General features: G+C 45.3%; 4 protein-coding genes across 10 annotated transcripts in view; 1 reads left to right on the top strand and 3 right to left on the bottom strand.

Moving 5' to 3' along the window:
* The window catches only part of LOC139264010 (inorganic pyrophosphatase-like), a 240,412-nt gene extending 202,825 nt beyond the window's left edge, over positions 1-37,587 (bottom strand). Inside the window, exons 1-2 of one of the 3 annotated variants that reach the window (XM_070880121.1) lie at positions 37,328-37,587; positions 28,080-28,144 (exon numbers count right to left, since the gene is read on the bottom strand). In XM_070880121.1, coding sequence (XP_070736222.1) covers positions 28,080-28,144; positions 37,328-37,472 — 210 coding nt within the window. In that variant the 5' untranslated portion in view covers positions 37,473-37,587. The remainder of the gene's footprint in view (positions 1-28,079; positions 28,145-37,327) is intronic. The other 2 variants (XM_070880115.1, XM_070880129.1) reach the window with 2 other exon arrangements.
* A 27,741-nt stretch (positions 37,588-65,328) lies between these two features.
* LOC139263987 (beta-1,4-galactosyltransferase 1-like) lies at positions 65,329-140,403 on the bottom strand. 4 transcript variants are annotated; one of them, XM_070880087.1, is made up of 6 exons: positions 140,011-140,403; positions 112,280-112,515; positions 93,043-93,260; positions 91,838-91,960; positions 85,138-85,242; positions 65,329-69,160 (listed from the first exon to the last, which is right to left on the bottom strand). In XM_070880087.1, the coding sequence occupies exons 1-6, from the start codon at positions 140,249-140,251 to the stop codon at positions 69,010-69,012; spliced, it is 1,074 nt and encodes a 357-aa protein (XP_070736188.1). In that variant the 5' UTR covers positions 140,252-140,403; the 3' UTR covers positions 65,329-69,009. The 4 variants fall into 4 exon arrangements, with proteins under 4 accessions (XP_070736188.1, XP_070736190.1, XP_070736195.1 ...); XM_070880089.1 differs by having other exon boundaries at positions 93,043-93,230; XM_070880094.1 differs by lacking the exon at positions 91,838-91,960.
* A 4,327-nt stretch (positions 140,404-144,730) lies between these two features.
* On the bottom strand, positions 144,731-183,047 carry LOC139280018 (leptin receptor overlapping transcript-like 1). Its single transcript, XM_070899484.1, has 4 exons — positions 182,944-183,047; positions 182,450-182,525; positions 172,222-172,408; positions 144,731-146,957 (listed from the first exon to the last, which is right to left on the bottom strand). Exons 1-4 carry the CDS (start codon positions 182,957-182,959, stop codon positions 146,841-146,843), a joined length of 396 nt encoding a protein of 131 aa, XP_070755585.1. The 5' UTR covers positions 182,960-183,047; the 3' UTR covers positions 144,731-146,840.
* Positions 183,048-205,083: 22,036 nt separating this feature from the next.
* Positions 205,084-258,791, top strand: saraf (store-operated calcium entry-associated regulatory factor). Of its 2 annotated transcripts, XM_070899281.1 has the most exons (7): positions 205,084-205,241; positions 221,041-221,219; positions 227,756-228,155; positions 230,202-230,340; positions 248,512-248,627; positions 254,675-254,763; positions 257,989-258,791. In XM_070899281.1, the coding sequence occupies exons 1-6, from the start codon at positions 205,181-205,183 to the stop codon at positions 254,722-254,724; spliced, it is 945 nt and encodes a 314-aa protein (XP_070755382.1). In that variant the 5' UTR covers positions 205,084-205,180; the 3' UTR covers positions 254,725-254,763; positions 257,989-258,791. The 2 variants fall into 2 exon arrangements, with proteins under 2 accessions (XP_070755382.1, XP_070755464.1); XM_070899363.1 differs by lacking the exon at positions 254,675-254,763 and having other exon boundaries at positions 205,085-205,241.
* The last annotated feature ends 29,567 nt before the right edge of the window (positions 258,792-288,358 follow it).

The following is a 288,358-nucleotide window of genomic DNA, read 5'->3' as shown; positions in this document are numbered from 1 at the left end:
CCCAACCTGCTCAACCTTTATTCGTAAGTCAACCCCTTCATCTCAGGAATCAACCTAGTGAACTTTCTCTGAACTGCCTCCAATGCAAGTATATCTTCCTTAAAAAAGACCAAAACTGTACAGTTGTAGCAGGACTTCTCTGCTTTTATACTCCATCCCTCTTGCAACAAAGGCCAACATTCCATTTACCTTCCTGATTATTTGCTGTACCTGCATATTAACTTTTTGCGTTTCAGGTACAAGCACCCCCAGGTCCCTCTGTACTGCAGCATTTTGTAATTTCTCTCCATTTAAATAATAATTTGCTTTTCTATTTTTCCTGCCAAAGTGGGTAACCTCATATTTTCCCACATTGTACTCCATCTGCCAAATGTTTTCTTAGCCTGTCTATATCCCTTTGCAGATTTTCCGACCCATCTTTGTATCATCAGCAAACTTGGCTACATTACACTCAGTCCCTTCATCCAAGTCACTAATATAGATTGTAAATAGTTGAGGCCCCAGCACCGATCCCTGTGGCACCCCACTATTTACCATTTGCCAACCGGAAAATGACCCATTTATCCCGACTCTCTGATTTCTGTGAGTTAGCCAATCCTCTATCCATGCTAATATATTACCTCCAACCCCGCGAGCTTTTATCTTGTGCAGTAGCTTTTTATGTGGCACCTTATCGATTCTGGAAATCCAAATACACCACATCCACTGGTTCCCCCTTATCCACCCTGCTCATTATATCCTCAAAAGAACTCCAGTAAATTTGTCAAACATGAATTCCCTTTCATAAAACCATGCTGACTCTGCTTGACTGTATTATGTTTTTCCAAATGTCCGGCTATTGCTTTCTTAATAATGGCCTCCAGCATTTTCCCAACAACAGATGTTAGGCTAACTGGTCTATAGTTTCTTGCTTTCGGCCTGCCTCCTTTTTAAAATAGGGGCGTTACATTTGCGGTTTTTCAATCAGCTGGGACCTCTCCAGAATCCAAGGAATTTTGGTAAATTACAACCAATGCATCCACTATCTCTGTAGCCACATCTTTTAAGACCCGTGGATGAAAGCCATCATGTCCAGGGAACTTGTCCACCTTTATTCCCATTATTTTACCGAGTACTTTTTCTTTAGTGATAGTTTTAAGTTCCTCCCTCCCAATAGGGTGCAATACAGTGGAGGAGGATTTCCTGGAGTGTATTAGGGATGGTTTTCTAAACCAATATGTCGAGGAACCAACGAGAGGGCTGACCATCCTAGACTGGGTGATGTGTAATGAGAAAGGACTAATTAGCAATTTTGTTGTGCGAGGCTCCTTGGGGAAGAGTGACCTTAATATGGTAGAATTCTTTATTAAGATGGAGAGCGACACAGTTAATTCAGAGACTAGGGTCCTGAACTTAAGGAAAGGTAACTTCGATGGTATGAGACGCGAATGTAACACCAATTTTTTAAAAAGGAGGGAGAGAAAACGGGGAATTATAGACCGGTTAGCCTGACATCAGTAGTGGGGAAAATTTTTGAATCAATTATTAAAGATCAAATAGCAGCGCATTTGGAAAGCAGTGACAGGATTGGTCCAAATCAGCATGGATTTATGAAAGGGAAATCATGCTTGACTAATCTTCTGGAATCTTTTGAGGATGTAGCTAGTAGAGTCGATAAGGGACAACCAGTGGATGTGGTGTATTTGGAATTTCAGAAGGCTTTTGACAAGGTCCCACACAAGAGATTGGTGTGCAAAATTAAAGCACATGGTATTGGGCGTAATGTACTGATGTGGATAGAGAACTGGTTGGCAGACAGGAAGCAGAGAGTTGGGATAAACAGGTCTTTTTCAGAATGGCAGGCAGAGACTAGTGGGGTGCCGCAGGGCTCAGTGCTGGGACTCCAGCTATTTACAATATACATTAATGATTTAGATGAAGGAATTGAGTGTAATATCTCCAAGTTTGCAGATGACACTGAGCTGGGTGGTGGTGCGAGCTGTGAGGAGGACACCAAGAGGCTACAGGGTGATTTGGACAGGTTAGGTGAGTGGGTAAGTGCATGGCAGATGCAATATAATGTGGATAAATGTGAGGTTATCCACTTTGGGGGCAAAAACACGAAGGCAGAATCTTATCTGAATGGCGGCAGATTAGGAAAAGGGGAGGTGCAAGGGGTGTCATGGTACATCAGTCATTGAAAGTTGGCATGCAGATACAGCAGGCGGTGAAGAAGGCAAATGGTATGTTGGCCTTCATAGCTAGGGGATTTGAGTATAGGAGCAGGGAGGTCTTACTGCAGTTGTACAGGGCCTTGGTGAGGCCTCACCTGGAATATTGTGTTCAGTTTTGGTCTCCTAATCTGAGAAAGGATGTTCTTGCTACTGACGGAATGCAGTGAAGGTTCACCAGACTGATTCCCGAGATGGCAGGACTGACATATGAGGAGAGACTGGATCGACTGGGCCTGTATTCACTGGAATTTAGAAGGACGAGAGGGGATCTCATAGAAACATATAAAATTCTGACGGGACTGGACAGGTTAGATGCAGGAAGAATGTTCCCGATGTTGGGGAAGTCCAGAACCCGAGGACACAGTCTAAGGATCAGGGGTAAGCCATTTAGGACTGAGATGAGGAGAAACTTCTTCACTCAGAGAGTTGTTAACCTGTGGAATTCCCTGCCGCAGAGAGTTATTGATGCCAGTTCATTGGATATATTCAAGAGGGAGTTCGATATGGCCCTTACGGCTAAAGGGATCAAGGGGTATGGAGAGAAAGCAGGAAAGGGGTACTGAGGTGAATGATCAGCCATGATCTTATTGAATGGTGGTGCAGGCACAAAGGGCCGAATGGCCTACTACTGCACCTATTTTCTATGTTTCTATGAATTGGCGAGAATAGACTGGCAAATGATACTTAAAGGGTTGACGGTGGATAGGCAATGGCAGACATTTAAAGACCATGTACAGAAAGCCAGAGGGAACGAAAAATAGGATTAAGAGACAAAAAGAAAAACAAAAACATTAAAAAAAAATCTCCAACAGTAATTAGAATCTGAAGGAATCAAACTTCACACATATAAAAGTTAAATTTCAATGCTGTAGAGATTATTTGGCAGTAATTAAGACTTATCACGTTGTTAAAAGGGTACTTGCACTGGAATGGAATCTGTATGGGTAGAGCTGCGGAATACCAAAGGGCAGAAAATGCTAGTGGGAGTTGTGTACAGACCACCAAACAGTAGTCGTGAGGTTGGAGACAGCATCAAACAAGAAATTAGGGATACGTGCAATAAAGGTACAGCAGTTATCATGGGTGACATTAATTTACAAATAGATTGGGCTAACCAAACTGGTAGCAGTACGGTGGAAGAGGATTTCCTGCAGTGTATTTGGGATGGTTTTCTAGACCAATATGTCGAGGAACCAACTAGAGGGCTGGCCATTCTAGACTGCGTGATGTGTAACGAGAAAGGACTAATTAGCAATCTTGTTGTGCGAGGCCCATTGGGGAAGAGTGACCATAATATGGTAGAATTCTTTATTAAGATGGACAGCGATACAGTTAATTCAGAGACTAGGGTCCTGAACTTAAGGAAAGGTAACTTCAATGGCATGAGACGTGAATTGGATAGAATAGACTGGCGCATGATAGTTAAAGGGTAGACGGTGGATAGGCAATGGCAAACATTTAAAGATCACATGGATGAACTTCAACAATTATACATCCCTGTCTGGAGTAAAAATAAAACAGGGAAGGTGGCTCACCGTGGCTAACAAGGAAATTAGGGATAGTGTTAAATCCAAGGAAGAGCCCCTCAACCCCCTCATCTCCGGAATCAACCTTATGAACCTTCTCTGAACTGCCTCCAAAACAAGTACATCCTTTCGTAAATATGGAAACCAAAACTGCACGCAGTATTGCAGGTGCGGCCTCACCAATACTCTGTACAACTGTAGCAAGACTTCCCTGCTTTTAGTGTTAAATCCAAGGAAGAGGCATATAAATTGGCCAGAAAAAGCAGCAAACCTGAGGACGGGGAGAAAATGAGAATTCAGCAGAGGAGGACAAAGGGTTTAATTAGAAGGGGGAAAATAGAGGATGAGAGGAAGCTTGCTGGGAACATAAAAACTGACTGCAAAAGCTTCTATAGATATGTGAGGAGGAAACGATTAGTGAAGGCAAACGTAGGTCCCTTGCAGTCAGAATCAAGTGAATTTATAATGGGGAACAAAGAAATGGCAGACCAATTGAACAAATACTTTGGAAATGTCTTCACGAAGGAAGACACAAATAATGTTCCGGAAATACTTGGGGACCGAGAGTCTAACGAGAAGGAGGAACTGAAGGAAATCCTTATTAATCAGGAAATTGCGTTAGTGAAATTGATGGGATTGAAGGCCGATAAATCCCCAGGGCCTGATAGTCTGCATCCCAGAGTACTTAAGGAAGTGGGCCGAGAAATAGTGGATGCATTGGTGATCATTTTCCAACAGTCTATCGACTCTGGGTCAATACCTATGGACTGGAAGCAATACGGTGGAGGAGGATTTCCTGGAGTGCATAAGGGATGGTTTTCTAGACCAATATGTCGAGGAACCAACTAGGGGGGAGGCCATCTTAGACTGGGTGTTGTGTAATGAGAGAGGATTAATTAGCAATCTCATTGTGCGAGGCCCCTTGGGGAAGAGTGACCATAATATGGTGGAATTCTGCATTAGGATGGAGAATGAAACAGTTAATTCAGAGACCATGGTCCAGAACTTAAAGAAGGGTAACTTTGAAGATATGAGGCATGAATTGGCTAGGATAGATTGGCGAATGATACTTAAGGGGTTGACTGTGGATGGGCAATGGCAGACATTTAGAGACCGCATGGATGAAATACAACAATTGTACATTCCTGTCTGGCGTAAAAATAAAAAAGGGAAGGTGGCTCAACCGTGGCTATCAAGGGAAATCAGGGATAGTATTAAAGCCAAGGAAGTGGCATACAAATTGGCCAGAAATAGCAGCGAACCCGGGAACTGGGAGAAATTTAGAACTCAGCAGAGGAGGACAAAGGGTTTGATTAGGGCAGGGAAAATGGAGTACGAGAAGAAGCTTGCAGGGAACATTAAGACGGATTGCAAAAGTTTCGATAGATATGTAAAGAGAAAAAGCTTAGTAAAGACAAACGTAGGTCCCCTGCAGTCAGATTCAGGGGCAGTCATAATGGGGAACAAAGAAATGGCAGACCAATTGAACAAGTACTTTGGTTCGGTATTCACTAAGGAGGACACAAAAACCTTCCGGATATAAAAGGGGTCAGAGGATCTAGTAAGGAGGAGGAACTGAGGGAAATCCTTATTAGTCAGGAAATTGTGTTGGGGAAATTGATGGGATTGAAGGCCGATAAATCCCCAGGGCCTGATGGACTGCATCCCAGAGTACTTAAGGAGGTGCCTTGGAAATAGCGGATGCATTGACAGTCATTTTCCAACATTCCATTGACTCTGGATCAGTTCCTATCGAGTGGAGGGTAGCCAATGTAACCCCACTTTTTAAAAAAGGAGGGAGAGAGAAAACAGGGAATTATAGACCGATCAGCCTGACCTCAGTAGTGGGTAAAATGATGGAATCAATTATTAAGGATGTCATAGCAGCGCTTTTGGAAAGAGGTGACATGATAGGTCCAAGTCAGCATGGATTTGTGAAAGGGAAATCATGCTTGACAAATCTTCTGGAATTTTTTGAGGATGTTTCCAGTAGAATGGACAAGGGAGAACCAGTTGATGTGGTATATTTGGACTTTCAGAAGGCGTTCGACAAGGTCCCACACAAGAGATTAATGTGCAAAGTTAAAGCACATGGGATTGGGGGTAGTGTGCTGACATGGATTGAGAACTGGTTGGCAGACAGGAAGCAAAGAGTAGGAGTAAATGGATACTTTTCAGAATGGCAGGCAGTGACTAGTGGGGTACCGCAAGGTTCTGTGCTGGGGCCTCAGCTGTTTACACTGTACATTAATAATTGAGACGAGGGGATTAAATGTAGTATCTCCAAATTTGCGGATGATACTAAGTTGGGTGGCAGTATGAGCTACGAGGAGGATGCTATGAGGCTGCAGAGTGACTTGGATAGGTTAGGTGAGTGGGCAAATGCATGGCAGATGAAGTATAATGTGGATAAATGTGAGGTTATCCACTTTGGTGGTAAAAACAGAGAGACAGACTATTATCTGAATGGTGACAGATTAGGAAAAGGGGAGGTGCAACGAGACCTGGGTGTCATGGTACATCAGTCATTGAAGGTTGGCATGCAGGTGCAGCAGGCGGTTAAGAAAGCAAATGGCATGTTGGCCTTCATAGCGAGGGGATTTGAGTACAGGGGTAGGGAGGTGTTGCTACAGTTGTACAGGGCCTTGGTGAGGCCACACCTGGAGTATTGTGTACAGTTTTGGTCTCCTAACTTGAGGAAGTACATTCTTGCTATTGAGGGAGTGCAGCGAAGGTTCACCAGACTGATTCCCGGGATGGTGGGACTGACCTATCAAGAAAGACTGGATCAACTGGGCTTGTATTCACTGGAGTTCAGAAGAATCAGGTTCGATGCAGGAAGAATGTTCCCAATGTTGGGGAAGTCCAGAACCAGGGGTCACAGTCTAAGGAGAAGGGGTAAGCCATTTAGGACCGAGATGAGGAGAAACTTCTTCACCCAGAGAGTGGTGAACCTGTGGAATTCTCTACCACAGAAAGTTGTTGAGGCCAATTCACTAAATATATTCAAAAGGGAGTTAGATGAAGTCCTTACTACTAGGGGGATCAAGGGGTATGGCGAGAAAGCAGGAAGGGGGTACTGAAGTTGCATGTTCAGCCATGAACTCATTGAATGGCAGTGCAGGCTCGAAGGGCCGAATGGCCTACTCCTGCACCTATTTTTCTATGTTTCTATGGAGGGTAGCTAATGGAACACCACTTTTTAAAAAGGGAGAACCAGTGGATGTGGTGTATTTGGACTTGCAAAAGGCTTTTGAAAAGGTCCCACACAAGTGATTAGCGTGCAAAATTAAAGCACATGGTATTGGGGGTAATGTATTGACGTGGATAGAAAACTGGTTGGCAGACAGGAAGCAAAGAGTCGGGATAAACGGGTCTTTTTCAGAATGGCAGGCAGTGACTAGTGGGGAGCCGCTGGTTTCAGTGCTGGGACCCCAGCTATTTACAATATACATCAATGATTTAGATGAAGAAATTGAGTGTAATATCTCCAAGTTTGTAGATGACACTAAGCTGGGTGGCGGAGTGAGCTGCGAGGGGGATGCTAAGAGGCTGCAGGGTGACTTGGACAGGTTAGGTGAGTGGGCAAATGCATGGCAGATGCAGGATAATGTGGATAAATGTGAGGTTATCCACTTTGATGGCAGGTGCTGAAGAAGGCAAATGACATGTTGGCCTTCATAGCTAGGGGATTTGAGTATAGGAGCAGGGAGGTCTTACTGCAGTTGTACAGGACCTTGGTGAGGCCTCACCTGGAATATTGTGTTCAGTTTTGGTCTCCTAATCTGAGGAAGGACATTCTTGCTATTGAGGGAGTGCAGCGAAGGTTCACCATACTGATTACCGGGATGGCAGGACTGACATGTGAAGAGAGACTGGATCGACTGGGCCTGTATTCACTGGAGTTTCGAAGAATGAGAGAGGATCTCATCGAAACAGATAAAATACTGACGGGATTGGACAGGTTAGAGGCAGGAAGAATGTTCCCGATACTGGGAAAGTCCAGAACCAGGGTTCACAGTCTAAGGATAAAGGGTAAGCCATTTAGGACTGAGATGAGGAGAAACTTCTTCACTCAGAGAGTTGTTAACCTGTGGAATTCTCTACCGCAGGAAGTTGTTGAGGCCAGTTCGTCAGATATATTCCAAGAGGGAGTTAGATATGGCCCTTACAGTTAAAGGGATCAAGGGGTATGAAGAGGTGAATGGTCATCCATGATCTTATTGGTGATGCAGGCTCGAAGAGCCGAATAGCCTCTCCTGCACCTATTTTCTATGTTTCTATTTTTCTATATTCCCTTGATTATCCGTTATTGAGATGTTTTTAGTGTCTTCTACTGTGAAGACCGATACAAAATATTTGTTCAAAGTCTCTGCCATTTTCCTGTTCCCCATTATTAATTCCCCAGTCTCATCCTCTTTAAAGTAAACCAACGTTGACTTTAGCTACTCTCTTCTTTTTTATACACCTGTAGAAGCTCTTACTATCTGTTTTTTTATTTCTTGCTAGTTTACTCTCATAATCTATCTTTTCTCTATTATTTTTTTAGTGGTCCTTTGCTGGTTTAAAAAAAATTATTATTCCTCTGACCTCCCACTAATCTTGGCTACTTTGTATGCCATTGTTTTAATAAGAACATAAGAAATAGGAGCAGGAGTAGGCCATATTGCCCCTCGAGCCTGTTCCACCATTTAATACGATCATGGCTGATCCAATCATGGACTCAGGTCCACTTCCCTGCCCGCTCCCCATAACCCCTCTCTGTCTTAAATTTATTCAATGTCCCAGCTTCCACAGCTCTGAGACAGCGAATTCCACAGATTTACAACCCTCTCAGAAAAGAAATTCCTCCTCATCTCAATTTTAAATGGGCGGCCCCTTATTCTCAGATTATGCCCTCTAGTTCTCGTCTCACCTATCATTGGAAACATTCTCTCTGCATCCACCTTGTCAAGCTCCCTCATAATCTTATACGTTTCGATAAGATCACCTCTCATTCTTCTGAATTCCAATGATTATCGGCCCAACCTGCTCAACCTTTCCTCATAAGTCAACCCCCTCATCTCCGGAATCAACCTAGTGAATGTTCTCTGAACTGCCTCCAAAGCAAGTATATCCTTTCGTAAATACGGTAACCAAAACTGCACGCAGTATTCCAGGTGTGGCCTCACCAGTACCCAGTGGAAACATCCTCTCTGCATCCACCTTGTCAAGCCCCCTCAATCTTATACGTTACGTTTTCAATTTGACACCATCCTTTACTTCCTTAGTTAGCCATAGAAGGTTCTTCCTTCTCACTGGAATATATTTTTGTTGAGAGTTATGATATATCTGCTTAAATGTCTGCCACTGCTTATCAACCATCTTACATTTTAGTCTATTGTCCCAGTCCACTTTAGCCAACTCTGCTTTCATACCATTGTAATCGTTTTTATTTAAAATCAGGACACTGGTTTGAGATCCGACTATCTCACCCTCCAACTAAATTTGAAATTCAACCATGCTATGATCACTCTTTCCTAGAGGATCCTTTGCTATGAGATCATTTATTAATCCTGTCTCATTACACAGTACCAGATCTAAGATCTGGATTATTCCGCAACATACTGTTCAAGGAAATATCCCGGATACACTCTATGAACTCTTCCGCAAGGCTACCTTGGCCAATTTGATTTGTCCAATCAATATGAAGATTAAAATCGCCCATGATTATTGTCGTACCTTTCTTACAAGCCTCCATTATTTCTTGACTTATACTCCATCCAACAGTGTAGCTATTGTTAGGGGGCCTATAGACTACACCCACCAGTGACTGCTTCCCCTTGTTATTTTTTATCTCCACCCAAACTGGTTCTACATCTATCCAATCAGAGTCTGCCTTTGACCATTTGAAAGTACTTTTCTTGCGCCCTGTATCCTAATTGCATTGTATTCCGTAACATCAGTTCTTATTCGCTGCTTCATGGTTCCAGAAGAACGCTCCCTCCCTGCATGCCAAATTCCACTTCCCTCGTGCTTGTCTGCTAATGCCTCACAGCCATTGCCTTCCCTCTGACTTTCTATTGCCAGCAAACCCTCCTCCTAAGCAGGGTCGATCTGATGGTATCCCCTTTTGTAGCATACATCACCGTAATATCCTGCAGTGCAGCTCATTACCTCTTCATTATAGTACCTAATGCAGGTGTGAACCGTTCCTCAACACCAATTCCCCATGTTTGCATTATAACTGTTACTATTTTACCCTCTGCATTCCCCCATCTCAAATACACTGCTAATCGCTTACTGTCTTGGTTCACTCTTAAACTCTACCCCCAACCCCCCATTTGGTTAACCTGGAATATCCCTCTATTCACTCTCTCTTTTGATGACCACCTATATATCATTTTCCAGTTAGAGCCTTGATAAAACTAAGAATATGCAAGAAGTATATTTGTTTAGCGCAAACAAGCTATATAAATGCAAGTCATTCTCTTCCTTTATTTGACTTAGAATTAAGAATATCAGTACGGTTATGCACAGGCAAAGACACTAAACTACAACCTTTAAAGTAATAACATTTGCAAACTGTGGGCAAATGTCCAGGAAAAGGTTCAATCACTGTTGGCGACCCTAAATTGAACCCATCGGCCATCAGACACATTTACTATGCCGCAAAATATGTTAAGGGGTCTGCCAGACATTCGGGAAGTTAACTGCAACTTTAATACTTAATGTCACAACACAAGCACTTGGTCGAAGTTCACTAATATCGTGGGATCCTGCTAATAATCCGGACTGGAGCTCTGAGAATGCTTTCTTTAACACTGACTACTTGCACTGTGTTTTTTCTGCGCCTGCATCCTCTGGACTCCGCTCCCGACGTCTCTCATGTATGCGTGGACTCCTCAGACCCAAAACCAGAAGTGGGGCCCTGCCGAGTCTGCATGGAGTCCACTGCCGATGGATTTGTTTCCAGCCTTTGCATTACTGTGGCCTTCTGTGGGATAGAAAACATCGGAGGTAGTGGGAGAGAGAGATAGAAGCGGCGGGCGGGGGGTGTGAATGAGAGGTGGCGGTGGACCAGCAGCCCGGGGGGGGCGGGAGAAGAGAGTGACATGGGGGGGGGCGGGGAAAGAGAGAGCAAGAGAGAGACATGGGGGGGGGGGGGAGAGAGACATGAGAGAGAAACAGCGTGGGGAGAGCGCGAAGGGGGGGGGAAAGAGAGTGAGATGGGGGGGGGGGGGCAGAAGAGAGAGAGAGGGGAAGCGGGATCGGAGGGGAGAAAGGGAACTCAAGGAAGATGGATCACGTTCTTCCAACCCCCTTTACACCCACTTTCTCGGAAAGCTCAGTGCGTGAGTTACAAGGGATATTGTTAGAGTGGATGAAATCCAGAAGTCACGACACTGTCACTTTTGACTTCATACCTAATAAACCTGTTAACAATCCGTGATCCACACACAATGTGCCATCTATGGCGGTGGGGTTTGGGGGGGCGGGGGGGAGTGGGGTAAGATCAGGAACTTGGACTGGGAGGGCATGACATTGGGCTGAGGGGTTAAGGAACTTGGGCTGCGGGAGGCATCAATTTGGGCTGGGGAGGGGAAGGATGAACTTGGACTGGGGGTGTCAGGAACTTCGGCTGGGGGAGGCACGAACTTGGGCTGGGGTCAGGAACTTCGCCTGGGGGAGGCATGCGCTTGTGCTGGGGTCAGGAGCTTTGGCTGGGGGAGGCATGCACTTGGGCTGGGATGGGGTCAGGAACTTGGGATGCTTTTGTTGGGTTTGTGGAGATCTATCCTCTCTGGGTTCTGAAGTCAGAATGGCACGAATTACACCTTGCAAAAGCACTCAGAACTTGGGCTAGGCGGTTCCAATTACACACTTCTGGGTATGGCATATCCTCCAAGGGGACCAATCAGCAATATGGTCATGTGATAATGGAGAGCCAATCACACCATTTTCACAGTGCAAATACCTGCATCCTTTCTTTAATGCTCCTATGAATACATTCTCTTTACTCTAATCTATTCAAGTGCAATCCCTCTACTGCAGCCTCCTGATGTACTGGCCTTCATCATAAGAACCTTCCTTGGAGTGTCACCAGTTTACTGTAACGTTCAGAAGTACATGTCACTTTATTGTAAATCCTCCCCCTAGAAGTGCCACTTTAGTAGTTTCCTTTCATTTAACCTGTTAAAAACACAACAGGACTACCAATAATTCCATTGACTATCCTGCATTTGTCTGACTGTAATCTTCAATCAAACCCTCCCAACCATCACAAGAAGAACTTGTATTTATATAGCTCCTTTAAAATAGTGACACTTCCCAAGACGCTTCACAGCAGTGTTATAAGACAAAAAATTTGATACCGAGCAACATAAGGAGAAATTAGGGCAGGTGACCAAAAACTTGGTCAAAGAGGTAGGTTTTAAGGAGTGTCTTAAAGGAGGAAAGAGAGGTAGAGAGGTGGATTAGTTTAGGCAGAGAATTCCAGAGCTTAGGACTGTCATGTATGTACTTTTGGGTTCATTAGCCACTAGACAGCATCACTGTTGGAGGCCATTGGGCTGCACGCACGTGTGTGCAGCCCAAGTATAAAAAGCCAGCCATTTTGTATATTAGTCACTTTAGGCATTAATAAAGCAGAGCTAAGGTCATACCTCTTGGAGTTAAACAATACTCAGTCTAACAGTTATTGCATACACAACATTTGGCGACGAGGCAACAAGAACTTTTGCATGCAAAAATGGGCACAATTGGATTATTAGAGCAATTTGTGGAAGAAGATTGGGCAGACTTTGTGAGCTGTTTGAGCCAGTTCTTCATGGCCGACAAAATGGAGGAGGTTGGCGACACAGATCGGCGCCGGGCGGTGTTCCTCACGGTTTGCAGTCTAAAAATTTATGGTCTGATAAAGAATCTACTGCCTGTGAGTCCAACAGAGAAGACGTATGAAGAATTGTGTACACTGGTACAGGACCACCTTAAGCCAGACGAAGGAATCCTTGTCTCGAGATACAGATTTTATATGCATGTTCGCTTAGAGGGCCAGAATGTGGTGGAATTCGTTGCTGACCTGAGATGTCTAGCGGGACCGTGTAAGTTCAGGGCTTGTTGGCAGACATGCTGCGGGAGGTGATCCTACGTAAACCACTGGCGGTGGAGATGTTGGACTTGAACAGGGCCATCACGATCGCTCAGTCATGCGTGATGACGGATAGAAGTCTAAAGCAGATATCAGTGAAAAATCGAAACTTGGCAAGTACTGTAAATGTGATTGATTCGGCGTTCAGCAGAGCAGCACATGGCCGACTGCGTACGCAAAACTTGTGGCTGCCCAAAGTCCGCCAGTGGGAATGCATTCGATTTCTCAGTGTTGGCATTGTGGGGGAAATCACCTGCACCAGCAGTGCCGATTTAAGCAATATAGTTGCAAAGGCTGTCTGAGAGTGGGGCATTTCCAGCGCAAGTGTCCGCAGATGAGCAAGCGTGCTGCGACACGCCATGTGGAAGACGATGGTCAGACTAGCGCAAATCCGGATATGCAATCCGAGATATCAGAGAAGGAAGTGTATGGACTGTACTCGTTCCTAACTAAGAGCAAACCAATAATGATCAACGTGAAATTTAATGGGGTGCCGGTATCGATGGAACTGGACATGGGGGCGAGTCAATCGATAATGAGCCAGAGGGCATTCGACAAGCTGTGGGTACTAAGGCTGTGAGGCCCAGGCTGAGTCCAGTCAATGCCAAGTTGCGCACGTACACCAAAGAACTCATAACGGTGATTGGCAGTGCCACAATTAAAGTGTCGTATGAAGGTGCGGTTCACAAGTTACCGCTATGGATTGTCCCAGGCAATGGCCCAACACTGTTCGGCAGGAACTGGCTTGAAAAATCAGATGCGATTGGAACGACATCAAGGCATTGTCATCGGAGGAAGATACATGTGCTCAAGTACTGAGCAAGTTCCCCTCGCTGTTCGAACCAGGCATCGGCAACTTCACGGGAGCCAAGGTGCAGATCCACGTGGACTCGGATGCAATACCCGTCCATCATAAAGCTCGGGCAGTTCCGTATATGATGAGGGAGAAGGTCGAAATCGAACTGGACAGACTCCAGCGTGAAGGGATCATATCACCAGTTGAATTTAATGAATGGGCCAGTCCCATTGTTCCTGTGCTGAAAAGTGATGGCAGAGTCAGAATCTGTGGAGACTACAAGGCTACGATCAACAGGGTTTCGAAACAGGATCAGTACCCGTTACCGAAGGTTAATGACTTGTTTGCAACGCTAGCCGGGGGGAAGTCGTTCCCCAAACTGGACTTAACGTCGGCCTACTTGACACAGGAGCTGGTCGAGACGTCGAAGAGACTTACATGCATTAACACGCATAAAGGACTGTTTATTTATCACAGGTACTCTTTTTAAATTTGCTCGGTTGCAGCAATATTTCACAGGAACATGGAGAGTCTACTGAAGTCTGTTCCCAGAACCGTCATGTTCCAAGATGACATCCTGATCACAGGTCGTGACTCCAAGGAACATCTGAACAACCTGGAAGAGGTTCTACGTCGTCTGGACAAAGTGGGACTCAGACTGAAACGTTTGAAGTGCGTCTTCATGGCACCAGAGGTCGAATTCCTGGGAAGGAAAATTGTTGATCAGGCCCATGGATGCGAAAACCAAGGCCATCAAGAAGGCACCCAAGCTGCAGATTGTGACGGAGCTGCATTCGTTCCAGATCCAATCAAATACTTCGGTAACTTCCTACCTAAATTGAGCATCTTATTAGAACCACTGCACATGCTGCAAAGAAAAGGCGACAACTGGGTGTGGGGTGCGTCTCAAGACAGAGCTTTTGAGAAAGCCACTCAGCTGCTTTGCTCTAACAAGCTGCTGGTACATTATGACCCATGTAAAAGTTTAGTATTGGCCTGTGATGCTTCGTCATATGGAATTGGTTGCATACTCCAACAAGCTAATGAGTCGGGTAAACTTCAACCAGTCGCGTTTGCTTCAAAAAGTTGTCTAAAGCGGAAAGAGCCTACAGCATGGTAGAGAAAGAAGCACTAGCCTGTGTGAATGGGGTTAAAAAGATGCATCAGTACCTGTTTGGTCTTTGGTTTGAACTGGAGACAGATCACAAGCTGCTCATTTCACTGTTCTCTGAAAACAGAGGTATCAATACCAATGCTTCATCCCGCATCCAGAGGTGGGTACTGACATTATCCGCTTATGATTATGTCATTTGCCATAGACCTGGCACCGAGAATTGTGCCGATGCTTTGAGCTGTCTGCCGTTGCCCACATCGGAGGTGGAAATGCCACAACCGGCGGACCTATTGATCATTATGGATGCTTTTGAGAGTGAAGGAACGGCTCAATAAGTTAAGACCTGGACCAGCCAGGACCTGATTTTATCGGTGGTGAAGAGTTGCATCCTCAAAGGTGATTGGTCTGCCATACCCAAGCAAATGTGCAAGGAGACCAAACCTTACATTAATCGCAAAGACGAACTGTCTATTCAGTCAGATTGTATACTTCGGGGCAACCGTATTGTTATGCCCAAGAAAGGGAGAAATTTGTACGTGAGCTACATAGCACACATCCCGGCTTTGTAATGATGAAAGCCATCGCCAGGTCTCATGTATGGTGGCCAGGAATTGACTCTGAGCTGGAATCACGTGTGCATCAGTGCAACACTTGCATGCAACTCAGCAAAGCACCAGCAGAATCGCCGCTGAGTCTGTGGTCGTGGACATCCAAACCATGGTCCAGGATCCACATAGACTTTGCAGGTCCCTTCCTGGGAAATATATTTTTAGTTGTGGTGGATGCATATTCGAAGTGGATAGAGTGTATAATCATGTCATCCAGCACATCCACAGCTACCATTGAGAATCTCAGTGTCATGTTCGCGACACATGGTCTGCCTGACATCGTTGTTAGCGACAACGGATCGTGCTTCACCAGTCAGGAGTTTTAAGGGTTCATGAAACTCAATGGTATCAAACATGTAAGGTTCAAACCTGCATCCAATGGGCAAGCAGAACTTGCTGTCCAAATCATAAAGCAGAGTATGAAGCGAGAAACCCAAGGGTCACTGCAGACCCGCCTGTCATGCATACTGCTTAGTTACAGGATTAGACCACACACGCTTACCGGGGTCTCACCTGCTGAACTAATGATGAAGAGAGGTCTTACGACCAAGATATCTCTTGTACATCCTGACTTCAATAATCATAGAAACATAGAAAATAGATGCAGGAGCAGGCCATTCGGCCCTTCGAGCCTGCACCACCATTCAATATGATCATGGCTGATCATGCAACTTCAGTATCCCACTCCTGCCTTCTCTCCATACCCTCTGATCCCTTCAGCCGTAAGGGCCACATCTAACTCCCTTTTGAATATATCCAACGAACTGAACTCAACAACTTTTTATGATAGAGAATTCCATAGGTTCACTAATTCTCTGGGTGAAAAAGTTTCTCCTCATCACGGTCCTATATGGCTTACCCCTTATCCTTAGACTGTGACCCCTGGTTCTGGACTTCCCCAACATCGGGAACATTCTTCCTGCATCTAACTTGTCCAATCCCGTCAGAATTATATATGCTTCTATGAGATCCCCTCTCTTTCTTCTAAATTCCAGCGAATATAAGCCTAGTCGATCCAGTCTTTCTTCATATGTCAGTCCTGCCATCCCGGGAATCAGTCTGGTGAACCTTCGCTGCACTCCCTCAATAGCACACAACTGCACACAAGGTGTGGTCTCACCAAGGCCCTGTACAACTGTTGCAAGACCTCCCTGCTCCTATACTCAAATCCTCTCGCTATGAAAACCAACATGCCATTTGCTTTCTTTACTGCCTGCTGTACCTGCATGCCGACTTTCAATGACTGATGTACCATGACACCCAGGTCTCGTTGCACCTCCCCTTTTACTAAGCTGTCACCGTTCAGATAATAATCTGCCTTCCTTATTTTTGCCACCAAAGTGGATAACCTCACACTTATCCACATTATACTGCATCTGCCATGCATTTGCCCACTCATCCAACCTGTCCAAGTCACCCTGCAGCATCTTAGCATCCTCCTCACAGCTCAAACTGCCACCCAGCTTGGTGTCATCTGCAAACTTGGAGATATTACATTCAATTCCTTCGTCTAGATCATTAATATATATTGTAAATAGCTGGGGTCCCAGCACTGAACTTTGCGGTACCCCACGAGTCACTGCCAGCCATTCTGAAAAGGACCCGTTTATTCCCACTCTGCTTCCTGTCTGCCAACCAGTTCTCTATCAATGTGCCTTCATTTTGCATATCAATCTCTTGTGTGGGACCTTGTCAAAAGCCTTTTGAAAGTCTAAATACACCACATCCACTGGTTCTCCCTTATCCACTCTATTAGTTACGTCCTCAAAAAATTTTAGAAGATTTGTCAAGCTTGATTTCCCCTTCATAAATCCATGCTGACTTGGACCGATCCTGTAACTGCTTTCCAAATGCACTGCTATTACATCTTCAATAATTGATTCCAGCATTTTCCCCACTACCGATGTCAGGCATACCAGTCTATAATTCCCTGTTTTCTCTCTCCCTCCTTTTTTAAAAAGTGCGGTTACATTAGCTACCCTCCAATCCATAGGAACTATTCCAGAGTCCATGGAATGTTGGAAAATGACCACCAATGCATCTACTATTTCATGTTGAATATAGAAGACAAGGTCAGCAAGGGTATCACAATCGCGCAGCTGAGTCACTCGATATTTCTGTAATGATCATGTATATGTTCTGAATTATGGTCAGGGTCCCAAGTGGATCGCTGGTACTGTCATGGCCAAGGAGGGCAACAGAGTATTTATTGTCAAGATAAAAAATGGTCAAACATGCAGGAAACATATGGATCAGACAAAGCTGCGGCACACAGACGAACCGTAACAGTTGGAGAAAGAGTCAATCGATGACCAACCAACCTACCCCAAGTCATCAGAGGACTCAGTTGTTATCAGTGAATTGGGACTTTCAATCACTGACATGTTCAATGAAAATGGACTTTCAATCTCTGACATGGCTACTGCCACTTCCACCAGGTCAGCCACCCAGACACCAGTCACAACAGACTCTGAGCACTCACCCAAGGCTGGAGTTGAACTGAGATGGTCAGCCCGAGAGCGTAAAACACCGGACCGTCTCAATTTGTAAAAGATTGTGTTAATATCTCAGAGGGGGGGTGTTGTCATGTATGTACTTTTGGGATCACTAGCCACTAGATGGCGTCACTGTTGGAGGCCATTGAGCTGCACATGGGTTATAACAGGCCAGCCATTTTGTATATTAGTCACTTTGGGCCTTAATAAAGCAGAGCCAATGTCATACCTCTTGGAGTTAAACAGTATTCAGTCTAACAGTTATTGCATACACAAGGACCTAGGCAACAGAAGGCACGGCCACCAATGGTTAAGCGATTATAATCAGGAATGCTAAACAGGGCAGAATTAGGGGAGCGCAGATATCTTGAGGGGTTGTGGGGCTGAAGGAGATTCATCATCATCATCATCAACCTCGGAATCGAGGAGGACCTGCTTCCACTCCCAAAGTGAGTTCTTTGATGGCTGAACAGACCGATACGAGAGCCACAGACCCTGTTACTGGTGGGACAGACATTCGTCAGCGGAAGGGGTCGGTAGGGCTGGTTTGCCGCGCGCTCCTTCCGCTGCCTGCGCCTGGCCTCTTCATGCTCCTTGCGTCGAGACTGAAAGAGCTCAACGCCCTCCCGGATGGACTTTCTCCACCTCGGGCGGTCTGCGGCCAGGGTCTCCCAGGTGTCAGTGGTGATTTCGCACTTTACCAGGGAGGCTTTAAGGGTGTCCTTATAACGTTTCCGCTGTCCTCCTTTAGCTCGTTTACCATGAAAGAGCTCCGCATAAAGCATTTGCTTAGGGAGTCTCGTATCTGGCATGCGTACTATGTGGCCTGCCCAGCGAAGCTGATCGAGTGTGGTCAGTGCTTTAATACTGGGGATGTTAGCCTGGTCGAGAACACTGATGTTGGTGCGCCTGTCCTCCCAGGAGATTTGCAGGATCCTGCGGAGACATCGTTGGTGATATATCTCCAGTGACTTGAGGTGCCTTCTGTACATCGTCCATGCCTCAGACCCATACAGGAGGGCGGGTATTACTACAGCCCTGTAGACCATGAGTTTGATGGTAGATTTGAGGGCCTGGTCTTCAAACACTCTTTTTCACAGGCGGCCGAAGGCTGCGCTGGCGCACTGGAGGCGATGCTGAATCTCCGCATCAATGTCTGCCTTTGTTGATAAGAGGCTCCCGAGATATGGGAAATGGTCTACGTTGTCCAGGGCCGCGCCATGGATCTTGATGATTGGAGGGCAGTGCTGTGCGGCGATGAGTGGCTGGTGAAGGACCTTTGTCTTACGGATGTTAAGAGTAAAGTGTAATTGATAAGGAGATTACAGAGATAGGGAGGGACGAGACAATGGAGAGATTTGAAAACAAGGATGAGAATTTTGAAATCGAGGTGTTGCTTCACCAGGAGCCAATGTAGGTCAGTAAGCACAGGGGTGATGGGTGAACGGGACTTTCATAGAATTACACAGGGTATACGACACAGAAACAAGCTATTCAGCCCAACGAGTCTTTTGCTGGCGTTTATGCTCCACTCGAGGCTCTTCCCATCTTTCCTCATCTCAATCTACCTGAATAACCCTCTATTCCCTTCTCTCTCATACGTTTGTCCAGCCTCCGTTTAAATGCATCTATACTATTCGCTTCAACCACTCCCTGCGATAGCGAGTTCCACATTCTCACCACTCTTTTGATAAGGAAGTTTCTTCTGAATTCCCTCTTGGATTTCTTGGTGACTACAGGTGCAGCGTTGAGAATTGGGAACCCTCGGGACAGAAGCAGTTCTGGATTCTGGGCTTTACCGGACTTTCGATCATCTTTCTGACATCACAAATCTGGAAACATTTGAGATTTTGGAACCTCAGAAAGGACGGTGGGGGGGGGGGGTTCCTTGCCGAGGAGCTGCTTAGGCCTCCAGCCCTGCCACCAAGGAGATGTTCAGGCGGGGTCCTGCCAAGGAAGAGCTGTTCGGGCAGGGCCCCGCCGAGGAGGAGCTATTCGGGCAGAGCCCCGCCGAGGTGGAGCTGTTTGGGTGGGGCACGCCGCCAAGGAGGTGCTCGGGCGGGACCCCGTCACGGAGGTGGTGTTCAGGCGGCTCGGCCCAAAGGTAAGGGCGGTGGCGGCGAGATAAGGGCAGCAACGGCGAGGTAAGGGCAGCGAGGGCGAGCGAGGCAAGCGGCGGCGAGGTAAGGGCAGCGGCGGTGAGGCGAGGCCCGAGGTCGGGCAACGGCGGGACCCCGAGGTCGGCAGGGTCATCGGGTCCAGATTCTGGAACATTTTACGGATTCCGGACGACCCTGCCACTAATCAGTCAGGAGTTCTGATTCTGAAACATTCTGGATTCCGGATTTTCGATGCTGCACCTGTAGCTTACATTGATGGCCTCTAGTTATGCTCTTCCCCACAAGGGGAAACATTCTCTCTGTATTCACACTATCAAAACCTTTCATAATTTTAAAGACCTCTACTAGGTCATCACTCAGCCATCTTTTATCAAGAGAAAAGAGACCCAACCTGTTCATCCTTTCCTGATATGTATACCGTCGCATTTTTGGTACATTCTTGTAAATCTTCTCCGCACCCTCTCCAGTGCCTCTATATCCTTTTTATAATATGGCGACAGAACTGTCATCATCATTAGCAATCCCTCGAAATCAAGGAAGACTTGCTTCCACTCTAAAAGTGAGTTCTTAGGTGACTGAATAGTCCAATACGGGAATTACAGTCCCTGTCACAGGTGGGACAGACAGTCATTGAAGGAAAGGGTGGGTGGGGAGTCTGGTTTGCCGCACGCTCCTTCCGCTGCCTGCGTTTGCTTTCTGCATGCTCTCGCGACGAGATTCGAGGTGCTCAGCGACTTCCCGAATGCTCTTCCTTCACTTAGGGCGATCTTTGGCCAGGGACTCCCAGGTGTCAGTGGGGATGTTGCATTTTATCAGGGAAGCTTTGAGGGTGTCCTTGAAACGTTTCCTCTGCCCACCTGGGGCTCGCTTGCCGTGTAGCAGTTCTGAGTAGAGCGCTTGCTTTGAAAGTCTTGTGTCAGGCATGCGAACAATGTGGCCCGCCCAACGGAGCTGGTCAAGTTTGGTCAGTGCTTCGATGGTGGGGATGTTGGCCTGATCGAGGACGCTAACGTTGGTGCATCTGTCTCCCAGGAGATTTGCAGGATCTTGCGGAGATATCATTGGTGGTATTTCTCCAGTGATTTGAGGTATCTACTGTATATGGTCCACGTCACTGAGCCATACAGGAGGGCGGATATCACTACAGTCCTGTAGACCACAAGCTTGGTGTCAGATCTGAGGTCCTGGTCTTCGAACACTCTCTTCCTCAGGCGGGTGAAGGCTGCACTGGCGCACCGTAGATGGTGTTGAACCTCGTCGTCGATGTCTTCCCTTGCTGATAATAGGCTCCCGAGGTATGGAAAGTGGTCCATGTTGTCCAGGGCCGTGCGTTGGATCTTGATAACTTGGGGGCAGTGCTGTGTGGCGGGGTCAGGTTGGTGGAGGACCTTTGTCTTACGGATGTTTAGTGTAAAGCCTATGCTTTCCAACGCCTCGGTGAAGACGTTAACTATGATTTGGAGTTCAGCCTCTGAATGTGCGCAGACACAAGCATCGTCCGCGTACTGTAGCTCAACGACAAAGGATGGGAAGGTCTTGGATCTGGCCTGGAGACGACGAAGGTTGAACAGGTTCCCACTGGTTCTGTAGTTTAGTTCCCCACTAAAGTATGCAGTACTCTAGTGTGGTCTAACCAAGGTTCGATAAATATCTAGTATAACTGCCCTACTTTTCAATTCTTGTGCGAGTAAGGACACGGGCAGCCGAGTTTTGGATGACCTCTAGTTTACGTAGGGTAGAATGTGGGAGGCCAGCCAAGAGTTCATTGGAATAGTCACATCTAGCGGTAACAAAGGCATGGATGAGGTATTCAGCAGCGGATGAGCTGAGGCAAGGGCGGAGACGGGCAAAGTTACGGAGGTGGAAATAGGCGGCCTTAGTTATGCCGCAGATATGTGATCGAAAGCTCATTTCGGGGTCAAATATGACACTAAGTCTGGTGAACAGTCTGGTGCAGCCTCAAACAGAAGTTGGGGAGAGGGATGGAGTCAATGGCTATGGAACGGAGTTCGTGGCGGGGACCGAAAACAATGGTCTTCCCAATATTTAAATGCAAAAATTTCTGCTCATCCAGAACTGGATGTCGAACAAGCAGTACAATAAATTTAGAGACCGTGGAGGGGTCGAGAGAAATGGTAGTGAGGTAGAGCTGGGTGTAATCAGCATACATGTGGAAACTGATGCTGTGTTTTCAGAAGATGTTGCCAAAGGGCAACATGTAGATAAGAATAGGAGGGGGCCAAAGATAGATCCTTGGGGGACACCAGAGGTAACAATGCGGGAGTGGGAAGAGAAGCCATTGCACATGATTCTCTGATTACGATTAGATAGATAAGAATGGAACCAGGCGAGTGCAGTCCCACCCAGCTGGACGACGGTGGTGAGGATCGAGTGGTCAACCATGTCAAAGGCTGCAGACAAGTAAAGAAGGGCGATGAGGGATAGTTTGCCTCTGTCATAGTCACAAAGGATATGGCAGGGGTGGAAACCTGATTGAAGGGATTCAAACATGGAGTTACGAGAAAGGTGGGCACAGGTTTGGGAGGTGACATCACAGGGAAAATCAAAGATGGGCTGCAGCATCAGCAACACCTTTCATCACATTGCAGACGATTCAATCACAATTCTGACACGAATCAGTAAACACAAGTAACCAAGCATGCAGAGTCTTTGAATATTACTATGCAACAAATAGTAATTAAATCCAGCACATTTGGAAAATGTAAATCCACTGAACAAAAATTTAAAACTATACTTTACTTCCCAGCATCTTGCGCGTTTTGATGAATTATGATTTTCCTGTGAACAATAAAAAGTATTGGCCCGGATATTGAGGTAAAAATAACAGTGAGACTAACAGCGTTCACCGTTATCGTAAATCGGACAGCAGCTTCCGGTGGCCGTACATGCACAGTTGAACATGGAAGATGCTGTCTGAATTACTCTGCTCCTCCAGAAGTTTTGCTGTACCGGTATCTCGTCCAGAGACTCATCATTGAAACACATGGAGCAGTGTGAAATTGCTGTACTTACGTGTTAGACATACAGTAAGAGAGTCAGAAAAATTTAGGACAAAGAAACATAGAAAATAGGTGCAGGAGTAGGCCATTCGGCCCTTCGAGCCTGCACCACCATTCAATAAGATCATGGCTGATCATTCACCTCAGTACCCCTTTCCTGCTTTCTCTCCATACCCTTTGATCCCTTTAGCCGTAAGGGCCATATCCAACTCCCTCTTGAATATATATAACAAACTGGCATCAACAACTCTCTGTGGAAGAGAATTCCACAGGTTAACAACTCTGAGTGAAGAAGTTTCTCCTCATCTCGGTCCTAAATGGCTTACCCCTGATCCTTAGACTGTGACCCCTGGTTCTGGACTCCCCCAACATTGGGAACATTCTTCCTGCATCTAATCTGTCCCGTCCCGTCAGAATTTTATATGTTTCTATGAGATCCCCTCTCATTCTTCTAAACTCCAGTCGATCCAGTCTCTCCTCATATGTCAGTTCTGCCATCCCGGGCATCAGTCTGGTGAACCTTTGCTGCACTCCCTCAATAGCAAGAGCGTCCTTCCTCAGATTAGGAGACCAAAACTGAACACAATATTCCAGGTGAGGCCTCACCAAGGCCCTGTACAACTGCAGCAAGACCACCCTGCTCCGATACTCAAATCCCCTAGATATGAAGGCCAACATGCCATTTGCCTTCTTCACCGCCTGCTGCACCTGCATGCCAACCTTCAATGACTGATGTACCATGACACCCAGGTCTCGTTGCACCTTCCCTTTTCTTAATCTGTTGCCATTCAGATAATATTCCGCCTTCATGTTTTTGCCCCCAAAGTAGATAACCTCACATTTATCCACATTATACTGCAGATGCCATGCATTTGCCCACTCACCTAACTTGTCCAAGTCACCCTGCAGCCTCTTAGCATCTTCCTCACAGCTCACACTGCCACCCAGCTTAGTGTCATCTGAAAACTTGGAGATATTACTCTCAATTCCTTCATCTAAATCATTGATATATATTTTGTAAATAGCTGGAGTCCCAGCACTGTGCCCTGCGGCACCCCACCAGTCACTGCCTGCCATTCTGAAAAGGACCCGTTTATCCCGACTCTCTGCCAACCAGTTCTCTATCAATGTCAATACATTACCCCCAATACCATGTGCTTTAATTTTGCACACCAATCTCTTGTGTGGGACCTTGTCAAAAGCCTTTTGAAAGTCCAAATACACCACATCCACTGGTTCTCCCTTGTCCACTCTACTAGTTACATCCTCAAAAAAGTCTAGAAGATTTGTCAAGCATGATTTCCCTTTCATAAGTCCATGCTGATTTGGACCGATCCTGTCACTGCTTTCCAAATGCGCTGCAATTTCATCTTTAATAATTGATTCCAAAATTTGCCCCACTACTGATGTCAGGCTAACCGGTCTATAATTCCCCGTTTTCTCTCTCCCTCCTTTTTTAAAAAGTGGTGTTACATTAGCTAACCTCCAGTCCATAGGAACTGATCCAGAGTCGATAGACTGTTGGAAAATGATCACCAATGCATCCACTATTTCTAGGCCCACTTCCTTAAGTACTCTGGGATGCAGACTATCAGGCCCCGGAGATTTATCGGCCTTCAATCCCATCAATTTCCTTAACACAATTTCCTGGCTAATAAGGATTTACTTCAGTTCCTCCTTCTTGCTAGACCCTCAGTCCCCTAGTATTTCCGGAACATTATTTGTGTCGTCCTTAGTGAAGAGAGAACCAAAGTATTTGTTCAATTGGTCTGCCATTTCTTTGTTCCCCATTATAAATTCACCTGATTCTGACTGCAAGGAACCTACGTTTGTCTTCACTAATCTTTTCCTCCTCACATATCTATAGAAGCTTTTGCAGTCAGTTTTTATGTTCCCAGCAAGCTTCCTCTCATACTCTATTTTCCCCCTCCTAATTAAACCTTTTGTCCTCCTCTGCTGAATTCTAAATTTACATAGAAAACATAGAAACATAGAAAATAGGTCCAGTCCTCAGGTTTGCTGCTTTTCCTGGCCAATTTATATGCCTCTTCGTTGGATTTAAGACTATCCCTAATTTCCCTTGTTAGCCACGGTTGTGCCACCTTCCCTGTTTTATTTTTACTCCAGACAGGGATGTACAATTGTTGAAGTTCATCCATGTGATCTTTAAATGTTTGCCATTGCCTATCCACCGTCTACCATTTAACTATCATTCGCCAGTCTATTCTATCCAATTCACGTCTCATACCATTGAAGATAGCTTTCCTTAAGTTCAGGACCCTCGTCTCTGAATTAACTGTATCACCGTCCATCTTAATAAAGAATTCTACCATATTATGGTCACTCTTCACCAAGGGGCCTCGCACAACAAGATTGCTAATTAGTCCTTTCTCGTTACAATCACCCAGTCTAGGATGGCCAGCCCTCTAATTGGTTCCTCGACATATTGGTCTAGAAAACCATCCCTAATATACTCCAGGAAATCCTCCTCCACCGTACTGCTACCAGTTTGGTTAGCCCAATCTATATGTAAATTAATGTCGCCCATGATAACTGCTGTACCTTTATTGCACGCATCCCTAATTTCTTGTTTGATGCTGTCCCCAACCTCACTACTACTGTTTGGTGGTCTGTACACAACTCCCACTAGCGTTTTCTGCCCTTTGGTATTCCGCAGCTCTAACCATACAGATTCCATTCCAGTGCAAGTAACCTTTTAACAATGTGATAAGTCTTAATTACTGCCAAATAACCTCTACAGCATTGAAATTTAACTTTTACAAGTGTGAAGTTTAATTCCTTCAGATTCTAATTACTGTTGGAGATTTTTTTTAGAGATTTTTTTAAATTGTTTTTGTTTTTCTTTTTGTCTCTTAATCCCATTTTTCATTCCCTCTGGCTTTCTGTACATGATCTGGCATTGAATTAACTATTTTAACTTACACGCCCTGAATCAGATGCTGCGTTGCTCATTAACGATTTTTCAATCTGGTTGGTTAAGGAGATGAACAGTTGCTTGTCCTGTTCACCCAGGTCCCAGATCCCCTGTAGAGGGTGCTGCACCAAAATGGCTTTCTAATCACAGCAAGTTCCAGCGCAAAATCACACAGAAAGTTTGTGGGAAAGTGTAAGTGTGATGAACGGCTGGCGCTGTTTGTTCACCGCTGACCGCAATATCCGGCCCATTGTTTAGCAGAGAGAAATGGAGGATTAAACAGAAAATAATAGTGATTTAAGACAACGGAGGTTGTAGCTAACATAGCAATTCCCATTTAGAAGCTGTTTGTACCAGTGCATCTCAGTGTTCTCTATGATAGGTCTGCAGTTCATTAAACCCTCAATACCAAGCTGATGTTATTACTTTGAGTGAAAGAAACTTAAGTTCGCAGGAATTCATAGGTTTAAAGAGTTCTGACATCAGTTTGCTCAGAATCAAATGACAACCATAGGTAGGAATAAACTTTATGAATGGTCATACTTTCCAAATCCCTTTGTAAAACTGATGCCGTAATTAAGCATGAATGATGCAGAGGAAGAATATGCCCTATTTAGAACAAAGATGGGGAATTTGTCAACCATGGCTCAGTGATAGCTCTCTCACCTCTGAGTCAGAAGGTCGTGCACTCAAGCCCTGCTCCAGCGACATCAGCACATAATCCAGGTTGACACTTCAGTGTAGTACTGACAGACTGGTGCATGGTTGCAAGTGCCATCTTTAAGATGATACGTTAAACTAAGGTCCTGTCTGTCCTCTCAGGTGTACATAAAAGAACCTATGGCACTAATCGAAAAGGAGCAGAGGAGTGGCATAGCAACATAGGAACAAGAATTACACAAGAACATAGGCTATTCAAGGCCCTCAAGCCTGTTCCGTTATTCAATTAGATCATGACTGATCTGTACTTCAACTCCATTTACCCACCTATGATCCATATCCCTCAATACCCATAGCCAACAATAATCTGTCGTTTTCAGTCTTGAAAATTTCAATTGACCCAGCCTCCACAGCATTTTGAGGGAGAGATTTCCAGAGTTCTCTGTCCTGGCCTATATTTATCCCTCAACCAATATTAAAAAACACAGATTGTCTGATCATTCATTTCATTGTGGTTTTGGGAGTTTACTGTGCGCAAATTAGCTGTTACATTTCCTTACAACGGTGACTACACTTCAAAAATAATAATCTGATGTGCTTGAGAATGCCCTAAAGTCATGAAACGCACTGTATAAATGTAAATTCTTTATTTTCACTTGGATAGGGAAAAATATTTGCATAGTAGTTGAAGAGGAAGGAGGTAAGGACCATTGCACAGCATATGAAAGTTAAACAGGCTAGAATTAAAGATAGACAAACAGTAAGATCAAAGCTGAGCCTTGGTCTCCCAGTGTAACTTACATAACTTGGAATGTGCTCTGAAGAGGAAAAATATGAGATATAGAATGATAGATGCTATAACGCAGAAACAAGCCATTTGGCCCATCAAATCTATGCTGGTGCATCTCTCCATTCTTCTCACAGACAAACAAACAAGTGAGCAAGAGAGAGCCAGCACAGAAGGGGAGATTAAGAGAATCGTAGGGTAATTTGTGACAGAAATAGTCCCAGTGGAGGTGAAATGAAGAATAGTTCCCAGGCCAAATTTTATAGAAACCTTTGGGAACAACATGCATCAAAACCCAACATGGTATATGGGAGACATAGGTTAATGGTCACCTGCTGCACACAGTGAGCCAGGCTGCCATCTGGGTAACATTGAAGAAAAGTAAAGAGTCATTACAGTATGTCAGCAAACAACTACAGGTGAAGATTTTGGCGTGCTGTAACAGCACAGGTGATTAATACAGATCATGCAGATTCATTAAATCTCATTGTTCACCAGCAATATCCAACGCACAAAGTGCACCAGTTAAGAAGCACAGGAAGGAGGCCACTTCTTTGATAAGGTGGCGTGATAATATGTGCATCATACTTTAAAAGGTTCCAGTCTTGGACCAAATATGTTGGAGTTTGGTTATTAATCTAAAATATAGCAAAAACACCAACTAACGCCATTTACCTTGTCAATCACTGCATAAAGTGGAATATCATGAAAAGGAGAAATGTATACACCATCAGAATTTTCTGAAAACAAAAGGAAATAATGAAGGTTAGACATTTATTATTCAGAGACAGAATTAGCAACATTCCTACCACTATTGTGGCAAACAGGCTTTTTAAAAATTCAATTATTTTTCCAGGGACTTGAACACAAAATCTAGGCTGCCCTCCCAGTGCAGTACTCTTCTCTTTCTTTCATATGGTAGTAGCAAAGCAAGTCAGATGTTAATATCTAAGTTGGATATGCAGGCCAAAGCTTCTGGTGTAAACAGCATGATATCTTGTAGGCTGCCTGCAAATTTCCTCTGAGGGCAGTGCTCAATGATGTGCTCCAGTCTGATTAGGAGCTCCACAGTCGCATGATGGGGATGCTGTAATCTTCCACCTATGGAGAAGGCGGCAACATTTACCATGACCAATTCTGAGGTGGTTGATGGTTGTCCACTGTTTACAATCCTTCAGGTTGTACTGTGGGGTCCTCCAAAAGGAATCCATTCCGTATGGATAATGCAGATAGTGCAGTACTGATGGAGTGTCAAGGCCCCATCTGCCCTCTCAGGTGGATGTAAATAGATCATGGTTGATTTGTACCACAATTCCATTTAGCCATCTTTAACCCAAATATCTTGATACCCTTATCTATCAAAAATCTATCGATCTCAATCTTAAAAGTTTTAATTGTCCCAGCATCACAGCCTTTTTTTTGGGTGGGGGGGGGGGGGGGGGAAACTATCCTTTGTGTGAAGAAACTCCTGACTGGCCTAGCTCTAATTTTAACATTATGCCCTCTTGTTCTGGATTCCCCCAGCAGAGGAAATAGATTATCTTTATCTAGCCTATTGAATCTTTTTATTGTCTTACATACCTCGATTAGATCAGCCCTCAATTGTCAGAGCTGCATGGTCCCCAAACTGACCTGCATGAATCACTGTCAAGGATTTTCAAGATGGCTATCAAAACTTTTGAGATTGGGGGGGTGGGGGAGGGAAAGAGGACGAAAGAACAAAATCCAATTCAATTAAAGCCGTGCAAATACTTAAGAGAAGCGTCAATTGGAATAAGCACATTGTGTAAACTTCCCTCCAAAATGACTTTTAAAAAATTGTTGAAGAAATATTCCTCACAGACTGAGGGGTGAGTTGTTCCAGTCCAAAAGCAACCACAATAGTCAACTGCATAGGAACAGTTTATTTATGATGGATTTTTCTGCATCTTTTGACTGGTGGGGGCTGATTTTTCTCTGCCCTGCTTCTAAACAGTACCCAAAGAATGGGCACAAAGCAGAGGAAAAATGGGCGCTAATCCTTTGCTCCTGAATAGCACTGCCCGAAACTTCCTCGGCAGCTTTTCTGCTCACTGCACCTGAAAAGGGCACAGCAATGTAAATTACACACAAATAAGTTCAGAGAGCTTTACACACAGATTTCTTCGATAGCACTGTATTAGATCAGGTGCAGATTGCCCCCATAAAAATCTGGCAATGCTGTATCTAGAGTTCACATTTAGTTGCTAGCTGTGTTAAAGGGACAGGCGGCTAGATTCTAATAAATATTAAATATTTGGCAAAATACTTTCTAATTCATTTTTCTGTGTCTAAAAGGGTTTGTAAAGGCTGTAGTCATGCCCTTAGTACTGAGGAAAGCTGTTTAGTTTATTCTGCAACCCCAGTAGAAAATATGGTTGATCAATTTGAATAGCTTTATTGCTACTTTGGATAATACTAAAACAATAGACTCCTGATGAACATACCTGGATACGGCATCACTAATATTTTAGTATTTATTTTATGTTTATTTTAAATTAATTATATTTACATTTAACTGTTTTTTTGGGGTGCTGGGGGACGGGGGATGAAGTGATTTTTATTTGTTGAGTTGGTGAATATCAGTCCTGGGGATCGGAATGTTTTTCCACTCTGGGCACCCAGTATCAGCTTTAAGCATAAAACCGTGTCAAGTGAATCTCCCTTTATTTTTCTCCAACGTTGTAATTCCAATTTTGAAAAAAAAATCTTCCAGTGTGGTGTCGCCCATGATATCTACTTCCTTAGCTCGGTGTTGATTTTTGTCTGATTACGCTTCGATGAAGCTCCTTTGTACGGATAAATACCAGCTGTGGTTGTTGTTGAACCAGTTCTTGGGTGAAATTACTGCTTTGGCACAGTCTCACTAGGAATAGGTCTGAACGGCCCAAACTCATGCTGTGTATGAACCATACAATCAGTGGACAAGTGGGGGACTTTGATCCCATCAGTCTGGGGTGAACTTCAAACCAAGCCTCAAGGGAGAACGATAAAGTACGAACACATTGTACCATAAATATCCTCTCATTTTCATGATGTATTGTAAGCAAATGAATAGCCAGATGTAAACATGGAGATTCTGATAAAAACATCCCAATAAACAGCCTTTTCCATTTGATTACACGGAGTCATACCAGGTGATCCAGAATATGAACGTGTAAAGTCAACACTTTAGTTGCTCCCCTGGCCATTATTTTAATTGTTTGAACACCTTGGGCCCAGAATTTCTGCGGCGGGGCTGGGAGCACAATTCAAGCAGATGGCCCATGGGGCAGGGGAATTTAGGGAAAATCCATCTGGTTTGCATCCTATTTCAGCTCCATCAAAAAAGTCTCAATCTGGAGGAACAGACCCGCCTTTCACCCACAACCTCTTTACATCAACGGTTAGCTTTCAGGGCGCTGTCAAGCCACTCCAGGAATTCCACTTGTACACCACCAGATGGTCCCAGCAGGACCAATGCTTGCTGTGATCGATAACCTTTTAAATCCTGCCACTTTGCTCCCAAAGGAGTATTCCTGCAATTCTGAATGCTTTTCTATTCGGTCCTTCCCAGACCTCGAGATCTCTCCATCGGAGCGGCAGGATGGCTTCCATCACCTCATTGAGATGGCTGCCTCTGATGCACCTCTACAGGTGCAACTTCCTGTCCCTTACTATGTAAATAATCCCGTCCCCAGGATTTGGCATGAGTTCAATGCCAGGACATACTGGCAGCCAGAAGTCCCAACCTGGCACACTTCCAGTGGCAGAGCCGATCTCCAGGGATTTCAGCTCCCTCAAGTCTTTCGCTGCCTTTGACCTCTGCCAGCTGGTAATTGGGCAGAAAAAGGCTCGTCGGGGACACTAAACCTACTTTTGGGAGTAGCAGGTAATGCTGAACCCAAGAAAACATCGAATATAAATACCCAAGAATGTGACAGTAATATTTTTGTCCTTCTACATGTTGAATTTTCGTTACTATTTCTTAAGAAATTGATTTTTCTATGGTGTTGGCATGTCATTGAAAGGACTTGCATTTATATAGCATCTTATCACATCTTTCAGAAATGTCGCAAATGAATTGCTTTGAAGTGCAGTCATTGCGAAAGTAGGTGAATGTGGCAGCAATTTTACACACTGAAATGTCCCATAAACAGCAATGAGATAACTGACCAATTAATCCATTTTTGATGGTGTTCGTTGATGGAAGAACATTGGCCAGGGCATTGGGAAAGCTTCCTGTTGTTCTCTCAATAGTGCCATGGAATCTTTATTATCCGCCCGAACCACCTGAATATTAGATTGGGACTCACTTTAACGTCTCATCTGAAGGATGGCACCACCGACGATACAGCATTAGCTCTGTGTGGCACTGGTATGTCCAAGGAATATCCCATCTCCCTAGGTACTCAAACATCAGGGATGACCTCTAACCACCTTTGTTGCTAGTGTATTTCTTTGTCAGGAAAACGTAATTTTTTTAAACAAGCATCCACTACGCAAGTGCCAAGAGAAAAAAAAAGTGCATTTCTTTCGTGCCTTAAAAGATTACAAAGTGTTATGCATACAGTAAATTATCTTGGAATGCAGTGATTGCTATGCAGGCAAATGTAACAGTCATTCTGCACCAGTAAACCAGGTGCCAGCCGTGGCTCAGTGGTAGCACTCAGAAGGTTGTGGGTTCAAGTCCTACTCCAGAGACTTGAGCATAAAATTTAGGCTGACATTCCAATACAGTACTGTCAGAGTGCTGCACTGTTGGAGGTGCTGTCTTGGACCCATCTGACATAAAAGATCCAATGACACTATTCGAAGAGGACCAGGGCAGTTCTCCCTGGTGTCCTGGCTCATATTTATCCATCAATCAATAACACTAAAACATATTACCTGGTCATTTATCTCACACCTGTTTGTGGGACCTTGCTGTGCGCAAATTGGCAGCCACATTTCCTACATTACAAGAGTGATTAAAGTAAAGCTTAGGGACATCCTGAGGTTATAAAAGATGAATATAAATGCAAGCTCTTTCTTTAAATGCCAATGAGATGAATCATCATCAATCTGTGTTACTTTGACTTGCAGGGTGCCTGAAACACACAGAAACCCATCATCTTTCAAGTCTTCAATTCAATAGAGAAATAAGAACATAAGAAATAGAAGCAGGAGTAGGCCATTAGGCCCATCGAGCCTGCTCCTATATTCAGTAAGATCATGACTAATCTGATCTTGGCCGCAACTCCCCTTCCCACTCCCCATAACCCTTGACATCACTATCATTCAAAAATCTGTCTATCTCCACCTTAAATATATTCAATGACCCAGCCTCCACTGCTCTCTGGGGTAAAGAATTCCACAGATTCATGATCCTCTGCGGATCGTGAATCTCTCCCCATTTAAATAATAATTTTCTTTTTTCTTTTTCCTACCAAAGTGGATAACCTCATTGTACTACATCTGCCAAATTTTTGCCCATTCACTTAGTCTTTCTATATCCCTTTGCAGATTCTTTGCGTTCTCCTCACAACTTGCTTTCCCACCTATCTTTGTATCATCAGCAAATTTGGCTGCATTACACTCGGTCCCTTCATCCAAGTCATTAATATAGATTGTAAATAGTCGAGGCCAGCACTGATCTCTGTGGCACCCGATTAATGACAGTTTTCCAAGCTGAAAATGACCCATTATCCCAACTCTCTGTTTTCTGTTAGTTAGCCAATGCTCTATCCATGCTAATATATTACCCCCAACCCCGTGAGCGCTTATCTTGTGCAGTAATCTTTTATGTGGCACCATATCGAATGCCTTCTGGAAATCGAAATACACATCTACTGGTTCCGCTTTATCCACCCTGTTGGTTACATCCTCAAAAAACTCCAGCAAATTTGTCAAGCATGATTTCCTTTTCATAAAACCATGCTGACTCTGCAAACAGAGAGACAGACTATTATCTGAATGGTGACAGATTAGGAAAAGGGGAGGTGCAACGAGACCTGGGTGTCATGGTACATCAGTCATTGAAGGTTGGCATGCAGATACAGCAGGCGGTTAAGAAAGCAAATGGCATGTTGGTCTTCATAGTGAAGGGATTTGAGTACAGGGGTAGGGAGGTGTTACTACAGTTGTACAGGGCCTTGGTGAGGCCACACCTGGAGTATTGTGTACAGTTTTGGTCTCCTAACTTGAGGAAGGACATTCTTGCTATTGAGGGAGTGCAGCGAAGGTTCACCAGACTGATTCTCGGGATGGCGGGACTGACATATCAAGAAAGACTGGATCAACTGGGCTTGTATTCACTGGACTTCAGAAGAATGAGAGGGGATCTCATAGAAACGTTTAAAATTCTGACGGGTTTAGACAGGTTAGATGCGGGAAGAATGTTCCCAATGTTGGGCAAGTCCAGAACCAGGGGTCACAGTCTAAGGATAAGGGGTAAGCCATTTAGAACCGAGATGAGGAGAAACTTCTTCACCCAGAGAGTGGTGAACCTGTGGAATTCTCTACCATAGAAAGCTGTTGAGGCCAATTCACTAAATATATTCAAAAAGGATTTAGATGTAGACCTTACTACTCGGGGGATCAAGGGGTATGGCGAGAAAGCAGGAATGGAGTACTGAAGTTGCATGTTCAGCCATGAACTCATTGAATGGCGGTGCAGGCTCGAAGGGCTGAATGGCCTCTCCTGCATCTATTTTCTATATTTCTATGACTGAATTATGATTTTCTCAATGTCCTGCTGCTACTTCCTTAATAATGGACACCAACATTTCCCAATGACAGATATTGGCCTAACTGGTCTATAGTTTCCTGCTTTCTGACTCCCTCATTTCTTAAATAGGGGTGTTACATTTGCAGTTTTCCAATCCGCTGGGACATCTCCAGAATCCAGGGAATTTTGGTAGATTACAACCAATGCATCCATTATGTCTGCAGCCACTTCTTTTAAGACCCGAGGATGCTGGCCATCAGGTCCAGGGGACGTGTCCGCCTTTAGTCCCATTAGTTTGCCTAGTACTTTTTCTCTATTGATAGAGATTTTTTTAAGTTCCCCCCTCCTAATAGCTTTTAGTGTCTTCTACCGTGATATTTGTTTAGAGTCTCTGCCATTTCCCTATTTCCCATTATTAATTCTCCAGTCTCATCCTCTAAGGGACCAATGTTTACTTTAGCTATTCTATTCCTTTTTATATACCTGTAGAAGCTCTCACTGTCTGTTTTTATATTTTATGCAAGTTTACTCTCATAATCTATCTTCCCGCTCATTATATTTTAATCGTCCTTTACTGGTTTCTAAAAATTTCCCAATCCTCTGGCCGACCACTATTCTTCGCAACATTGTATGCCTTTGTTTTCAATTTGATACCATCTTTTACTTCCTTAGTTAGGCACGGATGGTTTGTCCTTCTCTTAAAAGTCTTACTTTCTCACTGGAATATATCTTTGCTGAAAGTTGTGAATTATCTCCTTAAATATTTGCCAATGCTCATCTACCATATTGCCCTTTAATCTATTTTCCCAGTCCACTTTAGCCAACTCTGCCTTCATACCTTTATTTAAGTTCAGGACACTAATTTGAGATCTAGCTTTCTCACCCACGAACTGAATTTGAAATTCTACCATACTCTGATCACTCGTCCCAAAAAGATCCTTTACTATGAAATCATTAATTAATCCAGAATCGCTCCAGGATCCAGAGAATGTTGATATCTACTGTAGTGTTTCCATTTACCCAATATGGAGTGCACACACTCTAGGTAGTTTCGTAGCATCAATATGTAGCGACTCCCAAGTCGGCCAGCAATACTGCTGCAGTTTGTCAACTCACAGCTGTTAAGCTTCCACCTGGGACCACCCTAGAGACAAGTCTCCAGATTCCATTAATGGTCCAAATTGGTAGTCGATCAATTATCAACAGTGCTGTCAAGTACTATAGCTCTCCCTGATTCAAATATTGGACTATGAAGTCCAACAGAAGGGCTAAACTTACATAAGCTGCATTGTCAACTTGGAGTAATAGCTGTTAGTCTGGCCACTGGTCCTGGGGGCCGAAAGAGACACTGGTGCTCAGGGATCTGGTCCTCGGAGCACCTCTATGGAAGGTACTGATACTGAAGGCTCTGGTACTGTGGCATTGCTAAGTGGGAATTTGGTAGTCACGGTTCAGGGAGGCAATTGTACTCGGGACAGAAAAGGAGCTGGTACTCGGGGATCAGGGCGTGCTGGCACTACGGGGTGGGGCAAGAGCTGCCCAGCAATGGAGGGAGGGACTGGTTAGTATGGGGTGGTGGCAGCACGCAGGGGGTGGAAGAGGAGAAGAGTGGCTGGGTGATGCAGGGGAGGGCTGATTGGCGCGGGTGGCGGGGGGGGAAAGAGAGCCTGACTGGCTGTGGGAAGAGGGCGGGGCTTACTGGGTGTGGGGCGGGGCTGACTGGCCGTGGGGAGGGGCGGGCCTGACTGGCTATGGGGAGGGCTGCCTGGTGCGGGGCTGACTGCCGCGGGGAGGGGGTGGGGTTGACTGGTGCAAGGAAGGAGGGCGGGGCTGCCTGGTTTTCAGATCGATGTGACTATTTGTACTGTCCTTTATCGGTCGTTCAGCGCCTGTGTCCCCTCAAGACTCCACCCCCGATGCCTCCCGCCCGAAACCAGAAGTGGGCCCCAAACACAAAGTGGGACCCTGCAATCAGTCCGACCACATTATCGATTCCTCGGGTTGTAGGTGCTGATTCCTCCACGAGCCTCCAAGCAACCACCAATCGGGCCTTCTGATTGCGAGCTTCTGAGTAACCGGGGGAGAGGGAACCTGGGGAGGTGGGGGGAAGAGATAGTTGAGCAGGAAGCACCCAAGCCTCCGAGCGGCAGGGGCGGAGAGAGGGGAGGAGAGAGCCTGGGGGGGGAGGGGGGGTGGTGGAAGAGAGAGAGAGAGAGAGAGAGAGAGCGCGCGCGCTTGGGTGGGGGGGGGGGAAAGAGAGAGCGAGCTTTTGGGGGAGGGGGGAAAGAGAGTGAGCTTGGGGAGGGGAGAGAAAGAGCTACTGGGGGGGCGAAAAGAGAGCGAGAGCTGGGGGGGGGGGTTGCAGAGAGAGCTTTGGAGGGGGAGAAAGAGAGCCTTGGGATAGAGAGAGACACAGGGGGTGGGGGGGGGGGAAAGAGAGAGAGACACAGGGTGGGATCGGAGGGGAGAGAGGTTTTTCCAACCCAGAAGTCACGACACGTTCACTATTCACTTTGAATAAACCGGCTAACAATCCATACACAATATCCCATCCGGAGGGGGGGGGGGGTGCGTAAGTGACTTCGGCTGGTGGAGACAGCACTTGCGCTGGGGCAAGGGACTTCGGCTGGTGGAGACAGCACTTGCGCTGGGGCAAGGGACTTCGGCTGGTGGAGACAGCACTTGCGCTGGGGCAAGGGACTTCGGCTGGTGGAGACAGCACTTGCGCTGGGGCAAGGGACTTCGGCTGGTGGAGACAGCACTTGCGCTGGGGCAAGGGACTTCGGTTGGTGGAGGGATGCACTTGCGCTGGAGTAAGGGACTTTGGCTGGCACTTGGTGGCTGTTGGGAAGATCTATCCTCTGTGGCTTCTGAAGTCAAAATGGATGGAGTTACAATTTGCTAAGTCAGTCAGAACTTGAGCTGGGCGGTTCCAAGTACACATTCCACAGAAAATTCAGGGTGTGGCTTATCCTCCAAGGGGGACCAATCAGCAATTGGAGCAGTGACATTGGAGAGCCAATGAGAGCAGTACAAATAGATGCATCCTTGTCAGATTCCATCCCGCGAGCTCGTGCCGTTACGTTTTGAAACAATTTAAACCCGACGCATGCTCACGCGCACCGTGACGTCACTTAGCAACAGCTGCTGCTCGGGCCCGAGAGCCGCCGGGTGACCTTTAACCTCACAAGTTGCGCCTGCTGCCGAAGCCGCTTACTCAGGTAAACAAGATGGCTCGGTGTCCGCGGCTGCCCACGCTCCTCCTTCCCGTAGCGATGGTACATCCTCTTGCCATAGTGGCGGGCCAGGCCCTCGGCTTCCGTTCTGTTTGCCAAACCGAACAGCCATCGAACAGCGCGCATGCCGGCGGCGGAAAAAATACCCGGGCACACGAGAAGGTTGTGCCGACACTCCCTCGCCGAGCTGCTCCGACCAGAAGTGCCTATGACGCCCTCTCTGGGTTGAAGTACGTAATCACGACGGCTCCCCGCGCTTAATGGGTACCTTGCGCCTCCGGAGCGTCCCCTGCTGCCGGATCCTAGCAACTACATCCCCTCAACCTCCATCATTATCATCATAGGCAGTCTATCGGAATCGAGGAAGACTTGCTTCCACTCCTGAAGTGAGTTCTTTGGTGGCTGTACAGTCCAATACGACAGCCACAGACTCTGTCACAGGTGAGGGAAGGGGTGGGTGGGACTGGTTTGCTGCACGCTCTTGCTGCTGCCTGCGCTTGTTTTCTGCATGCTCTCGGCGATGAGACTCGAGGTGCTCAGTGTCTTCCCGGATGCACTTCCTCCACTTGGGGTGGTCTTGGGCCAGGGACTCCCAGGTGTCAGTGGGGATGTTGCACTTTATCAAGGAGACTTTGAGGGGTATCCTTGTAGCGTTTCCTCTGCCCACCTTTGGCTTGTTTGCCATGAAGGAGCTCCGAGTGGAGCGCTTGCTGTGGGAGATTCGTGTCTGGCATGCGGACTATGAGCTGCCCAGCGGAGCTCCTCAACCAAGCTCCTTGTGTTATCCAGTCCTCAAGCCCTGGCCATATCGCCTAGTTACACCTTCGGGTTGCACTGAGAACAAGTGCCTGGTGGCTAGTCTGGCGAGGACACTTTCAGCGATGAGATCAAGGGAACAGTTATACTGATACAAAAGCAAAATACTTTGTTGGGAATCTGAACTAAAACAGAAAATGCTGGAAATACTCAGCAGGCCAGGCAACAGCTATGGAGAGAGAGAAACTGATAATGTTCCAGGTCAATAACCTTTTCTACTGCTGACGAAAAGTCAAGAGATATAATAGAGTTTGTGCAGGGGATGAAAGAACAAAAGGGAAGGTAAGATCGGATAAAAGGCAGAAGAGATTATATGACAAAAGGTAACATAGAAACATAGAAAATAGGTGCAGGAGTAGGCCATTCAGCCCTTCGAGCCTGCACTACCATTCAATAAGATCATGGCTGATCATTCACCTCATTACCCCTTTCCCGCTTTCTCTCCATACCCCTTGATCCCTTTAGCTGTAAGTGCCATATCCAACTCCCTCTTGAATATATCCAATGAACTGGCATCAACAACTCTCTGCGGTAGGGAATTCCACAGGTTAACAACTCTCTGAGTGAAGAAGTTTCTCCTCATCTCAGTCCTAAATGGTGAGAAATAGCAGTGAACCCGGGGACTGGGAGAAATTTAGAACTCAGCAGAAGAGGACAAAGGGTTTGATTAGGGCAGGGAAAATAGAGTACGAGAGGAAGCTTGCAGGGAACATTAAGACGGACTGCAAAAGCTTCTATAGATATGTAAAAAGAAAAAGGTTAGTAAAGACAAATGTAGGTCCCCTGCAGTCAGAATCAGGGGAAGTCATAACGGGGAACAAAGAAATGGCAGACCAATTGAACAAGTACTTTGGTTCGGTATTCACTAAGGAGGACACAAACAACCTTCCGGATATAAAAGGAGTCAGAGGGTCTAGTAAGAAGGAGGAACTAAGGGAAATCCTTATTAGTCGGGAAATTGTGTTGGGGAAGTTGATTGGATTGAAGACCGATAAATCCGCAGGGCCTGATGGACTGCATCCCAGAGTACTTAAGGAGGTGGCCTTGGAAATAGCGGATGCATTGACAGTCATTTTCCAACATTCCATAGACTCTGGATCAGTTCCTATGGCTACCCTCCACTCCAATGTAACCCCACTTTTTAAAAAAAGAGGGAGGGAGGGAGGGAGGAAGAGAGAAAACAGGGAATTATAGACTGGTCAGCCTGACATCGGTAGTGGGTAAAATGCTGGAATCAATTATTAAGGATGTTATAGCAGCGCATTTGGAAAGAGGTGACATGATAGGTCCAAGTCAGCATGGATTTGTGAAAGAAAAATCATGCTTGACAAATCTTCTGGAATTTTTTGAGAATGTTTCCAGTAGAGTGGACAAGGGAGAACCAGTTGATGTGGTGTATTTGGACTTTCAGAAGGCTTTCAACAAGGTCCCACAAGAGATTAATGTGCAAAGTTAAAGCAAAGTGGGATTGGGGGTAGTGTGCTGACGTGGATTGAGAACTGATTGGTAGAGAGTAGGAGTAAATGGATACTTTTCAGAATGGCAGGCAGTGACTAGTGGGGTACCGCAAGGTTCTGTGCTGGGGCCCCAGCTGTTTACATTGTACATTAATGATTTAGACAAGGGGATTAAATGTAGTATCTCCAAATTTGCGGATGACACTAAGTTGGGTGGCAGTGTGAGCTGCGAGGAGGACGCTGTGAGGCTGCAGAGTGACTTGGATAGGTTAGGTGAGTGGGCAAATGCATGGCAGATGAAGTATAATGTGGATAAATGTGAGGTTATCCACTTCGGTGGTAAAAACAGAGAGACAGACTATTATCTGAATGTGACAGATTAGGAAAAGGGGAGGTGCAACGAGACCTGGGTGTCATGGTACATCAGTCATTGAAGGTTGGCATGCAGGTACAGTAGGCGGTTAAGAAAGCAAATGGCATGTTGGCCTTCATAGCGAGGGGATTTGAGTACAGGGGCAGGGAGGTGTTACTAGAGTTGTACAGGGCCTTGGTGAGGCCACACCTGGAGTATTGTGTACAGTTTTGGTCTCTAACTTGAGGAAGGACATTCTTGCTATTGAGGGAGTGCAGCGAAGGTTCACCAGACTGATTCCCAGGATGGTGGGATTGACATATCAAGAAAGACTGGATCAACTGGGCTTGTATTCACTGGAGTTCAGAAGAATGAGAGGGGATCTCATAGAAACGTTTAAAATTCTGACGGGTTTAGACAGGTTAGATGCAGGAAGAATGTTCCCAATGTTGGGGAAGTCCAGAACCAAGGGTCACAGTCTAAGGATAAGGGGTAAGCCATTTAGGGCCGAGATGAGGAGAAACTTCTTCACTCAGAGAGAGGTGAACCTGTGGAATTCTCTACCACAGAAAGTTGTTGAAGCCAATTCACTAAATATATTCAAGAAGGAGTTCGATGAAGTCCTTACTTCTAGGGGAATCAAGGGGCATGGTGAGAGAGCAGGAATGGGGTACGGAAGTTGCATGTTCAGCCATGAACTCATTGAATGGCGGTGCAGGCTCGAAGGGCCGAATGGCCTACTCCTGCACCTATTTTCTATGTTACCCCTTATCCTTAGATTATGTCTCCTGATTCTGGACTTTCCCAACATCGGGAACATTCTTCCTACATCTAACCTGTCCAGTCCCGTCAGAATTTTATGTTTCGATGAGATCCCCTCTCATCCTTCTAAACTACAGTGAAAACAGGCCCAGTCGATCCAGTCTCTCCTCATATGTCAGTCCCGCCATCCCGGAAATCAATCTAGTGAACCTTCGCTGCACTCCCTCAATAGCAAGAACGCCTTCCTCAGATTAGGAGACCAAAACTGAACACAATATTTCAGGTGAAGCCTCACCAAGGCCCTGTACAACTGCAGTAAGACCTCCCTGCTCCTATACTCAAATCCCCTAGCTATGAAGGCCAACGTACCATTTGCCTTTTTCACCGCATGTTGTACCTGCATGCCAACTTTCAATGACTGATGTACCATGACACCCAGGTCTCCCCTTTTCCTAAAATGCCACCATTCAGATTATATTCTGCCTTTGTGTTTTTGCCACCAAAGTGGATAACCGCACATTTATCCACTTATACTGCATCTGCCACGAGTTTGCCCACTCACCTAACCTGTCCAAGTCACCCTGCAGCCTTTTAGCGTCCTCCTCACAGCTCACACCGCCACCCAGCTTGGTATCATCTGCAAACTTGGAGATATTACACACAATTACCTAATTCAAATCATTAATGTATATTGTAAATAGCTTTGGTCCCAGCACTGAGCCCTGCGGCACCCCACTAGTCACTGCCTGCCATTCTGAAAAGGACCCGTTTATCCCGACTCTCTGCTTCCTGTCTGCCAACCAATTCTCTATCCATGTCAGTACACTACCCCCAATACCATGTGCTTTAATTTTGCACACCGATCTCTTGTGTGGAACCTTGTCAAAAGTCTTTTGAAAGTCCAAATACACCACATCCACTGGTTCTCCCTTGTCCACTCTACTATTTACATCCTCAAAAAATTATGAAGATTTGTCAAGCAGGATTTCCCTTTCATAAATCCATGCTGACTTGGACCGATCCTGTCACTGCCTTCCAAATGTGCTGCTATTTCATCTTTAATAATTGATTCCAACATTTTCTCCATTACCGATGTCAGGCTAACCGGTCTATAATTATCTGTTTTCTCTCTCTCTCCTTTCTTAAAAAGTGGTGTTACATTAGCTACCCTCCAGTCCATAGGAACTGATCCAGAGTCGATAGACTGTTGGAAAATAATCACCAATGCATCCACTATTTCTAGGGCTACTTCCTTAAATACTCTGGGATGCAGACCATCAGGCCCTGGGGATTTATCAGCCATCAATCCCATCAATTTCCCCCAACACAATTTCCTGGCTAATAAGGATTTCCTTCAGTTCCTCCTTCTCACTAGACCCTCAGTCCCCTAGTATTTCCAGAAGGTTATTCATGTCTTCCTTCGTGAAGACAGAACCAAAGTATTTATTTAACTGGTCCGTCAGTGAAACAAATACTTTGGTATGATAGTACAAAGCAAAACGGGTGGCGAAGGGACAAGTAAAGAAACAAAAGATGGGTCTAGAGGAGGTCTACGAGTGAGGCAGGTATGGGGATCCAGAAGGTAGTATTGGAGGAGCCTCAGCCCTTGCACTTGTCTAACAGGTACAAGGTTCTTGCTCCCTGTGTGGACAAAAGCAGGGACTGTAGGGAGGATGAGCAAACTGACCACAGCACTGTGGTACAGGGGCCATTCAAGTTGGGGGGGTTAAAAAGAAATATAGTAGTGGTAGGGACAGTATGGTAAGGGGGATAGATACTGTTCTCTGCAGCGAGAGCGTGAGTCCCGAACACTGCTGCCTGCCTGGTGCCCGGGTTAAAGACATCTCCTCAGAGTGAGAGGGGAAAGATCTAGTTATCGCAGGTACCAATGACATAGGTAGGAGTAGAAAGAGGTTGTGCTGAGGGAGTATGAGCACCCTCAAAGCCTCCCTGATAAAGTGCAACATCCCCAGACACCCAGGAGTCTCTGGCCAAAGACCACCCTAAATGGAGGAAGTGCATCCGGCAGGGCGCTGAGCACCGAGTCCCATCGCCGAGAGCATGCAGAAATCAAGTGCAGGCAGCAAACCAGTCCCACTCACCCTTTCCCTCAACGACTATCTGTCCCACCTGTAAAGGATCCTCTAGGGACAAATGATCATAGCATATTAGAATTTCAAATTCAGTTTGAGGGTGGACAACTTGGACCTCAAACTAGTGTCCTGAACTTAAATAAAGGCAATTACAAAAGAAATGAGAAAGAGTTGGCTAAAGTGGACTGAGAAAATAGATGAAAGGTTAAGACAGTAGATAAGCAGTGGCAGACATTTAAGGAGATATTTCATAATTCTCAGCAAATATATTCCAGTGAGAGACTGAGAAGAATGAACCATCTGTGGCTAACTAAGGAAGTTATGAATGGTATCAAATTGAAAACAAAGTCATACAATGTTGTGAAGATTAGTGGTAGGCCAGAGGATTGGAAAATTTATAGAAACCAGCAAAGGATTAAAAAAGAAAGAGAAAATAGATTCAGTAAACTAGCAAGAAATATAAAAAGACAGTAAGAGATTCTACAGGTATATAAAAAGGAAGAGAGTAGCTAAAGTAAATGTTGGTCCCTTAAAGGTTAAGACTGGGGAATTAATAATGGCCAACGGGTGACTGGCAGAGACTTGGCTGAAGAGACCGAGTGTAATGTAGCCAAATTTGCTGATGATACAAAGATAGGTAGGAAAGCAAGTTGTGAAGAGGACAAAGAATCGGCAAAGGGATATAGACCGGCTAAGTGAGTGGGCAAAGATTTGGCAGAGTATAACGTGGGAAATTGTGAGGTTATCTGTAAAGCAGCACTCCCATGTTCTGCCATCAGGGAGCTCATCCCCTGAAGTCCCAAGGGATCCCAGCATCCCTTGGGAGCACTGTATATAAGCCGGTCCCTAAGGCTTGTTCCTTACTCTGGAGTGTCTTATTAAAGACTGAGGTCACTGTTACTTTAACCGCAGCCTCATCTGTGTTAGGAACACAATAACTGGCGACGAGAATACGAATCCAATGCAAAGATGCAGCGAACTGTGGGCATCCTGGAGAAGTTCTCGGAGGGTGAGGACTGGGAAGCCTATGTCGTACGGCTAGACCAGTACTTTGTAGCCAACGAGCTGGACGGAGAAGGAAGTGCTGCAAAAAGGAGAGCGGTCCTCCTCACAGTCCGTGGGGCACCAACCTACATAAAAAATAGGTGCAGGAGTAGGCCATTCGGCCCTTCGAACCTGTACCGCCATTCAATGAGTTCATGGCTGAACATGCAACTTCAGTACCCCATTCCTGCTTTCTCGCCATACCCCTTGATCCCCCAAGTAGTAAGGACTACATCTAACTCCTTTTTGAATATATTTAGTGAATTGGCCTCAACAACTTTCTGTGGTAGAGAATTCCACAGGTTCACCACTCTCTGGGTGAAGACATTTCTCCTCATCTTGGTCCTAAATGGCTTCCCCCTTATCCTCAGACTTTGACCCCTGGTTCTGGACTTCCCCAACATTGGGAACATTCTTCCTGCATCTAACCTGTCTAACCCTGTCAGAATTTTAAACGTTTCTATGAGGTCCCCTCTCATTCTTCTGAACTCCAGTGAATACAAGCCAAGTTGATCCAGTCTTTCTTGATATGTCAGTCCCGCCATCCCGGGAATCAGTCTGGTGAACCTTCGCTGCACTGCCTCAATAGCAAGAACTTCCTTCCTCAAGTTAGGAGACCAAAACTGTACACAATACTCCAGATGTGGCCTCACCAAGGCCCTGTACAACTGTAGTAACACCTCCCTGCCCCTGTACTCAAATCCCCTCGCTATGAAGGCCAACATGCCATTTGCTTTCTTAACCGTCTGCTGCACCTGCATGCCAATCTTCAATGACTGATGTACCATGACACCCAGGTCTCATTGCACCTCCCCTTTTCCTAATCTGTCACCCTTCAGATAATAGTCTGTCTCTCTGTTTTTACCACCAAAGTGGATAACCTCACATTTATCCACATTGTACTTCATCTGCCATGCATTTGCCCACTCACCTAACCTATCCAAGTCAATCTGCAGCCTCACTGCATCCTCCTCGCAGCTCACACTGCCACCCAACTTAGTGTCATCCGCAAATTTGGAGATACTACATTTAATCCCCTCGTCTAAATCATTAATGTATAATGTAAACAGCTGGGGCCCCAGCACAGAACCTTGCAGTACCCCACTAGTCACTGCCTGCCATTCTGAAAAGTACCCATTTACTCCTACTCTTTGCTTCCTGTCTGCCAACCAGTTCTCAATCCACGTCAGCACACTACCCCCAATCCCATGTGCTTTAACTTTGCACACTAATCTCTTGTGTGGGACCTTGTTGAAAGCCTTCTGGAAGTCCAAATACACCACATCAACTGGTTCTCCCTTGTCCACCCTACTGGAAACATCCTCAAAAAATTCCAGAAGATTTGTCAAGCATGATTTCCCTTTCATAAATCCATGCTGACTTGGACCTATCATGTCACCTCTTTCCAAATGCGCTGCTATGACATCCTTAATAATTAATTCCATCATTTTACCCACTACCGATGTCAGGCTGACCGGTCTATAATTCCCTGTTTTCTCTCTCCCTTTTTTTAAAAAGTGGGGTTACATTGGCTACCCTCCACTCCATAGGAACTGATCCAGAGTCAATGGAATGTTGGAAAATGATTGTCAATGCATCTGCTATTTCCAAGGCCACCTCCTTAAGTATTCTGGGATGCAGACCATCAGGCCCTGGGGATTTATCGGCCTTCAATCCCATCAATTTCCCCAACACAATTTCCTGACTAATAAGGATTTCCCTCAGATCCTCCTTTTCACTAGACCCTCTGACCCCTTTTATATCCGGAAGGTTGTTTGTGTCCTCCTTAGTGAATACCGAACCAAAGTACTTGTTCAATTGGTCTGCCATTTCTTTGTTCCCAGTTGTAACTTCTCCTGATTCTGACTGCAGGGGACCTACGTTTGTCTTTACTAATCTTTTTCTCTTTACATATCTGTAGAAGCTTTTGCAGTCCATTTTGATGTTCCCTGCAAGCTTCCTCTCGTACTCTATTTTCCCTGCCCTAATCAAACCCTTTGTCCTCCTTTGCTGAGTTCTAAATTTCTCCCAGTCCCTGGGTTCGCTGCTATTTCTGGTCAATTTGTATGCCACTTCCTTGGCTTTAATACTATCCCTGATTTCCCTTGATAGCCACGGTTGAGCCACCTTCCCTTTTTTATTTTTACGCCAGACAGGGATGTACAATTGTTGTAGTTGATCCATGCGGTCTCTAAATGTCTGCCATTGCCCATCCACTGTCAACCCCTTAAGTATCATTCGCCAATCTATCCGAGCCAATTCATGCCTCATACCTTCAAAGTTATCCTTCTTTAAGTTCTGGACCATGGTCTCTGAATTAATCGTTTCATTCTCCATCCTAATGTAGAATTCCACCATATTATGGTCACTCTTCCCCAAGGGGCCTCGCACAACGAGGTTGTTAATTAATCCTCTCTCATTACACAACACCCAGTCTAAGATGGCCTCCCCCCCCTAGTTGGTTCTTCGACATATTGGTCTAGAAAACCATCCCTTATGCACTCCAGGAAATCCTCCTCCACTGTATTGCTTCCAGTTTGGTTAGCCCAATCTATATGCATATTAAAGTCACCCATGATAACTGCTGCACCTTTATTGCATGCACCCCTAATTTCCTGTTTGATGCCCTCCCCAACATCACGACTACTATTTGGAGGTCTGTACACAACTCCCACTAGTGTTTTCTGCCCCTTGGTATTCCGTAGCTCCACCCATACCGATTCCATATCATCCAAGCTAATGTCTTTCCTTAAAACTGCATTAATTTCCTCTTTCACCAGCAACGCCACCCTGCCTCCTTTTCCTTTGTCTATCCCTCCTAAATGTTGAATACCCTTGGATGTTGAGTTCCCAGCCTTGGTCACCATGGAGCTATGTCTCCGTGATGCCAACCACATCGTATCCGTTAACTGCTATTTGCAAAGTTAATTCATCCACCTTATTCCTTGCATTGAGGCACCAAGCCTTCAGTCTTGCCTTTTTAACACACTGAGACCCTTTAGAATGTTGCTGCAAAGTGGCCCTTTTTGTTTTTTGCCTTGGGTTTCTCTGTCCTCCACTTTTAATCCTTTCCTTTCTGTCTTTTGCTTCTGTCTCCATTTTGTTTCCCTCTGTCTCCCTGCATTGGTTCCCATCCCCTTGCCATATTAGTTTAACTCCTCCCCAACAGCACTAGCAAACACTCCTCCTAGGACATCGGTTCCAGTCCTGCCTAGGTGCAGACCGTCCGGTTTGTACTGGTCCCAAATCCCCCAGAACCGGTTCCAATGCCCCAGGAATTTGAATCCCTCCCTGCTGCACCACTGCTCAAGCCACGTATTCATCCGAGCTATCCTGCGATTCCTACTCTGACTAGCACGTGGCACTGGTAGCAATCCCAAGATTACTACTTTTGAGGTCCTACTTTTTAATTTAGCTCCTAGCTCCTTAAATTCGTCTCATAGGACCTCATCCTGTTTTTTACGTATATCGTTGGTTCCAATGTGCACCACAACAACTGGTTGTTCACCCTCCCTTTTCAGAATGTCCTGCACCCGCTCTGAGACATCCTTTACCCTTGCACCAGGGAGGCAACATACCATCCTGGAGTCTTGGTTGCGGCCGCAGAAACGCCTGTCTATTCCCCTTACGATTGAATCCCCTATCACTAATCGCTCTCCCACTCTTTTTTCCTGCCCTCCTGTGCAGCAGAGCCAGCCATGGTGCCATAAACTTGGCTGCTGCTGTTCCCCCTTGATGAGTCATCCCCCTCAACAGTACTCAAAGCGGTGTATCTGTTTTGCAGGGGGATGACCGCAGGGGATCCCTGCACTACCTTCCTTGCACTGTTCTTCCTGTTGGTCTTTGATTCCCTATCTGGCTGTGGACCCTTTACCTGCGGTAAGACCAACTCTCTAAACGTGCTATTCACGTCATTCTCAGCATCATGGATGTTCCAGCGTAAATCCACCTTCAGCTCCAATTCTGCAACGCAGTCCGTCAGGAGCTGGAGGCGGATACACTTCCCGCACACATAGTCATCAGGGGCACCAGAGGCGTCCCTGATTTCCCACACAGTACAGGCTCATGAAGAATCTTCTGGCTCCAGTGAAACCCACAGATAAGTTGTATGAGGAACTGTCTACACTGTTTCAGGAGCATCTTAACCCGAGGGAGAGCGTGCTGATGGCGAGGTATCAGTTCTACACGTGCCAGCGATCTGAAGGTCAGGAAGTGGTTAGCTACGTCGCCGCGCTAAGGCGACTTGCAGGACAATGTGAGTTTGATGGCTACCTGGAGCAAATGCTCAGACTTTTTTGTACTGGGCATTAGCCACGAGACCATCCTACGAAAACTTTTGACTGTAGATTGTAAGGGGAATAGATAGGCGTTCCTGCGGCCGCAACCGAGACTCCAGAATGGTATGTTGCCTCCCTGGTGCAAGGGTCAAGGATGTCTCGGAGCGGGTGCAGGATATTCTAAAAAGGGAGGGAGAACAGCCAGTTGTCGTGGTGCACATTGGTACCAACGACATAGGTTAAAAAAAGGGATGAGGTCCTACGAGACAAATTTAAGGAGCTAGGAGCTAAATTTAAAAAGTAGGACGTCAAAAGTAGTAATCTCGGGATTGCTACCAGTGCCACGTGCTAGTCAGAGTAGGAATCGCAGGATAGCGCAGATGAATACGTGGCTTGAGCAGTGGTGCAGCAGGGAGGGATTCAAATTCCTGGAGCATTGGAACCGGTTCTGGGGGAGGTGGGACCAGTACAAACCGGCAGTCTGCACCTGGGCAGGATCGGAACCAATGTCCGAGGGGGAGTGTTTGCTAGTGCTGTTGGAGAGGAGTTAAACTAATATGGCAGGGGGATGGGAACCAATGCAGGGAGACAGAGGGAAACAAAATGGAGACAAAAGCAAAAGACAAAAAGGAGATGAGTAAAAGTGGAGGGCAGAGAAACTCAAGGCAAAAAACAAAAAGGGCCACTGAATATAAAGGGGCTGCAGGAGGGGTCAAAACTAGAAATCATGGTTTAAAAACTAGGATTAAAACACTCTACCAAAACGCACGCAGCATTCGAAATAAAGTAAATGAGTTGACGGCACAAATCATTACAAATGGGTATGATTTGGTGGCCATTACAGAAACATGGTTGCAGGGTGCCCAAGACTGGGAATTAAACATACAGGGGTATCTGACGATTCAGAAAGATAGACAAGAAGGGAAAGGAGGTGGGGTAAGCTCTGTTAATAAAGGATGATATCAGGGCAGTTGTGAGAGACGATATTGGCTCTAATGAACAAAATGTTGAATCTTTGTAGGTGGAGATTAGAGATAGTAAGGGGAAAAAGTCACTGGTGGGCGTAGTTTATAGGCCCCCAAATAATAACTTCACGATGGGGCGGGCAATAATCAAGAGACTAATGGAGGCATGTGAAAAAGGGCAGAGTTGGCTAAAGTAGACTGGAAACACAGACTAAACGGTGGCACAATTGAGGAGCTCTTTCATAGTGCTCAACAAAAATATATTCCAGTGAAAAAGAAGGGTGGTAAGAGAAGGGATAACCAGCCGTGGATAACCAAGGAAATAAATGAGTATCAAATCAAAGACCAATGCGTATAAGGTGGCCAAGGTTATTGGGAAACTAGAAGATTGGGAAAATTTTAAACAACAGCAAAGAATGACTAAAAAAGCATTAAAGAAAGGAAAGATAGAATACGAAGGTAAACTTGCGCAAAACATAAAAACAGATAGTAAATCTTTTACAGATATATAAAACGGAAAAGAGTGACTAAAGTAAATGTTCGTCCCTTAGAAGATGAGAAGGGGGATTCAATAATGGGAAATGTGGAAATGGCTGAGACTTTGAACAATTATTTTGCTTCGGTATTCACAGTGGAAGACACAAAAACCATGCCAAAAATTGCTGGTCACAGGAATGTGGGAAGGGAGGACCTTGGGACAATCACTATCACTAGGGCGGTAGTGCTGGACAGGCTAATGGGACTCAAGGTAGACAAGTCCCCTGGTCCTGATGAAATGCATCCCAGGGTATTAAAAGAGATGGCGGAAGTTATAGCAGATGCATTCGTTATAATCTACCAAAATTCTCTGGACTCTGGGGAGGTACCAGCAGATTGGAAAGCAGCTAATGTAACGCCTGTTTAAAAAAGGGGGCAGACAAAAGGCAGGTAACTATAGGCCAGTTAGTTTAACATCTGTCGTGGGGAAAATGCTTCTTCCTATCATTAAGGAAGAAATAGCGGGACATCTGGATAGGAATAGTGCAATCAAGCAGACGCAGCATGGATTCATGAAGGGGAAATCATGTTTAACTAATTTACTGGAATTCTTTGAGGATATAATGAGCATGGTGGATAGAGGTGTACCGATGGATGTGGTGTATTTAGATTTCCAAAAGACATTCGATAAGGTGCCACACAAAAGGTTACTGCAGAAGATAAAGGTACGTGGAGTCAGAGGAAATGTATTAGCATGGCTAGAGAATTGGCTGGCGAACAGAAAGCAGAGAATCAGGATAATTGGGTCCTTTTCGGGTTGGAAATCGATGGTTAGTGGTGTGCCACAGGGATCGGTGCTGGGACCACAACTGTTTACAATATACATAGATGACCTGGAAGAGGGGACAGAGTGTAGTGTAACAAAATTTGCAGATGACACAAAGATTAGTGGGAAAGCGAGTTGTGTAGAGGACACAGAGGCTGCAAAGAGATTTGAATAGGTTAAGCGAATGGGCTAAGGTTTGGCAGATGGAATACAATGTCGGAAAGTGTGAGGTCATCCACCTTGGGGGAAAAAAAACAGTAAAAGGGAATATTATTTGAATGGGGAGAAATTACAACATGCTGAGGTGCAAAGGGACCTGGGGGTCCTTGTGCATGAATCCCAAAAAGTTAGTTTGCAAGTGCAGCAGATAATCAGGAAGGCGAATGGAATGTTGGCCTTCATTGTGAGAGGGATGGAGTACAAAAGCAGGGAGGTCCTGCTGCAACTGTATAGGGTATTGGTGAGGCCGCACCTGGAGTACTGCATGCAGTTTTGGTCACCTTACTTAAGGAAGGATATACTGGCTTTGGAGGGGGTACAGAGACGATTCACTAGGCTGATTCCGGAGATGAGGGGGTTACCTTATAATGATAGATTGAGTAGACTGGGTCTTTACTCGTTGGAGTTCAGAAGGACGAGGGGTGATCTTATAGAAACATTTAAAATAATGAAAGGGATAGACAAGATAGAGGCGGAGAGGTTGTTTCCACTGGTCAGGGAGACTAGAACTAGGGGGCACAGCCTCAAAATATGGGGGAGCCAATTTAAAACCGAGTTGAGAAGGAATTTCTTCTCCCAATGAATCTGTGGAATTCTCTGCCCAAGGAAGCCGTTGAGGCTAGCTCATTGAATGTATTCAAATCACAGATAGATAGATTTTTAACCAATAAGGGAATTAAGGGTTACGGGGAGCGGGCGGGTAAATGGAGCTGAGTCCACAGCCAGATCAGCCATGATCTTATTGAATGGCGGAGCAGGCTCGAGGGGCTAGATGGCCTACTCCTGTTCCTAATTATTATGTTCTTATGTAGAGACACCGGCCCTCAGTAAGGCCATTACAATAGCACAGGCGTTTATGTCCACCAGTGATAACACCAAACAAATCTCTCAGCACACAAGTGCTAGCAATGTTCATAAATTAACTGGAACTGTGTTTGCGAGCAAAAATGTACAGGGCAGAACCCACGAGTCTGCAACTGCCAGCAGGTCTCGGGTGACCCAGATGACTCAAGAATCCCCAACAAAGAATGAATGCAAGGCAATTCACACCTTATTGGCGTTGTGGAGGCTTGAATTCAGCCTATTCATGCCGCTTCAAAGGGTATATTTGCAAGAGCTGTGGAACAATGGGGCACCTCCAACGAGCTTGCAAAAGAGCTGCAAGCTCTGCAAAACCTGCTAACCACCACGTGGCAGAAGAAGATCGGTCCATGGTGGATCAAAGCAATTTCGAGCCTCCGAGAGAGGCGGCAGATGCTGAAGTACACTGGGTGCACAGATTTTCGACAAAATGTCCACATATAATGCTAATCGTAAAATTGAATGGCTTACCCGTAGCCATGGAACTGGACACTGGCGCTAGCCAATCCAGCATGAGTAAAAAGATGTTTGAGAGACTGTGGTGCAAGAAGGCATTCAGACCAGCCCTGAGCCCCATTCACACGAAACTGAGAACGTACACCAAAGAGCTTATCACTGTCCTGGGCAGCGCCATGGTCAAGGTCACCTACGAGGGCACGGTTCACGAACTGCCACTCTGGATTATCCCGGGCGATGGCCCCACACTGCTTGGAAGGAGCTGGCTGGGTAAAATCCTCTGGAACTGGAATGACATCCGAGCGCTATCACATGTCAATGAGGCCTCATCTACCCAGGTTCTTAACAAATTTCCTTCCCTTTTTGAGCCAGGCATTGGAAACTTTTCCGGCGTGAAGGTGCGGATCCATTTGGTCCCAGAGGCACGACCCATTCACCACAAGGCGTGAGCGGTACCTCACGTGATGAGGGAGACGGTAGAAATCGAGTTGGATAGGCTGCAACGCGAGGGCATCATCTCCCCAATGGAATTCAGCGAGTGGGCCAGCCCGATTGTTCCAGTACTCAAAAGTGATGGCACGCTCAGGATTTTCAGCGATTATAACTATTAATCGTTTCTCGCTGCAGACGACCTATTTGCAACGCTGGCAGGAGGCAAGACGTTCACCAAGCTCGGCCTGCATGACGCAGGAGCTGGAGGAGTCTTCGAAGGGCCTCACCTGCATCAACATTCAACATGCACAAGGGACTGTTCATCTACAACAGATGCCCATTTGGAATTCGGTCGGCTGCAGCGATCTTCGAGAAACATGGAGCGCCTACTCAAGTCGGTACCACACATAGTGGTCTTTCAGGACGACATATTGCTCACTGGTCGGGACACCGCCGAGCACCTACAAAACCTGGAGAAGGTCCTCCAGTGATTGGATCGTGTAGGGCTGCGGCTGAAGAGGTCAAAATGCGCCTTCATGGCAACAGTAGTGGAGTTTTTGGGGAGAAAGATCGCAGCAGACAGCATTAGGCCCACAGATGCCAAGACAGAGGCTATCAGGAACGTGCCCAGGCCACAGAATGTAACTGAGTTGTGGTCGTTCCTGGGACTCAACTATTTTGGTAACTTCCTACCGAGGTTAAGCACCCTTTTGGAGCTCCTACATGTGTTATCGCGCAAAGGTGAGGACTGGATATGAGGGGAAAAAAACCAAGTAATTGCTTTTGAGAAAGCCAGAAACATTTTATGCTCCAGCAAGCGGCTTGTAGGAGTAGGAGTAGGAGTAAATGGGGACTTTTCAGAATGGCAGGCAGTGACTAGTGGGGTACCGCAAGGTTCTGTGCTGGGGCCCCAGCTGTTTACACTGTACATTAATGATTTAGATGAGGGGATTAAATGTAGTATCTCCAAATTTGCGGATGACACTAAGTTGGGTGGCAGTGTGAGCTGCGAGGAGGATGCTGTGAGGCTGCAGAGCGACTTGAATAGGTTAGGTGAGTGGGCAAATGCATGGCAGATGAAGTATAATGTGGATAAATGTGAGGTTATCCACTTTGGTGGTAAAAATAGAGACAGACTATTATCTGAATGGTGACAGATTAGGAAAAGGGGAGGTGCAAAGAGACCTGGGTGTCATGGTACATCAGTCATTGAAGGTTGGCATGCAGGTGCAGCAGGCGGTTAAGAAAGCAAATGGCATGTTGGCCTTCATAGCAAGGGGATTTGAGTACAGGACCAGGGAGGTGTTGCTACAGTTGTACAGGGCCTTGGTGAGGCCACACCTGGAGTATTGTGTACAGTTTTGGTCTCCTAACCTGAGGAAGGACATTCTTGCTATTGAGGGAGTGCAGCGAAGGTTCACCAGACTGATTCCCGGGATGGCGGGACTGACCTATTAAGAAAGACTGGATCAACTGGGCTTGTATTCAGTGGAGTTCAGAAGAATGAGAGGGGACCTCATAGAAACATTTAAAATTCTAACGGGGTTAGACAGGTTAGATGCAGGAAGAATGTTCCCAATGTTGGGGAAGTCCAGAACCAGAGGTCACAGTCTAAGGATAAGGGGTAAGCCATTTAGGACCGAGTTGCGGAGAAACTTCTTCACCCAGAGAGTGGTGAACCTGTGGAATTCTCTACCACAGAAAGTTGTTGAGGCCAATTCACTAAATATATTCAAAAGGGAGTTAGATGAAGTCCTTACTACTAGGGGGATCAAGCGGTATGGCGAGAAAGCAGGAAGGGGGTACTGAAGTTGCATGTTCAGCCATGAACTCATTGAATGGCGGTGCAGGCTAGAAGGGCCGAATGGCCTACTCCTGCACCTATTTTCTATGTTTCTAGTCCTATTATTTCTTCAAATATAGCAAAAACAGAATTTAACCCTTCCCTTTACCATAAGCCATAGATTCATAGATTCTTTCTTCCACAATTCCCTCCTTGTTCTTTTTTTAAAACTTTTAGATCAACACAATTTCCTATATTCTCTTCTTGCTGAAAAGGGGGTTCATACCCTTCAGGATAGGGTCGCATTTTGAGATATTCGTCTTCATCAACCTTTTCCTCTAAGCGACTTAACCTGCTTTTCATGCACACACTTTTCCTTTTTATTTCAGAGATCAGGCCTATTACTTGACTCTGACATTTTTTTTTATTTTATCCACATTCCGCAAAGGATTATTAATACAAGCATAACCACACCTACGATTACTATGGGATGTATAGCAAGTTTCAGTACTGCTGTAGCTTTTGGGGACCATCCGGTAAACACATCCCACCAGTGGTGTACTGTCAAAGAGGTGACTTCGTCTGCGATTCTCACTAGTTGCCCCTTCTTGTAACTCATTTCGACTCTAAATTGGTGGATGTCTCTGCCTTGCTTTGACAGAGCTTCCTTAATTTTCTTGTCATTGCGTATCAAATTGTGCAGTCTGGTCAGATTAATTACGGGGGGTAAGGATTCAATCTTGTGCATAGACAAATATTTTTCTACATTTTGCCATTGCCCAAAGGTATAAGTTCTTTTTACTTCAGGGTCATACAGGGTGTAGACTCTTCTCACGCATTTATTAATGGGGGGTTTATACAAAATTCCATCCAGATAGACAGGTTTATTTCCTGTCACACAGATCTCATTCTGTCCTATTTCCGTAATATCAGTGTCATTTGTTGGCTTTAATTCCCATTTACATACTCCAATGGAGTGCTGCAGTGAGCATGGTTCGTGTATGGCGGTCTGATAGGGACATACTATTCCGAATGGCCACCTAGCACATCCCCTCTGGTGATGTGTCATATTCTTCTCATCGACCCAATCTCCTTTAAATTCTGGGTACCAGAAGTTCTGTCCAAACAGCTGGGGCATTACTTGGAACTGACACCAAATTTCTTTTCGTGTCTTACTATCTCCATAGTAACATTACATCCTTTTGAATTACAACTGGTATATCTTTTTTGAGGGTTAATGGTTAAATTAAGAAGCTTATCCCTTTTGTTAATTTCCAGCAACCTTTCCCATGTGTTAGCATGGAAGGATAATATTTTCCTTTCTAACTCGGCTCTTAATAGCTGTCTGATCATTTCTTTAAACAGGCAATGGGTGTACTTGTTTACTCTCTGTTGTTCTTTCATTAGGTTCTCTATCCCTTCATTCTGTACCCAGGTCATTTCATTTATGATGTAACCTGATATCTGTAATTGCTGTAATTCTTCATCCCAGGCATTTCTGATCTTTATATCTTCCCCGACCAGTCCCCCGACAGCCTGGATTTTATTTTGTAGGGTCTCGATATCCATGGAGTTCAATGCTCCTATTCCTGCTCCCACTCCACCTAACAGTCTCTAATACATCCCGTTTCTTTCTTTTTCAAAAGATACCTTAACACTGGTTGTGTGGCAACCATCTTCTTTCTTTGGGAGATATTTAATTCGTATTGTTAGATTTAATACACCTGGGGATCTTACCACTGGGATGCAAGTGGTCAGTATCCTTTTTAGGTGTCCCGGGTCCCGGTCTTCTGGGTGGCCGGATTCTTTTACTGACCATTTTACCACGAATGGGTCTCCTCCATTCACCGGGGTGTTATTCGTGCACAACATCCGCTGCCCATCTACCATACTTGTAAATGAATAACGGAGGAAGTCTTTTCTCTCGTCCGGCCCTCCTATGTACCCCCATCTCTTGTTTTGTTTTTCCGTGTGCTCTGGGTACACTTCATCCACACATCGGCTTGGTATTCTATGAACAACTGATACCCTTTCCCCAATATAAACTGGAATTCCCGTCTTTCTTCCTTCATTCCACATGCCTCACATCGTGCCGTAAAATTCCCTACTTTACAACTTTGGCCATATAAAATTGCCTTGCTGCCTTACACTATTACTTCTTTCCCATACCATATTTCCCTTCCATACTCTTCCTTCTTTTAGAACCTCTTCCTCCTGCCAGGAGTTCCCTGTCACTAAAATGATCAGTATACCTAACGTCCATTTATAATTTTTCCATGAGTCCCTTCCCATCTTCCCTTTCTTGTTTGTTTCTATACCACTCTTGAATTAAGTCGTTACTATCGTATGGATGTGTTGTTATTGTAACAGTGACCCAAATAATAAAGGCCCAAACTGGCACACAAATGAGCTCTGACATCCGTTCCTAAACTTTTGGGCAGTACTTTCAAGTCCAAATATTTAATTTAGTACAAGAGCAGGTACAGTTCTTCAGCAAGAAGATGGCCTTTTCCCTAGTCAGGCAATCGTAGTACGTCCTGGTTCAATGCCTTTTCTTTTGGCTGTATTTCGTCGGGAAAATAATATTTACAATGGGTTGCATGCACCCAATTTGGATGCTTTTCCAACTTCAGCGGGGTTCGTGTTGAGAATTATCTGATATGGTCCTTTCCACCTAGGAGAAAAGGATTCTTTGTTTAATGTTTTTACCAACACTTGATCTCCAGGCCTGAAAGGGTGCATATTTCCTTCTGATGGGGGCACCTGTGTCTGCTTTATTTGTTCATGCAGACTCCAACACATGGCCTGAGCATACTTTAGTGATTTTTCATCATTCCAAATTAATGCTATTTTTTCAGCTGCCAGTGGTGGTTTTACACCTGTAGGCATTGGTCTTCCCAATAAGGCTTCATGTGGTGTCAAACCAGTGTTTCGGTTTTTCTGGTTTCTCATTGTGTACAATACCAATGGTAAGGCATCTGGCCACTTTAGTCCAGTCTCCTGACATACCTTGGTGAGGGTAGATTTTATTATCCCATTTACTCTTTCTACCATTCCCGAGGACTGTGGCTGATATGGTATATGTAACTTCCACTGGAAACCTAACGCTTCTGCAAGATTTTGCACTATTTTTCCAGTGAAGTGTGTTCCCCTGTCACTGTTGATTCCCATAGGTATCCTATATCTTGGTACTATTTCTTTAAATAGAATTTTTACTACTATTCGGGCATCGTCGCTTCTACCCACCTTATGAACATATCTACTATGACTAATAGGTACTTAAGACCTGATACTGGAGGCATGTGGACAAAATCAATTTGCAAATTCTCAAAGGGCATACTTGGCTGGGGCAGATGATCATATTCAGCAGGTGTTTTACCTCTGTTATTTTGTTGACAAATTTGGCATGTTCTAGCAACTTTCTCAATTACTACTGTTATTCCTGGTGCATACCACTGTGCATTAATAGCATGCATCATCCCTCCTTTGCCCATGTGAGCCTGACTGTGTGCTAGGCGAGACAGGGCCAAAAATCGAGATCTAGGGCAAACAGTTCGCCCATCAGGGTGGCACCAGATGTAGTTTCTGAGAAAACAACCCTGGTTTTCCCAAGTTCTTCTTTCTTGCATAGTAACTTGTTGTTGGGCTGTTTTAAGTTGTTGGATGTCAAGTACCTGTGGAGGGGAAACTGAGACTGCTTGAAGGCAGTCTGCCTGTGCCGAAGCGGCCTGTTTGGCTGCTTCGTCAGCCCTCCTATTTCCTACTGATACTTCATCCTCACCGGTTGTGTGAGCTGCACATTTGATAACGGCTACCTTACTTGGCAACTGAATGGCATCTAATAGATTAAGCACCAGTTGAGAGTGCTTAATATGCTTTCCACCAGAGGTGATAAAGCCTCTGTTTTTCCACAATTGTCCAAAATCATGGACTACACCGAATGCATATCTGGAATCAGTATAGATATTAGCAGTTTGATCTTTAGCTATTATACTAGCTCTAGTGAGGGCAAACAATTCAGCAGCCTGAGCCGAGGTTCCGGGAGGCAGGACGAATGCTTCAACAGTTTCGTGGGGATTTACAATAGCATAGCCTGCCAACAGCAAGTCATCCGACGGCCTGTACGATGATCCATCCGTATAGAAAATAAGATCAGGATTGTCCATGGGCTCTGTGAGCAAATCTGGTCTTGGTAAGGTGGCTATTTCCACCGTTAACAGACAATCATGCTGGTCTGGATCCTCTACTTCTTTAGTAGGAAGAAAGGTGGCTGGGTTCACTACTGGTGCACGTCGAAAGGTATAGTTAGGGTGTGACAGCAGTAATACTTCATAACCTGTTCTTCTTGATGCTGTAAAGTGTTGTGTGGCAGCTGAATTCAAAAATAATAACACAGCATGGGCTGTAATGACAGCACATGGATGATCCAAAACAATAGATACCGACTTCTCCACCATGACTGCAGTAGCAGCTACAGCACGTAGACATGCTGGCATTCCCCTTACTACTGGAGGCAGCAAAACCGAATAATAAGCAACTGGTCTATTTCCCCCACCATGTTCTTGGGTTAGTACTGCGGTTGCGAATCCTTCTTTCTCATTCACATACATCTGAAAAGGTTTACCATAATTTGGAAGTCCCAATGCCGGAACATTAGTAATGGCTTTCTTTAACTGTTTAAATGCCTCCTCTCTCTCTCTCTCTCTCTCTCTCTCTCTCTCTGGGGTCCACTCCACCTTGGGTGGGGCATCATTTAGGGCAGCTGATCTTGGGACCGCATCCCATTCTCGATAATCGGGGATCCATTGTCTACAGTACCCAACCATCCCCAAAAATGACAAGATATCCTTCTTTGTCTTTGGTATGGTGGCACTTTGAATTGTCTGAATTCTTTCTGGTCCTAGCTGCCTCTAAACTTGATATGTGAAAACCCAGGTACTGGACTTGAGTGACAAAATTGTAACTTTTGTAACGACACTCGGTGCCCTCTTTCACATAGGTGCTGTAACAGTTTCAGGGAATCTTGCATGCACCTGTATCCGTGGCTAGAAGCCACAAGCAAATCGTCCGCATACTGCAACAGCACAGACTGGTCTGATAATGAACAGTCTTCAAGGTCTCTTTTTACTGCTGCTGCATATACTGCGGGGCTTTCGGTGTATCCTTGGGGCAACCTGGTCCATGTGTACTGCTGCTTCTTGTGGGTGAAAGCAAACAGATACTGACTTTCTTGATTTAACGGGATGGAGAAAAAAGCTGAACACAGGTCTATCACAGTAAAGACAGTTGCTGTTGGTGGTATAGCAGATAGTATAATGTTGGTGTCCGGTACCACAGGGGTGATGGGGACTACCATCTTATTAATAGCTCTCAGATCTTGCACAAATCTCCACTCATTCGGCCTATTAACCTTTGGTATGGGCAGTATCGGAGTGTTACACGGGCTCTGTGTCTTTTCTAGAATTCCTTGTTCCAACAATGCAGAAATGACTGGCTCTATCCCATTTTCTGCCTCTGGAGGCAGTCTATACTGCCTAATGCTTGGTAACACGGCGTTCTTTATCAATTGTACCCGATGGGGTACTGCAGAATGAACTTGCCCAACATGATTCTTATGCTTTGCCCAAAGTTCAGAAGATACTTGATTCAATGCCATTGGCAGCTTAGGGCTTGGTTGTTCCGGGGGTTGCTGTTTTTCAAAAGTGGAGGCATGATTTTTACCTTTCCACTGGAGAATCCCCCTGTTGTGGGTGATAAAGTCTATCTGAACATTTTGCAGTTTTATTACTGCCCAAGGTTGATAGCCTTGTTGCTGTTTTTCTTTTTCTATTCCTACAATCATCGGACCCATATCTTTAGGTTTCGCTGGCGGTTTTACAGCCAGTGTCAGATGGGGTGTCGAGTTCTCTTCTCTATACCGCTGCTGCTGTAAGGGTGTCAAGTCAATGGCTACCCCCAATCCTTCGGGTCCAAAATAAATGCGGGGTGTAGCCTCTATTATTTCTTCTTTGTTCAAAAAGGATTGTACCAGACACTGGTAAGTTTCAGCTCTTTGGCGAGTGTACCAGGCTGTACAGTGAACTGCCTCAAAGCTTGTCAAAATTATATACATCAATTCCTCAGTATTGGGATCGATTTTCGCTTTTAAATTTTGTATAACTTCATGTATCAAAGGGGAGTAGAAATTGCCAACAATAGAGGGCAGTCTTTTCTTTGTTATCCTCCCTTGTCTCTTCTCTAATCCCATTAAAGAACTGATGAATTTTATTTGGAGGGAGCTCCATGAACATTCCTTCCTTTGTGCAATAAATTGTGGCTCCTAGTTTGCACAAAGTCTGTCTTCCCAATAAAAGGAGGGGTGTTGTTTTAGAGACTATCAAAGTCATCATTAACTGGTTGTCCTTCAATTATCAATTTGGTAGGTTTAGATAAAAATTCTTTCATGGGGATACCGGCCACACCCATACTTAAGACAGTGGTGTTGCTTACAGGTAATCCCACAGAGGATGGTACAGAAGACATAGTAGCAGCACTGGTATCCACCAGGAATTTCACATAAGTGTCTCCTACTTTTACTACTGCCAAAGGGTTTTCTTCTATGTCTGCTGATAAGCGGAGGGCTGCCGCCTGTACCACTAAGCCTCCAGGGCATCCCTATGCTGATTGGTGCGGGTTGGGGTTAGAGAACGAGAATTGAGGGGCCAACGAAGGTGGAGGTTTGGGGAAATCCCCTTGCAATCCCCCACCCTGTTTCGGGGGGCCCCTGCAATCGCGAGCCCAATGCCCTTTTCTTCCGCAATTTCTACACTCTTTGGGGCCACTGTCCTCTCCCTCGTCCCCCATATCCTCCTCCATTATTCTGCGCTTGTCCTCTTCCTTTTTGCTGATAGTACTGACCTGCTGTTTTCACCCATAAGGAAAACAAGGCTAATAGTCCCTCCCTATCCATGTTGGCTAGTACTGTGATCGTTTCTTTCCAACTTTTTCCTTGCCAGTCCAAGACCTTAATTTTGTATGTTCTTGCTTGTTGCGGCAACATGCAATTTAGCAAGGTTTGTACTGCCAATGGTTCATTTTGATCCATTGGGATTCCTGCATGTTCGTCCCAACTATTTTTCCATCTACCTGCAAAATCTATCATTGATTCTTCTGCTTTTTGCAGACAGCGTGTGACTTCCCCTATATCTCCGTGCTTTTTAGCTCCCCTTAATATGGCATCCTTGCCCCTGTGTTGCAACCAATGTTCCCGGGACTCATTTCCTTCTTCCTCATTGTTTTCCCGCCAATCCCCATTTTCACCGGCGGGTATAGGGAACATGTCTTTCACCCCCTGCCAAGAGGACCCATATGCTGCCTGCAGTAATAATTTCACATCTCCGGGGAGGGGGTTATAAATGGTACAGGTTTGCTCAAGCCAGTTGTGAAAGGCTACTGGCTTCTTAACAGGATTAAGGGCGGCTAATATCATATCCCGAGCCTCCCCCGGTGTCCAGGGCTTTAGAACAGCAGTTGTTCCGATCATTACACAGGGGGCCTGTAATGGGGGGATAGTGGTGGAATCAGCCTGTCCCAGTGGTCCTGGTACTCATTCCTGGGTTAGGGGGTGTGTCGTTATTCTCGATTCCTCCATCGGCCCCCCCCCCCCCCCTTCTCCATTTTCATCTTCTGGTGGGTCTTGTGGGTGGGCTCGTCGCCTGGAGGCCTGATCTGGCTGGGCGGCCACTATTTCTATAATTTCCTGCCAATCATCCGGCTTGGTGGTTGGAAGACGGGGATATAAGCCGACAGGGGAAGCGGTCATAACTGGGGCACTCCGGGGGGGGGGGGGCTTCTCCTTACCCTCCTCCTCTTTATTTTTAGGGGGCTGGTGCCTTTTTGCCACCTCTGTCCATTTTTTAAAACAATTCTCCATATAATCTTTATCCCAAGTGGGGTCCCCCGCCCCATCTTTGGTGGTCTGTCTCCATTCCTCAATTAAGGACAATTTAAAACTTCCTCCATATGGCCAATCCCCATCAGACCAGCAGAACAAATCGCTACTAAACGTTACCGCGTATCTGTCGTCTCCTGTTTGTTTAATTACAGTGTCCGCCGGCGAGCCGGGCGGCACAATAGGATCTCCTACCTTCTCTCGTTGCTTTACTACCTTACGGATTCTTTTCTCAGTCTTGGGATGTACTTTCATTCTTTCAGTCGAGAGGTCGTCTTTCTTTCCTTTTCTAGGAGCTGGGCGCGAGCGCCCTGCTCGAGTAGAGCCGTTTCCCATTCTTCCGGGTGCAACGTCTCGCGATCTTTTCTGAAATGAGAGTTAGGACAATCCTACAAAATATACAATAATTTACAAAGCGCTCACCGCTGTTCTCTTCCGCTCAGCTCGGGGTCTCCTTTTGCCTTTTTGTTATTTTAGCTTTTTTTGCGGTAGCTACCTTAAATTATGCCTCACCCTCCAGGGGATCTCGGCGGCCCGTCCCCCTTTTGCTAGGACAGCCTAGGCACCTTCCTTCTTTCAGCTAGGAAGGTCCTTAAAATTCCTCTTTTCTCAAAGATCATTTTTATTAAATTTAGTTCTTTTGGATCTCGTTTTTTTTTAAATATAAAGAGATCCTGCCTAACTACACCAGAATCTGTCGAGGAAATTTAGCTTAAATTAACTCAGGCGGAGACTTTCAGAATTGCACTTCGAGAGAATTTTATAAAAAAATAGCGAGATATCTCGAAGAGCCTGCTTGGACCGTACCAAGGCAGAAGACTCTGCTCTACAAGCAAATTGTCCCCATCTTTATACAGAAATAGAAAAGGAATCTTATTCATTAGTTCCGTGAGTACAAAGGTCATCTCGGGAGGCACACACTATCTGTCCTGGCATAATTTCTCCCTGTTCACAGTCTGATAAGCAGAATATCAGGAGACTCCCTTTTAATACCAGATAGTCATTTAATTACATTTCTAAGTTTCAAGGCTAAAAAGTGTGGGTGTTGTTCTAGTCCTATTATTTCTTCAAATATAGCAAAAACAGAATTTAACCCTTCCCTTTACCATAAGCCATAGATTCTTTCTTCCACACTCACTCCAAACCCACCTGTCCAGAGTACTGCTCAGCTACCGCACGAGACCCCACTTGCTCTTAGTGGTGTCCCCGGCTGTGCTACTCATGAAAAGGACACTTAAAACCAGACTCTCACTGGTTCACCCCAACCTGCATAATCAGGAAGAGAACAGGCAGCAGCAACAAACTGTAAACGATGGTCGCTCCACTGTGTCACGGGAAATTGAGCTGAATGACCCTGTGTATATGCTAAACTATGGACATGGTCCCAAGTGGATGGCGGGCACGGTGATAGCTAAAGAAAGGAATAGGGTGTTTGTAGTCAAACTAGCCAATGGACAAATTTGCAGAAAGCACCTGGACCAAACGCGGCTACGGTTCAGACTGCCCTGAACAACCCACAGCAGACACCACCTTTTTCGAGCCCACAACACACACTCAAAGGATCAACGACACCACACCGGATCAGGAAATCGAACCCATCATGCCCAACAGCCCAGCAAGGCCAGGCTCACCCAGCAGCCCTGCAGGGCCAACAACACGCCAGCCCAGCGAGGGCACAGCCAACATACCTGAACAGACATTTGTACCGAGGCGGTCCACCAGGGAAAGGCTCCTGACCGCCTCACCTTGTAAATAGTTTTCACTTTGACTTGGGGGAGGGATGAGGAGGGGAGGGAATAGGGAGGAGGGGAAGGAATAGGGAGGAGGGGAAGGGAGAGAAGGGAGGGGAAGAGTGTGTGATGTGTATCTGTAAAGCATGTACTCCCATGTTCTGCCACTAGGGATCCCAGCATCCCTTGGGAGCCCTGTATATAAGCCGGCCCCTAAGGCCTGTTCCTCACTCTGGAGTGTCTTAATAAAGACTGAGGTCACTCTTACTTTAACCTCCCTGTATGCAGCCTCATCTGTGTTAGGAACACAATATTATCCATTTTGGTAGGAAAAATAGGAAAATTACTTTTTTTTCCAATGAGACTCCAAAATACTGCAGTTCAGCGAGACCTGGGGGTCCTTGTACATGAAACGGTTAGCATGCAGGTACAGCAAGTAATCAGGAAGGCAAGTGGAATGTTTTAGAGGGATATACTTGCATTGGAGGCAGTTCAGAGAAGGTTCACTAGGTTGATTCCTGAGATGAAGGGGTTGTCTTAAGAAAAGTTGAGCATGATGGGCCTATACTCATTGGAGTTTAGATGAATGAGAGGTGATCTTATTGAAACATAAGATTCTGAGGGGGCTCGACAGGGTAGATGCAGAAAGGATGTTGCCCCTCGTGGTGGAATCTAAAACTAGGGGTCATAGTTTCAGAATAAGGGGTTTCCCATTTAAAACAGATGGAGGAATTTCTTCTGAGAGTTGTGAATCTTTGAAATTCTCAACCCCAGAGAACTGTGAAGGCTAGGTCATTAAATATATTTAAGGTAGAGATAGACAGATTTTTGAACAATACGGGAGTGAAGTGTTATGAGGAACGGGCAGGAAAGTGGAGTTGAGGCCAAGATTAGATCAGCTTTTATCTTATTGAATGGTGGAGCAGGCTCGAGGGGCCAAATGGCCTATTCCCACTCCTATTATGTTCTAGACTTGTGGTTAGGCCTGTGATGATATGACAGCATGTTTTAGGGGTTGTGCTTAGTGTTAGGGTTAGGGTTAGAAACTACTGTTGACACCACCGTTATAACTAGACACTAATTTATTCCTATAACTTTTATGAAGGCACAGGGTTCTCATCAGATCGGCACATTGGAGGAGACGATATTAATTATAGCACGTGTAATTTGCACAGATTCAATACTTGTTTCACAGAACTGTCCCTCTTGGACATGATCCCAGCCAGCTGCAACATCCCATCAATCCTGCTCCTACTGGCTCCACATTAAGTCCCATTTTTTCAACTGCTCCTTTAAAGGTTTCAGTTTCTACCAACTTTGGCAGTATTAGGTTCCGATTAGCATTTTAGGCGGGTGCCCAGGCACTCCAATGTTTTGGGTATTTGCAATGAGACTGCATGCGGGTTTGAACAATAAATGTGACAATTGTTTTTGAAACAAAACACACAGGTAAACTTAATTCAGTTTCAATAAACATTTTTATTTACAAATTAACATGCCTTTATAAACACCAGTAGATTTTTTAAAATCAAAGCTTTGCGAGTTGTGTACTTTGACCTTTTGGAAAGGAAAGCTGAAACCCACACGCATTTTTCAAAATAAAAACTGCCAGCATAAACATTTTGCATATTTAAAATTCCAAGTGCAAAGGTTTGCAAAACTGACTGTAAACATTAATCGACTTCAATCTTGTATCTCAATGTATCCATAGCTCCAATCAAGAAAAACAATGGAAGACCGAGATGGCAGATTTGGATTAGGTTCTCAAGGAAAGGGTTTAAACTTTTGCAGAAATCACTGAAGCAGCTCGGAGAAGGTTCAAGCAGGCCTCTAGTTTGGAAAAACAACTGATAAGGAAGAAAGGTGGAAAATTCTGTAAGACTCAGGAACCAAAGTGGTTAAAGACTGCTGAGGCAGTTAGAAAAAAACAGGACCATTCAGAGCCATACAAAGCCTCGAGAGGTCTGCAGACAGATAATAGGGGTGTGGGAGACTTACACATTCCAATCCAAAAAAGTCAGATAATGGCATCTGGTTTAACATCTAGGGAAGCTGAGTGACACACAACAAACAGCCAACAATCCTTCATTAATGCATAGCAATGGTGGACGGTTAGACAAAATGTGATTTCCATTAACTTTTACTCACACCCCAACTAGCAAGAACCATATAAAAAAGGGTCAGCGTAGCCTATCAAAGCTCTGTATAGAGGAGGATGTCCCACCAGAAAAATCAAGCGCCACGCAAGAGTTGATCACACTGCTGCTATGACATTGATTCCTTGGTTTAAAGGTGCTATGTATTGCTTGATGCTGTCTTTATGCTTGTGTAAACTGCTTTAATGCTCTGTGAAATGTTAACTCATTAAAGGTAACTGTTATTAATTAACATACAGAGGAGTGTGACTTTCTTTGGCTGGCCACAGTCCAGGTCCACGAACCATTGGAACATTTGTATTCCTACAGTTCACATGCTTCCCCAGACAACAAGGCACTGCTTTTGGTACTTGAGTATAAAGCTTCACACGAGCACAAATGTCCTTCACCACTGTGCAGGAAGCTCAATGGCAGGGGGGTGTGTGGTGAGGACAGACTGGAGAAAAGGGAAAGAACGCAGCAGAATCATGAAGATTAACACTTTTTTTCCCTTCTGTGAATCTATCTATCTGCACAAAGGCACATGTTTGTATACCTAGATATATATAAAATCACACACTGAGACATGTCCATCATACTTTAGGTGTCAGAGATGCAAATTTCTGAACACTTGCCACATGGACTGGTTGAAGATAGCATTTAAGGAGAGGCTTGATGCATACATCGTGGGCCGCCCCGATCTGTGCAAGACCACTGCAGGTCGGGGCTATAAGTAGAGAAGGAGCGCTGGGCCCTGGAACATCGTGGGCTGCCCAGACCTGTGTGAGACCACCACCACAGGTCAGGGCTATAAATAGAGCTGGAGCGCCGGACCCTGGAACATCATGGTGGAGGTGCGGCAAATGAGAGTACAGGGCCCAGAAGAGTAGAGGGCACGGACCTGCCCACGCTGCGATGTGTGCGCGCACTAGGTCCATGCAGCAGAAAAGGTCCCCAGTCATCCTGGTTAATCCTTGCCACTGGATAAAGGCCTAGCTCTATCAAGCCTGTGTGGTGGCTGATGTGCAACGGTCACCACACGTTAAAAAAAAAATCCACGCACAGGCATCTCCCACCCCCTCAATGGAGTGCTGGACTGGAACATCGGGTCCTTCATTGAAACATCTGTGAACTCTCGTGGAAGCAAGTCATCCTCGTTCGAGGGACCGCCTATGATGGTGATGCATACAAGAGGGAGAAGGCGACAGAGGGATACAGGGGGGGGGGGAAAAGAGTGGGAGCAGGCTTGTGTGGAGTACATACATTGACATAGGCCGATCCGGGCCTGACCTGTTGCTACCAGAAGTATCCAGACACTTGTGGCAAATTTGTTCTGACCTCTAACTGACAGTCTTGATCTACTCACTAACAATTTGTCTCTAATTGACTTTGCAGAGGCACATCAAGTGTGACCTTAATGACACATGAAGTTACACACAGCTGTACCCGACAGAAGAATAATAAATTGCATTATATGTTGCAAGTGATTTATTGGGAGCAACACCATGGGAGATGTGTTTAAATAAAAAAGTCTTCTGTTTGTAAAATTGCACAAGGTGCTTCACTTCTCCAAAATTAGAGCTTTTTAATTCATGCAATATGTAAAATTGAGGCAATTCTTCATTACAAAATTCTACTTATCCATCGTGTCAGTTTGATAAAAAAAACAAGTTAATTGATAAACAAATCTAATAAATGTTCAAATGTTTTCTAGCAACTAGTATTTAAAACCAATTAAACTGAGAAATATGTTTATATAAATGGCAATCATTGGGTTCAAAAGTCAGATCATGCAGAAAAACACATTGTCCTGCAAACAAGTTGCAGATCAAAATGACCACAGTATAAACTATTATTGCACTGACATTGGCTGCTGTAAAACATAATTAAGCTGAATAGTTGCAAGAACTGAAGTATATTCCATTACTATTGCAGCAGGGTAATGTCCAGAATTCTACTGTGTGTCTGACAGGTCAATGTTTGATGTCAGAGTGACAAGAATTCCACTCCAAAAGCAGTCATCTTTCATGAGTAGAGTACAACTACACACACATTTTGAAAATCATAATGCAAATTTTATGATTATTTAAAAACCTGATTGTATCTTGTCTGTTGAGTTAAATTAATTTCCCTAGGTGAGTCAGACACAAAATCTGGAACTTTAAAAAAAAAAAATCATGTTAATTAGATGATTACTGGTAAAATGAGGAATATAATCTGATGCACATTACAAAGTGGCTGCTAGTAGTACAATCTTGTCAAAGCATCAGATAAAGGAACAAAAACTTACATCTCGACAACACGTAAAAAGAAAAATTAGCAATCTAACCTGGTAGTTGGCTCAGCGCCCTGTACCAATCCCCAAACTAATCCCACTGTCCCACACTCTTCCCCCTAGTGCGCTGAAGCCATCTTCATAGCATTTGGACTTTATAATGGATAGCTGAACTCAGGTGGGATGTAACTCTTCAAACTTAAAGTTGAATAAATTTTACTGTTAGGACAGAATCAACTCTCCTACCCAAAGTCTTCTAACAGTAAAATGCAATTCACTGGCAACGAGGCAGCACAGTCTGCCTCTGTTAGATGTGTATCACATTTCAGGTATCACATTCTCCAGGCATCAGTGTGGGCACAAAAATCAGTATTGCAAATAAATTAGCAATGTTTCTAAAACTATCCACAATAGAGCAAAGTAAGACAGGTAATAGAAACATGCCTCAGCTGATGAATTACTTAAAAAAAGCAACATATTTACACAGTGATAGAGAGTTCCTGAGAGTCTAAATATCACACCTGGATTAGAAAATATAATAGATTATATTTGCATGTAGGCAATTTAAAAAAAAAAGATAAAATGTTTACCCAATGTATGATGTTCAAATTCCTGTAATTTAGACATCAACAACTCTGATAAATGCAAGGAGGAAATGCAGCATTTGAAAGCAATTGAATAAGGCACATATGGTATACAACATGAAGAGGAAGGTTCTCGAATTTAAGAACTCGATCAAGTTGAATTTATTAGGAAGTTCTTCAGCACCTTTCTTATCTCGAGGATGGAGGTCTTCCAGGTCCACCGACATCCACATCAATAAAGGTGTATAAAGGATATTTCTTGACCTGGAGAACCCTATACTTGAGTGAGTTTAAACCATCATTTTGCATTGTCTGTCTCGTACGTGCAATTCTGTCAAACCTGTAAGCAAATGTTTCAGAATAACTAACTCATACATTATTAATAAGATCTCATATTCCTAGCTACTAGAACTTACACATCCTAGAATTTACACTTCTTAACTGGAATAGGTGCAATTTGTATTGCTGTTCGGGCCTTTTTGTGCACCATAAGACTTTTATTTTACTGGAGTATTTTGAAACATATGGGATAATCAAGGACCGGTACGGGAATGGTAGCAGAGTGGTTACGTTACTGGTCTAGTACTCCAGAGGCTTGGACTAATGATCCAAGTTCAAATCCACCACAGTAGCTGAGGAATTTAAATTCAATTGGTTAAATAAATTTGGGATCAAAAGCTAATATCAGTAATGGAAACTACTGGATTGTTGTAAAAACCCATCTGATTCATTAATGTCCTTTAGGGAAGGAAATCTGCCATCCTTACCTGGTCTGGCCCACAGCAATGTGCTGGACTCTTAACTACCCTCTGAAATGTCCCAGCAAGCCACTCAGTTGCACCAAACCGCTACGAGATACAAGAAGAATAAAACTGGACCAAGAGTGGCTCGGGAGCACCACTACTGACTAAGCTCTGAAGGTCATAGCTGCCAGACTGCCCCTGCACATGAGGGATAAACCTATTTAACCTTGTCCTCATCAATCTACCTGTCAGATGTATCTGTCCACGACAGTATTGATAGCAGTGACCACACAGTCCTTGTCTTCACACAGAGGACACCTTCCAACATGCTGTGTGGCACTACCACTGTGCTAGATTCAGAACAGAAATAGCATCTCAAAACTGGACATCCAAGAGACACTGTGGGCCATCAGCAGCATTAGAATTGTATTCCACCACAATCTGTTACTGCATGGCCTGGCATATCCCTCACTATCATTACCATCAAGCCAGAGGACCAACACTGGTTCAACAAGGTGTAGAGGAGCATGCCAGGAGCAGTGCCAGGCATACCTAAAATGAGGTGTAAACCTGGGAAAGCTGTAACTCAGAACTACATGCAGGCTAAATAGTGAAAGCATGCTATAGACAGAGCTAAGCGATCCCACAACCAACAGATGAGATCAAACTCTAGTCTTACTACAACCGGTTGTGAATGGTGGTGAATAATTAAACAACTAATGGGAGGAGGAGGCTCCATGAACATCCCCATACCCAATGATAGTGGAGCCCATCACACAAGGGCAAAAGACAAGGCTGAAGCGTTTGCTACCATTAGTCAGAAGTGCCAAGTGGACCATCCAACGCGGCCTCTTCCCGAGGTCCCTACCATGACAAAAACCAGTCTTCAGCCAATTCGATTCACTCCATCTGATATCACTGAATACAGCAAAGGCTAGGGGGGTCCCAACAATATCCCGGCTGTTGTGCTAAAGATTTGTGCTCCAGAGATTGGCATGCCTCTAGCTAAGCAGTTCTAGTACAGCTGCAACACTGGCGTCTGCCCGACAATGTGGAAAATGCCCATGTATATGTCCTGTCCACAAAAAGCTGAACAAATACAATCTGGCCAATTACCACCCCATCAGTATACTGTCAATCGTCAACAAATTGATAAGGTGTCATCAACAGTGCAATCAAGCGGCACTTACTCGCCAATAACCTGCTCACCGATGCTCAGTTTGCGTTCCGCTAGGACCTCTCGGCTCCAGACCTCATTACAGCCTTGGTCCAAACATGGACAAAAGTGCTAAATTCCATAGGTGAGATGTGAGCGACTGCCCTTGACATCAAGGCAACATTTGACCGAATGCAGCATCAAGGAGCCCAAGTAAAATTGAAGGTCAATGGGAATCAGGGAAAAACTCTCCACTGGCTGGAGTCATACCTAGCACAAAGGAAGATGGTTGTGGTTGTTCGAGGTCAATCATCTCAGCCCCAGGACATCGCTACAGGAGTTCCTTAGAGCACTGTTGTAGGCCCAACCATCATCTGCTGCTCCATCAATGACCTTCCCTCCATCATAAGGTCAGAAATGGGGATGGTCGCTGCTGATTGCAGTGTTCAGTTCCATTCACAACTCCTCAGAAAATAAAGTGGCCCATGCCTGCATGCTACAATATCTGGACGACATTCAAGCGTGGGCTAAGTGGCAAGTAACATTTGCACCACACAAATGCCAGGCAATAACCATCTCCAACAAGAGAGCATATAACCAGCACCCCTTGACATTAAACAGCATTACCATTGCCAAATCACCCATCAACAACATCCTGGGAGTCATTATTGACCAGAAACTTAACTGGACCAGCCACATAAATACTATGGCTACAAGATTAGGTCAGAGGCTGGGTATTCTGCGGTGAGTATCTCACTGCCTTACGCCCCAAAACCTTTCCATCATGTAAAAGGCACAAGTCAGGAGCGTGATGGAATACTCTGCATTTGATTGGATGAGTGTAGCTCTAACAACACTCAAGAAGCTCAACACCATCCAAGACAAAGCAGTCCACTTGATTGGCAACCCATCCACCACCTTAATTATTAACTCCCTCCATCACAGACATAGTGGCTGCAGTGTGTACCATCTACAAGATGCATTGCAGCAACTCGCCACGCGTTCTTCAACAACACCTCCCAAACCTGCAACCTCTACCACCTAGGAGGCAGCGCATGGGAGCACCATCACCTGCAAAGTTCCCCTCCAAAATCACACACCGTCCTGACTTGGAAATATATCGCGGTTCCTTCATAGTCGTTGGGCCAAAATCCTGGAACTCCCTCCCTAACAGCACTGTGGAAGTTCCTTCACCCCAAGCACTGCAGCGGTTCAAGATGGCGGCTCACTGCCAGCTTCTCAAGGGCAATTAGGGATAGGTAATAAATGCTGGCCTTGCCAACGGCATCCTCATCCCAAGAAATAATTTTTTTAAATGCCAGCACAGATTTATTAAAGGAAAGTCCTGTTTGATAAAAATAAGTTTTTTTTTAAAAAAAGGGGACTAATTGGGTAGATATGGGCAATGCACAAGATGTAGTGTGTATGGGTTTTCAGAAGGTATTACATAAGCTGTCTCACAGGGACTTGTTAGAAAAAATTCAGGCATACACTAGGATAGGAAATGTAGCAACATAGATAGAAATTTGGTTGAATGACATGCAGTAAAGTAACTTGTACTGGAGAAGGGCTGGAAATGCTATACCCCAAGGGTCAATGCTGGAACTTTTGTTCTCAGTATCTATGGATGATTTGGAATTGAGCATAAATTTGGAATTTGCTGATGACACAAAAGTGAAGGGTCTGGCTAAGAATAAAGAATTTTGCAAGCGGTTCAGGAAGACATAGTCAGGTTAATGAAATGTGAAGACAGGTAGATGAAATTTAATGCAGAGATAAATGGGCAGAAAAAAGGTGAAGGGAGAGTATACGTTCAAGAAGCTCATGGGAGTGGAAATCAGTATCCTAAGTGGTCAAATACTTAATTACCTGAAATTGCAAGTGCCGACAGATAATGCCACAAAAATAGCAAATGGTCCTGATGAAATGCATCCTAGGGTATTAAAAGAGATGGCGGAAGTTATAGCAGATGCATTCGTTATAATCTACCAAAATTCTCTGGACTCTGGGGAGGTACCAGCGGATTGGATGCAACGCCTCTGTTTAAAAAAGGGGGCAGACAAAAGGCAGGTAACTATAGGCCGGTTAGTTTAACATCTGTAGTGGGGAAAATGCTTGAAGCTATCATTAAGGAAGAAATAGTGGGACATCTAGATAGGAATAGTGCAATCAAGCAGACGCAACATGGATTCATGAAGGGGAAATCAAGTTTAACTAATTTACTGGAATTCTTTGAGGATATAACGAGCATGGTGGATAGAGGTGTACCGATGCATGTGGTGTATTTAGATTTCCAAAAGGCATTCGATAAGGTGCCACACAAAAGGTTACTGCAGAAGATAAAGGTACGTGGAGTCAGAGGAAATGTATTAGCATGGATAGAGAATTGGCTAGCTAACAGAATGCAGAGAGTCGGGATAAATGGGTCCTTTTCCGGTTGGAAATCGGTGGTTAGTGGTGTGCCACAGGGATCGGTGCTGGGATCACAACTGTTTACAGTTTACATAGATGACCTGGATGAGGGGACAGAGTGTAGTGCAACAAAATTTGCAGATGACACAAAGATTAGTGGGAAAGCGGGTTGTGTAGAGGACACAGAGAGGCTGCAAAGAGATTTACATAGGTTAAGCGAATGGGCCAAGGTTTGGCAGATGGAATACAATGTCGGAAAATGTGAGGTCATCCACCTTGGAAAAAAAAACAGTAAAAGGGAATATTATTTGAATGGGGAGAAATTACAACATTCTGCGGTGCAGAGGGACCTGGGGGTCCTTGTGCATGAAACTCTTTTGGAAAAATGAAACCAAAAAGTTAGTTTGCAGGTGCAGCAGGTAATCAGGAAGGCGAATGGAATGTTGGCCTTCATTGCGAGAGGGATGGAGTACAAAAGCAGGGAGGTCCTGCTGCAACTGTATAGGGTATTGGTGAGGCCGCACCTGGAGTACTGCATGCAGTTTTGGTCACCTTACTTAAGGAAGGATATACTGGCTTTGGAGGGCGTACAGAGACGATTCACTAGGCTGATTCCGGAGATGAGGGGGTTACCTTATAATGATAGATTGAGTAGACTGGGTCTTTACTCGTTGGAGTTCAGAAGGACGAGGGGTGATCTTATAGAAACATTTAAAATAATGAAAGGGATAGACAAGATAGAGGCAGAGAGGTTGTTTCCACTGGTCAGGGAGACTAGAACTAGGGGGCACAGCCTCAAAATATGGGGGAGCCAATTTAAAACCAAGTTGAGAAGGAATTTCTTCTCCCAGAGGGTTGTGAATCTGTGGAATTCTCTGCCCAAGGAAGCCGTTGAGGCTAGCTCATTGAATGTATTCAAATCACAGATAGATAGATTTTTAACCAATAAGGGAATTAAGGGTTACGGGGAGCGGGCGGGTAAGTGGAGCTGAGTCCACGGCCAGATCAGCCATGATCTTTTTGAATGGCGGAGCAGGCTCGAGGGGCTAGATGGCCTACTCCTGTTCCTAATTCTTATGTTATGTTCTTAAATGAATGATAAAGTTGGCACCATGCTGTTCTGCAATGTAGCAACGGATGCCCAGGAAGAGCTCACAGAAAAGGACAGCAAACCTTCAGCTCTCAAAGGTTTTATAGGAACATAGGAACAGGAGTAGGCCATCTAGTCCCTCGAGCCTATTTCTGCCATTTGGTGAGATCATGGCTGAACTGTGACTTAACTCCATATCCCTCAATACCTTTGGTTAACAAAAATCTATCAATCTTAGATTTAAATTTAACCTAGCATCAATTGTCATTTGCGGAAGAAATGTTAAAACCTCTACCACCCTTTTCGTGTAAAAGCGTTTCCTAACTTCACTCCTGAAAGGTCTGGCTCTAATGTTTAGACTATGCCCCCTGGACTCCCCAATCAGTGGAAATAGTTTATCGCTATCTACCCCATCAGTTCTCCCCAATATCTTGAAAACGTCGATCAGATCACCCTTAACTTTATGAATTGCAGGGACTACAACCCAAGTTTTTGTAATCTTGCCTCATTATTTAACCCTTGAAGTCCAGGTATCATTGAGCTTGAGCACAGAGCTGGGTGAATTGCAATCAGAGTGGAAGAATTTGGTGGAAAAGAGGAAGGCGGTTTCTCATGCGCAACTCAACAGAAGTGGAGCCACAAAACCTGAGGACTCGTAAGTTAAGTGTCTGGCTATCTAATATTTAGCTTTTGTGTTTAGTATCTCAGTGGCTCTTGTTAAACTTGAGTAAATCATTTTGTCTTTTTTTCCCTCCAAGTTAAGGCAGTGGGTTAAACTAAGAAGTTTAGTTATTAGTCTAATAAATAGAGGCATGGCAGGGCACCTCAGTACAGTCAAATGCACATCCATGCCATGTAGGAAGTCCAGGATAACCATGTGCAGGAAGTGTTGTCAATTGGTGGAGCTCAAGCTCCGGGTTTCAAAGCTTAACAAAGCTGGTTAAGAAGGCATACGGGATACTTTACTTTATTAGTCAAGGCATAGAATACAAGAGCAGGGAGGTTATGCTAGAACTGTACAAAACACAGTTATGCCACAGCTAGAGTACTGTATACAGTTCTGGTCATCAAATTACAGGAAAGATGTGATTGCACTGGAGAGGGTACAAAGGAGATTTACGAGGATGTTGCCAGAACAGGAGAATTTTAGCTATGAGGAAAGATTGGGATGGCTTTCTTTGGAGGAGAGGAGGCTGAGGGGAGATTTAACTGAGGTATAAAAAATTTATGAGGGCTCTAGATAGCAGAGAGATCAATAATCAGGGGCCATAGTATAAAGTAATTGGTGGATGGATTAGAGCAGAGTAGAGGTGAATATTTTTCACCCAGGTGGTAGGGGCATGAAACTCGCTTGAAAGGGTGATAGAGGCAGAAACCCTCATCACATTGGATATGCACTTGAAGTGCTGTAACCTACAAGGCTACGGATCAAGAGCTGGAAAGTAGGATTAGACTGGGCAGCTCTTTTTCAACCGGCACAGACACGATGAGCCGAATGGCCTCCTCTGTGCCGTAAATTTCTATGATTCTATCATTCTGGTAAATCTATGCTGCACTCCCTCCAAGGCCAATATATCCTTCCTAAGATGTGGTTCCCAGAACTGTTCAGTTCTCCAGATATGGTTTAACCAGGGCTTTGTATAATTACAGCATAACTTCTACCCCGTTGTATTCTAGTCCTCTAGATATAAAGGCCAACATTCTATTAGCCTTTTTGATTATTTTTTGTACTGATCCAGAATACTTTAATGATCTATGTACATGGTGGTCTCTTCAGACCACCGCTGTTTCTAGCTTTTCACCATTAGAAAGTACTCTGTTCTATCTTTTTCATCATCATCATAGGCAGTCCCTCGGAATCGAGGAAGACTTGCTTTCACTCCTGAAGTGAGTTCTTTGATGGCTGAACAGTCCAAAACAAGAGCCACGGACTCTGTCACAGGTGGAACAGATAGTCGTTGAGGGAAGGGGTAGGTGGGACTGGTTTGCCGCACGCTCTTTCGCTGCCTGTGCTTGATTTCGGCATGCTCTCGGCGTTGAGACTCGAGGTGCTCAGCGCCCTCCCGGATGCACTTCCTCCACTTAGGGCGGTCTTGGGCCAGGGACTCTCAGATGTCAGTGGGAATGTCACACTTTATCAAGGAGGCTTTGAGGGTGTCCTTGTAGCGTTTCCGCTGCCCACCTTTGGCTCATTTGCCATGAAGGAGCTCAGAGTAGAGCACTTGCTTTGGGAATCTCGTGTCTGGCATGCGACCTATATGGCCTGCCCAGCAGATCCTTTTTTAGGTCCAAAGTAAATGACCTCACATTTGCCTACATTGAAATCCAATTAATATCTTTGTAATTTGATGCTTCCACCTACACTGCTTACAATGCCATCTATTTTTGTGTCATCGGCAAACTTAGATCTGTGCCTTTCTATCCCATCATCTAAGGCGTTAGTAAATACGGTGAATCATCGAGGCCCCAAATTAGATCCTTGCAGTACACCACTAGTCACATCCTGCCAATTAGAGTACCTGCCCATTATTCCTGCTCTCTGTCTCCTGCCGCTCAGCCAATTTCCTAACCAGGTCAATAATGTGCCTTCAGTTCCATGAGCTTCAACTTTAGCCAAGTCTCTTGTAAGGGACTTTATCAACAGCCTTCTAGAAGTTCATGTAAGTAACATCCATAGACATTCTCCTGTCCACTACTTTAGTCACCTCTTCAAAAAATTTAATCAGGTTCATCAGACACGACCTACATTTTACAAATTCATGCTGGCTCTCTCTGATCAGCTGAAAATGTTCAGTCACTCTATCCTCAATTATAGATTCTAGTAATTTCCTGACCAAGAGATGTTTGGCTAATTGGTCTATAATTCCCAGTTTTCCCACTCATCTTTCTTAATTAGCTAAGTGATGCACGCAATTTTCCAATCTAAAGGAATGGTTCCTTAATCGAGAGAACTTTGGAAGATTATACTTAGGGCATCTCATCTGCAATGATCTCATCTACTTCCTTTAAAACCCTGGGATGGAAACCATCTAGTACTAAGGATTTGTCACTCTTTAGTGCCATTATTTTCTGTTACTATTATTTTGCTAACATTAATTTTGATGAGTCTCCATCCCGGATTCAATATTATTTTCATTGACAATATCACTTCTCAGTTTTCAAGGGACTCACATTGCTTTTGACCATCCTCTTTTTCCTAATGGAATTGTAAAAATTGTGCATTGATTTTGATATCTCTTGCAAGTTTCTTTTCATATTCCCTTTTTATAGCTCTCACCATCTGTTATCCTTTGTATCTGTGCTAGTTGGCAGAACCTGTTAGTTTTTGCATTTTTGTATGCTTTTTCTTTTAGTTTTATGTTGTCCCTTAACTCTTGTCATCCATGGCTGTTTTTATGAGACTCTTGACCCTGCTTACAAAGGAAATTATCTGTTCCCCTAATTGTTGAATCCGCTGCCTCCTTGAATGAACAGCAACCTCCTTGTCCTCCTCCGGTCAGCCTGCTACTCCAAGGTACCATGGTCAGCATTCTGGCTGTCCTGCCGATAGTCTTTATCCTTATTCTCACAGGTAGCAAGTATATTGTGCCTGTTGCACAGGATCAGTCTCTGCGGATCCTCGTTCTCTATCTCACCTGGGTTCCCCTTATTCTGTACACCATCCGTCACACCAAACCCATTCTGATCCTACACCTCTCTACGAGGAGTGACCAAGATTTATCCTGTCAATCCCGCTAAGCATTTATTATGTTTCAATGAGATCACGTCTCATTCTTCTAAACGCTAGAGAATTCAAGTCCATTCTACTCTATCTCTTCTCATAGGACAACCCTCTCAACCCAGGAATCAATCTAATGAACCATTGTTGCACCCACCTCTAAACCAATTTATCCTTCCAGGAGACCAAGACACAGTACTGCAGTTGTGATATCACCAAAGCCTTATATTAATGCAGCAAGACTTCCTTACTTATACTCCAACCCCCTTGCAATAAAGGCTAACATACCATTTGTTTTCTTAATTGCTTGCTGGAGCTGCGTGTTAACTTTCTGCGATTTGTGTACAAAGACCTCCAAATCCCTCTGCGTACCAACATTTTGAATTTTTTTAAGAAGGTAACCAAGAGGGTCGATGAGGGTAGTTTGTACAATATAGTGTATATGGACTTTAGCAAAGCTTTTGATAAGGTCCCAAATGGTAGACTGGTCACAAAGGTTAAAGCCCATGGGATCCAGGGCAAAGTGGCAAGTTGGATCCAAAATTGGCTTAGAGGTAGGAAGCAAAGGGTAATGGATGTTTCCAGTTGGGTTCTGCAGGGCTCAGTACTGGGTCCCTTGCTTTTTGTAGTATATAATCAATGATTTAGATTTGAATATAGGGAGTATGAGTAAGACGTTTGCAGATGGCGGTGTGGTTGATAATGAAGAAGAAAGTTATGGACTGCAGGAGGATATCAATCTACTGGTCAGGTGGGCAGAGCAGTGGCAAATGGAATTTAATTCGGAGAAGTGTGCGGTAATGCACTTTGGGAGGGCTAATAAGGAAAGGGTTTACACATTAAGCGGTAGGCCACTTAATAGTGTAGATGAACAAAGGGACCTTGGAGTGCTTGTCCACCGATCCCTGAAAGTAGGCCAGGTGAGGTCATGCACTTTGGCAGAAAAAAAATCAAAGAGCAAGTTATTATTTAAATGGAGAAAAATTGCAAAGTGCTGCAGTACAGCGGGATCTGGGGGTACTTGTGCATGAAACACAAAAGCATAGTATGCAGCTGCAGCAAGTGATCAGGAAGGCCAATGGAATTCTTGGTCTTTATTGCAACAGGGATGGAGTATAAAAGCAGGGAAGTCTTGCTACAGTTATACAGGGTATTGGGGAGGCCACACCTGGAATACTGCGTGCAGTTTTGGTTTCCATATTTAAGAAAGGATATACTTGCTTTGGAGGCAGTTCAGAGAAGGTTCACTTGGTTGATTCCGGAGATGAGGGGGTTGACCTATGAGGAAAGGTCGAGTAGGTTGGGCCTCTACTCATTGTAATTCAGAAGAATGAGAGGTGATCTTATCGAAACGTATAAGATTATGAGGGGATTTGTCAAGGTGGATGCAGAGAGGATGTTTCCAATGATAGGGGAGACTAGAACTAGAGGGCATAATCTTCGAACAAGGGGCCGCCCATTTAAAACTGAGATGAGGAGAAATTTCTTCTGAGGGTTGTAAATCCGTGGAATTTGCTGCCTCAAGAGAGCTGTGGAAGCTGGGGCATTGAATAAATTTAAGACAGAAATAGAGATTTTCTTAAACGATAAGGGGATAAGGAGTTATGGGGAGCGGCCGGGAAGTGGACCTCGGTCCATGATCGGATCAGCCATGATCGTATTAAATGGCGGAGCAGGCTCGAGGGGTCGTATGGCCTACTCCTGCTCCTATTTCTTATGTTCTTATAAAGGTGGTTAAGAAGGCATATGGAATGCTTAGATTATATGCCTCGGCCAATAAAGGTAAGAGCAGGGAGGTTATGCTTAAATTGTATAATACTCTGGTTAGGCCACAGCTGGAGTACTGCATGCAGTACTGGTCGCCATATTATAGGAAGGACGTGATTGCACTAGAGAGGGTGCAGAGGAGATTTACTAGGATACTGCCTGGAATGGAGAATTTAGTTATGAGGACAGGTTGGATAGGCTGGGTTTGTTCTCATTGGAACAGGGAAGGTTGAGAGGAGACCTCATTGAGGTGTATAAAATATTGAGGGGCCTGGATATAGTGGACAGCAAGGGCCTATTTCCATTGCTGGAGGGGTCTATTACGAGGGAACATAGTTTTAAAGTGGTTGGTGGAAGGCTCAGAGGGGATTTGAGGGAGGGCTTCTTCACGCAGAGGGTTGTGGGGGTCTGGAACTTGCTGCCTGGAAGAGTAGTGGATGCAGAAACCCTCACCTCATTTAAACGATGGTTGGATGGGCACTTAGAGTGCCGTAACCTGCAGGGTTACAGACCTAGAGCTGGCAATTGGGATTAGACAGGATAACCTCTTGTTGGCCGGCGCAGATGTGATGGCAAGTACTGCAGGGAATGGAATACAGCCAGGGTGATCTCCTGGACTAGTTTAGATTGCCTGAATGGGTCGGAGAAGAATTTTCCCAGATTTTTCCCCCCCAAATTGGCCTGCCTCGCCCAGGAGATCACATGTCTCCGGTTGGAGTGTAGAATGTTTCCGTATAAGGGGTGTCACAGTTGTGTAGGGCGGACTAGTTGGGCTGGGTGCTCTTTACCTTTCCGCCATTGTTCATAGGTTTATATGTAACCTTCAGGGCTGCTGACCGAGGGCCGTGCGGCTCTTTGTTGGCCGGTAAGGACATGGGCCGAAATGGACTCCTTCTGCGCTGTAAATTTCTGTGTTTCTTTTTACTAGTCTCACCTTTTTAAAAAAAGGAGAGCTTCTTCCTCCCAATCACTCTCCCCAAATCTGTACATTTCTTGTGCACCCAACATTAGTCTGCAGCAACACAGTCATGCTAATTAGGCACAGGTAAAACTGCAGTCAGCTCATTTTGATGTGGGCTAGCTTTAACTCAGCAGCCAGCCAATCACACCACTAAAATCAGGGCTATTTGGCTATATAGTTGTTCTTCAATTGCCAAGTTTGATCCTGTTCTCTAGAACCATGCTGAGTTTTGGAACAGGGAGAGGGGAGGGCTAGAGGGGAGCAATTAATTCCTTCAGAAGAAACTGAGTATTGCTACATTAATCTGGAAAAGATCAAATAGCCACCTGAAAGACCAGATCCTCAATATATAATTTGGCAATGAGGCAAGATGTAGAATCAAAGGCACAGATTAGCAAAGATAATATGCCTGTCTGAGATACAGAAAGATTTCTTACAGTTTTGGATTACAATGAACTATGCAATTTACTCCTACATGGATACAATGTCCACCTCTGGGATCCAAGGTTGAAATCCAGCCTGGATGGGATCAAATCACCACATTCTTCAATGACTGCATCTCAATTGCAATTAATTTGGCTGGTATAGAGTTAGTCCATTATTTTATTTTCCATTATTCCAGATTCCAGCACCCGCAGTATTTTGCTTTTGTGCTGTTGTAGTCCGTTATTTGACTAAATTAGCAGCGTCACTCAGAGAAGTCTCAAGGAAGGAAGCAATGTTTAAACTAGTTATCGGGGCATGTAGAACTAAATTAAGCGTTGGGGAACATCTAGGAAAACAGCATTATTAGGTTCAATATTAAATGGGGCAGTGATGGTGTTAAGGGCAAAGAGAAGGAATTTCTGAAGAATGTTCAGGAGATCTTTCTTGATCGGTATGTTTCCTGCCCAATGAGGAAGGAGGCATTGCTGGATCTAGTCCTGGTGAATGAAATGTGTCAGATGGAGAATGTCACACAGGGAGAGCATCTCAGGAATAGTATAAGAAGGTTTAGATTAGTTACGGAAAAGAGCAAGGAGCAATCTAGAATAAAGATACTTAACTGGAGGGCATATTTCAGCGAATTGAGGGGGGATCTAGCCCAGATAAATTGGAATAAAAGACTGGCAGGCAGAAATATAATGGAGCAATGGGTGGCCTTTAAAAGGGAGATGGTTTGGGTACAGGCTAGGTACATTCCCACAAGGGGGAAAGTAGACAACCAAAGCTACAGCTCCTTGGATAACTAAAGATATAGAGATTCAAATGAGACAGAAAAAGGAGACATAGGATAAATATAAGGTTCATAATACAGTAGAAAATCGCTGAATATATAAAGTACAAAGAAGTGAAAAAGGAAATAAGAAGAGCAAAGAGACAGTATGAGAATAGATTGACGGCTAACATAAAAGGGAATCCAAAAGTCTTCTGTAGGCATATTAACAGTAAAAGGATTGTCAGAAGTGATGGGACCGATTAGGGAGATCTATTGGTGAAAGTAGAATGCATGGCTGAGGTACTAATCATGATTGAGAGACAATACAAGCTAAATGGTACAATTTTAAAGGGGGTGCAAGAAGAAACCTGGGGGTGTTTGTGCACAAATTTTTGACGGTGGCAGAATAGGTTAACAAAGCAGTTAGTAAAGCATATGGGATCCTGAGTTTATAAAGAGGCATAAAGTACAAAAGCCAGGAAGTTACGCTAAACTATATAAAACAGTAGTTCTGCCCCAGCTGGAGTAGTGTGTCCAATACTGACCACCACACTTGAGGAAGGACATGGACGCTTTGGAGAAGGTACCAAGGTGATTTACAAGAATGATTCCAGGGATGAGGGATTACAGTTATGGGGATAGACTGGAGAAGCTGGGGTTGTTCTCCTTAAAACAGAGGTGGTAATGTGGAGATTTGATAGAGGTGTTTAATGTCATGAAGAATTTAGATAGAGTAAATAAAGAGAAACTGTTTCCAATGGCTGAAAGCTCGATAACCAGGGGGCTCAGATTTAAAGTGATTGGCAAAAGAACCAGAGGTGACATGAGGGAAAACTTTTGCACGCAACGAGTGGTTAAGGTTTGGAATGCACTGTTTGATAGGGTGGTGGAAACAGATTCAATAATGGCCTTCAAAAAGGAATTGGATAAATACTTGGAAGGAGAAACAATTGCTAGGATATGCTAAACTACAGAACCAGTGGGAAGCTGTTCAACCTTCACCATCTCCAGGCCAGGTCTAAGACCACCCCAACCTCTGTCGTTGAGCTACAGTATGCGGACGACGCCTGCTTCTGCGCACATTCCAAGGCTGAACTCCAGGATATAGTCGATGTATTTACTGAGGGATATGAAAGCATGGGCCTTACTCTAAACATCCGTAGACATCCACCAGCCTGTCCTCGCTGCACAGCACTGCCCCCCAGTCATCAAGATCCATGGCGTGGCCCTCGACAACGTGGACCATTTCCCCATACCTCGGGAACCTCTTAAAGGCAGACATTGATGCGGAGATTCAACACCGTCTCCAGTGTGCCACTGCAGCCTTCGGCCGCCTGAGAAAGAGTGTTTGAAGACCAGGCCCTCAAATCTACCACCAAGCTCATGGTCTACAGGGCTGTAGTAATACCCGCCCTCCTGTATGGCTCAGAAGCATGGACGATGTACACAAGACAAGTTGCTGGAGATATATCACCAACGATGTTTCCACAAGATCCTACAAATCCCCTGGGAGGACAGGCGCACCATCAGTGTCCTCGTCCAGGCTGACATTCCCAGCGTTGAAGCACTGACCACACTCGATCAGCTTCGCTGGGCAGGCCACATAGTTCGCATGCTCGACATGAGACTCCCAAAGCAAGTGCTCTATGCAGAGCTCCTTCATGGCAAACGAGCGAAAGGTGGGCAGCGGAAACGTTACAAGGACACCCTCAAAGCCTCCCTGAAAAAGTGCGACAATACCACTGACACCTGGAAGTCCCTGGTTAAAGACCACCCTAAGTGGAGAAAGTACATCCGGGAGGACGTTGAACACTTCAAATCTCAATGCCAAGAGCATGCCGAAATCAAGTGCAGGCAGCGGAAAGAGCGTGCGGCAAACCAGTCCCACCCACCCCTTCTCTTAACGACTATCTGTCCCACCTATGACAGAGTCCATGGCTCTCGTATTGAACTGTTCAGCCACCAAAGAACTCACTTCAGGAGTGGAAGCAAGTCTTCCTCGACTCCGAGGGACTGCTGATGATGATGATGATGGATGATGATGATGATATGGGAAAAGATCCAGGCAGATCGATGGGTCGAAAAGCCTCCTTCTGTGCTGTACCAGTCTATGATTCTATAAACATGCTTGACTGGAAATAAATACAAATTTAAACTTGATAAAAAGGAAAATAAGCCCAGTTTACAATCCAATTTAGAAAAATGCTGAAGCTTTGTGAGCAATGATTGTCCTTTTCTAAGGAAGAGACATGTGGCATACATAAAATGTTGGCAACAAAACTTGCAATTTTAACCAAAATAAGGCCCGATGAGGTCTTATGGCTGTCCTTATGACACAAGACACTCTGTAATCAGGAGAGGCAAGGAACCTACAACTGGATGCAATTATTGCATCTACTGTATTATTGAAGTGTGTGTGTCTGTGACTACATCTATAATATTGTAATTCTGCAGTGAGCCTGTTGCTGAGTAGTCCTGGATCAAACAGACTCTGATAAAAACATACGAGAGTTGTTGAAGAAAATTGCAACTGAATTCCTGACTTCATTTGAAGCATGCGGTTGAGAAAACCAAAAGAATTTGATAGCAACTATGACAATATAATTAAAAGTGTACAGCAAATCAATTCATAAACTCTATGGACAAGGAATTATGACCCAAAATAGAAGAGAAGGTGGAAGAGAATGAGCTCACAGAAAGAGATTAGGAGGTAAGCTACAAAGGAGCAAGGACTCCAACTCCGATTACACCACGTTGAGCACCACTCTCAAAGGGCAGTGGGATTAGTAAGAACCTATACCATCCAAATCTATTCACACTACCGCAGGTGATCAAGTGGATTTCTCTAAAATCCATGTAGTCGTGATGTGCTAGCCATACAAAGACATGCTACTGAGTTGAACCAAGATTGGAATAGTAGGGAAAGCACATAACTAACTTCCTGTTGAATTATTCCTCTGCGTGGCCCCTTTCTACTTAATATGGTATTCATATTTTTGTCTTTGACTCAGACAGCCGTATTTACAAAAAATACTGCGGATGCTGGAAATCTGCAATAAAACCAGAACATGCTGGAAACAGCAGGTCAGGCAGCATCTCTGGAGAGAGAGAAACAGTGTTAACATTCTGATGAACTCAACTGAATTCTGATGAAAGGTCATCGGTCTGAAACGTCCACTCTATTTGTCTCCACAGATACTGCCTGATCTGTTGAGTGCTTCCAGCATTTTCAGTATTTACAGTGTGTTTTGTTTAGAAAGAAGAGAACTTACCTCTGAGGGTTCGGGGAATTTTTTTCATCCCTGTTATGTTTGATCATACGGCATTTCCCTATGACACCATCTGGGCGTGAAATCCCCATGCCTTTGTAAGCAATCCTATGCGGAAAAGAAAAAAAAGTGTTTTAAAAATTGAACACCCAATACCTTGTACTAGTAAATATAGGAGCTTTGTGTGTAATACACAATGTAATGGGTTAGAATTTGCTATAGTAAAGCATCCAACGGCCTGCACCCTTCAGCTCAAAAATGTTTTCATAGAATTGTATAGCGCAGGTGGTGGTGATTCGGCCCATCAAGTCTGAGCCAGCTCCTTTGAAGAGCAATCCAGTTCGTCCCACTCCCCTGCTCTTTCTCCTTCAAGTATTTATAGCTAATTCTCTTTTGAAGACTACTATTGAATCTGTAGCCACCACATCAGGCAGTGCATTCCAAATCCTAGCCACTCGTTGTATATAAAAATGTTCCCTCAAGTCACCACTTATTTTTTGGCAATCACCTTAAATCTGTGCCCTCGTTATCAATCCTTCCGCATTTCAAAATTTGCTGAAAGTACGAACTGATAACAGCGCAGCGAGAGAAACTGTGTATCTCCTCAACCATTAAGATTTAAGGATTGGGAAATAAACAGCAGGAGGAGTGATGAGGAGGGTGAATTGGAGTGGGTGAATCCAATGTCAAATCAGGTACAGAACGAGAAATAAAGAGGGAAAGAAAGATTGGATTGAGAGAGACGACAAAAGGCAAAAGCAACAAAACTATTACCGAGAAACATTCAAAACCTGAAGGAATGTGTGGTACTTATAATAGTTAATTTTCCATACAGAATGGTCGTTCGGCAGTCATTAACACTCATCACTTAAAAACAGAAGAAATCGGAGAAGGAAGGGAAGGTGGGAAGGAAGGGAAGGTGGGAAGGAAGGGAAGGTGGGAAGGAAGGGAAGGTGGGAAGGAAGGGAAGGTGGGAAGGAAGGGAAGGTGGGAAGGAAGGGAAGGAAGGAGAGGAAAAGGAGAGGGAAAAGAAAAGAAAAGAAAAGAAAAGAAAAGAAAAGAAAAGAAAAAAGAAAAAGAAAAAAGAAAAAGAAAAAAAAGAAAAAGAAAAAGAAAAAAAAGGGCCAGGCCCCGAGACTTCAGGCTTAGATTTACCGGATTGACGGGTAGGTGATGTCGGGTCCAGGGTCCGGGGGGAGGGAGGCGGTGGTCGGGGGAAGCGGAGGTCGGGTCGGGGAGGGCGGTCCGGGGGGGGGGTGGGGGGTCAAGTCGGGTCGGGTCCAGTCACAGTTGTGTGAGGCGGACTGGTTGGGCTGGGTGCTCTTTGCCTTTCCGTCATTGTTCATAGGTTTAAATGCAACCTTTAAGGCTGCTGACCAAGGGCCGTGCGGCTGTTTGTCAGCTAGTGCGGACATGATGGGCCAAAGTGGCCTCCTTCTGCACTATAAATTTCTATGTTTCTATAATGTGGGGAAATGTGAGGTAAGAAGAATAGAAAAACAGAATACATTTTTATATGGTGAGAAACTATTAAATGTTGGTGTTCAGAGATTTAGGTGTCCTCGTATAGGAAACAACAAAATAGCAAGCAGCTACAGCAAACAAGTAGGAATGGAGTTGGGATACAATTGTATAGGGCTTTGGTGAGACCGCAAAGTTTTGGTCTCCATATCTGAGGAAGGACATACTTGCCTTTGAGGCAGTGGGACAGGACATAGCCAGGGATGATGATGGAGAAATCTGGGACATTACCTGAAAGATATGCTTCTGAGTGTATGACTACATCAGGCTGTTGCTTGGCTAGTCTATGGGACAGATCTCCCAATGTTGGCACAAACCCCCAGATGTTAGTGAGGAAGACCTTGCAGGATCGACTGGGCTGGGTGTGGCATTGTTGAGTCCGAGGCCTGTGCCAAGGTCGATGCCGCGTGGTCCGTCCTGCTTCCTTCATATTATTGTTTTTGTAGCGATTGTGTACAACTGAGTGGGTTGCTAGGTCTGGATGGAAGTTAAGAGCCAACCACATTGCTGTGGGTCTAGAGAGTCACATATTGGTCAGACCAGGTGAGGACAGCAGATTTCCTTCCCTAAAGGATATTAGTGAACCAGACAGGTTTTTACAACAATCCGATAGTTTCATGGTCACCAATCTGGCCAATTAGCACCCCAACAGTCTACTCAAATCATCAGCAAAATGATGGAGGGTGTAGTTGACAGTGCTATCAAACAGCACTTACTCACCAATAACCTGCTCACTGATGCCCAGTTTGGGTTCCGCCAGGACCACTGGGCTCCAGACATCATTACAGCCTTGGTCCAGACATGGACAAAGGAGTTCAATTCCAGAGGTGAGGTGAGAATGACTGCCCTCGACATCAAGGCAGCATTTGAAAAAGTGTAGCATCAAGGGGCCCTAGTAAAATTGAAGTCAGTGGGAATCGGGAAAACTCTCCACTGGCTGGAGTCATACCTAGTACAAAGGAAGATGGTTGTGGTAGTTGGAGGTCAATCATCACAGCCCCAGGATATCACTGCAGGAGTTCCTCAGAGCAGTGTCCTAGGCCCAACCATCTGCAGCTGCTTCATCAATGACCTTCCCTCCATCAGAAGGTCAGAAGTGCTGATGGTCGCTGATGATTGCAGTATTCAGTTCCATTCGCAACTCCTCAGATAATGAAGCAGTCCGTGCCCGCATGCAACAAGACCTGGATGACATTCAGGCTTGGGTTGGTAAGTGGCAAGTAAATTCGCCAGCCAATGACTATCTCCAACAAGCAAGAGTCATCCAGCGCCCCTTGACATTCAATGGCATTACCATTGCCGAATACCCCACTATCAACTTCCTGGGGGTCACCATTGACCAGAAACTTAACTGGACCAGCCACGTAAATACTGTGACTACAAGTGACTAGAGAGGCTGGGTACTCTGCAGTGAGTGTCACACTGGGGCCGAGATGATTTCCAACAATTACAACCATCTTCCTTTGTACTAGGTCTGACTCCCCAAAGTCTTTCCGTCATCTACAAGATACAAGTCAGGAGGGTGATAGAACACTCTCCACGCCTGGATGAGTACAGCTGCAACAACACAATAAGCTCGACACCATCCAAGACATAGCAGTCCGCTTGATTAGCATCCATCCACCACCTTAAACATTCACTTGCTGCACCACTGGCACACCGTGGCTGCAGTGTGTACCATCTACAAGATGCACTGCAGCAGCTCACCAAGGCTTCTTCGATAGCACCTCCCAAACCCGCAACCTCTATCATCTAGAAGGACAAGGGCAGCAGGCGCATGGGAACATCTCCAAGTTGCACACCATCCTGACTTGGAAATATATCACCGTTCTGTCGTCGCTGGATTAAAATCCTGGAACTTCCTCCCTTACAGCACTGCGAGAGTACCTTCACCACAAGGACAGCAGCGGTTCAAGAAGTCGGGTCACCACCACCTTCTCCAGGAGAAGTTGGGATGGGCAATAAATGCTGACCTTGCCAGCGATGCCCACATCCCAGGAACAAATAAAACGAAAAGGTAAGTATTTACTTCAGGCAATCAGAAATTTTTGATCGAAAGATGTTGGCATGTTGTAAAGTGCCACACCCTTCGGTGTAACACCCGAGGCAACTTTCAGATGATATTTTTAACATAGATACGTCTCTTTCAAAGATATTATACCTGTACACACTTCCTGTCAATTAAAAAAAAATTATAAATCCCCATGTCCACATTTGTAATGAAAATTGCCTCCATAAACTTCTATTAAACCCTCCCCAGTCACTGCGATGCCACAATGGTAGGAGGGTGATTTTTGTGATAAATATCAATGATTTAGACTTCAATGTAGAGGGCATGATTAACAAGTTTGCAGATGATACAAAAATTGGCTGCGTGGTTGATAGTGAGGAAGAAAGCTGGACGGCAGGAAGAAATCATTGGACTGGTCAGGTGGGCAGAAAAATAGCAAGTGAATTCAATCTGGAGAAGTGTGAGGTAATGCATTTGGGGAGGACTAACAAGGCAAGGATATACACATTAAATGGTCGTCATCGTCTTCTTAGGCAGTCCCCCGGAGTCGAGGATGACTTGCTTCCACACTAAAATGAGTTCGAAGGTAACTGATGAGACCAATACGGGATCTACAGTCTCTGTCACTGGTGGGGCAGATGGTGGTTGGAGGGACGGGTGGGTGGGGTGCTTGATTTGTTGAACACGCCTTCCACTGTTTGTACTTGTCTTTCGCGTGCTCCCGGCTAAGAGGCTAAGTATTTGGCGCCTTCTCGGATGCTTCCTCTCCACCTTGGGAATCCCTGGTCCAAGACTGCTCAAGAGTCGGTGGGAGTGTTACATTTTTTCCAAGGAGGCTTTGAGGATGTCCTTGAAGTGTTTTCTCTGCCCTCCTGGGGCTCGCCTGCCGTGACGTAGCTCGGAGTAGAGTGCTTGTTTCGGGAGTTTAGTATCGGTCCATAAGACAATGTGGCCCGCCCAACAGAGCTGAGCGAACGTGGTCAATGACTCGATGCTGGCCTGAGACGCTGATGTTGGTGTGCCTATCCTGCCAATGAATTTGCATTAAATGGTAGGACACTGAAGTGTAGAGGAACAAAGGGACCTTGGAGTGCATGTCCACAGATCCCTGAAGGTAGCAGGCCAGGTAGATAAGGTGGTTAAGGCGGCGTACGGAATACTTGCCTTTATTAGCTGAGGCACAGAATAAGAGCAGGGGGGGGGTTATGCTTGAACTGCATAAAACACTAGTTAGGCCACAGTTAAAGTACTGCGTGCAGTTCTGGTCACATTACAGGAAAGATGTGATTGTACTAGAGAGAGTAGAGAGGAGATTTACGAGGATGTTGCCTGGACTGGAGAATTTTAGCTACGATAGGCTAGGTTTGTTTATTAGCCGAGGCATAGAATATAACAGCAAGGAAGTTATGCCTGAACTGTATAAAACTGTTAAGCTAGAGTATATTAGCTATGTGGAAGGATTGGATAGAGTGCAGTTGTTTTCTTTGGAACAGAGGTGGCCAAGGGGAGATTTAATTGCGATGTATAGCATTATGAGGGGCCTAGATAGAGTGGATAGGAAGGACCTATTTCCCTTAGCAGAGATGTCAATAATCAGGGGGGCATAGATTTAAAGTAATTGGTAGAAGGATTAGAGAAGAACTAAGGAGAACATTTTTTCACCCAGAGGGTGGTAGGGGTCTGGAACACACTACCTGAAAGGGTGGTAAAGGCAGAAATGCTAATTACATTTAAAAAGTACTTAGATATACACACATGAAATGCTGCAATCTGCAAGGCTACAGAACAATAGCTGGAAAGTGGGATTAGGCTGGATAGCTCTTTTTCGGCTGGCACAGACATGATGGGCTGCGTCATAAATTTATACGATTCTAAATAGATATGCAACTATCTCAGCCGGAGAGGAATGGCGTTGCCGAACAGGTACTTTTCAAACACCACGTGACAGTGGCCAGTTTGTGATAGCTGTAAGACGGATTTGCATGAAAAAATAGCTGTTGCCTTGTTACTTCTAACTTCTGGCATACAACACGCCGACCACCATTTCTGGGCGCTCTAGTTGCTGTTCCTCTTGTGCTGCTGCATGACATAGAGATGGAGCAGAGGCAGCAAAGGGGACAAGCTGCTTGCAGTGGGGGGAGGAAGAAGAAGGAGGAAACAACCCAGACAGCCCGTTTCTGGCTGGGATATCCGGGATCGAATCATCTGCCTGTGGTACCAGTGAACACAGCCCCAATTCCCCTTTCAATATTTTCAACAAATTCAGACAATTATTTGACAAAATTCTAAATCTAGGGAACATAATTTATTAGGAGTACATTAGGAATTCAGACAGAACTATTCAGCACAGTGGGCAATGCACATCCAGTGAAGACCTGTAAGTATAAATCAGATCAAGATAGGACTTTCTTCTGGAGAAAGGAACAACTAAGGCATATGGTGAAAATCAGAAAAATGAGGATATCAAACAAATTGACCAGAAAAGATGCTACATTTTTGTAGAAGCCCAAGTGGTCCAGTAATGTACTTCAGGGAAGGGAATCTACCAGCCCTACCTGGTCTGGCCTACACAGGACTCTAGTCGCACACTACATTTTTTACTTTTATGCACTCTAAAATGGCCTAGGAAGCCCCACAGTTGTAAATACAATCACTGCAGTAGGCCCACCACCACCTTCTCAGAGCAACTAGGGATACAACCTCACCAATGTTGCCCGACATGAAACATTTATTCTGTTTCTCTCTCCACAGATGCCGGCTGACCTGCTGAGTATTTCCAGCATTTTCTGTTTTAATTTCAGATTCCAGCATCCACAATATTTTGCTTTTGTACTAGCTTTTTATCCCTGAATTTAAATTCCCCAGCTGCCGTGTTGAGATTTGAATTAATGTCTCTGGATAAATAGTCCAGCCTCTGGATTACTAGTCCAGTAATATAACCACTATGTACCCTACCCCGATGCAGATGTGAGAATGGTCCAGCTATGTTTATTTTAGCTGATATTTGCAACAAGAGGCCTCAGGAGAGAAACCTTTTAGAAGTAACCTTTAAATGGGCATACAACATGACAGGCTGCAAGTTATAAGGAAGATGAGAATAAAGACTGGCTAATTCAGAAGAAATGTAACATATTTTCGCTTGTTTATAGCAGTATTAAAACAAATACCCACCTGTTGTAGATGTCATCATCTTCCCCTCCCCAGCCCCAATAATCATTGGGAAACCCATTGATTTTTTCATGCTGCTCTTTACTTAAGGCCGATATTCCTCCAAAGAACTGATTGTACGGTAAACTGAAACAAAATAATTTTACAATTGCAATTTATCTTGCAGCACTTTAAAAAAGGTAATCAGATCCTTATGCTACAAAACCTCAAACTACTTTAACAGTTATCCAAAACCCACTGTCCCGAGAATAGTCTTTTACTTATCTCCAAGTGTTGCATTAAATTATAGAAACTGATGTGACATCTTACTACGCTTCAAACCCTCTCCATCCAGAGTACTCTACACACTCTTACTTTGTCACAAAGGGTCCCCCAAAAGCAATGCGCAAGACAAATGATTTGCGTGTAGCACTCTATTTAACTTGGTTTTATGTATCAAAAGGAGTTAGGATTAAACTGGAATTCAGTTGGAAGCGTAGAAACAGGATTTGATGGCTCCATCATCATCAAGTTGCAAAAGCTCCTTTGCTGCTCCTATTGTGCCAATCCCCTTCCTCAGATGCCTTTTCTTTCTTATCTATGGTCACCCAAAAGGCAAGTTTCAAGGTTTTAAAAAAAAACTTACCTCAATGTGGATTAAGGAGGAGCAGAACAAGAGGGAACAATCTTAAAATTAGAGCTAGGCTATTCAGGAGTGAAATCAGGAAGTATCTCTTCAAACAAAAGGGTAGCGGAGATCTGGAACTTTCTCCCCAAAAGGCTGTTGCGTCAATTGAAATTTTCAAGACTAAGATCGATAGATTTTTGTAGGGTGACAATATCAAGGGATATGATCAAAAGGTGGGTAAATGGAGTTGAGGTACAGATCAGCCATAATCGGATTGAATGGCGGAAAGGCCGAGTGGCTGATTGGCCAACTCCAGTTTCTATGTTTCCAACTTCCAAAAACGAAGACAGAGATAATCTGAGTAATTACAGTTAGCTTACTGTTTGTGCTAAGGAAAATTTTACACCTTTAATTAAATATGAAGTTACCACATTTCTAAAGAAAAAGAAAAAAGCCAGCACAGATTTTAAAAGGTACGATTGTGCTTGACGAACCTCAAAATCCTTGGTTCATTGATGAGACAAGAAAGAAACATATACAAATATCACCTTTGTTTGCAGTCTATTCATTTAAAAATAAAATTGCACTCTCTTAGTCTTACCGGAAACCAAATTTATCCATTGACACAGCCAGATGCCTTGGCTGGCTGTAACACTTGTAGATATTTCGATCATCCATAGGAATCAAATCAACATCACTGAACACAAAGCAGTTGTAGTCATATTCTTTCAAAGCTTCCACAAAACCTACGTTGAGAAGTTTGGCACGATTAAAAGTTTCTTCTCCATGCTGAAAAAAATTAAATTGGAAAATGGAACACTAAACACATCAAATGAGGGAGCCATTAAATCAGAAAATTACAGAACTGACCACATTTTTGTATTGAATAATGAGAGAATTTAAATAAATGCTGGTGACATTATTTCTTCCATAACTTTCAATCCAAATAATAAATGGGCACTACTCACTGAAATTACATAAACCTGGCAATTTAGCAGAAGTCATGACTGAGGATGGCCTGTCCCTTTAAGATTTTCATCTTTCAGAAGCCTGTTTTCAGTTCTTTGGCATGATGAACCCAAGAGGCTCTTAAATAAACACACTAAATGTAGAATGATTAGTAGTGCCATGATCGGAATTATCCTTATTTTATTCAAGAATCTGGGTGATTATTTAGTTTGACTCAATCAGGAAAAGCTTTAGAGCAAACATAACAGCAGCAATGTAGCGAGTATGAGTTTCCTTGCTTATTTTTCCTCATTAGCTTGCTCACTACCCCTTGGAGGTAATTGGCTCCAAAGGACAGCTCCTGTTCAAACACAGATGGCAGGAGAGATTTTGGTAGGAGCACTAAAGCAGCACGGGAGCACAGGGTGTGCTTGTGCTTTGAAAACACAGGCCTGGGGACTGCTACAGGCAGTTTGCATATTGGTCAAAACCCACCAATCAGGGAGCAGTCTTTTCCAATCCCACAGGCCGAGAAACTTCAAATAGCTCGAAGACACGGAGGCCTGCTTTGGGTACAGGCACAAAGAAATAAAGAATTGCCAGGAGCTTCACAGATGGCATCAGCTTACGATTTATCTCTTGGACATCATGGCTTAGGACCCTGACCACGTAAATATACTGGCAAGGAATTTGGATCTGTAATGCCCTGGGAGAAAGACACTTTTCTGCAGATTCCAATGTTTGGAGTCCAGGGTTCTTTTGCTGGACAGGTAACTTCCAATACATCTTCTACAATTAAAAATACAATCTGGCAGAGGTACAGCAGATCAATTTTACATTGACCCGTATGAGGGCAGTTTTATTGCCATTTTCAGATCAAAGCAGGACAGCTTTAAGAAAGACAGACTTGCATTTATACAGATATAGCGCCTTTCACGACCACCGAATGTCTCAAAGCACTTTACAGCCAATGAAGTACTTCTGGAGTGTAGTCACTGTTGTGATGCGAGAATCGCGGTCAGCCAGCTCCACAAACAGCAACGTGATAAAGACCAGATAATCTGTTATGTTGATTGAGGGATAAATATTGGCCAGGGCACAAGGACAAAGTTTAGCGTGGTTTGAAAGATGACACCTCCAACAGTGCAGCACTCCCTCAGTACAGCACTGCAGTGTGTTTGCCTGGATTATGTGCTCAAGTCTCTGGAATGGGACATGAACCCACAACCTCTTAAAGGGGCTATGTAACGCGAGTCCAATCCCGAACTAAACACTAGTTGGTAAAGGGAACAATCCCACACCCTGCCCAGTGTAATTCCAGCACGGACTCGACACTGCCCAGTGTAACTGCAGCGCAGGTTCAACACCCTGCCCTTTTTTTAAACTGCAGCAGGGTGCAAACCGGGTTTAAAAATTTATCAAATCTCCTGGACACTATCAACTGCAGTCTTTTTAAAATACAGAGTGAATGTTCTCATCTATGGAAATGTTAAAATTCTACTGGCTTGGGAAAAGTTTTACATACGCATCTAAGCACACATGTGCAGAGTTCTCTCCTGCGAGAGGATTGTGTTGCAAAGTCAGGCAATCTAACCAGGCTCCTGCCAACTGCGATACATATTCTGCAGCTACCAGTCTCAAACCCATAACACAATATAATCCCAGCCAAAGATATAAAGATCAGAGTCCACAGGTCCAGAAGGCAATGAAAGAATGAAATCATGTGAAAAGGTATTTGTTTAAACATTTCAAGATTCCCAAATTGAATAGATTGCTGTGGGAGGGAGAGAGAGAGAGAGAGAGAGAGAGAGAGAGAGAGAGAGAGAGAGAGAGAGAGACAGGACGAGAGGAACAGAGACTGGGATAAATGTCTTGCGTTGCAACAAATATATTCCAGCAGAATTTCCTTAGCAACAAATCCAGTGAAAATCAAGACCAAGCAAAGCCCCAATTTTTCTAAATACTAGGTCCCAGTGAACCTGCAGCTCAAGAATGTAAGAAATAGGAGCAGGAGTTGGTCATACGGCCCCTCGAGTCTGCTCCGCCATTAAATAGATCATGGCTGATTTTCTACCTCAACTCCACTTTCCTGCCCTATTTCCCATATCCCTTGATTCCATTAATGTCCAAAAATCTATCAATCTCTGTCTTGAATATATTCAACACCCCAGCAACCACAGCCCTCTGGGGCAGAGAATTTCAAAGATTCACAAACTTCAGTGAAGAAATTTTTCCTCATCTCAGTCCTAAATGGCCAACCCCCTTCCTTTGTCCCAAGTCTATACCCCCTCGTTTTTGACTCTGCAGCCAGGGAAACACCCTCTCAGGGATAAATATTGACCAGGGCACGTGCCCCCCAAAGCATTTTAATGAGATCACCTCTCATTCTTCAAAACTCCAGAGAATATAGCGCAATTCTACTCAAATTTCTCCTTTCATCGTAAAAATCAATCTAGTGATCCTTTGTCGAAGCCCATCGAAGGCAAGTATATCTTTCCTTGGGTAAGGAGACGAAGACCATACACAGTACTCCATGTGTAATCTCATCACAGCCCTATATAATTAAAGACTTCCTTACTCTTATATCCAACACCCTTGCAATAAAGGCTAACATACCATTTGCTTTCCTAATTGCTGCTGGATCTGCATGTTAAGCTTTTGCGATTCAGGTACAAGGACCCCCAAATCACTCTGAACACCATCCATTTACTAGTCTCTCACCTTTTAAGAAAGCAGCAATTCTTTCTCTTAATCACTCTCCCTTAAGTTGTACATTTCTTGTCACCAGCAACAGCCATGCTAATTAGACACAGTTGTCTTTAACTACTCTGGATTGTTCGGAGCGAGGTACCTGCTGGTATCAAAGCAGAAAAGGTGCAAGTCACCAAGGATGGCATATACTCTGAGGTGATGCAAAGTCTGCCTTAACCAGGGCCCTAATCTACAATGCTGCTAAGGTAGGGAGTTCCTTTTTCGGTGCTGGGTCAAAATCCTGGAACGGCAATAAATTTCCAAGTCAGCATGACTTGGGAGGGGAACATGGAAGGGGTGGTGTTCCCATGTACCTGCTGCCTATGTCCTTCAAGACCAGTGGTTCTCAAACCTTGTTGGTTGAAGAACCCTTTTCAAATGGATTAGTAATTACAGACCCATCCCATCTAAATCAACTCATTGCTTGGTTACATTTCTGAATGTAAAGTTCATCCGTATCCTGTTAAAGGGACATGCATGAAATTTTGCCAGGGCTGTCCGATATAGTGAACATTGATGTGACTTGTGTTGTGGAAACTTTTATCTTCCCTTCAGTTGAAAGGTAACCATACAGATTCAGCAATGATGGGGTAGTAATTGGCCGGATTGGATTTGTCCTACATTCTTGTGGACAGGACATACCTGGGCAATTTTCCACTTTGTCAGGTAGATGTCAGCTTTGTAGCTGTACTGGAACAGTTTGGCTAGAGGCGTAGCTTGTTCTGGAGCACAAGTGTTCAGCAGGACAACCGGGATGTTATTGGGGCCCATAGCCTTTGCTGTATTTAGTGTGCTCAGCTGACATCACATGGAGTGAATCAAATTGGCTGAAGATTGGTGTCTGATGGTTGAGGACGTCATAAGAACCTAAGAAATAGGAACAGGAATAGGCCATACAGCCCCTCGAGCCTGCTCCGCCATTCAATAAGATCATGGCTGATCTGATCATGGACTCAGCTCCACTTCCCCACCCGCTCCTCATAACCCCTGATCCCCTTATTTAAAAAACTGTCTATTTCTGTCTTAAATTTATTCAATTTCCCAGTTTCCACAGCTCTGAGGCAGTGAATTCCACAGATTTACAACCCTCAGAAGAAATTTCTCCTCATCTGTTTTAAATGGGCGGCTCCTTATTCTAAAATCATGCCCTCTAGTTCTACTCTTCCCCCATCAGTGGAAATATCCTCTCTGCATCCACCTTGTCAAGCCCCCTCACAATCTTATACATTTCGATAAGATCACCTCTCATTCTTCTGAATTCCAAATGAGTAGAGGCCCAACTCACTCAACCATTCCTCATAAGTCAACCCCCTCATCCCCGGAATCAACCTAGTGAACCTTCTCTGAACTGCCTCCACAGCAAGTATATCCTTTCTTAAATATGGAAACCAAAACTGCACACAGTATTCCAGGTGTTGCCTCACCAATACCTTATATAGCTGTAGCAGGACTTCCCTGCTTTTATACACCATTCCCTTCAGGAGGAGGCCAAGATGGATGATCCACCCAAGACTTCTTGCTGAAGATGGTTCATCTTTGTCTTCTGAACTTTGATCTGATCAGTTGGCTGTGAAATTGCTTAGCTCTGTCTATAGCATGCTGCTTCTGTTGTTAGCATGCATGTAGTCCTGTGTTGTAGCTTTACCAGGTTGGCACATCATTTTTAGGTATGCCTGGCAATGTTCCCTCTAATTCTTTTTGGGCTGCGCAGCTCCTTTAACAGGCTGTGTGGTCCATTCAAAATTCCATGCCAGTGAGCCGGCTAGGCTGTACCTCCAGAGCAAAGGGAACATTGGTTGGTGCTGCTGCTGGCATAATCTTTTACTCTCTTCATTGAACCAGGGTTCATTCCCTGGCTTGATGGTAATGGTACACTAAGAGATCTGCCGGGCCATGAGGCTTCAGATTGTGGTGGAATACAATTCCGGTGCTGCTGATAGCTTACAGAACCTCATGGATGCCCAGTTCTTAATCTACCCCATTTAGCACGGTGGTAATGGACACAACACAATGGAGTATGTCCTCACGGTGAAGACAGGACTTTGTCTCCACAAGGACTGTGCGGTGGTCACTCCTACCAATACTGCCATGGACAGATGCATCTGTGATTGGTAGATTGGCAAGGACGAGGTCAAGTAGGTTTTTCCCCTCGTGTTGGTTCTCTCATCACCTGCCGCAGGCTCAGTCTGTCAGCTATGTCCTTTAAGACTCAGCCAGCTCGGTCAGTAGAGCTGTTGCCAAGCCACTCTTGGTGATGGACATTGAAGTCCCGCATAAAGAGTACATTCTGTGCCCTTATTCCACTTAGTGTTTCTTCTACTTAGTTTTCAACATGGAGGAGCACTGATTCATCAGTTAAGGGAGAGCGGTAGGTGGTAATCAGCTGGAGGTTTGTTTCCTTGCCCATGTTTGACATAACATGAGATTTCACAGGATCCAGAGTCAATATTGAGGACTCCCAGGGCCTCTGGATTACAAGGCCAGAAACAATAACCACTTGGCTACCCTACCCACTTACTGTACATTCATTTGTAATTGCCAAAATCTTAGCTGCGGTATTGGAATATGTGAAATTGGATGGGATTTTGTTGCCAGAATCTAATTGTTCTGACCCCTCGGTCAACTTGTACATCTCGGCACATGACACCAGCTTTAATTGACATTAAGGTAATCAAAGGAGAATGTGGCTAAACGTAGAACCGTTCTATCATTATATACATTGAGTGATGCGTTTTTTTTGGACTCATTCAAACATAGTTATAATATAAAATGAAAAATACGATTGGTGGTGGGATTTCATAGGACCCATCCTTTGCTATGTACCACATAGGCTTGGTATAGCTGTGTCTCATGTCAAAAAGGTCACCAGCTGCTACTGATCATAGTGACTGCAGGTGCATGAGCTTCAAGTTGAATCTTTTTACTAATATACCATTTTCATAAGATGGCAGGCAAGAAGTAATTCACACATTTTTAGTGGATTGGTGGAAACGACTAATTAACTTCCCCTTTGTCACACGAGTAAAATTTCAATCACATGATTATCTGGTATTGTTAACTTGCTTGTTTCAATTTTGAATTAATCTAGTACTTCCCAGAAAGTAAAAGATATACATACCAAAAGATATACATACCAAGTACAACAATACTTCATACACGTCACTAAATATTAATTTGTCTTTCATGATAGCAAATCTAATTCACCAGCCAGCATTAGAGTTTGACGTAACATTCTCATCTGTCTCCTTCTCTATCAGTCTCTAAATACCGATCTTGATTTCTGATCACAAGCAAGCTATTGCTGCCAGGTAGTATGCTGAGATTTCAAACCAATGCCATTTTCTAGAGAAGCTTCATTGTAAATCTGGTTCAGAAAATTTGTCACAAGCAAAGAAAGATCAAAAGCAGGAACATCCCATGGATCTTGTTTTCTGCTCCCACTGGGCGGATGTTTATCCTGCCTTTATTGAGCACCATGATATATTCAGTTACAATTTCCAACAGTTAACGAGTCACATCAATTATGGCTGCTATGTTACTACTTAAACATACTGTCGAAATTGTAAAAGCATCAGATAATATCTTAACCAAAATAAATCTGACTTGTGCTAAAAAATCAGGCAAGGGAGCAAAAAGAAATTGATTAAATTACTGTACAGCATTGGATCCCTTGGCCTAACACAAAATAAAGGATCAACATGAGATACAATTAAAGGCCATTTTCCTTCCAGTTATAGATAAGCATACAATGTCCAGAATTACCAGTTCCTTAAAGTGCAAAGTATATTTCACTTTACCGGCCCAGCTGAGCAGAGGACTAGTTCTTCCTTCTCCATCTTAGCTAGCTAGTGCAGGTGGAGATAGGTGTAATCAGATTCCATTGCAACCTTCACAATCTCAAAATGTTCTGCAGAAGACAGAAGAAACAAGCACAGATCTAGAAAAAAAGCAAGTGGGTCGCAGGTGGGGGAGGGGAAGGAAAAGAAGAGAAAGATGAGTGCAGTGAATATTAAAATAAGCAAAAGAAACATTTCCAGAAGTTTGGCTCTTCCCCCTCCCAACAAGAGCATTTGTGATCACAGAGTAGTTTAGAAATTTCCACCTTATTTGCTGCAGGACACTTCAATTTTACATCAAAGTAGGAAACATTTCAAGAATACAATACGTCTCTGAATATTTAAAACAGGCAAGTTTTTTTAAAAAATTCAAGCACAACTAATTTGGGAGAGAATCTGAAGGACACAGCAAGCATTGTTGAGGTTACCTGCTGCAGATATGGTCTTCCCCATTCTTTGAATGAAGTTCAACTTCCACATACAAATAGGAACTTCCATCAAGGAAAATCAGCTATATTTAAACAATTTCACATTGTATCGAGTCAAATGACTTACCCCACAGCATATAGGATCTCATTATTTGAATGCAGAAATGAACCCACAAGCAATGGAAAAGGAACCTATTAAACTAACAATGTCTGTGGTCTGAAACAGAAAACCTAAAGGTTTGTGGGGGAGGTCAGGGGTGAAGACTAAACTCCTGTTAAAACGTGAAGGAGCTCATTCCTGTGGTAATTGATTAATCATACTTCCTCAACTTTCCAATTTCAACATACAAAAGAGGAGCAGAAATTTAGGTTGGAACTCTTGAAGACATGCTTGTTCAGGCTATCTTGGAGAACAGCAGATCCAGAGCATTTACTACCCGAGCTACCAACGCAACGGCATAATGATCAGTAAAACTGAAAAATAACTCCACGCAGCTGCTTTACTTATACAAAATGAGCATGGTAGTTCTTGAGGGTGTCAAAATAATGGCTACTGAATAAACAAAGGCAGGAAATTCCTGCCCTGACGGGGAGCAGAATAAGATGAGGACTCCATAACCTAATTGGGTTCATTATAAATAAGCACTAGATTGAAGATCAGCTTTCCTCCTTTCCATACAACAGACTATTGCCTTGCACATACCTACTTCATGCTGCATTCTGTGCAAGAAAGCTGAGTGGGAATGCAACAGCAGCACAATTCCCAAGTTAAGTGAAAGAGTTAGAAGTTTTTCCACTAAAAAGAAAGGAATGATGCCAGAAGACTGCTCTACCTGTTTGCCACACAATCACCACCATCCCATGCCAAATCGAAGTCAATAATTTTGAAGAAACTAAAGAAACCAAAGTTCCAGAAATCCAGAGATTCAAGGAGTGCCACACAATCGCTGCTGGTGATCAAATTCAAATCGGACAAGGATAAGCTGATGAACAGGTACCACGCATGGTGCAGTGCTGTAAAGAACGGCTACCTAGCATAAGGCACAGCTATAAGGAAAGGTCAAAGAGCCTGGGATTGTACACTCTGGATAAAACAAGGTTCAAATGGAGATAATATTCAAATATTTAAGATCCTTAAGGAAAATCTAAATATTCAGATTGCACACCCACGTGTGAACACAATGTCCATTCTTCCCAACGCAACGGCAGGTTCACGACATCTTGCTGATAGCCAGGACTATCCATAGGGCAATAAAATAATTTTACATTATTTTTAAAATACACTTTCTTTCTGTTCTTGGAGAAGGATCCTTATTCATTTGCTGACATAATTGGTCACACAACCGCCTTCAATCTCAAATTAATCACCTTGGTAATAATTTCCTCCAAGTAGCTCAGTTTTCTCTTTTGTGCTAAACTCTTCATTTTCCCCCTCAACAACTCAACTGTTCACAAACCTTAAATCCATCCCAGATTAATATTGCTCCTATATCTGGGATGAGCAAATGCCCCACTGCACCGTGTGAGGACACAATAAAAAATCGCTTCAAGCCTCTTTTGCTATTACAAATTAATTTTCCGATTCCAACAATCCCACAACAACAGGTGTAGCTGTACTGAATTTTCTACTCATTTACTCTAAACAGTTTCCAAACTTCAGTGGGTGTCCCTTCTGGGGATCCAAACCAAGTCACGATCACTCATCAGCCCTGTGCTTTGTGACCTACATTGGCTCCCGGTTAAACAATGCCTTGATTTCAAAATTCTCATCCTGGTTTACAAATCACTCCAAGGCCTTGCCCTCCCTATCTCTAATCGTTTTTAACCTCACAACCCCACACGATGTCTGCGCTCCTTAAATTCTGGCCTCTTGAACATCCCTCACTCATTATAACTGCTCAACAATCGGTGGCCGTGCCTTCAGCTGTTTGAGCCCCAAGCTCTGGAACTCTCTCCCTAAACCTCTCCACCTCTCTTTCCACCATTAAGACTCTCCTTAAAACCTTCCTCTTTAAACAAACTTTTGGTCATCTGCCTTAATTTCTTCTTTTGTGGTCCATTGTCAGATTTATCGGTTTTGTCTTATAACACTGTTATAAAGCGTCTTGGGACGTTTTACTATATTAAAGGCGCTATATAAATACAAGTTATTATCCCCAGACTTATATTGGCTACCCAAGCAAAAACAGTGCCATCAGGACAGTAAACATCTTACTTGTCAGCATACACCAACAGAAAAAAATTACTAAGTTAAACCTTGAAACAGTGGGACAAGTGGAAATTTGGTGATCTTGCAAAGCTCCTGAGAATACATGCTACCCTGAAGCCAAGATTTGATAACATAGGCCCTAAACTAAAAACATACCAGTCTAACCTCAGTGGTGGGAAAATTATTGGAAAAAATCCTGAGGGACAGGATAAATTTTCATTTGGAAGGACATGGATTAATCAAGGACAATCAACGTGGATTTGTTAAGGGAAGGTCATGCCGAACTAACTTGACTGAATTTTGAGGCGGGTCGATGAGGGCAGTGCGTACGATGCAGTGTATATGGATTTTAGCAAAGCTTTTGATAAGGTCCCACATGGCAGACTGGTCACGAAAGTAAAAGCCCATGGGATCCAGGGCAAAGTGGCAAGTTAGATCCAAAATAGGCTACGAGGCAGGAAGCAAAGGGTAATGGTTGATGGGTGTTTTTGTGACTGGAAGGCTGTATCCAGTGGGTTTCCACAGGGCTCAGTGCTGGGTCCCTTGCTTTTTGTGGTATATGTCAATGACTTGGACTTGAATGTTGGGGGTATGATTAAGAAGTTTGCAGATGACACTAAAATAGGCTGTGTGGTTGATAATAAAGAAGAAAGCTGTGGACTGCAGGAAGATATCAATGTACTGGTCAGGTGGGTAGAACAGTGGCAAATGGAATTCAATCCGGATAAGTGTGAGGTAATGCATTTGGGGAGGTCTAGCAAGGCAAGGGAATACACATTAAATGGTACGACACTGAAAAGTGTAGAGGAACAAAGGGATCTTGGAGTGCAGGTCCACAGATACCAAAGGTAGCAGGCCAGATAGATAAGGTGGTTAAGAAGACATATGGATTACTTGCCTTTATTAGTCGAGGCATGGAATACAAGAGCAAGGAGGTTATGCTTGAACTGTATAAAACACTGGTTAGGCTGCAACTAGAGTACTGTGTGCAGTTCTGGTCATCACATTACAGGAAATATGTGATTGCACTGGAAAGGGTGCAGAGGAGATTTACAAAAATGTTAACTGGACTGGAGAATTTTGGCTACGAGGAAAGATTGGAGATGCTGGGTCTGTTTTCGTTGGAACAGAGGAGGCTGAGGAGAGACCTTACTGAAGTGTATAAAATTATAAGGGGCCTGGATAGAGTGGATAGGAAGGACCCGTTTCCCTTGGCAAAGGGGTCAATAACCAGAGGGCACAGATTTAAAATAATTGGGGGGAGGTTTAGAGGAGATATGAGGTCGAGCAGGCGGGAGCTCGGAGCAGCGCGAATCCGGGGTCGTCGAGAGGCCTATAAAAGCCGGCGGGAGTCGGGCAGTTCGAGCAGTCGGTCAAGGAGGCAGGAGCTCGGAGCAGTGAGAGTCCGGGGTCGGCGAGAGGCGTACCGGTGCAGCTACAGCGCGGACAGAAGGCAAAAAAGTAAAAAGAAAATCGAACGGTGACGTCACAGCCAAGGGGGTAAGTGATTGGTAAGTAGTTTTTCTTTTTCTGTTTTATATCAGTAAGTAACATTTGGCATTGTTGTTGCCAAATTAAGTTAATCTAGGGGTTAAGTCATGGCAGGAGAGCTCGGACATGTGTTATGCTCCTCCTGTGCTATGTGGGAAATCAGGGACGCCTCCGGTGTCCCTGATGACTGTGTGCGGGAAGTGTATCCACCTCCAGCTCCTGACGGACCGCATTGCAGCACTGGAGCTGCGGGTGGATTCACTCCAGAGCATCCACGATGCTGAGAATGATGTGAATAGCACGTTTAGTGAGTTGGTCTTACCGCAGGTAAAGGGTACACAGCCAGATAGGGAATGGAAGACCAACAGGAAGAGCAGTGCAAGGAAGTTAGTGCAGGGGTCCCCTGCGGTCATCCCCCTGCAAAACAGATACACCGCTTTGGGTACTGTGGAGGGGGATGACTCATCAGGGGAGAGCAGCAGCAGACAGGTTCATGACACCGTGGGTGGCTCTGCTACATAGGAGGGCAGGAAAAAGAGTGGGAAAGCAATAGTGATAGGGGTTTCGATTGTAAGGGGAATCGATAGGCCTTTCTGTGGCCGCAACCGAGACTCCATGATGGTATGTTGCCTCCCTGGTGCAAGGGTCAAGGATGTCTCGGAGCGGGTGCAGGACATTCTGAAAAGGGAGGGTGAACAGCCAGTTGTCGTGGTGCATATAGGTAAAAAACGGGATGAGGTATTAAGAGACGAATTTAAGGAGCTAGGAGCTAAATTAAAAAGTAGAACCTCAAAAGTAGTAATCTCGGGATTGCTACCAGTGCCACGTGGTCAGAGTAGGAATCGCAGGATAGCTCAGATGAATACATGGCTTGAGCAGTGGTGCAGCAGGGAGGGATTCAAATTCCTGGGGCATTGGAACCGGTTCTGGGGGAGGTGGGACCAGTACAAACCGGACGGTCTGCACCTGGGCAGGACCGGAACCAATGTCCTCGGGGGAAGTGTTTGCTAGTGCTGTTAGGGAGGAGTTAAAATAATATGGCAGGGGGATGGGAACCAATGCAGGGAGACAGAGGGAAACAAAATGGAGACAGAAGCAAAAGACAGAAAGGAGATGAGTAAAAGTGGAGGGCAGAGAAACCCAAGGCAAAAAACAAAAAGGGTCACTGTACAGCAAAATTCTAAAGGGTCAAAGTGTAATAAAAAGGCAAGCCTGAAAGCTCGGTGCCTCAATGCGAGGAGTATTCAGAACCCAGGAGAGGGCTCTGAGCTAGTTAGAGTAGGTGAGAGCTCAGATGAATAGGACCCCAAGGAGGAATGCAAAAGGCAGGAAGCAACAGAGCAGAGTAGCAGTGGGGTAAGTGTAAACCACAAGGTGATAGGAAGGGACAATATGTATGAATATAAAGGGACTGCAGGAGGGGTCAAAACTAGAAATCATGGTTTAAAAACTAGTATTAAAACACTCTACTTAAACGCACTCGAAATAAAGTAAATGAGTTGACGGCACAAATCATTATAAATGGGTATGATTTGGTGGCCATTACAGAAACGTGGTTGCAGGGTGGCCAAGACTGGGAATTAAATATACAGGGGTATCTGACAATTCGGAAGGATAGACAAGGAGGAAAAGGAGGTGGGGTAGCTCTGTTAATAAAGGATGATATCAGGGCAATTGAGAGAGATGATATTGGCTCTAATGAACAAAATGTTAAATCATTGCGGGTGGAGATTAGAGATAGCAAGGGGAAAAAGTGGGCGTAGTTTATAGGTCCCCAAATAATAACTTCACGGTGGTGCGGGCAATAATCAAGGGAATAATGGAGGCATGTGAAAAAGGAACGGCAGTAATCATGGGGGATTTTAACCTACATATCGATTGGTCAAATCAAATCGCACTGGGTAGCCTGAAGGAGGAATTCATAGAATGCATATGGGATTGTTTCTTAGAACAGTATGTTACAGAACCTACAAGGGAGCAAGCTATCTTAGATCTGGTCCTGTGTAATGAGTCAGGAATAATAAACTATCTCCTAGTAAAAGATCCTCTCGGAATGAGTGATCACAGTCTGGTTGAATTTGTAATACAGATTGAGGGTGAGGAAGTAGTGTCTCAAACGAGCGTACTATGCTTAAACAAAGGGGACTACAGTGGGATGAGGGCAGAGTTGGCTAAAGTAGACTGGGAACACAGACTAAATGGTAGCACAATTGAGGAACAGTGGAGGACTTTTAAGGAGCTCTTTCATAGTGCTCAACAAAAATATATTCCAGTGAAAAAGAAGGGCGGTAAGAGAAGGGATATCCAGCCGTGGATAACCAAGGAAATAAAGGAGGGTATCAAATTAAAAACCAATGCGTATAACGTGGCCATGGTTAGTGGGAAACTAGAAGATTGAGTAAATTTTAAACTACAGCAAAGAATGACTAAGAAAGCAATAAAGAAAGGAAAGATAGATTACGAAAGTAAACTTGCGCAAAACATAAAAACAGATAGTAAAAGCTTTTACAGATATATAAAACGGAAAAGAGTGACTAAAGTAAATGTTGGTCCCTTAGAAGATGAGAAGGGGGATTTAATAATGGGAAATGTGGAAATGGCCGAGACCTTAAACAATTATTTTGCTTCGGTCTTCACAGTGGAAGACACAAAAACCATGCCAAAAATTGCTGGTCACGGGAATGTGGGAAGGGAGGACCTTGAGACAATCACTATCACTAGGGAGGTAGTGCTGGACAGGCTAATGGGACTCAAGGTAGACAAGTCCCCTGGTCCTGATGAAATGCATCCCAGGGTATTAAAAGAGATGGTGGAAGTTATAGCAGATGCATTCGTTATAATCTACCAACATTCTCTGGACTCTGGGGAGGTACCAGCGGATTGGAAAGCAGCTAATGTAACTCCTCTGTTTAAAAAAGGGGGCAGACAAAAGGCAGGTAACTATAGGCTGGTTAGTTTAACATCTGTAGTGGGGAAAATGCTTGAAGCTATCATTAAGGAAGAAATAGCAGGACATCTAGATAGGAATAGTGCAATCAAGCAGACGCAACATGGATGCATGAAGGGGAAACTAATTTACTGGAATTCTTTGAGGATATAACGAGAATGGTGGATAGAGGTGTACCGATGGATGTGGTGTATTTAGATTTCCAAAAGGCATTTGTTAAGGTGCCACACAAAAGGTTACTGCAGAAGATAAAGGTACGCGGAGTCAGAGGAAATGTATTAGCATGGATAGAGAATTGGCTGGCGAACAGAAAGCAGAGAGTCGGGATAAATGGGTCCTTTTCGGGTTGGAAATCGGTGGTTAGTGGTGTGCCACAGGGATCGGTGCTGGGACCACAACTGTTTACAATATACATAGATGACCTGGAAGAGGGGACAGAGTGTAATGTAACAAAATGAAAGAGATAGACAAGATAGAGACAGAGAGGTTGTTTCCACTGGTCAGGGAGACTAGAACTAGGGGGCACAGCCTCAAAATATGGGGAAGCCAATTTAAAACAGAGTTGACAAGGAATTTCTTCTCCCAGAGGGTTGTGAATCTGTGGAATTCTCTGCCCAAGGAAGCAGTTGAGGCTAGCTCATTGAATGTATTCAAATCACAGATAGATAGATTTTTAACCAATAAGGGAATTAAGCGTTATGGGGAGCGGGCGGGTAAGTGGAGCTGAGTCCATGGCCAGATCAGCCATGATCTTTTTGAATGGCAGAGCAGGCTCGAGGGGCTAGATGGCCTATTCCTGTTCCTAATTCTTATGTTCTTTTGTTCTTATGAAATATCTTCACCCAGAATGTAGTGGGGGTCTGGAACTCACTGGCTGAAAAGGTGGTAGAGGCAGAAACCCTCACCACTTAAAAAATACTTGGATGTGCATTTAAAATGCTGCAACCTACAGGGTTACGGACCAAGAACTGGAAAATGAGATTAGGCTGGATAGCTTCTGGTTGGCCGGCACGGACACAATAGGCCAAAATGGTCTCCCTCCGTGCTATAAATTTCTATGATTCTATGAACATCGCTGCATCCTCACTGTACTAATTCAGGAAACTGCCTCCTGCACCCAGAATCCCTAATTTTCTCCATTTTCCCTGCCAGGTACAATATACAAGCATTTAAAACTCAAGCTTGGGGTCACCTAATCACCAATTTTTGTATCTTCTCTCTCGTTCTTTCCAGCATTGATAGTACCCTGCATTGTGGGCCTTGGCCCTTCACCTAGTTCATCTCAAATACTTTCCACTAATAATTTAGTAACAACCTTTGCTGAAATCCATTTTCCTTTAATCATGCTGTCAGCTGAAAGTCTGGGGAGATGTTACCAAGCAAACTGTGACTATTCATGCAAATTACTGATCCACTGTGTAAGTATCTGAACAAGTTGGTTGATGCTGGGGCTAGAGGTTTCAATGTCCAAGGAGTCACTTTCACCACCTAAGATTTATGAAGTATGTACAATGAGGGGAAATTTAAAGGCATACAGAAACATTCTCTGCCAAGATAAGACATTTGAGGACTGCTGAGGACATCAGAAACTCCTTTTGCATTCCCTCGGCATTTCTGTGCTGTAACATCCGAGTAATTGATTTTATACCAATGCCCAACAGGGACAGGGACAAAGTCAATGCAAAATTTTGGGGATCAAATCCCATCCACTTTGCTGTTGCAACGGACCATAGTTGCTTTAGTGCGTACTCACTTAATCCTGCTGCTGCATACTCAATACTTCAGAATTCATTATCAGACGTGCTGCCAAGTTCAATTCAACTTCTCTACTTAGAGTGATGAGGGGAGAATCCCATGCTACCGTGGACCAACTTCCTCTTTAGGTGGGCGCTCCAACCTGCAAAAGATGCTGGCGGCAGGGGTTCCAATCAAGGCCTGTCAAGACTTTTCCAACACCCTCCCAAGTTCCAGTCTACAGGAAGTCCAACTCATCTAAACCACTGCGGGATCCCAGCTTAATCAAAGAGCATTCATTTGGTGACCAGAACGCTGTTCAGTTGAAGTAAAGCAACACCTAACCAAATCTGAAAATAAGGCATCAACATCAGGCCAAGTGACAGCACTTTGGCACTGCCAGTACATCTCACTAAGCTTCCTGCATTAAGTCAGAATGAAGGAATTCAAAACCTTGAAGTCTAGGATCAGCTGACCTTTGGGAACAAGTTACTGGAGCAAAATGGAGTTTACCTGGAAAAAAAATCTTCTTTATGGATCCAGCAAATAGTAACCTTGGTACTCTGTTGCTGAAGAGATTCCCCTTGTCTCACCGTGTCTCAGAAACCTTCCCCCACAAACTTCAGGGCCAGAGTGAAATCAAAGTGAAAGTCACAGTGCCAACAGTATTAGATTCCATTCTCTTTAAAAAGGGGGTAATTTTCCAACTTTACATTTCTCCTGCCAGCAGCACATGTAGAAATTTTGGTTGTAATTAACACACAATCGTTCAAGCATTGAAGTAAACGTCTGGAAAATAGCGTACAGCTCCTATGTCTGATTTTCTAACGTGCACGGGCCAGGGGTTGAGGCTCCCCATCAATAGCACAAAGTCAGAAAATTATCCCTTGTATGTAATCTCAATGTTGCATTCCATGTTGTGAAGGCAACAAGTCAATCAATCACATGCTAGTGACAGAGGCAGTGGTGCAAAATCCTCTTCCTTTCCAGAATACTACTGATCACCCCATCTGGAATGCTTAGCCCCCAGACAGATGCTGCTTTGCTCCATTAAAAAAATTGAACTGAAATGAGGTGAGATAACTCCTTCTGGACTGCTTCCAAATCTCGTACAATTATTGTGTTGCATAGCATCTGCCATGTTTCGGCTGCTTCTAATTACTTTCTTCATAAAATAAATCTGGAGAATTGCTTAGTCTGTATAAAGAAAGATAATACTGTCTGCCTTTTAAGATTTTCAGGAAAGACAGCGGGCTTCCTATGTGCAGTATAATAAACTGTTTACTGTGGATTGGGTTAACTTTTAGATCTGGGCTACATTAACACTGCAATAAAAAAGTTAAAGACGCAGATTTCAGTTCATATGAGATGTGATCGGCTGATGAATGCTCAACTGATTTTCACAAGAATAAAAGGTGCTGGAAAAAGCAAGAACCATAACATGGGGTCATATGGTTCTGTCACTGGGAAAGAATTCAGAACACAGATTGTGAAACCAAGAACCAATACTGGCTAGAGACCAAAGTGAAGTGAACTGGGGTCAAATTACATTCAGCCACAATGGTGCTGGTGATTTCACACAAGAAAATATCAAAACTTGCAAAACAAACTTTTTTTTTTAAAAAGTACACCGTTATGGAATAAAAATAAGTTGAGGTTTGACCTTTGCCAGCATTAAGAGTTAACAGACGATGTAGCACCAATAACAGGACAAAATTAATTAACAAGGCCTTGTATATAGCAAAGTGCTAAACCATCTAATCTACACATGGTGCAAAGTTGTTGTAAGGATCCTGTCCCCTGGGTGGCTTTGCAACAGGATGAATGTTCCAATTTGTACATAGAGGCTGAAAAAGTTAGAAGGAGCTTTAATTATAAAATTAAATATGTCCTGTGCTAATCCACATCAGATTTTAAAACTGCTTAGCATTATTAACAAGTTGCAATAAATACATCTGTGTTTTATTTTGCATTTTTTACCCTGCTTTTATGACTAATGGGAGCTGATACATCCCCATAACATTGCTAGAAGGATCCTAACACTTTCCAAGTTATCTTGCATTAAAATTATGGGGACACAGTTCAGTAGATACACATTCATTGGCTCTATTACAGCTGAAAAGAAGAGTATTTTTCCCATTAAGGCATGTAGTTTTCCCAGACTACAGTAATAACATACAGCTATCACTATAATTCTACCATCACAAAGCAAGTCAGATTGAACAGTTTCTAGATCGCAAGTAAAAACTGAAGAAATTTGTGTAGCATATATCTATAAATGCCAAAATGCAGACAACTTATTCTGCTACTAATGAACTTACAGATCCACATGATTACAATGAACTCAATGGCTCAGAGAAACACCAATTAAACACCCTTTCATTATACATTTCTATAGATTAAGAGAGTTAGTGACAACTATGTGAGACAGGTTGGATGGTCCAGCAAGTCTTTAACTGTTTTTGTATGTTTGTATTATCTCAGCTTCTACATACAATGAAAAGTACATAATATCACCATTAAAGAGAAACCAGCTGAGAAAATTCTTAGAATCACATTTTCTAATAAGGAGCGTGCTTCCATAAATAACTTTAAAATATGTTAGCTGTTACAACAAGCTAAAAATCAGCCCCAAGGACATGCCCAATGGAAGAGTGTTGCAGCCAAATGATACGTCCAATTTTATTCTTATTCTTTGTGGCGGTAACTGAACTGAATGGATTGTTAAGCCATTTCAGAGGTCAGTCATCCAATGTTCCCACTACTTGTTTTTTGGGTGCGCGGCCCATTTAAGGGCCTGTGCAGCCTATTTAAATTACCGCGCACGTGTAGTTTTTCCATTATAACGCCTGCAGATCTTGCAGTCAACAACGTTTAACTTCTTTAAAAGGACATTAGCAAACCAATTGGGTTTTTATGACAATCTAACAGGTTAGTTGACACATTTACAGATTCCAACTTTATTCCAGATTTTTTTTTTTTAATTAATTCTAATTCAAATTCACAAACTGGTAGGATTTGAACTCTCATCGTCTGGATTATTAGTCCAGGCCTCTGGATTACTAGTCCAGTAACATAACCACTAAATTACCGTACCTGGGACGTGAAGGAACTGCCTCCGTTTTGACCTTAGCTTTTTTTTCCCCATGAGATAAAGACCGAAATTTATTTCCATCACAAAGATTTTGCTATCCACATAGCAATTATGATCACATCTATGCTTAACTACAGCATGAAGCAATAAACTGATTATTAGTAGTATTGTGCTCAGCAATTAGTCACCCCACCACCCAAGCCCCAAAGTGCAGGGGGCAACAACACAGAGCGTGCTGAAAATATGTTAATGAGAGTGGCCCCAGTAAAGTCACTGGGCACAGCACCAACCATCTCAGGCAGGTGAAAAATCCAGAGCATGAACCTTCTGCTATCAGGCCAGCAAGGACAATGTCAAGTTTGTAGGGATGTTTAATTACATTACAGAAGCAATTCCTTACCTGGTTAATGACATACACTCCATAGTCGAGTTGCTGGCGCTGCAGAATTGGATGCAAGTAATAAAGCCAGTATTTAAGGTGCTCATCACGATTGCGGAATGGAATGATGACAGCAACTTTCTGAAGAGCTGTACACTCCGTTGGAGTAAAATGGCCTCCCTCACGCACTAACGAATTAATCTGTTTCACTTCTTCCAGGTTAATAGACTGGGAAAATTCTATTCTGAGTGGTCCCACTACAGGAGATAAAAGAATCCACAATTAGTTAAAAAAGGTTATGCACAGAGTCAGAGTTCAGATGTTTGTTCAGCTAAAAATAATGGGACTAACTATTTGTACTGCGCTTTTTTTGACAGACAGGTGTACATCAAGCTCCGCCTCCCTCCTGGCCCAAATCGTTCCATGCGCGTGCTGCGAGCAGCAGGACCAGAGGCCCCAACGGCGAGAGACAGGGTGGGGGCAGAGAGAAGTGGGACGCCGAACCAGAAGAGGGACCCTGCGACCGACCGTGCCTCCCATCAGCTGCAAGTCCCGAGCAGTGGTGTGGGGGGACAGGAGGAAGAAGAGGAAGGAGGAAGAAGGAAAAGGAGGAGGAGGAGGAGGAGGAAGAAGGGGGAGGAGGGAGGAGGAGGAGAAGAAGGGGGAGGAGGGAGGAGGAGGAGAAGAAGGGGGAGGAGGGAGGAGGAGGAGAAGAAGGGGGAGGAGGAGGGAGAAGGAGGGAGGAGGAGGGAGGAGGAGGGAGGAGGAGGGAGGAGGAGGGAGGAGGAGGGAGGAGGAGGGAGGAGGAGGGAGGAGGAGGGAGGAGGGAGGAGGAGGGAGGAGGAGGGAGGAGGAGGAGGGAGGGAGGGAGGAGGGAGAAGGAGGGAGAAGGAGGGAGAAGGAGGGAGAAGGAGGGAGAAGGAGGGAGAAGGAGGGAGAAGGAGGGAGAAGGAGGGAGAAGGAGGGAGAAGGAGGGAGAAGGAGGGAGAAGGAGGGAGAAGGAGGGAGAAGGAGGGAGAAGGAGGGAGAAGGAGGGAGAAGGAGGGAGAAGGAAGGAGAAGGAGGAGGAGGAGGAGAAGGGGGGGAGGAGAAGGGGGGGGGGGAAGGAAAAAGAGCTGGGGGGGGGGAAGGAAAAAGAGCTGGGGGGGGGGGGAAGGAAAAAAAGAGAGGAGAGCGCGAGCTTGGGGGGGTGGGGGGGGAGGGAGGAGGAGAGCACAAGCTTGGGGGGAGCGTGGGGGAGGAGAGCGCGAGCTTGGGAGGAGGGGGGGTTGGGGGAGGAAGTAGAAGAGCACGCTGGGGAGGGGGGGCACGGTGAAGCGAAAGGATGGGTGCGGCGAGCACTAGGGGGGGCGAGCGTGAGCACCCAGGGGGGCGAGGATATGTCAGTTTTGTTGCTCGAGTCGTTGAGTACATTCAAGGCTGAGAGAGATCGATTTTTGGACTCTAGGGGAATCAAGGGACATGGAGATCGGGTGAGAAAGTAGAGTTGAGGTGAAAGATCAGCCATGATCTTATTGAATGGGGGAGCAGGCTCAAGGGGCCGTACAGCCTACTTGTGATCCTAATTCTTATGTTCTGATGCCTCAGCCTGTCCATTACTGTTTTTATTTGTAATTTGTAACATTCTTTACATTTTCTCACCCATCTCGGCAAACCTCTATTTTGTATTGAGAAGGGACCCCATTTTCTCTAGGAAGAGAGAAACTAGGAAGTCAGGAAAACTGTCAGCTTTGATCTCCCAGTATCATGACATCCTTGTGATCTTTCAGGGATCCGACCGTTTCCCTGAACCTTTCACAGTCCCCAGTCTTAAATCGCATCTTAGATTTTAGCTCCTAACCAATTTCTTTCCCTTATTATTCTGTCCATCTCTGTCCTCCAATCTACCTGTAGATTTCTGGTAAAGGAAAGTTATCTTTCTCCTGATCATTCACTTGTTGCCATTCCCGTTTCTTCCTTCCTGTGTTGCACTTTCCCAGTGCAGTATGTTTATTTTATTTTCTCAATAATGTATATTCTTCGCAGTAATTAAATCCTCTGTACTCTTTCTTCCCCCGCCCCCCTTAACTTTGGGAGTGAATTCTCTCTGCACTTCTCCCGCTCTCTCGCTGTAACTTCAATGGTGCAAGGAAATTACAACGAAAGAATGGGAGTAGCCCCGAGAAAATTCACCTGCTTTTTTTGGGAGGGGGGCAGGGAAGGGGTGGCTGGGAATCTCAATCCAGTAATGGAATGTTGGGACTTCACCAAAGAAGAAATGGTTCACTAACCTCACCTTCCCTCAGTGACCTCTCAATCTAATACAGATTCACTGTTCAAGTTGAGGACAGTTCCAGTGCCATTTCACTCCTGATATTTTGCACAGCTCTGCAAAGCAATCAGCCTGAGTCACTTGCTATTTGTTTCAGCCCGTCATTGTTTTTGTTGTAAATTGCCTTTAATTGTCAAGTCCATATCTATAGTTGCCTTTAATTCTGTCTTCTGGCTCTTGATTGGCCTTTCTCTATGGTGTAAAATATTTTCCTGTGTCCTGTCAAAAACTGAACACAGCTTTTTAAAAATGGAAAAATTGCAGTCTTGCAACTTTTACTGAATGAAAATTGCTGTCTGTTTCACAGCGAGTTTATTATTCAATTGTTTTTAATTGAAATGGTATCCGGTCAAACTTGCACAGCTGTTGCTATTTCGGAGAGCTTGCATGTGTTGATACTTCCATTACCAGCTACAGTTTTTGTTCCTTTATCTGATGCTTTGTAATACTAGCAGCCACTTTGTAACGTGCATCAAATTATGTTACTCATTTTACCAGTAATCATTCAATTAACATGAATTTATTTTTAAGTTCCAGATATTGCGTCTGATTCACCTCGGGAAATTAATTTAATTCAAAATGGGCAAGATATTGCAGATGCTGGAAATCTGAAATAGAAACAGAAAAGGCTGGAAATACTGAGCAGGTCAGGCAGCATCTGTGAAGAGCGAATCAGAGTTAACGTTTCAGGGCGATGGTCCTTCGACAGAATTGGAAAAAGTTGGAGATGTAACAGATTTTTACAGGAAGCGGGGTGGGAGGAAGTGTAGTCTAGATAGCTGTGGGAATCAGTGGGCTTATAGTGAATGTTTGTCATTAGCCTCTCCCTAGAAATGGAGACAGAGAAGTTGAGGAAGGAAAGGGAAGTGTCGGAGATGGACCATGTGAAGGTGAGGCAAGGGTGGAAATTGGAAGCAAAGTGAATGAAATGTTTTAGTTCAGGGCGAGAGCAGGAAATGGCACCAGTACAGTCATCAATGTACCAAAAGGTGACAGAGGGGACCCGAATAGGACTGGATCAAAGAATTTTCCACATATTCCAAGAAAAAGCAGGCATAGCTAGGACCTATGCGGGTTCCCATAGCAACACCTTTAATTTGGAGAAAGTGAGTGAAGTCAAAGGAGAAGTTGTTCAATGTGAGAACACCTTTAGGCACTTTACACCATTCTGAACTCAACATCAAGTTCCACAATTTCAGACCATAACCTCTGCCCCTATTTTTTAAATTTTTTTTTTTTTTTTAAACCCATGGCAGCTGTTGATGATTCTGCCATTTCCATTTACACCTCATCTTGACTCCTCTTTTGTTTCTTAACTTGGCCCATTACCATCTCCTTTTGCCATGAACCATCATCCTATTTGTGTCCAATTTGGAGCTGGATTTTCAGCTGTGATGTTTTTGGGGCGGTAATGGCGGCGGGGCAATAAAGTTAGCGCCTCAGTAAATAACATTGGGCAGCTGGGGCCTGAGTCAGGGGGCGCAGCGTGCACTAGCCCGTGCTAAAGAGTCGGGCCGGGGGCGCTCCGAGAGTCGCCTTGGGGAGGAACCTAAAAAATAAAAGCCACAAAAACATTCCCAAGACATTGCCCACGCCACCACAACATAAATCGCAAAAAAAAAATTAAAAGGACAAACAATCACACTTACATTAGGAGTCCACTACTTACCTCTCTGCAGTGGGTATCGTTGGACCCCATGATTTCCCAGCCATTCACTGCGGGGAGCACAGAGGTCCAGCAAGAATCAAAACTCAGGCTGGTGTCACAACCAGGGCCGTTGCACACCGGCGCAGCTCTTCTGGGTGGTGTTGCTCTGCGCCGCTGTAAAACCGTACCAGAGTATCGCTGCGGGGCGCTGGAGGCTGACCGCCCGGCCAGAACACCTCACCGCCACCATTGCTGCCACTCCGGGGCGAGAAACGGAGTGGAGAGCTGCCAAAAATCTGCCCCCAAATCTCTTCTGCCTTCCATCCTATTACAGACCTTCCCCTTTGTTCGTTCTTTCCCTGCCCCTACACTTGCTTAAAAATCTGTTACATCTCTAACTTCTTCCAGTTCTCTCCACAGATGCTGCCTGACCCGCTGAGTATTTCCCAGATATAATCAGGTTTTTAATGGTCATCAAATTTGCATTGTGTTTTTTAAAAATGTGCATGTAGTTGCACTCTACTCATGAAAGAGGACTGTGCTTTGGGAGTGGCATTCTTGTCATCCTGACATCAAACATTAACTTTTCAGACACACAACAGAATTCTGGACTTTACACTGCTGCAATCCTAATGGAATATACTTCAATTCTTGCTCATCATCCAAGGGAACCAATCAGAAACAAAAGGAGGCATGTTGGCCATTTTGGCAATACAAATAAATGTGTCCAAAAATAATAGCCATAGTTTTCGTCTGTTTCACTGATTTCCCCGATTGCCGGCTATGGGTGGGGAGGGGGTGGGTACCGGTGGGCCACAGTGCAGCCAGTGTCGGAGTAGTGAATAACTGACCACAACTTCTAGATATTCACGTCAGGATGCACATGTGCTAAATCATGAAGTTGCAGTCAGTTTCAAAGGTCAATAACAGTGAACGTTGTTCAATCACTGTTAGTACCCACCGCAAATTTCAGGCCAATATTTTTTTCTGCCTCCCCTTTCCAAGAGGTGTATATCCCGCGCCAAGATACAGCCCCTCCAGTAAGACACCAACGCCTTGCTAGAAACATGGGGTACAACTCCATAGGTATTGACTGATTTACTTATTATAACTTGTTGGGGTTCAGGGGGTGATAGATTTACTTACTACAGGTACAAGTTGTTGGGGTACAGCTGTGGCTCAGTGGGTAACACTCTCTCCTCTGAGTCAGAAGGCTGTGGGTTCAAGTCTCACTCCAGGAACTTGAGCACATAAATCTAGGCTGACACTCCACTGCAGTGCTGAGGGAATGCTGCACTGTCAGAGGTGCTGTCTTTCGGATGAGACGCCCCGTTTTCCCCCTCAGGTGGACGTAAAAGATCCCATGGCACTATTTCGAATAAGAGCAGGGGAGTTATCACCAGTGTCCTGGTCAATATATATCCCTCAAATCAACATCACAAAAACAGATTATCTGCTCATTATCACATTGCTGTGCGCAAGTTAGCTTTTGCGTTTCCCACATTACAACAGTGACTACACTCAAAGTTCTTCATTGGCTGTAAAGCGCTTTGAGATGTCCGGTGGTCGAGGAAGGCGCTATATAAATGCAAGTCTGTTTTTCTTTCTTAGGGAATGATTGATTTACTTATTATAAGTTGTTGGGGTTCAGCTGTGGCTCAGTGGGTATTACACTCGCCTCTGAATCAGAAGGTTGTGGGTTCAAGTCCCACTCCAGGAGCTTGAGCACATTTCTCTTACGCAGTCCCTCAGAGTAGAGGATGACTTACTTCTACACTAACACGAGTTCTCAGGTGACTGACGAGTCCAATACGAGACCTAGAGTCTCCGTCACAGGTGGGGCAGACGGTGGTTGATGTGCTTGGGTTGCCATGCGCTCCTTCCGCTGTTTGCGCTTGGCTTTCGGGAGCTCCCGGCGAAGAGACTAGAGGTGTTTGGCACCTTCCCAGATGCTTCTCGTCCACTTTGAGTGGTCTTGGGCCAGGGATTCCCAGATGTCGGTGGGGATGTTGTACTTTTTCCAAGGAGACTTTGAGGGTGTCCTCGAAGCATTTCCTCTGCCCACCTGGGTCTCGCTTGCCATGTCGGAGCTCTGCGTAGAGCGCTTGTTTTGGTAGTCTAATAGCGAGCATGCAGACGATGTGGCCCGTCCATCGGAGCTGATTGAAGGTGGTCAATGGCCCGAGCGAAAACACTGACGTTAGTGCATCTATCCTGCCAATGGTTTTGCAGGATTTTGCGGAGGGAGCGTTGTTGGTACTTCTCCACTACTTTGTGGTGCCTAGTGTACATAGTCCATGTCTCTGAAGCATAAACGAGGGCGGGTATCACTACTGCACTGTAGACCATGAGTTTGGTGCCGGGTTTGAGGTCCTGGTCTTCAAACACACTCTTCCTCAGGCGACTGAAGGCAGCACTGGCACACTGAAGGTGGAGTTGGACTTCATCATCGACGTCTGCCCTTGTTGACAGTAGGATCCCGAGGTATGGAAAATGGTCAGTCCAGCAGTCGTCAGTCCCTGTCATGGCACGGGTGATGCGGACGTGAATGGCGGAACGGGCTCAAGGGGCTCAATGGCCTACTCCTATTCCTACGAAGGAGAGATAGTTAGATACTGATTACTAGTATAGTAGGTTCCAGGTAATGGGGGCACCTATTGGTCAATATTGAACTATGACAGCATTGTGCCTGTATGAGCTGAACATGTGAGAAATACAGTTTTGTGAAAAAGTTCCTTAGATTACTGAAAACATTTAAACTTCTAAAGAGCTTTCTCGAACTAGATTATTTTTATGACACTACTGTTTGTAGACTGTTTTCTTATTTTGTTTAAATTATTTCTTCCCTCCCTCCAACCCTTGCCCAGTAAGTTGTGTAGACGGGAGCAGGAAATTACAATGGGGCATAGACAGACTAAGTGGGCAAAACTGTGGCAGGCAGAGTTCAATGTGGGGAAGTGTGACATTCACCCAATCTGAATCTGTGAAAGACAAATTGGAATATCGCCTTAATGGTGAGAGACTGTGGAGGAGCAAAAGGATTTAGGTGCTTTTGTACACAAGATCACTAAAAGCTAGCCACAGGTACAAACATAAGAACATAAGAATTAGGAACAGGAGTAGGCCATCTAGCCCTCGAGCCTGCTCCGCCATTCAACAAGATCATGGCTGATCTGACCGTGGACTCGCCCACTTACCCGACCGCTCCCCGTAACCCTTAATTCCCTTATTGGTTAAAAATCTCTGTGATTTGAATATGTTTGAGTACTCGGTGTTCAAAAAGGCTAATGGTACGTCAGCCTTTATCGCAAGTGGATTTGAATATAAAAGTGAATAAGTGATGCTTCAGTTCTTTAGAGCCTTGGTCAGATCCCAGCTGGAGCACAGTTCACCAACGAGAAGTCGCACCTCAAGGAAGATATATTGGCCTTGGATGGGATACAGATCAGATTCACCAGAATTATACTGGGGTTAAAGGGTTAAATTGTGAAGACAGGTTGTATAAATTTAGCCTGTATTCCCTCAACTTTAGACGGTTGAGGGCTTATCTAATAGTGGTATTTAAAATGATAAAGGGATTAGATAGGGCATATACAGAAAAACTATTTCCTCTGGTGGGGGAATTTAGAAGAAGAGGAAAAATCTTAAAATTAGAGCTAGGCCAGTGAAATCAGTAAGCACCTTTTCATACAAAGGGTAGTGGAAATCCACCCCTAAAAACAAAGCTATGCGTGCTGGATCAATGTAAATTTTAAAAGCAGCAGAGGTCAACATATTTTTGAAGCAAGGATGTCAAGGAATCGGGAGAAATGGTGGGTAAGTGGAGTTGAGGTACAGATCAGCCATGATCTCATTGAATGCCAGAAGAGGCTCGAGGTGCTGAATGGCCTACTCCTGTTCCTATATTCCATATTTTCTCCCTGCTTAAAGGTGGTGATTTACTCTGGGTTAGTTACGTGGGTGCTGGAAATCTTCCAGTACATTATCAAAGTGCCAATTATTTATGCAGGAACTTGAACAATGAGTGCTGGCAGATGATTTGACCAGTGGAGAAATCCATTAAGCCTGATCACTCCTCTCCCTACATTTACGTACACAATTTTCAGCAAGAAAACTTGGCTGTTCCTGCAAACTCAACACTGCAGAGACCCATTAGACCATCAGTTGAGCTCATTTTCTTAAGTGTCAGCTTTTGTTCAGTGGTAGTAATCTCGCCTATGAATCACAATGTCTAGGGTTTAGCCCAATAACCAGACTTCAGCAAATAATCTAGGCTGGCACTTCAGTGCATTACTGAGGGAATGCTGCAGTCAGAGGTGCCATCTTTCAGCTTATATGTTGTTCAACCCTCTCAGGTAGAGATGCCTTGGCGCTTTTCCAAGACTTGGAGCAATGATGAAGGAATGCCAATATATGTCCAAGTCAGGATGGTGTATGACTTAGAGGGGAACTTGGAGGTAGTTGTGATCCCATGCACCTACTGCCCTTGTCTATCAAGGTAGTAGTGGTCGCAGGTGTGGGAGGTGCTGTCGAAGAAGCCTTGGCAAGTTGCTACAGTGCATCTTATAGATGGTACACACTGCAGCCACTTTGCAGTGGTGATGGAGGGAGTGAATGTTTAAAGTGGCGGATGGGATGCCAATCAAGCGGGCTGATTTGTCCTGGATGGTGTCGAGCTTCTTGAGTGTTGTTGGAGCTGCACTCATCCAGGCAAATAGACAGTATTCCATCACACTCCTGACTTGTGACTTGTCGGGGGTGGAAAGGCTTTGGGGAGTCAGGTGGTGAGTCACTCGCCACAGAATACCCAGCCTCTGACCTCCTCTCGTAACCACAATATTTATGTGGCTGGTCCAGTTAAGTTTCTGGTCAATGGTGACCCCCACACTAGGATGTTGATGGTGGGGGATTTGACGATTAAATACCATTAACTGTCATGGGGAGATGATTACACTCTCGTGTGAGATAGTCATTGCTTGGTACTTGTGTCACGCAAATGTTTCTTACTATTTATCAGCCCAAGCTTGGATATTGTCCAGATCTTGCTGCATGTGGGCATGGAATAGTTTGTCTGAGGAATTGCAAATAGAACTGAAAAGTGTGCAATCATCAGCAAATCTCTCCACTTCTAACCTTATGATGGAGGGAAGGTCATTGATGAAGCAGCTGAAGATGGTTGGGCCAAGGACAATGCCGAGGAACTCCGACAGTGATGTCCTGGGGCGAGATGATTGGCCTCCAACAACCACAATCATCTTGCTTTGTGTTAGATATGACTCCAGCCAGTGGAAAGTTTTCCTCTTAATCACTATTGACTGTAATTTTACTAGAGCTCCTTTATGTCACACTCGGTCAAATACTGCGTTCATGTCAAGGGCAGTCACTCTCATCTTACCTCTGGAATTCAGTTCTTTTGTCCATGTTTGGGCTGTAATAAAGGTCTGGAGTCAAATGATCCAGGTAGAACCCAAACTAGGCAATGGTTAGAAGGTTATTGGTGACTAAGTGCCGCTTGATAGCATGGTCAACAACACCTTCCATCACTTTGCTAATGATTGAGAGTAGGCTGATGGATGGTAATTGGCCAGATTGGATTTGTCCTGCTTTTTGTGGACAGGACATACCTGGGCAATTTTCCACTTTGTCAAGTAGGTGCCAATACTGTAACTGTACTGGAATAGCTTGGCCTTAGGTGCAGCTAGTTCTGGAGCACAAGTCTTCAGCACTACTGCTGGGATGTTGTTGGGGAGCATCGCCTTTACCGCATCCAGTGGGCTCAGCCATTTCTTGATATCACATGGAGTGAATCAAATTGGCTGAAGACTGGGATCTATGATGATGGGGACCTCAGGAGATGGCCAATATGGATCATCCACTTGGCACTTCTGACTGAAGATGGTTGCGAATGCTTCAGCCTCGTCTTTTGCAATCGCATGCTGGGCTCCACCATCATTGCGGATGGGAATGTTCATGGACCTTCTCCTCCAGTTATTGTTTATTTGTCCGCCACCATTCACAACTGGATGTGGCAGGACTGCAGAGATTTGATCTGATGCATTGATTGCAGCATCACTTAGCTCTGTCTATAACATACTGCTTCTGCTGTTGAAACCCTCATCCATGCATTTGTTACCTCTAGACGTGACTATGCCAATGCACTCCTGGCTGGCCTCCCACATTCTACCCTACGTAAACTAGAGGTGATCCAAAACTCGGCTGCCCATGTCCTAACTCACACCAAGTCCCACTCACCCATCACTCCCTGTGCTCGCTGACCTACATTTGCTTCCAGTTAAGCAACGCCTCAATTTCAAAATTCTCATCCTTATTTTCAAATCTCCAACCCCACAATCCCCAGAGATGTCTGCGCTCCTCAAATTTTGCCCTCTTAAGCATCCCTGATAATAATCGCTCAACCATTGGTGGCCGTGCCTTCTGTTGCCTAGGTCCCAAGCTCTGGAACTCCGTGCTTAAACCTCTCCACCTCTATCCTCCTTCAAGACGCTCCTTAAAACCTAACTCTTCAACCAAGCTTTTGGTCACCTGCGTTAATTTCTACTTATGCGGCTTGGTGCGAAATTGTTTTATCTCATAATACTCCTGTTAAGCGCCTTGGGACGTTTCACTCTGTTAAATACCAGTTGTTGTTGTTGTTGAACAGGCATCATGCATGTAGTTCTGTGTTGTACCTTCATCAGGTTGGTAAATCATTTTCACTTGCCTGGCTTGATGGTAATGGTAGTGAGGGATAAGCCATGAGGTTACAGATCGTGGTGGAATACAATTCTGTTGCTGCTGATGGAGGGTGTCCTCAGTTTGAAGATGGGATTTTGTCTCCACAAGGACTGTGCGGTGGTCACTCCTTCCAATACGGTCATGGACAGATGCATCTGCGACAGGGAGGTTAGCGAGGACGAGTTCAGGTAGAGTTTTCCCTCGCGTTGGTCCTCTTGCCACCTGCCTCAAGCCCAGTCTGGCAGCTATGTCCTTCAGGACTCGGCCAGTGCTAGTACTACCATTCAACACCCCCACCCAGAATAAATTCTGTGCCCTTGCTAATACCCTCAGTGCTTCTGCCAAATGGTGTCCAACATGGAGGAGTACTGATTCATCAGCTGAGGGAGGGCTGTAGGTGGTAATCAGCAGGTTTCCTTGCCCATGATAGACCTGATGCCATGAAACTTCAGGGGGTCCACAGTCAATGTTAAGGACTCCCAGAGACACTCCCTCCCGACTGTATATCACTGTGCCGCCACCTCTGGGACAGCCTTATCCAGGAATGGTGATGTGGTATCTGGGATGTTGGCTGATAAGTACGATTCTGTGAGTGCGTTGCTTAAGTAGTTGGTGACAGTTCTCCCAACTCCCAAGATGTTAGTGAGGAGAACTTTGCAGGGTCAACTGGGCTGGTTGTGCCTTTGTTGTGTCTGAATCCAATGCCCAGATCGAAACAGAGTTGTCCGTCCGGTTTAATACAACTTTATGGATTGTTAGGCCATTTCAGACAGCAGAGAAGAGTCAACCACATTGCTGTGGGTCTGGAGTCATACATAAGCCAGAATGTGTCAGGACAGTAGGTTTCCTTCCCTGAAGGACATGCACGGGGGGAAAAAAAAGTACACTTGAGTAAGAAGGTTAAAGGGAATTAGGAGGTTCTGAGGAATCGGGAGTTCTTCTGTCTTACGGTATGGATTGTAGTATTGACCGGTTATGTATAACCCACTTAGATATATAAAGCACGCTTATACACTCGCTTACATTGGGCTAGTAAGAAGGGAATAGCAAAGCTGATAGATAATGAACCATCCGTGGTGTGAACTTTAGTATAGATTTACATAAGCAAATCCACCAAGAGCAACAGCCTGGAACATAGACTGTAAACAATGTGTGACTCTCATGAAAAACTGTATTAGACTAGTTCAGAAGAGATAAGGAAGCCAGTAATTTGGAACAAGAGTTACTTCACACGTCATAGGGACTATGGCAAAGTTCACGTCACTGAACAGCATGATTGACATGTGATGAGAGATGGACAGGTGGGAATGGACCACTTGGAGCTCGTCTGATAAGAGCCAACAAATCAATGGAACTTTGCTGATAACAGTAGACCAATCGATGATTTTGTAGGAGAGTAGTACCCCTCGAAAAACTATAATTGTAATTGAAACCTCTTGTACTTTGAAGGTTCCACGTTGCAACTTTTCCTTGCATTTGCTCGAAATAAACTAGTTGTACCTAAGGTTTCGTTTGACTGATTCCGTGGTCGTTATACGAGCGGGGGTGTCGATTCCTTATACATTTGGCGTCACGAACAGGATACAGACTCTCGGACCCGACGATATATTAGCTGTTGGGGTGAGTCTGCCTTTTGTACCACCTACAAGTTAGAGCTGTAGCATTGAAGGGGAAAGAGAAGTATCCTGTATAAAGAACAAGTTATAGCGAACCACGGAAGGATGAAATGTCGAGGTAGGAGATAAGTGCATATCCCGAAGCGTGATAGGTAACACGGTAATTGGACGTGCACAGCGACGCAAACAAAGAAGGAATACAACTTAAAGGGGTCTAGAAAAATGACCAAGAGATAGATGTAATGCCTGAACAAGAGGGAATATAACCTAAAGGGGGATGGGGCCCCAGGATGTTTCTGAAAAACTGGCCAGTGGGATAAAATGAAGACCAGGAGGGTCTCTGAGATATGGACCAAAAGGGTTCCGGGTATAAGTGCTAGCAGGAAAGATGAAAAAACAAAAACTAAACACTTAAGTTGCGGAGGAACCAGATTAGGGAGGCAAGCAGTATTGTTAGTCCGGCCAGACGTTAGAGGGGTCCAAGGGCTTGGAAACAGTACGCGGAATCTGGTAGAGGGGTAAACATACCCAGACAAGAAATGGAATAGGGGAATTCCTCAAAGATGGGATGGAAGGGTGCTGGGGACCGATTAGAACAAATTGGAGTAGGATACTGAATGTGACTCAAAAGGCAAACGAAAAAGTTGGGGAATATGGGAAATGAAAGTGGATTGAATATAAAGGCCACTCCGGGGCAAAATACTGCGACAAAAATGATGCAGCATTCTTGAAAATGTTTAAAGACAGGCTAGGAGAAGTCCATCAAAAGATACTTAAGTTAGGATTTAAAATAGGGGATGACTACGATGAAACTTTGGAATGGGCAGAACATGTAGAAGAGTTAAAGTTAGAACAAAGGGAGAAGAGAGCAAAAATAGCAACAGCAGTAGCAGCAGAGACGAAAGGGGAGGAGACATACCCCCGCGCAGCTCCCCCGATATGTTTTAACTGCAATCAGGAAGGCCATTTCAGTAGGGATTGCCCGCAGAAGAGGAAAGGTTATGGAAATTCTAGAGGGAAATGTTACAATTTTGGTAAACCTCGACACTTGTCCAAAGATTGCTGCAATAAGGGAGGAGGCGTAGGAAGGAGAGGCCCCCAACAGGCAATGAAGGGAGCACCCTTTTACAGGATGTGGATGATATTCTTATTGCCTCCAGTACAGAACACCACCACATATTATAGCTTTAACTACAATGCTAGGAGCTCTACACAGAGTGGGGGATTAAAAATAAATCCTCGGCAGGTGCAGGTGGGAAGGAGCGAAGTAACATATCTAGGATACATAATATCACAAGGGAAAAGACAGATGCCTGAAGACAGAAAGGAAGCAATCCTATCAATGCCCAGGCCAGGAACCATGAAAAGGGTCAGGTAGATACTAGGGCTATTTAACTACTGCAGAAATGCAGAGATGGCCCAACCTATACAGAGAACCTGGTCAAAGGGGCCCTCCCAAGAGCCTGTAAACTGGGGCCCTGATCAGGAAATTGCAGTTGTACGGTTAAAACAAGCTCTCACAAGTGCTCCAATCCTGAGATTACCCGACCAGAATCTACACCCACCACAGTAAAGACCATTACATGGGGACAGGCATCGACCAGTGGCATAGTAATGTCGGGACACGTACCTTAGTAGAAGTGCTTAACACAAGAAGGCTAAAAACAATATCCGACGCACAAAGGGCTAGGTGGGAAGCAATGCTCTTACCCCCCCAGCGGGACGGTAACAATAATAAAAAAGACAACTGTAACAACCCTGCAGGGTGGATCATTACGGAGGGAGAGGAGCATCAGTGTAGCCCAACAGGAGAAGACGAGGGAAGTAGTCAGGCTTGAGGACGCAGACATGGATCTATATGTAGATGGGTCTCTGTGCTATATCAACGGGACACCACGGATGGGATGGGCAGTGGTAGATAGCAGCGGACAGGTTAGAAGGGAAGGACAGCTAGAAGGGGGCTTATCAGCTCAAGTGGCTGAATTGGTGGCTCTCACCAAGACTCAGACTGGCTAAGGGGAAAAAAAGTAAACACCTATACAGACAGTCAATATGCTTTTGGAATAGTACATGATTATATGATAGCCTGGAGCAGATGGGGATACATGACCTCAGGCGGAGGACAAATTAAACAGGAGATTGTTAAAAACTTAGTGGAAGCCTCTCTCCTACCCAAAGAGTGTGCGATAATAAAGGTCAAAGCGCACATAAAAATTAACAGGGAAAGGCATGGGCAGCCAAGCGGGTGGCAGAGACAGGTACACTGGCCGGAGAAGCCCAGGTCGGAGCATGCACAAATCGGGCCCAAGTAGTAAACATGCTTAAGGTACAGGGAGAAGCCACTCCACAGGAGGGGTGGAAATAGAGGGGGGGCCCCCAACAAGGGACCGATGGGATATGGAGGAAAAACAGGAATGTGGTGGCCCCAGAATGTATCCGGGGAGCCAACTGAATTTATACCACAGGTATGTCCATACCAGTAGAACCAACATGATAAGCTCAATGTCCAGATGCTGGTGGTGAAAGGTAATAGGTAGAGATATAGAGGACCACTGCAGAAGGTGCATGATATGCGCAAAATACAACCCAGGGGGGAAAGTAAAGGTCAGAATGGGACAGCAACCCTGACCGAAGGGACCCTGGGAAAACTTGCAGATAGAGTTCATTGGACCACTACCCAGCAACAAGGGGAAGACATACTGCCTAGTTATAATAGACCAGTTTACAAAGTGGGCAGAAGCTTTCGCCACTAGAAATTGTTCAGCAGAAACCGTGGCCAGGATCCTAGCAGAGGAAATAATACCCTGATAGGGAATGCCACTACAGCTAGACTCAGATCAAGGTACCCACTTCACAGGGAAGGTGATGAAACAGGCCTGCGCTTTACTAAGCATCGGGCAAAGGTTCCATATCCCATACCATCTGGAATCCTCTGGATTAGTGGAACGAATGAATAGGACCTTAAAAACAGCCCTAGCAAAAGCAATCGAGGAGACTGGAAAAGGGGTGGGTAAACACGTCACCCAGAGTACTGAAGCAGCTCAGGGCAACCCCTAGTCAGACGACAGGACTAAACCCTTTGAACTAATGACCGGAAAGGCAATGAAACTGCCAGAAGCGAGGACGTAGGACCATTTAAAGACAGGATACAGAGGTTTGTGAAGGAACTCTGTAAGCAGTTACATGATTTAAAGGCACAGGCTAGAAATCAGCAAATAATCAAGGACTTGGAGAACAATAAAGTGCAGAAGGTCCAGATATTCCAAATAGGCAGTCAGATGATGGTGAGGATTACCCCAGAGGTCCAGGCTCGCACTAAAATGGACCAGACCCCATCAGGTAATAATGGTAAGTGACACGTGCTCATGCGTAGTTATAAGGGGTATCGGCAGGTGGACACACTGGATCCAGTTGAAAAAACATGGTCGCTAACTAACCAGTGACGACCGGGAAATACTGTTTTTTTTCCCAGGACTCCGGTGCTCGTGAGAACAACATGGGGTAACGCAGCCTCATATCAAAGACAACAGGCTGAGGGACTCGGGAAACATTAGTTTTGATAAAGAATCAAAAACACTGATGGTGACGGACGGAGCAACAGTAGACTTAAATAACGGGCATAAAACAATGTAATGAGGAAACGAAATAATTGGGGATGGGCCAGTAATATGGGACCAATAATTAGTGGGAATAAGACCGCAGTGTGTTTTCTAAATCAGGAGGGACAGAGATACTGCATCCGGGGGAAGCGGGTGCAGATTTCATTCAACATCTATGAATGGTGGTGGAGGGATATTGTTGTGTATGGAGAAAGAGTCAAACTGAACACTGAGTTCAAACTAAAGTGTGACCGTAGTCTTTTATTGCAGGTCTTCAGAGTGTCTCTCAAACACCTGTGCTCCCAAGGGATTATGGGATCCCTTGGGACTCTCGGGAATGAGCCCTCTGGTGGCTGTACAGAGTAAATACAAGTCCACATATATAACATTCCCCCCCCAAAGTCAACAGTGTAACTATTTACAATGTGAGTCGATCTGGGGCCCTTCTTGCCCTGGTTGATTGTCTCGGTGTGAAAGCTGGTGTTGTTGAATCATTTGTTGGGCCCTCGCTGGCTGCTGTGCAGCTGGCCTTGCTGGGCTGCCTGGTGTGTTGGGCCCTGCAGGGCTGCTGTGGATAATGGGTTCTGCTTCGTGGTCAACCGTGGTGTCGGTTGCCACTGGTGTGTGTGTGTTGGGGGATCAAAAAAGGTAGGGTCCAAGGTGGGTTGCTCAGGGTAGTCTGTGAATCTGAGTTTGATTTGGTCCAAGTGTTTCCGGTGAATGAGTCCATTTGAAAGTTTGACCCGAAACACCCTGCTCCCCTCTTTGGCCATAACAGTGCCGGGAAGCACACTTGGGACCTTGTCCATAATTTAATACAAATACAGGATCATTGACCTCAATCTCGCGTGACACATTTGCGCTATCATGGTATGCACTTTGTTGAGGCCGCCTGCTCTCTACCCGTTCATGTAAATCAGGGTGAACTAACGAGAGCCTTGTCTTAAGTGCTCTTTTCATGAGTTCAGTAGGTGGGATCCCAGTGAGTGAGTGTGCTCTCGTGCAGTAGCTAAGCAGGACTCGGGATAGGCGAGTCTGCAGTGAGCCTTCAGTTACCCTCTTCAAGCCTTGCTTGATGGTTTGCACTGCTCTCTCTGTCTGACCATTGGACGCTGGTTTAACCGGGGCATCAATTCTTTGAACTCAGCACTGGTAAAACATGGCCCATTGTCGTTCACCAGGACATTGGGTAAGCCATGTGTGGCAAACATGGCCCGCAGGCTTTCAGTGGTGGCAGTGGACGTGCTAGCTGACATTACATTATCTCACATTCAATCCACTTGGAGTACGCGTCTACAACCACAAGGAACATTTCACCCAAGAACGGGCCTGCATAGTCGACGTGTACCCTAGACCGCGGTTTGGAGGGCCAAGATCATAAACTTAGCGGCGCCTCCCTGGGTACATTGCTTAACTGCAAGCATGTATTAGATCTATGAACGCAGGACTCGAAGTCCGCATCGATACCGGGCCATCACACATGGGATCTGGCTATCACTTCCATCATTACGATGCCTGGGTGGGTACTGTGGAGGTCATTGATGAAGGTGTCTCTGCCCTTCTTAGGGACTACTCCTCGATTGCCCCACAGAAAGCAGTCTGCCTGTATGGACATTTCATCTTTGTGCCGCTGGAACGGCTTTATCTCTTCCTGCATTTCCATTGGAACACTGGACCAGCTCCCGTGAAGCACATAGCTTTTGACGAGAGATAATAAGGGGTCCTGGCTTGTCCAGGTTTTGATCTGCCAGATGGCGACGGGTGATTGCTCACTCTCAAATGCTTCCATAACCATGGCTAGATCTGCAGGCTGCGCCATTTCCACCTGCGTGGTGGGCAATGGCAGCGTACTGAGAGCATCGGCGCAGTTTTCTGTGCCTGGCCTGTGATGGATGGTGCAGTTGTACGCGGACAAGGCGAGCGCCCATCTCTGGATGCGGGCCGATGCGTTGGTATTTATCCCTTTACTCTCGGAAAACAGGGATATAAGTGGCTTATGGTCAGTTTCCAATTCGAATTTTAGCCCAAACAGGCATTGTGCATTTTATTTACCCCATAGACACACGTTAACTCTTCTTTTTCAATCATGTTGTAGGCTCTCTCGGTCTTAGACAGACTCCTGGATGCATAAGCAACCGGTTGCAGTTTCCCGAAATCATTAGCTTATTGCAATACACACCCGACGCATCACATGTTAATACCAAACGCTTACATGGATCATACAACACAAGCAATTTGTTTGAGCATAACTATTTTCTCACTTTTACAAAGGCATTTTCTTGGCTTTTGCCGTAAACCCATTCGCCCCCTTTTCGTAGTAAAACATGTAGTGGTTCTAGCAGGGTGCTGAGACCCGGTAAGAAGTTACCAAAGTAGTTCAAGAGTCCCAGAAACGACCGCAGCTCCATCACGTTCTGTGGCCTCGGTCTTCGCGTTGGTGGGCCTGATGCCGTCCGCCGCAATCCTGCTTCCCAGGAACTCCACTTCAGGCGCCAGGAAAACGCACTGAGCGTTTTAACCTGAGCCCCACGCGGCTGAGTCGACCAAGAACCTCCTCCAGGTTCTGCAGATGCTCGACTGTGTTCCGACCTGTGACCAAGATGTCGTCCTGGAAGACCACTGTGTGCGGGACCGACTTCAGTAAACTTTCCATGTTTCTCTGGAATATCGCCGCCGCTGATCGGATTCCAAACAGGCATCTGTTATAAACAAAAAGACCTTTGTGCATGTTGATGCAGGGGAGGGCCTTCGATGATTCCTCCAGTTCCTGCGTCATGTAGGCTGAAGTCAGATCCAGCTTTGAGTGTCTTTCCTCCTGCCAGCATTGCAAAGAGGTCGTCGGCTTTTGGTAGTGGGTTTTGGTCCTGCAGGGAGAAACGATTGATAGTTCATTTGTAACCGCCACAGACTCTGACGGTGCCGTCTCCCTTGGGGTCTGCGACAATAGGACTGGCCCACTTGCTGAACTCGATCGGTGAAATGATGCCATCTTGTTGCAATCGGTCTAGCTCGATCTCTACCCTTTCTCATCATGTACGGTACTGCTCTCGCCTTGTGATGGATGGGTTGCGCCCCCGGAATTAGGTGGATCTGCACTTTTATTCCTTGGAATTTCCCAATGCCTGGTTCGAACAGCGAAGGAAATTTGTTTAAGATCTGGGCACACGAAGTGTCGTCAGCAGACGATAGCGCTCGGATGTCATCCCAGTTCCAGCGTATCTTTCCCAGCCAGCTCCTGCCGAGCAGCATGGGACCATCGCCCGGTACCACCCAAAGTGGTAGCTTGTGCACCGCTCCATCGTAGGAGACCTTTACGGTAGCACTGCCGATTACAGGAATCAGTTATTTCGTGTAAGTTCTTGGTTTCGTGCGAACTGGAGTTCAGAATGGCTTTGAGGCCTTGTTGCACCACAACCTTTCGAAAGTCTTTTTGCCCATAATGGACTGGCTCGCGCCTGTGTCCAGCTCCATTGACACCGGGAGTCCATTTAGTTCAACCTTCAGCATTATTAGGGGACAATTCATGGTGAATGTGTGCACCCCATGTACCTCTGCCTCCTCTATCTGAGGCACTGGTTTGTAGTGATCCTCCGTGGATCTGTCTTCCTCTGCAACATGGTGATTTGCAGGTTTAACAGGCTTAGCAGCTCGCCTGCACACTCGTTGGGTGTCCCATTGTTCCACAACCCTTCCAAACGTATCCTTTGAATCAGCATGAATGGAAACGATGATCACCCCCGCAGCGCCAACAAGGTGTTAATGGCTTTGCATTCATCACCCTTGATGGTGGACTCCGACATCTGCGGGCGTGTAGCTGCAGGTATGTGTGACCTGCCCTGTACATTACAATTCGAAAACAACATCACTTTGTTCACTGTACTTGTAGCTGCACTTGTGTGCGGAGAGATTTGCTTAGTGTCGTCACTGGTGGCAATGAACGCCTGGGCTATCGCTATGGCCTTACTCAAGGTTGGGGTCTCTACAGTCAAAATCTTGCAAAGTATGGTTTCGTGGCCAATGCCAAGTACGAAAGTCTCTGAGCATGTGCTCCAAATGTCCTTCAAATTTGCAATGTCCTGCAAGGCGTCTCAGCTTGGCGACATAACTCGCCACTTCCTGGCCTTCAGACCTTTTGTAGGTGTAGAACCGATACCTCGCCATCAGAATGCTTTCCTTTGGGTTCAAATGCTCTCGGACCAGTGTGCACAAATCGTCGTACAATTTCTCCGTGGGTTTCGCTGGAGTGAGCAGATTCTTCATGAGGCCATAGGTTGGTGCCCCACAGACAGGGAGGAGGATTGGTAGCGCTCTCTTCCCCATCTAGCTCGTTGGCCACTAAGTATTGATCGAGTCGCTCCACAAAACTTTCCCAATCATCTCCCTCCAAAAATTTCTCCAGGATGTCCACTGTTCTCTGCATCTTTGGGTTCACTATCTGTATCTCGTCGCCAGTTGTTGTGTATGGAGAAAGAGTCAGACTGAACACTGTGGGCTCAAAGTAAAGTAGTCTTTTATTGCAGGTCTCCAGAGAGCCTCTCCAATCTGTGAAGCCTTCTTAAATACCTGTGTTCCCAAGGGATTATGGGATCCCTTGGGACTCCGGGGAATGAGCTCCCTGGTGGCTGTACAGAGTAAATACAAGTCTATATGTCTATATATATATATATATATATATATGTCTATATATATATATATATATATATGTCTATATATATATATATATATATATATATATATATATATATATATATATATATATATATATATATATATATATATATATAGACCCACCAACACAGCCCCACCCACTACTTTAGCAATAGTGAGCACTACCAGGGCCCTGACTACCACACCTCCAGCGTCACCAACGTGTCCAACTATGAACGCTGGGGCAAAAGGGGGATTGATAAGGCAGACCAAGGATAAGATACACTTCAGGGTATGTCAATCAATAATTACTGTATTCCTAAATTTAACAGACTTAACCATCCCCAGCTTCTGCACGTCGAACTATAAGCCTGTATTAAAAACCTGACCCTGCGAGCACTTGAAGGCCACGAATCAAAAGCCATGAAGTTTAATGTGGGAACAGTGTCAGGTAAAAGGCGGATTTGGGGAAAAAGAGGGATACTAGAAATGGTAGGCGCGAGATATGCGGCGGGAATTGTGACGGTAAACACTATCGGCCTGCACACGAGGGATGAGGATACTGAAAAGGTACAGGCACAACTGGGGAATGGCGCGGAAAGGGAATTTTTAGAAGTGGCCCACACATTGCAAGACCATGCCAGAACTATAAATTTGATAAATCGAGCGGAAAGAAACTGGAGTAGAATTATACAGACAGAAATAGTACGCGCAGGATACGGAGCATGTTTGCTCAGTGGCATACAACATAACCTAGAGCAACTTCAAAATGGAAAGGTGCCGGACTGAATAACACGATGTATTTACCAACTGGACCTTGGAAAAAACATGAGACATGCCTGCGAGGAGAAACAGTCATGCTTGGGTCCTAAGGGTCAGATGTGTAACCAGACATTTAAATCCAAACCACAGTATGATGTGACAAAGGGAGATCCCCTATACCAAACAAATAATATGGAGGATATAAGAAATCAAACTCACGTACGATACCATGACAATCCAGATATGTAATTGAAGAACAAGAGTACTAAGAGTCTCAGCATAAATGATTATTATAAAAATAACCAAGTTGTTTTATGTCGAGATCCATTATGAATGATCAAAAATGACTGGAGATGACCCAAGTGGACAGGTGCACCTCGAGTATCACCCCCTCGTACGGGACTACAAAACTACCACTGCTCCATGAGAAAATGGGGAAATGTGTAAGCACCACGGCAACTGAGATGACGGTGACAAATATCTCATGCGCCATCATGAATACTGACTTCTGCTTTACCCCGCTTGACGAGGCACACATAAATGGATACGTTATAAACTCTGAACTGAAAGAAGAAACCAACAATGGGACAAGAATAGATAGGATTTGAGAAGGATATGAGAAGGCCATCAGGTCGCAAGGAAAGTCGATACTTGAACTGAAAGAGGAATAAACTCGACTGAATAAAAGAAACAGAGGATACCCCAGGCGGGGCAGAATTCAACAACACAGAGAAGACCCCAAGTGGAGGAAAGATAGAGGAAACAGAGGATACCCCCAGGCAGGACAGAATTCGAACTCCCGAACAATGGAATGCTGGACTCAATGTGCAAGTGCATCCGTGGATACGGATCGTGTCATACGTACTGGTTGTAGTGTAAGGGAACATACTGGTGATCTTGCTAGTATTAGCCTGTAAAAAGTATAACCGATGCAAGAGGCAGTAGCCCGTACAATAGTTAAAACATTGAATAAAAGGGAATATAGACAGTCTGGCAGAAAGAACTTATCTAGTATAACCTTGATGGGAAAGCCAACAGGTGGGTCCTGCAGTTCAGGAAGTAGCACTACCCAAGTGAAAGGACAACCCTGGAAACTCACCCATGAGGAATTAATTGGAAAATGGCCTCTCTCAGGCATATAGCCAAGGGCCACTAGGGGGAATTGTAAGGGGGGAAAAAAAAAGTACACTTCAGTAAGAAGGTTAAAGGGAATTAGGAGGTTCTGATGAATCAGGAGTTCTTCTGTCTCACAGTATGGATTGTAATATTGACTGGTTATGTATAACACGATGTATGTAAAGCATGCTTACACACTCACTTACATTGGGCTAGTAAGAAGGGAATAGCAAAGCCTGAACCATCCGTGGTGTGAACTTTAGAATAGATTTACATAAGTAAATCCATCAAGTTCAACAGTCTAGAACATAGGTTGTAAACAATATGTGACTCTCATGAAAAACTGTATTAGACTAGTTCGGGACTCTCGGGAAGAGTTACTTCACACATAGGGACGATGGCAAAGTTCACATCACTGAACAGCATGATTAACATGTGATGAGAGATGGAAAGATGGGAGTGAACCACTCAGAGCTAAAGTGATAAGAGCCAACAAATCAATGTAACTTTGCTGATAGTAGTAGACCAATCGATGATTTTGTAGGAGGGTAGTACCCCTCAAAAAAACTGTATAATTGTAATTGAAATCTCGTACTTTGAAGGTTCCGCGTTGCAACTTCCCCTTAGCATTTGCTCGAAATAAACTAGCTGTACCGAAGGTTTCGTTTGACTGATTCCGTGGTCATTATACAGGTGGTAGTGTCGATTCCTTATATCAGGGAGTCCACCTTTAAGGAGAGGTGTCTTCTTTTAACCCCTACAGATATTTGTGAACCAGTTGGGTTTTTACGACAATTCGATAGATTCATGGTCACCTGAAAACAGTTTTATTACAGATTTATTTAATTTGTAAAAAAAGCTCAATTCAAATTCATTCAAAGGAGCCATGATGTAGGAGGTTAATGAGTACATTCCGTGCTGAGAGAGAGCTCGGCCATTTCCGTTCATTCTTTTTTGACCCAAACCAAATCATCTCCCTCATTAAATTTTAATGACTTGCATTTTTCTCTTCATTTAGTTATTGGGAATGTTTCAAAACTCCTATATTTTCTTTCTCCCTAGCATGATGCTGCTTTATAATTTTTTTTTTAAATGCCTCCTCCCATGCATTCAAGTTACATTTTTTCATCTGATAATTCTATGTAATCACTGAAGTGCACCAACAGCACAGAAACAGGCGATTTGGCACAATAGGTCTATGCCTGTTTTTATGCTCCACATCAGCCTCTTCTCACCTTACTTCAACTAATTTGATCAACGTACCGGTCTATTCCTTTCTCACTCATGTACTTATCTAGCTTCCCCTTAAATGCATCTTTGCTATTTTCCTCAACTGCTCCATGTGGCAAATTTCACATTCTAACTACTCGAGTAAAAAAAGATTGTCCTGAATTCCCGATGGTATTTATTGGCAACTATCTTATATTTATGGCCCCTAATTTTAGGTTACCCCACAAATAGAAATATCTTCTCCACATCTACCCTATTGTATACCCTTTCATAATTTAAAGACCTCTATCAGGTCTGATTGCAGACTAACTTTTTTTGAGAATTGAGTTATATTATTAAAGCAACCTTAAGTCAATACATGAACACATATTTAAAAATATCAATGACATCATAGAAATGTACAGACTAGAATGGGTCATTTGAGTCCATCTGGTCTCCCTCAGAGTTCATAAACAGAACACATTCCCTCATTCCTCGATTGATTTTTTCATCATTTTTAAGGCCAGCATTTATTGCCCCTTCCTAAAATCCCTTTCAAATTACTAATGTTATTCCAAACATTCACCATTCTCTGCATGAAATAGTTATATCTGTTCTGTCCATTCACCTTCCCGGTTCTGCATAAGCTAAAGCGCCTTCACTGTCATTTACCAGGCCATTGATGTCTTGAGATCTACTGATCCCATAAAAATGATTTAGTCTGGGTGGAATCTTCAAATTCAGCATCAAGGAGCAGCCAGGGAAACAAACACAGTATACCATCCATTTCCAGATACTTAGTCACATGGTGACACCCAAGGCCGAGATCAATGCTGCACATACCCAGCCAGTTCTAAAAGGAAGTGAGCTACTTGATTAAGGCAGCCCATTAAAAAAATGAAGGCCACCCCTGCAGTTCTTTCCAAGCTGTACTTTTTAAATACAGCATATTGCACAGTCTACTGCACACAGTCAGAGGAATGGAGGGGTTGTAGGAAATTGCAGTTACACACAGACTGTTGGGAAGAGTCAGGGTATAAAATTAGTATAATTACAGAAAACTGGATTTAAGAAATGTCTATAACAACAACTTGTATTTATATAGTACCTTAAACATAGTAAAACATCCCAAGGCGCTTCACAGGAGTATTATGACAAAAAATTTGACACTGAGCCACATAAGGAGAAATGAGGGCAGATGATCAAAAGCTTGGTCAAAGAGGTAGGTTTTAAGGAGTGTCTTAAAGGAGAAATGAGAGGTAAAGAGGCGGAGAGGTTTAGGGAGGGAATTCCAGAGCTTAGGTCAGAGATAACAGAAGGCACAGTCACCAATGGTTGAGCGATTATAATCAGGGATTCTCAATTACAGGAGCACAGATATCTCGGGGTGGGGGGGGAAAAAGAGAGCTGGAGGAGATTACTGAGATAGGGAAGGGCAAGGCCATGGAGGGATTTGAAAACAAGGATGAGAATTTTAAAATCAAGACATTGCTTAACCGGGGCCAATGTAGGTCAGCAAGCACAGGAGTGATGGGTGAGCGGGACTTGCTGCGAGTTAGGACATGGGCAGCCGAGTTTTGGATGTCCTTAAGTTTACGTAAGGTAGAACGTGGGAGGCCAGCCAGGAGTGCATTGGAATAGTTCAGTCTAGAGGTAACAAAGGCACAGATGAAGGTTTCAGCAGCGGATGAGCTGAGGCAAGGGTAGAGACGGACGAGCGATGTTACGGAGGTGGAAATAGGCGGTCTTAGTTATGCCGTGTTTGTGTGGTCAGAAGCTCATTTCAGGGTCAAATAGGACACCAAGGTTGCGATAAGTCTAGTTCAGCCTCAGACAGCGGTTATAGAGAAGGATGGAGTCAGTGGCTAGGGAACGGAGTTTGTGGCAGACTGAAAACAATGGCTTTGGTCTTCCCAATATTTAATTGGAGAAAATATCTGCTCATTCAGAACTCTATGTCGGACAAACAGTCTGACAATTTAGAGACCGTGGAGGGGTCAAGAGAAGAGGTGGTGAGGTAGAGCTGGGTATCGCCAGCATACACATGCAAATGGACGCTGTGTTTTCGGGTGATGTCGCCAAGGGGCAGCATGCAGAAATAGGAGAGTGCCCAGAATAGATCCTTGGAGGACACCAGAGGGAACGATGCAGGAGCAGGAAGGGAAGCCATTGCAGATGGCTACTCTCAATCATGAGCAAAGTGATGGAAGGTGTCGTCAACAGTGCTATCAAGCGGCACTTACTCACCGATCCCAGTTTGGGTTCCTCCAGGACCACTCAGCTCCAGAGCTCATTACAGCCTTGGTCCAAACATGGATAAAAGAGCTGAATTCCAGAAGTGAGATGAGTGTGACTGCCCTTGGCATCAAGGCAGCATTTGACCGAGTGTAGCATCAAGGAGCCCTAGTAAAACTGAAGTCAATGGGAATCAGGAGGAAAACTCTCCACTGGGTGGAGTTATACCTAGCACAAAGGAAAATGGTTGCGGTTGTTGGAGGCCAATCAACTCAGCCCTGGGAGTTCCTCAGGGCAACGTCCTAGCCCAAACTATCTTCAGTGAACTTCCATCCATTTATTTTAGTTGTGCACTTTAAACAAATTCCCCCTGCAAGGCAGGGGGGGGGGGGGGTCACACTCAAAAATAATTTTTTTTCCAGTGCTCATTTTTTTTTTGGGGGGGGGTTTAAGGGCACTAAAAACAAAATTATACAAGTGCCCCCTGGTTAAAAGGGGGGGGGGTGGGGGGAAGAAGACACTAAAACTGGCAAATTAAACAAATTAAACTTTAAACTTAAATGATCAAATTAAAATTTGGTTGCCGGAGATGATGATGCACTCCAGTCCTTCCGGCGCCCACCTCTCGCAGAAGGCTGCGAGCATACCGGTGGACACCTGAACTTCCCTCCATCACAATGTCAGAGGTGCGTCTGTTCACTGATGATTGCAGTGTTCAGCTTCATTTGCAACTCATGAGATAAGCAAGCAGTCCATGTCCACATGCAGCAAGACCTGGACACCATACAGGCTCGGGCTGATAAGTGTAAATAAAATTCACATAAACACAAGTACCAGGCAATGACCATCTCCAACAAGAGAGTGTCTACCCAGCTCCCAATGACATTCAACAGCATTACCATCGTCAAATCCCCCACTATCAACATCCTGGGGGGGCGGTGGGAAGATGATCACTATTGACCAGAAACTTAACTGGACCACGTCAGAGGCTGGGTATTCTGTGATGAGTGTCAACTGTGGCGCAGTGGGTAGCACACTGGCCTGAGTCTCTGGGTTCAAGTCCCATTTCAGGAACTTGAGCACATAAATCTAGGCGGACAATCAACATAACACAATTCATTTATCATGGCTAGCGTGTTTCCCACATTACAACATTGACTGCACTCCAAAAGTACTTAATTAGCTGTAAAGTGCTTTGAGACGTCCGGTGGTCATGAAAGGCGCTATATAAATGCAAGTCTTTCTTTTTTTCCTTTATGAGTGGCTCACCACCTGACTCCCCAAAAGCCTCTCCACTGCCTACAAGGCACAAGTCAGGGGTGTTATGGAATAGTGTCCACTTGCCTGGATCACTGCAACTCCAAGTTCTGTTGCGTAATGCATGTTGGAAACAAATGTAACTGTACCCTCACTGTGCACCGTATGTAATGTAACTTGATGAACGTACCACAATGTATTCTGGATTGTATGAATCATACCTTGAAATGTAAAGTAAAGAAATGTATTGAACGGAACTACAGTCAGCATCCAAATGTAATGTATGGAATTGCTGACCGCATCCAAATGTACTGAACTGCTTTCGAATATAGTGTGCACATTTTTATATGAAAAAAGTATATTTTGAAATTTAAAAAAAAACTGCAGCTCCAACAACACTGAAGAAGTTAAGAGTGAAGAATAAGCAGCAATATGAACTGGTTGGGCGAACAGTCTTGTTTCTGGGATATAATTTTAATTCGATAATTTACTGACTTAATACTCCTCAGTCACAAGGGCTGGTGGTCCTGTTGTGGAGAGGTCTTCAGAGGCAGAATATATTTATACCCAGTCCCGTTCCCTACAGTTCCTCTCCCTCCCAACCCAGGCTCACTTACCGAGGTGCGGCGATGTCTCCGGGCACGGCTGAAGCGGCTGGGATGTGGTGGTGCTGGGGGCCGCCGATGTGGCGGGGCTCTCGGGCTCGAGGAATCGCTGCATCAGCTGCGCGGTGTAGACATGCATGTCCAGGTAGTAGAGCAGGACGAGGCTGAGGTGCAGGCCGCTCAGCACCATCAGCATCAGGCACGTCGCATGAAGCCCGCGCATCGGCGAGCCCGTCGCCACGTTCTTGCCCATGGCCGCCGCAGGCCGGCCGGCCGCCCCGCCCGGACCCCACCACGGAGGATTTGACTGCCTGACCAGCTTTGAACGCCCGCACTCTCTGCTTCGCCACCCGCCCGGAAATCCTCACCCGGGGCCGGAGCAGGGCCGAGAAGCGATCGACCAACCCCCCCCATGGGAGGGGCTTATCAGAACCCCCGGGGGGAGGGTCTATTCAGAAACACCAATCCCCGGGGGGCTAATCAGGAACACCAATCCCCGGGGGGAGAGGCTAATCAGAAACACCACCACCCACCCCCAGCGGAGAGGCTAATCAGAACCCCCCCCCCCAGGGGAGGGGCTAATCAGAACCACCCCCCCAGGGGAGGGGCTAATCAGAACCACCCCCCCCCTCCGGGGAGGGGCTAATCAGAACCACCCCCCCCCCAGGGGAGGGGCTAATCAGAACCACCCAGGGGGAGGGTCTATTCAGAAACACCAATCCCTGGGTGGGGGGAGAGGCTAATCAGAAACACCACCACCCACCCCCAGTGGAGGGGCTAATCAGAACCACCCCCCCAGGGGAGGGGCTAATCAGAACCACCCCCCCCCAGGGGAGGGGCTAATCAGAACCACCCCCTTCCCCCAGGGGCTAATCAGAACCCCCCTGGGGGAGGGGCTAATCAGAACCACCCCCCAGGGGGAGGGTCTAATCAGAACCACCAATCCCAGGGGGAGAGGCTAATCAGAAACACCACCACCCACCCAGGGCAGGGCTAATCAGAACCACCCCCCAGGGGAGGGGCTAATCAGAACCCCCCCCCCCCCCAGGGGAGGGTCTATTCAGAAACACCAATCCCCGGGTGGGGGGAGAGGCTAATCAGAAACACCACCACCTGCCCCGCCCCCAGGGCACGGGCTAATCAGAACCACCCCGCTTCAGCCTTGTCTTTTGCACTTCGTGCTGGCCTCCTCCATCATTAAGGATGGGGATATTCATGGAGCCTCCTCCCCCCGTTAGTTGTTTAATTGTCCACCACTATTCACAGTTGGATGTGGCAGGACTGCAGAGCTTTGATCTGATCCATTGATTGTGGGATCGCTTAGCTTTGTTTATTGCATGCTGCTTCTGCTGTTTAGCATGCATGTAGTCCTGTGTCGCGAGAGGTGGGCGCCGGAGGGACTGGAGTGCATCGTTACCCCTGGCAACCAAATTTTAATTTGATTTTATATGTTTTAAAGTTTAATTTGTTTTAATTGCCGGTTTTAGTGTCCTCCCCTTTTTATAGGGGGCACTTGTAAAATATATGGTTTTAATGCCCCCCCCAAAAAAAAAACATTAAAAAAAATAAAGGGGCAGTTAAGTGTCTGCAGTGGCCCCCAGATCGGGGGGCACTTGATCTAACATTTATTTTGTTCCCACCCCAAAAGAGTTATAGTCCTGTGTTGCAGCTTCTCCAGGATGGTACCTTATTTTTAGCTACAGCTGGTGCTGCTCCTGGCATGCTCTTCTGCACTCCTCATTGAACCAGGGTTGGTCCCCTGACTTGATGGTAATGGTCAAGTGAGTGCTATGCCGGGCACATGATGTACAGATTGTGGTGCAATACAATTCTGTTGTTGCTGATGGCCCACAGCGCCTCATAGACGCCCAGTTTTGCGCTGCGCGAACTGTTCTGAATCAACCCATTTAGCACGGTGGTAGTGCCACACAACAGGCTGGAGGGTATCCTCGGTGTGAAGGGAATTTGTCTGCACAAGGACTGGTCGGTAATCACTGCTGCCAATGCTAGTCATGGACAGATTCATCTCCGACAGGTAGATTAGTAAGGATGAGGTCAAGTAGGTTTTTCCCCTCGTGTTAGTTCTCTCACCACCTGCCGCAGGCCCAGTCTGGCAGCTATGTCCATCAGGACCTGCCAGCACGATCAGTAGTAGTGCTACCGAGCCTTCTTGGTAATGGACATTTAAGTCCCCCAGCCAGAATACATTCTGTGCCCTTGCAGCTCTCAGTGCTTCTTCCAAGTGATGTTCAATATGGAGGAGTATTGATTCATCAGTTTAAGGACGGCAGTTGGTGGCAATCAGCAGGAGGTTTCCTTGCCTATGCTTGACCTGAAGCCATGAAACTTAATGGGGTCTGGAGTCAATGTTGAGGACTCCCAGCGCCACTCCCTCCTGACTGTGTACCACTGTGTCGCCATCCTTAGTGAGTCTGTGCTGGTGGTGGGACAGGACATACCCACCACTGTGCCGCCATCAATAGTGTGTCTGTCCTTCCCTTGGGACAGGAGATACTCAGGGATAGTGATGGAGGAGTCTGGGATATTGGTGGAAATGAGTGCGAGCATGACTATGTCAGGGAAACAGCTCTCCCAATTTTGGCACAAGTCCCCATATGTTAGTAAAGAGGACTTTGCAGGGTCGACTGGGCTGAGTGTGCCATTGTCGTGTCCGAAGTGTCTGAGTGTAAAGTAACCAAGTTTGCTGATGATACAAAGATGCGTGGAAAAGCAAATTGTGAGGAGGATACAAAAAATCTGCAAAGGGATATAGACAGGCTAAGTGAGTGGGCAAAAATTTAGCAGATGGAGTATAATGTAGGAAAATGTGAGGTCATCCACTTTGGCAGAAAAAATACAAAAGCAGATTATAATTTAAATGGAGAAAAATTGCAAAGTGCTTCAGTACAGAGGGACCTGGGGGTCCTTGTGCATGAAACACAAAAAGTTAGCATGCAGGTACAGTAAGTAATCAGGAAGGCAAATGGAATGTTTGCCTTTATTGCAAGGGGATAGAGTATAAAAGCAGAGATATCCTGCTACAACTGTGCTGGGTATTGGTGAGGCCACAACTGGAGTACTGCAGCAGTTTTGGTCTCCGTATTTAAGGAAGGATATACTTGCATTGGAGGCTGTTCATAGAAGGTTCACTAGGTTGATTTCGGAGATGAGGGGGTTAACTTATTAAGATACGTTGGGTTTATACTCATTGGAATTCAGAAGAATGAGAGATGATCTTATCGAAACAATAAAGATAATGAGAGGGCTAGACAAGTTGGATGCAGAGTAAATTTCCATTCATGGGGGAAACTAAAACTGGGGGGCATATTCTCAGAATAAGGGGCTGCCCATTTAAAACTGAGATGAGGAGGAATTTCTTCTCAGAGGGTTGTAAATCTGTGGAATTCTCTGCCCCAGAGAGCTGTGAACCTGGGTCATTAAATATATTTAAGGCAGAGATAGACCGATTTTTGAGCAATAAGGGAATAAAGGGTTATGGGGAGCAGGCAGGGAAGTGGAGCTGACTCCATGATCAGATCAGCCATGATCTTATTAAATGGCGGAGCAGGTTCGAGAGGTCAAATGGCCTACTCCTGCTCCTATTTTGTGTTCTTGTGAAGCGGGTGGCGAGGTCAATGCCGGGTGGTCTGTCCGGTTTTATTCTTTTTGTTTCTTGTAGCAATTTGTTACAACTGAGTGGCAATTAGAGGGCAAAACCACATTGTTGTGGGTCTGGTGTCCCATATAGGCCAGACCAGGTGAAGGACATTAGCGAACCAGATGGGTTTTAACGACAATCCAGTAGTTTCTTGGTCACCATTACTGACACGAGCTTTTTGTTGTGCATGCATGCCTGTTTACTGTGTGATGTCTGTAACACTGTTATGCCACATTGAATGTATCCTTATACTGCACACACCAGAGGGTGCTGTTGCTGGAGACCTAGGGGTTGCCTGCACACGGCAAGTAACCCAGTATAAAAGGGAACTCACAGCTTGTTGTCGTCACTCAGGAGCTGCAAATAAAGGACTACAGGTCTGCACAGTTTAAGTATCATATCCTGCCTCGTGGAGTCATTATTAAAGGTGCCTACTTACACTACACTTTTTATTCCAAATTTATTTAATTAACTGAATTTAAAATCCCTAGCTGATTTGAACTCAAGTCTCCTGATTGTTAGTCCAGGCTTCTAAATTCCTAGTGCCATAGCTTAACTACTATGCTACGGTTCCTGTAGATAGGGAGGGGCGAGGCCATGGAGGGATTTGAAAACAAGGAAGAGAATTTTAAAATGAAATGAAACACCCAGTCACAGCTACAGGCGATGAAACACCCAGTCACAGCTACAGGCGATGAAACACCCAGTCACAGCTGCAGGCGATGAAACACCCAGTCACAGCTGCAGGCGATGAAACACCCAGTCACAGCTACAGGCGATGAAACGCCCAGTCACAGCTACAGGGGTTAAAACACCCAGCCCCAATTACAGGGGATAAAGTACCAGTTACAGCTACAGGGAATTCCAACAGCAAACCTACAGAAAATTTGTGTCGTGTTAAATTATTGAATTTACAAGGATGCTTGTAATAATTAAATAGAAAAATTGTTAAACACTGCCATGAGTTCTGATAATATACAGGTTTATCCCATGTAATAGAAGCAATTTTTTGTAATAAATACGTTAATACAGAGTTTCAAAAGACTTTAAATGGAAATTTGAGGTTAACATCACTGCGTAAAAGTAATGTATTTCCAGGTCTGACACAAATCGATTACATTTGTAATGACACAGTGGCAGATATTTCAGTTCTAATTCAATATAATCTCATGCAGGTAGATTTAAAAATATCTGCTTTCCAGTTTACCTGGATTCTGCAAACTTGTAAATAAATGCTTATTTCTCAGGGTAGGTGCATTAAGTTAATTAGGTTCAAAAATATTTTCTGAATAAAAATTACATTTCACAAAATTGAGTTGAATAAAGCTTCAGTGTATTTCCGAAGTTCTCAAGTATCAGCAGTTAAATATTTTTTTCAATCCTAATAAAATCTATAAGGGTTGCTTTGATTATATTTTGAGGGATGACCATACCTTGCTTCACTGCAGATTAATATTATAGCTTTTGTTGAAACCATCTCAGACATTCTATGATTTTCTTTTACAAAGTGATTGTTGAGATGCTTCATATATTCTCAGCGGAGAGATATGACAGCACTGTGGATTAACCCATTCCATCACCTTTCCAACCCCAGGACACACTGGTATCAACATAGGACACAGAATTTGAATCACAGTGTATAAGCGCATGGAACAAAAAAAATTGGTTCAGTAAAATCAGACCTTTGTTAAAAATGAATCATAATAGCTTTTTTGAAATTTTCTGCTTCAACTTTAGTTGAGAGCTTAAACTGATTCTCCACCCTCCTTCGTTGCACTGTTCAGACCATATTTGGAATCTGTGGTTCGTTTTGGTCGACACATCACAACAGAGATGGACATTCTTTGGAAAAGGTAGACTGATCCTAAATGTAAAGAGATTGAGTTATGGGGAAAGGTCAAACGCTAAACCCTACAGACTAAAAGGAAGGCAGTTAATGGGAGATGTCAAAGTATCTAAAATATTAAATGGTATGAACAGAAACCTAAAAAGTAAGACAGGGAGTAGGACTAGGGAATATAAATTTAAATTAATGAAAAGTAAATTTAGAATAGATTTAAGGAAGAGTGTGTTTACCCAGAGGGAGAAATGCTTGGAATAACCTGCCCATCAGGTTTAGAAGAGTCAGACAAGTAGGGACATTCAAAATACACATGGATGTTGAAATAAAGTTTGGGTATTAGAGGAACATACTTTGATGAGCTAGGTAACCAAGAGGGATGGGCTTTGATGGGAGATTAGAGGAACTGGCCAAGAGGGGTGTACTGGAGGGATGAGCAAGTTCAGGTACTAGTGGATTGGCTTTGGAGATTCAGTTAGGGTACTAGAAGCGTGGACTTCGACAGATGGCCTTTTCCTGTCCAGACATTTATGTTCTCAGAATTTTACTAAAAAACTAATGATTTCAGGGCACATTAAAACACAGCAACACAAGAGATTTAAGATGTGAACACAAGTCTCACAAATATCAATGAACTGAGTACAATTAAAAAATATATATATCTGCAGCTTTACTGGACACTTAGATCAACTCTTACTTTTATAAATATGTTGAAAGCGGCAGCAAGACAAAAATAAATTATCCACTAATTGTAAAGACATCACAATGCACAAATTTCACTTTTCTGACCTTATACTGATCTATTACATAAAAATGAACACAGTAAAGCTCAATTATAATACTGGACCCAACTTTATAATACATCACTAAAATCTTACTGTACACAAAGAGCCATTTTTTGTGTAAAGTGGAACACAAAAGGCGATAAATACTTTGATTTAAACAGAATAGATCTCATTTGTTAGTTTATAAAAGCTTCAAGTCAAAACTAACAGAAAAAAATAGCAAATCAAAGCAAACAGTTGATTCTTCAATAGTGTTTCCCACAATAATGTTTCCTACAAAGTTGCAGTTAGTTTTGCCCATTTCTTTGAAAATAATTATCAATGTTGCAGCAATAGGGATTGTGAAATCAAACTCTGCGTCTTGATGTGTAGATAATGTTTAGGCTAACAAAAATGGATGCAGTCTCTTACAAATGTACATTTGTGTAGACTGACAAATGTCTGGAAAAAATAATGACTCAGTCACCTCTGGTGTTGAACAGTAGTTGACATTATTGCACAGTTTGTTTGCGGATGGATTCTACAGTGCGGCACATTCTCCTTTCAGCATGTGCACCTCTCACCACTGCTGCCAGCTGAAGTCATCGTTCGTGCCAAAAACAACAAAAAATCCCAGAATGGTTGCAAAGATGATGATATTGCCCGTTAGTACCAGAGAACATGCTCCCCACTGAATCTGAAATAAAAAAGACACTAGTTTAAAAAGAAATACTATGGCACATCAGTAACTTAAAAGTATCCAAACTGGATACAAAACTTCAACTGTGGTCTAAGGTCCTATAATGTTCAACATTACCATGTTGCTTTTGTATTGGTCTCCTACTTGTGATTTAACATTCACATTTTTTTATGATCTGGTTTTTGCGATAGTGTGTGATATTCTGTGAATTGAGTTGCTGTAAAGGATTTAACATTCACATTTCCTATATAATGCAAATACTAGGATTCTGTGTAGGATGTAGTATTTGTATTTCCTACATATTGTGGGATCAAACCCAGAACATGAACTAAATAGTGGGTGTCTTACAGAAGGGTGTCAAGGGATATGGGGAGCGGGCAGGGAAGTGGAGTTGAGGCCAGGATCAGATCAGCCATGATCTTATTGAATGACCGAGCAGGCTCGAGGGGCCAAATGGCCTACTCCTGCTCCTATTTCTTATGTTTATAAGAAATAGTGAACATGGTTTAAGAAGGGCGAAGATCATAGTGAATAAATCTCCGGAACAATTTTGAGGATCTTACAGATTGAAGGAGACAATTATGTAGTTTAGGTTGCTTCATTTTCAGAAGCTTTTGATAAAGTTCTGTTTCTAAAAATTCTATGAATAAGAAAAAAGAAACAAAACGATGGAAATTTGAAACAAAAGTAAAAATTGACAGTTAGCATTTGTAAAAAGAGACATGTTAACATTTCAGGTATAACTTTTTGTCAGAACTATGTACAAATTTGGTAAAAGATAATAAACAATGCTGGAAAAGGCGTTTCACCAGCCTGGGAGCACATGCCGAGTGTTCTAAAATGTCATGTCATCTGTTTGCTTATTTGCATAACGTATTAACATCCACCTGCAAAGTTGTGCCTTCACTGCCTATTTTAGTTTTATCGACTAATCTGACAATCTTGCAGCTGGTTTGAGAATCCAAGTTATTTGAATATTTACAAAAATGGGTATACAGATGACAAATTTTATATTGACAAATGCAAACTGCTGCAAATCGGGCAAAATAACTTGAGACATATGTGTAATATGAACAGAATATTATTAATATAAGGTGACTCAGAAAGCACTATGATTAATTTTGGACTCACCTAGTGTAATATCTAGACAGCGTAGTTAAGTAATTAGGATAGTTAAAAAAAAATGCAAGGGTATATAGCAAACTGCAGTACATATCCGATGGAGCAATCTTGAGGCCGCACTGGACAGACCACAGAATACTGTGTACAGATTTGGTCGCCATGCTATAAAAGGGATTCGCCAATGTTAGAAGAAAAACCAAGATGTTTCAAAATGTAAACTCAATCTGTATAAGTCCTGCAAGATGATGATTAAGGTTGGGAGAATGTGTTAAATCTATCTGTAAACAACATATTAAAAGTCTTGGGTCTGCATGCACTTCCTGCCAATTTATTTGCATTATAAATTCCTGTGACCGTATTTATAATGGAAGCTGCCCATATAACCGTATCACACCGCAATACAATCTCCACCAGTGGAGGTACTGCACCTTGTGTTACCAGTTGAGGATCTTGTCTGAGATATTCTCTTGGATACAGCAGTCACTCCTGTAAACATCTGAGCATCTTACATTTATTGGCATACTAGTACTGCCAAATAGCTAATAATGTAACACAGGTGGTGCAATAACAGTACCCCTTGTGAGCTGAACTGGATATTTGTGTCTTTTGCATCTGCCTCTCCAATTTTCTCAAAGGCAGACCGAGAAAACACCTGGTAAGACAAGGCCATACATTGACTTGCTATATTTCACAGCAAGTAATTATACAGAGCAAATTATGATTGGAAGTAATTGGTTGTACAGCTTAATTGGTACAGCTTGTCTTTGCGTAATAACACACTATGCTTTCCCAGCGTTGTTTTCCATGACCTAAATAAAATAACCCCTAACTATCCTCCTGCATTCTCCAGCGTCTGACCAAATCTTACCTTGCAGCTTTCTGTTTCAAACATGACTACATGGCCTTTGCTGCACCTGACTCACTGCCTGTATTTCTGTCTCTATTTATACCTCTCTTGTTTTCACAGCTGGGAGGGGTACCTGCCAGACATGGGTGGGGTGGCTTGACCCATCCACCTCCACGGAGGTGTGTGGGGGGCCTTACCCATCCACCTCCATGGCACGAACCTGGTATTGCAGTACTTCCAGGAACGGTGCAGTGGCTCTAGGCCTTTTGGCTAAGAGCATTGGCGCAGAGTGATCCTTGATGTGTGCAAGGTGACCTCTGGCGTTTGTGATTTGACAAAGAATTGGAACGATTGGCTACGAATTAAAAAAAAACCCTGCTCAGCACCCAGAACCAGAGAATTCACAACACACCGGGGCAGCCAGTTGATCACAAAGTGGCAGTTGCAGGATTCTGCCGCATGGCCGCCGTAAACGGGCAGTAATGGGTCTTACTGAGACCCTGAACTTTAGCCCCTATGCCTCTATTAATACAGCCAAGGATCCCATTCGCTTTTTTAACATCCTTCTCACTTGTCTTGCCACTTCAAAAGATTTCTCCAGGTCTCTCTGTTCCTGCACCATTTAGTTCATATTGTCTCTCCTCAATTTTCTTACCGAAAGATATTACTTCACTCTTTCCTGTGTTAAATTCATCAGCCTGTCTATGCCCTCCTGAAGTCAGTTGCTATCCTCCACATTGTTTACTGCATTTCCAAGTTTGTGTCATCTGCAAACTTTGAACTTATGCCCTGCATACCCAAGTCCAGGTCATTAATATATATTAAAAAGAGTCGTGGTCCTAATATTGACCCCTGGAAACACCACTGTGTACTTCCCTCCAGTCTGGAAAAGCAACCGTTCAATTGCTTTTTGCTCCTTAGCCAATTTTATTTCCATGCTAATTGTATGGGCTTTAATTTTGGTAACAAGTCTATTATGTGGTACTTTGTCAAATGTCTCTTGAAAGTCCATATGCACATCAACCACGCTACACTCATCAACCAACTACGTTACTTCATCAAAGAACTCAATCAAGTTAATCAAACATGATTTGCCTTTAACAAATCTGTGCTTACTTTCATTTATTAACCCATACTTTTCCAGATGCCAATGAATTTTGTCGCGGATTATTGTCTCTAAAAGTTTCCCCACCACCAACATAGGCTGACTGGCCTGTAGTTGCCGGGTTTATCCCTATTTGCAATCCTCCAGTCCTCTGGCACCACCCCCGTATCTATGGAGGATTGGAAGATTGTGGTCAGTCTCCATAATTTCCACGCTTACCACCCTTCTCCACAGCACTATTTGACCTTCCTGTCCCCAGTTCTGTTGAGGTGCAACCCGTCCACCTTAAACAGGTCCCAATACCCCAGGAATCGGAGGTCCTCCCTCATGCATCATTTCTCCAGCCACGCATTAACCTGGATTCTTATACTATTCTTCTACTCGCTAGCGTGTGGCACTGGGAATAATTGAGAGATTACTACCTTTGAGATGCTGCCCTTTAAATTCCTCCCAAGCTCCTGAAACTCTACTGCCGGACATCAACCCTTTTCCTTCCTATGTCCTTGGTTCCCACATGGATCATGACTTTTGGCTGACCCTCTTCCCCCCCCCCACCTCAAAATATTCTGCACCCTCTCTGTGATGTCCTTTACCCTGGCACCAAGGAGGCAATACACCGTGTGGGACTCACATCGATTGCAGAAATGCCTATCTATTCCCCTGACTATTGAATTTCCCATGACCATTGCATTTCTACACTTTGCTGTGCCTTCCTGTGCAGTCATTTTCCCCATGGTGCCATGGATGTGCTCTTGACTGCGCTTCCCTGTGGTGTCGTCACCCTCACTGAAAACCGGTTTGAGAGTACCATACATCCAGGGAATTCCTGCACTGCCTGCCTCTTCATACCCTGCCAGATGGCCATCCACTTACTTGCCTCCTGAACTCTCTGTAGCTGTGGGGTGACCACCTCCTGAAACGAGCGCTCTAGGAAATTCTCAGTCTCCTGTGTGCACTGCAGTGACTCCAGCTATTTGCAAGTTCAGAAACCCTGAGCTTGAGTTCAAGTTACTGGAGACACTTCCTGCATACGTGGTTATTTTGGACACATGAAGCGTCTTGGGAGTACTCACATGCCACAAGAATTGCAGGTAACGGGTCTCAGCTGTCTCATTATTTTGCTTAAAGGTCTATCGACTTATGTTATATGTATGTTTTTCGGTTATTATCCTCTTACTTATACTTATTATTCAATTATTTACATATACCAGATTTTTATTTAATGTAATTTGCATCTCTTTAATGTTGGTATCCTCTACTTAGTTCATTTTAATTTTAAGAACATAAGAAATAGGAGCAGTAGTAGGCCCTACAGCCCCTCAGTCCTGCTGTGGCATTTAATAAGACCATAGAAATTTACAGCACGGAAGGAGGCCATTTCGGCCCATTGTGTCCGCGCTGCCCGACCAAGAGCTATCCAGCCTAATCCCACTTTCCAGCTCTTGGTCCATAGCCATGTAGGTTACGGCACTTTAAGTGCACATCTAAGTATTTTTTAAATGTCGTGAGGCTTTCTGGCTCTACCACCCTTTCAAGCAGTGAGTTCCAGACCCCTACCGTCCTCTAGGTGAAGAAATTTCCCCTCATATCTCCTCTAAACCTCCCTGCAAATTACTTTAAATCCAAGCCCCCTGGTTGTTGAACCCTCTGCCAAGGGAAACAGGTCCTTCCTATCCACTCTATCCAGGCCTCTCATAATTTTATACACCTCAATCAGGTCTCCCCTTAGCCTCCTCAGTTCTAAAGAAAACAGCCCCAGCATCTCCAATGTTCCCTCACAGCCAAAATTCTCCAGACCAGGCAACATTCGTGTAAACCTTCTCTGCACCCTTTCCAGTGCAATCATATCTTTCCTGTAATGTCGTGACCAGAACTGCACGCAGTACTCCAGCTGCGGCCTAACCAGTGTTTTATGCAGTTCAAGCATAACCTCCTTGCTCTTATATTCCACGCCTCTACTAATAAAGGCAAGTGTTCCATATCTCCAAGTGTAATATCTCCAAGTTTACAGATGACACTAAGCTGGGTGGCGGTGTGAGCTGTGAGGAGGACGCTAAGAGGCTGCAGGATGACTTGGACAGGTTAGGTGAGTGGGCAAATGCATGGCAGATGCAGTATAATGGGGATAAATGTGAGGTTATCCACTTTGGGAGCAAAAACATTAAGGCAGAATATTATCTGAATGGCGGCAGATTAAGAAAAGGGGAGGTGCAACGAGTCCTGGGTGACATGGTACATCAGTCATTGAAAGCTGGCATGCAGGTACAGCAGGCGGTGAAGAAGGCAAATGGTATGTTGATCTTCATAGCTAGGGGATTTGAGTATAGGAGCAGGGCGGTCTTACTGCAGTTGTACAGGGCCTTAGTGAGGCCTCACCTGGAATATTGTGTTCAGTTTTGGTCTCCTAATCTGAGGAAGAATGTTCTTGCTATTGAGGGAGTGCAACGAAGGTTCACCAGACTGATTCCCGGGATGGCAGGACTGACATATGAGGAGAGACTGGATCGACTGGGCCTGTATTCACTGGAGTTTAGAAGAATGAGAGGAGATCTCATAAAAACATAAAATTCTGACGGGCCTGGACAGGTTAGATACAGGAAGAATGTTCCGGATGTTGGGGAAGTCCAGAATAAGGGGCAAGCCACTTAGGACCGAGAAGAGGAGAAACTTCTTCACTCAGAGTTGTTAACCTGTGGAATTCTCTACTGCACAGAGTTGTTGATGCCAGTTCGTTAGATGTATTCAAGAGGGAGTTAGATGTGGCCCTTACGGTTAAAGGGATCAGGGGGTATGGAGAGAAAGCAAGAAAGGGGTACTGAGGTGAAAGATCAGCCATGATCTTATTGAATGGTGGTGCAGGCTCGAAGGGCCGAATGGCCTACTCCTGCACCTATTTTCTAAGACAGATACAAAATATTTTTTTAACATTTCTGCTATTTCCTTATTCTTCATAATAATTTCTCATGCCTCAGTCTCTATGGGACCAATGTTTACTTTTGCTACTCTCTTCCTTTTTACATACATGTAGATGCTCTTACAATCTGTTTTTATATTTCTTGCTAGTTTTCTCAGTTTATTTTCTCCTCTTTTTATCAATTTGTTCATCATCCTTTGCTGGTTTCTGAAACACTCCCAATCCTTCGGCTTAGTACTATTCTTCGCAACATTATAAGCTTCTTTCAATCTAATGCTATCCTTAGCTTCTTTAGTTAGCTAGGAAGGGTCACTTTTCCTGTAGCTTTTGTTTCTCAATGGAATGTATTTTTGTTGAGAATAACAAAATATTTATTTAAATGCTAGTCACTGCTTATCTATTGCCATACCTTTTAATCTATGTTTGCAATCTATCAGCCAACTTCATACCTATGTAATTGACTTTATTTAAGTTTAAGACTATAGTTTCGGAGTTAGGCAAGTCACTCTGAAACGTAATGTGAAATTCTATATTATGATCACTCTGCCCCAGAGGATTCTTTACTATGAGATTGCTAATCAACCCTGTCTCATTAACCCTCCCATAAACATAGTGAGACAGGAGGTATTAAGGGGCTTAGCAGCTTTGAAAGTGAATAAATCCCCAGGCCCAGATTAAATGTATCGCAGGCTGTTGAGAGAACCAAAAGAGGGAATAGCAGAGGCAGAAGACACAATAAAAATTAGTTAAAGGCTATTGTAATGCTCCAAGAGCCTTCCTCGAATAGTGTTATGCACATCAAGCAGCCACAACAGCGTCAAGCTATTTACTTATTTCATAGCATTTTAAAAACGTAAAACCTTCACTACATTTAATGCACCAAACCAAAAAATCCAAGAAGAAATGCTTTCCTCAAGATTCCTTACGTGTGTGTGATAATTATACGTGCAGAAGTACTAATTTTAATATATCTCCTGTGGTGTTGCAGATGGTAAGATGGTTATAAGGGAATGGATATATTGTGGTGTTGAACAGAGCTATTTGGAGAAAGGTGCTGGGTTTCTAAGGAGAGGGTGAGAAGAGAGTAATTGTGAGTAGTGATTAGCTGTGAGCAATTGGCAGAAGAAAGTAGTGAGGATTTGGGGATAGTGAGTACCTGGGATAGAGAAGTAAGTAACAAAGAGACAGTGAACAGTCAAGATGGGGTACACAATGATTATTTGGAAGAATTGGTGTAGTACAGGACAAGTGAATACTGGAGGATAGTAATTGGTGGGGGCAAAAATTTGGGAGCAGTTGAGGGGTGAAGTCAGCAGTTTGGAGTGTGGGCATTGGGAACAGTTGACACTCAGGAAATAAATAGTTCGGAGCTGGGCCATGCGTAGCTTGTGGGGAGCAGAGCATTTTCACTCACAGCTAGATACATAACAGCTGTGATTAATCAGAATGTCTACATTTGCTAAATATTAACAAAACACAGATAATAGTAATAAAACCCATTACGTTTACATCAAAAACTTTCAAAATTCAATTAATTTGGGTTTTTTGTTTGGAAGAGATATAAAAAAGAGAAAAAACATGATTTTTCTCTTTGAGCCAAGTTTCATCCCTGAAGTAAAAATAAATCATTTGACAATAAAAATCTGAATCCTCATTTGAAGAAAGCTTTTAAAATTCATTCTGTAGCTTTTTGTGGCTGACTCACAATGGTCAGTCTTGCTTTCAATCATGAAAAATCCAGAATTTTCCTAAAGCATTGCTTACCTCTGTTAAAGACCAAAAGTTAATCATTTGTTACCATCAGATTTGTGTCCAAATCATGCTTTCCCAATATACTGCAAGAATTCTGGTAGACAGACTTTCTCAATATACTGCAAAAATTCTGGCACACACCAGCAATACTGTAAGAATTCTGGCACACAGGCTTTCCCAATATATTCCCCTTCTTAGGCCCAAGGGATGAGTTCACAAATGTTTCAATAAAGGACCTGACATTGCCAATATACTGGAAGAATTCTGGCACACAGGCATTCTCATTAAAATAAAAATTAAGGACTTCATAGTTTGAATATGAAACTTTACCTGAATAAAGCTGCTAAAATGTATGGCCCAGCTTCAAATAATTTGAAAAATAAAACTTAGAAATATTTTTACAGCATAAGGAAAGAGAGGCTTCAAGCTATAGAGAATTGTTTTGACATAGGCTGGGAAATGCTCTGTTCTGACTGCAGTCCCCAGGGAATTGCATTCAAAGAACGGCTGACGTGGGACAAACAGTAAAACCTTGATGATGGTGCTCAAAGATACAAGAGACAACTTAATAAAGTTTAGTTGTGTACAATACACCTTTATAGCATTGCAAACATTTTTAGGGATTAAAGATTTCAGTTACCGAGAATTAAATTGGTAGCTGAAAGGATTTTCCTTTTTTTTTTTAAAAAGTGATTGCATTGTTTGAGTTTTACACTTGATAGATTTCCAGAAGTCTGAAGTTACAGGCGAGTCTGGGTAGTTCAGGTTTATGATTTTCTTTTTCCATTTCAGTAAATCAGAAAGTGACATCAAAGCATTACAGACAGGAACCATGTGCTATTGTATCATTTATAATTCCTGTGAGCTTGTTCAGAGTGAGACAGAGATGATCAATTTCAGAGCAGCGGGAGGCATTCAAGGAGATCCTGAGGGCACAGAGCAAGTATGTTCCCTTAAAGAAAAAGGGTGGGGCTAACAAATCTAGAGCCCCCTGGATGTCAAGGGACATACAGGGTAAGATAAAGAAAAAAAGGTAAACTTATGACAGATACCGAGAACTCAATATGCAGAAACTCTAGAGCATAAGAAGTGCAGGGGTGCAATTAAAAATATATCAGGAAAGCAAAGAGAGACCATGAAAGAATATTGGCAAGTAAAATCAGGGGAAACCCAAATATGTTTTACAAATATATTAAGAGCAAGAGGATAACTAGAAAGAATGGGGCATATTAGAGGTCATCAAGGAAATCTGTGTGTACAGGCAGAAGACGTGGGTATGATTCTTAAGGAATACTTTGCATCTGTTTTCACAAAGGAGAGGGGCGATGCAGACTTTGCAATGAGGGAGGAGTGTGAAATATTAGATGAGATAAACATAGTAAGAGAGGAAGTATTAAGGGAGCTTTTAAAGTGGATAAATCCCCAGGCCCAGATGAAATGTATCCCAGACCGTTAGGAGAAGCAAAAGAGGAAATAACAGATGCTTTGACCATCATTTTCCAGTCCTCTCTGGCTACAGGTGTAGTGCCAGAGGACTGGAGGACTGCTGATGAACCTTTGTTTAAAAAGAGATAGACCGAGTAATTACAAGCCAGTCAGCCTAACCTCAGTGGTGGGAAAATTATTGGAAAAAATCCTGACGGACATGATTCATTTGGAAAGACATGGATTAATCAAGGACAGTCAGCATGGATTTGTTAAGGGAAGGTCGTGTCTGACTAACTTGATTGAATTTTGAGAGGAGGTAACCAGGAGGGTCGATGAGAGCAGTGGATATGATGTAGTGCATATGGATTTTAGCAAAGCTTTGGTACAGTCCCACATGGCAGACTGGCTTCGAAAGTAAAAGCCCATGGGATCCAGGACAAAGTGACAAGTTGGAACCAAAATTGGCTCAGAGGCAGGGTAATGGATGTTTTTGTGACTGCAAGGCTGTATCCAGTGGTCAACAACCAGGGGTCATAGATTTAAAGTAATTGGGGGGAGGTATAGAGGAGAGGCGATATGAGGGGAAATTTCTTCACCTAGAGAGTGGTGGGCATCTGGAACTCACTGCCTGAAAGGGTGGTAGAGGCAGAAAGCCTCACCACATTTAAAAAATACTTGGATGTGCACTTAAAGTGCCGTAATCTACAGGGCTATGGACTAAGAGCTAGAAAGTGGGATTAGGCTGGATAGCTCTTGGACGGCTGGCGCAGACACGATGGGTCGAAATGGCCTCCTTCCGTGTTGTAAATTTCTATGATTCTATGACAGTGGTCGAAAGAGGAGTGCACATCTGCAGTGAAAGAATTTGCAAAGTGATTTGCGACATCTTCCCAGAAGCAATGAATTATTTGGCTTCTGCAGATGAATAAATATACACCAGTTACAAATATCAGTTTACTTAAAAAATAATTTTGAGTTCCCATTATAAACTGGCAGGTGCTGAAAGCATAGCTCATCCAAAACTCCACTGCCCATATCTGAACTCGCACCAAGCCCTGTGCACCCATCACCCATGTGCTTGCTGACCTACATTAGCTCCCAGACCAGCAACCCTCGTTCATAAAATTCTCATCCTTGTGTTCAAATCTCTCCAAGGCCTCACCCCTCTCTATCTCTGCAAGCCCTACAACCCTCAGATCTCTGCGCTTCTCCAATTCTGGCCTCTTGCGCATCCCCGATCTTCATCGCTCCATCATTGGCAGCAGTGCCTTCAGTTGCCTAGGCCCTAAGCCCTGGAATTTCCTCCCTAAACCTCTGCCTCTCTCGTCTTCTTCAAGTCACTCATTAAAAGCTACCACTTTGACTAAGTTTTTGATCACGTGACCTAATATCTCTCTGTGGCTTGATGTCAAATTTTGTTTGATATTGCTTCTGTGAAGCACCTTGCGACATTTTACTATACTAAAGGTGCTATATAAATGCAAGTTGTTGCTGCTAAAGTCTATCTTGGAAGTCAATAAACACTCGGACCCCTTATATTGGGAAGTCACTGCTCAGTGGATAGCACACTCGCCTCTGAATCAGAAGGTTGTGGGTTCAAGTCCCACTCCAGACACTTGAGCACCTAAATCTAGGCTGGTACTTCGGTGCAGTACTGAGGGAGTGGTGCACAGTCAGAGGTGCCATTTTTTGGACGAGACGTTAAACTGAGGCCCCAACTACTCTCTCAGGTGGACGTAAAAGATCCCATGGTTCTGTTTCGAAGAGGAGCAGGGGCATTATCCCCAGTGTCCTGGCCAACATTCATCCCTCAATGAACATTGCTAAAATAATTATCTGGTCATTATTAAACTGTTGTTTGTGGAGACGAGCGATATTACGGAGGTGGAAGTCGGCAGTCTTGGTGATGGAAAGGATGTGGCCAGAAGGTCAGCTCAGGATCAAATAGGACGCTGATTGCACACAGTTCAGCTTCAGTGACCAGGGAAAGGGATGGAGTCAGTGGCTAGAGAGCAGAGTTTATGGCGGGTACTGAAGACAATGACTTCAGCCTTCCCGATATTTAATTGGAGGAAATTTCTGCTCACCCAATACTGGATGTCGGACAAACAGCATGACAAATCGGAGGCAGTGGAGCGGTCGAGAGAGGTGGTGGTGAAGCAGAGCTGGGCGTTGTCAGCATACATGTGGAATCTGATGTGTTTTCAGATGATATTGTTGAGAGGCAGCAAATAGATGAGAAATAAGAGGGGACCAAGGATAGATCTTTGGAGCTCTACCCTGTTGTTGCTTTTAAATCCTCTGCAGAAAAGTTACCAGGGCATTCAGGTACCTTTTTTGACTGCTGGAGAAGTAAATCACGCAAGAATGATCCAGAGTTAAGTGTAAGAAATAGTTCTAAAAACCAGGATGAACATTTTAGTATGACAAGAGCATTATAAAAAAATCCAATGCAAAAAGGAGTGACTGGAAAATCGTTACAGGAAGTGTACACTGTACAATAGCCTAGAAATCAAGTCAGAACTCGGAGAGACTACAGTGCTGCAAGGGGGTTGCTGAGGTTTGGAAGCAGAGGAGAGGTACACATATCAACATATCGACTTTGGTTAAAGGTTTAAGAGATCATTGCAGAATCACCGAAGTAAACTTTTTTGGGGGATTCGTTCCTAGAAGATAAAATAATTTTCTTACCACTGCAGATAAAAAGGTACCATAACTGCATAAATAAATCTGTTTAGATAAACAATTGCTTTCTAATTCTTAGTCTAACCAAAAAATATAAAAATTCCACACACACGCGCTCTTTTTCTTAAACAAGCCTTGTTGGTAAATATTCTACGAACATACAAAAAATGACGGACAGGTAAAGACCATCTGATCCATCAAGTCTGTCCCACACAATTGCGATACCTTGTGCATCGCAATTTATACACTCCACCCCACCCGAAGCCATGTGATCTCCTGGGAGAGGCAAAAAAACAGAACACAAACCCCTGGCCAATTTGGGGGGAAAAAAATCTGGGAAATTCCTCTCCGACCCATCTAGGCGATCAAAACTAGTCCAGGCGATCACCCTGGCCATTAAATTCCTTGCACTACCTACCTTCTGTAAGAGGTGATCTCTGCTGTAGCCAGAAACAAATCCAGCTTTTGCTTGAAGGAATTCAGTGAGTCTGCATCCACCACATGAAAGGGCAGCTTGTTCCAGAGGTCTACTATTCTCTGTGAAAAGAACCACCTCCTGATATTTAACCTAGATCTAGCCTTATACAACTTAAATTTGTGCCCCCTGCCTAACCTATTTAATTGAAATAAACGGTCAGCTGGAACACTATCTATTCCCTTCATTATCTTATAAATCTCAATCATATCCCCCTAAGTCTACGCTGCTCTAAGGTAAAGAGTCCCAACTCTTTTAACCTATCTTGATAACTAAGATGCTTTAGACTTGGAATTAATCTAGTGGCCCTCTTCTGCACCCTTTCCAGAGTCTCAATTTCACCCACCATGTGAGGAGACCAAAACTAGACACAGTATTCCAAGTGCGGCCTGACTAAGGTCTTGTACAAGGACAAAACAGTACACCTCGTCTTATAATCAATTGTCCTATGGATACACCCCAACACCCTATTTGCTCTAGTTATTGCTGCACGGCATTGCTCATGTACCTTTAATGATGTATGCACTAGAATGCCCAAATCTCTTTCTATCTCACCACCTTTAATGCCTTTTCCTGGAGGGTGTATGAATGTTGAGCATTTGCCCTGCCCACATGCATAACACTGTACTTATCTAAGTTATACATCATTTTCCTTTCATGAGCTCAGTCTCCCAACACATTAAGATTTTACTGAATCAGACGAGCCTCTTCTACAGTTCTAGCACTCGTTTTCAGCACATTAGTGATGCATAATTGTTGGTACAGGAATTTTTTTTTTTTTTTAAAAAGCAGAAAATTTGGATGCAAGCCATTTCTGGCCAATTTCTACCATTACACTTCTAGGTTTCCTTGCACTTTTTGGATCTGCCCGCCGAGTCTTGACTGACCTCATTTGCAGATGTGAAAAGGAGGGGCAGAGCCCCAGGTTTTACACATCTAATGCATTCTGTGTAACTTGTAGTCAATATATGAGGAGCAGCAGCTACCAGGATCAGCTGATGCAGGAGGAAGTGAGGAGTATCTGACTAAGAACATATGAATTAGGAACAGGAGTAGGCCATTCGGCCCCTCGAGCCTGCTCTGCCATTCAATAAGATCATGGCTAATCTTCTACCTCAACTCCACTTTCCTGCACTATCCCCATATCCCTTGATTCCCTTAATATCCAAACATCTATCGATCTCTGTCTTGAATATACTCAAAGAAGTGTTTGGATAGCAATTTCTGCAGCTGGGAAATCTTTTTTTGCATTGCTGCCTACAGATACCTGCACCCGCTTCCAACAGCTCCAGACAACTGGGAAATTTTGGGTCCCACCCTTAGTCACAATGGAAGCTTCTCAGGAGCATGTATGACATTTCCTATGGGCATCACCATGAAGGAGAAGCACAGGATAGAGCAAAGGAGGATACAGCCCCCGTCTACTACCATAGAACATATAAGCAGCACCGGATCTTTGAGGAGTTGTGCATATGAAATATGAGCTTTATGAAAAAGCTGCCCTGTCGTATCTGTCACCTACAGCAGTGAGGCTCATCTGCCCGCTCTGCTCTCCCAGTGGTTATAAAGAACACCACCGCTCTCAACCTTTATGGCACAGTCATTTCAGGCAGCCACAGTCAGTAGCAGTGCAGGCACGCATTCGTCAGGTCATTGGCACCCTTTATTGAACAGCAAGTAATTCATCACCTTTGGCATCACAGCAAGATAATGTTGCTGGCTTCTCCAGTGCAATTGATCGATGGCAGACACTTTGCTTTCCATGCACTCGCAGAACAACCCATCAACTACATCAACAAGAAGGGTTTCTGCTCACTCAATGTGCAGATTGTATGTGACATGCAGATGATTCTACATATCAACACCCGAGATGCTAGAAGTTGTCAGAATGCCTTCATACTGCAAAGGTTGGTCATCCCCAATCTCTTCAGGGATGAAAATCACATCAACAGAAGGCTAGAGTGACAAAGTCTGCCCCTAGTTAAGAGTGGCCTGAACAGCTGCAAAGGAGCACGTCAACAAGGCATGTGCCTGTACTAGATTGGTCAAGTGCAGCATCGGAATCTTAAAGGCACGTCCTCGCTGCCTGGAATGTGCTGGGTAGGGTTCTGCAGTATGCTCCAGATTGTGTGTCACAAATAGTTATAGCCAGCTGTGCCCTTCACAACTTCACTATTCAAGAAGGGTTGGATTTTAACATTGCTGGCATGGAGGCCCCTGGCTTGGTTGGATTCAGAATGACACGGTGGAGAGCATTATGGTGACCTGCACTCAAAGTACTTCTCAGTGCAAGGGGCATCTGAGCACTTCTCTCAAGCCTTCTCTTCTGTATAACACAATCTGCCTTTGACAATAGATCTTTACCTCCTTCTTCCCCACTTTCGAATAAATGGACAGTGCCTCAATTCGCTACCCACCCTACAACATGAAAACACACGTGCCTTTTTTGCCCCTTCATTAGTGAGCCAATCATCATCACCTGAGTGAATAAGTCAGAACCAATATGTGCATCATTTCCTGTATGAATAAGTGCCAGGTCAGTGCATATACTGATTTAATAAAATGAAGTACAGGTTGAGCGTCCGACATCCGGAGAACCGAAATTCGGAATGTTCCAGAATCCAGACACCAGGTCGATCCGTGATGGGGTGGTCCAGAAACCAGAAAATGTTCCGAAATCCGGACTCCCCCGCCCGACCTCCCCTTGCCTCGGCCGCCTGACCTCCCCGGGACTCGGCCGCCCGACCTCTGACCGCCCACTCTACATTCGCCCCGGCCGCCAGACCTCTGACGCCCGACCTCCGGCTGTCTTCCCCCCCGCCTCAGCTGCCTGACCTCCGCCACGGCCGCCTGACCGTCCCCTGAACCGGCCGCCTGGATGACCTACCCTCGCCTCGGACCCCCGTCTCGGCTGACCGACTTCTCCCTGCCTCAGACCCCACCTCTGCCTCCCAACCTACTTTCGCCCCGACCTCCCCCCACCTCGGCCACCCGCCCAACCTCCCCCCCTCCGCCCGACCTCTCCCCACCTCGGCCACTCAACCTACCTCCGCCCCGGCCGACCTCCCTCTCCCTGCCACGGACTCCCGACCTACCTTCGCCCCAGCCTCGGCCTCCCGACCTCCCCCGCCTCGGCCGCCCGACCTCTGGCCAGCTGACCAACTCCGCCTGTCTCGGACCCCCACCTCGGCTACCCGCCTGACCTCCCACGCTTCAGCCGCCTCACCTCCACCCGCCTTGGAGCCCCGCCTCTGCCACCCGACCTACCTTCACCTCCCCCCGCCCCACCCACCCAATCCAATCCCCGCTTCGGCTGCCCGAACTACCTTCGACCCGGCCGCCCCGAACCCCCCCCCCCCCACCTTATATCAGCCGCCTGGCCACCCACCCCAATATATCGGCTGCCCGAACCCTCCCCCCACTTCCCCTCCCACCTCATCCCAGGTAAAGACATTCCGAAATCCGGAAATACCCGGAATCCGGAAGGGCCTCGGTCCTGAAGTTTCCGGATTTCGGACGTCACGCCTGTACTAAGAAAACAAAGTCAACCTACTCTTTCTTCATACCATGCTTTCCCCAGGTTCTGACAGTGCCTGTTTTTCACCTATTCTAGTGCTTCTCCTAATGAAACCTGAAGGTCAGGATCATGAGAAGTGGCCGGCAGTTCATGCTGGACAAAAAGGGTATGAGATTTGAGATGGCCCTTAACTCCTGTCCGGGGGTCACTACTGGTTGCATCTCTGGAGCTTGCTCCTGGGAAGCCCGACAACACCTCCCACAGGCTGTTCTCTATTCCCTCCCCCGATTGCCACCAGAGCTGTAGTGAGTGCTTCTGTGGACGTGGAAATGCTGACTGTTCCCTGGCCACTTAGAAACATAGAAAATAGGTGCAGGAGTAGGCCATCCGGCCCTTTGAGCCTGCACCACCATTCAATAAGATCATGGCTGATCATTCACCTCAGTACCCCTTTCCTGCTTTCTCTCCATACCTCTTGATCCCTTTAGCCGTAAGGGCCATATCGAACTCCCTCTTGAATATATCCAATGAACTGACATCAACAACGCTCTGCGGTAGGGAATTCCACAGGTTAACAACTCTCTGAGTGAAGAAGTTTCTCCTCATCTCAGTCTTAAATGGCTTACCTCTTATCTTTAAACTGTGCGCCCTGGTTCTGGACTTCCCCAACATCGGGAACATTCTTCCTGCATCTAATCTGTCCAGTCCCATCAGAATTTTATATGTTTCTATGAGATCTCCTCTCATCCTTCTAAACTCCAGTGAATACAGGCCCAGTCGATCCAGTCTCTCCTCATATGTCAGTCCTGCCATCCCGGGACTCAGTCTGGTGAACCTTCGCTGCACTCCCTCAATAGCAAGAACGTCCTTCCTCAGATTAGGAGACCAAAAGTGAACACAATATTCCAGGTGAGGCCTCACCAAGGCCCTGTACAACTGCAGTAAGACCTACCTGCTCCTATACTCAAATCCCCCAGCTATGAAGGTCAACATGCCATTTGCCTTCTTTACTGCCTGCTATACCTGCATGCCAACTTTCAATGACTGATGTACCATGACACCCAGGTCTCGTTGCACCTCCCCTTTTCCTAATCTGCTTCAGATAATACTCTGCCTTCGTGTTTTTGCCCCCAAAGTGGTTAACCTCACATTTATCCACATTAGACTGCATTTGCCCACTCACCCTGCAGCCTCTTAGCGTCCTCCTCACAGCTCACACCGCCACCCACCTTAGTGTCATCTGCAAACTTGGAGATATTACTCTCAATTCCTTCATCTAAATCATTAATGTATATTGTAAATAGCTGGCATCCCACTAGTCACTGCCTGCCATTCTGAAAAGGACCCGTTTATCCTGACTCTTTGCTTCCTGTCTGCCAACCAGTTCTCTATCCACGTCAGCATGTTACCCCCAATACCATGTGCTTTAATTTTGCACACCAATCTCTTGTGTGGGACCTTGTCAAGCCTTTTGAAAGTCCAAATACACCACATCCACTGGTTCTCCCTTGTCCACTCTACTAGTTACATCCTCAAAGAATTCCAGAAGATTTGTCAAGCATGATTTCCCTTTCATAAATTCATGCTGACTTGGACCGATCCTGTCACTGCTTTCCAAATGCGCTGCTATTTCATCTTTAATAATTGATTTCAACATTTTCCCCACGACTGATGTCAGGCTAACTGGTCTATAATTACCCATTTTCTCTCTCCCTCCTTTTTTTAAAAACGGTGTTACATTAGCTAGCCTCCAGTCCATAAGAACTGATCCAGAGTCGATAGACTGTTGGAAAATGATCACCAATGCATCCACTATTTCTAGGGCCATTTCCTGAAGTATTCTGGGATGCAGATTATCAGGCACCGGGGATTTAGCGCCCTTCAATCCCATCAATTTCCCTAACACAATTTCCCACCTAATAAGGATTTCCTTCAGTTCCTCCTTCTCACTGGACCCTCGGTCCCTTAGTATTTCCGTAAGGTTAGTTGTGTCTTCCTTCGTGAAGACAGAACCAAAGTATTTGTTCAACTGGTCTGCCATTTCTTTGTTCCCCATTATAAATTCACCTGAATCTGACTGCAAGGGACCTACGTTTGTTTTCACTAATCTTTTTCTCTTCATAGATCTATAGAAGCTTTTGCAGTCAGTTTTTATGTTCCCGGCAAGCTTCCTCACATACTCTATTTTCCCCCTCCTAATTAAACCCTTTGTCCTCCTCTGCTGAATTCTAAATTCCTCCCAGTCCTCAGGTTTGCTGCTTTTCCTGGCCAATTTATATGCCTCTTCCTTGGATTTAACACTATCCTTAATTTCCCTTGTTAGCCACAGTTGAGCCACCTTCCTCATGTTATTTTTACTCCAGACAGGGATGTACAATTGTTGAAATTCATCCATGTGATCTTTAAATGTTTGCTACTGCCTATCCACCGTCAACCCTTTAAGTATCATTTGCCAGTCTATTCTAGCCAATTCATGTCTCATACCATCGAAGTTACCTTTCCTTAAGTTCAGGACCCTCGTCTCTGAATTAACTGTGTCACTCTCCATCTTAATAAAGAATTCTACCATATTATGGTCACTCTTCCCCAAGGGTCCTCGCACAACAAGATTGCTAATTAGTCCTTTCTCATTACACATCACCCAGTCTAGGATGGCCAGCCCTCTATTTGATTCTTCGATATATTGGTCTAGAAAACCATTCCTAATACACTCCAGGAAATCCTCCTCCACCGTATTGCTACCAGTTTGGTTAGCCCAATCTATATGTAGATTAAAGTCGCCCATGATAACTGCGGTACCTTTATTGCCCGCATACCTAATTTCTTGTTTGATGCTGTCCCCAACCTCACTACTACTGCTCGGTGGTCTGTACACAATTCCCACTAGCGTTTTCTGCCCTTTGGTGTTCCGCAGCTCCACCCATACAGATTCCACATCATCTGTTCTTCCTTACTATTGCATTAATTTCCTCTTTAACCAAGAACGCTACCCCAGCTCCTTTTCCTTTCTGTCTATCCTTCCTGAATGTTGAGTACTCCTGGATGTTGAGTTCCCAAGCCTTGGTCACCCTGGAGCCATGTCTCCGTGATGCCAATTATATATATTCATTAATTGCTGCCTGTGCAGTTAATTCGTCCACCTTATTACGAATACTCCTCGCATTGAGGCATACAGCCTTCAGGCTTGTCTTTTTAACACACTTTGCCCCTTTTGAATTTTGCTGTAATGTGGCTCTTTTTGATTTTTGCCTTGGGTTTCTTTGCCCTCCACTTTTACTTTTCTTCTATCTATCTTTTCTTAGCTGGGGATCTGCTGCAGAGTCCAATGAGCCATTGTCAATCTTCTATGCTGGGAAGGTGCCACATTCTCACCAACACTATCTAATTGCCCCAGGTGAAATTATGTGAGCTGGTGCCTGGGTAGTAAGGAGGCGAGTTTGAGTGGGTTGGGGTAGAGGGCCACTGAGCAGGAAGTCACAGTGAGCTGCAGACAGCTGTTATCTCCCTCTTCATTAGCCTCACTATCGCTTTCCTTGACTCGGAGGTTGTTGCATTTCTGTTCTTTCTCTTCCTCCTCATCATCACTTTCTTCCTCCCGAGTCCTATTTTGCTGTAGTGGATGTGCAGGAAGAGGTTGGAGGCTAAGAATGTGAGCGCATTACCCCGTTGGTGGAAGGCTGCGTCTGTGTGATGCTTCACAGGGATGTCAGGGTAGCAGTTTAGATGTTCGGGCACTGACAATATGCCGCCAACTTCACTATCTTGCACAACAAAAGCAGAACATCTCCCCAAGAGCTCCATGGAATGAGGGAATACCCCCTCAGATAGCTGTCTCTGGTGGGCATTGTGCGCCATTTTCTCTTGCAACGAGGTAAGAGTCCGAGGGGAAGGCTAGCAGTTCCTGACTGTGTGCCAAGTGGCACGGGAGAGCTGAAGTAAGAGATGCTGGGGTATCAGCCTTTTAAAATGCAGGTAGGTGTTTTAGGGTAATTGTTGTTGTTAGGGGAGTTGGGTAGCTATAGTGCAATATTCCGAGGTACAGACTCTTCTTAACAAGAGTGCATTGTGAAGGGGTAGTTGTGCAAGTGTTTCTTGAAGAAAGTGAAGAGTGTGCTGGTTCCCAGGGTGGGCAAGGAAGAAAAGAATGAGTGTTCAGTGTGTGATCTTGTCTTCCCTGGTGAGGTCATTGAACTTCTTGCAGCACCTGGGACTATCCTGCGGGGGTGAGAGAGTTGGTACTCGGTGCCAGTGCACCTCCCTCCAAGTGGCACGTGACATTCCTGGCAGTCTTGCTGGTATGGACTCCCAGGAGACTATGTCTCCCAAATTCAATTTCCGCAAGAAGGGCTTAGAAGTTTGAATCAGAAAAATGCTGTGTTCTTCTGAGCCTGGGTGCATTACCATCTCATTTTTGCCCATCATCCCTTTTGTCTCTTAATCACTTCTGCCTTCCACCCTATCACAGACCTTCCCTTTTGTTCTTTCCTCCCCATCCCTTTCACTGCTCCTGCACTTCCTTAAAAATCTGTTACATCTCAAACTTTTCCAGTTCTGACGAAGGGTCGCAGACCTGAAACATTAACCTTTTCTCTCCACAGATGCTGCTTGACCTGCTGAAATTTTCAGCATTTTGTGTTTTTATTTCAGATTCCAGCATCCGCAGTATTTTGCTTTTGCGCTACTGCCTTGTTGATTCCTTATCAGAGGATGTAGACCTTCTTGAGCATGGTAAAAAGAATGATGAGACATGCAATGAAGTTATCTGAGAGTCAAGTGAGTGAGCCAAGCATTGCTCCTTCCTTGCCTGGTTATCCCCCTGTCGGAAGCTTAAGTGTGTAGCCACAACTCTCTTTTTGAAAGCTGCACTCCAGAAAATATCACCCATCTCACGCAGGAATTATGCCAATCACAACGCCAATGAGTGTGCAAATGAGCTGACCCAAGAAACCCTCATATAAATACCTTTCCTGAACATCACTGGGAAGAATTTTTTAAATGCAGTAACATTATTTTTCCTGCAAAAAATACCTTATAGAAGTTTATAAGTTCATACATTATGCTGTTTTCATTTGCAATACAAAACAAATGTATTCTTATCTTCAAACCCCCAAATGGTTTCCTCGCTGTTACTTTCCATAACTTTCCATTACTTGGAAAGGAGAGTGGAGAGATAACAAGAGCTTACAAACAGGAAATCCTCGCAAACTTTGTAAAATGTCTAGTCTTACTGTCAATCATATATTTTTTTTAATTGACCACATTTAATCATTTACTTGAGAGAAAGTCCAAAGATTCACGGTTCCCATTCAATTTCAGTTTTTTTACCAGGAAGAAATTTGTTATTTCACAGCTTCCAGGCTCTTCCATCTCTGGGCTGAAGGAGGACAGAGGTTAAAAAAATAAAAGTGCCAGCATGTTGTGTCATTGTTTAATAGATTGAATATATTTAAGGTGGAGATAGACAGATTTTTGAACAATAAGGGAGTCAAGGGTTATGGGGAGCAGGTAGGGAAGTGGAGTTGAGGCCAAGGTCCGATCAGCCATGATCTTATTGAATGGCGGAGCAGGCTCATGGTTGGCCTACTCCTGCTCCTATTTCTTATGTTCTTATGTAAGAGAAGGAGCCTTTGCTGTTTTTTAGTGCAAAAATGAACAGGAAGTGGGTCGAATGGAAAATGTCACAGTGCATCTCGGGATAGTGATAATAGTACACGGTTTAGATTAGTTATGGCAAAGGGCAAGGAGCAATCTGGAACAAAAATATTTAACTGGAAAAGAGCTAATTTCAGCAAATTGAGAACGGACCTGGTCCAGGTGAACTGGAGTCAGACTGGCAGGCAGAAATGTAATGGAGCAATGGGTGGCCTTTAAAAAGAGATAGTTCGGGTACAGGCTAGGTACATTCCCATAAGGGGGAAAGGGAGGGAAACTAAAGACAGACATCTATGGATGACGAAGGAGTTAGAGAGTAAGATGAAGCAGAAAAAGGGGGCCTACATCAGCTTGATAATACAAAAATTGGTAGGTAAAGCACTAATTGAATAATGGGAGGCATTCAAAGAGGAGATGGTTCAGGTCCTGAATAGACGCATTTGCATGAGGGAGAAAGGAAGTGCATCCAAAGCTACAGCTCTCTGGATGACTAAAGATATGGAGATTAAAATGAGACAGAAAAAGACGGCATATGACAAATGTAAGGGTCATAATACAGTAGAGAATCAGGCTGAATATAAAAAGTACAGAGCAAAAGTGATAAAGGAAATAAGAGGACCAAAGAGTAAGTACGAGAATAGATTGGCAGCTAACATAAAAGGGAATTCAAAGATCTTCAATAGACATAGTAACAGTAAAAGGGTTGCCAGAGGAGCGGTGGGGCCGATTAGGGACCAAACATGGAGATCTATTGGTGGAGACAGAAGGCATGGCTGAGGTACTAAATGAGTACTTTGCATCGGTGTTTACCAAGGATGAGCAGTTTGCCAAAGCTATGGTAAACAAGAAGGTTGCTTGGATACCTTAAGAGATAAAAATAGATAAGAGAAGGTACTCGAAAGGCTGTCAGTACTTAAAGTGGATAAGTCACGTGGCCCAAATGGGATGCATCCTAGGTTGCTGAGGGATGTAAGGATAGAAATTCAAGAGATGCTGGCCACATTCTTCTAATCCTCCTTAGATGCAGGGGTGGTGCCAGGGCACTGAAGAATTTAAAATGTTACACCCTTGTTCAAAAAGGCAGAAGGATAAACCTGGCAATTACAGGCCAGTCAGTTTAACGTCGATAGTGGGGAAGCTTTTAGAATCAATAATCCTGTAGAAAATTAACAGCCACTTGAACAATTATGGACTAATAAAGGAGCCTGTGCAGTTTGACTAACTTGATTGAGTTTTCTGATGAAGGAATAGAGGGTGGATGAGGGCAGTGCAATTGATAGTGTATATGGACTTTCAAAAGGTGTTGATAAAGTACCACATGAGGCTTGTTAGAAAAATTTAAACCCATGGGGATAAAAGGGGCAGTAGCAGCATGGATACGAAATTGCCTAATTGATAGAAAACAGAGAGCTGTGTTTTTCAGACTGGAGGGAGGTACACATTGGTGTTCCCCAGGGTTCAGTACTGGGACCACTGCTGTTGTTAATATACATTAACGACTTGGACTTGCGGGTACAGAGCATTTGGTAGTTACAGATAACAGAAAACTTGAAAATGTAGTAAACCATGAGGAAGATAGTAATAGATTTCAAGAGGTCATAGACAGGCAGGTGGCATGGGCAGTGATGGCAGATGAAATTCAACACAAAAAAGTTTGAGGTGATACATTTTGGTTGAACATTTTAGTCGGAAGAATGAGGAGAGACAATACATGTTAAATGATACAATTTTAAAGAGAGTGCAAGTACAGAGATACCTGGGGGAGGTGGTGTACAAATTGTTATAAATAGAGGGATACATTACAAAAGCCAGCAAGTTATGCTAAACCTTTACAAAACACTAGTTCGGCCCCAGCTGGAGTATTGCGTCCAATTCTGGGCACCACGCTTTAGGAAGGACATGATGGCTTTGGGCAGGGTGGGTACAGAAGAAATTTACCTGAATGGTTCCAGGGATGAGGGATTAGTTATGAGGACAGACTGGAGAAGCTGTGCTGTTATCCTTAGAGCACAGAAGGCCAAGAGGAGATTTGATAAAGGCGTTTTAAAATCATGAAGGGTCATGGCCGAAGGGTAGATAATCAGAGGGCACAGATTTCTGGTGATTGGCAAAAGAACCAGAGGCGGAGCCGATTATGAGGAAAAACATGTTGCGCAACTAGTGGTTCGGATTTGGAATGTACTGCCTGATAAGAGTTGTGGAAACAGATTCAATTGTAGCTTTCAAAAGGGAGTTGGATAAATACTTGAAGGAGAAAAAATTGCATTGATATGGGGAAAGAGTGGGGGAATGAGTCGAACTGGATTGCTCTTGTAAAGAGTCGGTGCAGACTCAAGACCAAGACTTAGGCACATAACCTTGGCTGACACTTCAGTGCGATGCTGGGGGACTGCCGCACTGTCAGATGAGACATTAAACTGCAGCTCCATTTCTTTCTTGAATGAATGTAAAAAATCCCATGGCACTATTTGAAGAGAAGAGTTCTCCACGTATCCTTCTCAACATCTATCTGTCAATCAACACTACCAAAAACAGGTTATCTGGCCATTTATCGCTATTGTTTGTGGGACCTTGCTGTGTGCAAATTGACTGCATTTCCAAACTATTTCATTGGCTGTAAAGTGCTTTAGAACATTCTGAGGATGTGAAAGAAGGAAATGAAAGTTCTTTCTTTGGTTAGGTCTAGTGATTACACTGAATGTAGTTGTGAAAATTTCATTTTTTAACAAATGCAAAAACTTTTGAATTGAGGTAACTGACAGAATATAAATAATGTATATTTCAAGGGATTGTAACTTCTGTTTACATAAAGTTTAAAGAATGAGTATCACACTTTTCATAAAATACCAATAAGTCACAAGGCAAAAAGTTTTTTTGTAAGCATAGCACAAAAGGAAAGCTGTCTTTTCCTGCTGCCTTTACTGATTGAGTTAAAAGAGACAGGCCAAGTTGGCAGCTAAATATTACAACCATGCTCGAGATGCCAGTTATCTACCAGCAATACCATGATATTCGCGAGTGTGTAATTAAACAATAATATAAGCATGCTTTATTGTATACCGAAGTGACCCTGCTGCTCTCGCCACCTTAGATATACCCCTGTTTCTGGCCTCAGCTTCAGGAACGCCTCCTGCTCCAGACCACTTGTGAGCAGTACTGCAGGTCAATTTAAAAACATCAGTGCAAAAGTGGAACTTGCAGCGGATTCACAGTCCTGATAGACACTGATGGGAGACTCAGATGTCAAAAGTACTTCACCTTTCTTAGGTTCATAGGAGAAAGAGCGCTAAATATAAGTATAATGAAAGAGGAAAGGATTGTAAAATAGTAATCTCAAGGGGGCACGAGGAGGTATACATTAGGGAAACAAGAGAGGTTAACAAAAATAGCGAAGGAAATAAGAATAGAAACAAAAAGAATGCTGAGAAACATAAAGGATTAGGATTGCAGTTCTTGTATGCAAATGTGCAAAACATTAGAAATTAAGTCAGGAAAACTAGAGCACTGGCGTGGCAGCCAGGACAAAAACTTAACTTTAGCCAGCACAAGACTGGAAACTAAAAATTCATCTGTTGGTAATCTGGATGTGATCACATGAAAAATGCAGCTACAAAAATAGTACATCTACAATATATTGGTCGGCATTTTAAAACATACTGTAGTACTGACTACAAAAGTATAAAAATATTTGCCATTACTTATCCCCTGCATTTGTAAAAATGTTCGGAGCCAATTTTGTACAGTAACATGACAATGATACTCACCAACTGTGCTCTTGCAAAAATTATAGGCAGCCCAAAAGCTGAGATGACTACACCTGTCGTGAGAAATATGGCAAGTTCTTTACATGCACTGCTTGCTGCATCGGTATCATCGACTACTCTCCTTGCAATGCAGTATGGGATTGGAGAGAGAATGTAAAAGAAAAGAACAAACAATGGCCAGTATTTGCTGCAAGAGAAAAAGGAAGAAAGAGAGAGTAACACTGATGAAGCTTAAAACATACTTTTGATCCCACCAAATGCTCAACAGCACATTAAGTTATTGAAATTCCCTTTGTGAAGCACTAATCAGATTATTCCATTTCCTACATTGTTACGGTTTAGTTCATAATTATTACTGCTGCCACATACATTACTGATCTAATATTCATTTCCATCACTGCAATTCAAATCAGTGCAGGTAAATGTAGAGACACAACTTCAATGGAAATTCAGCAATTAACCAAAGTTCTTATATTTGATAGAAATATTTAATTACCCTCAGCCCCTGCCTCCGCTCATCTGCTGCTGAACCCCTCATCCATATCTTTGTTACCTCTAGACTTGACTATTCCAACTCATTCCTGGCTGGCCTCCCACGTTCTACTCTCCGTAAACGTGAGGTCATCCAGAAATGTGCTGCCTGTGTCCAACTCGCACCAAGTCCTGTTCACTCATCGCCCTTGTGCTCCTAGTCGATTTTAAAATTCTCATCCTTGTTTTCAAATCCCTCCATGGCCTTGCCCCTCCCTATCTCTGTAATCTCCTCCAGCCCTACAACCCGGAGATATCTACTCTCCTCTAACTCTGGGTTCTTGAGCAGCCCTGATTGCAATTGCTCAACTATTGATGGCTTCAGCTGTAAAAGCCCTAAACTCTGGAATTCCCATCCTAAACCTCTCCGCCGCTCTGTCCTCCTTTACAATGCTCCTTAAAACTTATCTCTTTGAGCAAGCTTTTGGTCACCTGCCCTATTACCTTCTTCTGTGATCCGGTGTCAAACTTTGTTTTATAACGCTCCTGTGAAGTGCTTTGGGTCATTTTATTACCTTAAAGGCACTATATAAATACAAGTTGTTGATCGGTTTACAAACATAGGATGAGAAAATACCATCAGGCTCAGGTTCACCCCATCTGTTAAATGGGACATCACCCTCCCAACCACTAGTAAACTCATTCCTGGGAAAGGCAAAAAATAGAGGGAAAAAACCTATTGTCTATTTCAGGGAAACTCCTCCCCAAATCCCTAAGGCAGTCAATCAAGCTGCAGTAGACCATGGTTACTGCATGACACATGATTAGACATACTTAAATCAACCTCACCTCCTAAATATCCAACACATTTAGAAACATAGGTCTGGAATGATCATCTCCATCAGTGGGCCAGTCCCAACGTCAGAGACTTCATCTCTCACTTTAGTTCTGCTGTCCTTCAATAGCCCTGTCACGGGCTTATCCATTGCCCACTTACATTTATAACATCCACCATTTCCACTGTCCCCATATGCTATTCCATATACAGTATTCAACACCCTCTGCATCTAAACTGGAATCCATCCCCTTTTTCCCAGAGCTTCTATTAAAATTAAACACGTCTCTTGGATCCAATTTATCTTTTCCATTTAAGATCCTAAATACTTAAGTAAGATCACCTCTAATCTGTTTTTCCCCCAATGTAAACATCTTTATTCGTCTCTCTTCTCAGCTCAGATGTCCAAACCCATTTATCAACCTAATTGCCCTTGTTTGTACTCCCTACATGTCAGGTGCACTCCCCCCCCACCCCCCCCCCCCACCCCCATCCCAGCACCGCAGTAAAGCACCCAGATTGGTACACAATATTCAAGGTGGGGTGTACAAGCTATCACTCAAGTAAATAATGAAGGATCTGTTACTACATTACGCAACACATAGTGGAAAAGATGACATTTCTAGGAAAATTAGGTAGGTTTGCAGTACGTAGTAACAGAGCTGCAATAATTAGTAATTTTAACTACCCAGTAGACTAGAAGAGACAAAAAGTTGTTCCCAGAATGTACCCAGGATTGTTAATCAGTATGTTGCCTGGCCTGATCTGGTTTTGAGTAATGAAGCAGGATGATACGTGACCTAAAGACAGAACATTTGAAAAATAGTGTGAAAGAGTGGGACCACAGAGACATGAAGAGGGACATCTTATATTTGAGCATGACAAAATGATTAATAAGTGTTTTACAGAGGAATGTGGAAAGCGGAAAGTTTTAGGGAATGTGGAAGACCCACTGGTGGACTCTTGAACGCCATTCCCATTTGCAAGGACTGTTAGTGCCTCTCCTTTCACCTCTTCAAACGGGTTGGCAATTGGTTGAGAGTTAGGAAACAGTAGAGATAAAGGGAATATTTTCCGATTGGTGGGAGATAACAAGTGATGTTCCACATGAATCTGTACTGGGGCCTCAGCTTTTCACCATATATATTAATGGGCTCAATTTTGCCCAAGCCCGTTTTCTGGCGTATTGCCAGTGTTATGTCCATTTTCTAGGCCAGAAATAATTTACCAAAGTTTCCACGATCTATAATTCGAATTTGGTATCGTGCAGCGTGTCCAGTCGCCTCGGGGGGCTGGAGACTGTTGTTTGCGCCGAAAAACGATGCTGTGCATGCATGGAAAAAAAATTACGTTTCTGATGTCGTTGCAATGGACGCACATGCGCAGTACAGCTCCGAGTTGGCAATCAGCCATTTTTAAAGAGCCAGTTGTGTGTGTTACAAGTTCTGCGAGAGAGCATTGGAAAAATCGCAGCTACAGCAGTACAAGATGCAACGCTGTGCAAGGACCAAGAATTTCTTACAGGAAGAAGAGGAGGTACTAGTTACTGTGATTGAGAACAGATGGCAGGAGCTGGACACCAGCAGAGGTCACATAAAAGTTCCACCCAAAGAAATCAAGAAACACTGGAACCAAGTTGCAGAAGATTACTGCGCACTGATGACCACATGAGATCTGGACGCCAGTGTAAAAACAAATGGCAGGACCTTGGTCAAGTACTTAGTGTAACTAATATTTTCATTTATTCAATGCAATTGTAAATGTGACCAGCTGTATATGTCCCACCCAGCAGAAAGACACCCTCTCTAAAAAGTTATGTTTTCATCTTTGCAGAGAAAAATGGCACACAACAAACGAGAAAGAACCAGAACAGGAGGCCCGGCAAATCTGCAGCCACTGCCACCCTTGGAAGAGAGGGTCGCTGCTTTGATGGGTCCTGCCTGGAGAAAAGCAACCACCACTGCATAAGCTGGGCCCACACTCGAGGAAAAGAGTATGTCTTGCAAATGTCACTGACCATGAGGGAGGGAATGTTGCAGGTCGTTGAGACTCTGTCAGGGCAAATGAGGGATGGCATGTTGGAGTTAGCTGCTACAATAAGGAAACACACCCAAACCCTGCGCCCATTGACAAAATCAAATGCCACTCCCGGATATCGTTCCTATTTCTTGTGTCATTGCTGTTACTTCTCCCGACAGTTCCAGTACCTCATCACTCACCCCACTGATGGCGTCCAATCCCCACACCAGCCTCTGAAGAGCCCAAAGCCAGGCCCTCCAACTTGCCTCCTGCCACCGACGCTTTATTTTACATTAAAACTGAATCATTTCCATTATTTGTTCCATTCTTGACACAACTTTTGGAACTCAAGAAGTATCACCCAAGGTTTTATGACTTCTCCTCTCTTCCCCCACTTAAGTAATTGCAGTCTTGTGACTTCTCCCCTTCTCTCACTCTTTCCTCCTCTCCCCCTCCCCCCCCCCACTTATTGCAGTCTTCAGAAGCCGACCCTCCAGCCCTGCTTCAAGGCGTGCGGTGGTGGCATGCGAGTGAGTGCTAAAAAAAAAAGAGAAAGCTTCTGAAATCCAACAAACTTCCATTTACTACGTTGACAGGTTAAAAAAAAGTCGAACTTTATTATTGATTTTTTACAGTGTTCTTGACTCCCTCCAAAATCTTTGCCTAAAAACAATGCCGTCTTTCAGCACCGATTTGTCAATGTGCGCTGGTTTTCTTAAGTGCCCAGAAGGTTTTTCGGGAGTGGTCAGATACGCCGACCTAGGAGGAAATAATTTTGGACAAACTGCGAAAAATTATAAAAACCGGCGCAGACATGAGGGAACGCCACCTACGATGCCAAAAAAAACTAGCCTTGAAAAATCGGAACTAAGTCAGTTGCGTCAGCGCAGATCGCAGGGAGAAACTTTGAAAAAATAAATACACAAAAAAAAAACGGCGCAAATGACCCCGGAAAATTGAGCTCAATGACTTCGATGAATTAATCCAGGACAGTCAGCATGGATTTGTTTAGGGAAGGCAGTATCTGACTAACTTGATTGAATTTTTCCAAGAGGGTCGATGAGGGCAGTGTGTATAATTTAAATGGAGAAAAATTGCAAAATGCTGCAGTACAGAGAGACCTGGGGGTCTTTGTGCATGAAACACAAAAAGTTAGTATGCAGGTACAGCAAGTAATCAGGAAGGCAAATGGAATGTTGGCCTTTATTGCAAGGGGGATAGAGTATAAAAGCAGAAGAATCCTGATACAACTATACAGGGTATTGGTGAGGCCACACCTGGAGTACTGCGTTAGTTTTGATCTCCGTATTTAAGGAAGGATATATTTGCACTGTAGGGGGTCGACAAGGTGGATGGAGAGAGGATATCTCCACTCATAGGGGAAACTAAAACTAGTGGACATAGTCTCAGAATAAGGGTCTGCCCATTTAAAACTGAGATGAGGAGGAATTTCTTCTCTGAGGTGCCAGAGGATGGGAGGGTTGCAAATGCTTCCACTGCTTTTCAAAAAAAAGGGGAGAGAACTACATCAGGTAACTACAGGCCAGCTTAACATCTGTGGGGAAACTTCTAGAGACCATATTCGGAACAATTGTCACTTGGTTAATAAATGACAGCCAACATAAATTTGTTAAATCGTGTCTGACTAGCTTGATTTGAGTTCTTCAATGCAATAACAAAGATGATTGATGAAGGTAATTTTAGTTTACCTAGTGTATATGGACTTTCAAAAGGCATTTGATAAATTACCACACAATAGACTTGTTAACAAAACTGAAGTCCATAGGATTAAAGGGACAGTGACAGCACAGACAGAAAATTGGCTGAGACAGAAAGCAGAGGAGTAGTGACTGAGTGGAGGGAACTATACAGGGGTGTCCCCCCAGCAGTCGACATTAGGACCGCTTTTTTTCATATATATTTAATTACCTGGACTTTAGTATATAAGGCATTATTTTAAAGTTTGCAGATGACACAAAGCTTGGATATGTAGGAAACAGTGAGGAGGATGGTAGCAGACTTCAGGAGGACATGGTGAAATGAGCAGATACATGGCAGATGAAATTTAATGTAGAGAAGTGGGAAGTGATGCATTTTGGAAGAAAACATGGCGAGAGGCAGTATAAACAAAATGGTCCAATTTTAAAGGGCGTGCAGGAACAGAGAGACCTGTGGATGGATGTACGTACACACATCTTTGTCGGTCACAGGACAAGTTGATGCAGCTATCAAAAAAAAAAATCATACGGGATCCTGGGCTTTATAAATAGAGGCATGGAGTACAAAAGCAAGGATGTTATGCTAATCCTTTATAAATCACTGGCTAGACCTCAGCTAGAATATTAGGCCTGAATTTGCGGTCGAAGGCTTCCCGGGGACAGATGCCTCCGAACTGCAACAAATCTACGAACCTACCTGATGATCCTGGATCCACAGAGGCTCACACTCCTGGGCCTCTACGCATAGGCCTGTGGAGAGGTCCATGTACCCCGGGGGTGCTTGGGGACCAGCCAATCAGATAGGGGATTCCCATTATGCTTATGAAGATTCCATTTAGTACGGAATCCCCATATGCTTAATAGGAATTACCCAAAATACACATTTACAGAGCATGTTTAAAATGAATTAAAATACAATTTCATTAAAAATTAAAAAAAATTAAATTTTTTGAAAAATAAATTTAAATATTTTTAATGGGCCAAAAATAAAATATTAAAGGTTTTTGAATATTAAATATTTATTTTCACCCATACGCTTGTAAAAGGCCTTAAGCCTGTTTTTACCAGGTGCAAGTGTTTCATGGGCATTTTCTGGGCAAGAGTTGGGCAAATAGCCCAAACCTCTGCCAGTGGATGTCCATTTCCTGAGGATACAGAGGATCTGTCTTCGCAAGTTCAGGGTTTTTGCACATGCCCACCCCATCCCTAAACCTGGAACTTGTACACGTGCGTGGTCACAGACCTTGGAAAATCCAGGCCATTAATGTGTCCAATTCTGGGCACCAGACTTTTAGGATGGACATCAAGGCATAGGAGTGGTTGCAGACAAGATTTACCAGAATGGTACCGGGCACAAGGGATTTCAGTTATCTGGAGCGATGAAAGAAGCTGGGATTGTTCTCCATAAAGCAAAGAAGGTTAAGGGGAGATTTAATAGTGGTGTTCAAAATTATGAAGGCTTTTTAATCAGAGCAGATGGGGAGAAACTGTTTCCACTATCAAGTGTATCAATAACTAGAGGACATAGATTTAAAATAATTGGCAAAAAAGCAAAGAGGAGAATTATTTTTAAACTCAGCAAGTTATGATGATCTGGAATGCGCTGCCTGAAAGGGTGATGGAAATAAGTTCAACAGTAACTTTCAAAAGGGAATTGGATCTCTACTTAAAAAGGAAAGAATTGCAGGACTATGGGGAAAGACCAGGGTAGTGGGCCTGATTAGCAGTTTTTTTCCAGAGAACCTGCACAGCTGGATGTCCAAATAATCTCCTTCTGTGCTGTATGGTTCCATGACAACATAAATCTAACATTGTTATTTACTGGATTTTGATTCACAATATTAATCTCTTATTTGCTTTCAGGCCCTTTTAAAAAGTGGTCAAACTAGGTTTCTCGGTACATCCCAAGGAACTGTTTGCTAATCATTGTAGAATGCTACACTAAATGTAGCTTGAAAAGAGAACAGATTCCCCATATTACCCTTGTAACATTACTGCACAAAGTTTGTGTCAAAATAAATACATAACTTCTCAACTTCTATACACACCATTGCTCAACCTTTTCTTTGAAGATTAGATGGCACCGTGACTTGGCACACAGTCATTTCACTTCACAAAAGTTGGTTTCTATCCAGTCTAGACTGAGGAGATGAAAATCTCATCTCACCAGTTCCTAGTGACATGTGTCCCTAACACTAAATCTTAAAAGAAAAAAACTTGCATTTATATAGCGCCTTGACAACCCCAGGATGTGCCAAAGTGTTTTACAGCCACTTTTGATACGTAGTCACTGTTAAAATGTTGAAACCGCAGCAGCCAATTTTCACACAGCAAGGTTCCACAAACAGCAATGTGATCGTAACCAGATAATCTGCTTGCAGTGATGCTGGTTAAGGGATAGATGTTGGCCAGGCACCAGGGAGAACTCCACTGCTCTTCTCCAAATGGTGCCATGGGATGGTTTACATCCACCTGAAGGGGCAGATAGGACCTTGATTTAACTCCTCAGCTAAAAGACGACATAGCCAACAGCGCAGCGCTCACTCAGTACTGAACTAACGTGTCATCCTAGATTATGTGCTCAAGTCTCTGAAGTGGGACGTGAAAGTACAACCTCCTGACTCAGAGACGAGAGCTACCACTGAGCCAAGGCTAATACTTAATATGGCATCAATTGGCACTAAATTTGAAATCTACATGTAAAAGGGCCATAAAACCTCTGGTGTGGGAAACAGAAAATTGTCATGTAGGTGCAGCCTTTCTGAGGATGGGGGTGTTGGGCCAGAGCACAGGCGTCTTTACTTTACACATAACCAGGCTATACCTGATCTAGGAGCACTATATTCTGACACAAGGTGCCCAAAATGCAGACAGTTCTGTTCCACAACAGCAATATCTCTCATTTTTAACAAATATTTTGTGTGTGTGAATTCATAACAAAAACCACTAGAGGGGAGATTAAAGTTTGCATTACGGGCAGGAACAGTCTGCTAAAGCTTGTATACTTACTCGTTAGGCTTAGTTCTGAAGTAGCTAGATTCAAGGGCCTTCCCTGAAATGGTGAAAATAAAATGGCGGAGTACTAATACCTGGACCACTTGGATAGGGCAAGAGGGGATCGAGACACATCACAGTGTACAACACTCAGATTTAGTGGTAGGGTTTGGTTGATCTACTTTATCTATTAAAAGTCTTGTATATTACATGCACTTCTATCCCCAAATCCTATATTCTGTTGGCGCAATTTCTGAGTAACACTTTTTTTGGTCAATATTAATAATGGAAACTTCCTATTTCAACACTTTAACATATGTGAAAATTGAATCTGCCAGTCACACTGTCCGCCATTTAGATTTTCTCCTGAAATATGTTTGGTTAGATTTTTATATATTTGTTTAAATCTTTAACATCCATCATGTTTGGAATCTGCAATGTGTTAAAACAAATGCACCCTATTTCTTCCAACTGCTTATCTCATTTTTACTTTATGCTTTGAAATTTCATAAAATTATTTTTGCCTCTTTTTAAACTCGGTTTTCCAATTATTTTCTTTCAATACAGATTTCTTCGCTTTATAGTTAAAATAATTAGATCGTCAGGGTTACAGCCCTGCTTCCCGCTGACAGTTTCCTTATGATGACCCTGCTGGGTCCTGCTGCTAGTCTCCTTATGACAGCTCTGCTCTCCACTTCTAGTCTCCTTATGACGGCTGTGCTCCCAGTCCACTTATGATGATGACCCTGCCGTGTCCCACTACCAATCTCCTTATTTCAGCCCTTCTTCCTTCCCAAACCCGCAGCTAAAAAGAAAAAAAAAAGTGGAGAAATGGCCTCGATGCAGCTCCACTCCCAGATCCCAGTTGACAAAAAAGATTAAAATTCAGTCCTGCTATTCCCTCTGACACCCACTGCTCAACTTTTCCCGCTGCTCATTTATGCCTGCTCACGTCACCTTTCCAACTACCGAATCAGCTTTTTTTGAAAAATAAATTGGCCATGTTGACCCCTCTGCCCAGCCTGGAAGGGACTTCAGGGCCAGCTTGGCTCTGTTGGTAAATCTCTCGCCAGAGTCAGAATGTTGTGGCTGCCATCAAATTGTAGCCAGAGCATCGCCTGCAATGGCTTCTTTTCCTGTTCCACTGCCTCTGGAGTCCGAGGATCTGTCGTGAGGCCCCATCCTCAACTTTATTCCAATACAACCCACTTTCTCTCTTTACCGCTGCTGCATAATATGCTGATGGCTTCAATAATCTATTTACCAGTGCCCCCAAAATCATTCTCCTTTGTCATGCCCTGTAGAATACCATTTATTTTATATTGCCGTTTATTATCCTTTGCCAATCTCATGACTTTGCATTTGTCTACACTGAATGACATCTGCCACTCATCAGCCCAGCTCTCCAATCTATCCAAATCCTTCTGCAGTTGATCGGCCTATTTCCGGTTGTTTACAGTCCCTCTCAGTTTGGAATCATATTTCGATCCCCACTTCCAATTTATGTGCATTACTGGTAGCAGCAAAGCCTGATCCCCAAGACACTCCATTCACTGCTCCATTCTGTGCCAATTAGCTCAATCTACAGTCCCCTCCCACTGCCTTTGTTTCAGTTGTCTTTTGACCCCCATTAGAACCACTCTGTCTATGTCATGGCTTCTAAACTTGGACTATTACCTTAGAAAACATATTGAACCTACAGTCCATTCTAGCTAATTGGTCTTTTGGCATTTATATTCCTCACAAGCTTCCTCCCAGTCTAATGACATCTTCCCACCCTGGCACTGTATCCCTCTATTCCCTTCTCTCTCAAGTATGCAATCAAAAGAAAATAAGCATGCATAAAAGTTAGCAAGAATACAAATACTAAAGATGATAAAGCATTCCTAACAACTGATAATTAGTCCCAGAGATCTGCATCTGAAAATTTCAACTGTTCAACTCAAGCGCTACATTAGTATTTAACTATGTCACCGTTCAAACCAGGATTATATTGAGAAGCTAGGCTCTAAACTGTGAATGAAATCTTATTCACTTAAGAAACCAATCTCTAGTCTGCAATTATCAGTTTTATCCCGTCATAAAATAATCAAAATCAGTAAATGATTAAACTTCCATTAGTTTTAATGTAAAAAGTAGTAGATAAAGTGCTCCCTGGATTAGCGCTGAAAACGAGGTACTTATTGTTTACTTGTAGTCTGGAAGGGCACATCCAAGCATCAGAAACATCAGTCCGATGGCTCCACCAAATGACAGGCTGATCAGAGCTGGAACATGTAAAGTGACAAAAAACAAAGTAACCCAACCAACTCATTACACACATCCCGTTAACAAACTAGATTTCTTTCCAGAGGTCCGCAAAAGCAGGCTTCACTTGACAATTTCAGAGAAGGTAAGCAGGGGGAACAGAGGGGTCGACGGTGCAGGGGAGGGCGGTGAGAGAGACAAGGGAAAGGGGGAAAGAGAGAGAGCCGCCGGCCAGACCCAGACCCGCCTCCGATTCATACTCGGGGGCGGAGCGCACTTTCCACTACAGCCGGCCCGCCCGCCCGGCACTGCGGTCTCAGCGGCTCCGGCCGAGTATCACAAAACCGGCAGCTCTGCTCTGCCGGTGCCCCGCCCCGCCCCGCCGGGGAGACACCCCACGGTCCCGTTTCCCGAGGCCGCGTCCCCCCTGCAGCTCACCTTTAATCCCCGCCATGGCCACAACAAACAAATAAACGGATCCACTTCCGAGCCAAAAGTCACTCAGAGATGGTCGCTCCGACAGCAAAAACGTCACGGCATGGCTCCTCCCCTGGAGTGCCCGAGGCTGCGCGCGCAGCCAGCCGTCGCTCATTCACTCCCACCTTTGTGTCAGATTGAATCTGGAATCCGATCTCATTCTCAGTTGACCAAATGCAGGGTGCGTCAGACCAATTTTAGTGCCTCATTTGTGTCCTTGCTGAGGTGAGTGTCAGCTGCGGCTCAGTGGGTAGCACTCTGGTCTCTGAGTCAGAAGGTTGTGGGGTTTAAGTCCCACTCCAGGGACTGAAGCACATAAATCTAGGCTGACACTCCAGTACAGTACAGTACTGAAGGACCACTGCACTGTCAGAGGTGCCATCTTTTGGATGAGACATTAAACCAAGACCTCATCTGCCCTCTCAGGTGGATGTAAAAGATTTCAAAGCAGAGCAGTGCAGTTATCCCCAGTGTCCTGGTCAATATTTATCCCCCAATTAACATCACTGTAAAACAAATTATCTGGTCATTATCACATTGCTGTTTGTGGAACCTTGCTGTGCACAAATTGGCTGACACGTCTCCTACTTTACAACACTTCAAAAAGTATTTCATTGGCTGTAAAGCGCTTTAGGACGTCCAATGGTCGTGAAAGACGCGATAGAACCGCAAGTCTTTTTTTCTTTTAGATGAGCTAACAAAAAGCTTCAGAAAAAAGCTAATAGTCTTTTTTTTCTACTATATTTACTTCACATGGACTTTTCTATCATCTTTCTGCACCGAACCGACTCTCATTACCACGGCAATAACCTCCATCCTTTAATTCTCTACCCTTCAAATAGCTTCTGGACTTCTCTCGCCTGCTACACCTGTCTCTGAACTTGGACAACAGTTTGTTGATGATCCAAACTGACTCCATCCTACCGATGTCAGCTTTTGCCCTCCACAGGACCTCTAACTTTAACTCAGGACTCCTTACTATTGTCACCAACCTATTCCCTGTTACTACCAGGAAATATGCATCCCTATAATTGCTACATAACAACGCCTATGTAACTTGAGGTTTTCCGTGTCCATTCACGTGCGCATTTTGGCTGCCGCTCCGGACCACCCCTTCTATTTCCACTTCTTTCTCCCCCTTTTTCTTTTCTCTCTATTCCTCCCTGACTGGTCTCTCCTGTCGTAATGCCACCTTTCATCTCTCCTCTCTCGGATACTCTGTCCTCCCAAATCCCTACCCCAACCGTTCATTACTCTTTGACCTTCCTACTCTCCTGCCTCCAGCCCAGGCTCGACTCCCTCTTAAGATAAGACTACAGCTTCCCTCTGTGCATCTCTTGGCATCCTCCGAAGGGCCCACTGTGGCACTTGTTGTTGTCTCCTCACGAGTAGCAACCCCAACTGCCCCATCGTACTCTCTCACCGACCTTGCCGCCTAGCTTGACCTCGGGGGGGCTAGCCTTGTCAATCTCCTCCCCATCCAACTCGCCCCTCCAATCACTGACCCTGTAGATGTTGGCAGTGGATTTTCCATCACCTATCCTCTCTGCATCTCCTTGCAGAATGTCTGTTTGCTTACGAACAAGGCCCTTGCCATCCATGAGCTTATCGTGGATGATTGCAGCAACATCATGGCCCTGATGGAAACTTGGCTGAGGGGTGATGACACCGTACCTTTAAATATACCTTCCACCTCTTGCCCTACCCATGGTGGCGATGTGGCTCTCAGCAGCAAATCACACCTTGGTCTGTCCCCCTACTCCTCCGGCACTTTCTCCTCCTTTGAACATCTCACCTTATCCCATCCCTCTCACCGCTCATTTAAAATTTTTGTTCTCTACCGCCCTCCCAAGTATTATAAAAATGTTATCACCGAGATATCTTCACTTCTTTCCTCCCTCAGCCTCTGCACCGAGCGACTTCTCGATGATTTGAACCTCCATCCCAATTAATCATGCTCTCTCTCCTCTGAGTTTACTACCATCGTATACTCCCTTAATCTTTCCCTCCATGTGAACTCCCCAACCCATATTCACGGCCACCCCCTTGACCTTGCCATCACTCGTGACCTCGCTATACCCAACGTGTCAATTGCAGATAAGGCCATCTCTGATTATTTCCTTGTATCGCTCTCCACCCACATCGCCCTTCCCCCATCCAACCCAATTCCTTCTGCATCCTCCCGTGGAAAAAAACTCTCTCCCGACTCTCTTTCAAATGCACATATGAATTCCAAACTGTCCAGCCTTTGGCCCTCCATTCACCATGACATTTCTGCAGCCACGGATCTGCTCAACCACACCCTCAACTTTGAAACCCTATGCCCTATTAAAGCCATTACCCTCTCTCACCCTGACCATTCCCCCTGGTACAGCCCTCATCTTCACTCCCTAAAGTGCAAGGGGCTCAGACTTGAATGGATATGGTGGGCAACTGGTTTAGCCTTTCTCCGCCAGGTCTGGCTGGACCACATAGAGCATTATCAGGTCCTATTCTTGTCTGCCAAAACTGCTCACTTTCCAGGATTATTCTGGAATGTAAAGATAATCCCCGGCTACTATTCTCTACTGGTAACCGTCTTCTTAAACCCCTCTCCCGTCTCCACCACACTCACCTCCAACAACAAGTGCAAGGAGCTCACGGACATCTTTGTCTCAAAGATTGAGATCATCCGATCAGCTGCCTCTCCCACTTCCCTTCCTTCCCCGAGCCCACTGGGCCAATTCCTCTGAGTTGCCCCTTGCCCTAGCCCTAAACTCGCATCTTTCTCCAGTTTCTTTCTGATCTCCCCTCTTGACCTCTCCACGCTCATCTTGTTCATGAGATCCACTTCTTGCTCGCTTGGCCCCATTCCCACCCAACTTCCTTTTCTGATTCCCATGCTGGCTGACATTGTTAAAAGTTCTCTCTCCTCAGGTACGGTCTCCCTCTCCTTCATATCTGCAATCATCACCCCTCTCCTAAAAAAAACCCCTTGACCCCACTGTGCTTGCTAGCTATAGCCCCATCTCCAACCTCCTTTCCTCTCCAACGTGCCTCCCAAATCCATGTCCATCTTTCCCAGAACTCCATGTTTGAATCCCTTCAATCTGGTTTCCACCCCTGCCACAGTACTGAAACGGCTCTCATCAAAGTCACAAATTACATCCTTTGTGTTGTGACAACTATCCATCCTCGATCTGTCTACAGCCTTTGACATGGTTGACCAGTCCATCCTCCTCCAACGCCTCTCCACCATCGTCCAGCTGGGTGGGACTGCACTCGCCTGGTTCCATTCTTATCTACCTAATCGTAGCCAGAAAATCATCTTCAATGGCTTCTCTTCCCACTCCCGCATTGTTACCTCTGGTGCCCCCAAGGATCTATCCTTGGCTCCTTCCTATTACTCATTTATATGCTGCCCTTGGCAACATCATCTGAAAACACGGCATCAATTTCCACATGTACGCTGACGACACCCAGCTGTACCTCACCACCACTTCTCTCGACCACTCCACAGTCTCTAAATTGTCAGACTGCTTATCCAACATCCAGTACCAGATGAACAGAAATATTCTCCAATTAAATATTGGAAAGACAGAAGCCATTGTCTTTGGTCCCCAAACTGTGTTCTCTAGCCACCGACTCCATCCGTCTCCCTAGCATCTGCCTGAGGCTGAACCAGACTGTTTGCAATGTAGGTGTCATATTTGACCTTGAAATGAGCTTCCAGCCACATATCCACGGCATACTAAAAACCGCCTATTTCCACCATGATAACATCGCCCGTCTTCGCCCCTGCCTTAGCTCATCTGCTGCTGAAACCCTCATCCGTGCCTTTGTACTTCTCGACTTGACGATTCTAATGCACTCCTGGCTGGCCTCCCACATTCTACACTACGTAAACTTGAGGTCATCCGAAACTCGGCAGCCTGTGTCCTAACTCGCACCAAGTCACGATCACCCATCACCCCTGTGCTCACCGACCTACATTGGCTCCCAGTTAAGCAACGCCTCGATTTCAGAATTCTCATCCTTGTTTACAAATCCCTCCATGGCTTCACCCTTCCCTAATCTCCTTCAGCCTCACAACCCCCCAAGACATCTGCGCTCCTCAAATTCTGCCCTCTTGAGCATCCCTGATTATATCCCTGGATAGGAATAGTGCAATCAAGCAGACGCAGCATGGATTCATGAAAGAGAAATCATGTTTAACTAACTTACTGGAATTCTTTGAGGATATAACGAGCATGGTGGATAGAGGTGTACCGATGGATGTGGTGTATTTAGATTTCCAAAAGGCATTCGATAAGGTGCCACACAAAAGGTTACTGCAGAAGATAAAGGTACGCGGAGTCAGAGGAAATGTATTAGCATGGATAGAGAATTGGCTGGCGAACAGAAAGCAGAGAGTCGGGATAAATGGGTCCTTTTCCGGTTGGAAATCAGTGGTTAGTGGTGTGCCACATGGATCAGTGCTGGGACCACAACTGTTTACAATATACATAGATGACCTAGATGAGGGGACAGAGTGTAGTGCAACAAAATTTGCAGATGACACTCAGATTAGTGGGAAAGCGGGTTGTGTAGAGGACTCAGAGAGGCTACAAGGAGATTTGGATAGGTTAAGCGAATGGGCTAAGGTTTGGCAGATGGAATACAATGTCGGAAAGTGTGAGGTCATCCACCTTGGGGAAAAAAAACAGTAAAAGGGAATATTATTTGAATGGGGAGAAATTACAACATGCTGTGGTGCAGAGGGACCTGGGGGTCCTTGTGCATGAAACTCTTTTTGGGAGTAAACAAAAAAAAAACATTAAACCATGCTCCCCGATCTGGGGGAAACAACAAACATTTACAGGCCCTTTTATTTTTTTGTGGTATTTTTGGGGGGTTTTTTTTGGGCACAAAAACATATTTTTCTCCAAGTGCCCCCTATAAAAGGGGAGGGGGACACTAAAAGCACCGGCAATTAAAACAAATTAACTTAAAAACATAAAATCAAATTAAAATTTGGTTGCCGGGCTGTCCTTGTGCATGAAACTCTTTTGGAGTTGTCCTTGTGCATGAAACTCTTTTAGAGTCTACCTGCAAAACATAAAACATTTATCCGTGCCACCCGACCTGGATGACACACCAGACATTTACAAGGTCCTTTTTTTCTTTTTTGTTTTTTTTTGGGTTTTTTTTTTTGGCACTAAAATCAAGTTTTTTTCCTTTTTCCAGTGCCCCCTATAAAAGGAGAGGGGGACACTAAAAACACCGGCAATTAAAACAAATTAAACTTTAAAACGTAAAATCAAATTAAAATTTGGTTGCCGGGCTGTCCTTGTGCATGAAACTCTTTTGGAGTTGTCCTTGTGCATGAAACTCTTTTGAGTTTACCTGCGAAAACATAAAACATTAAACGGTGCCACCCGACCTGGGTGACACTCCAGACATTTACAAGGCCCTTTTTTTTTCCCCCCCTTTTTTTTTTTTTTTCTTTTTTTGGTTTTTTTTTTGGGCACTAAATTCACAATTTTCCCCAGTGCCCCCTATAAAAGGGAAGGGGACACTAAAAACACCGGCAATTAAAACAAATTAAACTTTAAAACGTAAAATCAAATTAAAATTTGGTTGCCGGGCTGTCCTTGTGCATGAAACTCTTTTGGAGTTGTCCTTGTGCATGAAACTCTTTTGAGTTCACCTGTGAAAACATAAAAACAATAAACGGTGCCACCCGACCTGGGTGACACTCCAGACATTTTCAAGGCCCTTTTTTTCCCCCCTTTTTTTTTGTTTTTTTTTTGTGTTTTTCTTTTTTTTTTTGGTTTTTTTTTTTTGGGCACTAAAATCACAATTTTTCCCCAGTGCCCCCTATAAAAGGAAGGGGACACTAAAAGCACCGGCAATTAAAACAAATTAACTTTAAAACGTAAAATCAAATTAAAATTTGGTTGCCGGGCTGTCCTTGTGCATGAAACTCTTTTGGAGTTGTCCTTGTGCATGAATCCCAAAAGGTTAGTTTGCAGGTGTAGCAGGTAATCAGGAAGGCAAATGGAATGTTGGCCTTCATTGCGAAAGGGATGGAGTACAAAAAAAGCAGGGAGGTGTTGCTGCAACTGTATAAGGTATTGGTAAGGCCGCACTTGGAGTACTGCGTGCAGTTTTGGTCACCTTACTTAAGGAAGGATATACTAGCTTTGGAAGGGGTACAGAGACGATTCACTAGGCTGATTCGAGAAATGAGGGGGTTAACTTATGATGATAGATTGAGTAGACTGGGTCTTTACTTCTTGGAGTTCAGAAGGATGAGGGGTGATCTTATAGAAACATTTAAAATCACGAAAGGGATAGACAAGATAGAGGCAGAGAGGTTGTTTCCATTGGTGGGGGAGACTAGAACTAGGGGGCACAGCCTCAAAATACGGAGGAGACAATTTAAAACCGAGTTGAGAAAGAATTTCTTCTCCCAGAGCGTTGTGAATCTGTGGAATTCTCTGCCCAAGGAAGCAGTTGAGGCTGGCTCATTGAATGTTTTCAAGTTAAAGATAGATAGATTTTTAAGCAATAAGGGAATTAAGGGTTACGGGGAGAGGGCAGGTAAGTGGAGCTGAGTCCACGACCAGATCAGCCATGATCTTATTGAATGGCAGAGCAGGCTCGAGGGGCTAGATGGCCTACTCCTGTTCCTAATTCTTATGTTCTTATAACTGCTCAATCATTGGAGGCCGTGCCTTCAGCTGCCTAGGCCCTAAGCTCTGGAACTCCCTCCCTAAACCTCTCCGCTCTCTACCTTTCTTTCCTCCTTTCATCTAGTGTCAGCTGTGGCTCAGTACGTAGCACTCTCGCCTCTTCGTCAGAAGGTTGTGGGTTCAGTCCCACTCGAGGGACTGGAGAGCAAAAAAAAAGTCTAGGCTGACAACTGTGCTGCACTGTTGGAGGTGCAGTCTTTCGGATGAGACGTTAAACTGAGACCCTGTCTGCTCTCTCATGTGGACGTAAAAGATCCCATGGTACTATTTTGATGAAGAGCAGGGGAGTTATCCCTGGTGTCCTGGCCAATATTTATCCCTCAATTATCATAACAAAAAAACAGATTATCTGGTCATTATTGTGGGAGTGCAAGCTCGCATTTCTGAAACTCTTTGCTTTAAAGCAGTCTGGAGAAATCAAAAGGGTTAAAAGTTGAAGATTGAAGTTTGAATTAACAACAGGATGTTTGGATCGAAACAGGCTGCTCGACGATATGTAGCCATTCAAATGTGTCTATCTGATCACCAGTGTGTTCACAGTTCTTCCTGGTGGGAGTCGATTTATGGCAGTGAGACTTGACTTCATGATAATGTGTGGCTGGTCATTTGTCTGTATGTTGAGTATTTAAGTGTAACTTGTTACTATGCGAATAATAATCTGAGTTATGTATAGTAATTCGTGATATTGTCTGTATTTGAATGTACCTTGTTACTATGCGAATTATAATTTGATAACATCGCCTGTAAGTTAAACGATTCAGAAAGCAGTTAGTCCATGATTTCAGGACAATGCCATTTTGATTCTACATCGTCTGCATATTAATTGTCTAAATGTACAATGCAAAAAATAAGAGTTCAAAGGCTTTTTCGGTATAAAGATGAGAATTTGACACACACACATTAGACACTAGACACTGGACAGGAATCGGAGCAAGCAGAAAGTTGGCTTGTGAAGTGTTTGTGTCTCAGTAGCATTTATAACATTTAGGGTTTGTTTAGTATGAATGTTTAAATAAAAGAACCGATCCTGCCTTTACTACAATTGAGTGTGTGTGTAATTCAATGTTTAAAGCAACGAAGTAAAAAGAGCAAGAAAGCTGTACAACAATTATCACATTGCTATTTGTGCGCAAATTGGCTTTCGAGTTTCCTACATTACAACAGTGACTACACTCCAAAAGTACTTCATTGGCTGTAAAGTGCTTTGAGACATCTGGTGGTCATGAAAGGCGTTATATAAATCCAAATCTTTCTTTCTTTCAGACGCTCCTTAATACCTACCTCTTTGACCAAGCTTTTGGTAATCTGCCGTAATTTCTTCTTATTTGGCTAAGTGTCAATTTTTTTTTGTGTTTGTTTTATAACACTGCTGTGAAGTGCCTTGGGATGTTTTACTATGTTAAAAGTGCTATATAAATACAAGTTGTCGTTGTTGTATTAGCACTGTGTAACACATTGCAGACTGGGCACTCCACTTGTAGCAATGAAATTTACTGTAATTGAGTCTGCCCTACTCTCCTGAAGATGCTATGGCAGAAAGTTGCAGGGGTGCTTGGTATGAAAGCGCAGTCAGTGAGTGTCAGCAGATGATTCATTCATTGAATGTTACTCCAGCCAATTCAAAACAAAGGATAAGAGAGGTCAGGTTGGCTGAATAGGGATAGAAAGATAAACTTAAAAACTCTCCACCACATCACAACCTGTCCACTGCCTCGTGTTTTCAAGATTGCTTGTTTGACAGCCTTCTTAGATGAGTTGTAAGTTCTTCCAGTTAAACATTGGGAAGACTGAAGCTATCATCCCCCTCCCCAGCCATTGCCTTAGGTAAATCGAGTAAGGAGTTTGTGGCAGAAACCCCATGCACAATAGCTTCAATCTTCCCACTGTTTAATTGTTCATAATCTCAAAGTCCTATTCTGCCCCGAGCTGAGCTTCTGACCCCATATACTCTATATCACCTAGATTGGCTACTTCCATCCTTATAACATCACCCGCCTATCGCTTCCCCTGCCTCAGCCTATTTGTTGTTGAAACCCTCATGCATGCCTTTGCCACCTCCAGATTTGACTATTCCAATGCCCACCTGGCCAGCCTCCCATTTTCCACCCTCCCGTTATCTACCCTCCATAGACTTCACTTCATCCAAAACTCTACTGCCAATATCCAATCCTGTGACAAGTCATTAGCCTATCCCATCACCCTGTCCTTGCTGACCTACTATGGCTCCCAGTCCCCCAACGCCTCCAATTTACAATTCTCATCCCCGTGTTAAAATCCTCCTTGCTCATCTCTATCTCTGCAACATCCCCCAGCCCTCATCATCATAGGCGGTCCCTTGGATGAGGATGACTTGCTTCCACGAGTTTACAAATGTTTCAATGAAGGACCCGATGTTCCAGTCCTGAACTCCAATTGAGGAGGTGGAAGATGCGTGGATTTTTTTAACGTGTGGTAACCGTTGCACATCGGCCACCATGGGCTTGACAGAGCTAGGTCTTTATCCAGTGGCAAGGGTTAACCAAGACAACTGGAGACTTGCACTGCTGGCCGTGTATACTTAGATATGCATGGCTTAATCTTTGAGACAAGCATATGCTACTAACAGGATCAACCAGGTATCTGAACCGAAACTTGGGGCCAACAAATCAGTCAGGCATGGAGCGACTGAACAGTGAACCAAACAAAAAAGTCAAAAGGAAGCCCCCACCTTGCTGCGCACAACCGTGCAAACACCATGAACAACGAGTGTGTGACACGACACGCTGTGTGTGTGCGTGTATCTCTGTGTGCCTGTGTTGCACAAGCTGAGCACAGGGAACCCATCAGGACAGAAGGCACCAAGGAGTGTGAACACGCTCGGGGTAAGAGGCTTACCAATGACCCTTTTCAAAGCCACCATCGCTGTGTCTGCTGGCACATGGCCTCCCCATGACAGGGAGGTTGGTGCCAGGTTCAACTTGGGAGCTTGCAAATGGTAACCGTCAAAGGTATCGACACACACGCCCGCGCCTGTGTGTCTCTGCAACACCCCTAACACCACCCTGCCGCCACCTTCCCCATAAATCTCCATTCCTCTGACTGTGGCCTTTTGTGAATTCCCACCTTGTTCCATCCCACCATTGGCAGCTATGTCTTCAGACATCTAGGCCCATGTTATGGAATAACCTCTTTAAACTTCTCCATCTCTTCACCACCTACCACTCTGCCTTTAAGAACCTCTTAAAACACACCTCTTTGCTCAAGCTGTTGGTCACCCCTCCTAATATTGCCTTCTTTGTCTCAACATCCAATTTTGTATGAAAATGGACACCTCAGTGAAATACCTTCAGACATTTTTCTACATTAAAGGCAAATTGTCTTTCGTTCAACAACAGAGAAGGCAAGAGGCGGTGCTCAGATCTATTTCTAGGATATGTAGTGGGGCAAGTAGGTCATGCAAGGATAAAGGAACATCTAGCAAATAGTGACTGTATCATAAATGCGTCTAATATAAATATCGAAAAGAAGGTACAGTGAAAGACAAATGTACTCGACTAGAAGAAAAGTTGATTCCAACAGTCCAAGGCCCCAAAGACTCCTTCCAAATGAAACAGCAATTTACTTGTACTTCTTCGAATTTAGTATACTGTACTTGCTGCTAACGATGTGGTCTCCTCTACATTTAGGAGACCAAACGCAGATTGGGTCACCATTTGTGGAATTCTTCCGTTTGGGCCGCAAGCATGACCCCGAGGGAATTCTCCGCCCCATTCTCTCTGTCCTCGGCCTCCGACACTGTTCCAATAATGCTCAATGTAAGCTCGAGGAACAGCATCTCATCTTCCTATTAGGCACTTTGCAGCCTTCCAGACTCAACACTGAGTTCAACAATTTCAGATCATAACCTCTGCTCCCATTTTTTCGGACACCTGCGTGTTGGTGATGATTCTCATATTCCCATTTACACCTCTTCTAGATCCAACTTTTGTTTCTTTATACAGTTGCCCCATTGCCATCTGCTTTCGCCTTGTACCATCATCCCTTTTATCATTTAATCCCTCCTGCCTAACACCCTATCACAGATCTTCCCTTTTGTTCTTCCCCCCCCCCCCCACCCTTTCCCTGCCCCTGTATTTGCTTAAAACCTGTTACATCTCTACCTTTTTCCAGCTTTGACTAAAGGTCATCGAACTGAAACATTAACTCGGTTTCTCTCTCCACAGATGCTGCCTGACCTGCAAAGTATTTCCAGCATTTTCTGTTTTAATTTCATGATAAAAAGGAAATTAGCTGAGATAAACTTGAAAGAAAAATTGCCAAATAAGACTGAGCACAAACAACTGGAAATTGGGGATGATGACAGTGCAAGCCAGACATATTTCCATAAGCAAAATAGCTCCTTGGACGAGTAGAGAAATGAGAATTAAAATAAGACTTAAAAAAGAGGCACTTGACAAATCTAGAGCTAATAAAGGAAGGGGAATGGTGGATATACTAAATTAGTTCTGTACCTTAGTTTTTGCAGAAGAGGATAAAAAGGATACATTTGGAGGAAATGCAACAATCAGATAGTGTAACTATACACAAGGAAGTAGTACTGAAAAAGTTGGTGGAATTCAAAATGCAAAAAGTCCCACTGGTATGTAGTCTAAAATGCTGAGATATCAGAGAGTAAGTAATAGTGGTTCTGTTCACAATTTTTCAAACATCTTTAGATATCGAAGTTGTGTTAGATGACTGAAGGATTGCCAGTGTAACAATATTTAAGAAGAGCTACATGAGGATAGCTTGTTGATAAAATAAAGTGCACAATATTAAAGGCACTGTGGTAGCATAGACCAGATGCTCGCTAAAAATAGAAAACACAAAGTAGTGGTTAATTGAGTGGTGAATAGTTCTCTACGAACATATGAGCAATAACGGGCAGCTAAAGACCCTCTGGTCCATCGAGCCTGTCCCACATAATTGTGATACCTTGTGTATCACAATAAATATTCGCCAACCCACCCGAAACTATGTGAGAGGCAAAAACCCAGGGCAATTTGGAGAAAAATTCCACCCCGACCCATTTAGGCGATCGAAACTAGTCCAGGAGATCACTCTGGCCCTGAGTGCCCTGCAGTATCTACCTTCTGTAAAAGGTGATCTCCGTCCAAGCCAGAAACAGGTCCAGCTCTCGCTTGAATGAATTCAACGAATCAGCATCCACCACACGAAACGGCAGCCTGTTCAAGAGGTCCACTATTCCTGACATCTAACCTAGATCTGCCCTTGTACAACTTAAATTTGTGACCTCTGGTCCTCCTTAACCTGTTTAATTGAAACAAACTGTCAAACGGAACACAATCTAATCCCTCCATTATCTTATAAACCTCAATCAGATCACCTTCAAGTCTACACTTCTCTAAAGTGTAGAGTCCCAAATATTTTAGCATATCTTGATAACTAAGATGCTTTAAACTGGTAATTAGTCTAGTGGTGTTCCTCTGCCCCCTTTCCAAAGTCTCAATATCACCCACCATGTTTGGAGACCAAAACTGGACACAGTATTCCAAGTGTGGCCTGATCAAGGTCTTTTACAAGAACAAAATAGTACGCCTCGCCTTGTACTCAATTATCCTATGGCTACACCCCAACACCCTATTTGCCTTTAGAGATGTATGCACTAGAATGCCCAAATCTCTTTCTATCTCCACCTTCTTTAATGCTTTTCCCTGAACGGTGTATGAATGTTGGGCATTCGCTCTACCCACATGCATAACACTGCACTTATCCGAGTGATACATCATTTGCTAGTCATAAGTCCAATCTCCCAACATATTAAGATCCACCTGAAGCAGGCGAGCATCGGCTACAGTCTGCACAGATCTTAGTATAATCTGCAAATTTGCAGATCATGCCACCAATACCTACATCCAGATCATTAATAAAAATAGTATAGTAAATGGTCCTGCACCGATCCTTGCAGAACACAACTGGTGACCAGTTTCCAAACAGATCCAAATCCATCTGTAACTACTTTATGCCTATGTCCTGCCAGCCAGTTCTTAATCCAGCTCAATATATTACCATTAATACCAGAGGCTTCAATCTTATAGAGAAGCCTCTTGTGCGATATCTTATCAAAAGTTTTTTGGATGTCTAGGTAGACAATATCTGCAGGGCTTCCCTCATCCAGCAACTTTGTAACTTTGTCAAAAAATACAATTAGATTTGTAAAACATGACCTTTTTATGAAGCCACGTTGGGTGTCCCTAATATGTCCCTCTCTATAAAGATGGGGACAACATTAGCTTTCTTCCAGTCTACAGGAACAATTCCAGAGTGCAGTGAGGCTGGCTGAGGAGTAATTGGTGCAAGATGGGATAAGAGCAACAGAGTTTTGGATGAGCTGAAGTTTACAGAGGATAAAGAATGTAAGGCCAGCTGGAAAATCGTTGGCGTAACCGAGTCGGGAAGTGACAAAGGCATGAATGAGGATTTCACCAGAAGATGGGCAGGGCCAGAGTCCCAGTGTAAAAGGTGGAAATATGAAGGGGCCGAAATTGCCCATCGCCTGAAATGAGTCAGACCTACCGCTTTTGAAGTGTCCTGGCCACCCCAATGCATGGAGCGGCCAAACTGGAGAAATTCAGCACTTCGTGCTTTTTTTTGAAGCGGGACGGAAGTGGCCTCATTATTGGGGCAGAATTGGGGGCTAGGCGGAGTGGCCGTCGCTAGCGGGACGGAAGTGGGGGTGGGATGGATTGGCCGATGCTGCAAGTCATTAGTACTGCGTTGATGACGTCATCGCGCTGGCGCGTCACAACATCCCTCCCCATCAGTTAAAGGGGAGGGTCACTGCGAACTCTGCAGCCACTTTAGTCGCAAACACTGGGCCACCAGGGAGGGTTTCGGATGGGCCAGCGGCCTCGCACCCACGAGGGGCTACTAGGCTGCCTGTTGGCGGCCCAGCCGAACCTGCAGTCATAATTGTTGGCCCGATCTGGCAATCAGCCGACAGAGGAAATTTACGAGGATGTTGTCGGGAGTGGAGAATCTTAGCTATGAGGGCAGATTGGATAGGCTGGGTTTGTTTTCCTTGAAACAGAGGAGGCTGAGGGAGACCTCATTGAGGTATATAAAATTATGAGGGGCCTAGATATAGTGGATAGAAAAGGCCTATTTACCTTAGCAGAGAAGTCAACAACCAGGGGGCATAAATTCAAAGTAATTGGTAACATAGAAACATAGAAAATAGGTGCAGGAGTAGGCCATTCGGCCCTTCGAGCCTACACCACCATTCAATAAGATCATGGCTGATCATTCACCTCAGTACCCCTTTCCTGCTTTCTCTCCATACCTCTTGATCTCTTTAGCTGTAAGCGCCATATCTAACTGCCTCTTGAATATATCCAATCAACTGGCATCAACAACTCTTGCGGAAGGGAATTCCACAGGTTAACAACTCTCCTCATCTCAGTCCTAAATGGCTTACCCCTTATCCTTAGACTGTGTCCCCTGGTTCTGGACTTCCCCAACATCGGGAACATTCTTCCTGCATCTAACCTGTCCAGTCCCGTCAGAATTTTATATGTTTCTATGAGATCCCCTCTCATCCTTCTAAACTTCAGTGAATACAGGCCCAGTTGATCCAGTCTCTCCTCATATGTCAATCCAGCCATCCCGGAAATTAGTCTGGTGAACCTTCGCTGTACTCCCTCAATAGCAAGAACGTCCTTCCTCAGATTAGGAGCCCAAAACTGAACACAATATTCCAGGTTAGGCCACCAAGGCCCTGTACAACTGCAGTAAGACCTCCCTGCTCCTATACTCAAATCCCCTAGCTATGAAGGCCAACATACCATTTGCCTTCTTCACCGCCTGCTGTACTTGTATGCCAACTTCCAATGACTGATGCACCATGACACCCAGGTTTCGTTGCACCTCCCCTTTTCCTAATCTGCCGCCATTCAAATAATATTCTGCCTTTGTGTTTTTGTCCTCAAAATGCATAACCTCACTTTTATCCACATTATACTGCATCTGCTATGCATTTGCCCACTCACCTAACCTGTCCAAGTCACCTTGCAGCTTCTTAGCGTCCTCCTAACAGCTCACACCGCCACCCAGTTTAGTGTCATCTGAAAACTTGGAGATATTACATTCAATTCCTTCATCTAAATCATTAATGTATATTGAAAAGAGCTGGGGTCCCAGCACTGAGCCCTGTGGCACTCCACTAGTCACTGCCTGCCATTCTGAAAAGGACCCGTTAATCCCGACTCTCTGCTTTCTGTCTGCCAACCAGTTCTCTATCCACGTCGGTACATTATCCTCAATACCATATGCTTTAATTTTGCACACCAATCTCTTGTGTGGGACCTTGTCAAAAGCCTTTTAGAAGGTTTTGTTGTGTTGATGAGACTGCACACAGGGAAGTTAAAGTAACAGTGACCTCAGTCTTTATTAAGACACTCCAGAGTGAGTAACAGGCCTTAGGGGCCGGCTTATATACAGTGCTCCCAAGGGATGCTGGGATCCCTCGGGACTATAGGGGATGCGTTCCCTGGTGGCGGAACATGGGAGTGCATGCTTTACAGATACACAACATCACTCCCCCCCCCCTAAAGTCAAAGTGAAAACTATGTACAAGGTGAGGCGGTCGGGAGCCTTTCTTTCGAGCCTGGTGGACCGCCTCGGTACAAATGTCTATTCTGGTGTGTTGGCTGTGCCCTCGCTAGGCTGGCGTGTTGTTGGCCCTGCAGGACTGCTGGGTCAGCCTGGCCTTGCTGGGCTGTTGGGTGGTATACATTCGATTTCCTGGTCCGGCGTGGTGTCGTTGATCCTTTGGGTGTGTGTTGTGGGCTCGAAAAAGGTGGTGTCTGCTGTGGATTGTTCAGGGCAGTCTGTGAACCGCAGCCTCATTTGGTCCAGGTGCTTTCTGCAAATTTGTCCATGTCTAGTTTGACTACAAACACCCTACTCCCTTCTTTAGCTATCACCGTGTCCGCGATCCACTTGGGACCATGTCCATAGTTTAGCACATACACAGGATCATTCAGGTCAATTTCCCGTGACACAGTGGCGCGACCATCATTTACATTTTGTTGCTGCCGCCTGCTCTCTACCTGATCATGCAGGTTGGGGTGAACCAGCGAGAGTCTGGTTTTAAGTGTCCTTTTCATGAGTAGCTCAGCCGGGGGCACCCCTATGAGCAAGTGGGGTCTCGTGCGGTAGCTGAGCAGTACTCAGGACAGGCGGATTTGAAGTGAGCCTTCTGTGACTCGTTTTAGACTCTGTTGATGGTTTGTACTGCCCACTCTGCCTGCCCATTGGAGGCTGGTTTAAACGGGGCCGAGATGACATGTTTGATTCCATTGCGTGTCATGAATTCTTTAAATTCGGCACTGGTGAAACATGGCCCGTTGTCACTGACCAGTATGTCAGGCCGTGGGTGGCAAACATGGCCCTCAGGCTTTCAATGGTGGCAGTGCCAGTGCTTCCCGACATTATTTCATATTCAATCCATTTTGAAAAAGCATCCACCACCACCAGGAATATTTTACCGCGAAACGGGCCCGCATAGTCAATACGGATCCTCGACCATGGTCTGGAGGGCCAGGACTGTTGTATATCTGTAAAGCATGCACTCCCATGTTCTGCCACCAGGGAGCACATCCCCTGAAGTCCCAGGGGATCCCAGCATCCCTTGGGAGCACTGCATATAAGCCGGCCCCTATGGCCTGTTCCTCACTCTGGAGTGTCTTAATAAAGACTGAGGTCACTGTTACTTTAACCTCCCGGTGTGCAGTCTCATCTGTGTTAGGAACACAATAAGGACCACAAACTTAGTGGTGCCTCTCTGGGCGTGTTGCTCAACTGTGCATTGCCGTACACAGGACTCTAAGTCAGAGTCGATACCAGGCCACCACACGTGGGATCTGGCTATCCCTTTCATCATTACTATACCCGGGTGTGTGCTGCGGAGATCTGAGATGAACGTCTCCCTCCCTTTTTTGGGTAGCACTATGTGGTTACCCCACAACAGGCAGTCTTCATTTCGCTGCTGGAACGGCTTGATTAGCTCTTGCATTTCAACGGGGGATGCTGGCCCAGCTCCCCTGCAGTACACAGTTTTTTTTACTCAGGACAGCAGAGGATCTTGGCTGGTCCAAGTCCTAATCTGGCAGGCTGTGACAGGTGATTTATCATTTTCAAAGCTTCCATGACCATCAACAAATCTGCGGGCTGCGCTGCCATCAACAAGTTTGCAGGCTGCGCCATTTCCACCCCCGTGGTGGGCAATGGTAGCCGACTGAGAGCATCCGCACAGTTCTCGGTGCCTGGCCTGTGGCAGATGGTATAGTTATATGCTGATAGTGCGAGTGCCCACCTTTGTAAGCGGGCTGAGGCATTAGTATTTATCCCCTTGTTTTCAGCGAACAGGGATATGAGGGGCTTGTGATCGGTTTCCAGCTCAAATTTGAGGCCAAACTGCTACCGAACACACACGCTAATGCCTCTTTCTCAATCATGCTGTCGGCCCTCTCAGCCTTAGACAAGCTCCTGGAAGCATAGGCGACAGGTTGCAATTTCCCCGCAACATTAGCTTGTTGTAATACACACTCGACTCCGTACGACGACGCATCACATGCTAGCACAAGTCTTTTACATGGGTTATACAATACATGCAGCTTGTTGGAGCATAAAATGTTTCTGGCTTTCTCAAAAGGAATTACTTGGTTTTTTTCCCCATACCCAGTCCTCACCTTTACACAGTAACACATGTAGGAACTCTAAGAGGGTGCTTTCCGTGCCGTTCTGTGGACTGGGCGTGATCCTGATAGCCTCTGTCTTGGCATCTGTGGGCCGAATGCCATCCGTCGCGATCTTTCTCCCCAAAAACTTCACTTCTGTTGCATGAAGACGCATTTTGACCTCTTCAGCCGCTGGAGGACCTTCTCCAGGTTTTGTAGGTGCTCGACGGTGTCCCGATCCGTGACCAATACGTCGTCCTGTAAAACCACCGTGCGTGGTACCGAGTAGGCTCTCCATGTTTCTCTGGAAGATCGCTGCAGCCGACCAAATTCCAAACGGGCATCTGTTGTAGATGAACAGTCCCTTGTGCGTGTTGATGCAGGTGGGCCCTTCGAAGACTCCTCCAACTTCTGCATCATGTAGGCCGAAGTCAGGTTGAACTTGGTGAACGTCTTGCCTGCTGCCAGTGTCGCAAATAGGTCGTCTGTCTTAGGTAGCGGGTATTGATCCTAGAGCGAGAAACGATCACTTTTGAATATTTGGAACAATCGGGCTGGCCCACTCGTTGAATTCCACTGGGGAGATGATGCCCTTGCGTTGCAGCCTGTCCAGCTCGATTTCCACTGTCTCCTTCATCATGTGAGGCATTGCTCGCGCCTTGTGGTGAATGGGTCGTGCTTCTGGGACCAAGTGGATCCGCACCTTCACCCCGGAAAAGTTTCCAATGCCTGGCTCAAAAATGGAAGGAAATTTGTTAAGAACCTGGGTACATGAAGCCTCATCGACATGTGATAGCGCTCTGATGTCATCCCAATTCCAACAGATTTTGCCCAGCCAGCTCCTTCCAAGCAGTGTGGGGCCATCGCCCGGGACAATCCAGAGTGGCAGTTCGTGCACCGTGCCCTCGTAGGTGACCTTGACCATGGTGCTGCCCTGAACAATGATAAGCTCTTTGGTGTACGTTCTCAGTTTCGTGTGGATGGGGCTCAGGGCTGGTCTGAATGCCTTGTTGCACCACAGTATCTCAAACATCTTTTTACTCATGATGGATTGGCTAGCGCCAGTGTCCAGTTCCAAGGCTACAGGTAAGCCATTCAATTTTACGTTTAGCATTATAGGTGGACATTTCGTCGAAAATGTGTGCACCCCGTGTACATCAGCATCTGAGGCTCAAAATTGCTTTGATGTACCATGGACCGATCTTCCTCTGTCACATGGTGGTGAGCAGGTTTTGCAGAGCTTGCAGCTCGTTGGGAGGTGCCCCATTGTTCCACAGCTATTGCAAACATACCCTTTGAAGTGGCATGAATAGGCTAAATGGAAGCCTCCACAACGCCAAGAAGGTGTGAATTGACTTGCATTCATCCTTTGTTGCAAACTCTGAGTCATCTGAGGCCTGCTGGCAGTTGCAGACTCGTGGTTTCTGCCCTGTACATTTTTGCTCGCAAACACAGTTCCAGTTAATTTATGAACATTGCTAGCACTTGTGTGCTGAGAGATTTGTTTGGTGTTATCACTGGTGGACATAAACGCCTGTTCTATCGCAATGGCCTTACTGAGGGTCGGTGTCTCTACAGTCAAAAGTTTTCATAGGATGGTCTCGTGGCCAATGCCCAGTCCAAAAAAATTCTCTTTTCTCCAGGTAGCCATCAAACTCACATTGTCCTGCAAGTCGCCTTAGCTCGGTGACCTAGCTTGCCACTTCCTGACCTTCAGATCGCTGGTACGTATTGAACTGATACCTCGCCATCAGTACGCTCTCCCTCGGGTTAAGATGCTCCTGAACCAGTGTACAAAGCTCCTCATCCGACTTATCTGTGGGTTTCACCGGAGCCAGAAGATTCTTCATGAGGCTGTAGGTCGGTGCCCCGCAGACCGTGAGGAGAACTGCTCTCCTTTTTGCAGCGCTTCCTTCTCCGTCCAACTCGTTGGCTATAAAGTACTGGTCTAGCCATTCGACATAGGCTTCCAAGTCCTCACCCTCCGAGAACTTCTCCAAGATGCCCACAGTTTGCTGCATCTTTGCGTTGGATTCGTGTACTCGTCGCCAGTTGTTGTGTTCCTAACACAGATGAGACTACACACAGGGAGGTTAAAGTAACAGTGACCTCAGTCTTTATTAAGACACTCCAGAGTAACAGGCCTCAGGGGCCGGCTTATATACAGTGCTCCCAAGGGACGCTGGGATCCCATTGGACTACAGGGGATGCGCTCTCTGGTGGTGGAACATGGGATTGCATTCTATACAGATGCACAACAGGTTTAGAGGGGATTTGAGGGGAAATGTCTTCACGCAGAGTCTTGTGGGGGTCTGGAACTCACTGCCTGAAAGGGTGGTAAAGGCAGAAACCCTCACCACATTTAAAAAGTACTTGGATGTGCACTTGAAGTGCCGTAACCTGCAGTGTTACTGTTGCGCAAACAGCAATTTCACTAATCATGTGCCTGCGACGGTTCCTGAGTTAACTACCAAATTACACACTAGACAAATGACAGTATCGTTAATGTTCGTTTAATACAGGAAAAGTATAAGACTTACTATTTATACCCAATTTAACTCTGCAGAAAGGCGTTCCAAAGGGTGTTCCTTTCCACTCCAAATACTAACTCTGCTCAACTCTGTTTTAACTCAACTCTGTTGAACACTGTTCAATCCTGCAAACAAGGCATTCCAAAGGGTGTTCTTTGCCACAGATACTAACTCTGTTCAAATATTCTGTTTGACTCAAGTCTGTTTAACTCTACACACTCTTATAGTACCCAATATGTCCCGGGTGATCAATCCGGTCCGACACTGTTCCTTCAAGGGTCGCTCCCTGCTTCTGTCGAGTGTTAGTCCCGGGTTCTCGTTACGGACTGTCCCAATGTGTCCATTTTTATACCTTTTTTGCCCCTTTGTTCACATATAGGTTGCCACTAATTGCTTGCTTGTTTCTACAAGATACAGAGACATTCTGCTGGTATTTCAACTTGTCTCTGCCTACAAAAGTTAATACCAAGTTGAGAGTCTCCCTTCCAGTGTGCGACCATTAATTTGATCTCTGGAATCTTTCTTATCATCCCCCTGCTGTGGCTACAGCTGGCCCTGTGATGGTGGGTGACTCCCTCCTATCCATTGGTCTTCAATTTGTTATTTCTAGCCTGACCTTTTGTTCGGTCGTTAGCAGTTGCTGGAGCTTTGTTAATTGGCATTTGGCTTTATTATTTCGTGACTTTCCCTGATGGTTACAACTCTACCTCATCCCTTATCTCATTGACCCTGAGGTTAACGGCTGCTTGTTTTTTTGTGCAAGAGAGCTTGTTAGTTTTTTAGACCTCAGGTCTGAACTAACTTCTTAAACCTTTCTGATATTTCCACAGTTACGGACCTAGAGCTGGAAACTGGGATTAGGCTGGATAGCCTCTTGTTGGTCGTTGCGGACACGATGGGCTGAAATGGCCTCCTTCCGTACTGTAAACTTCTAAGATTGTATGAAAGATATTTGACCACTGTCTAAAAGGATGACAAAGACAATGGTACAGGATCTTGAAAGGGATGAGGCTCTTTCAGTCCTATGCTCAGCAATCAGTTGGATGACCTAGAAAGATGCCCAACAAAGTTAAATTCAGTGACCTAAGGGTAACAAGTTCAAACTTGAGGACTTGTGAACTGTAAAAGTCACAGATGTGACCATATAGGGAAATTAAATGACTATAAAAAGGGGGAAACCTCTTGCAAACGGTCACTTTGGGAGAACAGGAATAAATGTAAGCTTGTGTTGACCTATCAACTCCTCTACACCTGGCTAGGGTTCCGGACTCTTGTTTCATCACATGACCTCCTGCCTCTAACTCTCCATCCAGTCAAATATCTACAATATCTTTATAACTAAAATAAAAATGTTCAATGAAAATGAAAAAAACCTCACAACTTTTTTGAATACCCCTATGATTTTTCTCCCAGGTTCTTCTCTGCAGAGTCTGGGTGATTAATATTTAATTCTCCTCATCTACAGACACAAGTCACGGTCCCTTTATTCACACATTCCAGATCCGGGCTGGAGTCACTTTATTCTCAGACCCCATACCTGGGACTGGATCCCTTTATTCACATACCCCAAACACGGACCCCGGTACTTTTATTCAGGCTCGCGATGGGCTTGGGTCCCTTTATTCAGATTCAACTCCGGCCTGGATCCCTTTAATCACAGAGCTGACCCAAGCCTGTTCCCTTTATTCAAAGAACTAGCCTGTGTCTGAGTCTCTTTATTCACAAAACCAAGACCAACCTGGGTGACTGGGTCCCTTTTGTTCATAGACCTGACCCGGGTCTGGGTCCCTTTTATTCACAGATCTAACACTCGTCTGGTCCCTTTTATTCACAGACGCAACACTCGCCTGCGTACCTTTTATTCACAGACCCAACACTCGCTTGGGCCCCTTTTATTCACAGACCTGGTCCAGGGTACTTTGATCCCGGATGGTGGCTCTACAAATGTTGCACACTTGGTAACGCTGCGTAAGGAAGGTGGCAGTGGCCAGCCTCACGGAGCAGCACGGCCTCGGAATGTGGAAGCTACAGAAAGGGGTGTGCGTTGGCCACCAGTCGCAGCTCCAGGCAACGAAAGGGGGCGGCGCCTGCTCTGGAATGACGTCAGCGGTCGTCTCTGACGTGCGCGGCGGCGCGGCACGGCACAGCATTGTGCGTTTGGGCCGGAACAGCTGAGTGCGCCTGCGCGCGCGCCGCTCCGGAGCCGGGCCGCTGAGTCATTCGCGGAAGGAGGATGGTGCGGTTCGGCTTGTGGCTGTTGTTGCTGCTGAAGGCGGAGGCATCGCAGGATTCAGGTAGGGCCCGACTGGCTGGCTGGTCGGCCAGTGGCGCCATTACTGCTCCTCCGTCACAGCCCGGCTTTGGGGCCTACAGATAAACAGGCCCGGAACCCAACCTGACATCAATCAATGAAGTAACACCCGGTCCGGGGTCTGTCAATAAAGGCACTCCGCCGGCCCCCGCGTCCGGGCTCTGCCCAATAAAGGGAACATCGGCTACAAAAGCAAAATACTGCGGATGCTGGAATCTGAAATAAAGACAAAGTGCTGGAAATACTCAGCGGGTCAGGCAGCATCTGTGGAGAGAAACAGAGTTAACGATTCAGGTCAAGGGTCATGGACTCGAAACGTTAACCGTTTCTCTCTCCACAGATGTTAGATCAGGGCTGATGTGTATCTTAACATCTATCCAACAAGGTTCTGTAAACTTTTCATACCCTGGCCTAACAAAATCTAACAATCTCAGTTTTGAATTTTTCAATTGACACCCCGCCCAACAACGTTTTTGGGGAGAACATTCTAGATTTCTACTAACCTTTGTGTGAAGAGGCCGAGGTCTGTCAATAGAGACACTGGCCTGCAACTGAACAACTATCACAACTTGTATTTATATAGTGCTTTTAATGTAGTAAAATAACAACTTGACTTTATATAGACCCTTTAACATAGTACAGGTTGAACCTCCTTTATCCAGAACACTCATTGTCCAGAACACCCACCTCCCCACTCGACCAGAACACCCACCACCCCCTCGTCCAGAACACCCACCCCCCCCACCCCCTCGTCCAGAACACCCACCCCCCCCACCCCCTCGTCCAGAACACCCACCCCCTCGTCCAGAACCCCCCACCCCCTCGTCCAGAACCCCCACCCCCTCGTCCAGAACATCCTGCCCCGTCCCAAACTCTCCCCCCCGCCCCCGTCCCAAACTCCCCCCCACCCCTGTCCTGAACCCTCCCCGCCCCCGTCCAGAACCCCCCCGTGCCCGCCCGTCCAGAACCCCCCCGTGCCCGTCCAGAACGCCCCCGTCCAGAACACACACACCCCCCGTCCAGAACACCCCGCCGCCCCCGTCCAGAACACCCCCCCCGCCCCCATACAGAATGCCCCCATACAGAATACCCCCCTGCCCCCGTCCAGAACGCCCTCCACGCCCCCGTCCAGAACGCCCTCCCCTGCCCCCGTCCAGAACGCCCTCCCCTGCCCCCGTCCAGAACACCCTCCCCTGCCCCCGTCCAGAACAACCCCCCCGGCCCCCGTCCAGAACACCCCCCCGCCCCCGTCCCTGTCCAGAACATCCCCCCCGCCCCCGTCCAGAACACCCCCCCCCCGCCCCCGTCCAGAACACCCCCCCCGCCCCCGTCCAGAACACCCCCCCCGCCCCCGTCCAGAACATCCCCCTGCCCCCGTCCAGAACACCCGCCCCCGTCCAGAACACCCCCCCCTTGCCCACGTCCAGAACACCCCCTGCCCCCGTCCAGAATACCCGCCGACCCCCCCCACCCCCGTTCAGAACACCCCCTGCCCCCGTCCAGAACACCCGCCCCCGTCCAGAACACCACCCCCCCTGCCCCCGTCCAGTACACCCCCCCCCCGCCCCCGTCCAGTACACCCCCCCCCTGCCCCCGTCCAGTACACCCCCCCCCCTGCCCCCGTCCAGTACACCCCCCCCCTGCCCCCGTCCAGTACACCCCCCCCCTGCCCCCGTCCAGAACACCCCCCCCTGCCCCCGTCCAGAACACCCCCCCCCCGTCCAGAACACCCCCCCTGCCCCCGTCCAGAACACCCCCCCCCCCGCCCCCGTCCAGAACACCCCCCCCCCGCCCCGTGCAGAACACCCCCCCCGCCCCCGTCCAGAACACCCCCCCTGCCCCCGTCCAGAACACCCCCCCGCCCCCGTCCAGAACACCCCCCCCCCCCACCGTCCAGAACACCCCCCCTTGCTCCCGGCCAGAACAGCCCTCCGCCCCCGTCCAGAACACCCCACCTGCTCCCGTCCAGAACACCCCACCTGCCCCCGTCCAGAACACCCCACCTGCCCCCGTCCAGAACACCCCACCTGCCCCCGTCCAGAACAACCCAGCTGCCCCCGTCCAGAACACCCCACCTGCCCCCGTCCAGAACAACCCAGCTGCCCCCGTCCAGAACAACCCACCCCCCCGTGCCCCTCCCCGTCCAGAACACCCCCTGCCCCCGCCCAGAACACCCCCTGCCCCCATCCAGAACACCTCCCCCTGCCCCCATCCAGAACACCTCCCCCTGCCCCCGTCCAGAACACCTCCCCCTGCCCCCGTCCAGAACACCCCACCCTGCCCCCGTCCAGAACACCCCACCCTGCCCCCGTCCAGAACACCCCACCCTGCCCCCGTCCAGAACACCCCACCATGCCCCCGTCCAGAACACCCCACCCTGCCCCCGTCCAGAACACCCCACCCTGCCCCCGTCCAGAACACCCCTGCCCCCGTCCAGAACACCCCCCCACTGCCCCCGTCCAGAACACCCCCCCACTGCCCCCGTCCAGAACACCCCCCCACTGCCCCCGTCCAGAACACCCCCCCACTGCCCCTGTCCAGAACACCCCCCCCCCCCACTGCCCCCGTCCAGAACACTCCCCCCCACTGCCCCCGTCCAGAACACTCCCCCCCACTGCCCCCGTCCAGAACACTCCCCCCCACTGCCCCCGTCCAGAACACCCGTCCCCGTCCAGAACACCGCCCCCTGCCCCCGTCCAGAACACCGCCCCCTGCCCCCGTCCAGAACACCGCCCCCTGCCCCCGTCCAGAACACCGCCCCCTGCCCCCGTCCAGAACACCTCCCCCTGCCCCCGTCCAGAACATCCCCCCCCGCCCCCGTCCAGAACATCCCCCCCCGCCCCCGTCCAGAACATCCCCCCCCCGCCCCCGTCCAGAACATCCCCCCCCCCGCCCCCGTCCAGAACACTTCCCCCCGCCCCGTCCAGAACACCCCCCGCCCCCCCCCCGTCCTTGAACACCCCCCCCCCCCGTCCTTGAACATCACCCCCCCCCGTCCTTGAACACCCCCCCCACCGTCCTTGAACACCCCCCCCCCCGTCCTTGAACACACCCCCCCCCCACCGTCCTTGAACACCCCCCCCCCCCCCCCCCGTCCTTGAACACCCCCCCCCCCCCGTCCTTGAACACCCCCCCCCCCCCCGTCCTTGAACACCCCCCCCCCCCCCCGTCCTTGAACACCCCCCCCCCCCCCCGTCCTTGAACACCCCCCCCCCCCCCGTCCTTGAACACCCCCCCCCCCCCCGTCCTTGAACACCCCCCCCCCCCCCCCGTCCTTGAACACCCCCCCCCCCCCGTCCTTGAACACCCCCCCCCCCCCCCCCCCCCGTCCTTGAACACCCCCCCGTCCTTGAACACCCCCGCCCCGTCCTTGAACACCCCCCCCCCCCCCCCGTCCTTGAACACCCCCCCCCCCCCCCCGTCCTTGACCACCCCCCCCCCGTCCTTGACCACCCCCCCCCCCCGTCCTTGACCCCCCCCCCCCCCCCGTCCTTGAACAACCCCCCCCCCCCCCGTCCTTGAACACCCCACCGTCCTTGAACATCCCCCCCCCCCCCCCGTCCTTGAACACCCCCCCCCCATCCTTGAACACCCCCCCCCCCATCCTTGAACACCCCCCCCCCCCCCAGTCCTTGAACACACCCCCCCCCCCCCGTCCTTGAACACCCCCCCCCCCCCCGTCCTTGAACACCCCCCCGTCCTTGAACACCCCCGCCCCGTCCTTGAACACCTCCCCCCCCCCCGTCCTTGAACACCCCCCCCCCCCCCCGTCCTTGAACACCCCCCCCCGTCCTTGAACACCCCCCCCCCCGTCCTTGAACACCCCCCCCCCCCCCCGTCCTTGAACACACCCCCCCCCCCCACCGTCCTTGAACACCCCCCCCCCGTCCAGAACATCCCCCCCCGCCCCCGTCCAGAACATCCCCCCCCCCGCCCCCGTCCAGAACATCCCCCCCCCCGCCCCCGTCCAGAACACTTCCCCCCGCCCCGTCCAGAACACCCCCCGCCCCCCCCCCCCGTCCTTGAACACCCCCCCCCCCGTCCTTGAACATCACCCCCCCCCGTCCTTGAACACCCCCCCCCACCGTCCTTGAACACCCCCCCCCCCCGTCCTTGAACACACCCCCCCCCCACCGTCCTTGAACACCCCCCCCCCCCCCCCCGTCCTTGAACACCCCCCCCCCCCCGTCCTTGAACACCCCCCCCCCCCCCCCGTCCTTGAACACCCCCCCCCCCCCCGTCCTTGAACACCCCCCCCCCCCCCCGTCCTTGAACACACCCCCCCCCCCCCCCGTCCTTGAACACCCCCCCCCCCCCCCGTCCTTGAACACCCCCCCCCCCCCCCCCGTCCTTGAACACCCCCCCCCCCCCCCCGTCCTTGAACACACCCGTCCACCCCCCCCGTCCACCCCCCCCCCGTCCTTGAACACCCCCCCCCCCCCCCCCCCCCCGTCCTTGAACACCCCCCCCCCGTCCTTGAACACCCCCCCCCCCCCGTCCTTGAACAACCCCCCCCCCCCCCCCCCCGTCCTTGAACACCCCCCCCCCCCCCCCCCGTCCTTGAACACCCCCCCCCCCGTCCTTGAACACCCCCCCCCCCCGTCCTTGAACACCCCACCGTCCTTGAACATCCCCCCCCCCCCCCCGTCCTTGAACACCCCCCCCCCCCCCCGTCCTTGAACACCCCCCCCCCCCCGGTCCTTGAACACACCCCCCCCCCCCCCCCCGTCCTTGAACACCCCCCCCCCCCCGTCCTTGAACACCCCCCCGTCCTTGAACACCCCCGCCCCGTCCTTGAACACCCCCCCCCCCCCCCCGTCCTTGAACACCCCCCCCCCCCCCCCCCCCCCGTCCTTGAACACCCCCCCCCCCCCCCGTCCTTGAACACCCCCCCACCCCCCCCCGTCCTTGAACACCCCCCCCCCCCGTCCTTGAACACCCCCCCCCCCCGTCCTTGAACACCCCCCCCCGTCCTTGAACACCCCCCCCCCCCCCGTCCTTGACCACCCCCCCCCCCCCGTCCTTGACCACCCCCCCCCCCCCCCCGTCCTTGACCACCCCCCCCCCCCCCCGTCCTTGAACACCCCCCCCCCCCCCCCCCGTCCTTGAACACCCCACCCCCCCGTCCTTGAACACCCCCCCCCCCGTCCTTGACCACCCCCCCCCCCCCCGTCCTTGACCACCCCCCCCCCCCCCGTCCTTGACCACCCCCCCCCCCCGTCCTTGACCACCCCCCCCCCCCCCGTCCTTGACCCCCCCCCCCCCCTTGACCCCCCCCCCCCCCCCCCCGTCCTTGAACACCCCCCCGTCCTTGAACACCCCCGCCCCGTCCTTGAACACACCCCCCCCCCCCCCCCCCCGTCCTTGAACCCCCCCCCCCCCCCCCCCCCATCCTTGAACACCCCCCCCCCGTCCTTGAACACCCCCCCCCCGTCCTTGAACACCCCCCCCCGTCCTTGAACACCCCCCCCCCCCCCCCCGTCCTTGAACACACCCCCCCCCCCCCGTCCTTGAACACCCCCCCCCCCGTCCTTGAACACCCCCCCCCCCCCCCCCGTCCTTGAACACCCCCCCCCCGTCCTTGAACACCCCCCCCCCCCCCCGTCCTTGAACACCCCCCCCCCCCCCCCCCCGTCCTTGAACACACCCCCCCCCCCCCCCCCCCCCCCCGTCCTTGAACACCCCCCCGTCCTTGAACACCCCCGCCCCGTCCTTGAACACCCCCCCCCCCCCGTCCTTGAACACCCCCCCGTCCTTGAACACCCCCCCCCGTCCTTGAACACCCCACCCCCCCGTCCTTGAACACCCCCCCCCCCCCCGTCCTTGACCCCCCCCCCCCCCCCCCCGTCCTTGACCCCCCCCCCCCCCCCCCCCGTCCTTGACCCCCCCCCCCCCCCGTCCTTGACCCCCCCCCCCCCCCCCCGTCCTTGAACACCCCCCCCCCCCCCCCCCCCCCCCCCCCGTCCTTGAACAACCCCCCCCCCCCGTCCATGAACCCCCCCCCGGTCCTTGAACAACCCCCACCCCGTCCTTGAACACCCCCCCCCCCACCCCCCTTGCCTCGTCCTGAAACCGCCCCCACCTTGCCTCGTCCTGAAACCCCCACCCCACCTTGCCTCGTCCTGAAACCCCCACCCCACCTTGCCTCCTCCTGAAACCCCCCCCCCCGCCTCGTCCTGAAACCCCCCCCCCCCCCGCCTCGTCCTGAAACCCCACCCCCCCCCGCCGCCTCGTCCTGAAACCCCCCCCCCCCTCCCCCCCGCCTCGTCCTGAAACCCCCCCTCCCCGCCTCGTCCTGAAACCCCCCCCCCCCCGCCTCGTCCTGAAACCCCCCCCCCCCCGCCTCGTCCTGAAACCCCCCCCCCCCGCCTCGTCCTGAAACCCCCCCCCCCGCCTCGTCCTGAAACCCCCCCCCCCCCCGCTTCGTCCTGAAACCCCCCCCCCCCCCCGCTTCGTCCTGAAACCCCCCCCCCCCCCCCCCCCCGCCTCGTCCTGAAACCCCCCCCCCCGCCTCGTCCTGAAACCCCCCCCCCGCTTCGTCCTGAAACCCCCCCCCGCCTCGTCCTGAAAACCCCCCCCCGCCTCGTCCTGAAAACCCCCCCCCGCCTCGTCCTGAAACCCCCCCCCCCTGCCTTGCCTCGTCCTGAAACCCCCCCCGCCTTGCCTCGTCATGAAACCCCCCCCCCCCCCTTGCCTCGTCCTGAAACCCCCCCCCCCCCCTTGCCTCGTCCTGAAACCCCCCCCCCCCCCTTGCCTCGTCCTGAAACCCCCCCCCCTTGCCTCGTCCTGAAACCCCCCCCCCCCGTCTACCGGGTGACGCATGTGCAGAAGTCCGACATGAACCAATTGAAGTCCTTCCTCGCTGTCAACTCCTGCAATCACTCAACTGACTCCGCGATCCACCCCGCACCCCCATGATCTCTCTACCGCACGCCTAGCCCCAAGCCAGCCAGCTCCGATATCCCCTTGCTCAGTCCCTGCACCATCCAATTTAACGTGACCACCCTTTGTTCGGAAAAATCCCTTTTCCAGAACAGGCCAGGTCCCAAGGGTTCTGGATAAGGGAGGTTCAACCTGTTAAATGTCCCAAGGTGCTTCACAGGAGTGTTATGTCAAAAGTTTGACACCGAGCCACATAAGAAGAAATTAGAGCAGATGACCAAAAGCTTAGTCGAAGAGGTAGGTTTTAAGGAGCATCTTAAAGGAGGAAAGAAAGGTAGGGAGGTGGAGAGATTTAAGGAGGGAGTTCCAGAGGTTGGGGCCGAGGCAGTGGCCAGGGTTGAGTGATTATAATCAGGGATGGTCAAGAGGGCAGAATTTGAGGAGCGTGGATACTCTGGGCTGGGGTGGGGCTGAAGATTACAGCGAGGCTATGGAGGGATTTGAAAACAAGATGACAATTTTGATATCGAGGCATTGCTTAACAGTAAACCACTAGGTCACTGAGCACAGGGGTGATGGGTGAATGGGACTTGGTGCGAGTAAGGACATGGGTAGCTGAGTTTTGGATGACCTCAAGTTCTTGTGGGGTAGAATGTGGGAGGCCAGCTAGGAGTGTATTGAATAGTCAAGTCCTAACAAAGGTATGGATGAAGGGTTTCAGCAGCAGATAAACTGAGGCAGGGATGGAGACAGGCAATGTTGTGGAGGTGAAAATAGGCGGTCTTAGTTATGAGATGGACATAGAAACATGGAAAATAGGTGCAGGAGTAGGCCATTCTGCCCTTCGAGCCTGCATCACCATTCAATATGATCAGTACCCCATTCCTGCTTTCTCTCCATACCCTTGATCCCTTTAGCCGTAAGGGCCACATCTAACTCCCTTTTGAATATATCTTAACGAACTGGCCTCAACAAATTTCTGTGGTAGAGAATTCCACAGGTTCGCAATTCTGAGTGCAGAAGTTTCTCCTCATCTCGCTCGTAAATGGCAAACCCCTTATCCTTGGACTGTGATCCCTGGCTCTGGACTTCCCCAACATCGGGAACGTTCTTCCTGCATCGAACCTGTCCAATCCCGTCAGAATTTTAGATGTTTCTATGAGATCCCCTCTCATTCTTCTAAATTCCGGTGAATAGAAGCTTAGTCGATCCAGTCTTTCTTCACATGTCAGCCTTGCCATCCCGTGAATCAGTCTGGTGAACCTTCGCTGCACTCCCTCAATAGTAAGAATGTCCTTCCTCAGATAAGAGACCAAATCTGTACACAATATTCAAGGTGTGGCCTCACCAAGGCCCTGTATTACTGCAGTAAGACCTCCCTGCTTTTATACTCAAATCCTCTCGCTATGAAGGCCAACATGCCATTTGCCTTCTTCACCGCCTGCTGCACCTGCATGTCAACTTTAAATGACTGATGCACCATGACACCCAGGTCTCGTTACACCTCCGCTTTTCCTAATCTGTCACCATTCAGATAATATTCTGCCTTCCTGTTTTTGCCACCAAAGTGGATAACCTCAAATTTATCTACATTATACTGCATCTGCCACTCACCTAACCTGTCCAAGTCACCCTGCAGCCTCTTAGCATCCTCCTCACAGCTCACACCGCCATGCAACTTGGAGATATTGCATTCAATTCCTTCATCCAAATCATTAATTATATATTGTAAATAGCTGGGGTCCCAGCACTGAACCTTGCGGTACCACACTAGTCACTTCCTGCCATTCTGAAAAGGACCCTTTTATTCCTATTCTCTGCTTCCTGTCTGCCAACCAGTTCTTTGTCCACGTCAATATATTACCCCCAATACCATGTGCTTTAATTTTGCACACTAATCTCTTGTGTGGGACCTTGTCAAAAGTCTTTTGAAAGTCCAAATACACCACATCCACTGGTACTCCTTTGTCCACTGTACTAGTTACACCCTCAAAAATTCATGCTGACTTGGACCGATCCTGTCACTGCTTTCCAAATGCGCTGCTATTACATCTTCAATAATTGAGTCTAGCATTTTCCCCACTACCGATGTCAGGCTAACCGGTCTATAATTCGCTGTTTTCTCACTCCCTACTTTTGTAAAAAGTGGGATTACATTAGCTACCCTCCAATTCATAGGAACTGATCCAGAGTCTATAGAATGTTAGACAATGACCACCAATGCATCTGTTTCTAGGGCCACTTCCTTACGTACTCTGGGATGTAGACTATCAGGCCCTGGGGATTTATCGGCCTTCAATCCCATCAATTTCTTTAACACAATTTCCTGACTAATAAGGATTTCCTTCAGTTCCTCCTTCTCTTAAGACCCTTGGTCCCCTAGTATTTCCCGAAGGTTATTTGTGTCTTCCTTAGTGAAGAAAGAACCAAAGTATTTGTTCAATTGGTCTGCCATTTCTTTGTTCCCCATTATAAATTCACCTGATTCTGACTGCAAGGGACCGACATTTGTCTTCACTAATCTTTTTCTCTTGACATATAGAAGCTTTTGCAGTCAGTTTTTATGTTCCCTGCAAGCTTCCTCTCATACTCTATTTTCCCCCTCCTAATTAAACCCTTTGTCCCCCTCTGCTGAATTCTAAATTTCTCCCAGTCCTCAGGTTTGCTGCTTTTTCTGACCAATTTATATGCCTCTTCCTTGGTTTTAACACTATCCTTAATTTCCCTTGTTAGTCACGGTTGAGCCACCTTCCCCGTTTTATTTTTACGCCAAATAGGGATGTATAATTGTTGAAGTTCATCCATGTGATCTTTAAATGTCTGCCATTGCCTATCCACTGTCAACCCTTTAAGTATCATTCGCCAGTCTATCCTAGCCATTTCATGCCTCATACCATTGAAGTTACCTTTCTTTAAGTTCAGGACCCTAGTCTCTGAGTTAACTGTGTCACTTTCCATCTTAATGAAGAATTCTACCATATTATGGTCACTCTTCCCCAAGGGGCCTCGCACAACAAGATTGCTAATTAATCCTCTCTCATTACACATCACCCAGACTAGGATGGCCAGCTCTCTAGTTGGTTCCTCGACATATTGGTCTGGAAAACCATCCCTTTTAAACTCCAGAAAACCCTCCTCCACTGTATTGCTACCAGTTTGGTTAGCCCAATCTATATGTAGATTAAAATCACCCATGATAACTGCTGTACCTTTATTGCACGCATCCCTAATTTCCTGTTTGATGCCATCCCCAACCTCACTATTACTGCTTGGTGGTCTGTACACAACTCCCACTCGCGTTTTCTGCCCTTTGGTATTCCGCAGCTCTACCCATACAGATTCCACATCATCCATGCTAATGTCCTTCCTTACTATTGCGTTAATCTCCTCTTTAACCAGCAACGCTACCCCACCTCCTTTTCCTTTCTCTCTATCCTTCCTGAATATTGAATACCCCTGGATGTTGAGTTCCCAGTCTTGGTCACCCTGGAGCTATGTCTCCATAATCCCAATTACATCATATCTGTTAACAACTATCTGTGCAGTTAATTCATCCACCTTATTACAAATGCTCCTCGCATTGAGACACAGAGCCTTCAGGTTTGTTTTTTTAACACTCTTTGCCCTTTTTGATTTTTGCCTTTGATTTCTCTGCCCTCCATTTTTCCTTATCTCCTTTCTATCTTTTGCTTCTGCCCCATTTTACTTCCCTCTGTCTCCCTGCATAGATTCCCACCCCCCCTGCCATATTAGTTTAAACCCTCCCCAACAGCACTAGCAAACACTCCCCCGGTTTGTACTGGTCCCACCTCCCCCAGAACTGGTTCCAATGTCCCAGGAATTTGAATCCCTTCCTCTTGCACCATTCCTCAAGCCATGTATTCATCTTAACTGTCCTGCTATTTCTACTCTGACTGGCAAGTGACACTGGTAGCAATCCTGAGATTACTACCTTTGAGGTCCTACTTTTTAATTTAACTCCTAGCTCCCTAAATTCAGCTTGTAGGACCTCATCCCGTTTTTTACCTATATCATTGGTACCTATATGCACTACGACAACTGTCTGTTCATCCTCCCACTCCCCCTTCCATGTGGTCGGAAGCTCATTTCAATGTTAAATATAATATCAAGTCTGGTGCAGCCTCAGACAGGTGGTATGAAAGGGATGGAGTTGGTGGCTGGGCAACAGAGTTTGTGGCGAGGAGCGAAGACAATGGCTTTGGTTGGTGAATATTTAATTGGAGAAAATTTCTGCTCATCCAGTACTGGATGTGGGACAAGCAGCTGGACAATTTAGAAACCATAAAGGGGACGAGAGAATTGGTGGTGAGGTAGAGCTGGGTGATGCCAGCACGTGGGAACTGACACTTCATTTTTGGATGGTGTCGTCAATCATCGATGAGAAATAGGAGGGGCCAAGTATCGATCCTTAGGGAACCTGAGAGATATCGATGCGGGAGTGGGAAGAGAAGCCATAGCAGGTCATTTTCTGGCTACGATTAGATAGATAAGAATGGAACCAGACGAGTGCAGTACCACCCAGCTGGACGATGGTGGAGAGGTATTGGAGGAGGATGGAGTGGTCAACCGTGTCAAAGGCTGCAGACAGGTAGAGAAGGACGAGGAGGGTTAGTTTACCTTTGTCACAGTCACAAAAGCTGTAATTGAGACTTTGAGAGCTGTTTCAGTACTGTGGCATGGTCGGAAACCGGATTGGGAGGATTCAAACATGGAAAAGATGGGCATGGATTTTGGAGGCGACAACACGTGGAAAGGGAGGTTGGAGGTAGTTTGCAAGGACAGGGGGTCAAGGGTTTTTTTTTAAGGAGAGGGGTGATGACGGCAGATATGAAGGAGAGGGGGACAGTACCTGAGGTGAGTGAACCGTTAACAATGTCAGATAACATGGGAGCCAGAAAAGGAATTTGGGTGGTCTGCAGTTTAGTGGGAATAGGGTCGAGAGAGCAGGAAGATGGGGTGTCCTGGACAAGATAAGCATGGAGAGGTCGAGTGGAGAAAGTTGCGAGTTCAGGGCTGGGCAGGGCGGAACCTTAGAGGAAGTTTGGCCTGTGGGCTCGGGGAAGGAAGGGAAGTGGCCAAGACAGCTGATTGGGTGCCTCAATCTGACAAAAGTCCATGAGCTCCTCGCACTTGTTGTTGGAGGCGAGTGTGGTGGAGACAAGGGAGAGGGGATAAAGAAGAAGATGAGCAGTCGACAATAGTGGCCGGGTGTTATCTTTGCATTCCAGAATGATCCTGGAATAGTGAGCAGTTCTGGCAGACGAGTGGAATCCTAATGTTGCTTTATGTGGACCAGCCAGATCTGGCGGTGAATGGCTAAACCAATTGTCCCCCATAGCCGTTCAAGTCTACATCCCTTGAACTTGTGGGAGTGAAGATGAGGGTGGTACCAGGGTGAGAGAGAGTACTTATTTTAATAGGGACTAGGGCATCAAGGATGAGGATGTGGTTGAGCAGATCGGTGGCTGCAGAAATGTTGTGGTGAATGGAGGGCCAAAGGCTGGACAGTTGGAATATCATAAGTGCAGTTGGGAGAGAGTTTTTTCCAGTGACAGTCACAGAAGGAAGTAGGGTTGGGTGGGGGAAGGGGGGATGTGGGAGGAGAGCGATACAAGGAAGTGGTCAGAGATGGCCTAGGTGGAGAAAGTGCATCCGGGTGGGCATTGAGCTCTTCGAATCTCAACGCCGCGAGCATGAAGAGGTCAGGCGCAGGCAGCAGAAGGAGCGTGCGGCAAATCAGTCCCACCCCCCCTTCTCCCGACGAATGTCTGTCTCACCTGTGACACGGTCTGTGGCTCTGGTATTGGACTGTTCAGCCACCAAAGGACTCTCTTTAGAAGTGGAAGCAAATCTTCCTCGATTTCGAGGGACTGCCTATGACGATGATGATGGGAGTAGTGAGGCCACGTGAGATAGCAAGGTCAAGGGGATGGCCGTGAATATGGGTTGGAGAGTTCACATGGTCGGAGTGATGAAGAAAGGGTATGAGAGAAGTGAACTCAGAGGAGAGAGAGCATGATTAATTGAGTTGGAGGTTGAAATCACCGAGGATAAGAAGTCACTCGGTGCAGAGGCTGAGGGAGGAAAGCGGTGAAGATATCTCGGTGATAAAATATTTATTGTATTTAGGTGGGCGGTAGAGAACGAAAATTTTAAGTGAGTGGGGCGTGGGGTGGAACAAGGTGAGATGCTCAAAGGAGGAGAAAGTGCCGGAGGAGTAGGGGGACAGACCAAGATGTAATTTGGTGATGAGAGCCACATCGCCACCACGGCGGTCTGGCTGGGGCAAGAGGTGGAAGGTATAGCCAGGTGGGGAGGCTTCATTTAAGGGTAAGGTGTCATCACCCCTCAGCCAAGTTTCCGTCAATGCAATCATCCATGATAAACTCATGGATGGCGAGGGCCTTGTTCGTAAGTGAATGCACATTCTGCAGGGAGATGTGGAGCGGGTCAGTGATGGCTCATCCACAGGGTCATTGCTTGGGAGGGATGAGTTGGATAGGGAGGAGATTGGCAAGACTAGCATCCTGCGGGAGAGTAGGATGGGACAGTTGGGGTTGCACAGCGACGATTGTTACATTGGGTTCTTCGGAGGGTGCAAAGAGAGGCACAGAAGGAAGCTGTCGGTGTGTCTAAGAGGGAGTCAAGCTGGGCCGGAGACCGGAGCGTAGGAAGATCAAAGAGTAATGAACGGTTGGGGTAGGGATTTGGGAGGACAGGGTATCCAAAAGAGGAGAGATGAAAGGCAGCAGGACAACAGGAGAGACCAGTCAGGCAGGGATAGAGAAAGAAAAAGGGGGGGAGAAAAAGTCCGGAGCGGCAGCCAAAATGCACACATGAATGGACACAGGGAAAAACTCAAGTTACATAGGCCTGGTTTTGTAGCAATTATAGGGATGCATATTTCCTGGTAGTAGCAAGACATAGGTTGGTGACAAGAGTAGGAAGTCCATTGTTAAAGTCAGAGGTCCCGTGGAGGGAAAAAGTTGACATTGGTAGGATGGAGTCAGCGTGGAGCATCAACAAACTGTTGCCCAAGTTCGGAGACAGATGTAGCAGGCGAGTGAACTCCAGAAGTTATTTGAATGGTAGACAATCGAAGGATGGAGGTTACTGCCGTGATAATGAGAATTGGTTATGGTGCAGAAAGATGATGGCGACGTTAGAGGTCACCGTAGATCAGAAGCAGCGAAGAAAATGAAAAACCACAAGCCAGCGACCAAGCAATCATAAACAGTTAAACAAGTCAACCAGCTCAGCAGAGAAATGTCCGCAACTGGTGGAAGCCAACAAAGCTCAAAAAACAGCCGAACAAGTCACCCAGCTCGGAAGAGAAACAAGAATGCATTTATTTGTAATGCCTAAAGCTCTGATTGGATCCCCTTGATAAGTTCTGCTTGCTGATTGGTCCCCTTGGAAGATAAGACACACCCAGCAGTTTCTCTTTGCAAAATATAATTCGAGCCATTCTGATTGCTGACTCCAACCAGAACAGACAGGGCTCACACTCATGGGTTAAGATCTTCTATCACACCTCCCCAAGAAGTTCCTGCCCCCACCACCCAAGTTCCTGACTTCCCCCTGCCCAAGTTCCTCCACCACAGATTCATGACCTTCTCCCCCAACAAGTTCCTGACCTCTTTCCCACCCCGTCCCTGCCATAGATGGGGCATTGTGTGTGGGTCACAGGATATCCTCCCTCCGATCTCCCCCCTTCCTCCCCCAGATCTCTCCCCAGTATCTCTCATTTTCTCTCTCTCCCCGTCTTTACCTCTCTCTCTGATCGTCTCGCTTTCTGTCTCTCCCACCTCTTCCTCTGATCCTCTTCCCTCACTCGCTCTCCCCCCCCCCCCCCCTCACCCTCTCGCTCCCTTGCTCCCGTCAAGGTGAGAACTATTGTTGTCTGAGCTGGGTATGAGCTTTGTGTAGAGCAAGAATCTAAAGTTTCTTTGCCTATACAAATCGAGCTTGGATATCCTGGTACTCGCCTTCCTGCAGATGAGCTGAGTGTGGGCCAGTCAATGAAAGAGCAGTTCCCAATAGCAATTGTGGTGTTGTTAGTGACTTGAAATAATCTATGATGTTTGCTTTGGGCCTGTCACCTAGAAGTGGCATGCACTATGTGCAGAGTAGATGGCAGTGACCAGTGTGGATCTCGGGTAATTAATGCCGCTCAGTGTGAATCTATATTGATTGATATTGAAGTGTAAAGAAATCAAGAAATTGCAATTATGTGGTGCCTTTCATGACATCAGGACAACCCAAAGCACTTTTCAACCTATGAAGTACTTTTTGAAGTGTAGTCACTGCTGTAACATAGGAAGCGCAGCAGCCAATTTGTGTACAGGATGGTCCCACAAACAGCAATTGATAAATGACCAGATAATTTTTTTTAGTGATATTGTTTGAAGGATAAATATTGGCCAGAACTTCCGTGTTCCTCTTCTATTAGTGCAGTAAATCAAGCTTTTGAAATACAAGAATATTTTTGTAATTTTGGGGCAATAAGGTTGTGTTAATTGCCCGGCGTTCACCGTGAGCGGCATTAATTATCCGAGATTCACATCGAGCGGCGTTAACGACCCGAGATTCACCGTGAGCATTCACACTGAGCTGTAGTCATCACTCTGCATTCAGAATTAATGCAATAATCCCCCTGATGTGCAGTATGTATCTTCCATTCTCGGCTGCAGTAATCCCCAGCATTTACACACAGTTGCCTTAATTTCTCTGTAATCACGCTATATATTTCCCTTTCCCACTTAACCTCCACGCCCCATCCCCACCCCTCACAAGTCTGAAGTTAAATGTAATGTGAGTCAATCACACTTCAGTGCCAATAGCTGTTAAGAGTTTGCGTTATGTCTCTTCTTTTTCAGAAAGAGTTCTTCTCCGAGAAGTCCAAGCTCTGACACTATACAGCGGACGGTATACCAATGGCCGTAGATCTAGTCCTGTGCCTCAGCTGCAGTGTGTTGGTGGCTCAGCTGGCTGCAATGCCTACTTTCCACAAGTAGTGCAGTGTTATAACAAAGGCTTTGATGGTTATGACGTACAGGTACGCGACTGAATGCTGCAGTCTAATTTCTAATTATAACCAGATGACGGGTTACAGTGAGAGGTGCACTTTGGAAATAGTGACCATAGTAGGGTGGAGTTTAATGTTGGGCTTATGTTCAAGAAAGAGAGGATTACTACACAAATTCTCAATTTTTAGAAAGTGTACTTTGAGGGAATGAGGATTGAATTGATGGGTGGAGACTGAGAAAGACTTTTAATAGGGAGGAGCATAGAGGAAAAGTGGAAAACTTTCAGGAGTATGCTATTGTCAATACACCTGGTAAGAAATGCAGTCGAGTCAAATGTGGATGAGAAGAACAAACAAAAAAAACCCTTTTCTTCATACAAAGCTTCTGTGACCGATGTGCACCGCAGGGAATGGAGTGTCTGATAGACACACACAATAATATTGGGCTGGGTTTTGCAGTAGAAATAATAATGAGGCCAACAGCACTTACCATTTACGCAGAAATCGGACAGCAGCTTCCGGCGACCGCACATGAAAATCAGGAAGTTGTTGTCGGGGATGAAATGCCCCTCCAAAGGCATCTAGGTAAAGGCATCTCCCCATCTGACTCACTATCCAAATACATTGAATGGCTTGAAGTTGCTGTACATACCTCATCGATACAGATTAAACTCTGACCTAAAAGTTAGGGCTTCATCACTCAGTGTAAGTACCCTTTTAATGGTGTGATAAATCTTAATTACTGCCAAGCAACCTCACCAGCACTGAAAATTAACTTTTACAAGTGTGGATTCTTATTCCTTCAGATTTTAATTAATGTTGGAAATTTTAAAAAAAAATTAAGGGGCCGAAATTGCCCCTTTTGCACTTCCGTTGAGGTGGAGGTGCCGACATTTGAGAAATTGCCCTCCTTTATTTTGTGGTGGTGCACGCTACGTGCACGCTACCGGCCCGCCTGTGTTCCTGCCCTGTGGGGCACGCACTGACCCAGTTTCCGCTCTGCATGCGAAATTGTCCCACAGGAAAGTGCCCTGCAGGAGCGGATCGGCCACCGCTCGATGCCCCTTACTGCTTTCCTCGGCGGGAAGTTGCTAGTGGCTAGGTGATGTGTCTGTCCTTAGAGGGGAGGGCGCTTGCCGCAGCCGCCATTTTATTTTAGTAGTCGTCCGACTCCGAAGTCGGCCCGACAATAGCAGCCATGAGCTCAGCCGGGCCGCCAACAGTGGGCCCAACTACACTTTGTGCAGAGGTCACAGCGGCCCTCCCCTTTAACTGAATGGGAGGGACGCTGTGACATGTCAGGGCAACGTGGCACATCCACATCTCACTGACGTCAGAAGCGTCGCCAAGCTGACCTTCCGCCCCGCTCCCAAATGACTTCCGCCAGAAATATCGCCTGGAGGAAAAAATATTTAAGACCTCAATTTTGCTCGACTCTCCACCCCAATGGCGACCTGTTTTGGTCGAGAAGCAATTTCTGCCCCTAAATGTTTTAAAACTTTTTCTTTATCTTTTGTCTCTATCTTAATCCCATCTTTCTTTCCCTCTCTTTATTTTGTTTTCTGTACCTGATTTGACATTGAATTCAATATTCTAACTGTCACTTCCTGGTTCAGACTCTGCGCTACTCATTAACGATTCTTCAATCTGATTGGTTAAGGTGATACACAGTTGCTTACCCTGTTCACACAGGTCCCAGATGCACTGTAGAGGGCACCGAGCTTTTTGGATAGTTAGCTGACAGGAACTTCTAGTGTAAAAGCCCACAGAAAGTCCATGAGCAAGTGCACGTTCGCTGCTGACCGCAATATACGGCCCATAATGATGTAGTTTCAAGTTAGACTTTATATTTGAATTCTTATTAGTTGTATTTCCTCTCGAGGGGGGGCACTTGTACATTTTGTTTCTTTGTTTTCCTTATTGATCAACTAAAAAAACATGTAGACCAGAGGATAGGAATCTAGTTGAGAAGGTTAAGAAACTGGTCAGGAGAGTCAAAACAGGGAGATCAGGAATGTTGGGAATATAAATTATATTCGGAGCAAACAGATAGTTAGGAAAATTGTGGGACCCCTGAAGGATTCTAAAGGGGCATTTATCAAGTGATAGAGGAGTAGCAAATATTCAAAATTATTCTTTGTGTCTGTGTTCACAGAGGAAATCCCAAACACCCTTTCTACTGTTGAGATAGGATTTCTAGATCAAGCTAATGAGATTGTGAGGAAAGATAGCTATAACTGATGGACAGGGTGAAGGCAATAAAGGACACCATGGCCCTGTGTCCAGACAGAGTGCACCTTAGGATATTGAATGAAATTAGACATGTACCAGGCACAGTCCTGCTTTGTGTGCTGAGGAAAGGAGAAAAGGGAGCTTGTTGCCAATCTACAGAAAGGGGCAAAGAGATAACCCAGGGAATTACAGGCTAGTCAGCCTGGCAGCCACTGCAGGGAGGGCATCCTAAAGGACTGAATAATGAACCAACTGGAGAAATACAGAGCTATTTGAAGACAGTCAGCATGGATTTATGGAAAGAAGATTCTGCCTGCCGAATTTCTTGAGTTTTTTTTGAGGACATACCAAATCTTGTGGGCATGGGGATCTCTGAATTTTGTTCATTTAAATGTCAGAAAAGCTTTTGCTAACGTTCCTCATAGAAGTTTGATCACAGGTGCAGTGCTTGTGAAATGAATCCAAATAGGTTAAAGCATTGTTGTACGAAGAGCTTGTTTGGATGGAAGGAGGCACCTGTGCGGTGCCTCGGGGAATTACTGCTGAGGCAACTGCTGCTTAAAATTATACATAATGGACTTTGAAGTGGGCACACAAACAAACCTCTAGAGGTAATACCTTGGAGTAGGCTGATCAAATAATGGACCTGGAGAGATTGGGGAGCTGAGTGACAAATATCATTTAATGTGGGCCATGGATTGGGAAAGGGTAATAAACAGTATCAATATAATTAATGGGAGTGGGGGGCGGGTGGTTCAGGTGAGCAAAATTTAAAAAAGTCAAAGAATAAGAAGACAATAGAGCAGGGTAGCACTGGGGAAATGAAAGCCAGAACGTGGCGGGAAGGGACAAAATGCATAAATATAAAAGTGAATAGGAATATTGGGCCATAGCAGGAAAAAAATGGTAAAAAAACAAATTTAAAAGCTCTTTATCTGAATGCATGCAGCATTCGTAACAAAATAGATGAGTTTGCGGCACAAATAGATACAAATGGGTATGATCTGATGGCCATTGGAGACGTCATTGCAAGGTGACCAATGCTGGGAACTAAATATTCAGGGGTATTTGACAATTCGGAACAACAGATAGAAAGGAAAAGGAGGTGGGATAGCTCTGTTAATAAAGGATGAGATCAGTGCGTAAGTGAGAAACGATACTGGCTCAGAAGATCATGATGTTGAATCAGTTTGGGTGGAGATAAGGAATAATAAGGGGAAAAAGTCGTGGTGGGCGTAGTCTATAGGCCCCTAACAGTAGCTACACTGTTGGACGGAGTATAAATCAAGAAATAATGGAGGCTTGTAAAAAAGGAACGGCAATAATCATGGGCGATTTTAACCATCATATCGATTGGACAAAGCAAATTGGCCAGGGTAGCCTTGAGGAAGAATTCATAGAGTGTATCCGGGATAATTTCCTTGAACAGTACATTGCGGAACCAACCAGGGAGCAGGCCAACTTAGATCTGGTACTGTGAGACAGGATTAATAAATGATCTCCTAGTAAAGGATCCTCTCGGAATGAGTGACCATAACATGGTTGAATTTCAAATTCAGTTGGAGGATGAGAAAGTTGGATCTCAAACAAATGTCCTAAGCCTAAATAAAGGAAACTACAAAGGTATGAAGGCGGAGTTGGTTATAGTGGACTGGGAAAATAGATTAAAGTGTGGGACGGTTGATGAGCAGTGGCAGATATTTAAGGAGATATTTCATAACTCTCAACAAAAATATATCCCAATGAGAAGGAAAGACTAAGAGAAGGGATAACCATCCGTGGCTAACTAAGGAAATAAGGGATGGTATCAAATTGAAAACAAGGGCAAACAATGTGACCAAGACTAGTGGGAGGCCAGAGGATTGGGAAACTTTTAAAAGCCATCAAAGAACGACGAAAAAAAATAATAGAGGGTAGATAGATTATGAAAGTCAACTAGCATGAAAAATAAAATCAGATGGTAAGAGTTTCTACAGATACATAAAAAGGAAAAGAGTGGCTAAAGTAAATGTTGGTCCCCTAGAGGATGAGATTGGGGAATTAATAATGGGAAACAGGAATATGGCGGAGACTTTGAACAAATATTTTGTATCAGTCTTCATGATGGAAGATACTAAAAACATCCCAATAGTGGATAATCAAGGGGCTATAGGGAGAGACGGACTTAATACAATCACTATCACTAAAGAAGCAGTACTCAGTAAAATAATGGGACTAAATGTGGACAAGTCCCCTGGACCTGATGGCTTGCATCCTAGAGTCCGAAAAGAAGTGCCTGCAGAGATAGTGGATGCATTGGTTGTAATCTACCAAAATTCCCTGGATTCTGGTGAGGTCTCGGTCGATTTTAAAACCGCAAATGTAACGTCCCTATTTAAAAAAGGAGGCAGACAGAAAGCAGATAGACCGGTTAGCCTAACATCTGTCATTGGGAAAATGCTGCAGTCCATTATTAAGGAAGAAGTAGCAGGACATTTGGAAAAGCATAATTTAATCAAACAGAGTCAGCATGGTTTTATGAAAGGGAAATCGTGTTTGATAAATTTGCTGGAGTTCTTTGAGGATGTAACGAGCAGGATGGATAAGGAAGAACCAGTGGATGTGGTATATTTGGATTTCCAGAAGGCATTCGATAAAGTGCCACATAAAAGGTTACTGCAAAAGATAAAAGTTCATAGGGTTGGGGGTAATATATTAGCATGGATAGAGGATTGGCTAACTAACAGAAAAGAGACTCGGGATAAATGGGTTATATTCCGGTTGGCAAATAGTAACTAGTGGGGTGCTGCAGGGATCGGTGCTGGTGCCTCAACGATTTACAATTTATATTAATGACTTGGATGAAGGGACCGAGTGTAATGTAACCAAGTTTGCTGATGATACAAAAATGGATGGGAATGCAAATTGTGAGGCGGTCACAAAAAATTTGCAAAGGGATATAGACAGGCTAAGTGATTGGGCAAAAATTTGGCAGATGGAGTACATTGTGGGAAAATGTGAAGTTATCAACTTTGGCAGAAAAAATAGAAAAGCAAATTATAATTTAAATGGAGAAAAATTGCCAAGTGCTGCAGTACAGAGGGATCTGAGGTTCCTTGTGCGTGAAACACAAAAAGTTAGTATGCAGGTAGAGCAAGTAATCAGGAAGGCCAAATGGAATGTTGACCTTTATTGCAAGGGGGATAAAGTATAAAAGCAGAGAAGTCCTCCTACAACTCTACAAGGTATCGGTGAGGCCACACCTAGATTACTGCGTACAGTTTTGGTCTCCGTATTTAAGGAAGGATATACTTGCATTGAAGGCTGTTCAGAGAAGGTTCGCTAGGTTGATTCCGGAGATGAGCGGGTTGACCTATGAAGATAAGTTGAGTCGGTTGGGCCTATACACATTGGAGTTCAGAAGAATGAGTGGTGATCTTATCGAAACATATAAGATAATGAGGGAGCTCGATAAGGTGGATGCAGAGAGGATATTTCCACTCATAGTCACAGAATAAGTGGCCCACCCATTTAAAATTGAGATAAGGAGGAATTTCTTCTCTCAGAGGGTTGTAAATCTGTGGAATTCTCTGCCCCAGAGAGCTGTGGAGGCTGGGTCACTGAATATATTTAAGGCGGAGATTTTTGAGTGATAAGGGAATAAAGGGTTATGGAGAGAAGTGGAGCTGAGTCCATGATCAGATCAGCCATGATCTTATTAAATGGCGGAGTAGGTTTGAGTTGTCTAATGGCCTACTCCTGCTCCTATTTCTTATGTTCTTGTAAGCCAAATGGTATTATTGGGAGGCAGTGAGGACTGATGGGGTGGATAGCAAATTTAAGATGGCTGGAGAACAATTTGATGGAGGGAAAAAAGAAGCACAAGGGAGATGAGAATTATGCAATAAGTTATAGAATCATAGAAATTTGCAGCACAGAAGGAGGCCTTTCGGCCCATTGTGTTAGTGCTAATCCCACTCTCCAGCTCTTGCTCCATAGCCCTGTAGGTTACAGCACTTCAGGTGTCCACAGTGAAATTGAATGCACTAGTGGAAGCAGATTCAATAGTAATTTCCAAAAAGGAAATTGGACATGTACTTGAAAATGAAAATTGCAAGGCTACGGGGAAAGAGCAAGGGAGTGGGACTAATTGGATAGCTTTTTCAAAAAGCCAACACGGGCACGATGGGCCGAATGGCCACCACCTTTGCTGTATGATTTTGTGACTGCTCTTTTATACTGGCAAATAAATCTATTATTTGATGCAAGCACATTTCTAACTATCTTATTTTATGTATTATAAAAATTGAATTATATTCTCTTTTCTCCCCCGCTCCCCCCCCACGCGCACGCAGTGGGAATGCAAGACGGACATGGACAGTGCTTATCAATTTGGAGCAATCACGGTCAGCTGTGAAGGTTACAACTATCCAGAAGATCCTTATATTTTGAGAGGGTCTTGTGGGCTGGAATATGTCATAGAGCTTACCAAGGAAGGCCTTCGGAGAAAGAAAGCTAACTCTGGATTTGCTTATTCGTCGGACAACTCTGAAAAGGCCACGGTTTCTAACGATTCATCCAATTTAATTGTGATACTGGTACTGTTTTCTCTTGCCTATGTGGTGTACCTGATATGTTTGAGAAACCAACGGAACCAGTTTGCCCCAGACCGTGCCGAAGATTCTGACCAAGGTTCCAACAGTGCAGGTCCTTCTGCACCTCCACCGCCTCCTGGCTTTAAACCAGCCTACACGGGTAAATCCACTAGCATTCTTTAAGATAAAATGAGCGCAATATAGACATGGGAAGCAATGGCCAGTAAAGAGTTTTACTGCACAGAAGGAGGCTATTTGGCTCATTGTGCATGTGCTGTCTCTTTGAATGAGTCATCCATCTCGTCCCATTCCCTGTCCCTTTCCTCTTGCCTGTTTAAATGTTTCTTTTTCAAATATTCATTCTTTTTCCTTTTAAAAGCTGCTATATATTTTGTTTCCATCCGTCTTTCTGATGGGGCATTCCATGTTTAATTGGCTGAAGGATAGAAAACAGAGTTGTGGTGAATGGCTGTTTTTCAGATTGGAGGGAGGTATACAATGCGGTTCCCCAAGGTTCAGTATTAGGACAACTGTGTTTGCTATACATTTTGATGTACAGGGCACAATTTCAAAATTTTCAGATGACACAAAACTCGGAAGCGTAGTAAACACTAAGGAAGATAGTAATAGACTTCAAGAGGACATAGACAGGCAGATGGAATTGGCAGACACATGGCAGATGAAATTCAATGCAGAAAAGTGTGAGGTGATACTTTTTGGTAGGAAGAATGAGGAGAGACCATACACACTAAATTAAACAATTTTAAAAGGGATGCCTGTACAAAAATCTTTGAAGGTGGCAGGGCAGGTTAACAAAGCAATTAATAACACATATAGGATCCTGGGCTTTATAAATACAGGGATAGAGTACAAAAGCCAGGAAGTTATGCTAGACCTATATGAAACACTAGTTCGGCTCTAGCTGGAGTATTGAGTCCAATTCTGGGCACCACACCTTGGGAACGGCGTGAAACTTAGAGGGTACAGAAGAGATTTAGTAGGATGATTCCAGGGATGAGGGATTAACGTGGATAGACGAAAGAAGCTGGGGTTGTTCTCCTTAGAGCAGAGAAGGCAAAGAGGAGATTTGATAGCGGTGTTTAAAATCATGAAAGGTTTAGATAGAGTAAATAAAGAGAAACTGTTTCCAGTGGCTGAAGGGTCGGTAACGAGAGGGCAAGATTTAAGGTGATTGGCAGAAGAGCCAGAGGTGACCTGAGGAAAAACTTTTTCACGCAACGAGTGGTTAAGGTTTGGAATATACTGCCTGATAAGATAGTGGAAACAGATTCAGTAGTAGCCTTCAAAAGGGAATTTGATAAATACATGAGGGAAAAAAAATTGCAGGGAAAGAGCGAGTGAGTGGAACGAACTGGGTTGCTCTTCGAAAGAGCAGGCGCAGACTCGATGGGCTTGAACGGCTTCCTGTGCTGGGGTGGGGGGGCGGTCACATTTCGTACCTTCCAGTTTATTTGGACTTAAACAGATTCCAACCTTGAAAGATATCAGTGGATGGAAACTACTGGAGTTTTGTTTCCCTTCAGCTACTATGCTTCTCATCTCCTTTCTCTACCTTGCTTAATTTAGGCATCTTGTTGCCCCTCTCCTTAATGATTTAGACCTCTGTCCTCAGACACCACCTCCTTCCACATCTCACGAGCAAATGGCCCAATGTGTATCTACACCCTTTCCCCACTCCTGATGTATGTAAAGAATGATCCATTATTGTCCTTTATAATATGATATATTACTCTGTTTTATCAGTTTCTTGGCCTTGATTCTATAGCTCTCCCTATCCTGTCTCTTCCCTGTACATTTCACAATTTTTTATGTCCTTTTCCTGAATGTTCTTGTTAATGTTAGCTCCTGTTTGATCCTCCATTTATTTCTGGGATAAACTGTCTTTGCAATGTAAAAAAAAAACACCTTATGAAAATACTTCCATTTCTTCCACATTTATCGCTTTAAATGCTTCTTCCTATTTTAATCTTTTCATGTAGCTTTTCATCTCCTTTAAACTCTGTGCTCTCGGAATCCGATTTATTATCATCTGTCCTGTCCTCATTTGAATTTAATATGAACAACTATGATCACGAGATGCCAAATGTTCCTTTACTTCAACTTGCCAATTACTCATTAGTTGGGGCCAAATCCAATATTGCTTTACCTTTGTGGGTAATATGCAACTATTCCTTTTTGTTTCCAGGTAGCCCAGCAGATGAAATGTTTTCTGGCAAGAACTATCAAGACTCTACTAGATCTCAACAGGGCTGCAGCTCAGGACCGGGATTTTGGACTGGAGTAGGAGCAGGTGGTTTCCTTGGGTATCTGTTTGGCAGCAGAAGGTATGTCATTTACAGTCTTAAAGTGTAATAAATGTGAATATAATGCTTAGAATACTTGTTTCTAATCTGATAATCATTAGTAAACTCATATAGTTTCTTGATATTTATGGTTCAGAATACTTGACTCTAAACTGACATGGACTCATAAAGACATTTAAGATAGAAAGGGGGGAGAAAATTGACAAACTAACCAAACTTAGAGAGGATTAAAACCCCTGGTCTGGATAGATTGCATCCACTCATATTTAAAGAAGTTAGGAAAGAAATAGCAGAGGCACTATACTATTACATATATATAAAAATTAATTCGAAAAGGGAATAGCGCCAGAAGGGAGGCCGGAGGAGCATGTGGGTCTCCATAGGGGAGGGTCTGAAGAGATCGGGAGCCGCGACAAGCATGGGGATGATAGGGGTAGGGTCTGAAACATAGAAACATAGAAAATAGGTGCAGGAGTGGGCCATTCGGCCCTTCGAGCCTGCACCACCATTCAATGAGTTCATGGCTAAACATGCAACTTCAGTACCCCATTCCTGCTTTCTCGCCATACCCCTTGATCCCCCTAGTAGTAAGGACTACATCTAACTCCTTTTTGAATATATTTAGTGAATTGGCCTCAACAACTTTCTGTGGTAGAGAATTCCACAGGTTCACCACTCTCTGGGTGAAGAAGTTTCTCCTCATCTCGGTCCTAAATGGCTTACTCCTTATCCTTAGACTGTGGCCCCTGGTTCTGGACTTCCCCAACATTGGGAACATTCTTCCTGCATCTAACCTGTCTTAAACCAGTCAGAATTTTAAACGTTTTTATGAGATCCCCTCTCGTTCTTCTGAACTCCAGTGAATACAAGCCCATTTGATCCAGTCTTTCTTGATATGTCAGTCCCGCCATCCCGGGAATCAGTCTGGTGAACCTTCGCTGCACTCCCTCAACAGCAAGAATGTCCTTCCTCAAGTTAGGAGACCAAAACTGTACACAATACTCCAGGTGTGGCCTCACCAAGGCCCTGTACAACTGTAGTAACACCTCTCTACCCCTGTACTCAAATCCCCACGCTATGAAAACCAACATGCCATTTGCTTTCTTAACCGCCTGCTGTACCTGCATGCCAACCTTCAATGACTGATGTACCATGACACCCAGGTTTCGTTGCACCTCCCCTTTTCCTAATCTGTCACCATTCAGATAATAGTCTGTCTCTCTCTTTTTACCCCCAAAGTGGATAACCTCACATTTATCCACATTATACTTCTTCTGCCATGCATTTGCCCACTCACCTAACCTATCCAAGTCACTCTGCAGCCTCATAGCATCCTCCTCGCTGCTCACACTGCCACCCAACTTAGTGACATCCGCAGATTTGGAGATACTACATTTATTCCCCTCGTCTAAATCATTAATGTACAATGTAAACAGCTGGGGCCCCAGCACAGAACCTTGCGGTACCCCACTAGTCTGCCATTCTGAAAAGTACCCATTTACTCCTACTCTTTGCTTCCTGTCTGCCAACCAGTTCTCAATCCACGTCAGCGCACTACCCCCAATCCCATGTGCTTTAACTTTGCACATTAATCTCTTGTGTGGGACCTTGTCGAAAGCCTTCTGAAAGTCCAAATACACCACATCAACTGGTTCTCCCTTGTCCACTCGACTGGAAACATCCTCAAAAAATTCCAGATGATTTGTCAAGCATGATTTCCCTTTCACAAATCCATGCTGACTTGGATATATCATGTCACCTCTTTCCAAATGCGCTGCTATGACATCCTTAATAATTGATTCCATCATTTTACCACTACCGATGTCAGGCTGACCGGTCTATAATTCCCTGTTTTCTTTCACCCTTTTTTAAAAAGTGGGGTTACATTGGCTACCCTCCACTCCATAGGAACTGATGCAGAGTCTATGGAATGTTGGAAAATGACTGTCAATGCAGCCACTATTTCCAAGGCCGCCTCCTTAAGTACCCTGGAATGCAGCCCATCAGGCCCTGGAGATTTATCGGTCTTCAATCCCATCAATTTCCCCAACACAATTTCCCGACTAATAAGGATTTCCCTCAGTTCCTCCTCCTTACTAGACCCTCTGACCCCTTTTATAACCGGAAGGTTGTTTGTGTCCTCCTTAGTGAATACCGAACCAAAGTACTTGTTCAATTGGTCTGCCATTTCTTTGTTCCCTGTTATGACTTCCCCTGATTCTGACTGCAGGGGACCTACGTTTATCTTTACTAACCTTTTTCTCTTTACATATCTATAGAAACTTTTGCAATCCGTCTTAATGTTCCCTGCAAGCTTCTTCTCGTACTCCATTTTCCCTGCCCTAATCAAACCCTTTGTCCTCCTCTGCTGAGTTCTAAATTTCTCCCAGTCCCTGGGTTCGCTGCTATTTCTGGCCAATTTGTATGCCACTTCCTTGGCTTTAATGCTATCCCTGATTTCCCTTGATAGCCACGGTTGAGCCACCTTCCCTTTTTAATTTTTACGCCAGACAGGGATGTACAATTGTTGTAGTTCAACCATGCGGTCTCTAAATGTCTGCCATTGCCCATCCACTGTCAACCCCTTAAGTATCATTCGCCAATCTATCCTAGCCAATTCATGCCTCATACTTTCAAAGAGATTGGGGCCAGGAGGAGTGAGGAGGTTGGGGGGGAGGGGTGGGGGGCGGGCGGGTCGCAGCGTTCTGAAGCAATCTGGGGCTGAGAAGTGCATGTCTGGGGTGGTGGGGTCTGGTCAAGATCAGGGGCTGGGAGCAGCACGTGGGTGTGGCGGTTCTGAATAGGTCAGGGATCCGGGGTAGCATGGGGGTGGGGTGGTGATGGGGGCTGAAGAGAGGAGCACGGTGGTAGGGTGGGGAGGGGGGCTGGGTGTGGATCGGGGACCAGGAGCAGCACAGGGTGGGTCGGGGCATCGCGGGGTCTGAAGCGATTGTGGGAGGAGCAGGGGTTGTGTTCGTAAAGATTGGCAGCCGGAGGTGGGGGGGGAAATCGGAGGCCTTTGGTGGTGGATAGAGGAGTGGGGGGGAATTGGAGGCCTGGGAGAGGAATCAGGGGTGGGGGGGGTGGGGAGATATCTTTGATTGCGTGGGGTGGGTTAGGTATGGATGTTGGATCCAGGAGGTAAAAGTAAAGGCACTTATCTCCTCAATCCAGCAATTGTCACCTTGCATTAACTGACGGGTTTCATGAGGCATGCAAAACCCGAGCAGCAAAAGTTAAAATTCAAAATGGAGGTTAAAGCAGAGGCTCCTAGTCTCCTTATAATATTTAAATAGACGATCTGCCTCCTGGCAGCAGATTGGCTGTTAAAACCAGAAAGTGGGCAGCGGGTTCAGGTCAGGATTCAGATTTTTAACACCAACTTCCCACACTCCCCAATCCACCCTTTTTTAGGTTAAAATTCCCCCCTCGGTGTTCAAATTGGGTAGAAGAGCAGAGGGATATACACATCACTAAAAGTAACAAAGCAGGACACAAATCACTAAAAATAACAATGCAGGTTAGTAAGGCCATGAAAATGCAAAAAACGCACTGGGGTTCATTTCTAGAGGGATAGAATTGAAAAGCAGAGAAGTTACGTTAAACTTTCAGTGAACTTTGTTCATCATCATATCATCATAGGCAGTCCCTCGGAATCAAGGAAAACTTGCTTTCATTCTTAACATGAGTTCTTCGATGGCTGTACAGTCCAATACGAGAACCACAGTCTCTGTCACAGATGGGACAGATAGTTGTTGAGGGAAGGGGTGGGTGGGACTGGTTTGTCGCACGCTCTTTCTGCTGCCTGCACTTGGTTTCTGCATGCTCTCGGCGTTGAGACTCAAGGTGCTCAGCGCCGTCCCGGATGCACTTCCTTCACTTAGGGCGGTCTTTGGCCAGGGTCTCCCAGGTGTCGGTGGGGATGTCGCACTTTATCAGGGAGACTTTGAGGGTATCCTTGTAGGGTTTCTGCTGCCCACCTTTGGCTCGTTTGCCGTGAAGGAGTTCTGAGTGGAGCGTTTGCTTTGGGAGTCTCGTGTCTGGCATGTGGACTATGTAGCCTGCCCAACGGAGCATACTTGGAGTACTGTGAACAGTTGTGGTCTCCATATTATACATAGGATATTGAGGTAAGAGAAAAGATGCAAAACAGATTTAGTTGAATTATACCAGAACTGAGAGGTTATACCTAGCGGGAAAGATTGAACAGGCTGGGGCTTTTTTCTCTAGAAAAGAGAAGGCTAACGGGGTGACCTGATGGAGGTCTTTAAGGTTATGAAAGGGTTTGATAGGGTAGACGTAGAAAAAATGTTTCCGCTTGCGGGTGAGACCAGAACTAGGGGCCATAAATAAAAGATAATTCCGGAGAAACTTCTTTACCCAGCGAGTGGTTAGAATATGGAACACGCTACCACAAGGAGTAGTTGCGGCAACTAGCATAGATGCATTTAAGGGAAAATTAGGTAAACACATGGTGGAGAAAGGAACAGAAGGATATGTAGATGAGGTAAAATGAAGTACGGTGGGATGAGGCTTGTGTCAGACATAAACACTGGCATGGATCTGTTGGGCCGAATGGCCTGATTCCATGCTGTAAATCCTATGTAGTATAATGTACTGCATTTTCAGTTGTAACATTCAGCTAAATGGGGCATCGAAATCTTTAATATTTTGATTTTTAACTTCTACATGCCATTAAAATAAAGTGGAAAATAATGGCAAAATTCTGAAACTCACTAAGAATATCATAAAATCCAGAACAAGAAAAGGACTTTCAGGTCCATCCAGAGTCTGTATATAATTATTCTATCGTGGAATTCCCTCCTACACCCCCTGTCAATCTTCTACTTTAGAGGCACTAATTTCCTTCCCAGTTTCCTTGAAAAAAACATTTAATGTTAATCTCTCTCGACTGCTTATCCCTCTTCTCAACAGATATCAATCCACCACCTTTTAAAAATTCCAGTTAACCCCAAATTAACTCCCTTCATAAGAACATAAGAATTAGGAACAGGAGTAGGCCATCTAGCCCCTCGAGCCTGCTCCGCCATTCAACAAGATCATGGCTGATCTGGCCGTGGACTCAACTCCACTTACCCGCCCGCTCCCCGTAACCCTTAATTCCCTTATTGGTTAAAAATCTATCTATCTGTGACTTGAATACATTCAATGAGCTAGCCTCAACTGCTTCCTTGGGCAGAGAATTCCACAGATTCACAACCCTCTGGGAGAAGAAATTCCTTCTCAACTCGGTTTTAAATTGGCTCCCCCGTATTTTGAGATTTTGAGGCTGTGCCCCCGAGTTCTAGTCTCCCCGACCAGTGGAAACAACCTCTCTGCCTCGATCTTGTCTATCCCTTTCATTATTTTAAATTCTTTGGGAATCTGTTCCACATCCACTGTCCTGGGATGGCGGGGGGGCGGTGGTGGGAACAGAGGGGAGTGGAAAGAGTTTTCTAATCTCTACTCTTACTTTAGGTTTATAAATTCTGTATTTGTGTTCTCTCTCTAATCCTGTGCTCACTGCGCAAGTTAAATAGCTTGTTAACTTCAACTTTATTTGTCATAGAATCATAGAAATTTACAGCACGGAAGGAGGCCATTTCGGCCCATTGTGTCCGCGCTGGCCAACAAAGAACTGTCCAGCCTAATCCCACTTTCCAGCTCTAGGCCTGTAGCCCTGTAGGTTACAGCACTTCAAGTGCACATCCAAGTACTTTTTAAATGTGGTGAGGGTTTCTGCCTCTACCACCCTTTCAGGCAGTGAGATCCACACCCCCACCACCCTCTTATTGAAGAAATATCCCCTCAAAATCTCCTACCAATTACTTTAAATCTATGCCCCCTGGTTGTTGTTTATACACCTCAATAAGGACTCCCCTCAGCCTCCTCTGTTCCAAAGAAAACAGACCCAGCATCTCTAATCTTTCCTCATAGCCACAATTCTCCAGTACATGCACTCCAAGGTCCCTTTGTTCCTCTACACTAGCATTTAATGTGTATTCCCTTGCTGTGTTAGCCCTCCCTAAATGCATTACCTCAATTCTCCAGATTGAATTTCATTTGTCACCGGTCTGCCCACCTGACCAGTTCATTGGTATATTCCTGCAGTCTACAGCTTTCTTCTTCATTAACAACCACACAGCCGATTTTCGTATCATCAAACTTCTTAATCATAGCTCCTATATTCAAATCTAGATCATTGATATATACCATAAAAAGCACGAGACCTAGTACTGAGCCCTGCAGAATCCCACTGGAAACAGCCTTCCAGTCACAAAAACACCCATCAACCATTACCCTTTACTTCCTGCCACTGAGCCAATTTTCGATCCAACTTGCCACTTTGCTCTGGATCTCATGGGCTTTTACTTTCGTGACCAGTCTGCCATGTGGGACCTTAGCAAAAGCCTTGCTAAAATCCATATACACTACATCAAACACACTACCCTCATCGACCCTCCTTGTTACCACCTCAAAAAAATTCAATCCAGTTAGTCAGATATAACCTTCCCTTAACAAATCCATGCTGACTGTCCTTGATTAATCCGTGCCTTTCTGTCCCTCAGAATTTTTTCCAATAATTTTTCCACCACCGAGGTTAGGCTAATTGGCCTGTAATTACTCGGTATATCCCTATCTCCCTTTTTAAACAAAGGTACCACGTTAGCAGTCCTCCAGCACCACACCTGTAGCCAGAGAGGATTGGAAAATGATGGGCTGAGCTTCTGTTGTTTCCTCTTTTGCTTCTCTTAACAGCCTGGGATACATTTCATCCGGGCCTGGGGATTTATCCACTTTGAAAGCTGCTAAACCCCTTAATGATTCCTTTCTCACTATTTTTTCATCTAATATTTCACACTCCTCCCTGATTGCAATGTCTGCATTGCCCCTCTCGTTTGTGAAAACAGGCGCAAAATATTCATTAAGAACCATACCCACGTCTTCCGCCTCCACACACAGATTATCTTTATGGCCTCTAATAGGCCCTACTCTTTCTTTAGTTATCCTCTTGCTCTTAATGTATTTATAAAACATCTTTGGATTTTCCTTGATATTACTTGCCAAAATGTTTTCATGCTCTCTCTTTCATTTTTTTTAAATTACATGCCTGGGGTATGACTCTCCTCTGTCTTTACTCCAGTAAAAAATGTTCAATCACTTGAGCCTTTTGTCAGTCCCCTAAGATCTGGAATCATTCTGATTGCTCTTCTCTGAATCCTTTCTAATGCATCTATATTCTTTTAGAAGTAGGGTGACTAGATTTGGCCTATGCAATGTCTATATAACTTATTCTGATTTATAGTCCCATCATCCAGATGCAGCCTTGTATCCAATTTGTCTTAATTGATACCTTCCTCATACAGACTAGATATATACTTTCAGAGTATGATCAATGATCACTCCCAGATCCCTTTACTTTTAGGCTCTGCCAAGGAAGGAAGAAAAAAATTCCCACCAGCCTTTTATATATTTACCAGAAAACCTAGAAAACTCAAAGCTGGAAAAGGCCATTGGTGTATCTAGTGTAACCTGTGCAGGCCAAGCAGTTATATCCAACAATATGTTTCTCATCAGTGTACTTGTCCGATTTTGCATTTGAAGATATCTAAACAATTTGCCGCTAGAGTTTCCTTTGGTAAGCTTTTCCAATAACTAATCACCCTCCCAGCAAAGCGACATATCCTTCTATTCCTTTCTCACTCGTGTACTTATCTATCTTTCCCCTAAATGCATCTGTGCTGTTTGCCTCAACTACTTCATGCGGTAGTAAGTTCCACATTCTAACCACTCTCTGGTTAAAGAAGTCTCTCCTGAGTTCCTTATTGGGGTTATTGGTAACTGTCTTATATTTATGGCCACTTAAGGTGGGAAGAGGCTAGTGTGGAGCATAAACACCAGGATAGGTCTTTTGGGCCGAATGGCCTGTTTCTGTGTAATATTGTCAAACATTCTATCGGAATGTGAATCTCCTCAGCTTAAACTTTTGTCCGCTTGTTCTGATGTCTCCTAGCAATGCAGAACCAAATCACTTAAATTGGCACTTTCAAACTCCCATCTGTCTAGCCTTTGGCTCTTCATTCGCCATGATAATGTCATAATCTGCGCAATCACTCCCTCACCCCTGCCTTGATGCCCTTGTCTCCACTAAAATCCTTGCTCTCCCACCCTGGTTGTTCCCCCTGGTACGGCACCCATCTTCGCTCCCTTAAGTCCAAGGGGCGTATACGTGAACATTTATGGCGCAAAACTAGTTCAGCCATTGATTATCAGATCTGGCTGGGCCACATAAAGCTCTATCGGGTCCTGCTCTCTGCCAAAACTGCTCACTATACCAGGGTCATCCTGGAATGAAAAGATGACCCCAGCCGCCTTTTCCCTACTGCAAACCATCTTCTTAAACCGCTCTCCTCCACCCCTCCAAAGCAAGTGTGAGGAATTCATGGACTTCTTTGTCACTAAAATTGAGACGATCCGTTCAGCTGCCCCTATCGCATTTCTCCCATCCCAAACAAGACAAGCTTCCTTTGCCCTAGTCCTGAACCTGCATCATTCTCTCTTTTCTCTCTTATTTCTCCCTCATACCCTCTCTGAGCTCATCTTGTCCAATCGTATTCCCACTAAACTGCTGACCATCTAACTTCTATTCCAGGCATCCATTGCAGCTGATACTGTAAACTGTTTTTTTTCTCCTCAGGTACTGTCCTTGCCCTTTCAAATCTGCCATTATTGCCCGCCCCCTCAAAAAAACCCACCCATGGACTCTCTATCCTTGCAAACCGCTGTCCTATCTTTTACTTCTCAAGTCCTTGAACGTGACCATCTTTCTCACTCAGCGTTTGAACCTCCAATCAGCTTTCTGACCTTGCCACAACACTGAAACTTCCCTTATCAATGTCACAAATTATATCCTCCATGATTGTACTGTGGGGTAATATCCCTCCTCATCCATTGATGTCTGCTGTCTTTGGCACGGTCAACCATGCCAAAGTCCTTCAAAACCTCTCCGCCGATGTCCACCTAAGAGGAAACTTCCCTCATCTGGTTCTACCTGTCCAGTCGTAGTCGGAGCATCTCCTGCAATGGCTTTTCTTCCTGCCCCCACACCATTATCTCTGGAATCCCCCAAGAATCTAATTTTGGCCTCCTCCTATTTCTCATCTATGTGCTGCCTCTCAATGACATTATCGAAAGACAGGATGTCAGGTTCCACGTGTACACTTATGACACCGAGTACTATATCACTACCACCTCTCTTGACCCCTCCAACATCCAGTCTTGAATAAGCTGCAATTTTCTCCAATTAAACATTGTCCCAGCCCTTGCCCCAAACTCCATTCCCTTGCCACCGATTCCATCCCCCTTCCCAGCCACTGTCTCAGGCTATCTGCTGCTGAAACCCTCATCCATGCTTTTGTTACCTCCAGGACTTGACTATTCCAATGCTCTCCTCGACAGCCTCCATCTTCCATCCTCCATAAACATGACTCATCCAAAACACTGCTGCCCATATCCTAACCCGCACCAAGTGCTTCTCGCCCATCAATCCTGTTATATCACTGATCTACATTAGCTCTCGGTTCAGCAACACTTCACATTTAAAATTCTTTTTAAGACCTCTATTAGGTCACCCCTCAGCTTTTTTCTCTTCAAAAGAAGAGAGACCCAGCCTGTTCATCCTTTCCTGATAGTTATAACCTCTGACATCATGCTTGTAAATATTCTCGGCATCCTCTCCAGTGCCTCAATATCTTTTTTGTAATATTGTGACCAGCACTGTAGAAGTTTAGTATAACTTTTCTACTTTTCAATTCTATTCCTCTAGAAATAAACCCTTGTGCTTGGTTTGCTTTTTTAATGGCCTTATTAACCTGCGTTGCTACTTCTAGTGATTTGTGTATCTGTATTCCCAGATTCCCCTGCTCCACCACCCCTTTCTAAATAATATGTGACCTCTTTATTTTTCTTACGAAAATGTAATACCTCGCTCTTATCTATGTTTATATTAATTTACCAATTAAATGCCCATTCTCCAAGTTTATTAATGCCCTCTTGTAATTTGTTACAGTCCTCCTCCCTCTGCAAATTTAGAAATTGTGTTTTTGATTCCAATGCCTAAATCGTTGATGTAAATTGTGACCAACAGTGGTCCTTGTGGGAGCCTACTTTCCACCTTCTGCCACTCGGAATAGCGACCCTTTACCCCTACTCTCTGCTTTCTGTCTTGCAGCCAGCTAGCTATCCATTCTGCTACCTATCCCCTGACTCTGCATACTCTGACCTTATGCATTAATCTATTATGTCAAATTATTACTTTACCAATACTTATCCAATTACTTTCTAAATTATGTTACAGTCTGTACCTCAATCATCATCGGTGGTAAAGCATTTAGTGTTCCATAAACCCTGTATGAACAATTCTTCTAACTTTTCCCTTTGTTCTTCTCATGGTAATCCTGTCTCTGTTACTGATTCACCAAATAGTGGAAACAATCTTACACTGTTTAACCGTTGTTTTCCACATAAGTTATTGCTCGTGCATACCTTTCAGCCAATGTCCCAGACTCCTCCTCCACCATCCCTGGGCATGTCCAATAGCCATTCCTGCATTTTTCTGCTATCTTTACACACATACAGTTTTGCTACTGTTTCCCCAATAAAGAACATCTGTTATTACAATTCTTCAAAGCTATAATTTTCGCTCAAAAAAACACCTATTTCTCATCCCGATTAGTTTACACAGGCACAACCCAATAAAGAACACTAGCGCCTACACAATTAAAGCATATCCTCAATTTGGAGATCAGCTGACGCAATTAAAGACACTGGTGCATGCAATGGAACAGAGCCACTTTTAGTTCGAAGTTCAGTGCCTTCCATCTTGGGCAGAAATGTATAACAGTGTACTTGTCCAGTTACTAAAATCTCACCTGCTAACACCCTCTCGAATCTTGTCATCATTTTGTAAAACATCCATTAAATTGACCTATCATGTGTGTACCCTTAATCAGGCTTAAAATAAAAGGGAGAAACTGCAAGTTCATCTCCGGAGACATGAGTTTACATTCCACCACGGCAGCTGGGCAATTTAAATTCAGCTAATTAAATAAATCTGGAATAAAATGCTAGTGTCAGTAATGGTGACCATGAAAACCCATCTGGTTCACTAATTTCCTTTTCGGTACGGAAATCTGCCATCCTCACCTGGTCTGACCTATATACTACTCCAGACCCACAGCAATGTGGTTGACCCTTAATTGCCCTCTGAAATGGTTAGCAAGCCCCTCAGTTGTAACAAACAGTTACAAGAAACAATAATAAGAAAACCAGACGGACCACCCGGCAGCGACCTCGGCACCAGCTTTGGACATGACAACGGCACACCCAGCCCAGTTGACCCTGCAAAGTCCTCTTCATGAACATATGGGGACTTGTACCAAAATTGTGAGAGCTATCCCACAGACTAATCAAGCACCAGCCAATGTCCCAGATTCCTCCATCACCATCCCTGAGTATATCCTATCCCACCAGCAGGACAGATCCACCCTAGGTGGCGGCACGATGGTATACAGTCAGCCAGGTGTGGCCCTGGGAGTCCTCAACGTTGATTCCGGACCCCATGGCTCATCGCTTCAGGCAGCATGGGCAAGGAAACCACCTACTACCCTCCCTCAGCTGATGAATCAGTACTTTTCCATGTTGAATACCACTTGGAAGAAGCACTGAGGATAGCAAGGGCACAGAATGTACTCTGGGTGGGGGACTTCAATATCCATCACCAAGACTGATTCGGTAGCACCACTACTGATTGAGCTGGCCGAGTCCTGAAGGACATAGCTGCCAGACTGGTTCTGCAGCAGATGGTGAGAGAATCAACATGAGGGAAAAACCTACTTGATCTTGTCCTCACCAATCTACCTGTCGCAGATGCACATGTCCATGACAGCATTGGTAGCAGTGATCACCGCACAGTCCTAGTGGAGACAAAGTCCTGTCTTCACACTCCATTGTGTTGCATGGCACTATCACTGTGCTAAATGGGATAGATTCAGAACAGATCTAGTAGCTCAAAACTGGGCATCCACGAGTTGATATGGGCCATCAGCAGCAGCAGAATTGTATTCCACCACAATCTGTGACCTCTGAGCTCGGCATATCCCTCAGTCTACCATTACCATCAAGCCAAACCTTGGTTCAATGAAGAGTGCAGAAGAACATGCCAGGAGCAGCACCATGCATACTTAAAAATGAGGTACCAACCTGGGGAAGCTGCAACGCAGGACTACATGCATGCTAAACAGCCATCGTCCGCATGCCTGATACTAGACTCTCAAAACAAGCACTCTACTCAGAGCTCCGATACGACAAGCGAGTCCCGGGTGGGCAGAGGAAACGCTTCAAGGATACCCTCAAAGCCTCCTTGAAAAAAGTGCAAAATCCCCACCGACACCTGGGAATCCCTGGCCCAAGACTGTTCAAAGTGGAGGAGAAGCATCTGGGAAGGTGCAGAACACCTTGAGTCCCTCACCGGGAGAAAGCGGAAGCCAAGCGCAAACAGCGGAAGGAGGGCACAACAACCCAAGCACCCCATCCACCTACCCATCCCTTCAACCACCGTCTGCCCCACTTGTGACAGAGATTGTAGGTCCCACATTGGACTCATCAGTCACCTGAGAACTCATAATAGTGTGGAAACAAATCATCCTTGACTCCAAGGGACTGCCTATAAACAGCTAAGCGATCCCACAATCAACGGATCAGATCAAATCTCTGCAGTCCTGCCACATCCAGTCGTGAATGGTGGTGGACAATTATACAACTAACGGGAGGAGGAAGCTCCATGAATAACCACATCCTCAATGATGGCGGAGCCCAGCACACGAGTGCAAAAGACAAGGCTGAAGCATTTGCAACCATCTTCAGCCAGAAGTGCCGAGAGAATGATACATATTGGCCTCCTCCTGAGGTCCCCACCATCATAGAAGCCAGTCATCAGCCAATCCGATTCACTCCACGTGATACAAAAAATGGCTGAACGCACTGTATGCAGCAATGGCAATGGGCCCCTACAACATCCCGGCTGTCGTGCTGACGACTTGTGCTCCAGAACAAGCCGCGCCTCTAGCCAAGTTGTTCTAGTACAGCTACAACACTGGCATTTACCTGACAATGTGGAAAACTGTTCAGGTATGTCCTGTCCACAAAAGGCAGGACAAATCCAATCCGGCCAATTATCGCCCCATCAGCCTACTCTCAATCATCAGCAAAGTGATGGAAGGTGTGGTCGACAGTATGTTCAAGTGGCACCTGCTCACCGATGCCCAGTTTGAGTTACGCCAGAACCACTCTGCTCGAGACCTCATTACAGCCTTGGAACAAACACAGACAAAAGAGCTGAATTCCCGAGATGAGGTGAGAGTGACTGCCCTTGACATCAAGGCAGCATTTGACCGAGTGTGGCCTCAAGGAGCCCTAGTAAAACTGAAGTCAATAGGAATTGGGGAAAACTCTCCACTGGCTGGAGTCAAACCTAGCGCAAAGGAAGATGGTTGTGGTTGTTGGAGGTCAATCATCCTAGTCCAGGAAATTGCTGCAGCAGTTCCTCAGGGCAGTGTCCTAGGCCCAATCATTTTCATCAATGACCTTCCCTCCATCATAAGGTCAGAAGTGGGGATGTTTGCTGATGATTACACACTGTTCTGTTCCATTCACAATTTTTCAGAAAATGAAGCAGTCCATGACTACATGCAGCAAGATCTGCACGGCATTCAGACTTGGGCTGATAAGTGGCAAGTAACGTTCATGCCACACAAGTGCCAAGCAATGACCAACTCCAACGAGCTGACCAACTCCAACGAGCGAGAGTCTAACCACTTCCCCATGATATTCAATGGCATTACCATCGCCGAGTTACCCACCAACAGCAGCCTGAGAGTCATCATTGACCAGAAACTTTACTGGACCAGCCACATAAATACTGTGGTAACAGGAGCAGTTCAGAGGCTGGGTATTCTGCGGCGAGTGTCTTACTCCCCAAAGCCTTTCCACCACCGACAAAGCACAAGTCAGGAGTGTGTTGGAATGCTCTCCACTTGCCAAGATGAATGCAGCTCCAACAACACTCAAGAAGCTCGACACCATCCAGGACAAAGCAGTCCGCTTGATCAGCACCCCATCTACCACCTTCAATATTCACTCCTTCCGCCACCGGCATAGCGTGGCTGCAGTTGGTACCATCTGTAATTCGCCATGGCTTCTTCGGCAGCACCTCTCAAACCCGCAACCTCTAGCACCTAGGAAAAGGGCAGCAGGCGCATGGGAGCACCATCACCTGCAAGTTCCCCTCCAAGTTACACTCCATCTTGACTTGGAAATATATTGCCTTTCCTTCATCATTGCTGGATCAAAATCCTGGAACTTCCTCCCTAATAGCACTGTGGGAGTACCTTCACCACAAGGACTGCAGTAGTTCAAGATGGTGGCTCACCACCACCTTCTCAAAGGCAATTAGGGATGGACAATAAATGCTGGTCTTGCCAGCGATACCCACATCTCGGAATGAAAAAAATAATTTTGTTCACTACTATAACCTCTTCCTTGTACTCTTTCCAAAGCTCTGATATCCTCTAGTGCCCCGAACTGCACATAGTCCTTCAAGTGTAGGCTAACCAATCTAACATCACTTCCTTGCTTTTATATTTAGTGTTCCTATAATGAAGCCCAGGAGCATATTTGCCTGTTCATGGCCCTTCCTACCTGTATTCTTACCTTTAGAGATCTATGTATCTGCACACTACATCTTTCTGTTCCTCCACTTTGCAAAGGATCTCACCATTTAGGACAGTGTTTTCTAGCATGTTTGTCACTAGCTACGTAATTGGGACCCAGATTTGGCTAAATTAATTTCTAATTAATGCATAAAAAGAGTAATAATCAGCATTGTTGCGCATGTGATCTCAATACTCGTATTCACACAGTGTATGCACGTGAACTTTAACCTTTTTGTGTGTTGGTAAAATAGACAAAACGCAGAATATGCGAGTGTTTTTTGTTCATAGTAAACGCTTTACTTCCTGAATGCTGAGAAATTTAAGTAAATATACACCTGAAGTAGATTTGCCTCTATTGCGAGTGCGTATGTAAGGCATCTTGCACTATAATTAGTGCATGTGACTAAAACTGTCGCTGCAGCCACACCGATGGCAGCAATTTATATTAGCTTAAACTGATACAGGGTCTATTACCTTTCACTGTCCTTTTGGCCAAAATGTCTCCTCTTCGACCACCTACCTGCTCATTCCCCTGACCTCCTGCAATGTCTTCATTCTTGCTCGCAGTTCGCTATGCCCATTAATTTTGTAGCATTGGCAAACTTCAAAATCATTCATTATGTGCCTTCATCCACATCCTGAAAAAGGATGGAAAACAACGGAGGTCCGAGCACAGATATCTGAACACACCACTACCTGCATCCTGCCAATGCTTGCTATCCCCTAGCCATTCCCTTCAATACCAAATTGCTTAATTTTGTAACATTTCTCCTATGTAGCACCTTGTCAGATAGTTTCTGAAAATCCAAATAAACATCCATTGCATTCCCCTTAGCTGTACATTTCTGGGTTCCTTAAATAAATTTCATTAATTTGGACGAGCACGCTACAAATCCCTGCTCACGGTCCCTGATTAACCCATGTCACTAAGTGTTCATTTAATTTAATTCTGTGTTATGGACTATAAAGCTCTTGTGTTCTAAGTCCAGTAAAAAAAAGTCCACTGCTGGCCTGGCCCATTTTCATATGGAAGCCCCTCCTGGTAATTTGAATAGGCTACAGGCAATGCCCTTTAAAAGATGTTGGGGTACGTAGCTCCTTTAACGGGCTACATGGCCCATTCAAATTTCTGCACATGCACGCTTTTTCCATTTATTAGCAAGTGAGTCAACTGCACGGGACCTCCAGACGGCTGCACTGCTTAACAGGAACAAGGAAAACTTGTCCAGAGATACTTGTAGCACTTGGCAGTGTATCAGAACATTTGTCAGGGTGCAACTCTTTTTCTGTAGTCTGCAGCTAGCCTCTAAAAGGGAAGTTGGGATGGAAACAGAAAAGTGAAGGACTTAGCTATTATAGCCTCAGTATCTGAAGTAGACGAAAGAAGGATGGCTGTATTTGGCCAATCTCCAGTAAACGGTCATGTATTGGAGTCCATAACTCATCTGGGTCAAGGCAAATAGAGGCTTGCTAGTATCAGAAGGAAGATGGTGCACACCTCTCTTGTGGAACCCATCTAGGATAGAGCAAACCTAAGTTGGAAACTTCTGCATCCTCTGAGGTACGATTTCAAGCATTGTGAACATCTATTGCTCATCTGCACACACTTTCATGTACCAATGCTACATGGCACCCATCTTTTGCGAGTGAATATGGTGGATGTGGGGCAGAAAACTTTTCAGTGGCGGTAACGACAATGGATGGAGACGTTAATCCTCATATCCCAATAGACATCCATCTTGTGCTGCTTTTTTTCTTGGGATCGAGGTGACATGGATACGGCTGCATTTATTGCCCGTTCCTAGTTGCCCTGAGATGGCGATAGCGAGTCTCATTCTCAAATTGCTGTAGTTTCAATAAGGTGTTGGGTAGGAAATTTCAGGATTTTGACTCGCTGACGATGAAGGAATGATGATGTTTATTAATGTCAGGATGGTGTGTGACTTGAAGGTGATGTGTTCCTATTACATTGTTTCCCTCGTCCTTCTCAGTAGTAAAGGTCGGGGCTCTGGGAGGTGTTGAAATAAGCTAGCAGCGGCCTGAACGGTCATTACTTACCTTCGTGGCCTCCTACCTCAGCCTCATTGATATGAGAATAAGGTCCAAGGCCTAATATCCTGCCTTCTCAGTCCCTACCATTCATGCACAGAGTACGTACCCTTCTTGTGTTTCCCACATTACAACAGTGACTACACTCCAAAAGTACTTCATTGGCTGTGAAGTGCTTTGGGATGTCTGATGGTCATGAAAGGCGCTATATAAATGCAAGCCTGTCTTTTCTTTCTTGGGTGGGGGGGGGGGGTGGTGGGGTGGGGGGTGGTGGGGTGGGGAGTGGGATGGAGGGGGAGGGGCGGTGGGGGGAGGGGAGTGAGTCCCGAATATCTCGACGTGGATATTTTATTCTCTCCTCTTAGAATGCTTTCTGAAACCTTATCAACAATAGTCTCACTTGGCTTGTAGTTTCCTCAGTTTTCCATGTGTCTGACTTATTCCATGGGAATTCCATCCAGGAATGCCCATTTATTTATAAGGTTTGATGTTATGTTAGTTACTTTCCAAAAATTCCCCAAAGATAGTGGCAAGAATGTGACCAATTTCACTAACTTGCTCAGCTCATGGCATCAGGAGTAATCCTGAGATACCTTCCCTTGAGCTCTTGTACTTTAATCTGAAACTTAACCTCTCAAATTCTCTAAGACCTCTGTCTGGCGCATACTTGCCACTGGTCTTCGGGCCATAGAAACATACTTGATGTGAGCTGCTGGCGTTGGTCATGCCTCCTTCAGGTAAGTCCTGGGAGGGCAATTGGAGTGGGCGACGGGTTATGGCAGTGGTGGAGGGAGGGCAGCGATTGCGATGGTCTGTGGAGTCGGAGGAGCACTCCTGATCCTCTTGGCTCCATAGGCTATTTTTTTAAACTTTCCTGGAGTTGGCTGTCATGGGGGGCCGGTGAAGAATCCTGAGCGGTGCAGGCTTGACGCCTATCCACTCATCGCTGACAAATGTCTCGATAAGGTTCTTCAATGAGCATTAGGCCCCTCATTTACATATTTAAGTGGCCTAACACTGGTTTTCGGCATCTGTCCTGGACGACTTTAAAAAAAAAAATTACCCCACCAGTTTAGCATTAGGACCAACGACTACGCCGATTGGGCACAGGCAGTCCCACTGTTAAAATGGTCAGCGCTGCGCCCATTGTACTCCTGAAAAATGGCGCAACGCATACCAGTTCCTACCCTTATAGATTTTAGACGATACCAGGGAAAGCTCATGGAACGACGATGAGTGAAAGGGAATACGATTTCCTCTGCTTTTCGCACACCTCAGTGTAAACACTTTGAATATTTATGGCAGGTAAACTTCATTCTAATCAAAAAGATTGAACAATAAGTAATAATGTTCTTGAATCGTCTCCTTTTAGATCACAACCAAGCACTTCATACTATCCATACTCCCCGGGTTATTCTGCACATTACCCACATCAAAGACAGGAGACTAATTGGCAACCTGAAAGCACAGGAACCAGAACAACTTCAGGTAAACATGGTTTCATCTCAAATATGATGTAGCATTTCTCACCATGGTTTTATTGCTTTTCATTTTCCTCAGTTGTGACCAAAATGTCCTTTTAGGTGCATTCTAGTATTTGGCTGCCCATTTGTAATATTGCAACTCCTGGGCGGAATAACTTGTAAAGTGGAACTGAGGTTTACCATGTATGCTGAGTCAGAGCAGTAACAAAGTACAAGTTAGGTTTACTTACCCCTATGTAACAAACTGGTTCTTACCTGCATACATCTTGCACACAAAGTTTGAATTTTTCATTCAATGTCTTCCTTTTGAGGCAGCATTAGGTCTGCTGCTGGAGAAATGGCAGGAAGGCAAGTTCTGTGACGATTGCCAGTGCAAAATAAAATATTTCTTTTACTTTTTCCAAAACTTTGAAACAAACTGAAGATTGACTTCTCAAAGCTTTCTGTCAGGCAAGTTTCACATTTAAACTATTAACGACTGGTCCTTTTGCCTTTTGTTAACCTTTATACAATGCATGTTTTTTTTGTTGGCAGTACAAAATGAAGTATTTCTTTTTCTTAATGCAAAAGTTTAATAGTTCTTGTTTTTTGTAAAGTGGTTGAAACCTTGCTGGAGAATTAATTTGAATTATTGGGTTCCTCCTTAGTGGCTGCTGTCCCTGTCAATCACGGCAAGGTCCTTTCCACTTTATTTAGCTACAAAGGCACTTAAAAACACTTCTCTTCTGCTGGGTGATGTGCAATGAGAAAGGACTAATTAGCAATCTTGTTGTGCGAGGCCCCTTGGGGAAGAGTGACCATAATATGGTAGAATTCTTTATTAAGATGGAGAGTGACACAGTTAATTCAGAGATTAGGGTCCTGAACTTAAGGAAAGGTAACTTCGATGGTATGAGATGTGAATTGGCTAGAATAGACTGGCGAATGATACTTAAAGGGTTGATGGTGGATAGGCAATGGCAAATATTTAAAGATCACATGGATGAACTTCAACAATTGTACATCCCTGTCTGGAGTAAAAGTAAAATGGGGAATGTGACTCAACCATGGCTAACAAGGGAAATTAAGGATAGTGTTAAATCCAAGGAAGAGACAGAAAATTGGCCAGAAAAAGCAGCAAACCTGAGGACTGGGAGAAATTTGGAATTCAGCAGAGGAGGACAAAGGGTTTAATTAGGAGGAGGAAAATAAGAGTATGAGAGGAAGCTTGCAGGGATCATAAAAACTGACTGCAAAAGCTTCTGTAGATATGTGAAGACAGACGTAGGTCCCTTGCAGCCAGAATCAGGTGAATTTATAATGGGGAACAAAGAAATGGCAGACCAATTGAACAAATACTTTGGTTCTGTCTTCACGAAGGAAGATACAAATAATCTTCCGGAAATACTAGGGGACCGAGGGTCTAGCGAGGAGGAGGAACTGAAGGGAAATCTTATTAGTTAGGAAATTGTGTTAGGGAAATTGATGGGATTGATGGGAATAAATCCCAGGGGCCTGATAGTCTGCATCCCAGAATACTTAAGGAAGTGGCCCTAAAAATAGTGGATGCATTGGTGATCATTTTCCAACAATCTATCGACTCTGGATCAGTTCCTATGTAACACCACTTTTTAAAAAAGGAGGGAGAGAGAAAACCGGGAATTATAGACCGGTTAGCCTGACATCAGTAGTGGGGAAAATGTTGGAATCAATTATTAAAGATGAAATAGCAGCGCATTTGGAAAGCAGTGACAGGATCGGTCCAAGTCAGCATGGATTTATGAAAGGGAAATCATGCTTGATAAATCTTCTAGAATTTTTTTTGAGGACGCAACTAGTAGAGTGGACAAGGGAGAACTAGTGGATGTGGTGTATTTGGACTTTCAAAAGGCTTTTGACAAGGTCCCACACAAGAGATTGATGTGCAAAATTAAAGCACATGGTATTGGGGGTAATGTATTGACGTGGATAGAGAACTGATTGGCAGACAGGAAGCAGAGAGTCGGGATAAACGGATCCTTTTCAGAATGGCAGGCAGTGACTAGTGGGGTGCCGCAGGGCTCACTGCTGGGACCCCAGCTATTTACAATATACATCAATAATTTAGATGAAGGAATTGAGTGTAATATCTCCAAGTTTGCAGATGACACTAAGCTGGGTGGTGGTGTGCGCTGTGAGCAGGATGCTAAGAGGCTGTAGGGTGATTTGGACAGATTCGGTGCGTGGGCAAATGCACGGCAGATGCAGTATAATGTGGATAAATGTGAGGTTATCCACTTTGGTGGTAAAAACACAAAGGCAGAATATTATCTGAATGGCGGCAGATTAGGAAAAGGGGAGGTGCAACGAGACCTGGGTGTCATGGTACACCAGTCATTGAAAGTTGGTATGCAAGTACAGCAGGCGATGAAGAAGGCAAATGGCATGTTGGCCTTCATAGCTCGGGGGATTTGAGTATAGGAGCAGGGAGGTCTTACTGCAGTAGGTGAGGCCTCACCTGGAATATTGTGTTCAGTTTTGGTCAACTAATCTGAGAAAGGACGTTCTTGCTATTGAGGGAATGTGGCGAAGGTTAACTAGACTGATTCCCGGGATGGCAGGACTGACATATGAGGAGAGACTGGATAAACTGGGCCTGTATTCACTGGAGTTTAGAAGGATGAGAGGGGAATCTCATAGAAACATAAAATTCTGACGGGACTGGACAGGTTAGATGCAGGAAGAATGTTCCCGATGTTGGGGGAGTCCAGAACCAGGGGTCACAGTCTAAGAACATAAGAATTAGGAACAGGAGTAGGCCATCTAGCCCCTCGAGCCTGCTCCGCCATTCAACAAGATCATGGCTGATCTGGTCGTGGACTCAGCTCCACTTACCCGCCCTCTCCCCGTAACCCTTAATTCCCTTATTGCTTAAAAATCTATCTATCTTTGACTTAAAAACATTCAATGAGCCAGCCTCAACTGCTTCCTTGGGCAGAGCATTCCACAGATTCACAACCCTCTGGGAGAAGAAATTCTTTCTCAACTCGGTTTTAAATTGGCTCCTCCGTATTTTGAGGCTGTGCCCCCTAGTTCTAGTCTCTCCCACCAATGCAAACAACCTCTCTGCCTCTATCTTGTCTATCCCTTTCATGATTTTAAATGTTTCTATAAGATCACCCCTCATCCTTCTGAACTCCAAGGAGTAAAGACCCAGTCTACTCAATCTATCATCATAAGTTAACCCCCTCATTTCTCGAATCAGCCTAGTGAATCGTCTCTGTACCCCTTCCAAAGCTAGTATATCCTTCCTTAAGTAAGGTGACCAAAACTGCACGCAGTACTCCAGGTGCGGCCTTACCAATACCTTATACAGTTGCAGCAACACCTCCCTGCTTTTGTACTCCATCCCTTTCGCAATGAAGGCCAACATTCCATTTGCCTTCCTGATTACCTGCTGCACCTGCAAACTAACCTTTTGGGATTCATGCACAAGGACCCCCAGGTCCCTCTGCACCACAGCATGTTGTAATTTCTCCCCATTCAAATAATATTCCCTTTTACTGTTTTTTTTCCCAAGGTGGATGACCTCACACTTTCCGACATTGTATTCCATCTGCCAAACCTTAGCCCATTCGCTTAACCTATCCAAATCACCTTGTAGCCTCTCTGAGTCCTCTACACAACCCGCTTTCCCACTAATCTTAGTGTCATCTGCAAATTTTGTTGCACTACACTCTGTCCCCTCCTCTAGGTCATCTATGTATATTGTAAACAGTTGTGGTCCCAGCACTGATCCCTGTGGCACACCACTAACCACTGATTTCCAACCGGAAAAAGACCCATTTATCCCGACTCTCTGCTTTCTGTTCGCCAGCCAATTCTCTATCCATGCTAATACATTTCCTCTCACTCCGCGTACCTTTATCTTCTGCAGTAACCTTTTGTGTGGCACCTTATCGAATGCCTTTTGGAAATCTAAATACACCACATCCATCGGTACACCTCTATCCACCATGCTTGTTATATCCTCAAAGAATTCCAGTAAGTTAGTTAAACATGATTTCCCTTTCATGAATCCATGCTGCGTCTGCTTGATTGCACTATTCCTATCCAGATGTCCCGCTATTTCTTCCTTAATGATAGTTTCAAGCATTTTCCCCACTACAGATGTTAAACTAACCGGCCTATAGTTACCTGTCTTTTGCCTGCCCCCTTTTTTAAACAGAGGCGTTACATTAGCTGCTCTCCAATCCGCTGGTACCTCCCCAGAGTCCAGAGAATTTTGGTAGATTATAACAAATGCATCTGCTATAACTTCCGCCATCTCTTTTAATACCCTGAGATGCATTTCATCAGGACCAGGGGACTTGTCTACCTTCAATCCCATTAGTCTGTCCAGCACTACCCCCCTAGTGATAGTGATTGTCTCAAGGTCCTCCCTTTCCACATTCCTATGACCAGCAATTTTTGGCATGGTTTTTGTGTCTTCCACTGTGAAGACGGAAGCAAAATAATTGTTTAAGGTCTCAGCCATTTCCACATTTCCCATTATTAAATCCCCCTTTTCATCTTCTAAGGGACCAACATTTACTTTAGTCACTCTTTTCCGTTTTATATATCTGTAAAGCTTTTACTATTTGTTTTTATGTTTTGCGCAAGTTTACCTTCGTAATCTATCTTCCCTTTCTTTATTGCTTTTTTAGTCATTCTTTGCTGTTGCTTAAAATCTTCCCAATCCTCTAGTTTCCCACTAACCTTGGCCACCTTATACGCATTGGTCTTTGATTTGATACTTTCCTTTATTTTTTTGGTTATCCACGGCTGGTTATCTCTTCTCTTGCCGCCCTTCTTTTTCACTGGAATATATTTTTGTTGCGCATTATGAAAGAGCTCCTTAAAAGTCCTCCACTGTTCCTCAATTGTGCCATCGTTTAGTCCTTGTTTCCAGTCTACTTTAGCCAACTCTGCCCTCATCCCACTGTCGTCCCCTTTGTTTAAGCATAGTACTCTTGTTTCTGACACAACTTCCTCATCCTCAATCTGTATTACAAATTCAACCATATTGTGATCACTCATTCCGAGAGGATCTTTTACGAGGAGATCGTTTATTTTTCCTGGCTCGTTACACAGGACCAGATCCAAAATGGCTTGCTCCCTTGTAGGCTCTGTTACATACTGTTCTAAGAAACAATCCCGTATGCATTCTATGAATTCCTCCTCCAGGCTACCCCCTGCGATTTGATTTGACCAATCGATATGTAGGTTAAAATCCCCCATAACTACTGCCGTTCCTTTTTCACATGCCTCCATTATTCCCTTGATTATTGCCCGCCCCACCATGAAGTTATTATTTGGGGGCCTATAAACTACGCCGACCAGTGACTTTTTCCCCTTACTATCTCTAATCTCCACCCACAATGATTCAACATTTTTTTCATTGGAGCCAATATCATCCCTCACAACTGCCCTGATATCATCCCTTATTAACAGAGCTACCCCACCTCCCTTCCTTTCCTGCCTATCTTTCCGAATCGTCAGATACCCCTGTACGTTTAATTCCCAGTCCTGGCCACCTTGCAACCATGTCTCTGTAATGGCCACCAAATCATACCCATTTGTAATGATTTGTGCCGTCAACTAAGGATAAGGGGTAAGCCATTTAGGACCGAGATGAGGAGAAACTAATTCACTCAGAGTTGTTAACCTGTGGGATTCGCTACCAGAGAGTTGTTGATGCCAGTTTGTTAGATATATTCAAGAGGGAGTTAGATATGGCCCTTATAGCTAAAGGGATTGAGGGGTATGGAGAGAAAGCAGGAAAGGAGTACTGAGGTGAATGATCAGCCATGGTCTTATTGACTGGTGGTGCAGGCTCGAAGGGCCGATGGCCTACTCCTGCACCTATTTTCTATGTTTCTATGAAAAGCAATGAACCATTCTTGCAGCATAAAGGTGGGTTTTTTTGTATGAGCTTGAAAATTGCATTAATTAAGATTGTTTTGCCTGTTATGAGCTGATTTTTGTTTGTTTTTGAAAAATTGTGCATTTTCAATCAGTAAACACACTAATAATGCACTGAATGCTTTAAAGGCCAGAAACAGCACAAGCGAGTAAGTGATAGGGTGGTGCCAGACTGTTGAAAAGTGGACACATGCAAGTTGGGGCAGGAAGACTGACAGGTGAGATTTTAGAGAAGGGAACACTCAAACAGGTCAAAGGCAGGCACTGGCAGGAACTTCCTCTTCAATGCTCCCAGGACCCCTTTCCCATTTCACAGGTCCTGGCCTAGTGCTTCCAGAGCCCCTCTCTGCAATGTTCCTCAACCCCAGGGCCCTCCTCCCTGTGATCCCAGAGCTGCCCCATATGCTGATAAATCAGGGACTTTGATACTAAAAATGATAAAAACCCATACTCATCCTGAGCAAAATCACAGGTTATTGGCTTTCCTTTATCTAACATCTATATATATATATAAAACTAGCAGAACTCCTATGGAAATGTACATGTTAGGCTGAGGAACACTATCTCTTCCTCAGCTGTCTTTGTTGTCCTCGTGTTGTTGATTCTCTCTCCATCTCCTCTTCCATTTCTTTTGTCTTCTCTTCTCTCTCTTTCCTCTTATGCTTCTTTTTCTGTTTTTTTAGTTCTTCTCTTTAAAGGTATGTTATAGTGGTATGTTGTGGTGGGTTGGGTTGAGGTGGGGAATGGAACAGCCAATGGCTACAGGCTGCATTTTCTGGCGGGGGAATGGGGGAAAATGTGTCCATCAGTAACTTCCTTCCCTTCCTTCACCTCATGTTCCCATCTTACTTTAAGGATTATCCTCTCCCCTTCCTTTTACGTCTTCACTCCAAATGCTCTGCCACTCTTTCCCCCATTGCTACTGTTACCCCAAGTAACCTACTTAACCCCTGTATCCTCCCCTCCATCCACTGCCCCTCACCTCCACTTGCTTACCCCAAGGGCTAATTGTCAACAAAATACAGGTGAGATAATTCAAGGCTTTCTGTTTGGTTAAAAATTCGACTCATTTTTCAAAAATTAAATTAGAATGAGGATAGTCTCTCTGCTTAATGTGTTTTGTAAAGTTTATTGCATACACCACAAAAGCTACACACACAGGTTTAAAAAAAAGACTGAAATAAACTTTACCTGACTGAAGCCTTGGAAATTTGATCTCTAGCTTTTTTTCAAATAATTTTACAACATAACAGAAGAAAATCTGCTAAAAGCTTGGAAAAAATGCGTCAGTAAAACTGACTGAGTGCTACTGATGCATCCTGGGAAATAGCAACACAGCACCACTTGTCTCCAACTAACATTCGCAACTGTAGGCAAAAATTGTCAAGTCCAAGCTCAGACTTTTGGGAGAGGCTGATGCCTTTTTAGTTAAAAATATTTTAATGAAGGCATTAAAAGGCACAAGACAATTCAGTGGATAAATTTAATCATGCTATTGTAAAATATGTAACTTTCTGAATGTTTTATTTGTTTAAAACTTTCTTTTAGAAATAAATGTAAGTTATTGAGAAATAAATTGGCAGTTAAAACTTTTTCCAGAAAGCTTTTTGAGAGATTTGTGGGGAAATGATAAAACAGCATGACATGGTGGTGTTACAGCGAATCATGACAGGTCATTTATCAGATTTAACATTGAAAATCCTATAACCTGAGGGGGGTTACAGAAAATGTATCGGGTAACTGTGGACATTTTAACATTGGAAATGTTTCCATAGCAGTTTTCAATGGAGTGCGTGACATGTACCAGCCTTCATATGTTGTAGATTCCATGAGATTTGTTTACACCTCTGTCCTATAGTTGCAATTTAATAATGCTTTTGTAACATTAATAACACTTGGAGCTAATGCCTAAAGTGTAATGTTAATGTCTGACTCTATTAAAAGGTAACATCCATGCCTGCTGTTTATTCCCCCATTACTGTGGTGTGAGTTGCCCAGGTCCACCTGCTATTCTGGTATGTCATAGCTAAAGTGCACAATGGAGTCAAGGTTCTGGTGTAAGTGCTGCATTGCGCCCACAAGTGACTTGCTCTCGTGGCCCAGCCAGAGTATGTGGGGTCGGGGGAGGTCAATTTTTTCAAATATTGCCATTGGGTGCCCTCACCTCTATGGGTACACCTTGGCCACTTGCCAGATGGGGAAGCCACAAAATGCAGTGGAGGCTGCCCATTCTGGGGAGATGGGTGGGTGCAGGAGGAAGAAGAGAAATGCCGCAATGTGACCCCATCAACCCACTTTATAAATGAGCTGAGAAAATATTACAAACCTTCACAATCTTGAGGGGTCCAGGCCAAGTCCCTGATGTAGGAGTCACACTCCCTTTCACGAGGCATACTAGACCCTGCTGTTCTGCTAGCCCATGAAACCCCCCTGCCTGGAAGTTCCCTTTCCTCTTGGGCCACAAATGCTCTGATGCAAGTAACCTTGTTTAGGGTGCAAGGAGCCCCAGGTATTCATAGGAATATATGGGAAAAGAAAAGACCATTTTGGTCAATCTGGACGGTCCCAGAGTTCCAAACAGAATATACAGTTCAATCCAGATAGTGTCTTTCATGATCTCAGGATGTCCCACTGAACTACTTTTGAAGTGTAGTTACTGTTGTGATATAGGGAAACGAGGCAGCCAATTTGTACACAGCAAGGTCCCACAAACAGTGATGTGATAATGATCAGATAATCTTTTTTTAGTGATGGTGTTTGAGGGATAAATATTGGCCAAGACACCAGGGTGGGCCCCCTGCTTTTCTTCAAATAATGCCATAGAATCTTTTATGTCCATTCAAGAGGGCAGATGGGGCCTTGGTTTAATGTTCGCAGCTACCCATCGGAGCACTGAAGTGTCAGGCTAGATTAAGTGTTCAAGTTTCTGGAGTGGGACTTGAACCCACAGCTTCTGATTCAGAGGCAAGAGTGCTACCATGACTGATACCATACATCCTCTAGGAACTGCGTGACATGTACCCACCCCCATACATAGTGCTGGGCATTGTCCAACATTTTGGTTATAAATGACTCCTGTACAGTTAGATATGTCATAAATTCATGAAAAGGACTGAAACTTGAAATACCAAAGAAAATGATAAAAGGGAACTTCCTGGATACAGTCAAGAAGCAACACAAATTACCCAGCCTAGTCTTTAATACCAGTTTGGGATATTGCATGTTACAGGTTATTTTACTCAGCAGGAATAAATTCAAATTGATAAATGAAGCTTGTAACTTTTCTGCAGCAATGAGCAGGCTGTGTGTTGTGCTTTAACTTTTATCCTATTATCCAAATTCACAAAAAAACAGATATAGAACATAGGTGCAAAAATAGTTGTGTTTAATCATTCCCTGAAAATTAAAGAGATCAAATTGTTTTCTCACTTTTGTTTTGACAGGCTTTGGTGGGACAAAAAGAAGATGAGGAAATTAAAAGTGCAAGAACTGTGAAGATTTGGTTATACAATTGTTCAAATGTTGCTGCCCAGTCTGACTACAACGTGAGGCTGTGGCATTTTGTGTAAACAAGATAGGTTCTTGCACAGTTGAATAATTTTAGAATTTTCATTCTGTTGACTTTTTATATAAACTTTCAACTACTGTATTCAGAACCTGTAATAACAATGAGGGTGTACTACAAAATGAAAAATATTCATGTATGTATGAGCATTTGAGCCAAGCAGTGGAGTTCTGTTAATTAACTTGTCCTCATTTCCTCCATCTACTGCTGGAGTCAGCCTGATTGTTAGATAGGATGCGAGGGAAGAATCATGGAATATAGGAATTGCTAAATGCAGAAAGACCAAGGTCCACCTAGTGCTCCTACTATCCTGGCAGTCACATGATACAATAATTATAGTTGTTAACTAATTAATCATTGTACTCTATCTTTATCAATTAGTTTACAACAGACCCAGAAATGACCCGAGGAAACCACAGTAGTAGAGCGCTTTGGGAACCATAGGTCCAAAGTCACCCGTTTTGTTTGCCTTTGACAGGTTGACATTGATGTCTCTTTGTGACCCACTCCCATTCCCCCAAATAAAGGTTCTGCACAGTAGGTCATCTTTCTTTTGCTCTGATGAGCACTGCACAGAAGCATAAAATTAATAGTGACAGAGACAGCAATGTGGCTCAATTCGTAACTAAAATATTCAGCCATTTCCACAGAATAAAATTCTGACCTTGTTTTTCCTGTGAAGACACCGCTTGCAATCATTTTGTGCTTTTCTTTCCCTGTAATGTCTTGTGTACATTTTAAAAGATGTTGAAAAGTTAGACTAGTTGATTGCATTATTGCTACTCATCACGTGCCAAGAGGGAATGAATGGATAACCATGCATTGTAGCCCACAAATTTCCACCGGGATCTTGTGCCGAAATTTCCTGCATTTATTTGCCTACACTGGAATGTAAAAAAATGGTGTAAAATAAGCACAGATGCAGTGCGACCAATAGTGAGTGGGTTGCTGTCTTCAGCCATGGCACCTCACTCTCAGTGCCTCTAGCCTCAGCTGCTCCTTTTCACCTTCCATCATTATGCAGACCATGGGGAAATACATTCCAGCTGCTTAGTCCTTGTCCCATCCCTCATTGCCCTTGAGAGGTGGTGATGAGCCGTCTTCTTGAATCGCTGTAATGTGATTTTTTTAATTTCAAAATATACTTTATTCATATAAAAAATTTGCACAATACATTAGAAGACAGTTCAGTACATTTGGATGCTGGCGGCAGTTCCGTTCAATTCATTTGCTTGCTTTACATTTCGAGGTACATTTCAGTACAATCCAGGATACATTGTAATACATTCATCAAATTAATTTACTAGTGGCACTATACGGTACACGGAATGGGTGAGGGTAGAGTTACATTTCTTTGCAACATACATTACTAAACAGAACTTGCATTATACATGGCACTACATAGGTTTTTTCAGATCACGGTGCTTTATGTTTACAAAAAGTTTACAAGTACAGCCCGAGGGGAGTTTTATACTGATTCCAGCCCCTGGGTTTATCGTGGCGGAAGGGCTTTAAACTGTGGTTCTTCCCCACCATGCCTTTGCCGGGACTGCACCAATTTTTAGTGCGTCCCTCAGCACGTACACCTGGATCTTGGATTGCGCCAGTCTGCAACACGCAGACGTGGACTTCTCCTTGCTCTGGAAGACCAGCAAGTTTCGGCAAGACCAAAGTGCGTCTTTCACTGAGTTGATGGCCCTCCAGCAGCAGATGATGTCTGTCTCGGTGTGTGTCGCTGTAATCTGTGTGGTGAAGGTACTCCCGCAGTGCTGTTGGGGAGGGAGTTCCAAGATTTTGATACAGCGATGATGAAGGAACGGTGATATACTTCCAAGTCACAATGGTGTGACTTGGAGGGGAACTTGAAGATGGCGGTGCTCCGATACGCCTGCTGTCCTAGGCGGTAGAGGTCGCAGGTTTAGAAGGTGCTGCCGAAGAAACCTTGGCACGTTGCTGCAGTGCATCTTGTCGCGGGTACACTCTGCAGCCACGGTGTGCCAGTAGTGGAGGGAGTGAATGTTTAAGGTGGTGGATGGGGTACCAATCAAGCTGGATGGTGTCGAGCTTCTTGAGTGTTGTTGGAGCTGCACTCAGCCAGGCAAGTGGAGACTTGTGCCTTGTAGACGGTGGAAAGGCTTTGGGGCGTCAGGAGGTGAAACACTCGCCGCAGAATACCCAGCCTCTGACCTGTTCTTGTTGCCACAGTATTTATGTGGTTGGTCCAATTAAGTTTCTGGTCAATGGTGACCCCCCAGGATATTGATCGTGGGGGATTCGGCAATGGTAATGCCATTGAATGTCAAGGGGCAGTGGTAGACTCGCTTGTTGGAGATGGTCATTGCCTAGCACTTGTTTGGCGAAAATGTTAATTGCCACTTATCAGCCCAAGCCTGAATGTCATCCAGGTTTTGATGCAGGCGGGCATGGACTGCTTCAATATCTAAGGAGTTGCGAATGGCACTGAACACTGCAGTCATCAGTGAACATCCCACTTCTGACCTTATGGTGAAGGGAAGGTTATTGATGAAGGAGCTGAAGTTGGTTGGGCCAAGGATGCTGCCCTGAGGAACTGCTGCAGCAATATCCTGGGGATGTGATGATTGACCTCCAACCACCATGACCATCTTCCTTTGTGCTAGGTATGACACCAGCCAGTGGAGAGTTTTCTCCCTGACTCCCATTGACTTCAGTTTTACTAGGGCTCCTTGATGCCACACGCGGTAAAATGTTGCCTTGATGTCAAGGGCAGTCACTCTCACCTCACCTTGGGAATTCAGCTCTTTTGTCCATGTTTGGACCAAGGCTGTAATGAGGTCTGGAGCTGAGTGGTCCTGGCTGAATGCGAACTGGGGATTGGTGAGCAAGTGCCACTTGATAGCATTGTCGTCGACACCTTCCATCACTTTGCTGATGATTGAGAGTAGACTGATGTGGTGGTAATTGGCCGGATTGGATTTGTCCTGCTTTTTGCGGACAGGACATACCTGGGCAGTTTTCCACATTGTCAGATAGATGCCAGTATTGTAGCTGTACTGGAACAGCTTGGCTAGAGGCACAAGAAGTTCTGGAGCACAAGTCTTCAGCACTGCAGCCAGGATGTTGTCGGGACCCATAGCCTTTGCACTATCCAGTGCGCTCAGCCGTTTCTTGATATCACGTAGAATTAATCGAATTGTCTGAATACCGGCTTCTGTGATGGTGGGGGCTAATATAGATCATCCACTCGGCGCTTCTCGGTGAACATGGTTGGAAATGCTTCAGCCTTGCCTTTTACATTCGCGTCTTGGGCTCTGCCATCATTAAGGATGGGAATATTCATGGAGCCTCCTCCTCTCGTTAGTTAATTGTCCACCACTATTCACAAGTGGATGTGGCAGGACTGCAGAGCTTTGACCCGATTCGTTGATTGAGGGATCGCTTAGCTCTGTCTATCGTATGCTGCTTCCACTGTTTAGCATGCATGTAGTCCAGTGTTGCAGCTTCTCCAGGTTGGCACCTCATTTTTAAGTGCCTGGTGCTGCTCCTGGCATGCTCTTCTGAACTCATTGATTCAGGTTTGGTCCTCTGGCTTGTTGGGAATGGTAGTGTGAGGGATATGCAGGCCATGAGGTTACAGATGGATGCCCAGTTTTGAGCTGCTCGATCTGTTCTGAATCTTTCCCATTTAGCACGGTGTAGTGTCACACAACACGACGTGAAGTGTCAGTGTGAAGACAGGACACAATCTCCACAAGGACTGTGTGATGATCACTGCTACCAATACGGTCATGGACAGATGCATCAACGGCAGGCAGATTGGTGAGGACAAGGTCAAGCAGGTTTTCCCCCTCGTGTTGGTTCTCTCACCACCTGCCGCAGGCCCAATCTGGCAGCTAGGTCCTTCAGGACTCGGTCAGTAGTGGTGCTACCGAGCCACTTTTGGTGATGGACATTGAAGTCCCCCACCCAGAGTACATGCTGTGCCCTTGCTACCTTCAGTACTTTTTCCAAATATTTTTCAACCTGGAGGAGTACTGATCATCAGCTGAAGGAGGGTAGTAGGTGGTAATTAGCAGGAGGTTTCTTTGCCCATGTTTGACCTGATGCCATGAGACTTCATGGGGTCCGAAGCCAATGTTGAGGACTCCCAGGGCCACTCCCTTCCGACTGTATACCACTGTGCTGCTACCCCTGGTGGGTGTGTCCTGCCGGTGGGACGGGACACACCCAGGGATGGTGATGGAGTCTGGGACATTGGTGGAAAGTTATGATTCTGAATATGACTGTCAGGCTGTTGCTTGACTAGTCTGTGGGACAGCTGTCCCAATTTTGGCACAAGTCCCCAGATAGTGGTGAGAAGGACTTTACAGGATCGACTGGGCTCGGTGTGCCTAGGTCGATGTCGGGTGGTCCGTCTGGTTTTATTCTTACTGTTTTTTGTAACCCTTTGTAACAACTGAGTGGCTTGCTAGGCCATTTCAAAGAGCAGTTAAGACTCAACCACATTGCCATGGGTCTGGAGTCACATATAAGACAGATCAGGTAAGAATGGCAGATTTTCTTCCGTAAAGGACATTAGTAAACCAGATGGGTTTTTACCATAATTTCCTGGTCATGTATAACTTGGAAACAATGACATTCCCATGACATCGCTGCTTTTTGTCCTTCTCGGTGGTAGAGGTTGTGTGGGATGAGGATGCTGTCAAAATAACCTTGGTGCATTGTTGCAGTGCATCCTGTAGATTCTACATACTGCAGCCACAGTTCACCATCATCGAGGGTTGGATATTGAGCCTGATGACAGATGCCAATCAAGAAAACTGTTTCCTCAATAGTGTTGAGCTTTTTGTACGTTACTTTCGACTGAACCCTCTCTAGATAAGTGAGGATTATTCCATCACGCTTCTGACTTGAGCCATGTAAATGGTGGAGAGGTTTTGAGGTGCGATGAATTGAGCTACTTGTCGCAAAATACAAGCCTCTGCCTTGATCTTGTAGCCATAGTGTTCATCTGGCTGGTCACTTTAGGCTTTCAGTGACCCCCAATATGTTGATGGTAGGGGACTTGGTGATGGTGGTGCCATTGACGGTCAAGGAGAGATAGGTGGGTTTCCTCTTGTGCAAGATAATTATTACCTGGCACATGTATGGTGTGAATGTTACCTGCTACATATCAGCCCAAACCTGGATGTTATTCAGGTCCTAACATAGGCTGGTGGAGATTACCTCATTATTAAGACTTGTGAATGGAGCTGAATTTTTAGCGAACAGTCCAATCCTGACTTTATGACTAGGAAAGGTTATTGGTGAAGCAGCAAAATATGTTTGGGCCAAGGACATGTTCCTGAGGATTTCCTGCAGTCATTTGCTAGGGCTGCAATGACTGGCCTCCAAACAATCTAAGCCATCGTCCCTTGCTAGATGACATTCTAGCTACTGCAAGGCTTTCCCTTTGACGCCCAGTCATTTGTAGAAGGAAAACATTTTGAAGAAGGGCAATAGTTTGCTAGTCAAAGGATGGCTGCCTGTAGAATGATTGTATAAGAATGATAGTTTGTAGTAAGATAGTTGATAAACATGGTAGATTGTTTTTTGAAGGATGGTAGCATGTTTGTGAAAGCATGTTTGTAGAGGAGGGGTACTGGGAAAAGGATGGCAGTTTGTAGAAGATTGGTCATTTGTAATGCATAGAATTACTTACAAATGACAACATAAACAGGCTGTTCAGCCCAACCAGTCTGTATTTATTCTCCGCCCTGTTTCCATATCTCTTTGTTCCTCTTTCCTTCAACCTATCTCACCCATTCTTAAATGTTGACTTGGTATTTACCTAAAATCTTATCTCCAGTAGTGCATTTCACAGCCTTATAACACTCTGTGTAAAAAGGTTTCTCTTGCTTTCTATCCTAAATCTCTTGCATGTAATTTTATATCTATGTTCCCTTGTTTAGACCCCTCAATCACTGGACTCCGTCTCTTTCTAGCTACTCTGTCCTATTCTTTCATAATTTTAAACATCTCAGTCAAATCACCCATAATCTCCTCTGTTCTACCAAGACCCCCAATTTTTCAAATCTTTAACATATTTGTATTTCCTTATACCAGTGAATCTGTGATGTACCCTCTTTGCTTCAACATCCTTCTTATAGTGTGGAGTCTAAGGGGGTGAAATTGGGGAGCATCCTGTTTGAGGCGTTAACTTTTTAAAGTTTGAAAAATTAGCGCCGGGCGCTAATGATTTCAAACTTTTAAAAAAATTCGGCATTTGCATTTCAAGAATGAAGTGGAGTGTTAAACCAAGCACTCCACTTCTTTCCTGAAGCGTAATTGGCAGCAGGCGGCGCAGTGAGTGGAACAGCATTGTATCCCTTAAAGGGAAGGGCCATCGCTGCAGACACTGCAAATAAAAATCAAGCAGAGTGCTGGGCTGATCAATTGCCCCAGGAACCTGTGAAAAACCTGTGAGAGAGAAGGTAATTTTTTTTTTTTTACTTACCTCAGCCAACTCGCCTTTAAGCATCGTCCCCGAAGAGGCCGGACATCCGATGCTCACCTCCTGCAGCTGCTGGTGTTTCCGCCCAGTAATGCAGCAGGTGGGCAGAACACATTTTCGATCTCCGTACTGTCGCTGCACAACTCATGCCGAATTTAGCGGGAGTCGCTGATCTTGCCGCGTCCAGTTGCAAACCCATTTGAGCCTCATTAGTGCTCTCTGGAGGTGCAAAGGAGCCCAATTTCATAAGAACATAATTAGGAACAGGAGTAGACCATTCAGCCTCCAGAGCCTGCTCTGCCATTCAATGAGACTATAGCTGATCTTCTACCTCAACTCCACTTTCCTGCACAGTCCCCATATCCATTGATTCCCTTAATATTCACAAATCTATCGATCTTTGTCTTGAATATACTCAAAGACTGAGTCTCCACAGCCCTCTGGGGTAGAGAATTCCAAAGATTCATCACCCTCTGAGTGAAGATGTTTCTCCTCATCTCCATCCTAAATGATCAACCCCTTATTCTGCAACTGTGCTCCCTGGTTCTAGATTCCCCAGCCAGAGGAAACATCCTGCATCTACCCTGTAAGAGTATTGTATGTTTCAATGAGATCACCTCACATTCTTCTAAACTCTACAAAATATAAGCCTAGTCTGCTCAATCTCTCCTTTTGGGCAATCCCCCTATCCCAGGAATCAGTCTGGTGCACCTTTGTTGCACTCCCTCTATGGCAAGTATATCCTTCCTTAGGTAAGGAGACCAAAACTGTACACAATACTCCAGGTGCAGTCTCACCTTATATATTTGCAATAAGATGTCTACTCTTATACTCAAATCCTCTTGTAATAAAGGCCAACATACCATTCACTTTCTTAATTACTTGCTGTACACCTGCATGTTAACTTTCAGAGATTTGTGTACAAGGACACCCAGGTCCCTGTGAACACCAACATTTCCCAATCTTTCACCTTTTTAAAAAAATACTCTCCTTTTCTATTTTTCCTACTAAAGTGGATAACTTCACATTTTTCCACATTATATTCTATTTGCTATGTTCTTGCCCATTCACTTACCCTCGCTATAGCCCTTTGAAACATAGAAACATAGAAAATAGGTGCAGGAGTAGGCCATTCTGCCCTTTGAGTCTGCACCACCATTCAATAAGATCATGGCTGATCATTCACCTCAGTACTCCTTTCCTGTTTTCTCTCCATACCCCTTGATCCCTTTGCCATAAGGGCCATATCTAACTCCCTCTTGAATATATCCAATGAGCAGGCATCAACAACTCCCTGCGGTAGAGAATTCCACAGGTTAACAACTCTCTGGGTGAAGAAGTTTCTCCTCATCTCAGTCCTAAATGGCTTACCCCTTATCCTTAGACTGTGTCCCTGGTTCTGGACATCCCCAACATCTGGAACATTCTTCCTGCGTCTAACCTGTCGAGTTCGTTGGTGAGGCTGCAGTCCGGGGTCGGAGGCCTATAAAAAGGCCGCGAGTTCAGCAGTCGGGAGTTCGTTGGTGAGGCTGGGGTCCGGGGTCGGAGGCCTATAAAAAGGCCGCCAATTCAGCAGTCGGGAGTTCGTTGGTGAGGCCTACCGGACCGGTGCAGCTGCAGGGAGAAGGCAAAAAAGAAGTAGAAAGAAATTGAAAAGTGATGTCACAGTCATGGGGGTAAGTGATTGGTAAGTAGTTTTTCGTTTTCTTTTCTATATCAGTAAGTAACATTTAGCATTGTTGTTGCCAATTTAAGTTAATCTAAGGGTTAAGTCATGGCAAGACAGCTCGGACACGTGGTATGCTCCTCCTGTACTATGTGGGAAGTCAGGGACGCTTCCGCTGTCCTTGATGACTACGTGTGCGGGAAGTGTATCCGCCTCCAGCACCTGATGGACTGCAATGTGGCCCTGGAGCTGAGGGTGGATTCACTCTGGAGAATGCACGATGCTGAGAATGACGTGAATAGCACGTTTAGCGAGTTGGTCTCACCGCAGGTAAAGGGTACACAGCCAGATAGTAAATCGGTGACCAACAGGAAGAGCAGTGCAAGGAAGGTAGTGCAGGGGTCCCCTGCGGTCATCCCCCTGCAAAACAGATACACCGCTTTGGGTACTGTTGAAGGGGATGACTCATCAGGGGAGGGCAGCAGCAGCCAAGTTCATGGCACCGTGGGTGGCTCTGCTGCACAGGAGGGTAGGAAAAAGAATGGGACAGCTATAGTGATAGGGGATTCGATTGTAAGGGGAATAGATAGGCATTTCTGCGGCCGCAAGCGAGACTCCAGGATGGTGTGTTGCCTCCCTGGTGCAAGGGTCAAGGATGTCTCGGAGCGGGTGCATGACATTCTGAAAAGCGAGGGTGAACAACCAGTTGTCATGGTGCACATAGGTACCAAAGATAGAGGTAAAAAACGGGATGAGGTCCTACGGGACGAATGTAGGGAGCTAGTAAATTAAAAAGTAGGACCTCAAAAGTAGTAATCTCAGGATTGCTACCAGTGCCATGTGCGAGTCAGAGTAGGAATCGCAGGATAGCCCAGATGAAGGCTTGAGGAGTGGTGCAAAAGGGCGGGATTCAAATTCCTGGGACATTGGAACCGGTTCTGGGGGAGGTGGGACCAGTACAAACCGGACGGTCTACACCCGGGCAGGACCGGAACCAATGTCCTAGGGGGAGTGTTTGCTCTTGCTGTTGCGAAGGAGTTAAACTAACATGGCAGGGGGATGGGAACCTATGCAGGGAGACACAGGGAAATAAAATGGAGGCAGAAGCAAAAGATAGAAAGGAGAATAGTAAAAGTGGAGGGCAGAGAAACCCAAGGCAAAAAACTAAAAGGACCACATTACAGCAAAATTCTAAAAGACAAGCCTGAAGGCTCTGTGCCTCAATGCGAGGAGTATTCGGAATAAGGTGGACGAATTAACTGCACAGACAGCAGTTAACGAATGTGATATAATTGGCATCACGGAGACATTGCTCCAGGGTGACCAAGGCTGGGAACTCAACATCCAGGGGTATTCAACATTTAGGAAGGATAGCCAGAGAGGAAAAGGAGGCGGGATGGCATTGCTGGTTAAAGAGGAAATTAATGCAATAGTAAAGAGGGACATTAGCCTGGATGATGTGGAATCTGTATGGGTGGAGCTGCGGAATACCAAAGGGCAGAAAATGCTAGTGGGAGTTGTGTGCAGACCATCAAACAGTAGTAGTGAGGTTGGGGACAGCATCAAACAAGAAATAAGGGATGTGTCCAATAAAGGTACAGCAGTTATCATGGGTGACTTTAATCTACATATTGATTGGGCTAACCAAACTGGTAGCAATGCGGTGGAGGAGGATTTCCTGGAGTGTATTAGGGATGGTTTTCTGGACCAATACGTCGAGGAACCAACTAGAGAGCTGGCCATCCTAGACTGGGTGATGTGTAATGAGAAGGGACTAATTAGCAATCTTGTTGTGCGAGGGCCCTTGGGGAAGAGTGACCATAATATGGTAGAATTCTTTATTAAGATGGAGAGTGACACAGTTAATTCGGAAACTGGGGTCCTTAACTTAAGGAAAGGTAACTTCGACGGTATGAGGCGTGAATTGGCTAGAATAGACCAGCAAAGGATACTTAAAGGGTTGAAGGTGGATAAGCAATGGCAAACATTGAAAGATCACATGGATGAACTTCAGCAATTGTACATCCCTGTCTGGAGTAAAAATTAAACAGGGAAGGTGGCTCAAACGTGGCTAACAAGGGAAATTAAGGCTAGTGTTAAATCCAAGGAAGAGGCATATAAATTGGCTAAAAAAAGTAACAAACCTGAGGACTGGGAGAAATTTGGAATTCAACAGAGGAGGACTAAGGGTTTAATTTAGAGGGGGAAAATAGAGTACGAGAGGAAGCTTGCAGGGAGCATAAAAACTGACTGCAAAAGCTTCTATAAATATATGAAGAGAAAAAGATTAGTGAAGACAAATGTAGGTCCCTTGCAGTCGGATAAGGTGAATGTATAATGGGGAACAAAGAAATGGCAGACCAATTGAACAAATACTTCAGTTCTGTCTTCACGAAGGAAGACACAAATAACCTTCCGAATGTACTCGGGGACAGTGGGTCGAGTGAGAAGAAGGAACTGAAGGATATCCTTATTAGGCGGGAAATTGTGTTAGGGAAATTAATGGGATTGAAAGCCGATAAATCCCCGGGGCCTGATAGTCTGCATCCCAGAGTACTTAAGAAAGTGGCCGTAGAAATAGTGGATGCATTGGTGATCATTTTCCAAATATCGACTCTGGATCAGTTCCTATGGACTGGAGGGTAGCAAATGTAACACCTCTTTTTAAAAAAGGAGGGTGAGAGAAAACACGGAATTATAGACCGGTTAGCCTGACATCAATACTGGGGAAAATGTTGGCATCAATCATTAAGGATGAAATAGCAGCGCATTTGGAAAGCAGCGACAGGATCGGTCCAAGTCAGCATGGATTTATGAAAGGGAAATCATGCTTGACAAATCTTCTGGAATTTTTTGAGCATGTAACTAGCAGAGTGGACAAAGGAGAACCAGTGGATGTGGTATATTTGGACTTTCAAAAGGCTTTTGACAAGGTCCCGAACAAGAGATTGGTAGGCAAAATCAAAGCGCATGGTATTGGGGGTAATGTACTGACGTGGATATAGAACTGATTGGCAGACGGAATCAAAGAGTCGGGATAAACGGGTCCTTTTCAGAATGGCAGGCAGTGACCAGTGGCGTGCCGCAGGGCTCAGTGTTGGGACCCCAACACTTTACAATATACATTAACAATTTGGATGAAGAAATTGAGTGTAATATCTCCAAGTTTGCAGATGACACTAAACTGGGTGGCGGTGTGAGCTGTGAGGGGGACGCTAAGAGGCTGCAGGGTGACTTGGACTAATTAGGTGTGTGAGCAAATGCATGGCAGATGCAGTATAATGTAGATAAATGTGAGGTTATCCATTTTGGGGGCAAAAACACAAAGGCAGAATATTATCTGAATTGCGGCAGATTTGGAAAAGGGGAGGTGCAATGAGACCTGGGTGTCATGGTTCATCAGTCACTGAAAGTGGGCATGCAGGTACAGCAGGCGGTGAAGAAGGCAAATGGTATGTTGGCCTTCATAGCGAGGAGATTTGAGGATAGGAGCAGGGAGGTCTTACTGCAGTTGTACAAGGCATTAGTGAGGCCTCACCTCGAACAGTGTGTTCAGTTTTGGTCTCCTAATCTGAGGAAGGACGTTCTTGCTATTGAGGGAGTGCAGCGAAGGTTCACCAGACTAATTCCAGGGATGGCTGGACTGTCTTATGAGGAAAGACTGGATCAATTGGGCCTTTATTCACTGGAGTTCAGAAGGATGAGAGGGAATCTCATAGAAAGGTATAAGATTCTGATGGGACTGGACTGGTTAGATGCGGGAAGAATGTCCCCGATGTTGGGGAAGTCCAGAACCAGGGGTCATAGTCTTAGGATAAGGGGTAGGCCATTTCGGACTGAGTTGAGGAGAAACGTCATCACTCAGAGAGTTGTTAAACTGTGGAATTCCCTGCCGCAGAGCGTTGTTGAAGCCAGTTCATTGGATATATTCAAGAGGGAGTTAGATATGGCCCTTACGGCTAAGGGGATCAAGGGGTATGGAGAGAAAGCAGGAAAGGGATACTGAGGGAATGATCAGCCATTATCTTATTGAATAGCGGTGCAGGCTCGAAGGGCTGAATGGCGAACCCTGCATCTATTTTCTTTGTTTCTATGTTTCAATGTCCCATCAGAAATTTATATTTTACTATGAGTTCCCCTCTCATCCTTCCATACTCCAGTGAATACAGGCTCAGTCGATCCAGTCACTCCTCATATGTCAGTCCTGCCATCCCGGGAATCAGCCTGGTGAACCTTCGCTGCACTCCCTCAATAGCAAGAACGTCCTTCCTCAGATTAGGAGACCAAAACTGAACACACTATTCCAGGTAAGGCCTCACCAAGGCCAAGTACAACTGCAGTAAGACCTCCCTGCTCCTATGCTCAAATCCCCTCGCTATGAAGGCCAACATACCATTTGCTTTCTTCATCGCCTGCTATACCTGCATGCCAACTTTCAATGACTGATGTATCATGACACCCAGGTCTCGTTGCACCTTCCCTTTTCCTAATCTGCTGCCATACAGATAATCTGCCTTCCTTTTTTTGCCACCAAAGTGGATAACCACACATTTATCCACATTATACTGCATCTGCCATGCATTTGCCCACTCACCTAACCTGTCCAAGTCACCCTGCAGCCTCTTAGCATCCTCCTCACAGCTCACACCTCCACCCAGTTTAGTGTCATCTGCAAACTTGGAGATATTACACTCAATTCATTCATCTAAATCATTGATGTATATTGTAAATAGCTGGGGTCCCAGCACTGAGCCCTGCGGCACCCCACTAGTCACTGCCTGCCATTCCGAAAAGGACCCATTTATCCCGACTCTCTGCTTCCTGTCTGCCAACCAGTTCTCTATCCACGTCAGTACATTACCCCCAATGCCATGTGCTTTAATTTTGCACACCAATCTCTTGTGTGGGACCTTGTCAAAAGCCTTTTGAAAGTCCAAATACACCACATCCACTGGTTCTCCCTTGTCCACTCTACTAGTTACATCCTCAAAATATTCTAGAAGATTTGTCAAGCATGAATTCTCTTTCATAAATCCATGCTGACTTGTACCAATCCTGTCACTGCTTTCCAAATTCACTGCTTTCCAAATGCGCTGCTATTTCATCTTTAATAATTGATTCCAACATTTTCCCCACTACTGACGTCAGGCTAACCGGTCCAGAGTTGATAGACTGTTGGAAAATGATCACCAATGCATCCACTATTTCTAGGGCCACTTCTTTAAGTACTCTGGGATGCAGACTATCAGGCCCCGGCCTTCAATCCCATCAATTTCTCTCACACAATTTCCCGCCTAATAAGAATTTCCTTCATTTCCTCCTTCTCTCTAGACCCTCGGACTCCTAGTATTTCCGGAAGGTTAATGGTGTCTTTCTTCGTGAAGACCGAACCAAAGTATTTGTTCAACTGACTGTAAATGACCTACGTTTATCTTCACTAATCTTTTTCTCTTCACATATCTATCGAAGCTTTTGCAGTCAGTTTTTATGTTCCCAGCAAGCTTCCTCTCATACTCTATTTTCCCCTTCCTAATTAAACCCTTTGTCCTCCTCTGCTGAATTCTAAATTTCTTCCAGTCCTCTGGTTGTGCTGCTTTTTCTGGCCAATTTATATGCCTCTTCCTTGGATTTAACACTATCCTTAATTTCCCTTGTTAGCCACAGTTGAACCACCTTCCCCGTTTTATTTTTTACTCCAGACAGGGATGTACAAATGTTGAAGTTGATCCATGTGATCTATAAATGTTTGCCATTGCCTATCCATCGTCAATCCTTCAAGTATCAATCGCCAGTCTATTCTAGCCAATTCACATCTCATACCATCGAAGTTACCTTTCCTTAAGTTCAGGACCCTAGTTTCTGAATTAACTGTGTCACTCTCCATCTTAATCAAGAATTCTACCATATTATGGTCACTCTTCCCCAAGGGGCCTCACACAACAAGATTGCTAATTAGTCCCTTCACATTACACATCACCCAGTCTAGGATGGCCAGCTCTCTAGTTGGTTCCTCGACGTATTGGTCTAGAAAACCATCCCTAATACACTCCAGGAAATCCTCCTCCACCGCATTGCTACCAGTTTGGTTAGCCCAATCAATATTAGATTAAAGTCACCCATGATAACTGCTATACCTTTATTGTACACATCCCTTATTTCTTGTTTGATGCTGTCCCCAACCTCACTACTACTGTTTGGTGGTCTGTACACACTCCCACTAGCGTTTTCTTGCCTTTGGTATTCTGCAGCTCCACCCATACCGATTCCACATCATCCAGGCTAATGTCCTTCCTTACTATTGTGTTAATTTCCTCTTTAACCAGCAATGCCACCCCGCCTCCTTTTCCTTTCTGCCTATCCTCTTTGCATACTCCTCACAACTTACATTCCCAGCTAGTTTTGTATCATCAGCACATTTGGATATATTACATTTGGTCCCCTCATCCAATTATTGATATCGATTGTTAATAGCTGGGGTCCAAGCACTGATCCTTACAGCACCCCACTAGTTACAGCCTGCCAACCCAAAAATGACCCGTTTATTCCTAATCTCTGTTTTCTGTCCGTTAACCAATCCTCAACACGTGCTAGTATATTACCCCCAATCCCATGAGCCTTAATTTTGTTTAATAACCTTTTCGATGCTTTCTGAAAATCCTAATATACCACATCCACTGGTCCCCCCTTATCTATTCTACTAGTTACAATCTCAAGAAACTCTTCACTGATTCACCACATCCTTAATAATAGATTCTAGCATTTTCCCTGAAGACTGCACATGGTGTTACTAAGGTTTTACACAGATTCACCATTCATCATATAGTATCAGATTCATCTGATAGTCAATAGCTCTTGCCACAAAAAGCAGTTTTCCATTTTTTTTATCTATGTGGGTGTTTTTTAAAGCGTTGCAAATCCCTATGATGCTGTTCCACATCACGAACAATAAAGCACAGGAACACTACAACTGTGCACATGCAGCAACCTGGCAGGTGGCGGAGAGGACTATCGAGGTCCTGAAAACCCGCTTCAAGTGCCTAGACATGCCATGAGGTGTTCTGCCGTACATCGTGCAAAGGGTGGTAAAGATTATCGCACTGTACAATTTTGCCTTGTGAGAAGGGCTCAGACTGGATATAGGGCAGAGGAGCCCAAGTGGAACCCAACATGGAGTGCTAAGGGAATCAATGCCAGAAAAGTCAGAGGGCAGCTGATTGTATCCACCTTCAGAACCCCCTTCCCCAAGGCAAAGCAAACTGACATTAACGGCAACAGCAATTCTCAGCCGTTCTTGTGGGCGGTTCCCCATGGGACTATAGTCGCAGAAGCGGACAGGCTTTTATTTAACAAGCAACGTCACACAAATAGGGTCGTCGACCCAAAACGTTAACTGTTTTTCTCTCTACTGATGCAGACTGACCCACTGAGATTTCCAACATTCTCTGTTTTTACCTCAAAATTACTTCATTGGCTGTAAAGCATATTAGGACACCCTGTGGTTATGAAAGACACTATATAAATACAAGTTCTTTATTCTTTATTTTGCTATTAGCATAGGTGGGAAAGAGTCCTGGAGCAATTCCACAGGAGACAGTGAAACTGCGTAAGAAATAGGAGCAGGGTAGGATAAGGCAATAAAGGAAAGCTTACATCAGGTACCAAGAGCTAAATACTGCAGAAAGCCTAGAGGAGCATATCAAGTCCAGGGGTGAAATTAAAAAGGAAATTAGGAAAGGAAAGAGAGCATGAAAACATTTTGGTAATAAAATCAAGGAAAACCCAAAGATGTTTTATAAACACAAAGAGCACGAGGATAACTAAAAAAAGATTAGCGACCAAAAAGGAAGCTTGTGTGTGGAGGCGGGAGATATGTGTGTGGTTCTTAAAGAATACTTTGCATCTGCCGTTGCAAAAGAGAGGAATGATAGAGATTGTAGTTAAGGAGGAATGTGAAATATTAGATGAGATAAACATAGTGAGAGAGGAAGTATTAAGTAGTTTAGCATCTGTGAAAGTAGATAAATTGCCAGGCCCGGATGAAATGTAATGTTGTACCGCTGTTTAAAAAAGGAGAAAGGAATAGATCAAGTAATTACATGCCAGTCAGCCTAACCTTGGTGGTGGGCAAATTGTTGGGAAGAATTCTGAGGGACAGTATTTATCGTTATTTAGAAAGGCATGGATTAACCAAGGATAGTCAGCATGGATTTGTTAAGGGAAGGTCATGTCTGACTTACTTGATTTAATTTTTTGAGGAAGTAATAAGGAGAGTTGATGAGTGTAGTGCATTTGATGTAGTCTGCATGGATTTTGGCAAGGCATTTGATAAGATACAACATGGCACACTGTCAGAAAGATAAAAGTCCATGGGATCCAAGGGAAAGTGGCAAGTTGGATCCAAGTTGGATGTAGTTGGGAAACTACAGACCAGTTAGCCTGACATCAGTAGTAGGGAAAATGCTAGGATCTATTATTAAGGACGTGGTAACAGGGCACTTAGAAAATAATAAAACGACTGGGCAGAGTCAACACGGATTTATAAAAGGAAAATCATGTTTGACAAATCTGTGAAGAGTTTTGAGGTTGTAACTAGCAGAATAAATGAGGAAGAGCCAGTGGATGTGGTGTATTTGGATTTTCAGAAGGCATTTGATAAGATGCCACACAAGAGGTTACAAAATTAGGGCACATGGGATTGGGGGTACTATACTAGCAGGTCAGCATCATAGGCAGTCCCTCGGAATCGAGGAAGACTTGCTTCCACTCTTCGCATGAGTTCTTAGGTGGCTGAACAGTCCAATACGAGAACCACAGTCTCTGTCACAGGTGGGACAGACAGTGGTTGAAGGAAAGGGTGGGCGGGGAGTCTGGTTTGCCGCACACTCCTTCCGCTGCCTGCGCTTGTTTTCTGCATGCTCTCGGTGTTGAGACTCGAGGTGCTCAGCGCCCTCCCAGATGCACTTCCTCCATTTAGGGCGGTCTTTGGCCAGGGACTCCCAGGTGTCAGTGGGGATGTCGCCCTTTATCAGGGAGACTTTGAGGGTGTTCTTGTAACGTTTCCACTGCCCACCTTTGGCTCGTTTGCCGTGGACGAGTTCCGAGTAGAGCGTTTACTTTGGGAGTCTCGTATCTGGCAAGCGAACTATGTGGCCTGCCTAGCGGAGCTGATCCAAGTGTGGTCAGTGCTTCGATGCTGGGGATGTTGGCCTGGTCGAGGACGCTAACATTGTATGCGTCTGTCCTCCCAGGGGATTTGTAGGATCTTGCGGAGACATAGTTGGTGGTATTTCTCCAGCGACTTGAGGTTTCTGCTGTACATGGTCCACGTCTCTGAGCTATACAGGAGGGCGGGTATTACTACAGCCCTGTAGACCATGAGCTTGGTGACCGTTTTGAGGGCCTGGTCTTCAAACACTCTTTTCCTCAGGTGGCAGAAGGCTGCACTGGGGCACTGGAAGCGGTGTTGGATCGCGTCATCAATGCCTGCTCTTGTTGATAGGAGGCTCCGAGATAAGGGCTGCGCCGTGGATCTTGATGACTGGGGGGCAGTGCTGTATGGCGAGGAGAGGCTGGTGGAGGACCTTTGTCTTACTAATGTTTACCATAAGGCCCATGCTTTCGTATGCCTCAGTAAATACTAGCATGTATTGAGGATTGGTTGACAGAAAGCAGAGTCGGAATAAGTGGTCATTTTCAGGTTGGCAGGCAGTAACTAGTGGGGTACCGCAAGGATCGGTGCTTGGGCCTCAGCTACTAACAATATATATCAATGATTTGGATGAGGGGACCAAATGTAACACAGGTTGAACCTCTCTGATCCGGGACTCCCTTATCCAGCACCATTCCCGGATGGCACATTCCCAGCTGACTCCCACAATTGTGATTATATATTTTTCAAAATTATGTTTATCGTTTCTGTTGCAGATCCCCCCCTCCCCCTTCCTCGCTGCCGCACTGGACAAAACACCGCCGGACTCCTGCGCATAAGATACATTTTTTAAAAACTTGTACAGGGTACTCACCAATATAATCTTTCTCCTCGATGCCGGGGTTATCTGCTGCCTCCTCCTCATCGCCCTGCTGGAACTCCTGCAGCCACAGTCCTCGGAGCGCTGTGGGGAGGCCGCTCCTCCCCACAGTGCTCCCTCGGGGGGCAGGGGGTCGAGCTGGGTACTCCTCCCCACATCAATCCCTCCGGGGTGTCAGGCTGGTGACCCTGGCATTCTAAACTTTTATTTTGTTTTGACTGTAGGTCATCTCATTCCTCCAGCTAATAAACAACATCTAGTTCCCAGTTTCTACCAATCTGCTGCAACAAGCACTTACCCAGATTACCAATGTAATGGAACCACACCCAATGACAACTTTCACAATTATATGGGGTCATATTATCCCTCACTTGCACAATATAGACATATCATTATCAGGTTCCAATGAACAAACTTACCCTACCACCAATTCAGACTTTCTACCAACAGTTTCCAAATTCTTACAGGTATGACAATAATCTGATGTGTATGGGCAGATTTTGTAACGATGGTGACTATAGTATGCCTGTTAATGGCTATAACGGTTGCCAGATTGATAATAGAATACCAAACATTCAACAAATGAGAGCTTATCCTCATTACGATTCTTCCCCTCAAGTTAAGACCCAGCTTATGGAACCTGCTTCTAAATCAGTATCCAATTTGGATCCACAGACTTTGGATCATGCGGCAGTAGCTCATAGCAGCCAATTCCCTTCATACAAAAGCCCGTACCGAGCCAGTGATCATCATCCTGCTAATTCTTTCTGATACATCCTTACTATACAGTATAAATGCACACGAGGCCCATGCTTGAGAGAAGGTCAGTCTGTGACCTGTCCTTTATTCCTGAGCAAGTGATGAAGGTGGGTGGAGCTTCCCCTTTTATACCTGAAGGTCCAGGTTAGGAGTGTCTCCCATAAGTTCACCACCTAGTGGTCATTGTTCTCACAGTGTACAACTTTGTCAGTTTATACATGGGTTACAATGCTGGTTGAATACATGACATCACCTCCCCCCCGCCCCCCCTAAAGTTTTATTGGGATCACAGGTTGAGTCTCTGGTGGTTTACGCTCTCTTGTAGAGCACCTGAGTTGGTGCTCCGGTTGTTGGGCGCTGGCCTGAGTGTCTGCTGTTTGCAGTGCCTCAGGCCTGTCCGGACTGCCCACAGTGACTGGGCTCTCCTCCCTTTGGTTCCGGTGTTCGGTCACCTGTGGTGGAGTGAACTCTATATCGTGTTCTTCCTCTGCTTCTTCTATGGGGTTGCTGAACCTCCTTTTTGTTTGATCCACGTGTTTGCAGCAGATTTGTCCATTGGTAAGTTTAACTACCAGAATCCTACTCCCTTCTTTGGCAATCACAGTGCCTGCGAGTCATTTGGGCCCTGCAGCGTAGTTGAGGACAAAAACAGGATCATTTACATCAATACATCGCGGCCTCGCATTCCTGTCATGGTAGTCATATTGTGACTGGCGCCTGCTCTCGACAATTTCTTTCATGGTGGGGTGTATAAGAGATAACCGGGTTTTGAGCGTCCTTTTCATTAGCAGCTCTGCGGGTGGAACCCCTGTGAGCGAGTGTGGTCGGGATCTGTAGGCCAACAGGAAGCGTGATAAGCGGCTTTGTAGGGAACCCCCTTGGATTCTGAGCATCCCCTGTTTGATTATCTGCACTGCTCGTTCTGCCTGGCTGTTTGAGGCCGGCTTGAACGGTGCCGTTCTAACATGGTTAATTCCATTGCCTGCCATGAAGTCCTGGAATTCAGTGCTTGTGAAGCACGGGCCATTGTCGCTAACCAAGATGTCCGGTAGACTGTGGGTGGCGAACATTGCCCGTAGACTTTCTACCGTGGCAGAGAATGTGCTTGAATTTAAAATGTCACACTCGATCCATTTACTACAACCAAAAACATTTTTCCCATGAAAGGACCTGCGTAGTCCACATGGATGTGTGACCAAGGCTTGGCGGGCCATGGCCAGAGGCTAAGGGGGGCTTCCCTGGGCGCATTGCCCAGCTGGGCACACGTGTTGCACCTGCGAATACAAAGTTCCAGATCTGCGTTTATCCCTGGCCACCAAACGTGTGACCTGGCAATTGCCTTCATCATGACAATGCCCAGGTGCTCATTGTGGAGTTTTCTGAAGAACACCTCTCTGCCCATCTGGGACATGACTACGCGGTTTCCCCACAGTAGTCAATCGGCCTGAATCAAGAGTTCATCCCTGCGCCTGTGAAATGTTTTAATTCCTCAGGGCATACCCTGTACGTGGATGCCCAGTCCCCATTCAGGACACATTTCTTGACGAGAGACAATAGCAAGTCACTATTTGTCCAGACTTTAATCTGACGGGCTGTCACGGGTGAGCCTTCGCTTCCGAAAGCTTCAACAGCCATGACCATCTCAGCAGCATGCTCGGTAGCCCCCTCAGTGGTGGCTAGTGGGAGCCTGCTGAGTGCATCGGCGTAGTTTTCGGTGCCCGGTCTGTGCCGAATTGTATAGTCATCGGCGGCTAATGTTTGAGTGCCCACCTCTGTATGCGGGCCGATGCGTTTGCATTTATGGCCTTGTTGTCGGCCAAAAGAGAAGTTAGGGGTTTGTGATCTGTCTCCAGCTCAAATTTCCTGCCAAACAGGTACTGGCGCATTTTCTTTACCGCATATACACATGCGAGCGCCTCCTTTTCTACCACCCCATAGCCCCTTTCTGCCTGGGACAGACCTCTGGAGGCATAAGCTACCGGCTGTAACTGACCCTTGGCATTGACATGCTGCAACACAAACCCGACACCATAGGACGACGCATCGCACATTAATACAAGTTTCTTACATGGGTCATATAGCGTTAACAGATTGTTGGAACATAACAAATTGCGTGCTCTATTAAAAGCCCTTTCCTGGCTGTCCCCCCAGACCCATTCACGACCTTTGCATAGGAGCACATGTAGTGGCTCTAGCAGCGTGCTCAATTTGGGAAGAAAGTTACCAAAATAGTTCAGGAGCCCCAGGAACGAACGCAACTCCATCGTGTTACGGGGTCTGGGTGCTCTCTGGATCGCATCTGTCTTGGACACAGTAGGGCTGATCCTGTCTGCTGCTACCCTCATCCCTAGGAATTCTACCTCTGGAACTAGGAAGATGCACTTCGCCTTTTCCATCACAGCCCTACCCAGTCCAGTCTGCGTAGCACCTCCTCCAGGTTGTGGAGGTGTTCTTCAGTATTGTAACCCGTGATGAGGATGTCGTCCTGAAAAACCACCGTCCCTGAAATCAACTTGAGGAGGCTTTCCATATTTCGTTGGAAGATCGCGGTGGCGAGCGAATCCCGAACGGACATCTGTTGTACTCAAATGACCCCTTGTGTGTCGTGATGGTGGTCAGCTTCTTCAACTCACTCGCCAGCTCTTGGGTCATTTAAGCTGAGGTCAGGTCCAATTTTGAAAAAAGTTTACCCCCGGATAGCGTCGCAAAGAGATCCTCCGCTCTCGGTAGCGGGTACTGGTCTTGGAGTGACACCTGATTGATGGTGGCCTTGTAATCACCACATACCCTGACCGCCCCATCCGCCTTGAGCACCAGCACAATTGGGCTTGCCCAGTCACTGAATTCGACTGGCGAGATGATGCCTTTCCTTAGCAGGAGGTCCAATTCGTCTTCCATCTTTTCCCGCATCGCGTACGGCACCGCTCTGGCCTTGTGGTGTACTGGCCTGGCCTCCGGGTTTATGTGAGTCACTACCTTGGCCCCCATGAAAGTGTCCGGGTTGAAATAATGAGTCAAATTTGTCCAGGATCTGTGAGCATGATACTCGCTCCACAGAGGAAGTTGCATTAACATCGCCCCATTTCCAGTTCATGACAGCAAGCCAATTCCTCCCCAGTAGTGCAGGACCATCCCCCGGGACAACCCAGAGTGGCAACCTGTTCTCCGAATCTTTGTGGGTCACGACTACCGTGGCGCTGCCTAGCACCGGAATGATCTCCTTTGTGTATGTTCATAGCTATGCGTCAATCGGCGATAATTTTGACCTCCTGGCCTTGGACGCCCACAACTTTTTGAACTGTTTGATACCCATCAGGAACTGGCTGGCCCCCGTGTCGAGCTCCATTGATACTAGGATGCCATTGAGGAGCACTTTCATCATTATCGGTGGCGTCCTGGTGTATGAACTGTATACGTGCTCCACATGAACTCGCTGAACTTCAGCTTCCAGCGATTTCCCCCAGTGTCCATTTCTGCAATTTCTGCAGGTATTTTGCTCATCTCTGCAAACTCCGGCTGAATGTATGCCTCCACGCCTCCAGCATGAGTTGCGGTTTGAAACAAAAGATCCCTTGCCAGTCGATCGTCCCTGACTGCCCCTGTTATTGTCCTTGAGTGCACCATTAACAGGTGTTGATGGCCCCATTACTGGCCGCATTGTCCCTTGCAATGGCGTGAATCGCCGTTCAGCTTGCCATTGTCTCTGTCGAACTCCCCCTCTGGGTTCGACTACATGTTGGGGCATACCCGATTGCCCTTGTCTGCCTGGAGAACTGTGTGCTGCTTTAACAATGTTGAATCTCTGTCCAACCATTCCTTAACACAGTACCTCTCGTCTATTCTGCTCGTGGCCATGCTCGCGTGGTTTAAATCCCAGTTTCTCGTCGCCATTGATACGTCCTTACTATACAGTATAAATGCACACGTGACCCATGCTTGAGAGAAGGTCAGTCTGTGACCTGTCCTTTATTCCTTAGCACTCAAGTGATGAAGGTGGGTGGAGCTTCCCCTTTTATACCTGAAGGTCCAGGTTAGGAGTGTCTCCCACAAGTTCACCACCTAGTGGTCATTGTTCTCACAGTGTACAACTTGTCAGTTTATACATGGGTTACAATGCTGGTTGAATACATGACACTTTCCAGGTAGAAAATAAAGAAAATGAACATAATATGCTTGTCGCTAATGGTACTTCGAGACTTTCTCCATCGATTAATTATGAGATGACTAATACTTCGCAAGCAGAAGTAGCTGCAATCATCAATCACAGAGTTCCAGAAAACACCTCTCATATGCCTTCACAAAATGGCGTACCTGTTCCAGAAGAGCCTCAGGAGGTCTGGTCAGACAGTGAACATAACTTCCTAGATAAAGATATCGGTGGAGTCGCAGTGGCACCATGCCATGGATCCATTCTGAGAGTGTGTAAAACGTGAACTACATGCAACAACCCCATTGAAAAACCCCAACAGGAATATCTCTTGTATTTTACCAACATAACAGTATGATTGAGCCAAAACATGGATTAGCACTGTTGGAGGCCAAGATGGCTGATTAAGTCAGAGAAAGAGGAGAGGCAGTGTGATGTGGTGTGGATTATGTGCCTAACAAATCTTATCGCAAAATGAGAAGTCCCAGAATCGCATGAACTCATAGAACCACCACAAATACGTTTTATGAAGACTCTTGCACGAAAGATTGTGGGCTAAAAATTTGCTTGCTTAGTGCCACTCATTAGCACCCAAGAGGGGCACTAACAGGCCGCTAAGCTCTTACTAACCGAGTGCTGTGCTGGCAGCGCCTCCCTTGATCTCCAGTGGAGGTTTACCGGCGCCGCTAAGAGTTAGCACTGTGCACTCTAGCGCCATCCACTAGGTGACATCAATGAGTGTGCAACGCCCCCCCGAGTGCTGTGGTCGTGAAATTGAATGTTTTCGCCTGCCGGTGTCTGGTGCTAATTCCGACAGGGAAAGCTGGCGACCAGAAGCTGCTGCTGGGGCAATATTTCCGCAGGTGAGCAGGTGGGCGGTTAAAATGGAATTTAATTGTACTAATTTATCTCTCTTAGGTGTTCAACACTGTTGCTAATTTCTCTTGCATTTTCTTTCAGTTTTTGGGTGGTCCAGCTGACCTCCCTTTTTGGTGCTAGGATGCTGGTTTCCTAGCGGCAGAACTTCAGCAGCGCTCCCGCAATAGCGCACCAAGAATCAGGGTTAGCGCTCTAAGAGTTTAGTGCTCCACTCCTCTGTTGGGGGGGCTAAAAATCAATATCCAGTTTGGAGGTGGTAAACATTTCTCAGCGCTAAAGTTAGCGACCAGGCAGTATCCCAGCCTCAAACTGGGCTACACTGAATTTTTAGCCCTATGACTTTCACAACAAACTCAGTAACTATAGCATTCCCATATGCTTTCATATGGGTTACGGGGCCTTACAATCGATGGCTATACCTTCATACTTGTGATATCTTGAACCACAGTAAATTCACACAGCTTGCACTAACATGGCTACCGAGTAAAAACTGTGCTGAGCACATGCTTTATTGTTATTACATCAGTATCCACTAGGTGGAGTAGCCCACTAGAGGCTCTACAACACTTCTCCCTCCTAACTGAATAAGTTAATCATAACAATCAATGTACATGATTTGCATGGTATACACAACTCTTGATATACATCTTTCAAATGGAACCCATTTTATGCTTCCAAATTCTACTATAGAATTCTGTAACACAAAAATGATATGAACTTTTTTTCCATATAATCAGTGCTGGGACCCAAACATTTACAATCTATATTAACGACTTGGAAGAAGGGACCGAGTGTAATGTAGCCAAGTTTGCTGACGATACAAAGATGGGAGGAAAAGCAATGTGTGAGGAGGACACAAAAAACCTGCAAAAGGATATAGACAGGCTAAGTGAGTGGGCAAAAATTTGACAGATGGAGTATAATGCACTTTGGTAGAAAAAAAATCGAAGAGCAAGTTATTATTTAAATGGAAAAAAATTGCAAAGTGCTGCAGTGCAGCGGGACCTGGGGGTCCTGGTGCATGAAACATAAAAGGTTAGTATGCAAGTACAGCAAGTGATCAGGAAGGCCAATGGAATCTTGGCCTTCATTGCAAAGGAGATGGAGTATAAAAGCAGAGAAGTCTTGCTACAGTTACACAGGGTATTGGTGAGGTATGGTGGTTTCCATATTTAAGAAATATGCTTTGGAGGCAGTTCAGAGAAGGTTCACTAGGTTGATTCCGGAAATGAGGGAGTTGACTTCTGAGGAAAGGTTGAGTAGGTTGGTTTAGGGTTAGGTCTACTCATTGGAGTTCAGAAAAATGAGAGGTGATCTTAACGAAACATATAAGATTATCATCATCATCATAGGCAGTCCCTCGGTATCGAGGAAGACTTGCTTCCACTCTTAACATGAGTTCTTAGGTGGCTGAACAGTCCAATACGAGAACCACAGTCTCTGTCACAAGTGGGGCGGATAGTCGTTGAGGGAAGGGGTGACTGGTTTGCCGCACGCTCTTTCCGCTGCCTGCGCTTGATTTCTGCGCACTCTTGGCGACGAGACTCGAGGTGCTCAGCGCCCTCCGGGATGCGTTTCCTCCACTTAGGGTGGTCTTTGGCCAGGGTCTCCCAGATGTCAGTGGGGATGTTGCATTTTATCAGTAGGCTTTGAGGGTGTCCTTGTAACGTTTCCACTGCCCACCTTTGGCTCGTTTGCCATGGACGAGTTCCGAGTAGAGCGCTTGCTTTGCGAGTCTCATATCTGGCATGCGAACTATGTGGCCTGCCCAGCGGAACTGATCAAGTGTGGTCAGTGCTTCAATGCTGGGGATGTTAACCTGAATGAGGATGCTGATGCTGGTGCGCCTGTCTTCCCAGGGGATTTGTAGGACCTTGCGGAGACATCGTTGATGGTATTTCTCCAGCAACTTGAGGTGTCTATTGTATATGGTCCATGTTTCTGAGCTATACAGGAGGACGGGTATTACTACAGCCCTGTAGACCATGAGCTTGGTCGCAGTTTTGAGGGACTGGTCTTCAAACACTCTTTTTTCCTCAGGCGGCTGAAGGCTGCACTGGAGGCAGTGTTGGATCTCGTCGTCAATGACACTCTTGTTGATAGGATGCTCCCGAAATATGGGAAGTGGTCCATGTTGTCCAGGGCCACACCATGGATCTTGATGACTGGGGTACAGTGCTGTGCGGTAAGGACAGGTTGATGGAGGACCTTTGTCTTGCTGATGTTTAGCGTAAGGCCCATGCTTTCATACGCTTCAGTAAATACGTTGACTATGTCCTGGAGTTCAGCCTCTGTATGCACGCAGACGCAGGCATCGTCCGTGTACTGTAGCTCGACGACAGAGGTTGGGGTGGTCTTGGACCTGACCTGGAGATGGCGAAGGTTGAACAGGTTCCCACTAATTCTGAATGACATTAGTTCCACCAGCGGGGAGCTTGTCGGCTGTGAGGTGGAAGGGGCTTGACATCCAGAGAGGATGTTCGCACTGATAGGGGAGACTAGAACTAGAGTGCATAATCTTAGAATAAGGAGCCGCCCATTTAAAACTGAGATGAGGAGGAATTTCTTCTCTGAGGGTTGTAAATCTGTGGAATTCGCTGCCTCAGAGAGCTGTGGAAGCTGGGTCATTGAATAAATTTAAGTCAGAGAATAGACAGTTTCTTAAGGGAATAAGGGGTTATGGGGAGCGGGCGGGGAAGTGGACCTAAGTCCATGATCGGGTCAGCCATGATCATATTAAATGGCGGAGCAGGGGCTGCATGGCCTACTCCTGCTTATGTTCTATATTTACAGTTTAAACTTAACCATTGGTTTTCTGTTTCGAAGAGGATACCTTCTTTCTTGAACAGAACTTTACGATCTTGCTGTAAGACTTTGAATCATTTTAGGCTGACCCTGAGGTGAGTTTTTCTCCAAGGGTTGACACTGATTTGCATTTGGACTTTCTACACTTTCAGACTGTTTGTCTGCCTGACTCGGACTCGGACTTAAATTCTGACTTTCTCTTGGACTTGTCTCTAGTACATCTGCTGTAGGATTTGCTACTGGTACTCTACTTGTAACAAGATTATCTGACTCATCAGAATAAATTGAATCATCCCAACTTTCTATTCCTTCCACATATGTAGGTGAGATATGATTAACATGAACAAACCTAACCTTTCGACGATCAAACATCTTTGACATAACTGGGTCACATTTGGTTGCCCTACCAATCTCTTCAGCTGTGACTGGCAGCTCATCAATGTATGAGAAATAGAACATTTCTTCCCGATTGGGTGTAGCTTGTGATGGGGATGTCAACCTGGACATAGCATCAGCATTACTGTGATCAGCTGATCATCCGTACTCAATGTCATATGTATATGCTGACAAAATCAAAGCCCATCTCTGCATCCGGGCTGCAGCTAAGGTTGGAACTGGGGACCTTGGATGGAGGTTTTCTGTCGAGGCTTATGGTCAGTAACTATGGTAAACTTATGACCAAACAAATGAAACTTCTTGACCCCAAAAATAATGCCAAAGCTTCCCTTTGGATCTGCGCATAATTCCGCTCACTGGGACTGAGATTATGTGAAGCAAAGCAATTGGTCTCTCTTTCCTACTATCTAGTACATGAAAGATCACTGACCCAACTTTGTACGGAGAGACTAGCTTGCTTGCTTGATCTCCTTAGATTAGTCAGAGTGAACTAACATGTTACTCTCTACTAACTGGCTTTTGGGCTCTTTGAATGCTGTGTTGCATTCTTTTGACCACTTCCAACAGACATGTTTTTAAGAACACAAGAATTAGGAGCAGGAGTCGGCCATTCGGCCCCTTGAGCCTGCTCTGCCATTCAATGAGATCATAGCTGATCATCTACCTCAACTCCACTTTCCTGCACTATCCCCATATCCCTTGATTCCCTTAATAACCAAAAATCTATCAATCACTGTCTTGAATATACTCAAAGACTGAGGCTCCACAGCCCTCTGGGGTAGAGAATTCCAAAGATTCACCACCCTCTGAGTGAAGACGTTTCTCCTCATCTCAGTCCTAAATGGCCGACCCCTTATTCTGAGACTGTGGCCCCTGATTCTAGACTCCTCAGCCAGAGGAACCATCCTCCCTGCATCTACCCTGTAAAGCCCTGCAGCACCCTATAATTGCAGTAAGATTCTTATTCTCAAATCCTCTTGTAATAAAGGCTAACATACCATTTGCTTTCTTAATTGCTTGCTGTACCTGCATGTTAACATTCCATGATTCATGTGCAAGGACACCCAGGTCCCTCTGAACACCAACATTTCCCAATCTCTCACCATTTAAAAAATACTCTGCTTTTCTATTTTTCCTACCTAAGTGGATAACTTCACATTTCTCCACATTATATTCCATTTGCCAAGTTCTTTTTCCAGCAGCTCATTCAGTGGATGTAAGACTGTAGCCAAATTTGGGAGGAACTTTCTATAATAATTCAAAAAATCCAAAAATGATCAAAGTTCAGAGACATTCTTGGGAGTGGGTACATTTCGGATTGCATCCAACTTTCCCTTGGTTGGATGTAAACCATCTTTGTCTACTCTGTGCCCTAAGTACTCCACTGAGTTTTGAAACATCTCACATTTGTGAACCATCACTTGTACTCGGTGCTTCCCTAGCTGTTTGAGTACTTCATTAAACACCTTATTATGGATTTGGCTATTTGGTGCTGAAATGAGTATGTCATCTAAATAACATGCTACGCCTTCAATCCGTTCTAAAATTTGGTTCGTCACCCTCACCCCGTGGAATATGATGGGGGTGGAAGACACTCCAAATGGTAGCCTATTGAACCGATATAGGCCTAGATAAATATTTATAGTCATGAATGACTTGGACTCTTCATCTAACTCAAGTTGCAGGTAGGCATTTGTTAGATCTAACTTTGAAAAGATCTGGCCACCTGTCAGCATTGTGCACAAATCTGCCACATTTGGCAATGTGTTGGGTAGATTACATTCTAGAGCCTGGTTTACAGTTACCTTATAATCATCACACAACCTTACCTTATCATCTGATTTAGATACAACAACAATGGGTGTAGCCCAATTACTCAGATCTAACTTCGAGATAACACTCTCAGTTTCTAGTCTTTTGAGTTCTTGCTTAATTTTCTCCTTGCGTACGTATGGTACGGGACGTGGCTTGCAGTGAACTGATCTTGAATCCTTCTGCACTCTGACACTTGCCTTGAAATCTTGGATCAGGTTGTCTGTTTCGCGGAACACCTTCGGATACTGCTTGATAACATCATCTTTCGATGCAAGTTTCACTTCCACACGGAAAATCTCATTCCAATCCAGCTTCAGTGATCCCAAATAATTTTTACCTATCAAGGTAGGCTTGCCTCCTGCCACTACTATGAGAGGCAAGCTCTGGTACTGATCCTTGTACTTCACTGATATGATGACACTTCCTACTACAGGGATTTGCTCCCGAGTAGCCTTGCAGTGCTACGATTTCTCTAGTTGAAAATCAGGCGATATAGCGATTCCGGTACTATGCTCATGGATGCACCAGTGTCGATTTCCATAAGTATCCTGGTTGATGCGATATCTACTTGGATGATGATATCTCACTAATCGTTGTTGGATACCTTTGTGCTCCTGATGACATGAATCTCCAGCAACTCCTCATCCTGCTGCTTGTCTTCAATGTTATGTAGCGTCTGCCAATTTCTACTTCTAGTATTGTCAGTCGATTTACTCTTCTGTCAGCATTTCTTCGCAAGATGCCCAGTTTTCTTGCAGTAGAAACACCTGCAACCCAGTGAGGGCCTTCACATATGGACAACTTTGTGTGAGGTGTTGTCCCAGGCATCGATTGCACAACTTCAATGTGCTGCTACTTTGGCCAGTTGCTGAGGCCTTGGGGCCCAATTGTCTTTTACTTTTAGCCTGCAGCCGATTCACCTTGGTTGTCTGACGACTGGAAATGGCGCAAAATTCTCTGGAGTATTGGTCGGCCATGTCCATCGACATACCTGTCTGACAAGATGAATCAAAAGTCAAGTTAGGGGTTGTCAACAATTTACTTCTGATTCCTTCATTTTTCAACCCAAAAACAAAGTGGTCACGCAAACCTGAAAGTTTCCGAAATGACAATAGATGTACAGCTTTTTTTTTTAAAGCTACAATGTACTGATACCCTCATCATATTCCATGCGTGTTCCAAAACTTTCAGCAATTTCCAGGAGCTGAGGATGGTAGTGCTGTTCTAGTTTGGTTAGATTTGCCTTCAGTGGCATGTCCTTTGGCTTGGCAGGAACAAGCA

The sequence above is a fragment of the Pristiophorus japonicus genome, chromosome 1, assembly GCF_044704955.1.
Source record: "Pristiophorus japonicus isolate sPriJap1 chromosome 1, sPriJap1.hap1, whole genome shotgun sequence".
Taxonomy (NCBI): domain Eukaryota; kingdom Metazoa; phylum Chordata; class Chondrichthyes; family Pristiophoridae; genus Pristiophorus; species Pristiophorus japonicus.
The sequence above is the reverse complement of the archived record's forward strand: the minus strand, read 5'-3'. Positions and strand labels throughout refer to the sequence as shown.

What these genes read in the sequence shown, in the direction of transcription:
- LOC139263987 (XM_070880087.1), bottom strand. Translation starts at nt 140,251, where the DNA reads ATGGGCAAGAACGTGGCGACGGGCTCGCCGATGCGCGGGCTTCATGCG. An exon ending in GGAGACATCGCCGCACCTCG is followed by an intron (nt 112,516 to 140,010) that starts GTAAGTGAGCCT and finishes TATCTCCTGTAG; the next exon opens with TGGGACCACTCAGAATAGAA. An exon ending in GAGTGTATGTCATTAACCAG is followed by an intron (nt 93,261 to 112,279) that starts GTAAGGAATTGC and finishes TGATGTGTTTAG; the next exon opens with TGTTCCATTTTCCAATTTAA.
- LOC139280018 (XM_070899484.1), bottom strand. An exon ending in TGTGCCCTTCCAGACTACAA is followed by an intron (nt 172,409 to 182,449) that starts GTAAACAATAAG and finishes TTTCTCTTGCAG; the next exon opens with CAAATACTGGCCATTGTTTG. An exon ending in TTTTTGCAAGAGCACAGTTG is followed by an intron (nt 146,958 to 172,221) that starts GTGAGTATCATT and finishes TTTTTATTTCAG; the next exon opens with ATTCAGTGGGGAGCATGTTC.
- saraf (XM_070899281.1), top strand. Translation starts at nt 205,181, where the DNA reads ATGGTGCGGTTCGGCTTGTGGCTGTTGTTGCTGCTGAAGGCGGAGGCA. An exon ending in GGAGGCATCGCAGGATTCAG is followed by an intron (nt 205,242 to 221,040) that starts GTAGGGCCCGAC and finishes CTTCTTTTTCAG; the next exon opens with AAAGAGTTCTTCTCCGAGAA. An exon ending in AGGAACCAGAACAACTTCAG is followed by an intron (nt 248,628 to 254,674) that starts GTAAACATGGTT and finishes AATGCTTTAAAG; the next exon opens with GCCAGAAACAGCACAAGCGA.